Here is a 284,321-nt window from a genome sequence, read left to right as displayed (position 1 = left end):
ATTGGATACTTTATTTTTTGCTTGAGCAGAGGTCTTGATGTTTTGTCCGACATTGTATGTGAGGAGGTTATCGTAATTTCCGTACCAACAGGCAACCAAACCAAAATAACGGAATGAAGGACCAAAAATGAGGTGCCAACACAAAAAAAGATACTACAGTATGAAACCATGTTTTATCTACACGGAAATCATTAAATTGTCCATCTGTAGTGCCGTGTACATCAGTGGTCAGATAATTCGAAAGCCACGAGCAAAACAAAAAAGCATGAGCCTACCATTCGCCAACAAATTTTGGGAAGGTCTAAAGATTTACTATGGAACGCACCGTAGATCATCCACTCGAAGGTAATCGGGGTTCTACTGTATTTTTTCTCCTGGGGTCATATACTCAAAAGGACCACACACATCTGCGTAAAAAAGCTCATGGTTAGCATGGTTGAACTTGGTGGAAAGGGCAACCCTTGGTTTACACGTTTTCACAATGTTGTAAAAAAATATTTGTTTGTACTGTCTTGTCATATGTCATGTCAACAGTTGATTTATCGATTTATTTATTTATTCATACACCCAAAGTTTATTTACAATTGGTTGTTTTGTTTGTTCAGAGATATCAGTTATTTACTATTTTATACAGTCATTTCATTTATCTATTCATATATACGAAAAGCAAGTGTTAGGTTTGATTGTCCGTTTGTGGAAGAACTGAGTAGAGTTGTTCAACGTAATATATTCATAGAATAAACCTGATACGAAACCTTTTGGAAATACAACTCAATGTAAACGACACAAAAACGCTTTTGAGTGAACCATCAAACCCTTCAATCTCTTCTGGTACGTTAATCCGCATTAGCAAAAAATATCCAAGGAAGGAAGGAAGGTATTGAATTAGAGAGACTTTAAACTCTGAGAGTTCATTCGTCTCTAAAATATCCAGTTTCGTTGGCAGTATTTAATGAACAAAAAAGACCATTCGACAGATCATTATTACGGGACTTTGCAAATGTAAACTTCCCCACTGACTAGTTTTTTTTTGTTTTGGGACGCCTGGGAACTGGAACCCGATTGTAGGTTGTATTAACATTTTCCTAGGGCAAACAATAACACACACACACACACACACACACTCAGAAAAAAGGTCCATTTTATGCGCTCCGAAACGGTTCCCAAAGAACGCTTTCCGCTCGCCATTGTGAACACCGGAATGACACATTTACCGAGCGAACCAGGGATCCGCCAGCCAGCGGCTACGGTTTTTATGGTGGCGAAATGGAGTTGTAAAAGCAGTGTTAAGTGGTCCAGTATGTGCACTATATTCTTGGGGCAGTTTTCCCCCCCTTGAAGCATGATGAAGCTATCCACACGGCATGACCCCCTCAACAGGCCGTAAAGCGAAGGAACTCCGTGATTTGATGATGTTTCCCCACTCACTTGACAAAGTCTCTTCCTTCTAGTTACTGTTGTTCGACTGTTCGTGGGATAAAAAAAAATTATAATACCTTTCTCTTAGCAGATTGTTTTTAAGCCTCGAGCTTGTCCAAATTTAGTGCAAGTGCCCCCCGTCCAGTGAATCGAAACCTGCAAAAAATGAATAATCGTTCGAGCAGAAAGCAAAACACACGAAACGCAAACAGCACAAATGAATCCGCGTAAAAACCGTTGCACCGAAGCAGGCGGCGAGAACACAATGACACGACAAAGTAGACCATCAACACACGGTTTGGTTTTTACGGTATTTCTTCGGCTAGTCGACACTCTCTGCGAAGGTCTCTTGTGTCCGGTTCATTTTATTTTTTTTTCGGCTTACCGTGTTTGCGTCGTGGTATGTGGTTCTTCTGTGGAAGCATTTTTGACATGCCGCTCCGGAAGCCGGAGGCATCTCGCGCAAAAAAAAGACGTTTTAGTGAAAATGTTGGTCACTGGTGTACATCCGGCTGGGAAAACATCCGTGGAAGAAACAAAAGCTAAAAATAAACGAAAGCAGTGGTGATGCTGCGGGAGGGAGGGACTAAATGAAGGAACTACTTTTATGGCAGCACTATTTTTTATGGCACAGCCGTCAGCTTTCGCTAATGAAGTGTTGCACTCTTGGGAGTGCGGAAATAATGCTGTCATAAAATGAGATGCGCTCTTTGTTTCCAGCTGACGGTAATCAGCATCGGGTTCTCGCTGTCTCGCTGTGTGTGAGAAGTGGCACACTTTTGGTTTATGTGGCACATAAGGAAATTAGGGGTCGCACGCCAAAGCCACGTTTTTACTTTCGCTATAAACTACTGAAAATTATACAGAATGTTGATGTACGAGTTCATGGATATTGTTGGTCGTATATTCATTCAAATAGCGATTTAAACTACTATCCCCATCCCTATCCTTATCGCAAATGAAATATTTAAAAAAAATGAGTGGGCTATATCAATGATATAACTGCAAGGTTGACATGGGACTACCGTTGTCTTAGTAAGCATTTGTATTGTATTGAAAAAAATATCAGCTCGGTGTGACCAAAAATACCCCCTACTTGCATGTATATTTGCAAAGCGGATTTCCACAAGGGAACCGTCCACATTGATTTTGAAGTATGTGTTGGGGAAACCGTGAATCGGGCCAATCAAAACTTGATAGTTGTGGCGTTTAGATAACGCTTGACATTTTACAGCTATTCAATTGTTTATCTCATGAAAGATAACATTTTGTTAATTGTGATAGACGCGTAGAAATATTTGCTGTCAATTGATGCAAACATCTTTCCGATCTATTGAGAAATATTCGAGTTATAAGCATTCTAAATCTTCCATTTTTTCCTGCATGTTCTGTGTTTAGGTTTTCATTTCACCCCCATTTACTCCGGTTAGACGTAGTCCCACGTCAAAAAAAGGAAGTTTTACATACAAAACGTACAACAATACATCGAATGGTGACATTTTTGCTCAAACAACGTGTCGAACTAGGATTATTAAATATCAAATATGGAATATAACTCATCTATTGACATGATCCTCAGAGGGTAATTCACATTCAAGGATATTTCAGTCAGAGCATGGTCCAAGAAAATGATTCAATCTTACATTCAACTGCAGGCGCAACCCGATTCCAAATAAACGCAACTCACACTTAGGTTTGCTGTCTATCCAGAGGATTTCATTTCTGAAATGAAATGATAAATAATATTTTTTCAGGCTATTAAATTCGTCCGTTCAGTTCTTAATATTATACATTATCAACGGTTTCAATCCTTATCTCAAGAATTTAGCCGACTAAACTTCAAACATTATTTTAGGTCTTACATTTAAAAAAACTCTTATTTTCCAGATGCTTGCATGCAGAATAATGCCTCTATTTTGATTTTGACATTTTCTCTTCAGTTATCAAAATGATGTCTAAAAATTTTGCTCACGGATCGCATAAATTCGAAAGTTCAACAATGATCAGCAACGTAATAAAAGTGTACGGAGAACCAGTGTTGCCATACGTACAGATTTATCGGGAAAGGTACAGATTTTTTCGTTATTTTTGATACAGATTCTATACGGTACAGAGTACAGATTTTTGTCAAAAAGTACAGATCGGTACAGATTTTTTCCGCGTGTGAAATTTCTCACATTTGAACAATGCAACATCAAGGTACAAGACGACTTTTACGACGCAGCATCGCAACCGAGCAATCAAGATTCCGAAAAACTATGTATGAGCACATAAAACACACGAATGACTTGCAAATGTGAATGTAGAGTTTGGGATAAATAAATGAGTATTTTTTTTCATGCTCATAAAATAGATTTTTCTTTATAACGAATATTTTCGATGGTACAGATTTTTGGAAGAAAAAATACAGATGAGAATGATTTTTAACCACTTTGGTACTGATTTGAATGTGGCAACACTGCGGAGAACGTTTCTCGGATGCCTGGAAGCTTGGATCAGAGTAAAATCGTAAGCTGGCCGATGGCAAAAAAGATTGGCCAATGCGGAAATCCCAACCTCTTCATCCGAGGGCTCACAAACAAGCTGGAATCAGGATGAATGATGCTAAGATCGTTAGGAAAATCTCAAGCAGAACTGTCAGTGGGAAACTCAATTTAGGGAACACAAGTGGAAAATGTCAGTAGGGAACACGATATGTTGGCTCCTGTCAGTTCAATAGGGGTTCAATGCGGACGTCACACACGTGTGCATCCTTTGATCCGTACTTATTTACAGAGAGTTTCTTATTTTGCTCTCCTATATCTCCTATATCTTATGATGCTCTTATAATGCTGTGACATATATATTATACAATAGCTGACCCGGCCACCCATTCTTTTTTCTTTAGAACATCTTTCTTTTGATTCTTTAGAACAATTTTTTAAACTTTCTCTCATCAAACCATTGTTCTATGGGCAGAATACAACAAAATGAAGACGGCCCATTTCTTCTTCGGATTTTGCGTTTAGCCATCCTTTTTGATTTATATAGATAGGAATGCGTTATTCCGCCTGAAAATCCATTTCCACCTTCAAACAAAGATCAATTTCGTTAGCACAATCATCGAATGGACTAAAAACGCTTATCATGATGTAATTTCAGAACATATGGGAATTCAATTTTCCAACCTTCCTTCAGAGTATTCCGGAAAATTATACTATTTTGCTGTCCGCTATATTGATCAACGGGAAGAGACGAATACAACAAAATAATGAAGGCTAAAATCGGACCATCCATTTTTCGGGTTTTCCGCTTACCAACAGATTTTACCTTACATTTTTATTTATATAGATATACAGGTTAACAGTGTGAGGTTGAAGGGATGCTCAAGGACTGAGATGGAACGGTCTCCGCTATCGCTTATTATTATCGCTCGGATGTAGTCAATATTAATATTACTCAAAGATGTTCAGTTAGGGCTTTGAGGATCAGCTCATTGTCGTTTGCTCCAAAGATACCCCTCTAGGAGAGTCAATTTTAAAGAAACTAGCGTCGCACATGTTTGTCCGCACGTTTGCTACAAAATGATTCGCATAGCGCCGGCAGCGCTAATTCACGTTTACTTGGTTTGTCGCCGGCCGTACTTGACATAATCGGGAAATTAAAAATCTGTTAAGTTTTACCAATCTCATCGATTGTTATTACAGGTTCTCGGCTTTGTTCCCTCATTGTCATAAAATTTCGAAGTATAGTATAGTAAATGTAGAATAATATATAGTAAATGAATGCAATTTTTCATTCATCGTGAATAATCGTGTCGTCTCTATCGTCTGCAATGATGCCGGGGCAAAAGTACTTATGAAATCATCAAAATTGTTGACGTGTACGAGTTATTGTTACCAATGCAAAAGATGCTGAAGTACTGTCTTCGGCCACTGAGCAATACTATGCTCACGACATCACTGCGGCTACGCCGGGCGGCAAAGTGTTAATCAATGGCTGAAAAAAATGGTCTAACGTCATGTGTATTGATATAAACTAAATATGATTTTTTTTTCTTCGATATAATGAATAGAGTCATTAAAAAAAATCCGGTGAAATATTGTAATTTCCAAAAAGTCTGCAACAAAAATAAAAAGTATTCTACAGATATGTTTGTAAATTTACAAACATATCTGTAAATCTGGCATCTCTGGTGGTCTGAGAAATTATTGCAAGAAATCGCTTGAAAAAACGCATGAGTTTGCTTGAAAATAAAGTTAAGTTAAAATAAATAAATAAATTGAGTCCGCACCACTTAGATATTGAATTTGGAAGCGTAAACAAGAGAAAAACAACACTGAGTTGAGTGTGTAAGGAACGAAAGATCGATCCAAGGTAAATACACATTGGATCGTGCGAACGATAAATGTCAAAAAACAAAATTGATCAAGGGATATGAAGTATGAGTGAGGGATATTATTTAGACATTGGGGCTGATTCTGATGCGCGAATGAGAAGTGACAGCTCGCAAAAACTGTCTCACTCAATTTCCGAAGGCGACTGTGGTGAGATTTTTAGCTTGAATGAACTCTCATGAACACTCACTCAATTCTCGTGGGCGATTGCAATGGAAAAACATGCCATTTTGGGACTTTTGAAGTCGTATCCTCATTTGTTATCGACTAGTACCAGTAATGGTAGCCAAAAATAGGATTAAGCGTTTCCAATGGACTTGAACGATCTCTAATCATTCGCCGTTCCAAACGGGCAATCACTACTCCAGATTCAAAGATGTAGTCATCATCTACATTGTGAGAATTTTCGGACAAAAATAGGCAATTTCGAATGCAATCCATTTAAACTGTGCATTTTGAAATAATTTATATTTATTATTAACATGTAGTCAGTTTAAGTATTTGGTATGCTATTACTAATGACAAGAATATACATCTTCTGCAGCCGTTATAACGCGGTACAACATTAAATTGAAAGTTTACAATAGTTTACCCTAACTGATACGAGAAACTCAATTCAGCATACCGTTTCCTTTCTCCAAAAACACAAATCAGACTTTCATTACTTTCAAATTACGAAAAGCTACTTAAGTAGTTAAAAACCGTATATGTTTAATCAACTTCTTCCATGTGTGAGGCATCCTCGGTGTCATCCACTAGTGGAGGAGCATCTCCATCAGTAGTTGCGGATGGAGTATCATCTGTGCTTATCCATTTCAAGACCCAGCTTGACCATAAGGTAGATGCGAGATGCGTGCTCACCGGGCTCATCCAGTGAGAATCCAAACGATAACAGCGCAGTTTCGGACAATGGAATTACAAGATCCTTGACAGCTCTATCATTTTTATCGGCTCATTGTCTGTGAACAAAATTTAGCTTTTAAATTTATTTGAATGCGATAATAAATATATCTTACCTTGATGACTTTTATGTGAGGCGACAATAAAATTAATGTTCACTGTAATGTTATAAAGAATAGTCAACCTTCCGATAAACTTTTAGCAATAATAACGCTAAAATCAGCACCGGACACTAAGTCAAAAAACAAATGCGGAATCAAAACATGGATACGAAATCAAAACAATTGAAATAACATACACTCATATTAATGCAAAGGGACTATGCAAAAACAGATTTGAAAATATATTTTTATTTGTTTTCTTATCCCAGTGATATTATTTTTCATCAATTATAATAAGAGGAAAACATTTATAAAGATGAACGAAATTATTTCTTGTACATATTTGTAACAAGGAATGAAAATTTTTATAATAAAAGAAATATATATTCATGAAACACATTGAATACATGGAGCCTTTGCAAAAAACACAAGCTTTGACATATATTTCAATGAACACTGCACCATTTGTAATTCATTGAGTATTTTACTCCAAAATGAACCTCTCACGTCAGGCCTTCGGCGATACGGTGACCTAAGTCATGTGACTTTGAGGAGTTCATTGCTGTCACATTCCATTCGCGCAGGAGAATCAGCCCCATTGTGAATCTCTGTCTCTATATAAGGACCGTATCGTTATTTATGGGTACGCCTTAGAGTCTCCGTCTGAAAAAGACTATAGCTTGTTTTGACAGCTGTTTATTTTTCTCCTGTTGTTGACACAGTTAGCGTTCAGTTAGCATTGTTAAAAGATCGTTTTTTCCTAAAAGTGCAATCATGAGAGGGCTAACAGAAGAAAAACGAAAATCCATTGTGACCAGATACTGCTCCGAAACAGGAATATCAATGAGAAAATTGGCGAAGGCGGAAGGAGTAAGCGTCCATGCGGTCCAAAACGCTATCAAGCGATTTGGTATGTATAATACATTGAAGGATCTACCCGGTCGCGGCAGAAAACCTGGGCCATCCAAGCCAAACTTGGATAAAAAGATTTGCAGGCAATTTGAAAGAAAAAAGGAATTATCGATACGGGATTGCGCAAAAAAGTGTGGAACATCAATCGGTATGGTTCAACGTGCCAAAGAACGTAACTCACTGAAGGCATATAGAAAGCAAAAATGTCCCAAACGCAGCCAAATTCAGGCAAGTTCCGTGAAAACCCGTGCCCGTAAGCTTTACGATGGGATTTTAAGCAAACGCGAACTGTGCATCGTCATGGATGATGAAACCTACGTCAAACTGGACTACAAAACTCTTCCTGGGGCACAGTTTTACACTGTAAAGCAAGGAACAGATGTCCCGAACGCGGAGAAGTCAATTTTTTGCGAAAAATTCGGTAAGAAAGTGCTGGTTTGGCAAGCTGTTTGTCAATGTGGCATGAAATCATCTCCTTTCTTCACTCTCGGGAATATGAATGGTGAAATTTACCGGAAAGAATGTCTCCAAAAGCGTGTGTTACCGCTCATCCGAAAGCACACTGGTCCGACACTATTTTGGCCTGATTTGGCATCATGCCACTATGCACGTTTGACCTTGGATTGGTATCGCGAGAATAATGTCGATTTTGTGGAAAAGGAGATGAATCCTCCAAATTGTCCGCAAATAAGACCTATTGAAAAATTTTGGGCTTTGATGAAGGGACGACTGCGGAAGAAGGACAAGGCAGCCGATGACCTTGAGCAGTTCAAAAAGGATTGGATAAATGTGAGCAAACAAGTCGATGAGACGGTTGTCCAGAACCTAATGAGGGACATCAAGAAGCAGGTGCGATCATTGGCGCGAAAATCAGAATCTTGATTATTTTTTACTGTTACTCCTTTCTTTCATTCATAAGATACAATATTTTGATATCAGAACTGAAAAATAAATGCAATATTTGAAATAAAGCTGTGTTTTGAGCGTACCCATAATTAACGATACGGTCCTTATATAAAAATGTTCTGTTCGTTTGTGTACGCGTCAAAAACTCGAAAAGTACGGAACCGATTGAGCTCAAAGTTGGACACAATATACAATTCACTTTTTTTTCCCCTGTTGGATGTGAACCACTGCGTCCGTTATTCTGAACTATTGTGGTATATCCCATTTTTTTTGTACTCCGCTTCAAGCTTACCTACTGCTTATTGATGAAGAAGTAGACTGAAAGCTATAGCGAGATAGGTGCCAATCAGGAATACTCTGTTTGATAAATTTTATAATCCTGATTGGCGACGCAGACCAAATTTCCTTGGGTTCCAGAATAGCCTTATCACGGTATTTAAGTCTGCGTCTAGTTAGAGCTCCACAATTACAGAGCAAATGTTCCGAGGTTTCGCTTTCGGTATTACAAAAACGACAAATATCATCTTGCACTAAACCTATGTTTTTGAGATGGTATTCGCTCGGACAGTGTCCTGTTATAAGGCCTGTGATTGTGCCTAAGTCTTTCTTATTAAGACTCAGCAATTGTTGAGTAATTTTAATACTCGGCGTGATAAATTTTTTTGACTGGTTAAGTTGTACCGCCAACCAGTTGGCTAACACTTCCCGGTCTTCCCAGTTCTTCAGCTCACCTTTCAACACACAGTCAGATATTCCACAGAATGGTTCTGGACCAGTGAAAGGTGAGCTTGAGCCGTTCCTGGCAAGTTCATCTGCTCGCTCGTTTCCTTCTATTCCACAATGGCCAGGAATCCAGTACAGTTGTACCGAACTTATCCGACTTAGTTGCCGTAAGAGGAGAATGCATTCCCAGACAATTTTTGAGGAGCATTTAAAAGCATTTAGAGCTTTAAGTGCCGCTTGACTGTCTGAGAATTGCAGATGTTAGCATGTCTATATTTTCTTTTAAGGCAGACATTTGAGCATTCTATTATCGCAGCTATTTCTGCTTGAAAAACTGTTGGCCAGTTTCCCATAGCTACAGAGATTTTTGTTCTGGGACCATACACTCCAGCACCTGTTCTGATTCCCATTTTTGACCCATCAGTGTAGAACATGATTGAACCATTACGAACACTGGGACCGCCTTCATCCCATATTGAACGAGAAGGTTCGATTACACTGTATGGAATGTCGTAGTTAGTCCTAGGTTCCATCCAATCACTGTTCATCTCTGAGGATGGTCCTACGGGTAAGAGATTCAGGATGCTCAAGTGACCAATTTTGTCTCCGTCTAGTATTTTTTTCCATTGTTTAAGCTTTAGAGCGCTGTTCTTAGCCTCTAGCTGAACATGTTGGTTCAGAGGTAGCAAGTGAAGGATAGCCTCCCGTGCCTTCGAGGGTGTGCTTCGCATTGCTCCAGTAATTGCAATGCATGCTAGTCGTTGGAGTTTGTTTAGCTTTTTTGTAGCTACAGTCTCCTTGGTCTTTGGCCACCAGACTAATGAGGCATAGGTTATTCTAGGCCGCACAATGGCAGTGTAGACCCACATTACCATTTTTGGTTTAAGACCCCATGTTCTTCCTATCATTTTAGAACATGCCCATAGGGCTGTATTGGCCTTACTGATTATTGCATCTAAGTGCGCATTCCAGTTGAGTTTAGCATCTAGGATAACACCTAGATATTTCACTGAAGCGCTGCATTTTATTTCCACTCCCCCAAGATATAAAGACTGCAGATGCTGTTTTTTCTTTTTGATGAATGGAATAATTGTTGTTTTTGAGGGATTTATGCTCAGACCTTCTGTGGTACACCAAGTTTGTGTAAGGTTTAAGGCTATCTGCATTCTGCTCGATATCACGTCGTCGAACTTGCCTCGTATCATTATGTGACTAGATCATCGGCGGACTTCAAGGAATGTTGTTATGGCATAAACAATTGAAAAAAATTGGAGAAAAATGATGATTTATCATATGGCCATATATATATATATATATATATATATATATATATATATATATATATATATATATATATATATATATATATATATATATATATATATATGTATATATATTAATGTTCTGTTCGTTTGTGTACGCGTCAAAAACTCGAAAAGTTCTGAACCGATTAAGCTCAAACTATGATACAATATACAAAACAAACAAACACATCTAGGATTGTTGTTACAACATAAAATGTGCCACAGCAAAACGTGGCAGGGTACAGCTTGTTCTACATGAAATGAGTAAAACTGAAGCACATACATTAAAAAAAACTAGATAAAACTGGATGATATTTGAAAAAAAACTATAGGATTCTAGAATTTGACTGTTTGACTGAATCGAGAGAAAAAATCTGGAAGAATCCACTTTAAACTGGAACATTGGCAACGCTGTTCCTGACAATTCAATGGCAGTGAAAGAATGTGAATGAAGTCTCATGACTCGAACTTCAAAGAAAGCTTAGATACAACCGAATGAGTAAATTTGTTTGGCATCGAATGAATGACAGCAGTGTCGACAAGCGAAATGATGAAAATCTATTTTCAGTATTACTTAACACATTAAGGACCGGAAAGAAATCTGTAAGACATACGCCTGGGACCACGTTTTGACTTATGTGAAGTTAGCGGATGAAAGTTCAGCCGATAAAAGTTTTTGTTGCGTGCAAGTTTCCGTATTGCTGGATTTTATGAAATAATTTCAGTTGAAATAAATTGATTGTTTATCAAGTAACAACCTTCAAAATCATGCTCATAGAGAATTGAATCATTCATCTTTCCATATAATTCATTTTTTTCTTGATCGTGACAGAGAAAACTTTTGAAATGAAAGTAAGCATGGGCCAATATAGGAAAATATACAGAATTTTGAGAATCAAAAAAAGGCGTTCGAAAAGAGTTATCCAAATTAATCGATAGAGAAATATTTTACCTATCTTCCAGCCACAATTTAATTAATCGGAGAAGGGTCTAGGAAAGGTTATAGGCCAAGTTGTATGGGAGAAATTAATTATTTTAAAGAAAATTTAATAAAGTTATTTGAAAGGACCCAAAACACATTTTTGAGATAATACTCATTAGATAGAAAATATTTTTAACCACTTTTAGACAAATCCCCGAAAAAGGGTCTGAGAAAAGTAATGGGCCAAAACGTATACAAGTTGTAGGAGGGAAATTAATAAATTCAAAGAAAATTGAAAAAAGTTATTTGAAAGAACCCAAAACACATTTTTGAGATAATAATCATTCGAAAGAGAATATTTTTATCTATATTTTGCCAACTTTTCATTGGTCGAAAAAGGATCTAAAGCCAAAACGTTCACGAGTCGTACGGGGGAAAGGGTCTGGCTGGGTAAGGAAGTAAGAAGTTCCCCCAAACCAAATCACCAGCTCTGTGGAAAATATTGTATAGAAATTTTGACTATTTTTCGTATCCTTATGTAGTTCACCATAGGATCTATTGTGAAAAACGTACCTTTCAATTTCGCCATTCTCCATTCTCGCCACTCTAAATAGCTTCGAGATAAAAATTTGAAAAAAATACTGAAAGTGCATCTTACTATGATATATCGATATAATAAAAAAAAATTCCTAAAAAATTGAAGTACTAAAAAATCTTGAAATATTGATTTTTTTTTCAGGATTTAGAGATGCAGTACTACTATAATTCGTATTTAAATGTATGACGCCTTTTATAGATATGTGTGATTTTTTTCAGAATTTTAACAATGTTGCACGATACAAAAAATATATATTCCAAAATTTATATTTTTTTTTAGAATTCTGAAACTTAGAACTTATTTGTTCTTATTTATATTTAAATATGTTCATATGTGTTTTCTGATATTTGTTTTTTTTTTCAGAAAACTTCGAGAACTATGCTTTGCGAAAATATTTAATAAGTCTAAAAATTCTTTTTAATTCCTTTTTTTTTATTTTCCTGAACTCTATATTTGTATTGTATTCATGGGTTCGTGAAAAGTTCCCCAAACATTATCACTAGCACTATGGAAAATATTTTATAGGGTACCAAACTAGAAAATAAGATAATTCTCCTATATGGTTCACTATAAGAGCTATAGTAAAAAAAATAGTTTTTCTTTTTTTCCCCACTCTCAATAGGCTTGGAAATGAAAATTTGAGAAAATACTCAAAGCACATTTAGTATGGTATACCGCAACAAATTATAACAAAATTCTATCCCCCGCGTAAAAAATCCTGGGTGTATAGAATTTATTAGAGTTTTCAAAACTGTTTTTCGATGACTATTTATTGAACTATTTATTATCAAATGCGAATTCAAAATTTTTCGTTCATACAATAATATCTCAGTACTGAATGGTCCACAACAACGTTATAGAAATCAAATGAAAGATAGTTGATAACGTTAATTGGATTTGCTATCTTCGAAAGAAATCGATTTCTCATTTCTTTCCGATATTTTTATCCACTACATCTACATACATCGCGATATAAATTTCTTTGTAAAATATTCCGTGTAAATCCATGTCGATCCATCTTCATGCGTTGATATTTCACGATTTTAAAGCATTTAAAAAATCACCTAAAAATTTCGACTCCGCAAATCTGTTCCTTCAATTTATTTTTCGAGTGTGAAAAAGTTCTATTTTCATTTTCGTTAAATTTATTAATTTCCCTCCTACAACTTGTATACATTTTGACCCATAACTTCTCTCAGATTCTTTTCCGGCCAACGAAAATTTGGCTGAAGATGGATTAGAATATTCTCTATCCAATGAGTATTATCTCAAAAATGTGTTTTGGGTCCTTTCAAATAACTTTTTTAAAATTTTATTCAACATTATTAATTTCTCCCATACAACTTGACTTTTCTCAAAGCCTTTTCCGATTAATAAAATTGTGGCTGGAAGATTAAAAAAATATTTCTCTATCGAATAACTTCAACGACTTTATTCGAACAACTTTTTTTGATTTTCAAAATTCTGTATATTTTCCTACATTGACCATGTTCACGTTTCAGTCTATAACTTTTCTCTGTCACGATCAAGAAATGAATGAATTATGTGGAGATTCTCAATTCAATTTTCTATCTAATGAGCATGATTGTGAAGGATGTTAGTTGATAAACAACCAATTTATTTTAATTAAAATAATTCCTTATTCATGAAATCCAGCAAGACGATTAACTAAACTTGCACGGAACAAAAACTTTTATCCGCTAATTTCACACGAGTCCGTAAAGAAGAAACGCAAAAACGAGAAAACTCGTGAGCGTGAGGTGTTAATAAACTCAATACTTCTAACCCCTGCGTTAGAACAGAAATTTAAACAATAAACAAAATCAGAAGCTGACGTAGTTGTCATTGGTACACACCTAAATAATTCTGCGCAGTTTGCGCTAAAATTTACCATCCAATACGACACAAGTCCGAAACCGCTGCTGACCTCCGTAAGCAAAGCCCTCAGTAGTCAAGTTTCGGTCAATTTGATCTATGATGAATCACAACGAAGCAGCACGTCTCTCTGGTAGCAAACTTTTCGAATCATTCATTCGAAATCAGTCTGAACGTGTATGCAAAAGTTTTCCGCCACTTTGTGCCTCTTTACCGGTGATTGAGTAAAGCGAACTTCACTTTGCTATTTTCGCTGGCAAAAGATTGGAAAACTTTGGTTTCCCGGCCAAAGCGGTTCATGTACGTGGGGGAGGGGGGTCCAATTTCTCGGAGACACGGCATAATAATGTGATTATCGTGGATCGGAAGAATTCGCCCCGAACAACCGTCGCGACATAATGAAAAAGTTTGCCGCTACACTGCCCGAAAGCGACGTCAAGAATGGCCAAATCAAGTGCTTTCCGGAGATAACACAATTTTTGCTGCTTTCGAGAGACAAGTTTTCTACGAAGGTCGGTGATTGGCAAGGTTACTTGACTGTGCATTGGGTGACATTCGTGATGGACATTCCGATTTGCTCCGCAGCAAATCAAAACATTTTCGAAGAATGATATCATCTTATCGGACTGTGGCTAACCTCTGGTTCTCCCCTAGCAAACTCCATGATTTTCTGATTGGCGGAAAGAAAACGATCCAAAAGTTTATGATACAAGTTGGAAAATCAGATTAAAATTAAATTTGGTTCTGCATAAAATTCCAATTAAACGCCGCAGTTTTCTTTGGACGGGGAAGCAGGGAGCTTACAGTATCTAACCGTCGGGTAATGAGGCACTCCCGACAAGCTCAAATAAATTAAATGGTTTCCGCGAAAGTTACCGTCTGTGGCTGTCCCTTCTGCTAGCAGGAGAAGTGTGCTGGAAGAAGATTTTTAGCAAATTGTTAAGGATAAACGCGGGTTCAATTGGAAACACGCTCACCGAACAAGAGGACTTGTTAAATCTTGGCCATAATTCACTTTGTAAATTGTGAATTTGTATCCCACAGGGCTTGATTTCATATATACATCAGCAAGCCGTGGAATAAAGGTGACGTATAATTTTCATCATAACGAATATTTCAGATTTTCTTTGTGATTTTTCTTTCTCTAAGACATTTCAGCGTTTTGAAAACTTTTTCCGGAAGAAATAGTGCAGTAACTGGACCCATTTGTTCAGCGAGTGAAATTCCCCGAAGAAGATATTCGATTTTTGCATTTTCAAGTACTTTCGGTGTGTGAAGCTGTATTGAACCTTGGAACAGGATTTTTGAAGATTTCTTGCCACTGGAAAATATAAAGCAGCTAAGTTTTTGTTTTGTTTTTATTCTATTTATCTGTTTCTTTATTTATTTAATAATTTTTTTTAATACATATATAATTATTTTAACTTCTGTACGTGTTAGACGTTTTATGCTCTTTTTACTCTCAGTTTTGTTTCACAATTTTTTCTAAATGGAGGGGAACGAAACCTCCGATGTTGATATGACCATCGTAGATACTCCTCATGATTGTTTTTCTGAAGTTCGTCCTTCAGAGAAAAAGAAGAACCAATTACTGTCAAATTCGACACCCAACCCAACAAAAAATTCGACACAACCAACAAATGATCCTGTATCACTCACCTCGGTTCAAAATCCGATTAAGTCTCTTCAGCATTCAATCATTGAGAATGTTCCTTCCAAGAATCTTTCTCGAATTCGACAATACCAGAACGTTTCGGGATCATCGAAAACACGTTGGGTGGTATTCTTCCGTCCCAAAGGGAAACCTTTAAGGGTGACCCAAATTTGCAAAGACTTGAAGTCTAAGTACTGAAGTGTCTTGGAAATTACAAAAGTGAATAAAGACAAACTTCGTGTTGTGCTCTCGGATTGCAAAGACGCTAATGCGATTGTTAATAATTCTTTGTTCACTGATGAATATCGAGTGTATATTCCGGCACACATTGTTGAAATCGATGGTGTGGTTTCGGAAAAATCTCTCCAACTAAAAGATTTCGAAAACGCAGAGGGTATTTTTCATGATGTAAAACTTCCTCATGTGAAAATTTTGGAAGTAAGATCCCTGAATTCATTTTTAATGGATGGTAACGAAAAGAAATATTTCCCATCTGGTTCTTTCAGAATCTCCTTTGAGGGCACAGCTCTTCCAAATTATGTGCTCATTGATAAGCTTCGTCTTCCAGTTAGATTATTTACTCCCAAAATTATGACATGCACTAATTGCAAACAGTTAGGTCACACTAAAACCTTCTGTTGCAATAAAATTAAATGTTCTAAATGTGGAGTCGACTATGATGAAAGCACTTGCAATAAGGATGCTGATAAATGCATTCTTTGTGGAGGTGTTCCTCACACAGTTAAGAAATGTCCAAAATACAAATCCCGTTCTATTAAACTTAAACAATCACTTAAGGATCGTTCTAAGCGAACCTTTGCTGATATTCTTAAGGCAGCTTCACCTCAGGTATCCGAGGTTTCAGAAAATCGTTTCTCTGTTTTATCAGAGGATGATGAATCGGATACTACTTTCGATCCAATAATCGCGAGAAGAGCTAGAAAGAGAAAAAATACTTCCTCCTCCAAGCCTGCTAAAAAAAGAGGGTTATCCTCTAATCAACCAGAAGCTTCTTCTCATTTTTCGGCTCCCTCCAACAATAACCCTCCTGGTTGGGGATCCTCTAACTATGACGTTCATTTCCCTGAGTTGTCAAGTCATTCCAGATTCGCTTCTCAATCGGCTCCTGAACCCCAATCATTTACAGGAGGTATTTCTTTTTCTTCGATTGTTGGATGGATCTTTGATATTTTCGGAATTTCAGATTCAATGAAATGTCTCATTTCTGCTTGGCTCCCTACTATCAGTCAGTTAGCAAAGCAAATGGTTTCAAAGTGGCCCCTCTTCTCCTTCATTAATTTCGATGCCTAATTTATTGAATGAGTCAGAGAAATCTACTACTTTACAGTGGAATTGTAGAAGTCTTCTACCAAAACTTGACTCTTTCAAGCAAATGCTCCATTTTTTGAATTGTGATGTGTTTGCTTTATCTGAAACATGGCTTCGTTCGGACAATGTGTTAAACATCCATGATTTCAATATTATTCGTTTAGACCGTGATGATTCCTATGGAGAAGTTCTCATAGGTATTAAAAAATGCTATCCATTTTACAGGATTCCCTTGCCTTTAGTCACAGGAATTAAATTCTTGCGTGTCAGGCACGTATCAAGGGTAGAGATTTGTGCATTGCTTCTATTTATATTCCACCAAGTACAATGCTTAATTATCGAAACCTTGTGAATATAATTGAGCTTCTACCGCAACCTCATCTTATTTTAGGAGATTTCAACTCACATGGAATTGGCTGGGGTGAGTCTTTTGACGATCGCAGAGCTAATTCTATTTATGATCTATGCGATGAATTCAACATGACAATTTTGAATACAGGTGATATAACAAGAATTGCTCCATCACCAGGCCGCGCAAGTCGCTTAGATCTATCCCTTTGTTCTTCCTCTTTATCATTAGATTGTTATTGGAAGGTTATCCAAGATCCACATGGAAGTGATCATTTGCCAATTACCGTTTCTATTTCGAATTATTCTGAATCGTCAGGAACTATGAATGTTCAGCACGATTTATCTAGAAACATTGATTGGAAGAGATATTCTTCAATTATTTCAGAATCAGTGGCATTAGTTCATGAGTTACCCCCGTTAGAAGAATAATTTTCTAGCTGGATTAATTCATGATAGTGCTATTGATGCTCAGACGAAACGTTTTCCTGGGAATTCGTTTCGCAGTCGTCCTCCTAATCTGTCGTGGGATAAAGATTGCACAGATCTTTATAAAGAAAAATCGAATGCGTTCAAGGATTGGCGTAAATCGGGTTCCTGCGAACGTTACGACAATTACATTTATCTGGAGCGTAAATTCAAAAGCTTCATAAAAGCCAAAAAAGAGGTTATTGGCGTAATTTTGTGAATGGGCTTTCCGGAGAGTCTTCTTTGAGCACTCTTTGGAGAGTTGCCAGACAAATGAGAAATTCTTCTCATTCAAATGAACAGATTGAATATTCTGAAAGGTGGATCTATGACTTTGCCAAGAAGATATGCCCAGATTCAGCCCCCGCTCCACCTCCCTTCCTGGAGACATCTGATGATATTGCTCCTCCATTCAGTATGGCTGAATTTTCGCTTGCACTTCTGTCATGTAACAATTCGGCTCCGGGGTCAGATAGGATCAAATTCAACTTATTGAAAAACCTTCCTGATAATGCGAAGAAACGTTTGTTAAAATTGTTCAATGTTTTTCTTGAGCAGAACGTTGTTCCACATGAGTGGCGACAGATTAAAGTTATAGCTATTCTGAAACCTGGTAAACCTGCGTCTGATTATAATGCTTATAGACCAATAGCAATGCTTTCTTGCATTCGCAAATTATTAGAGAAAATGATTCTAAGTCGCTTAGACAGCTGGATAGAATCCAACAACCTTCTCTCACCTTCGCAGTTCGGGTTTCGTAGAGGCAAAGGAACTAATGATTGTCTTGCTCTGCTTTCATCAGAGGTTGACATCGCCTTGAGTAAAAAGCAACAAATGGCATCAGTGTTCCTAGACATCAAGGGTGCTTCATCTTCAAACTTCATCTAAATGGGTTTTCTCCAAAATTAAATAGTTTTCTGTTTAACCTAATGCGTGAAAAACATATGAGTTTTTCGCATGGTTCTTCGTCAGTTTTTCGAACTAGCTACATGGGTCTCCCTCAAGGCAGGTCTTAGTCCAATCCTTTACAACTTTTATGTAAATGACATTGATGTTTGTTTATCAGGTAATTGTACTTTGAGACAATATGCAGATGATTGCGTAGTGTCGGTAATGGGCAAAGACAGTATTGATCTGTATAATCCCTTGCAGATTTCTCTTGATAATTTGGTTGATTGGGCTTGTAAATTGGGTTTTGAGTTTTCTACTGAAAAGTCAGAGATGGTTGTGTTTTCAAGAAAACACCATCCTGCTCAACTCCAACTTAAACTTTTGGGTAGAACAATTAGGCTCTCTTTGTCATTCAAGTATTTAGGAGTTGTGTTTGACTCCAGAGGCACATGGGGTAAACACATAGGCTACTTGAAACAAAAATGTCAGAAACGAATAAATTTTCTTCGATCCATAACAGGGACTTGGTGGGGGCCCCATCCTGACGACTTAATTAGGTTGTATAAAACAACCGTTCTATCTGTTATGGAGTATGGAAGTTTTTGCTTCAGATCCGCTGCCCGTACTCATATTCTGCAACTGGAGAGAATTCAATATCGCTGTTTGCGTATTGCTCTAGGATGTATGCAGTCAACGCATACAATTTTTTTTTTAATTCGTTTATTTTTACAGGCTCAGTTACTTAAGTTTAAAGGAGCCGAATTCTTAAATATATTTTTAAAACTATATTTATATAAACAATTTTCTTACATCTATGGTTAGTAAGGTGGAAAACCGATTACTCGCGGTGTACTCGAGTTTAGGAGGGTGACATATTTTTAGGAGAAGGATGGGATATAAGGAAATTGTAACAATGTTGATGAACACTCAATTTATAAATCTATTCGTATATCTATAGTGTATTTACATTTCAACTTATTCTACTATTTATAGCAAGGGGACGAATTACCCGCAAAGGAAGGAAAGGAGGGTATAAGGATGTAGGGACAATCACACACGAAGATCTATAGCTTTAAGGAAAACATATATATGGGACATGTAATCAAGGTCTAACCGAGCCAACACATCTCTCACCGGCACATTGGGCTGTCTTCCTCGGGCCCGAAGGGAGTTTTTTAAATTCGATCTGGCGACCAGATACACCTCGCACGACCAAACAATGTGCTCGATGTCGTGATAACCTTGGCCACAAACGCAGAGATTGCTGCTGGCAAGATTGAAACGGAAGAGTAGTGCATCTAACGAACAGTGATTGGACATGAGTCGGGAGAAGGTGCGAATAAAGTCCCGACTCAAGTCTAGACTTTTGAACCACGGTTTGAGGCTAACCTTAGGGATAATCTAGTGAAACCACCGGCCCAATTCATCTTCGTTCCACTTACGTTGCCAGTTTGCGATGGTATTTTTGCGGACTAAAGAATAAAATTCATTGAAGGCGATTTGATGCTGATAAATATCGCCTTCAATTGCACCTACCTTTGCTAATGAGTCAGCCCTCTCATTACCCGGAATGGAGCAATGTGAAGGGACCCAGATAAAGGTAATGACATAACAGCGTCTGGATAAAGCACTCAAAATTTCTCGTATTCTCTCAAGGAAGTACGGTGAGTGCTTTTCCGGCCTCACTGAACGGATAGCTTCGACAGAGCTAAGACTATCCGTTACAATGTAATAGTGTTCAACAGGTCGTGAGGCGACGCTGTCCAGCGCCCAATGAATTGCTGCCAATTCAGCAATATACACTGAGCAAGGATTCTGAAGACTGTGTGAGGTGCTAAAAAATTCGTTGAACACTCCAAATCCTGTGGACTCGTTTATAGTGGACCCATCAGTAAAGTACATATTATCGCAATTGATACCCTCATACTTTTCATCGAAGACCGTTGGAGCGATCCTCGATCGTTGGTAATCTGAATATCCATGGATATCTTGCTTCATGGACAGATCAAAATGCACAGAGGAATTGATGTAGTCAGGGAAACAAACACGGTTGGGAATATACGAAGAAGGATCAACCTGCATGGAGATGAATTCATGATATGAACTCATGAACCCGGAGTGAAAATTTAGCACGATCAGCTGCTCAAAATTTCCGATCACCAATGGGTTCATGACCTTACACCGGATGAAGAACCGAAGAGATAATAAATTGAAGCGATCTTTTAGCGGGAGTAGGCCTGCCAAAACCTCGAGACTCATGGTATGCGTTGAGGGCATACATCCCAACGCAATACGGAGACAAAGATACTGAATTCGCTCGAGTTTAATGAGGTGTGTTTTGGCAGCTGATTGAAAACAGAAACTGCCATACTCCATCACTGAGAGAATAGTTGTTCGATACAACATTATAAGATCTTCTGGGTGGGCTCCCCACCAGGTGCCGGTATTTGTACGGAGAAAGTTTATTCTTTGTTGGCATTTTTTACTCAGATACCTAATATGGGCCCCCCAAGTACATTTGGAGTCGAACCAGACCCCAAGATACTTGAATGACATAGCATGAGTGATCGGTTTACCCAAAAGTTGAAGCTTTGGTTTTGCTGGTCTATGCTTCCTAGAAAAAACCACCATCTCTGTTTTCTCCGTGGAGAATTCGATCCCTAGCCCAATGGCCCAGGTTGAAAAATTGTTCAAAGTATCTTGTAAGGGTCCTTGCAGGTCGGATTCGTTTGGTCCTACGACAGACACCACTCCATCATCTGCAAGTTGTCTTAGACTGCAATTTTGTGTAAGGCAATTGTCGATGTCGCTTACATAGAAGTTGTACAAAAGGGGGCTTAAACATGAGCCCTGAGGGAGGCCCATGTAAGAGACCCGACTTACTGCCGAATCTCCGTGAGAAAAGTTCAAATGTTTCTCACAAAGCAAGTTATATAACATATTATTCAATAGAGGCGGCAGACCCCGAGAGTGTAATTTGTCCGACAAAACCTCTATTGAAACAGAATCGAAGGCCCCCTTTATGTCCAAGAATACTGAAGCCATTTGTTTTTTTTTCGGCGTAAGCCATTTGAATTTCTGAAGAAAGCAACGCAAGACAATCATTCGTCCCCTTGCCCCTGCGGAACCCATATTGTGTATCTGAGAGTAGGCCATTCGTTTCAACCCATCGATCAAGGCGAAACAAGATCATTTTCTCCAACAATTTCCGTATACAAGACAGCATTGCTATTGGGCGGTACGAATTGAAGTCGGACGCGGGTTTTCCGGGTTTTTGAATAGCTATAACTCGTACTTGTCTCCAATCATCTGGAACAATATTATTCTCCAGAAACCGATTGAATAAATTCAACAAGCGATGTTTCGCCACATCAGGGAGGTTTTTCAGCAAGTTGAACTTAATTCTATCCGATCCCGGAGCAGAATTGTTACATGAGAGCAGAGCAAGAGAGAATTCTACCATCGAAAACTCGGAATCAAGATCGCACCTACCTTGTGGTATATCTCGAACAATGTTTTGCACAGGAGCGGAATCAGGACAAACCTTCCGTGCAAAATTAAAAATCCATCGATGTGAATATTCTTCGCTTTCATTCGTTGAAGAGCGATTTCTCATGTTTCGAGCCACTTTCCATAATTTTTTCATTGACGTTTCTCGTGACAAATCTCCCACGAAATTTCGCCAATAAGCAGGTTTTTTCCCTTTGATCAAGTTTTTAAATTGATTTTCAAGGTCCAAATACGTCTGAAAATTTTCAGGGGTTCCACGTTTCCGGAAAGCTTTAAATGCATTCGATTTTTCTACATAAAGCTTGGAACATTGGCTATCCCACCATAGATTGGGAGGCCTTCGGGAAGTGATGGAACCTGGGATGGGTTTCGTTTGTGCGCGAACCGCGCTGTCATAGATCAAACGAGAAAGGAAGTTATACTTCTCCAATGGAGGTAAACCATCTCTGGAATTGATGGCTAGAGCAATCGCGTCCGCATATTTTTTCCAGTCAATGTGTCTTGTGAGGTCATATGCCATGTTTATAGATTCAGAAGAATTCAACCCAATGGTGATGGAATTTTTGATTGGCAAGTGATCACTACCGTTGGGGTTATGGATTACTAACGCGTACAATGAGCCTAGAAATTTTAGCTGGCATCCTTCCTCTTTCTGTGCGCTTTTTCGAGTTATCATTCCGTTTTTTGATACGTTGTGAAACACTCAATCCGATAGTGATAGCAAACTTTGAAAAAATGCTAACCTTAGGTACTCAATCTAAGCGAGTGTTACTATATCATGAATTTCTGACCCTGGAAAGCCCATCGGTTTCATCTGGTTTCCAATCCATTCCTTCAATTTTGTTCAATCCTTCTATTAATTTTGACTTGACAATGAAACTTTATGTTAGTGGTATTTCAGGTGATCTCCGCCAAATAGTTATGCCTGCAATATTCTTGTCAAGATATAAACATATTGACTCAACCAAAACTTTTTTACTGATGGATCCAGTCTTCATGGTTCCACAGGCTTTGGGGTATTCAATATTGACTTCTCCACATTCCGTAAGCTTAGTTTACCTTGTTCGGTGTTTGTTGCGGAATTGGCTGCGATATACACTGCTTTACAACATATTCAGTCTTTGTCACCCGAACATTTTTACATCTATTCTGATAGTCTCAGCTCTTTAGAGTCACTTCGTTCGGTAAGGTCTAGATATTCTTCGTATTTCTTTTCTGGAATCCAACAGCTTTTAAGTGTTTTGATGAGTAGATCATTTAATATCACTTTTGTATGGATTCCCTCTCATTGTTCGATACCAGGAAATGAAAAAGCAGATTTTCTAGCTAAAAAGGGCGCAATGGAAGGAGTCTTATTTCATAGGCCCATTACTTTTGATGAATATCTCAATATTCCTCGTGAACGTGCACTTGAATCTTGGCAGACAAGTTGGAATGGAAGTGATAAAGGTCGGTGGCTGTATTCTATCATTCCTAAAGTTTCCCTCAAATCATGGTTCAAAGGATATAATTATTCTCGTGATTTCATACGGATAGTGTGCAGACTAATGTCTAATCATTATTCCTCGAATGCACATCTTTTCCGAATTAATATTAGTGATAGTAACTTATGTGTTTGCGGTATAGGTTATCACGATATTGATCACATTGTGTGGTATTGCTCTGATTTTCAAAATAACAGGTTATCTTTAATAGAAAATTTCCGCGAAAAGGGAATGACCCCCTATGTTTCGATCCGCGACGTTCTGGCTACACGCAATCTCGATGCTATTTCGTTGATATATTATTTCCTCAAGTCCATACACTTTCAAGTATGAGTATGTGTGTATTTTTTCTGTTATTTTTAATTATCGTTTACATCTCCAACTTTTCTTGTTTTTTGTTATTAATAATTCTATTATTTACCAATAATTTATGGTTTTAATGTTTTCATTTTTCTCCAACTATTTCCCTCAGAACTTAAACACATTCAGATTCACGCATTCGCACGCAATCTTCAAGGAGGTGGTTATCTCTATCAAAAAATCCTCAAGAAGAAGCCTCAAATATTATTTTATTATGTATTGTTATATAATTATTTATATTGTATCATTTCTTGAAAAAACTATAGGGTTTTTATGCCTTTTTGAGAAAGAACATTTGCATAGTTCTACTCACAAGGGCTTTTCCCTATTCACAAACACGGCTCATTGATGCTTAACGTTGCTGAGCCAATTGAAAATAAATGATTTAAAAAAAAAAGGGCTTGATTAGAATTCACAATGATTGAAAGTTGATTTCTGTGAAGTCTGTCCAATTTTCGATCAACACTTTTAAGTTTCACCTATCCAAGTTCCATACATTACCGATCCGGACTTCCGCTTCCAACGCACAATCCATCATCATTTCCCAATGCATTATTTCGTCAGCAGTGATTAATCAAGTGAAACCGGACGGTGACGCGGAGGAAGCTGCCAAATGATTGGACAAATAACACTGCTCTCAACCCGATGTTTTCTACTTTCGATGCGTTTCAAAATTTCGATATCTTGCGAAGTCTCGACACAGCATCCAGTATCATCATCTTGGTTGGCGGGTTGAACCCGGTCCCTTACACTCTTGGGCGCTCTTTCAATCCGGTTTTGCATGCCTGGGACGGTGGACTTGGCATGCATGCATGCCGATAACGTCATCGCAACGCGATTGCCAGCGTTCGAAACGCTTTCGGTATGGGGCTTCACTTTCTACTCGGCGGCACCGCCGAGAGTGGATTACGCCCTGCCTCACCTTGGCAAACACCCGGACATAAATAGGTTGCTGGTTGATGAACTTGAAATATATGAAAAAGAGTATCTCTCACTCTCTCTCTCGCTGTTCCATGTGTGACCAAAGTGAAACAACGAATGAAAGTGACAGTGACGGCACAGTGTGGATGAACGATGATGATGATGACCGCGAATGAAGACCAACCAGGATATAAACGAACGAATATCGAAAGCAAACATTTCTTTCGTTTGTCCTCTCTTCCTTTTTTTTTGCTCTTGGTTTTTTGCTTCGCTAATTACATGTTTTTTACGCGCAATCATACGGTTGATGTATGACAAAGACACGATGTGTGTCAATCACACGAACTGATGAGCTGGAAATGAGCGATTCATTGCTTCCGGCTGTAGCGCTCGGTTAGTTAGCCTTTGGCCCACCCCTGCCGGTCAAAATGAAGCACAAATATTAGCTCGGAGAAAGCGTAGCTTGCTCCCGGAAGTTGGCATACATATTTTCGTACACGATATAATTCTCTCCTCACGAGGCGCGCGCTAGGGATATTTACTAAAATCGTTCTGTGCTTTTCATTACGCATTTGTACTTCACAATTGATCAATATTTCTGGTACTAGAGAGCAATTTTATTGTTGTTGCCGTGTTGTTTGCGGTGTTTTGTCATTTTAGTGCTACGGAAATTTAAGATTTGCGATATTTAAGTATGAACGCCACCAGAGCGCAATTTTCATCATGTTTTTTTTGTAAAGAAATTTATTTTGAGGGCAATGTAATGCATTGAAATGTAATCACCCAGGCAAACGTATGTTTAACCTAACTGAAGGATCGTCACCTATGTTTCAAACTATCCGGGCAAACGCTGAAACACAGATTCGCTTGCAAAAGACCACCGCTTCCGACAGCGGGTCGGCGGCCGACTCGGATTTCGTTACCTCCGCGGCTTAGGATCGCCTCGTTTCCTTATCCTCGTTATATGGGGACTTCGTCCCCATTACATTGCTGAGATTAAATTTCATTACGAAAAATAAAAATGAAAAATGCGCTTCGGTGGCGTTCATACTTAAATACCCCAAATCCGAAACACGCATTTTTGTAGCACCTAAAAATGACAAACACTGCATACAACAAGGCAACAACAATACAAAAGACATCTGAATGCCAGTGCGAACAATAAAACTGCGATCTCTTGTATTTCGGGTTCGGTCTCGGCCTACATCCTTACAAGATCAAATTGACGCAAGAACTGAAGCCGCTTGACCACCAGAAGCTTTGAATGTTCGTGAATTGAGCTGAGTAACAACATGAAAATGATCCGGATTTTCATCGAAAAATCATCTTCAGCGATGAGGCTCATTTCTGGCTGAATGGCTTCGTCAATAAGCAAAATTTGCGTTATTGGTCAGGCAGCAATCCACACGTACTCCATGGGTCACCATTGAATCCCGAAAAAAAACGGTTTGGTGCGGTTTATGGTCCGGTGGCGTCATTGGGCCGTACTTCTTCCGTGATGATCAAGACCGGCACGTTACGAATGGGAATCGCTACCGCTCAATGATCGCCGAATATTTTTGGCCCGAATTGGATGATATGGATTTGGACAATATGTGGTTTCAATAGGAAGGCGCCACAAACCACACATCTAATTTAACAGTCGATTTATTGAAAACCAAGTTTGGTGAGCGTGTTACTTCACGAAATGGCCCAGTCAATTGGCCGCCTCGGTAGTGTATCTGACCCCGTTAGACTTTTTTTTATTCTTTATTATAGATACTTTCAGCCGTAGGCTGGTTCATCTCTATAGCCTGTTAGACTATTTCCTGTGGGGCTACGTCAAGACTATGGTCTATGCCAATAAGCCAGCGACGATTGATGAACTTCGTACGAATATCGTGCACTTTTTTTTGCAGATGATGAAACAATCGCATGCAAAAATTGTTTTTGAAGACAACTTATACTATAGTGAAAAGTTTCAGTAACAATGTTGGAAATGTATAGACAAATGGTTAAATAAAAGTCAGAAATACGTGTTTCAAATAATTAAATGACATGATGTAACAATTTTCACCACAATAGATCAAACTAATGGTCGCAGTGGTACAATTTTATTTATTTATTTATTTATTCATTTCGTCAAACAAATGTAGACTACACACTTATACACTAATGTTACAATGTTTTCTTAGGTTAAATATTATTTTTGCGGTACATGTTTCTTTCTAGCTGTTTTTTATTCATTGTTGTGTCAATTATTTCGCAGTGCTGATTGTATATACGCATCATGCGATTGATAGGGGCGTTATTTGCATAATTTGTTCTGGATGTTTTGGTTAGAAACAAATTTCGCGTTCTTAGTTGACGCCCAGGCACATAGAAATTTAGTTTTTCTAGTAATTCAGCTGACTGTACTCGTTGCGAAATTAGGTCATTAACAAAAGAAAGCATTGCAAATTCACGGCGTTCTTTTAGTGTTTGGATGTTTATGAGCATGCAACGTGCTTCATATGAAGGAAGTGGAAATGAGGTCCAGTTGAGTTTACGAAGTGCAAATAGAAGAAACTGTTTCTGGACTGACTCAATGCGTTCTTCATGTACGACCATATACGGGTTCCAAACGATGTTACAGTATTCCAGAATAGGCCTTACATATGTAATATATAAAGGCTTTATTGTGTATGGGTCCTGGAAGTTATGTGAGAAGCGTTTGACAAAACTTAACACACTATTCGCGTTATTTATTACAGAGTTGTAGTGTTCTATGAATGTGAGTTTACAGTCCAGGACGACGCCTAGATCTCTAACTATTTCACATTTTTCTACATTTTGATTTCCAAGACATATTACAATATTTGGTACATGTTTTTTTCTGCAAAATGTTATAGAGTTGCACTTTTTCACATTCAGTGTTAGTAGATTTTTATCACACCAAGTATGGAATACATGTATTTCGTTTCGAAATGCTTCGATGTCGTTTCCATTTCCAATTTCCACGAAAAGCTTCATGTCGTCGGCATACACAAGTACATTGATACGCTTGAGAACGAAGGAGATGTCATTAACGTACAGAATGAAAAGAAGAGGACCAAGACGAAAGCCTTGTGGGACTCCCGAAGTGACTTTTACTGGATTTGAAAGAGAATTTTGAAAATGAACAATTTGTTCACGGTTTGTTAGATAAGAATTGAGCCAGTTTAAGAGTCTTTGTTCCATTCCTATTTTCTGCGATTTGAAGAGTAGTAATGGAATGTCGATGCGGTCAAATGCTTTACTGAAGTCAGTGTAAAGAGTTTCTACGTGTTTGCCATTTTCCATTGCATTCAAAATAAAAGTCACAAAAGCCAACAGATTAGTTGCAGTTGAACGGCCTTTGAAGAAGCCATGTTGCATACACGTAATTCTATTCTTTACTTGTTGGAAGACAATGCCCCTACAGATGTAACAATTTTCATTCAAATTCAAAAATTTTAGAAAATGGATTCGAAGAATGGTTTGGTATAAGTGTTGTAACTTAATTTTTTTGTCAACCAGGTAAACGATGAGTAGCATGTGTTGCGCTAAAAATACTGCAAATCCTACTCCTATCGGCACCTACATAATCAATGGTATCAACCAACTTAATATGATACCGATTTCATTGCCATTATCCACAGTATTCATAATACTTAAATGTATAAATGTATAAATTAATGTTAGTGGCGTGGAATATTTATTGACTATAATGCATAAGATCATTACTGGACTATTACTATTATTTGATTCAGTCCCTTTTGTAACTGCACTGAACGGATCCATATATTAACTATTCGTCGATATATTTGTCGTTAGATTCATCCGATCAAAAGCAAAATCTAAATGTTTGACTTTCGTTTGGTATATTCGCTAAATATAACGGTCATACATATACACACTTGTGAAAGAATTTCACTTGTGGAAGAATTGTAAAAAGTAAACCATAAACATATTGGTGGCTTATGGTAATTTTTAACAGTTACAGTTTCGGGGATATTTTTTTAAAATGGACAATATCGACAAGAAAACAAGAAAAAGAAAAGGAAGTTCCTAGAAATCCTTTCATGTTATCTTTTTATGCCCATAAAAAAAATTACATCAATTCTTAGTTTACCAAGAGACAAAGAATATTAGAAATATGCAAACTTTATATTCCAGTACCTTTTTTTATTTATTTATTTAAATCGTTTATTTTTACAGGCTCAGTTACATAGGTTTAAAGGAGCCGAACTCCTTACTGTATTGTTACTAGTATATATACATTTTTCCTTAATTCTAATGTTAATAATATAGGAAACCGATTGCTCGCGGTCGACTCGAGTTTAGAAGGGAGACATATTTTCTTCAGGAAAAGGAGGGGATATGAGGATATGTTGACAATGATCACACTCACACTCTCAATCACACTCATCACACTCAATTCTTAAACCTATCTTATATCTAATATGTATTTACATTTCATCTTATTCTTAAGAAGGGATCCGATCTCTCACAAAGGAAAAGGAAAAGGAAAAACTAAGGGTATAAGGACAATCACACACGAAGATCGATAGCTTTAAGGAATACATATATTTGGGACATGTAATCAAGGTCTAACCGAGCCAACACGTCTCTCACCGGCACCATGGGCTGCCTTCCTCGGGCCCGAAGGGTGACTACTAAATTCGATCTGGCGACAAGATACAGCTCGCACGACCAAACAACGTGCTCGATGTCGTGGTAACTTAGGCCACAAACACAAAGATTGTTGTCGGCAAGATTAATACGAAAGAGTAGCGCAAGTCCAGACTTTGCTAACCTTAGGGATAATCGAGTGGAGCCACCGGCCCAATTCATCTTCGTTCCATTTGCGTTGCCAGTTAACTATGGTATTTTTGCGGACTAAAGAATAAAATTCATTGAAGGCGATTTGACGCTGATATATATCGCCTTCAATTGCACCTACCTTTGCCAATGAGTCAGCCCTCTCATTACCCGGAATTGAGCAATGTGAAGGGACCCAGACAAAGGTAATGACATAACAGCGTCTGGATAAAGCACTCAAAATTTCTCGTATTCTCTCAAGGAAGTACGGCGAGTGCTTTTCCGGCCTCACTGAACGGATAGCTTCGACAGAGCTAAGACTATCCGTTACAATGTAATAGTGTTCAACAGGTCGTGAGGCGACGCTGTCCAGCGCCCAGTGTATTGCTGCCAATTCAGCAATATATACCGAGCAAGGATTCTGAAGGCTGTGTGAGGTGCTAAAAAATACGTTGAACACTCCAAATCCTGTGGACTCATTCATAGAGGACCCATCAGTAAAGTACATATTATCACAATTGATATCCCCATACTTTTCATCGAAGATCGTTGGAGCGATCCTCGATCGAAGATAATCTGATGTTCCATGGATATCGTGCTTCATGGACAGATCAAAATGCACAGAGGAATTGATGTAGTCAGGAAAACAAACACGGTTGGGAATATACGAAGAAGGGTCAACCTGCATGGAGATGAATTCATGATATGGACTCATGAACCCAGATTGAAAATTTAGCTCGATCAGCTGTTCAAAATTTCTGATCACCAATGGGTTCATAACCTTACATCGGATGAGGAACCGAAGAGATAATAAATTGAAGCGATCTTTTAGCGGGAGTAGGCCTGCCAAAACCTCGAGACTCATGGTATGCGTTGAGGGCATACATCCCAACGCAATACGGAGACAAAGATACTGAATTCGCTCGAGTTTAATGAGGTGTGTTTTGGCAGCTGATTGAAAACAGAAACTGCCATACTCCATCACTGAGAGAATAGTTGTTCGATACAACATAATAAGATCTTCGGGATGGGCTCCCCACCAGGTGCCGGTAATTGTACGGAGAAAGTTTATTCTTTGTTGACATTTTTTACTCAGATACCTAATATGGGCCCCCCAAGTACATTTGGAGTCGAACCAGACCCCAAGATACTTGAATGACATAGCATGAGTGATCGGTTTACCCAAAAGTTGAAGCTTTGGTTTTGCTGGTCTATGCTTCCTAGAAAAAACCACCATCTCTGTTTTCTCCGTGGAGAATTCGATCCCTAGCCCAATGGCCCAGGTTGACAAATTGTTCAATGTATCTTGCAAGGGTTCTTGCAGGTCGGATTCGTTTGATCCTACGACAAACACCACTCCATCATCCGCAAGTTGACTTAGGCTGCAATTTTGTGTAAGGCAATTGTCAATGTCGCTTACGTAGAAGTTGTACAAAAGGGGGCTTAAACATGAGCCCTGGGGGAGTCCCATGTAAGAGACCCGACTTACTGCCGAATCTCCGTGAGAAAAGTTCAAATGTTTCTCACAAAGCAAGTTATATAACATATTATTCAATAGAGGCGGCAGACCCCGAGAGTGTAATTTGTCTGACAGGACCTCTATTGAAACAGAATCAAAGGCCCCCTTTATGTCCAAGAATACTGAAGCCATTTGTTTTTTTTTCGGCGTAAGCCAATTGAATTTCTGAAGAAAGCAACGCAAGACAATCATTCGTCCCCTTGCCCCTGCGGAACCCATATTGTGTATCTGAGAGTAGGCCATTCGTTTCAACCCATCGATCAAGGCGAAACAAGATCATTTTCTCCAACAATTTCCGTATACAAGACAGCATTGCTATTGGGCGGTACGAATTGAAGTCGGACGCGGGTTTTCCGGGTTTTTGAATAGCTATAACTCGTACTTGTCTCCAATCATCTGGAACAATATTATGCTCCAGAAACCGATTGAATAAGTTCAACAAGCGATGTTTGGCCACATCGGGGAGGTTTTTCAACAAGTTGAACTTAATTCTATCAGATCCTGGAGCCGAATTGTTACTTGAAAGGAGAGCAAGAGAGAATTCTACCATCGAAAACTCGGAATCAAGATCGCACCTATCTTGTGGTATATCTCGAATAATTCTTTGCACCGGAGCGGAATCGGGACAAACCTTTCGTGCAAAATTAAAAATCCATCGATGTGAATATTCCTCGCTTTCATTGGATGAAGAGCGATTTCTCATGTTTCGAGCCACTTTCCATAAATTTTTCATTGACGTTTCTCGTGATAAACCTCCGATTAGCACGTTTTTTCTCTTTTATCAAGTTTTTAAATTGATTTTCAAGGTCCAAATACGTTTGAAAATTCTCAATGGTTCCACGTTTCCGAAAAGCTTTAAATGCATTCGATTTATCTCCATAAAGCTTGGAACACTGGCCATCCCACCATGGATTGGGAGGCCTTCGACGAATAGTGGAACCTGGGATGGGTTTCGTTTGAGCGCGAACCGCGCTGTCATAGATCAAACGAGAAATGAAGTTATACTCCTCCAATGGAGGCAAACCATCTCTGGAATTGACGGCTAGAGCAATCGCGTCCGCATATTTTTTCCAGTCAATGTGTCTTGTGAGGTCGTATGCCATGTTTATTGATTCAGAAGAATTCAACCCATTGGTGATAGAAATTTTGACTGGCAAGTGGTCACTACCGTTGGGATCCTGGATTACATTCCACTTGCAATCTAACGATAGTGAATTCGAGCAAAGCGAGAGGTCAAGAGCACTTGGGTTAGCAGGAGGTTTAGGTACACGTGTTGTTTCCCCAGTGTTCAAAACGGTCATATTGAAGCTGTTACAAAGGTCATATATCAACGATGAACGATTATCGTCGTACGGTTCCCCCCAGACAGTTCCGTGAGAGTTGAAGTCTCCTAAGATTAATCGTGGCTCAGGAAGGAGTGAGCACATGTCAACAAGTTGCTTGCGGCTAACCGTAGCTCTCGGAGGCCAATACAAGCTGACTATACAGAGGTCTTTGCCTCTGATGTTTGCATGACAAGCAACAGCTTCGATCCCTCCAATAGGTGGAAGGTCAATTCTAAAAAATGAGTGACACTTATTGATCCCCAATAGTACCCCTCCATATCTGTCATCGCGGTCCAAGCGTATTATATTAAAATCGTGGAAAGAGAGATCATTTTGAGAAGAGAGCCAGGTTTCGGATAGAGCAAAAACATCACAATTGAGTTTATGAATTAGAAATTGGAATGTATCCAATTTAGGCATAAGACTACGACAATTCCACTGTAAAACAGTGATATCTCCGACCTCTCGATTTAAATTAGACATCAAGAGAGATAATCATTGCAAGGAGGGGCCATGTTTGCATCAATTGCTGCAAAATTGTCTTTAGTACTGGAAGCATTGCGGTGACAATGGTTCTGATGGAGTCGGAAACATTAAAACACGTGATGATTTGATCCACAAGGTCAGACAACTTTATAAATCCCGATTGGGAAGTTGAACTTGACGGAAAAACAGGGACAGTTGGGGTTTTTGATGTCCCCTCGAGTGCTGGGTCGTTCGAAGGTGAACTATTACCACGGAGGCCAGGAGGGACCTGATTTTGCTTATCCGCTGCACTCGATTTTTTGGGCAAGCTAACAGGGGGTATTTCCTTCGACTTGCACTGCGGTCATGCGTATTCAAGAGCTTGCCTCTCGGAATACATTCAAGGCGTGTTATTTAACTTAAGAAATCTCGACCAAGTATTAATAAATGACGCTAGTTAATGCATACGTTGAGACGGCAAAAGTTCCACAAGGGAACGTTAACGCCATTCAAGAAGAAGAACAGGGTATCACCGGTATCACCGGAGGGACTTGTCCTTGAACTTTGGGAGTGGTCACATTTTTGCGCCGGGGATTCCCTTGAGAAATAAACGGCGTGCCCCCGTTAGCTGTATCCGCTTCCATTTCGTCAACTGGCAACGTAGCGAAGACATTGTGTGTATTGATTGGTTGTTGTTCTTGAGCCAGTGGAGAAGCGCCCTTCAAAATTTCTGCGAAAGTGCGTTTAGAGCGTTCCCTCAAAGAGCGCTTCTGTTTCTCCCAGCGAGCCTTGTATGTTTCACAAGCTGAGAGCACGTGTGGGGATCCCCCGCAATATGTACACTTATGCTCAGTCGCACTGCAGGATTTCCCCTCATGTTGTTCTCCGCAAGTGGCACATCGTTCTTTATTGGCACAATAAGCAGCCGTGTGACCAACTGACTTGCACTTTAGACAAGTCATTGGCTTTGGAATAAAAAGTCGCACGGCTAACCTCAATTTATCTACCATCACGTAGTCAGGGAGAGCTGAACCAGCGAAGGTGACTCGAAACGAGTTGGACGGCGTAAATTTAGATTCATTCCCTTCATGGGAGACTGTTCCGAGCTGGCGGCAACCCAAGATCTTAACAGTCGTCGAGGGCAGTTTTTTAAAACGGCCGGTACCTTCACTCGTAATGTATTCGCACGTCAAGCCCGTTTCGGTTATCACACCCTCAATTTCGACTATGTGAGAGGGAATGTAGACCCGATACTCAATTGTAAAATGTTGATCGACAACAATCTTGTTTGCGTCTTTTCGATCAGTCACGACAACTCGCAATTTGTTTGGTCTAACCTTCGAAATTTCCGAAACGGAGGTATACCTTGCCAGATCTTTCGCGATCTGCATGACTCTCAACGCCTTTCCATTTGGCTTAGGCCTGAAGAAAACAACCCAGGGACCAGTTCCGGGCGCATCTTCTGGATAGACCTTTACACGGGGAGTGGGAATAACAGGGGGGGAAGGCGAGGACAGGGATTGAGAGGGATCGGGGACAGTAGGGTGGGAAGGCGAAGGTTGAGAAGGAGCGGGAAGAACAGAGGGAGAAGACGAGGTTGAAGGTAGAGTGGGATCGTTAAGGGCAGATGGGAGATTTGCTAGTTTTTTGGAGGGAGGCTTGGTAGGGTTAGCTGACTCGTCCCCAGAAGAAGTATCTTCCGTATTTGGAACACTTTTGAGTGACTTTTTTTCCGTTAGGAGGGAACTAGAGTCAGAGACCTCCATATCCGAAGGTCCCCCATTCTCTGCCATTTTAAATTTTCACTTATATTCTAAGTATTTTTTTAAACAATATTTCACAATAGAATAATTCACAAAAACAAAAAAAAACTTATAATTATTAAATATTTTCTCTCAGTATATTTAACTTTATTCACCTATGAACTATGAGCATGCTGAAAGCTCGTTGGTGGTGGGAATGTGCCTACGACACCACTACACACAGTCGTCGGTGAAAGCTTACCCGCACTGTCACTGTTGGCACGATGACTCGGCGAAATCTCCAATGTCGGCGAAGCAGCGACAAAACAAAAACCAATGCTTGGCTTTCCGAGGATGAAAGCTTCTATCCACTTGCAGGCAGGGCACCTCACTCACTATCCAGATAGCGAAATGAACTCTTCAGCGGCAAAAAAAACAACAATCACGCGGTAACCGATAACGGAACTTGGACGCGACTTTCCTTCGTCTGGTTACTTCGGGCAATCGGCGAAGAATGATCCAGTACCTTTATCATCTGGTAATTATCTAAATGGTCGTTATACATTCTTCTCTTCGAAAAAAGACCCGAAAAACACGCAACTGCATGAAATGTAAAAAATATATTTGTTTCGAGAATGCAGTTATGCTATGTTCTGATTCTTACTCCAATGAAACCACAATCGATTAAAACGTTTTTATGTTATTTTATAGATCTTTATACTTCCATGAATTATATTCAGTTGCTTACTTTTAATTAATAACAGTGAAAAATTTGAGTTTCGTTATTTGTGTTGGAGTATCAAAAATTACTCTGTTTTGAGAAGGCTAAATTAGATGACTATTAAAACTTAATAAAGACGAAGAAAACATATTTTTTGGAGTTTTTTAATCCAATCATACCAATCATTGGTCAAATAAATGCCAATAAAGCCTGAAAAAACCACAATGGCAACATTACAGAGAAGTTCAATTTTCGGTCTGTGACACCGTGCGCGAGTATACGTGATATGATTTTGCACGCGAGTACAGGAGGGTTAATGGTTGAAATAGGACTAAATAGAAATAAAACGAATAATCACGACCGAATCTTGCTTTTAAGTGCGTAGAATAAACAAACATCATCACCTCTGTGGCTCTGAGCTCTAATGTAGGTGTCGCATGAGCTAATTCAGCTTTGCGAAGATTCATCAAATGTCTGGTCTTGCATGTTGTTGACGTTTCGACTCATGGACTTCGAAACTGAGTTGCCAGATTTGCGAGCGTGTCTGTAAATTTGCAGACGTTTCATTTTTGTTTTTTCGCGATTCGAATTGACTTTCACAAACTTCTGAAATTCTAGGAAACATAAAGGAAAGCATTCGATTTGGAAAATTGAAATGAGATCTTTTAATAGCAAAATTCCGTACTTTTCGCAATACAAATCAAAACCTTATAAATGAGTTGACAATGTGATGTTGAAAGAGTGAATGAAACGGAACAATGTTTTATTAGTTTTTTATCGTTCGTTCTGAATTCGATCAGTTTTTTCGTGCTAGCAAACGAGGTAGCCATTTAAGTGAAATTGGAGAGAGAGAGAGAGAGAAGATCTTGGAGAACCACAGACGGAAAAAAACATCATGCGAAATCAAGGTACTTACTGGGTGAATATAAGCTATGAATTATACATAGTTGCTTTGCATATAAGGGGCTGTCCACATACCACGTGAACAGAAAAAGCCCGATTTCAGACACCACCTCCCCCTCCGTGAACAAGTGTGGATATTTTCTATACCCCTCCACCTATCGTCCACGTGGACATTTCTCCATTAAAAATAAATCGGAAAAGCTATTGAACTGCGCGTAAATTCCATTTTAAGTTTGTTTCTATTTTCTACGCTATATTTTTACATTAATAAAAAAGGTTAAAAAAATTGTATTTATAGTAGCGGTTTGCACCCAATTTTTTTATTTGTTTCCCAACATTGCCCGTGAAGTTATTTGTATAATTCCTTAGTTTCATCCAAATTCCATTTTTATTGTTATTACGTTATATTTACGTCAAAAAATCACTTGTAAATCTTATCTCGGACATTTTGTAGGATAAACGGACGTAAACTGGCTGAGTTTTGGAAAAATAAAACAATGAAATTAAGGGCTTCGTTAGTGGAATTCAGTTTGTCGAAATCATCGAAGAAAAGCTGAAGCGAAACAAGACCTCAGTGGTATATAAAATCGATATGGATATCATCATGCTGTTTAAGATACTAAAATGTTGTGTGATGTTAGGTAGTTTAGATTTGGTCAACACCTAAATTGCTCAAACTGATAGATGTTAGTCAGTGCCTCATACTGCCGTTCTACGCATAGTTGTCCCATGTTTATTCAACAACTCGCATCTTCGAGCCATTACAAAAACTGTGGATGAAAAATCACCATTGACTTTGCTCTCCGAGTCCATCAACAGTCTACAAGCGGAAATAAGGAAGATTTCTTCGAAGCCCGCCCTGACGTTGCAGCCCCCACAGTGCAATCGATGGCCGACGACTAGTGAATCGATACGTACTACCAAACGACCTCGAGAATTGGAGTCAGTACGTCCATCGTCTGAGTGCCAATCTGGCTTGAAGCAGCTGAGCTCGAATATTATATCCGTACCTGTCAGCGAAAAACCGGCTAGCAAGTTCTGGCTGTATCTATCGCGCATCCAACCAGGTGTCACTAACGAAGCGATTTCCGCAATGGTGAAAGCTAATTTGGAAATAGACGACGCTCCTAATGTGGTGAAGTTGGTAGCTAGAGGGACGGATACCACCAACATGTCGTTCGTCTCATTCAAAGTTGGTCTCGATCCGGCTTTGAAGAGCAAAGCGCTTGACCCGAAGACGTGGCCTGAAGGAATTATGTTTCGCCAGTTCGAGGACTACGGTTCCCAAAAATTTCGCAGGCTATCTTCCGTGAATCCAGACTCACCACCGATTGCCGTGAGGAAGCCACCATCAGCTGCCATAGTTTAAACCCAGGACGTTTTGCCTACAGCACTAAGGGAGATCCTAAGCCACCCGACCAAGTCGAGCATCTAGATAGTTCTTGCCACAATAGTTCCTGCCTTCAAATTCATCCTGGTCCTTCGGTCGCGGTCGGTCAAGGGATCTCCCTACCCCCTCGCACAGGCAAGTATGCATATTCTTGTAACGTCCATCTGCCTGATCCCTCTTCGTGTTACAGATCCAATGATACTGCACCTCCCCTCAGTAGTACTCAACATTTTCAGACAAGTCATGAACAGAATTTCATCGATGAGTCTATGGAGGTTCGTACGGAGGATCCTACCAACATCGAACGTTTGGATGAAGATTCCCTATCCGAACCTGTCTCCGAGCATCGTAGTATTTCCCTCAATACATCATTGCCGGGAAACCTGGGAATCTACTACCAGAACGTGCGAAGTCTGCGTACAAAAATCGACGACTTTTTTCTGGCAGTCACTGAATCGCGCTACGACGTAATTGTCCTCACCGAGACATGGCTCGACGATAGGATATGCTCTGCTCAGCTTTTCGGTGACTCTTACATTGTATTCAGGAAAGATCGTAACCGCTCCAATAGCACGAAAACAAGAGGTGGTGGAGTACTTATCGCCGTCTCAGTTTCGCTGAACTGCTGTCTTGATCGTACTCCCATCGACGTTTGTATTGAAAATCTTTGGGTGACGCTGAGGCTATCCAACTTTCGAATCAGTATTGGTGTGCTATACTTACCACCTGATCGCAGAAATGATTTACGCAGTGTAAACAAACATTTAGAATCTATCAGTGCTATTATGTCGAAACTCCATGCACTGGATCACGCACTCTTGTTTGGGGATTACAACCAACCTGGGCTTGTATGGACCCCCATCACTTCAAACTATCTAACGGTAGATGTGATGAGATCACATACTTCTATTGCATGTGCTGCACTATTGGATGGTTTCAGTTTGAATGGCTTGAAGCAAATAAATAGAATCCTGAATAGAAATGAACGACTCCTCGACCTAGTACTGATATCAGATTCTCTAATAGGGCAATGTCAGTTATCAGAAGCTATAGAACCGCTAACTACCATCGACACTGACCACCCCGCCTTATCAGTCGAGCTTGAAGTTCCTATTCCAACCGTATTCGAGCAATATACAAACGAACCCGAGTTGAACTACCAAAAAGCTGACTATAACACGCTGAGCGAAGTTTTTCACAAACCAAATTGGACGTTTTTAGAACAATCAACCAACATCGATCAGGCTGTGAGTCTTTTTTCATGTATCGTTAACACTGCTTTAGCAGAAAATGTACCTACACGCAGACCATCTCAAAAGCCACCCTGGGGAAATGCACGTTTGCGATGCCTAAAACGTACAAGGTCGAGAACACTTCGGAAGTATTGTAGAACTCGTTGTCCCTTCTATAAGCTACAGTTTGCACGCGCCAGCAACGATTACCGAATTTACAACCGATATCTGTACAAACGTTACACTATTCGTGCACAAGACAACCTACGGAGTAATCCGAAGCGGTTTTGGAATTTCGTAAACACTAAACGGAAAGAAAGTGGACTACCGGTAGAAATGTTCCTGGATTCCCAATCAGCTCGATCCCCTTCTGAAAAATGCGAGTTTTTCGCTACACATTTCAAAAGCGCATTCAATTGCTCCATCGCTACCGATGAACAGGCAGATGTTGCTTGTAGAGACACACCAAACAATGTCTGTGAACTGACAGGTATTACTGTTACCCATGAACAGGTAGAATCTGCTATTGCCAAGATGAAATACTCTACATCAGCTAGCCCGGATGGAATTCCCTCCTGCGTTTTGAAACGTTGTTCAAGCGCATTGGTGCATCCATTAACACTGATTTTTAATATGTCGCTTCAAGAAGGCAGATTTCCATTTAGTTGGAAGTTGTCTGTGATGTTCCCCGTCCACAAAAAAGGTGATAAGCAGAATGTTGAAAATTATCGAGGCATCACCTCTTTATGCGCTTGCTCGAAAGTATTTGAGATAATTGTTAATGATGTATTGTTCCGGAGCTGTAAAAATTATATATCAGTTGATCAACATGGATTCTACCCTAAAAGATCTGTTTCCACAAATCTGGTGCAGTTCACTTCATTTTGCTTAAGTAGTCTAGATGCCGGTTCACAAGTTGACGTGATATATACCGATCTCAAAGCAGCGTTCGACCGAGTCGATCATAGGATACTACTTTTAAAACTGAATAAACTCGGAATCTCTAGTGATCTCATCAAAATCATTTGTTCCCAGCTTTCAAAAAAACAACATCAAGCTCAATTGTTCCGTGTTGATATTCTATTCATAATTGTCCCACCATGTATTTTTTGTAGATCTATATAGAATAAATCGGTTCAAGTACAAGAATTTTATGTCACACTTTCAGCAGGGCTAATGTACTCATTTCTGGTTAGAAAAAAACCAACTAATTCTCAAACAAATAAAAAAAAGCTTAACAGAACACGTGTACACCTTGTTAGCGAATGCCTAATAACAACAAGATTTATATTCTGGAAAGCATTGTAGATCACTTCCTTCTTCATAAAACGATGCTTTTATGCATAATCTTTCTGAAACACATAAGAAAAATCTTATTGTTTACTCTCAGTATTTCAAAAAACAACATCTAGTTCAATTGTCCCATGTTGATATTCTAGGCATAACTGTCTCACCATGAATTTTTAAGCCCGTAACCAACATTGATTGATTCAAATGAGGGGATCTTTTCAAATTTCAGTAAACAATAGTTTTCTGCTTATAAAAAACCCAGTGCAATGCTAAACCGAAATGCTTAAAGCTTCTAATAGACAAAAATGTTGGAACTTTGAATGCGATTTTCTCCGTTGCTGATTTTAGAACATGGGACAAGTATGCGTAGAACGGCAGCATATCTGATGCAATCTTTCGTCATCCTTCATTCAACTTGAAAATTCCATCACTGCAGAACTTCTTTGTTTTTTTTCGCCAAAAGACTGCGCAACGTGCTATTATGATATCAAATGATACGAAGTTCTTGTCCTTTAATTATTTTTTCCACAAATGATAATCTGAGGATGCGATATCTGGGAAAGACGGTGGGTGGAGAAGCCCATCGTAGTCAGACTTTAAGAATTCTTCCGGACTGTCAAAGAGAAATGAGGTTTGGCATTATTATTTTGTATCACCTGTCACGATTTGCTTCAAAACAGTGAGGTTGAAAATAAGAGCTGATGAAAGTACGATCCATTAAATGTTTTGACGTAAAACTACTTCTTACATTAAGGGTGCCAAATCAGAAAATAGGTCACGTTTTTATGAAATAAAGTTAACGTTAATAACTATTTTTGCTGCGACCGGATTTTAACGATTTGCATACCAATCGAATCGGAAATTTTCTAAGATTTGTTTTATATACTATACATAACAATCCCAAAGTCTGTATATGGTTTAAATTGATGAAAATTGAAAGCATTCCCATTTCCCATACCATTGTTCTGTCCATTTGCTTGCATTTCCGAACAGAGCTGTCAATAACGGGCAACTTATGCAGGCGCTAGAATAGAAACAACGAAGGGGGATAGCGAAAAGAGAGTATTTGCGAAGTAAACTCAAGCCATCAGTGTTTGGCTCGGTGTGTGTTGCTTTTTTTTTTGGTTGCGCGAAACTTGGAACTTGTTCATTTCCTGTACAGGTGAAGAGCACACCTTCGATACTTTTAGTTGCCATTCATATTTGCTCTCGTGCGCATCGGCTCTGTTCTGATGCAACAAGCTCCTAGCTTTGTTGACGGTTTTGACCGAGAGTCGAGAAACGATTTTTCATAAACGGTCATTCTCGCGATGTTTCATATTTATCGCTGCAACTTTTTACATCTGTTAGACGCGTGTTTGATGCTTGTTGAATGGCGATGCACGGAAGATGCATCTCGTTAAATACTCAGTGCAATGCGTGCATTGATACAAAGAAACAAATTGCAACATATGACCGATTATTGTATTGTTCTCGCGAAAGGCAAGAAAGAATGGTTGCTTCTCGAAATGATTCTACAAAGCCACGCAACTTTTTACTAAAGAATTACGAGGTATGGCTATTGAACAGCGAGACTGGTTACGGTTATATTTTAAAAATTACGGTACAACGATATACTCCTCTTCAATATACTCCCCTTGGCTCCTCACACACCTTTCCATACGTTTTTTTTTCATGGTTCGAAGAGTGCTCTTTTGTGATGGCGTTTAAAAGTCGCGTCGCTTTTTCCTTCGCCTCTTCTACGGACTGAAATCGGGTACCTTTCAACACGGATTTGATCTTTGGAAATAGAAAAAAGTCGCATGAGGCTAGATCTGGCGAGTACTGGGCATGTTCGAGCACTGGAAGGCCCTTATCGGCTAAAAATTGCTTCACCGACAGCGCGTTATGGGCAAATGCGTTGTTGTTCATGTTTTTCGTCACACATGATTTTTTGGAAACGTTAAACACAAACGATAGTGAGTAGTGTTGATAGATTTTTGCCGATTATGTTATAATTCAAATGTAGTTTCCATATGAAATGATAGTGAAACCAAGGGATTACTCTAAAGAAGCAATTGTGATATTACTTTTATAGTTATATCATCAGTGCATTAAGTATTTCAAGATATTAGAAAAAAGTGTCCGATTCAGAACGGTAGCTTAATTATTTCTGTATTCATAAAACATAGTTTTCATGCTGATATATATTTATTTCGTGCTCACCTCATTTTTTAGTCCATTGAATTTTCGTTATTCGCGGTGACCTTGCCAGACTATTTCGCGGATAATAAGGGTTCTACTGTATTTGTAATGAAGCTGCTAGTTCATGTACCATGTACTGTAGATTATTCTTGATCAGCGTCTCGATTTTGGTTCCTATTCCAGAACGAAGAAGAGCATCGCTGCTAAGAACACTCTTTCAAAGATGCAGTTCGTGCATCCATAAAAAAAATGTTTTTTTCATTTTCGACTGGAAAATTGGGAGTTTTCAAAAAATGAAAGCGAAACGGTTTTAACATCAAAAGCGGAAGGTGAACCAAAAACCCTATCTAGGAAAACAATGTCGTGTATTTCTAATATTACCGCATTCCAACATGCTTTGACGGTGTCTTCATTCTGTCATTTCGGCATTATCGTCTTAAACCAATGAAAACAAATCGATCGCTCTCGGTTGATGTGCGTTACTAACGGGTGTTAAATAAAAAATGAGAATTTTTTCAATACCTTTCAGTGACTCAAGTAAAGAGCGTAAAATTTTCTTTCTCCAAGAAAATTGCTCTTTGGGCTCCCTAGAAACAGTAGGCGTGTTTGGTTTTGCTAGTTTGAATTTAGTCAAAGCAAAGATGGCGTCGAAACAGCACGTGCTCCGCGAACGCATTGTACGGTTCTACGAAACGCATTTCCAGCAAGGAAAAAAGTTCACGGGGGCACTTTTTAAGGAAGAAAATGTACCTGTCAGTACGGTATATCGTATCCTGGATTCCCTGAACATAGAGCGGAAGGTCCGAAGTGGTCGTCCGGTGACGATAATGAAGAAGCAGAGGAAGACATCGGAATGACGCCGGTCGGAGATATGGCTGCTCCCACGTATTAATCCATCGGACCCTCAAGATGGAAGGAATCGTCTGCAGAAAGAAGACGAGGTCGCCGGAGTACACGGAGGAGCAGATTGAGACGGTTAAATCACAGTGTCGGTGGATGACCAAAAAATACCGCGGGACGTCTTTCGTTCTGGACGGCGAAAGCTATTTTCCGCTGTCCAAAACGCATATTCCAGGAAATGATAATTACTACTCCAGCGACAAGTCATCCACACCGCCTGAAGTGAAATACAAGTTCAAGCACAAGTTTGAAAAAAAGGTTATGTTGTACATCGCCATTTCCAACCGGGGCATTTCAAAGCCTTGGTTTAAGCCGAGCGGTCTGGCAATCAACCAACAAATCTATCGAGAAGAGTGCCTCGATAAAATCCTGCTGCCATTCCTGAACGAGCATCACGCGGATGGGAAGTACGTCTTCTGGCCGGACAAGGCGTCTTCCCATTACGCCAAGAAGACGCTGGTGTATCTTGAGGAGAAAAAGATACCGTTCGTGCCGAAAGATCGTAACCCAACAAACTTGCCCCAGTGCCGCCCAATAGAGGATTTCTTTGGCTCACTCAGTGCCCTAGTGTATAAAAACAATTGGAGGGCTAAGGACACGAAGCAACTGACTACAAGAATCCGGAATTGTATCCGGAAAATGGACGAAAGTGCCGTACAACGTTCTTGTGAGAGCATCGCGACAAAGTTGCGTCGAACAGCAGACCACGGCCCTTACTCAAACATTCACTGACATTTAAAAAAAAAAACCGGAAGTGGATTATATCTATGGTATAACCGCAAGGGTGACGTAGGACTATCGTTGATTTAGAGATCATTTGTATGAAGTTGAATCTGAATTCATTCTGAATGAATGAATATTTGGAGAACTTCGAAAACGAGAGCGTTACGTTGGAGGCACAAGGTTTTATGCATCCAATATTGGATACGGAAATATCCTACTGATGGGGAAGAATAATCTTCAGAAGCTATCCTGTTGATTGCGATTGATTGAAAAATCACAAAACCTAATGTATTTGGTCACCGTGTTACATGGATAGAAAACATTAAAATAAGCTCTTTCATATGAATGTAATTTTAAATTCCCAGAGGAACTGTCAGATTATTTTCAGTAACGATTAGATATTTCCACATTTTCCTCGATACTGGAAGCCCACCAGTGGTTAATGCTAACTCGATAACCATCTGTTAATAGCACTTGATTGAAACATATTTGGTCGCAGTGTTACATGGATAGAAAACATTCAAATAAACTCTTTCACATGAATGTATTTTTAAATTCCTAGAGGAACTGGCAGATTATTTTCCGGATCTTTCTCGATCCAAACGGAAAGAATTCCGTGCGTGTATGTGTGTGTGTAGCGGCTGCTTCGAGATCTTCCCGGGGAACCGTTTGTAGCATCACTCTCCTCCTGATGGATTCCCTTCTGGCCTAAGGTGCACAAACAGGCTCTTGGTGACACCGTTCATCCGCGCTTTCATGATAAACGAAGAGCTTCACCACAACAGCGACAACATGCTCCAATCGCTGTTCAATTTGAACTGAGTGGATTTCCGAGCGGCGCTCGCTTATATACCGATTGGTGATTTCAATAGCCTATTTTGAAAGCAAATTTAAGACTATTGAAACAAGTTTTTCGATCAGAAAGTAACAAGTATAGAACGCGTAGACATTTTATCTTTCGAATGAAGTGTTTATCATACCATTTCGTTCAGTTGTTTAGGAGCTATTAACGCTCAAAATCTCGGTCTCCGGCGTAACGCTTTCGTTTTCGAAACTTTTATTTTACACCCCGGTATAGAAATGAAAGACGTAGTCCTACGTCAAAATACATTATGTTATTAACAAAAAAATCCTGAAATCGATGAAAAAAAAATTTTTTTTTATATGTGATTGAAAAAATTCTCATTTTTTATTTAACTCCCGTTATCAGGATACACATTCTAGCAAAGTAGTTCAACGATATGAAAAATATGGATTTTTGTTCGGGAAGCAAAACCTTACCGTGGCCAAGCGTGAACATTTTCGTAACCCCTATCCACCTAAAGCTCACCTAAATCAGATGTTGAAAGCCTGGCTGTCACGATATTGAAGACAATTATCATCAATAATTTTGATCTTCTTCTTTCTTTGTTTTTAAGAGGCTTTAAACTTTGCAGTTCATTCGCCTCTGATAATTTTGATCGTGTAAGGTGCCCATTATGGGCACCTTACACGATCAAACTGATTGACAATAAGTGTCTTCAATATCGTGACAGCTAGGCTTTCGACATCCGATCTAACCTCAATCAATATTTTGCCACCTTACACGGTCAATATCGCCCTCAACCCGAGACAACGAAAATATCCGCGATGGCTAGTGGCGACATTCGTGTTTGGGATCCAAACTATTCTCCATCAGATTAGAAGGCTAAAAGGCAATTTTCAATTGGTAAAATTTGAATGAAAATATCTACTTGGTATTATTTAATTAGTTGAAGCGCATAGTCCTAACTCTAACTTAACCTATTTTCTATGAATTTTCAGATATTCCTACTAAAATTTATTATTATTATATAACGTCAGTTTGAGATACAATTTTTGTTTGGGAATTTATCACCACTTGCAGAAAAAAAGTGATTTGCATTCACATAGAATACTAAATTGATTTGGAAAAGTTAATTTTCATTAATAATTTACACTTTAAAACTCGTTTTTCCTTCTCAAAAACACATCATAATACTCGCTTCACAAATACAGACTGATCCTTTCAGTTTCAGGGATGCCAGATTATTTTAGATTGCGAAAATATAAAATATATTATCTGCAAGCAAATGTTTTTATTCGATAAATAAGACTATGACAGTAGAACCCTGATTATCTGTATCTGTATCTGTACCTCGATTATCTGTATCTGTATCTATTTCTGTATTGATAAAATATAGTTTCTATGTTTAAACATCATCCCGACTATTCGTGGATAATCGGGATTCTACTGTAACTTCAATTAACACGTGATTTTTTTTTCACCTGTGATTTTCCCAGATCTTCTCATTCTCCAAATTTTATAGCGGAGTGTGAAGAAACACACAACTTAGACCCCGCTCGCTAGCGCAAAAAATGACATTCACTCTCTCACCATCACATTGTCAGTTTACTTTGAGGTTTCGATTTGTATCGCGAAAAGTACTGTATTTTGCTATTTTAGGTACAGTAATTTACATTTAATGCGACATTTTTCTAATTGGGCAGACCTGTATGCGACACGTTTAGTTAGACATTTTTGTAAACATCGAGTTCGGGCCCAAATTATGGCCCCACATTGAAATTCGCCGCCAGACGTCGACGCTGTACCACTCTCATCTTCAATGTCCAATTACAGGTCAAATCGCCTCCAATGCGACACTGAGTGGTTCCTCGGCATGTCGCATTAAATGTAAATTACTGTATCAGTTTTCCAAACCAAAAGCTTTCATTTATGATTCCTACAATTTCAGTTTATGAATTTTAATTGCAATCGCAAAAAAGACTAACAAACATTAAATGTCCGCTTGCAAATCTGGCAACTCAGTCTGGAAGTCCGTGAGGTAAAACGTCATCATCATGCATCCATATGAAATGTCACGATATTGATGCCCGAAAATCAGAAAATCCGGATTTCTGCGTTGTCGGCCATGTTCAGCTGTCATTATGCTCTCAAATGTCATCATATTGTCAATAAAGTTGACCGTGTAAGGTCCGCTTTAGAGCAGAACGAAAAAGGGAATGAACGAAAGTGAATGAATCATCTGTCAGTGGCTTGCTGTGATTGTGAGGCTTGCCAATGGTTCATTTTCGGTATCCTGAATACAATAGTATAGTGATCGGAGGTGGTCTGAAATTTAGCTGAAAAGATTGATGTGAAACTGATTATTCCAAGCATTGGTTCTAAGGCCTCCCTTAATTTTCGTTTTTGGACAGATTCTTTGTATTACTGTACGTAAGGTTTGTTTTTTTTTGTTGAAATTTCTGTATGCAAACGCACGAGCTGGTATAATTTGGTCCATAATCAGCCATAACAATTGAGGCAATGGAATACGATTATCGCCCAGCTCGGGCTCAAATCAAGCAGTACTCAACCAACAGAGTTGAGTACATCCCCTATCGAAATTCTGTCCTCATGCGACGTATAAAATTTCAATGCCCATTCGCACTCGTTGAGATTCGTCGTTTGGAATCGTTTGATTTTATTTTCCGGACTACGGAACGCGCGGGAAGCCCGAACAATTCACACGTACCTCGCAGGGGCCCCTCAGCGACATGGGGGAACTCTTTCCGTTCTATCGAAGGCAAAACAAACGTAACGCAACAAAAATACGCTTAACGCCTCTGGACGGGACTGGAATACAAAGCGAGAGAGGACATTCCGGAACAAACGAGGGAAGAACACTATCTCTGAATATATATGTATTCTTGCCGAGCTGAAAAATTATTCTAATTATAATGCATGCCACACCGTATGGGGGTTATATAGTATCAGATTAAGTCACCCACGCGTCCTCCGAAGAAGTGGTCAAAAGAAAGAGGTCTATGACACCACCGGCATTAGTCGGGTTTCGCGGCGCGACGCAGATAGCTTCAGTGAGTGGGAACTGATTTTTACAGCAAAAACTTTTATATTCGATCACTTCGAGGAGAGAGGCAGCTAATGAGCAAAAACAAAAAATGATGACGCCGCGCACATCTCTTGGTGACTGTTGCAGTTTCTCCGGTGAAGATGAGATAATTGTGTGTTTGCTGCTGCCCACGCGTCAGACCCATTATTGAAGTTGGACGTAACTTGAGACCTTTTGTGATTTACGGAGGTAGCTTTGTGAAGTACACGATGACTGCTTGTTATGTGATCATAACCTTAATAGCAACTCATTGTTCAAGTTGGAGAGTCATATGTGATTGCATAATACTATAATGCATTCGATTCGCTGGTTTAAAACCCGCTATAAGGCTTTTTTGTTTGTTTGGAGAAACCGAAATCAAATCGGTTCTGAGCTCGATTTATTTAGCATTTAAACGCTCAACGTCTCGTAAGGTCACTGTAGCGCTCCAGGATTTTAGAATGTTTTGACAGCATGACGCATCGGTAGTCAAAACCAACCGTGATTTGCATTAATTGCAAACGTAAATGGACGAAAAACTTTAATGGCCAATGATCACCAAATTTCCCGTTTCTAAAAGTTTAGAAGCCATGGGGAAAAACTTGAAGGTTTTTTCGTCTTTGTTTGGCTTTTAAAAAAAAGAAATTCCCTTCATTACAGCTTCATTTCTTTCCACGCTCCACGACCCAAAAAAAACTGCTTATCTATTACTCGTACGCGAGCACTTCGCACCCCAACCGATGGAAATATAATTCACAGTAAAATATTGAATATCATTCATTCGTATTTTTGGAGGCGGGGAAAAATCGTATCACGATATCAGCACAAAAATGACTACCCAGTTGTCATGGTGTTTGTCTGATTCCACCGTTCTGTGGCCCGGTTACCGCGCACAGCTTCCCTTACCGTCACCACATTGATAAGGATGTATATTTTGCTAATGCTGTGCTCACTGTCACAGCTTTTATCGTTTGTTGATTCAATACGTTCAAGTTCTTCTTTCTTCAGGAAAAGTGCCGAAGTCGATTGTGGAACTTTTTGAAGTTGGCAGGCTTTCATCTTCTACTATCATTGATCGGAAGAAAAGTATCTGCAAACATCTCGTGAAAGTGAGAGAAATACGACTTGTCGCAATGAAAGATGAAACAAACATCAAAGGTGATTCCAATCAGCTCTCTGATCTTGGGTTCTATACCGCATTACGACTCTCGGTGATTATTCGATGACCAACATCTTGCGGCAGTCTTACAAAGAACCGAGGAAGTACGAGGCTAACAGATCGAATCAATATAAATGCAACAGGTTTCCAATCAAATGTTCATAAACCTTGACCAATTGACTGAAAATTCAAAACCGTATCGTTGCGTTGTTTCTCTCGTTCCACATAATTTACCCTTGGCATGTCAATTGTTCCTTGCAAAACACTATTCCCATGCCAATTTCGTCTGACGGGGAACTTAATTTCACTTGCAAAAACAAAATTTATACCATATTTGTTTTTATACTGCTTGGACGAACAAGTTCACCGCGGTAGACTAACTCTACTTCACTTTTTCCCACCCAGGCCGGCTTTCATTCGTGCGTTGTCATTATCACCATCATTCAGCCGTCACTTAAGATGGGGAACTTTTTTTCATTTCACATCTTGTTGTTTCTTTCTTGATCTTGCCCTCAGTGCGATTCAAAGCTTGTGATGGCCTAATTTTCGAGAAACTTCACTGATGATAATATAATGGTATAATGGCAGTAGAAAATGAACTGTTAGATTTTCCTCCACTTTTTACAACAAAAATATAGGTATCTTCTAGAAGTTTCCACTGATTACTAAGACCATCGAAGGTCATATTCAAAACACTTAGCAATTGTTTCGTCCGAAATTCTTCGCAAACCAATTCAATATGCTGCCACGTTGTTCGCTCATCCCACGCGCCAGCATCCCGCTTGGGACCGTTCGAACCCTTTTACACGTCGCATCAAGATAGCAACGACTATTACTGTTTTTATTATCTTTCACTTGCTGACGGAGGCCCGTTTCAACAAGGCCAACACCGTTGTTAACATTACAAGAAATGTTATTGCCGGTTTTATCGTTCTCAGATAAAGACTTATTAAAAAAAAACGGGAGGTTGATGATTCCATCTTGTTACACTATGAACTCCCCGAACAGAGGCTGAGGGGTGGAATGAGTTGTAGGAAAGTTATTACAGGATGAAGATTTCATTACCGGCAAACGTATGCCAACAAGGGGATCAACAGCACACGGTGTGGGATGAAACAGCAGTTTTGAACGCCGCTGGCTTAATCAGGATAGAGAATGTTCTTTGACCGTGAATGTTGCAGAGAAATTAACCCTAGAAAGTGTTTTTGACTCGTGACAACAACGTGACAAAAAATCGAAACGGTCAGCAGAATTGAATGGACTTATCTAGATAGAAAGTTTAGAAGCAATTATGTGATAAAAAAATGATTCATTCTGTGCGGAAATCGTAGTAACCGCCGCTGTTCTAATTGTACACAGATTCGAGAATGTTTAAACAAGTTGAGTATTGATGTATTGGAGCTAAACGGCTTGTGGAGTCGATTTTCTAGTTCAGAAAAAAACGGGACATGTGAGCAAAACAAAAATAAACAAATGCGTTTTTTAAAGAATTTTATGAATGAGTTAATAAAACCGGGAATTAATCCAAACAATTAAACATTCTTATATTTAGGGGAACCGCGGGTAATACGGACAGTGTATAGTTACATTTTGAATTTCAGATTTCTGTTACCTTCTACATGTTATTCTATAATATTTAAGCCACCCTATGGCAATACATACTGATCAAAAGTGGAATGGGAAGCAAAAATCGAAAATCATACATGATTCCGCGTGTGGATGTCATTTTAACTGATTCGATATTAAGTATTTTGAGTGGTTTAATATCAAAATTCAATTCGCTGGTGGTTATAATTCGGATGTGCGTTAACAGAGAAGCAATATTAGGTATGTACGGAAAAGTAAATTCATTTTAGAGTGGAAAATTCGAGTTATTGAAATAATTGTACTTGTGGGGTAAAACGGACAGTTGCCAGTGGGAGTGAGATGGACTGTGAAAAGTCTGTTTAATCTATTCCTAAGGAATGCCCTGCGTCTATAAACGGAAATAAAATCTCCAAATGTGGACTGTTTAGAAGCTGACTGGAACCAAAAGCAAAATAGTTGAGGGTCTGTCCGTTTATACTGTTGAAAAGCACGATATCACTTCTAGGTGGATTAATTCGATTTTTTCATTATTTTCATTAATTTTAGTAAAAACATTGAAAAGCACTTTTTTTGTAAAATATTTGGCCTATTAGGTAGGAAAATAGAAAATATCGAATTGCAAGGAACTGCATCAAAATTTTGGGAAACATCAGTTCTCAAAGATATACATACTTGAAGTTCTTCTTAACATGTCCGTTTTACCCTCACCTCCCCTACCTATTTTAATCTCTACTACGAATTTTATTCGTTCATATTCAAATGATGGAATACTTCGTGGAGCAGATCAGGGTTTTTGAAAAAATATCATAGAAATTTGTCACGTTCCAGATCGAAGTTTTTTTTTCACAATTATCTTAGCTATCAGAAATCCAACATTGAGTCACAATATTTCCGTTGGCCCCATAATGTTCATCGTACAAAAATTCCTTCATCTGATCCGTTACTACCAGGCAGACACAATATAAAGGGTGTGTCACATCAAATTGCATCACGGAAAAAACGCTGTAGAAATTCGCCCAGTAGACCGATCCTTTTGAAAATTTTAGACAGTAAAATAAAAACTATTAAACATCTTTTGGCATTTTCCTTTTATTCATACTTCGAGCCCAAGCCCGTATGCTCGCACCTTCCTCTTTACCCCGTCCATAAGGTTCTGTACAACGTCAGGTTGTAGTTTTATTTGAACAGAAATCCATTTTCTCTTGAAGTCCGCCTCCGATTTGACAACTTTTGGGTTCTTCCGGAGGGCCTGCTTCATAATCGCCCAATATTTCTCTATTGGGCGAAGCTCCGGCGCGTTGGGCGGGTTCATTTTCTTTGGCACGAAGGTGACCCCGTTGGCTTCGTACCACTCCAACACGTCCTTTGAATAGTGGCACGAAGCGAGATCCAGCCAGAAGATGGTCGGGCCCTCGTGCTGCTTCAATAGTGGTAGTAAGCGCTTCTGTAGGCACTCCTTAAGGTAAACCTGCCCGTTTACCGTGCCGGTCATCACGAAGGGGGCGCTCCGCTTTCCGCAAGAGCAGATCGCTTGCCACACCATGTACTTTTTGGCAAACTTGAATAGTTTCTGCTTGCGAATCTCCTCCGGAACGCTGAATTTGTCCTCTGCGGAGAAGAACAACAGGCCCGGCAGCTAACGAAAGTCCGCTTTGACGTAGGTTTCGTCGTCCATTACCAGGCAATGCGGCTTCGTCAGCATTTCGGTGTACAGCTTCCGGGCTCGCGTCTTCCCCACCATGTTTTGCCTTTCGTCACGGTTAGGAGCCTTCTGAACCTTGTATGTACGCAGGCTCTCCCGCTGCTTGGTCCGCTGGACGAATGAACTTGACAAATTCAGTTTATTGGCGACATCCCGGACCGAACTTCTCGGATCACGTCTAAACTGCTTAACTACGCGCTTGTGATCTTTTTCACTGACGGAGCATCCATTTTTGCCGTTCTTCACCTTCCGGTCGATGGTTAGGTTCTCGAAGCATCGTTTTAGTACTCTGCTGACCGTGGATTGGACGATTCCCAGCATCTTACCGATGTCCCGATGTGACAACTCCGGATTCTCGAAATGAGTGCACAGGATTAATTCACGACGCTCTTTTTCGTTCGACGACATTTTTCCAAATTTACGAAAAATTGACAGTGAAGCATGGCCAACGTGATTTATACACTCTTATCTGATTATAAGCGAAAGCTGAAGATATAATTCCTAAAAGTTAAATTTCTACAGCGTTTTTCCGTGATGCAATTTGATGTGACACACCCTTTATAACTAGTAAGCTTAACGAATTCCTCACACTCTAGAATTTTGTTTTCCATTTATAAAAATATTTGCACCCAACGACTTGCAACTAACACAGAGTCTATTGTTTTTATCTCATTAATTATATAATCCTCTGATCATTGTTTACTAATCATACAATATGTTTTTATCTATCCCATTTGGATTTTTTTACAATTAGTCGGATAAACAAGTCCGACCTGTAGTTTAAAAAAAATAAAAGTAGGGTAGGGCGGGGCTAGTTGGTCATGAGGGTAAGTTGGTCAGCGACGATATCGATATATCAATCTATGGATGGAAAATAGCGAATTACTGATGCAATAAAATTAGCAAATTGGAAAAACTTTTTATTAAGTAGGTTAAAATATACAAATATGGTGCCGATTTTGCGAAAAATCATTCACTGTTTGCTTATTATAAAATTTGTTCTAAAAATGGTTAATAATCATGAAAAAAAAATATAGGAAATTGTGTCCAAGACACGACCACATTATTGACGTAGAACTACGCTGTAATTTTATTCAAATCGCTTGTTAACAACTTCGAATATTATTTTAGGACGCTGCGAAATTTAAGAAATAGCTGTTCAGCACATGATTTGGTCGCCCTGAAATAGTTTTTTATTGTAGAATCAGTTGACGATAATTGATTGATGATTCATTCTTGTCCTCGCAGAACCCTAACACCTGCTTCGCCATAGCGTCAGTTCGATGCATTGATGTAATGTCAAAGGCACCAACGAAGCCCTTACATTGACGGAATACAAGCGATGTTCGAATAAAGAAAAAGTGCATATAATGCATATTTTGCTTATTGACGAAGACATTCAGCCAGAAATGAGCCTCATCGCTGAAGATGCTTTTTCGATGAAAACCCGGATCATTTTCAAGTTTATTGCTCAGCCCAATTCACGAATGTATGACGCTTCTCGTTGTCAAGCGGCTTCAGTTCTTGCGTCAATTTGATCTTGTAAGGATGTAGGCCAAAATCTGTACGCTTGAGAACGACGTGTGAGAGACTGATTTGGATCTTCCTCAATTGATGCGCTAGCGGCAGAAATATTCATACCAACCACTTGCAATATGATTGTCACATTTGTATGTTTTTGCTGTAAAATATTTATTAAATATAATAAACGCTAACATTGAATATCAACAACTCACAATAATGCATCGAGTAATGTAGCATACTTGGAGGTTATTTCAATATACTTTGGGGCGAACGAAACAAATGTCAAAACAAAAGCAAGCAAGAAACCGAGATGAAGAATAGAAGGTAGGAAGATTCACGGGTTTTGGTTGTGTTAAATTTTGATTGTATTAGTAGCCAGGAAGATAGGAAGTTCACATATCAGGCATACTAGTCATTTACTCAAATTGTACAGAATTGAATGTGTGACGTTGGAAGAGAATATACAGAAACTAATTACATATTTCCAAAAAAATATTTTTTCGCATTATTAAAAAAACAGAACATGTCACGAATGTTTCATTTTTTCTGTGATCTCTTTTTATGTCAGAAATAGTATTAGGTGTATCGGTAAGTTTCTTTGGTTTTACAGCAGATGGCGTAACTTGATTATTAGTTCAGTGAATCAAATTTCCAGACATTCGTTGGAAAGCTACGGTCATTGAGCGTCTTTTTCAGTATATGTCAAAAAGTTGAAGCGTAAACAACATAGCATAGCATTAATTACTTCAATATGAAAAAAAGCTGCGGGAAGCCATCGCATTTTGGCGGAAGTTTATGATGACCATGCTCCAACTGAGCGAACATGTCAGACGTGGTTTGCACGGTTTAAAAGTGGTAATTTTGACTTGAAGACGAAGAACGTTCCGGACCGCCAAAAAAAATTGAAGATGAAGAATTGGGGGCTTTACTCGGTCAAGATCCGTCACAAACGCCAAAAGAACTTGCAGTTACACATCAAATCATATCCGATCGTTTAGAAGCAATGGGAATGATCCAAAAGATAGAATATTGGGTGCGGTATGAATTTAAGCCACGAGACGGTGAACGCCGTTTTTTCACTTGCGAACAACTGCTCCAATGGCATAAAAGAAAGGGATTTTTGCATCGAATCGTTACTGGCGGTGAAAAGTGGGTCCATTACGACAATCCTAAACGTCGGGCCCAAAAAAATCATAGAAACCTGCTGCGCGATTGAAAAAAGGCAAATAACTTGCTATTGAAATTAAAAGAAATGCTCCTCATAAATAGAAAAAAAATATATAGGAGGTTGTGTCCAAGATACAACCGCATTGTTGACGTAGAACTACGCTGTTATTTTATATAAGTCGTTTGTTTATACCTTCGGATATTATTCTACAGTGCTGTGAAATTTTAGAAACAATTGCTTAGTAGAATAATCTCTCAAATGTTTTTTTCATTGTAGAATCAGTTGACGATAATTGATTGATGATTCATTCTTGCCCTCGTAGAACAATACACTAGCTAATCATATGTAGCAATTAGTTTCATGTAAATGCATTGAAAATTTACGTCGAACGCTATTTCGGTGGCCTTTTTCGCAATTGACATAGACTCGGCTACAGTCGATTATATATATGTTGCACCATCACCATTATTCCACATCTCATAACTACATAAATATATCTTTGGCACCACGAGGAAACAACAACAATGACAACACATGCAAGTATCAAATATCATGCTACATCTTATTTAGCATTGTCTCAGTGGAATTGCACCCCCAGGCATCGTTCGTACAACGTAAACCAATCGCCAAACAAGCGTTTGCCATAGCACGCATACAGAGCCATATATTGGTGGCTTGAAACTACTAGGAATATGAACACTTCTCATCATTTTGCGTTATTCTAAAAAAAAAACGATTCTGTTTATATTACTGGCCTCGAAAAAAAAGCTGCATTACTTTCTCATGTTCGACATAAGCGCAGCTGCCAGGAAGCAAGTTTTTCTACTGGCAAGCGAAACCTAATCACATACAACATTGCAGAACGACATTTACTTTCTTGTTGTCTAAACAAGCGAAATAAATATTTTTTTTGTTAATATCGACAACCTCGAAAACAGTAGCATTGCTTTATTATGATCAAGATTAGCGCAATCCTAGTTGAGGGCAGTTTCGCGACTGGCACGCGAACCCAAATAACTTATAACATTCCAGTACGACATTCAAGATGCTTGAAGATGATTCCCCAAATGATTTTTTGGCGCACAACCTTGATGTCTGCTTCGTCATGAAGTCAGTTTAATGCATTCATGCAATGTCAAAGGCACCAACGAAGCCCTTATGATGACGAAAAACAAACAATGTTAACTGCTTGGAAAAAGACTGAATTATGCCACACAGCTTGTACTCTGCTGTAACACCGATCGATGCGAATTCGCTAATGAGTTTGTCAAGAGCGACCGCCTTCACCACCAGCGGGGGGAGCTTGATTTTGGTTGCTGCCTGGGTAACGGCGTTTACATATTAGACCGACGCGCCGAAGTCGCCTACTTCGCTGTTGTTCGATGCGGTATCACACTCGCGAAGGCTCGGTTCGGTTTGTTCTCGTCTGCTCGTCGATAAGTTGCTCGTTATTGACAGCTCTGTTCGGGAAAGCACACAAATGGACAGAACAAATGTATGGGAAAATGGAAATGCTTAAAGTTTTCATGTATTTTAACCATTTACAAACCAGGAGATTCTAATGTATAGCATATTAAACAAATCTTAGGGATTTTCCGATTCGTTTACTATGTAAATCACTAAAATCCATTCGCGGCAAAAATAGTTATTAACGTTAACTTTATTTCATAAAAACGTGACCTGTTTTCTGATTTGGCACCCTTAATGAAAGACGTAGTTCTACGTCAAAAAAATATTGAAGACTGCCCACAATCCAGTCGACGAACAAAATATCGACCTAACATTGGCCGAAATGCTGTGACTTCTCCGTCTTGCCTACACCCAGAAAACAGATTACTAAAATATGCCAAATCTTTGGTGAGGCAAACATTAGTAGAATGTACATATTTTCTGTAAATATTAATCAACTGTATGTAAAATCAATGTTAAATGCAATATACATCCCTGCCAATGATTGGTACATTTTACTAAGCGGTATCGGTAACTTTGACGATTGTCATTGCTGGAAACCGCGAAAGAAATGTAAACAGAACATTATTAACCTAATTGTCTAGCTGATAATTGAGTTGAGCGGAACTACTTTTCGATATTGTTTCTCCACAGAAAAAGGTTGAATTTACCCAGACAGGTGAGTGACGTTCTTGAAAATTAATTCAATTTATGTTCTTTAATCAACATTGATACATATTGGACAGCCAAATAATGATCCATGCTCATCTGTTGCGGGAGAAAGTGAAGACATTACTTCAATAATGAGGAATCTGGGTAATTCGAGACACTAAAACGAGCCTAGTTGAGCTCTAATTCCACCGCTATATTGTCGGATTTGGTCAAGGGCAACTTCATAAACTATTTTCCGACGATTGTGATCGGTGGTTCGATCAATTGGGTGTTTTCGAAATCGTCAAAACGAAGGTTCCGTTTCCACTGACGCTGCGCTTCAACTCAATTTTGAAAAGGGGCATAGAACTGGCTCTTTGATGTAGTCTATCGTAGCTGTTTGTAGTAACCATTCTGTATTTGTAGCCGAGAATCAAACTCAATCGATGCAGGATCAGATGTTTGACGCTGCAATGGCCATGCCTCGAGTTAATGTGCATTTTAATGTGGTTTATACCGCATTTAGATAGTTCAACAAATGACTAAAATTGCATACAATAGTTCAAAAATTACTGTTATACTGGCTGGTTTTACATTTGTTTACTAATGTTATCGCCTAATATGTACGAATAAAGTGCGCTGCACATATAACGTCCCGTCACTGTGAAGTCAACGTGAAGGAATGAAATGTCAAATATTCTCCCATGGAAATCGTATAGTAACATTCACATACATCATCACCGGAAATTGTGACGTCGGCAGAATAAGTCCAAGAGAATATTTGACGGGACGATGACGGTGATGTTGTATGTGTAGCGCACTTAATTCATATCGCAAAAATCAACTAATCATTGGTAATATTTACCCAAAAATCGTCATATATACCAATTTTTCCTAAGAGTGTATAGTTCATTGGTCGAAAATACGGAATAATTAAAAAACCAAATGGTATCACTGGTAGTCCGCTAAACTGTCATCTCAAACAAAAACAAATGGACCATATAACTGATGAGTAAGGAAACTGTTATCGCTTTTTCTTTCATTAATTATTTAATTTTCTTTCAGACTATGATGTGAAAACATCTGGCTTTTCTATAGCCATCAATAGAAACTAGCCGGAAGATGATTTCCCCCATTACCAGTCGCCAAACAACAAGAACAACAGTGCAGATTTTCACCGGTGTCACTAGTCAACAACATCTGCAATTCCAATCAGCAGTATCCTCCAAACCCATGCCGGGGACAGCAACAAAAGCGGCAACAGCAGAATCGAATCCTCGGGCACAAATGTGTATCAAGGAAATAAAAACTATCAACGCAGGAGGTTGATAGTTTTTATTTCCGAACGCTATGGACACACTCGTTAGTTGGCAGCGCATGTGGAGTGAAGATGAGTTCGGTCGTTGGTTACACACGATTATCCCTAAGGTCTCGACGAGTGCATGGTTCAAGGGATTGAATGTAGGTCGTGATTTCATTCGCGTGATATCTCGGCTTATGTCCAATCACTACAACCTAAACGCGCATCTCTATCGCATTGGGCTCGCAGCAAACAATCTTTGTGATTGTGGCGATGGCTACCACGACATCGAGCATGTTGTCTGGTCGTGTATCCGGTTCCATGCTGCTCGCTCTCAGCTCTCTAGAGCACTGAGAGCACAAGGCAAACAATCGGATATCCCCGTCCGGGATATCTTAGGTAGCCGGGATCCTGATCTTCTGCTTCATCTATACCTGTTCGTCAGAAACGCCGATGTCAACGTTTAATGATGTTTCCTTCGTTGTGTCCCCGTTTCATATCCCTCCTATCCAATCGATAAACTTTTACTTAGTCGCAATACATACACACACTCTTTACAGATGCACGGGCCGAAGGTTGTGCAGTCCACTGATCATTCAACAAGAGCCAAAGGTTGTACCGCTCATGACAACTCTACACGAGATGATGATTGCGCCGGCTAGTGACCATTCTATCTTGGATTCCTCGAGTCGAGAAAGACGCACCACGCTAGATATGGGGTACAGACTAGGGGGGCGTTGCTGATTAATGGTCAGCTGCATCCCAATAGGAAGTATCCCGTATCAGGCACACGTACAGAGCATCGAAGACTGCAACACACCAATTATGAGAACACTTGTAATACTAACCTCGAGCCAACCGCGAGTAATCGGTTACATATTACTAACATAGTTGTAAGACAAAAATTGTCAAAATATTGGACTCCCGGCCCCGTCAGGCTAACGCCACATGTGCCTTAATAAAAAATATATTTTGGGGAAAAAAAAACGCAGGAGGTATTTATCAACGAGCTCAGCTGGACTCGAATCGTCAATCCGGAAACCCCGGATTTAAAAATATCGCTGTATTGTGGTTATTTGTATATCACAAACACATATTGTTTTGTAATACGTATTTTTTCGAGTAATAAAATGACTAAAATTGATTATGTATTTTCCTTTTAATATTTCATTTCATTTTAATAACAAACCAATACAAACAAGCAGCAAGCAGTGCTGGAAGCAGCGCTGCAAGCAGGTCGACGCCTTGCACATGTTGGCGAAAAAGTGGCGTCAAGTTGTTCGATGAATGCATATGAAAGGTCGATAACTCGATTGCAAGGTGGCAGCATTTGAGGTCGATTGTTGACATTTCATCGACCCGATCTTGGCAGGCAAAACGGAATGTGGGAACGACCGTAACGGTAACAGCGTTTCAAGATGACGACGATTAGGTATCGACATCTGGATACAGCATTAGTTTGTATGAGGCAAACTATTCTCTATCATATTAGTCGGCCCGAATCAGTTTATATTTGCTAAAATTTGTATGAAATAATTGAATTCTCAAAAAAACTTGTCATTATAATATAAAATTATCTCAAAACATATTTTTTATGACGTTTTTTCACCACTTGCAGGCAATGGTGATTTTCACTTACATAGAGTACTAATTTGATTAAGGAAAAATCATGTTCATTCATAATTTTCATTTTAAAAGTGTATTCATTCCTTCTGCAAATCCATACTGTCATGCCTATTCCCCAATATCGTCAACGCGGATAGTTCGTTAGTCGAAAATACTGAATAATTAAACAAGCCAAATGGCATCACTGGTGGTTCTTTTTTCCACTCCGCTAAACTGTCATCTCAAACAAAAACAAATGGATCATACAACTGGTGACTATGAAATATATTTCGGCTTTTTAATTATTAATTATTTTATCTTGTCTTATCAGCTATGAATACATTCGACTCTTTTGCTTGCATCAATCGGTAAGTGAGAAAGATGATTTCTCCCATCTCCACAGTACGGATTTCCACTTCTATCACAGCAGCCAACAACATCCGTTTTCCTGCAGCAGTAACCTCCAACCCCTGTTGGCAATGCCGGGGGACAGCATCAACAGCAGCAGCAGCAGAATTTGACCATGGTATGGTATTGCGAAGAACTTTCCCCATTAGAGGTTCCGTGCTTCGCGCACATTCAAAATCCTCTTCAGACACGAAAACTCAACGACAAGGAGGTATTTATCAACTTGCTCAGCTGAATTACCACCCGGATGAACCCGAATACACTGATTCCGTTGTATAGTAGAATGAAAATAGGCGAGGTAAGCGAACGTAATCGCATGATATTTTAATGTTCGCATTTTTATCCGGATCATACAACTGGTGAGTAGGGAATTCATTTCTGATTTTCATTTACTAATCATTTTATTTTTTTTCAGCTGTGAATACATCCTCAATCAATCGGCGAGTGAGAAAGATGATTTCCCTCATCACTACATTGCTTATTTCCACTTCTGTCACACCAGCCAACAGCATCAGCTTTCCCGCAGCAGTATCCTTTAAGTCCAGGCTGCTATTCCGGGGAACAGCATCAACAGCAACAGCAGCAGGACCTGGCCATCGATAGTATTTCGAGCAATTTTCCCCCTCGGAGATCTCGTGCTTCACGCACATTGAAGAATCCTCCTCAGCCACATATCTGTGTCATCAAGGGCAAGGAGGTATTCATCAATGTACTCAGTCGGATTTGAATCGTCAATCCAGACAACCCGGATGCACCGATTCCATTATATACCTTATTTTTATTATACATGTATTTTTATTATTTTTTTTTCAATAAAATGATTAAAATCGATCAATGTATTTCCTTTTCATTTTCAATAACAAACCAATACAAACAAGCAGCAAGCAGTGCTGGAAGCAGCGCTGCAAGCTGGTCGACGCCTTGCACATGTTGGCGAAAAAGTGGCGTCAAGTTGTTCGATGAATGCATATGAAAGGTCGATAACTCGATTGCAAGGTGGCAGCATTTGAGGTCGATTGTTGACATTTCATCGACCTGATCTTGGCAGGCAAAACGGAATGTGGGTGTGTTGTTAGTTAACTGATCCGGAATATTTGAGGTGATAGAGGATCATATTTGATGAAAAAAATCTTCAACGCTTATGGACAAATCTCAACTACGAAAGAATTATTGATCTTTCCTTGAGACCGGTTTTTACCTTAAACTGACTTTAATTCAAAAAGTACACTGCTTAGTACGATTCAATTGCTTCAGTTTGAGGAAAGTTTTGCATAAAATACAAAATTTTTAGTTCTTTTTTACCTCTAAAAGTTACATGGTTCCATTCATTTTAATGTTTTACAACTGTACTCTACACAAAAAATATAGTTCAAATGAGCAGCATAATCTCTAAGTAGCGTACTTTCTAATTTAGAGTCGGTTCAAGACATAAAATTAGGCTTACGAAAAGTTCAATAACTTTGTTTGTCCTAGCTGAGAATTGATCATTTGCGTAGCAGGATTTTTTCATCAAATATGATCCTCTATCACCTCCTGAAATATTCCGAATCAGCTACCTAATTCCTCGTATTTTTTTACTAGAATACTGGCTCAATTGTTTTAAGTTTGACGACTAGCGGTGCAAGATCTCATGCAAATGTAAATATTCATTATCAGAAATTGTCGAAATTAAAATACTTTGGAAAAATGATTTAACACGCAATTCTGTATGAAAAACTATACAGATACCAGCTGTACCCTGCCACGCTTTGCTGTGGCACATTGTGGTTTAATGGCTGAGTTGAATTTTTCATTTGTTTATGTTGTAACAACAATCCTAGATGCGTTTGGTTGTTTTGTATATTGTACCATAGTTTGAGCTCAATCGGTTCCGTACTTTTCAAGTTTTTGGCGCGTACACAAACGAACAGAACATTTTTATATATGAGGGGCTTAGAATGAAAGAGGTGTAAGTGATTTCATCGATTTCTCTACATCGACTTTTTTTTTGGTCATAACTTAGCTGCGAATACATTCCCAGCTGTATTCGACAATGCGGAAGACAGGTCAGAGCCTCATCTATCGGATTCTATAACAAACCCAAATTGGAACGTTTTTGCAGTTGAGTTATTATCTGAAGAAAAAGTTGATGAAGAGAAATCGATCAAGTCACTTACACCCCTTGCATTCTAGGCCCCTCATATATAAAAATAGAGAAAGATGAGGGAAATCGATAAATTTTAAATCACTTCGAAACACAATTTCAGTTCACGATTTTGTCAAACATGTGGAAAAAAAGATGTTTCCATCACATAGAACATATATTCATTACTGAATGGTTGTTTTTTATTAGAAGCTCAATTTCAGAAACGCACTTTGGTCAGAGATAAAATCATTTTTCTTCAAATTTTCCAATTTTTTATGCCGTAACAACACTACTTGAAGTGGATTTTATATTGTGTCCAACTTTGAGCTTAATCGGTCTCGTACTTTTCGAGTTTTTGACGCGTACACAAAAGAACAGAACAACCATTCACGCATATAATGAAATCTCAACCATTATGGAATCGTTTAATTTTTATAGTTTTGTGCTATGAAGGTCTATGCATACCAGGTAACTATAAAAGTTCGATCATAGGAAATAGCTCGTTCATTCACAGTTTACATGAGATATTTTTATAATACAGATTTCACTGAAGAAGATCAATGATATGAGAAAAAGTATATGAATGTTTGACTGGGCAGTACTCTCAGGCGGCTTATTGATAAATACGGATGATTTTGAAATATTAGAATATGTGTAATTTAATTTAATTTAATTTTTTTGAATGTATAGGTGACTGTATCTAAAAAAATATCTTCCTGTCCACGTGGACTAGATCTATACACCCCCACCCCCTCTCCGTGGACAAGCGTGGACATTTTCTTACCAGAGCTGCGATTTGTCGTGAGAATCAAGTGATGGTACTCACACAAAGATAATCAACAAATTTTGTACTGCGATTATCTTTGGTGTCATCCCAAAGTCAGTCCAATAGTGTGAGAAGAGTATTATCACAACACTAACGCATGGTGAACTTCTACTAGACAGTAGAAATGCGAGCTCCTTGGTGAGTGTCCTGTCGCTGAAATGTCAGAATAGTGCGACACTCAAAAGTCTAGCTGATGGTTTGGTGTTTGGCGATATTCACAACATTCGCCTCTTTGTGTTCGTTCTTCGTGACTAGGGATGCCAGATGTGAATATACAGTTTCATTTTAAATACAATTTGAAGAATATTGTGTTTTCAGGCATGTATTTTCTTTTCAGTTTTTCAGACGGCCTTAACGTTTTTAGCGGCACTTCACCGACTCTACGTAGTAATTCACGTGTCATTTGTACTAGTACTTAGTTTGTGGAATAACACGTCTTGCGTATCCCCTCTATTCCGGCTCCCGATCGGGTTTGAAATTAGCAAAATGATGTATTTTGTAACCCGTTCGACTTCGATTTTTTTACCAAATTTGTTTCTCATCATTGCAAGGATACTAAATCTGCAGACATGTTCGCAATTTTACTGATATTTAATGTCCTGTCTATCCTGTTGCAAACTTATATTTTCAGTTGCAGGCTGTAGGGATATGGTATTTCTTCTCTTTATGACTTGATTCCCTCGCGGTTACAAAAGTATCTGCATCTCAGATTTCATCAACATTTCAGATTTTTGTCGAAGATTTTCAAAAAAAATCATCTGTCATCTCTGGAGGTGATGCATTTACTCTGACAAAGGCCAACACGAAAACAACAAATCACCAAGTATTTTTGTATCATACATCAAATATTTTTGTGTACAATGGCTCTCTGAGTTGACCGCTACCGATCGCGCCAGATGTCCAAACTGGACTACCACAAAACGCAAGTTGCGCATCTGATTAATCTTCGCTCCCAGGGAGACTTCCCGCATCTCATGTTATACGATCCTTCCGGGCCAGTAAGAAAACTCGCATCATGTATCTGCTGTGGAAACTTTACCAACCGGGCGTGGAACGGCTACGCAATGAAATAATAAACTTCACAACGCCCTCGAACCGGAAGGTGGAAATCAGTATCATCAGCAGTAATTACCACATCGAGTTGAATTCATCGGTTACCGGGTCCTGTCGGATTTGATCAATCAAATTGATCCCAGCGGGTAGAGTGAATATGAGACTCGTCTTGTCCGTGGTGGATTAGCTGACCAAAGATACCCAGGATGCGCTGAGAAGAACCATTGAAAAGTATGTGTCTAGGTGCAGATTGATTTTGTGCGCCAATTCTACTTCGCGGGTTATTCCCGCGGTGAGAAGTCGTTGCTTGGGAATAAGGGAGCCGGCTCTATCTTAGGAGGATATTCTTAAGATTTTGAATGTAATATTGTGATTTGTTTGTTTGTTGAATGTAACAACACTATTTGCATTTCAGCACAATTACGCTATCCTCATGCTGGAAGCTTGCAAGGTACAACAGTAACCGTTCACGGTCAACTAAGAAGTACCGGAAATTGATTGGCAAATATTCCATCGAGAAACTGCCAATCAGATTGTCCTCGAACAAAGTCCACAGAAGATGGAGGGGGTGAGCGAACGGCTATACGAGCTGCTATTTCAAGGCGTTCTATCGAATGTTATAATCTGTGGATTGGTACCGAATCTGGTTAAAAATTGCGATATGAGTCTGAAGACGCAAACATTGAATTTTGCCGGGCATTATGAACACTGGATGCAGCAAGGAAGCAGACATATATTCCATCTGGACGTGTTCGTGGCGCAGTTTGTAACACTGTATAAGCAGTTTCTCAATAAAGCCTCATTGGAAGTGGATGATTTTTGAGCGATTCTTTGAGATCGCAATTTTCTTTCGTTTTATAAAAAAATGAAATTTTTGTGTTCATCTCACGTTTATTAACTAAACTTCAATAGTTCTGGTAAGGCTTAACACTAAATAAAAAAAACGCCTTGTCGGTTTTCAATCGGATCATTTTCATGATCCGCAAATAATTATGAAATGGTAAATTTATCAATTTACTTAAATACCATTTCATTCAAATAATGGTTTTGACTGCACCATGTTTATTTGAAAATTATATTTAATTTCATTTAAAATTATGACACCATAATCTTTTTTATTATAAATGTTTGTTCATTTTAACTGCAAGAAATAAATACTCGAATACTGAAAGACAATTGTTCGAATGAATCGAATATTTAAAAATGGCCCCACGATTAATCGTTAATCGAATAAACGAAAAATTTAGACATCTCTAACAATAACAACAACTTCTACTTCAACAAACAAATCTAAACCAAGGAAAGTGAAGTGGAAGGTAAAACGTAATGTCAGAATTGCCGTTCGGACGAATCCCGTAAGTTTGAATTTATTTACATAGATGGTATCCAAACAACACTAAACATTGGCTACAGTTTCGTCGGCACAGTTGATTGCCGTTATGAACCAGCACAAAAAACAAAGCTACAAATTATGCACCATGTCGGTACCACGATCAAAGCATTCCCTGAATAAATCATATCACATTAACCGAGCCAGCTGGCGGAAGCATATGCATAAAGGTTACTAGGTTACTAATTTCAACGACAACTGTTTATTTATTATACTGCTTCAAATACCTTCGACGAAATCAAATGTAACCATACCAACGTAAGTAATAACATAAACAAATCCAAACCTTTCGTCTTGCCATTCCTCATACGTCTTTTCTAAATATTGTAAATTACGAACCACCTGTTAACTCCACCTTCTTGATCTAAACAACCGTCGCGATTGTCAATAATGATTGGAACTGTCTGATCACTCAAATTTCTACTACCATCATACGCCACAACCACCGCTCTCGTGACGTAAAGTTGTAAATAAAGCGATCGGCAGTGAGAGGCATTGGAACCAACCGTCATTTGGTTAGGTGTCAGAAACAAAAGAGTGAGTATCACTACTGAATATTTGGATCTCACGTGCCGTGATGGGCACCTTACACGATCAAACTGATTGACAATAAGTGTCTTTAATATCGTGACAGCTAGGCTTTCGACATCCGATCTAACCTCAATCAATATTTTGCCACCTTACACGGTCAATATCGCCCTCAACCCGAGACAACGAAAATATCCGCGATGGCTAGTGGCGACATTCGTGTTTGGGATCCAAACTATTCTCCATCAGATTAGAAGGCTAAAAGGCAATTTTCAATTGGTAAAATTTGAATGAAAATATCTACTTGGTATTATTTAATTAGTTGAAGCGCGTAGTCCTAACTCTAACTTAACCTATTTTCTATGAATTTTCAGATATTCCTACTAAAATTTATTATTATTATATAACGTCAGTTTGAGATACAATTTTTGTTTGGGATTTTCTCACCACTTGCAGAAAAAAAGTGATTTGCATTCACATAGAATACTAAATTGATTTGGAAAAGTTAATTTTCATTCATAATTTACACTTTAAAACTCGTTTTTCCTTCTCAAAAACACATCATAATACTCGCTTCACAAATACAGACTGTTCCTTTCAGTTCCAGAGATGCCAAATTATTTTAGATTGTGAAAATATATGCAAATTATATTATCTGCAAGCAAATGTTTTTATTCGATAAATAAGACTACCCAGCAAACATTAAGTCGTATGAATAGCTATAATTGGAGGCGATATACATACAACCAAGACACATTTGTATGATATATGATGCAGATAACTAGCATATACACACAAAAGTGGAGGCGATATACGTATATGCCATATTTTGTACGCATATAAAGCCGTATATAACGATATTCTTCTTCTTCAATGGCACTAACGTTCCTAGAGGAACTTCGCCGTCTCAACGTAGTATTACTTGCGTCATTTTTATTAGTACTTAGTTGAGATTTCTATGCCAAGTAACACGCCTTGAATGCATTCTGAGTGGCAAGCTCTAGAATACGCGTGATCACAGTGCAAGTCGGAGGAAATTTCTTTGACGAAAAATTCCCCCGACCAGAACGGGAATCGAACCCGAACACCCGGCATGTTAGTTGTGACGCTAACCACTCGGCCAAGGGAGCACATATAACGATATGCGATGCTTTTTGGACTGATATGCGATTTGATACGACAACGTTACCACTCAATCCATCGATGACATGGAAAATCGTGTTTTTGCATTTTATGCGATTGTGATTTGATACGAAATTATATGTGACTTATCATGTGCAAAGTTATACGATTTAATGTTTGCTGGGTATGACAGTAGAACCCCGATTATCTGTATCTGTATCTGTACCCCGATTATCTGTATCTGTATCTATTTCTGTATTGATAAAACATAGTTTCTATGTTTAAAAATCATCCCGACTATTCACGGATAATCGGGATTCTACTGTAACTTGAATTAACACGTGATGTTTTTTCACCTGTGATTTTCCCAGATCTTCTCATTCTCCAAATTTTATAGCGGAGTGTGAAGAAACACACAACTTAGACTTAAGTGGCTGCCCCGCTCGCTAGCGCAAAGAATGACCGAGTTCATTGTTAAAAACATTCCTAAGACGTTGTTAATTTTCATTCACTCTCTCACCATCACATTGTCAGTTACTTTGAGGTTTTGATTTGTATCGCGAAAAGTACTGTATTTTGCTATTTTAGGTACAGTAATTTACATTTAATGCGACATTTTTCTAATTGGACAGACCTGTATGCGACACGTTTAGTTAGACATTTTTGTAAACATCGAGTTCGGGCCCAAATTATGGCCCCACATTGACATTCGCCGCCAGACGTCGACGCTGTACCACTCTCATCTTCAATGTCTAATTACAGGTCAAATCGCCTCCAATGCGACACTGAGTGGTTCTCCGGCATGTCGCATTAAATGTAAATTACTATATCAGTTTTCCAAACCAAAAGCTTTCATTTATGATTCCTACAATTTCAGTTTATGAATTTTAATTGCAATCGCAAAAAAGACTAACAAACATTAAATGTCCGCTTGCAAATCTGGCAACTCAGTCTGGAAGTCCGTGAGGTAAAACGTCAACATCATGCATCCATATGAAATGTCACGATATTGATGCCCGAAAATCAGAAAATCCGAATTTCTGCGTTGTCGGCCATGTTCAGCTGTCATTATCCTCTCAAATGTCATCATATTGTCAATAAAGTTGACCGTGTAAGGTCCGCTTGAGAGGAATTGAGTGACTATGGTCAGCTTTTTTGTGACATTGACGGTGATGCATGGCAGCTCTGTTTCTTACCCCCTAAAGTTGTCCACGTGGTATGTGGACAGCCCCTTAGAAGTTGAGATAAAATAGGAGTTCATTAACAAAATAACTAAAGGCCCATTTATACGTTGCTAGTAGCTGGCTTCACAATGAGCAGCTACTGACCCGGTGAACTCGCTTGACAAATGGTTGACTCGCCTTGTCCGTTCACACAATGTGAGCTGCTGGCAAGAAACTAGATACTACGGCACAGGTTTTCCAGAGATGCCAGGCGGTTTTTCAAATGTCCATCAAATCGTCAGAAACAGCAATCAGATCCGAATTTGTCAGATGATTGATCCGAAATCGACTTCTTTATTGGCAGTTTTCGTCTTAGATTTTCAGTTGAATTTATCATTACACAATTTTATCGCTAAACACACACTGGCCGTGTTTAAAAATACTTTGTGCTGAATTTCTTTGAACTGAAGGTACTATCCGGAAAAAGCAGAAAGAAAAAAGGATTCGGTCCAGGAATTGGATGCAAAAAAAAGGAGCAACAAATACAATATTGAAGTAACTCTACGATGATGATCCCCGAGAGTACAGAGCAGTGTTGAGAATAACACCTGAAAAAGTGAAAAAACTGTTGGATTTAATTGCTCCACAAATACAACGCAAGATACACTCATGAGGGATGCTATACCTACATAAGTGAAACTAGAAATGTTGTACCTTTCTTCTGGAATATCGTTCAGATTATTGTCGATATTTTTTTAGAATCTCGAAAGCATCCATAGCTAAAATAATTCCGAAAGTATGTAGTGCTACAAATGGCAGTCTAAAAGATTTTTCAAATTTTGAATTATTTCGCCTTGACAGCAGCTTCGTGTACCAATTTGTGAAATGAAAATGATAGTAGATTTGCAGGAGGAATGAATACGCCTCAAAAACTAAAATAATGAATGAAAATCTACTTTTTTAAATGGAATATGTATTCTGTTTTTTAGAACAATACTTTTTTTGGAAGTTGTGAGTGAATTTCGAATGAAAATTGTGCCCGATAATGATTTTATATTTAGAATCCCAAGAAAACTATCTCAAAAAGAAAACGTGCCCCACCAGCGTGCAAAACAAAATAAAATGAGTAAAAAAACTTTTTAAGTTAAACGGTTTATTTGTGATTAAACATAATAATGTACTAAAAGCTAGAGAAAATAATTAGGCAAGTTGCAGTTAGTAGTTATCACACCTCTCCTTCATTAGTCTAGGGCATTGATAAGACTAAAATAAAATAGTGGGACATATGATGAAATCACTAATTGTGGATAATGAAAATGAATGGATTTTATAATTTAAAAAGTTTTTGTTTACTCATTTTATTTTCTAGTTTTTAGTACATTATCTGTTTCATTAGAATATTTCTCTACAATAAAGGCATTGTACTGTATTCTATCAGTCAAAAAATTTCATTTGATACCGATATTGAGTAGATTGCAGAAAATACATAGTGTGTTCTCCAAGTCAAGTTCGTTGGTTTGATACACATATCTCAATCAACCTTTTTTTTTGAGATGATATGGAATCAGCGATTTTGAGCGGAGGCCAAATTGGATTTTTCAAGATAAGCAGTTTTAAAATGACAGCAGTTCCTATCCGGTCAGTTCCTATTGGTCAAATTTCTATTACTGTGGGACAATCCTACAGACATACATACATACATACGAACAGTTCAAGCTAAATAAAACCGTTTAATAAAGTATATTGCTATTTTGTGATTGCGGCCATCTTGGATTTTAATTTTTCATGATCTACTGTGATCTACTATTCAAGCCCTTTCATTTGATACCCATATTGATGGTGTTTTGACATAATATGTAGTCCGCCATTTGGTAGAATTTTGATGGATTTGCATTTTTCACAAATAACCGTGTTCTGCTAGTCAATCCCTTTCATTTGATACCCATTGTTACGGGGGTTTCGGAGGTTCTATTCAGCACGCGTTTTTATCAATGTATAGCGAGCTCAAAGCTGTATTTATTAAGAGAAACAATAATTAAACAAGAACTTTACATTATTAGGTTTTACCTACATTTGATCTCCTCGTTTTAAATTCAAAGCACGACAGGATGATTCAATTATTTAACAATTTGGGAATTCAACTTTATTTTGGGTTCTATCTCTACTCCTTTTTTGTGATTAGCAAAGAATGTGTGGTACGAGAGAAGTTTTCAGAATGACAGTGATGACAGCTAGCTGTCAATGATTGTCTGGGTGCGTCATGGAGTGGCACCGTCCGGATGCGCAGGTTCAGATCAAGTCATCAGTGGCGTAGTTTGCTTCCCCCCAACACCCATATTAATGAAGTTTTGGGAAACTATGTAGTCCGCCATTTAGTAGTGGCAGCCATCTTGGATTTGCATTTTTCTTAAATAACTGTATTCTGCTAGTCAAGCCCTTTCATTTGATACCCATATTGATGGGGTTTTGGAAAACCCACATTGATGAGGTTTTGAGGAAGAAAGGGATCCGCCATTTTGTAGCGGCCTCTATCTTGGATTTACAAGATAATGAAATACGCAGTTTTGTAATGACTACAGAGATAAAGGTGTGTTCCAAATTTCAGATCAATCGGTCAACAAGAAGGGGGTCAAATTTCTACTAATGTGGGACATGTTACAAACATACAAACAGATTACAGGGCAAGCTAAATAAATAACAACGATTCCGCTTAGAAACTATGAGGGTTTTATTTGTTTTTTCAATAATTTTCAAGTCTATAATAATCTTCGCATATTTTCAAATATCTTAAAAATAGAGACATGTAAAGACAATGTAAAGATTTGGCATCCCTGATTCGAGCGCTTCAAAGTTTTTTGAATTTACTCGCACTCGCATGCTTCAAAACGTCAAAAACAGAATTTAGCGTTCGAATCAGGGATGCCAAATGTAAAGAAATGTCTCTATTTTTAAGATATTTGAAAATATGCGAAGATATTTATAGACTTGAAAATTATTGGAAAAACAAATAAAACCCTCATAGTTTCTTAACGAAATCATTGTTATTCTGTTTTGCACGCTGGCGGGGCACGCTTTCTTTTTGAGATAGTTTTCTGGAGAATGTCTAATATAGAATCATTATCAGGCACAATTTTCATTCAAAATTCACTCACAACTTGCGAAAAAAAGTAAGGTTCTAAGAAACAGAATACATATTCGATTTAAAAAAGTACATTTTCATTCATTATTTTAATTTTTGACGCGTGTGAATAAAATTTTAAAAAGTCTTCTAGACTATCATTTAAAGCATCACATACTTCCGGAATTATCTTAGCTATGGATGCTTTCGAGATTCTAAAAAATATCGACAACAATCTGAACAATATTCCAGAAGAAAGGCATATCAATGTCATTTATATTATCACTCTTGCAGGTACAGCATCCTTCATGAGTGTATCTTGGCGTTGTATTTGTGGAGCAATTAAATTCAACAGTTTTTCCACTTGTTCAGGTGTTATTCTCAACACTGCTCTGTAATCTCTATAAAATTGTGTAATGATACATTCAACTGAAAACCTAAGATGAAAACTACCAATAAAGAAGTCGATTTCGGACCAATCATTTGACAAATTCGGACCTGATTGCTGTTTCTGACTATTTGATGGACATTTGAAAAATCGCCTGGCATCCCAGGTAAACCCGTGCCGTAGTATCTAGTTTCTCGCCAGCAGCTCACACTATGTGAACGGACAAGGCGAGTCAACCAATTGTCAAGCGAGTCCACCGGGTCAGTAGCTGCTCATTGTCAAGTCAGCTACTAGCAACGTATAAATGGGCCTTAACTAGATTCTAGATTCTGAACACTGTAAACTGTAAACGGTTAAAAAAAACGCTTTTCAAAAAAATCTCGACTCAAAAAAAAGCAGCGGTTCAAAAAACAGCCGCTTTTGAAAGTGTCTCGGCTCAGAAAAGAGCTGCGGTTCAAAAGAGTCTCGGCTCAAAAAAAAAGAGCCGCTCAAATGAGCCGCCTCGCTTCAATGCACGAGAGGCTCTGAGCCGCTCTCTGAAATGAACCGTTTTGCCCACCTCTACTGCAAACAGTGAAACCGGAAACACAACGGTATTTCCCACAAGAAATATTAGAACACTAACTTACGACGCCAACTCCCGGAAGCCTCCAAAGCGGGCTGGATGATCAAAATTTCAATTAAAAACAGCAATATTGTGTTTCACGGATGTTCCACGGCATTCCTTCATGCCTTCCGAGGGACAATTGCTCACACTGATTCAACTGCTACATTATGACAGGTGAAGACTATAACTCACTTGCGGCACTGTCACACCACCCATAAATCAGACAGCAGCAGCGACCATCAATCCGGTTTACTGGTTCGCTCCGTCGTCCAAATTCCCGGTTCAATTTAGCAAGGAATTCATTTGTCATTCGACATGGAGAGAGGAGGGAAAATGCATACACAAAATTGTCGAGAGAAAAAAAATGAAGCAATGAACATTACGTGTGATGTTCGGTATATTGTTGGTTTTTCCATTTTATTATTTGAATGTGTTACATCTATTTCACTGCGTGTTATTACTCATTCAGTGCATATTTCTATTACATACCGTAAGCAAACCTTTTGCGCGGATTGAATTATGATGCTTTGATCGTAAATTAAATTTCAGTTTAGTGGAATGCAGCTTTGTTTGAAAGAGTGTTCCATGGAAACAGGTTGTGAGAATGTAACTAAAATTTATAATTAAATAATTTTATTACATGATGGTGCAAATCTCTCCGGGGGCGCAATAATCTCGAGTTCAAAATCACCGGACGTCGGTCCGATACCGACGAAAGCGGTTGATTCGTTTCTCGCGAATGCCAAATTGTAATTACTCTCGATGTCCACTTTGCACAAGAGTTAATTTGCGGCCGAGATGTAATTGAATTTCCTGCATAATACTCGCAAGCCGTCCAAATCAATTTGATACAAACAGCGACCGACCGACCGACCGACCGATGATTCGCAATTCGTCCGAATCGCTTCTGTCCAACACGGTCCAATCCGTCCAATTCGATCCCCACATGAGAACACATACGCAACGTATGCGTGTTTTTTTGCATCGATGTGCATCGACCGGTTACCGATTCCCCACGCGGTTTACATGTTATCATCTTGAAATTGGTTTCACTTTTCTGTCGGTCCATCGATCTGCGCTGCAAGCAGCTTTTTCCCGCAAGCTACTTTCGTCACCACCTCTCTCTCTCTCTCTGCACATCAAAAAACGAATCAAGCGTGAAAATTAATCCTTCGAATGAAAACCGTTTGCGAGCAGCACCACTGCCAAGCGATTGAAAATCGTGTCCAGTAACCCCGGTTCGACGGAGTCGCAAATTCGTGTAACAGTCCTGTCTAATTAACCCGGTTATCTTCTTCTTCTTTTTGGCTTTAAGAGGGTTTAAACTTTTCAGTTCATTCGCCTCTAGAAACCCAGTTATCGGATTTTAATTTCCAGGAACTGAACACATTTCAATCTGTTCTAGGCATTGCTATGCGATAGACCAGGCACATCAATAGGGGGAAATGGAAGTGCGGTGATGATGATGATGATTATGAGATGTAATAACTAGATCGGTGCTCCCGTGGCCGAGTGATTAGCGTCCCACACTATCATGCCAGGGGTTCGGGTTCGATTCCCGTTCTGGCCGGGGGATTTTTCGTCAAAGAAAATTTTTCCGGCTTGCACTGTGGTCACGCGCTTGCCACTCCAGAGTACATTTAAGGCGTGTTATTCGGCATAGAAATCTCAAACAAGTATTACTAATAAAAATGACGCAAGTAGTAATGCTACGTTGAGAAGGCAAAAGTTGCACTGGAACGTTTGAGCCATCCAAGAAGAAGAACTAGATAGGATTTAGAAATTGTTTCGATAGCACTTAAGCTATGATGTGGTGATTTTATTTATTGTATTTGTTTGGGAGTTCTGAAGCATAATTCCTAGTAAAATGGCGCGATTGAGCGGGAAATCAGGTAGGTTGAACCAAATTGATTGTATTTTAAGCAATTGAAACTTGTGCCAACAATTTTGTTGTGGCTGCTCTCATACAATAATGAATCGTATTAATGCGAATGCGAAAACAAGCAGAAAAAAAGATGAATGCCATCACATTGCACTATAGTCACAAATTAAGCAGAACATGAAATTAACGAGGGCAGTCCGATAAGTGCTTAGCCTACAAAAAAAAAAAAAATTTTTGGAGAAGTGGCGATTTATTGCTCAACATAGTCTGCTTTTAGCTCGATACACTCGACCCAGCGATGCTCCAACTTCTTGAATCCATCTGAAAAATACGTTTTCTCGAGGTCTGCAAAGTAGGCCCCCGTGGCGGCGATGACCTCCTCATTCGACTTAAATTTTTGACCGGCGAGTGACTTGATCAAGCTCGAAAACAAAAAAAAAGTCGCACGAGACCAACTCTGGAGAACGCAGTGGATGGGTCATCAGTTCGTAGTGCAATTCGATCAATTTGGCCGTGGTGACGGCGAAATTTCCGCGAGGATAAAGGTTGAGATTTGTTCAATAGTTTCATGACACATATTTTTTATTCAATTAAAAAAAAATGGAGTGTCAAAATCGATTAACGCAAGAATCTCGTCAATCCATCATGAAATGACTAGGCAATAAGCGTTTGGAATTGGACATTCTTCACGATGCAATAAATTTTCGTTTTTCAATTTGTACCCCCAATATGTTTCCGAAAGACATAATTCTACGTCAAAATGTACCATAATAATCCAACTTGTTGTTTTTTTCAGGGGGTCTTCGTAGCCACTTGGTTACGCGTTCGCTTACCAAGCGATCGATCGTGAGTTCAAACTCAGGGCCCTCAATTGACCATCTTTGTGTTATTATAGAATAACTACGTCCACGCAACAATCATCAGCGATGGAGAACGATCCACGGTCGAAATAAGATCGATTCATCCATACAACTGCTCTGCTCTGCAAGACACATCGGGCTGCTGTTCTATAAAGAACCCAACAATGATCAATATCAACTGTCTCTGCTGTCCGGTCTGCTGAACAATGGAAGAACAGAAAGAATACCCTTACGCCTAAATGGCTACTACTGTGTAATTTACCATAATTAAATGGAACAGAAAATTTAACGCCTAAATGGCTACTACTAACTACTGTGTAATTTACAATTAATAGAAACATAAACATATGTACATGTGCACGATTAAAACCCGGCTCTGTTACAGCTAAAATGCTAATGAGCCTAATAAAATAAATAAATGGGATAAAAAAAAACTTGTTGTTTTGTTCAATTCATGTCACCATCCACCACCGGTATTGGGAACCCTTACCGAGCATAAACGGATAATATTCGTAGCGCTGACCGAAGCAACTCTCAGCGAAGAGCTTTCTTGTATTTCCCCTTGCTCGTGAGCATTGTGTATTGTGGTGCAGATGGCGACACTCATGCTGCCCTCTATGTCTGAATATTGGAGCTTTCCCCCGCGAAACGCAGTGTTGGCAGATGCCAGAGTTATGAAGTTTGTGCATCATTTGAATCTTAATTCCAGATCACAATTTTTGTCAATTATTATTGTAATGCTTAGAACATGCATCAGAACATGGCCCACACACACACACACATACACATACACACACACACACACCAAGGGAAGCTACCCAGAGGTGTGGAGATCGTGGGCTTCGCGGACGACATCGTAACAACGGTAATCGGCGAGACGCTTCAGGAGGTGGAAATGTTGGCGACTGAGGCTGTAGACATGATCGGTAGTTGGATGGACAGCGTAAAGCTCCAGATGGCACATCACAAAACCGAGGTGCTGTTAGTGAGCAATTGTAAGGCAGTGCTGCGGGCAGAGGTATCGGTCGGAGGACATACCATCGTTTCGAAGCGGGCGGTGAAGTACCTCGGAGTCATGATCGACGACCGGCTGAACTTCAACCAGCACGTCGACTATGCATGTGGGAAGGCGTCAAAGGCCATCAACGTGGTGGCGAGGATCATGCCAAATAGCTTTGGCCCAAGCAGCAGCAAGAGGCGTCTCTTGGCAAGTGTATCTTCGTCGATACTGAGGTATGGTGGCCCTGCCTGGTTGGCGGCTCTGGAAACCCACCGAAATCGGAGGAAGCTGAACAGCACATTCCGACTCATGGCCATGCGAGTCGTAAGTGCTTATAGGACCATTTCGACAGAAGCTGTGTGTGTAATCGCCGGAATGATTCCCATCTGCATCACTCTGGCGGAAGATAGCGAGTGCTACAAGCGACGGGAAAGCAGAGGTATCCGGAAATTGATGAGAGCGGAGTCGTTGGACAAATGGCAGTATGAATGGGATACGGCAGAAAATGGTAGATGGACGTACAGGCTGATACCGGTACTTTCGACCTGGTTGAACAGGAAACACGGTGAAGTTAACTTTTACTTGACGCAGTTTCTGTCTGGGCATGGCTGTTTCAGGCAATATCTACACCGGTTCGGGCACGCAGTTTCACCCCTCTGTCCGGAGTGTGGAGATATGGAGGAAACACCGGAGCACGTCGTTTTTGTCTGTCCCAGGTTCACCGAAAGGCGCGAGGGGCTGCCTGCACTTCATGTCGAGAATATTGTGGAGGAGATGTGTCGCGACGAGATGATCTGGAATGCCGTGAGCAGTGCAATCACACAAATCATGTCGGAGCTGCAGCGAAGGTGGAGGGCTGACCAAAGTGCTGACAACGTCCGACGGTGAAAGGTGAACAACGGCGACGGCTGTTGCAAGAGATGGTACCTCACGAGAGTAGCTGTGACGGGGTGCGCGTTGTGTTGGAGGGCACCACCTAATCGGCTCTCCGCTGGGAAGAGAAATCCTGCGAGGGTGACTGTGACGGGGCGCGCGTCAAGTTGGAGGGCGCTTCCTAATCGGTGCACGTCTCGACAGGTAAACGGATACTGCCGCGGAGAACAGCAAAAGGCCTACCTGACAACGCCTGATCGTGGCCTGGATGGAGGAACACCGCGAACATTTCGAAGGAACGAGCATCAAGGATGAAGCCACGATCAAAATGGTGAATACCCCACGAGAGTAGCTGTGACGGAGTGCGCGTCAGGTTGGAGGGCACTGCCTAATCGGCGCTCCGTTGGGAAGAGAAATCCTGCGAGGGTGACTGTGACGGGGCGCGCGTCAAGTTGGAGGGCGCTTCCTAGTCGGTTCACGTCTCGACAGGTGAGAAACCCCGCGAGGGTGGCTGTGACGGGTTGCGCGTCAAGTAGGAGGGCAATTCCTAATCGGTTCACGTCTCGACGGGTAAATTCAAAATGCCTGCGAAGAGGACATCAGCGCAGTGGAATTAATAACGAATGGAAAGAAAAAAATATTGAGAAAAAGGGAAGCACAACGCTAGTTAGCGTTGAAAACTCGAGAAGTGCATGAGCACAGCCGCCCCCTGAAGTAGTCGCCTAGATGTGGTCCCAGGGGGAATAAGGCAACGAGTAGAGGGCTTGGTTTTTGTGGGTGCGATCCCCACTCGACGTCTGGGTTAACCCTTCCCAGGTAAGGCTGGTAGAGCGTTCCTCACCTCTTAAAAAAAAAAAAAAAAAAAAAAACACACCAAGGGAAGAAAAATATTATGATTAAAACAGAGAATACTACAGTTTCTATACATGTTGAGGTCTATGTGTGAGATTAACATAAAGTGACCAGACGCCCCGCGTTACGCGGGACAGTCCCGCATTTCAACAAAATGTCCCGCGTAAGATTCCGTCCCGTGAAACGTCCCGCATTTGGCAAAAGAAACGAAAATGTCCCGTGATATCAGTATATTTCAATATCACAATTTGATCATGTTGATTTTCTTAAATGGATGAACCTCAAAAAATACTTTTATTTGGCAGATTGTTCAAGAGCGCTTCTAATGCATCCTAAGATTAATACGTTGAGCTGGTTTCATCGCACCGACAGTGCGCTTTTTGTTTAGAGAGCGTCAACTGGAAGCGACAGCAACAAAATTGGAAAATGATTTTTATAAAAGTCCCCTATTGATCCGCAGGGACCAACGCGAATCAAACGAAAAGATCATCTTTGGTCCCCTAGCTCGGTCAGGGCTTAACGTTTTAAATAAGCCGGAAGAACTAGTGTATACTCGACAGGAAGAGGGAGGGTTGTTTGATGAAGTATCGTGAATGAAGCGCTGGAAGGTCTTACGGAAGTTGGCCGGAACCTCAACCATGGCCGATTAAAAGATGTATGACGGCGTGTTCTTTTACATTTTCGTGGCTTTGGTCAACTGTCTCTCCATTTTGGCCATTCGCTCAAATGTTTCTAACGGTCGCAGCTGAGGAGTGTTGAGAAGGTTGGCGGTCTTCGTGACAATGTTTATCTCCAGCCGTCAATGACAATGACAATGTTTATCACATCTGTCAGAGAAGGACCTCCTTCGAGAATTTGATGTAGATAATATATTCGAAGTCATCGCTTACCTGGTGAACGTAAAGTGCCCGATCCCCTGTCATTCGTTAAATTCTAGCACCAAGTACGTCTCGTCTTTCATTATAAGCACGGAAAGTAGTGAAACCAGTGAAAAAGAAGTTTTTCACTTCTTTCGCCGGAAAGAAGTTTTTCACCAGCACCTCAAGCTACTCCTTCTGGGTGATTGCTTGCTGCTCAGATACGGCCGGTCTCGTCTGACGCTTCCACATAAAAATGTCCAGTTTGGCCAGATTCTCCTTCACCGTTTGGCCGGTTGCTTCGATAAGGAGCAACAGGGAGATAATGTTGTAAATACCAGATCGGCTATATCTGGCGGACACAAAGTGCCTCAGGATGTTCGACTCCTTCGCTGTGGGGTGAAGCTTGCAGTATGAAAAAATCATCAAGTTGCTTGATAGTGCTGCTGCTGCGATTCAATAGCCTTGAATCATTTTTGTTGTAGGCTTAATAAACGTAAGATTTAAGAAAAATCTCGAGCATTCCATTCGGTAATATTCGTAATTTTTTTTTCAAAGAAAATTGTTGAATTCGAATCGTTCTTGCCAGGCGTAAATGCTCTGATAGAGCGAGTGATTTTCAGGCGTAAACAAAATCTAAACCACCGAAAAATCACAACTGAGTGCCGATACTTAGAAAGAAATAATACATATCAGTTCAGACAAGCTAAACTATGGTATATGTTCACATAACGTTTTGTTATTTGTGTCCCGCGTTAGACCTCTGACCATCTGGTCACTTTAGATTAACAGTATCGTAACAATATTTTGATAAACTTAGGATGTACTCAATCGAAACTCTCAAATGTGAAAAGACTCGCGTATGGGGTAATATACACTTTTATTAAGGCTTCGTGTGTGATGTGTACTGATGATTTGCACAACCTAGTGTCATAAGGTCTCCAATTTTTAATTTAGAATGCTGTTGGTTTCAAACTGGTTTGAGACGATCCGGAAGGACGTTATACACATATACAGGACCAGTGACGTAGTGTGCGGGCGGCAAACCCGGCATTTGCCGGGGCGCTGGCCCTTTGGGGCGCCAAAATCCAGGAAATTTGAATTGAATTTTTTTTTCTACAATTATGTTTCCCAATTATTACATTTCATCTTTCAATTGAGGAAAAAACACCCATCATGAGTAGTTGCTTCTGTCCATACATTAATAAAACCTTCTGTCCGTACATTAATAAAACCAATAATCTCTCTCTGATGGTTCTGTCACATTTCTTCAATTTACCTTTGATATTGTCCAATATATCTCGAAAACAATTTGGTGGATTAATAGTTTTTTCAATGAAGTCGATTTTGTTCTCCATATAGGGGAGAGGAAGGCAAGCTTCCGACGTTAAGCTTTGGCGAACTCAGGATCTTGGAATTATTTTTTTTTTAATGTTGATGCTGATTCATATAGCCTGAAGTGTTTTCTATCATATTATCTATTGGATGGGCAAAAAATCTTAAAAAACTTGTCCACCCAAAAACTTTGCGCCAAAAGCGTCGAATGCCTGGAGGCAAGTTGGCGAATATGGTTTGGTCACCTAAAAATAAACAACAAAAATCAAAATAATATTTAATTATCCTTGGTTGGAACAGTGGAAATGCCATTTTCATCAACACTGTAAATGTCACACGCAGGAAAACGATACTGAGCTCGTATATCTCCAAAGTTCGAAAAAATAAGTCACAATTTTCTTTATTGAACGCCATTAATTCTGGCTTTCTCAAAGATAGCTTATGAGCCTTCATAAACATTTCAACCCATGTCCGTCCAGCGCACGTTCCTTTGAAAGGGTGCTCTTTTAACCGCAAACGAATAGGCAATTCTTCGAAGCTGGACCTGAATGTTGCTTTAAAGCGGCCTTTATTGGACGGCGTATCCTGAAATTGATACGGATTTAATATTTCTTGCATAAAGAACATGGAAACGCAAATGCTGAATGATCTAACCTCCATGTCTGGATATTTTCGTCGATAGCGTCTCAAAGTTGGTTCTGGCACACCGAACCGTTTTGAGGCACCCAGAACAGACAAACCTTCTTCTATAGCTTTTATAACATTCTCCAAACTGATATCCGACCAATATTGGCCTCTTTTTCGCTTAAAAGCTCTAACCATCTGCGATAAAAAACCAAAAATTAACATAATGTTGCAGTTCGCCAACTTGCCCCCAAGCGACTTTTTCAATAAAAAAAAATTTAGCTAAAAAAAATTCATAATTGAAACTCGCCGGAAACAAACAGATTATGTACAATAGAGTACCTTTATCATGTATAAAATTATTTTGAAATTTTAACTTTTCTCATAAAATGGATAATGAAATTTGAAAAAACGGAAAAAATAACAAAATCACGATTTTTCTCATTTTATTTTCCTCATTTTATTTATTTTTTTTTTTTCCACTTTTTTGTGATAACGTTTTCGGCAGAGTTACCGAGTACAAAGTTTGGCCTTGTTATGATGCATCTTCAGTAAAAAGTAGGTGGCGCATCCTTCATTACAACGGGTCAACTTACCGATTCGTCATATTGCCTCCCTCTCCCCTACCACTTGATGCAATCCCGGCTGTAATGGCAGCTTGTCAAGTCAGGTCAGAACTTCACTGGACCATTGTGTGATAGAATGAATAGCAAAATCCTGTTCTAAAGACACTCCTCCTTGTAATTGTTGCCCCAGTAATGACAACCATTGTCTTCGTTCCACAACTACAGATCCCTTGCCAAATCATCAACTTACGCGCAAATTTATCTGCGTAGACAAATTTGAACCTACCCTACGCTTGACAAGGTAAAATTTTGTTACCGTCTATTTTCTAAAAATCCATTTTTACGTACCCTATGATCAGAAAGTACCCGGATTTTTTTGAAAATAAAACAAAATAGAGTTAAATTTCAGACAAATTTATTTTATCTCTTTCAAAATACGATTAATCGGAAGCAAACACGTGTCAACGCTTGGCCCAGTCCTCCATGCATCCTTGGTAGGGCAACGAAAGGGAGGCTTTTAGTTCCCTTCACGCATTCTCATTGATCTCATCGATCGACTGAAATCTTTTTCCACGAAGTGGCAACTTCAACTGGGGAAACAAAAAAAAGTCGCACGGGGCCATACGGTGCTTACTCGGTGGTTTATACTTGATGTTTGGTCAAATAATTCATTACAATTATGGCTCGCTGCGATGGCGCGTTTCGCGTTCCATCGTCGATAACTTTTGGATGTATCCTTCAATTGACGATCTAACGCAAAACGTAAACGATCGGTGAGACATCTGGATTTTGTTTTCGAACTAAGAAAATGATGCTAATGTAACCTAAAACTCAAAAAACAAATTGGCGATCTAACGCAAAACATAAACGATCGGTGCGACATCTGGATTTTGTTTTTGAACTAAGAAAATGATGCTAATGTAATCTAAAACTCAAAAAACAAATCACGTATATTTTACTTCCGGGCTTTCCAAGGTAGTTCTCACATGCAGGAATCGTGCATTTTTCTACTTGTGTTTGATTGTGCTCTCGAATTTCCTTCTATAATTCAACGATTGTCAACATTTTTATAGTTTTCATTACTGAAAGAGGTAAATAAATAACATGTTATATATAAAATTGCGCAGAATTAAATTTCTTACAAACTCATCGCAATCAAATATTCTTTTATGATTATAACATTGTAATTTGTGGAAAGAACTACAAACCTTCCATAAGCTCACATGGCAAAATTTAAAACCATCATCACTTTCACCGCAGCGCCGCCTAGGCGTAGATTTGTACGTTAGATCGCCAATTGACGAATTTACGCAAAGCTGAATCAGCTCATGCGACATCTACATTAGAGCTCAGAACGACAAAAGTGAGGGTGTTTGTTTATTTTACGCACTGAAAAGCAAGATTCGATGGTGATTATTCATTTTATTTCAATTTAGATTCATTTCAGCCATTGAATGTCCTCAGTATGTGGTAAGAAAGTTGGAGTTTTGTATATTTACGATGGTTTCAACACGCGATTTGACCAAAGTCATAGATAATCTTCGAAAATTTTATGTTTGACAATGCATAACGGTTATTGATACTATGGATAATTGCGATAAAATCGATGTCATATCAAATTGGCTGATATCACTGATTATATAGGGGCCGATACGAGAAGGATTTGCAGTAATTTTAGCACAAAACTCCCTATTCATCGTTTACTTAGTTGAAAAAAATTAAAGTTACAATACTTATAACAAGCCATTCCTCGTAATATACATAGCAAATTGTAAAGTTATGATTTCCTAATCTTTTCAGCGTGGAAAGAATTCACGAAACCGGTAAATTTGAAGATAAATTCTGATTTTTCTAGAAATTTTGAACGAATTTCATACCAAAAAAACAAAACATCCTCATTTTACTCGCTGCGCCATCTGGTTGTAAATCCAACGTAAATTCGTCAATAAACAAACCACCCGGATCAAAACGCTGTCAATAGTTTCTCGATTCAACAACTAGGGGCGCTGAAGTGAATTAAAATCAGCGACCAAATTCTAACTGAAACACACTTTATTTCTTAAACTGCATTATAAGAACGCATACTTCTAAAAAAAAAGTCGGTGTTATTGAAAGGCAATTTTTGAGCTATTTTTGTGCTGGAATGAAAGAGCTTGCTAGTAAAAAAAAAAGTAAAAATGGCACAGACCGCGCATCGTGCTAACACAGTTTCAGCAATCGTAAATTGATTGAAAATTATCTGCGTTCTAAAATGAACCAAGACCGACTCAATGGCTTGGCAATTTCTTCGATCGAAAATGAATTGTTAGCAGATCTTGATTCAAATGCAATTAAGGATCATTTTGCTCCAGTTAAAGCACACAAGGCAAAGATTTGATCAGAGAATAAGCGAAGCTGGTAATGATTTTTCCTAACCTTCTAAATACGGATAAACTGCTCAAAGTGAACTTTGGTATAAAGGAGTAGCTTTCTCAAAATGGTATTGGTGTCGTATCAGCGTAGCAACTTCAAATGGAGGAACTTCAACGTTGTCTCCTGGGAAATAAGCCGAAGCGACGATGATAACGGTTTTCCCTCGGGTCGTTGGAACCTACAATTGTATTGCCACGATGTCACGGTTGATAAATTCTGCGATCGGTACATACCTAATGATATCCCGTATAAGAATTGCTGCTCTTGGTGCAGTTTGTGTGCTGTCACTGAGAAGCTTACATTTTTGTGTAGAGATTCCTCGAATCCTAGAATTATAGAACCAAGGCCCTTGAATAAGAGCCACATCCAAAGTTTCGTGAATGAACCTTCTGCTTAGGATGCTGCTTGCTCTCTTGGCGTGATGAAGGTTCACCTGAATAGACTTTATTCTTTTGTTCGTCTCCATTATGCAGGGAGAGGCTGCCGGAACCCGAAAAGCTTGTTAGGATTGTTCATGTGAGTCCCACGAGTTGCGCGGCAAAGAAGGTCAGCTACATCAGTGACCCGCTTAATGCAGTAAGGGCGGAAAATACTGTTGAGGGCGCCCCGGTGCTCCACAGGCTCCGTTATAGGCAAGGTATTTGATGAAACCCCCCATACCATTCAACCCTCGGCACGGCACGGTGGCTTAGGGGTTTATCCATTACTTTCTTTCTATAATAACCATGGATAACAGCTATTACAACCATCCTCCTTTTTTGGGGCTTTGGACCCACTGCTCTGGTTCTCAATAGTTTCAGGTTCTTTTTCGGACATGGCGGAGTTCCAACATCATGCTAAAACTGTCGTTACAGTTTAACAACTCAACAATAGAGTTTGTTGGAGATGGTGTCAGCCTTGGAATTACTATTCAATCCAACTTCTGTTTTGATAAATTTATATTCAAACAATGTGGGAAAGTGTACGCTGGTCTTCGAACATTGTATGCTACTACTTCCTTCCTCAGTGCAGACACTAAACTCAAGCTTTTCAAAAGTCTTATATTACCCCATTTCATTGCTTGTGATTTTCTCCTTTTCGAATCATCAATGTACGCTCAATCTAGATTACAAATAGCATTGAACGCATGTGTACGGTATGTATTCAACATGAATCAATTTTCCAGGGTTACTCACCTACAATATCGTCTGCTTACCCAGCAAACATTAAGTCGTATGAATAACTTTAATTGGAGGCGATATACATACAACCAAGACACATTTGGATGATATATGATGCATATAACTAGCATATACACGCAAAAGTGGAGGCGATATACGTATATGTCAAATTTCGTACGCATATAAAGCCGTATATAACGATATACGATGCTTTTCGAACTGATATGCGATTTGATCCGACAATGTTACCTCTCAATTCATCAAATATATGGAAAATCGTGTTTTTTCATTTTATGCGATTTTAGATATATATGATCGATATTTTGATTGATATTTTATGCGATTGTGATTTGATACCAATTTATATGTAACTTAACGATTCAATGTTTGCTGGGTAGCTGCCCATTTGTAAAATTTGCGCCTATATGATGTTGTCTATTTCTATTTGATCTTGCGAGAACAAATCATCCTGGCTATTTATATGAAAAATTGATTATTTTGAGTAGCGCGCGTGCAAGAAAATATGTTATCCCGCGATTTTCGGATTTAAGAATAAATGTTTAAAGCACTTTAACCATTAAATTAGATAAATTAGTCGAATTGAAAACAATGAAAGTTGTATTAGTGATGCACTATTCTGTATACGAATCATTGTAGCATTTAATATATATATATATATATATATATATATATATATATATATATATATATATATATATATATATATATATATATATATATATATATATATATATATATATATATATATATATATATATATATATATATATATATATATATATATATATATATATACATATGTTCCCGAAAGACGTAATCGTACGTCAAAAACGACATTGAGTTCCCCACGATCCAATGAAAAAAGGTAATCCTTCTACATCTTAGGGGCTGTCCACATACCACGTGGACAGAAAAAGCACGATTTTAGATTCCCCCCTCCCCCTCCGTGGTCAAGCGTGGACATTTTTCTCTTTTTAATTAAAATAACTAAGGAAATGTCTGAATCGCGCTTAAATTCCATTTAAGTTTATTTTATTTCAGGTTTTACTAGCTGTACCCTGCTGTACCAGGTAGAGAAATGTGTAGCATAACAAAGCACATGTTCCATTTAATTTTAAAATACTTGTGAGTAAACTTTTGATTTTCCATTATCAGCGAAGATGTGCAGGCTATCTAGTTTGCCCACACGGAAACTAGTAATGTACAGTTGACCAGGTGAGGAACAATCCGCATCTGAATATAAACTACACAACTTCGAAGATTGATCTGGAGCTTTACTAATTGTGATTTCAAACGCCAATCGAATAAAATAAAATGGATTTGAAATTATTTTCAAATACAATTTTAGTTCAGGTTTTTCCTAAAAAATGTGTTGATATCACATAGAATACATAGATACAATAATGTTAATTTAAGTTCACAGCTTTATTTCAGAAGTGTACTTATTCCATCTGAAAATCCAGTAATAATCCAATTAACCTGGTTGATTCGCTTTCATTCGATTCAAATGGAATTCCAGTAGAATTTTTTTCACAGAGATATTCTCGATCTAAGGAAAATTTGTTTTTTCATTTTGGATTATAAACATTTAATGACATAACGATCGCACAGCAAATCGATGGACAGTTTTGAAATGTTCTATACAAGACCCAGTTATTGCTTTGACAAATGCATCGTTTTATGACAGTTACAGCGTTCCAAAACCCACTCAACATTTTCGATGTTGCATTCTGGTCCTTTATTTTTTTTTATTGAGTGCAGATCCTTGGCCACTCCGGAATATGATCGATCACAGCAAATGCCGATTCATCATGGGCCTGATTCTCGAAAACACTTCACGGTGGAAACGAAATAAACGGCACGCCATTGAACTACGTTTTACGAGTTAGTGAAGTGTCGAAGATAATGATGAGTTTTCAGGCAGAATGAGCACTTTTCAAATAAAAAATCATTAATGAAAATTAACCTCTTCTTATCAAACTGGTACTCAATGTGAGTGGAAAACTTTGTTTTCTTCGTGTGATCTAATAATCTCATACAAAAATTTAATCTGAAGATAATTTGATTTTATAATGATAAATTTAGTGGGAAACTAATCTCGCATCCAGATGTCGACACCGTACCGTTGTCATCGCGAATGCGTTTCATACCGTTTCCACCGTGAAGTGTATTCGTAGTGTATTTGAGAATCAGACCCCATCACTCTGAATTTCCGATTCACCTTTAGGGCGATTACACATTATCCGGTTTCAGCCGGACCGGTTTCAAAAAGCGCCGCTGGGTTTGGACGGATAACCGGATAACAATGTGAAAGAGTCATCGCACTACACAAAACCGTACATCATTCACATACACATACATGCATTTATTAATATAGTGGAATGACAGGTAAACATTGCAAATATTTCAGCTACATGCAGCTGATTGCATATGGGAAATCCTGAAACCACAACTGCTGCGGCAACCACGAGCCTTCCCAAATTTGTGTCCATTGGAGAGTACATTCGGCCGGGGTGTGGTACGCCAGGCCTCGCGTACACTACTTGCACATCAGAGCGGTGTTCTTATGTTAAATAAACATGAAAAACCTACTGGACAAAAAACATGGGTGTAATAAACAGTTTTTCAAAAACTAACTTTAGTCCAGTTGCGGTGTACTTATCCACACGCTAAGTTCTTTTATTTCCAAACATACACAACTAGTGAAAAATTTCTCTATTGAAAGAAAAATTTTAACGCTTTCGCGTGAGTTCTGTTACAATACTAAAAAATTTATTCAAAAGTTTCACAATATATACATGGTTCCTTAAACTAAGATTGACGAGGAACATCTCCTCTCTCTCTCTTGAAAACCGATAACATATCGGTTTCGTTTAGATCATCTACCTTCCTTGTCCCTTCTTCTAGCGTATGGTAACGTGCAGTCTGAGACGGCTGCACTACCCTAAGAAAATACCTTAAGTTTATAGCACCTCGTCGGTGCGCCTATCTTATTCTTGGATTTCCCCTTTCCATCCTTCGCTCTAAATAACATCCTTTTATTTTATTACACCCTGCTGGTGTATCTGGCTGAGCGCAGCTAGGGATGGAAAAGGGTAATAAAAATGCATCCTAAATGATGCATGCATTAAATTGTTTACCGGACGCTATTTAAATATTCGTCCATTCTGAATTTATGACCGGCAATAATTTCGAACTACAAGCGTTTTCTAGCCTAACAAAACACTTGAGCTCTTACATCTTTTAATTGCCTTACATTGGTCCTTTCTAAACGTTTCTATACCTCGCTTGGAGGTCTTTTCTAAATATAATCTCAAATAGTGCTTATCTTATGGATCTCTAACTCGATTCGCGATAAGCCTCAGCTGTCCGTAACATTCCGGACTCCGTAAATCTACTACATAGATTTACCAAATTCTTCAGTATTATCATTCTTTTCTACATTTTAATTTAAATTTTTGATAGTCGTTCTACATGTTCTAAATCATATACATTTGCTTGAACATATTTCCATCTGTAGCTGTATCGCTTTATTCTGTGTTTTATTGTGTGATTTGATTTCACTCACATTATTATCTTTTCCTTACACTTACACTTACAAGTTTATACTAGAAAACATAACTTATTATTTGTTTTATTAATAATAGTATTTTTTGTTTCATTTTTATTTCTGCATACAGTTATGCAAACTAATCGTAAACATTCGTAAATTTCGAATAATTGCTCTCACTAGTAATTTGATATAACCGTTAATTATATAAACTAACTTCAAGTTTCTTTTTGGAAAATTATTCATTGAGGTTCAGTGTTATATAATATTTTCCATTAAAGGAAATGCAAATTACATTTTCTTTTCTCTTATAAGATTTTCTTTCATCAAACACAACGTTCTATTTTAATGCTAAGTTATCTCGTTGCCAAGAAAGGAATCTTGAATCCAACATCCCTTTGCTAGTTGTCTTGTTACATTGCTGATATTGTTTTTCTCAAAACATCCTTTTGAAATAATTAGTCAATGTGCTAATCTTTTGGTAGTACAATTACCGTTCCTTCAGCAAGTATTAACATTAAAGTTTGTCTCTGAATACTAAATCCAATTTTAAAGCCTCAGTTCTCATGTAACTGTTCCGACTAATCATATAATACGACTGATCGTAGCTCACATAAACTTTTTCAAGTCGTTTTCTTTATGCATGCAACTCATGCTCTCATAGTGTGATATACTTTGAAATACATTTAAAAATTTCATTCAATTTTTTTTCCTGTTACTTGTATTCAAATAACTCATAATGTCATCTACATTGTATAGTTAACCATCTCCAATCTTTCCCTCAGTTAAGACTGGAAGCTATGCTTTTAATATTCATTTGAATAATGCATTGATCATATTCTCAGCAACTCACATGCTGAGCTTCGCAAACCACTTGTTTAAAAAATCTTTCTTCAGCATCTCACATGCTGTATTTCATCAACCGACTTACTGGTGATGTTGTTACTCTCAGCAATCCACTTGCTGAGTTTTAAGCAATTCACTTGCTTAAAAAAGAAACTTTTGGTTTTGACCCCTTCAGCAAATCACTTGCTGAAGGTTAAGCAATCCACTTGCTAACAAATCAGTCTTCCAAATTCTTCATAGCTGTATTTTTAATTTTTTCTACCATCAACTAATTTACAGTTGATATCGCTCCTTTCAGCAATTCACTTACTGAGCTTTGAGCCAATCATTCGTATAGAAACTGGCTTCAGCATATCACTTGCTGCGCCATAATTTTTTTCTTTAGTGGTCAATGTATATTTTTCAGCAGAATACTTGCTATACTTTTAACCCATCAGAGTAATGTTTTGAGCATTCCAAATGCTTGACGCTTGACCAGACAGTCTCTTCTTTTTTGCTCTAATTGATATTTTGGACCTTACAAGTTATCATTTTATTGGGTCCATTTTATAACGAAACAATTGTATCTTAAATTGTATTAAAGTCTTTCAGCAGCTCACTTGCTGAACTTCAAGCAAATCATTTGCCTAAAAATATTTTCTAATTAATTCAGTTAACAGTTTTGTTAAATTTCCATTTTAAGATTTTCGTCTTTATATTTTATCAAGCTTAAGATTTTCTATACTTTATATAGATATAAAGAATATCAACATATTACAAACGTTGAAAAACAAACTTTCCAACCTCTATATTAGAGAGTTTATAGTTTTGATCTACGGTAATAATTTCCCTATCTGGGCCATAATTTTGCAAATTGCGGAAACATATAATGAAAGAATCCGAACTCATATCTTGCGCTAACTCAAGATGTATTGCTCTCGTTGTCATACAGGTAAATAGACACCCCTAATACTTAGGAAACAGTCTTCTAAAGATTTGAAAGTTATTCAGAGCCATAATTTTTTTGGTTATAAGTAGTCCTATTTTATACGAATCTATGGCTTTTAACTATAACGATCGCATTATTTTATATGTGTTGCCCTATGACTAAATATTGTCAACATGTCACAAATTTTGCAAAATAGAATATTCATCATATTTCGTTAATGATGGTACAATAGTGTAACTCGCGGTTACAGAGTGGAAGTCGTTTTTGATACGACGTCGAGGATACTGGTAATCTGGGGTACAGTATTTATCGAGATTTCCAATACTATAATTATCGACTGAATATGATTTTCTATTGTGGGAATTATTTCTCCTTGGAAGAAATGAAGATTCATTTATAAACAATTCCTTTGGTGTTATTTCTGGCGCTACCTTCCTCGGAGGCTCAATAACACAAATCTCTATATTTGTTGAGTTTTCAAATTGTATGTTAGCATCTTGTGATGAATCATCCATCTTGATGATAACACTTTTGGTTTTACATTGGCTCCCAATTTTTGGGATGAACTTTGCACTTCTAAGGAATTTTTTAAAACCTTCACGCCAGGCTTTCGTCTTCAAATAAAATTTTGCTAATATTTTTGTTCTATTTCTGAGGACTACTTCCTCTACTGCTACAGGTGGTTCTATTTCTTCAAACCGTTTTTCTGTTGGGTATTTTATTTTCTGTTCAACAATCAGTGTTGCAACAGAATTCTTAATTAATCCAGTAGCTGGCCTTTCCCATTCTGGATCTTGAAGGTTGATAGATAGTTTTTCTATCTTAAAATTTTTAGCGTTTCCATTATTGGAATCCGCTATTTCTTTATTTGCAGATATCTCATCCGCCCTGACTTCATGCATCACGCATGGTTTTTTCTTTTCCGCCATAATTCCTCTTTCTGTGGAGGTTTTCGTATTTTCTTCTATCACAGCCCATACATCTGTGATGATACCCGTTTTGCCTATTGCGGGCAAACTATTCTCATAATCAGATTCGCGTTTTGCGACTGATATGGTTTTAAATGGCTCTTTCCTCACTGGGAATGAGCAGCCATCTTCACCGCTCTGAGGACTAACATCTCCTAGTTTTTCATTCATTTCAACTTGTATCACTTCAAGTTTGTCTTCATCATCTGAATCTTCTGACTCAGATGAATTGTCATTTTTCCTCCTCATATACCTAGCCAACTTAGGGTTCCACGGAGGAGGTGCAATTAATCTGGTTACTTTAGATGATTCAAATACTTTGTCATCTGAATCATTACCTTTCCTCCTGCAATCAACTAGATCAGGATTCCAAGGAGGAGGCATTTTTAATTGATGGCATTCCTCTGAGTTTCTAAACTCAGATTCAGAATTGCCATTTACTCGCCTATGCAATTCACTAATTACCCTAAATGGAGGCGGCTTGGTTGGCATATCCTCCTTATAATAATTTCCCCACCCACTAGGATATATGCTAGTAGCGAGTATTCCTATTAAGTCACTTATTCGCACTTTCTTCGAATAATTATATTCTAGATCTGTGCATTTGACACAGATCCACCGATCACCCGTTAGAGGGGCTTGCTTTAGATTAGTGCAACTCAAGTGGAACCATCGCTCACACTCGCAACAATAAATCATCTGTTCCTCATCAGACTCGTGACATAGGTGACAGTGACCCTTCACATTACGTGTGAAGTATTTAGTGGTAATCATCTTGTATGTGTTTTCCATATTCCTACTAATTTTATTGTTTATATTTTAATGTTGGCTCACTTGACCGTACGAATTTATTCCTTTATCATTTCTTTGCTCTCTTGGCCCCTATTTTAAAAACTCCCATGGTTGCTATCGCAACCCCTATAATTCTTAATATAGATTAATTCTATACCTGTTTTTCGATTAACTCATCTGGTGCTGGGATACTACTGATGCTGCTGGTGCCGACTGGTTCTTGAGTGGTCCAAACCTTCTGGCTCGGATTGTTCTTGTCACTTCTGATAGTGCCAATGCTGGTGCTGCTGCATCTAATGCCACCGCTTGCTTCTGGTTCCGCTGGTTGACAGTTCCTGGTATCTCTAGCGATGGTCTCTCCGATTGTGCCGAGGATACTGCTGCTACCTCTTGCTTCTAACTCCACGACCACGTGCTGCTGCGGCAGTTGGTCATATTTATAATAACTGCCTTCTGGTACTTGAATTAACATATATTTATGTGTGTATATAGCATCCACTGCTTTAGTAAAGTTCGCGAAACGAATACACTCTTTAGGCATCCACTGCCTTAGGAAAGTTCGCGAAAAGAATACACTCTTTAGGCATCCACTGCCTTAGGAAAGTTCGCGAAAATAATACACTCTTTAGGCATCCACTGCCTTAGGAAAGTTCGCGAAAATAATACACTCTTTAGGCATCCACTGCCTTAGGAAAGTTCGCGAAAATAATACACTCTTTAGGCATCCACTGCCTTAGGAAAATTCGCGAAAATAATAAACTCTTTAGGCATCCACTGCCTTAGGAAAATTCGCGAAACGAATACACTTTTTAGGCATCCACTGCCTTTTGATAAAATTCACGAAAGAAATGCACTTTTTAGGCATCCACTGCCTTTGAGAATTCACAAATTCACACTTCTCGCATTCACTGCTGAGAAGATTTCACGAACATCACCTCTGGCATCCACTGCCGAGAAGAGTTCGCAAATTAACACATTTTGTACTTAAATAAAAGGAAAAACTTGCTCCTCTCTGGAGCCACCATGAAAAATTTCTCTATTGAAAGAAAAATTTTAACGCTTTCGCGTGAGTTCTGTTACAATACTAAAAAATTTATTCAAAAGTTTCACAATATATACATGGTTCCTTAAACTAAGATTGACGAGGAACATCTCCTCTCTCTCTCTTGAAAACCGATAACATATCGGTTTCGTTTAGATCATCTACCTTCCTTGTCCCTTCTTCTAGCGTATGGTAACGTGCAGTCTGAGACGGCTGCACTACCCTAAGAAAATACCTTAAGTTTATAGCACCTCGTCGGTGCGCCTATTGTACTAACACTAACAGACATCACAAACAACTGTCAATTCGCGTTGAGCTTTATGCTCCGCTTTTGGGAAATTATAGTGATAATGGATTTTCAGGTGCAGTAAACACATATATAAAATAAAAAATTATGAATGAAAATTAACTTTTTCTTATATGTTATATGTTTTTATGTAATAGAGTAGCACGTTTTTTGCAAGAGAGGAAATACCCCGGAACAATAATTATGTTTGATAGTGATTTTATATTACAATATTGAGTTTTAGTGAAAATATCAAGAAAATTATACAGAAATGATTAAACAAGAATCAGTACCGCAGGTTTTAAGAAATGAAATAAGTAATGAAATAAATTTTCATTAAAAATTTAAACAACTCAAAACTGTCTTAAGGTTTAATAATCTTATAGAGAATGATTTGCTTTCCCAAACTGATGTCTCCACCAGACGTCGACACTATACTACTTTCATCGCGTATAATACTTGTCCGATCGCCGGACATGTAGTCGCAGTAGACGGCTGCATCACGGCGCCGTAAATAGGTTGGTACGGTTGAAATTTGCCATTTGGGTTTCAGACCGGTCCGGCAGAAACCGGATAATGTGTAATCGGCCTTAGTCTGTAGCGCAATACGAAACCTTTTCCGCAATAGTTCGGAAAATTAGGGTATTGAAAGCGTATCAAAATATTTTATTATTTTTCAAATCCTTATCGACCATTCTGCAATTCATTAACCTTTTGCGAGGAATCATACTAAATACTTTATCCAACCGCATGCAATAATTTACACTACTTCTGTATGAATTTTAATGTCTAGTGAATTTGATCATGCAATAAAACGCAGTTTTCTATGGATAATAGATAATGGTACTCGGTGTAAACAAAAGATTATTAGCGTGGAGAGATAAGAGCATCATAGGAAATTATGTCAACTAGTGGTGCATAAATCATCTTTCGTAAATGTAAATATATCCTAGAAATTGAAAAATTCCAATACTTTGGAAAATTGTTACTTTTCAAGAAAAGTAATTCAAAAAAATGGTTTTACACGTAATTTTGCATGAAAAACTATACAGACATTTTCGTTCTAAAACTAACTGTTCTCGAGTTAGAAAAAAATCTATAGAACATTATATTTGATGAATAAACCATATGCGTAATATCATGAAAACTCAACCATTATGGAATTGTTTAATTTTTATAGTTTTTGGTTATGAACGTCTATGTATAGCCCTCTAAAAGTCATAGGATCATAGGAAATAGCCCGGTTGTTCACAGTTTACGTGAGTTATTTTCAGAATATGGATTTTAGTGAAGAAGTCCAATGATCTAGTAAATATATATGGAGCACTCTCAGTAAATATCTGACTCTCATCTCAATCAGTTTATTGATAATTATGGAATACTCAGGTTGGGCGGAGTTTTGAAATTCTTGAATACGGAACGATTTTTATTTAATTTCGAGTGTATCGGTGATTATATTTGAAAAAATATTTATTCTTCGTGTCCACGTGGACATAGTCTATACCCCCTCCCCCTCTCCGTGGCAAACGTGGACATTCTGATACCCCCTACCCCCCCTAAAGTTGTCCACGTGGTATGTGGCCCCTTATCATTGCATCCTATCTTAACAAATTTGACTGGCGAACAATTATCCTTGGATGCCAAACCGTAAAACCAGATCAGTAGACATCGCTGCAGACCTCATCTCACTGAACGCATGATTCACTCAAAAAAAAAAACGATCGAATGCAACCGTTTTTATTTTTCAGCTCACGTTCAATAAAACTCAACCTGAAGACCTTCCGGAGATAATACCATATTCGAGTGAAGCGACCAGTTGAAGACCCATACCCATTGAACGAAACGTCAAATAAATCGGAATGTCACTGAAGTTAAAGTTCGACTAGAGAGGATGAAGATTCATTGCATGAGGATGGGTTTTTTAATCCATCCGATAACCAGCTAGATTTGAAGTAGAGAACAGTTGACGTTACGTTGACATCACGTTATTTGCGTGTCATTCCTAAATCGCAAGGAACAATCACCGGATAACATCATTCATTGCCAACTAGCATCAAACACGTTGGAAGAAATTATGCACACTGGTTGAGATAGAATTTGCTTCAAGCTCTCACCCGTTCTTACGATTATAATATTGTGCTTCATTTCCCATTGTTTGAGCATATCCTGTTTTTGTTTTCTCCCAACAAATGTGTGAATCAGCACATGCTGGACATCAACGAATCGGCTCGATGGCTCCGCGCTGTGCGCAAACGTGGCTGAACGACGAGAGCTCAACGTGACAAGCAGTTAGCGCCTTTTAAAGCGATTTTATGACCTGTTCATATTGAATTAAATTCAATAAATCCGATGCGGCTTACGAAGCGGCACATGGGGATGAGGGTACGACGCCACCACCGGCCACCGGCGGGGTCAGACTCGCACAAAACCACATCAGGTATGCAAGTTTCGCACCATTTAAGGAAGTCCAGCTCTCGCCGAAGTCATTCGTTGTTGGCTATTTTTTATTACCTTTTTCCTCTCGCGTATATACCCCATAGCATTTTAATGCGTAACCTTTAAAAATACTGTCAGATTGAGTGTCGCGCTCGGCGCGCCACTGATCCATTTTTGGCAGCTTAAGGGTCCTCCCCAATATGGATGCAAATCTCGGGTCAACAATTGAACGCGGTGGGGGTGAAATGGCAGACTCGATTTTTCCAGTGAAAAAGAAGTCGTTCAAAATTTTCTCGCAGTGATCTATCCGATGGCGACAGCAGCATAAACAGCATCCACTCACAGCCCTGTTTTCCGCCCGCGGAAAAACCATCTGCCAGAGCGGCGAACCGCGAACATGTCCGCTTGGGAAAAACTTGACAGCTCCTGTCGGGCGCAGTCGCAGTTCGCTTTGGGGACGATCGCGGCACCTTCGTTCGACTTCGCCTTCGGCTTGGTCGGTTAGTTTCGATTCTCTACTCGTGCGGTAAACACTCAAGTTAAGCCAAGTGCTCGACGGGAAAAACCTCCTACCCTCGCCCCTCGTCTCAACAAACAAAAGCAGGGAAAAACGGCGGACGTGAGTGAACCGAAACAGCGTGGTAACCCCCCGGCTTTTCACGGCGCGGCAATGTGTTCGTGAAAACAGAAGGTAGCACACGATCACACGAGGGAGGAAGAAATTCACGGTTACGAATTGTCACGGTTTTGGCTGGAGTTTACTCTCGAGGATCTGCAGCTGATTGCATGGGTGGCCGCGGTGGGCGAAGAAGGCGCTCGGAAAATTCGTTGCAATTTTTCACTGAGACACGATGTTATTGAACTGTCACCGATCGCAGCTCAGTAATTGACACTTTCTAAGCGTGAGTGAGTGTGTACGTGTGTGCGAGTGGGTGAAGAAAATTGGAAAACCATCGTTTTGGTGTCTGTTGACGGGGAATCGTTTTGTGCTAGGTTCAAACTTTCAATCAGCTCTAACGGCGTGTGAAATGAGCGAGTGAGATTATTCTGTGAAAAATGGTGATTAATTAGTGATCGAAGCACAAGACACGAGTAAAACGATTTGTTTTTGTTGTCGAACAAAAATAAACACCGAACACGAACTACGATCGGTGGGGCAGGAAACTGACGCGGGATGGGAGAAAAGCGTGAAAATTTAGTGAGCGCAGACGGTACTTATGCATATCTTGTCTACTGGCAGGGATCGGCCTATTTTCCAACTCGAAATTCATGCCCTCGGGAAGAGGACGGCTACAGTTAACACTGACACATTTTTGGCAGAAGTTGACCCAATTTCGGCGTCGAGTGGTTTGCAAGCGGTTGGAAATATGGTTGTGCATTTTGGCTAGACAATTATGTGGGGGGAATCGATAGGTATCCTACGAATTGGATAAGGATCGGACTTTTTTTACCAGATTTGTTGACGGCGTAGAAGCGTTATAATATTAGCATTTAAACAACCTTGACAAATGATGTCGTTTGCTTGTTTCTGTGGCGTATTAAGTGAGAAAGTAAATCAGTGGATCAGAACCACGTTTTTTTATATTGAATAATATAGACCTCCGTCAAAATTTAATCTTCACGAATGATAATGATGCTTTTAAAAACGATGAAAGGACATTCAGAACGATGTGAATTAGAATATTCCACCGTTCTGGAATGAGCAAGTCAAATCAAACGGGAATATTGGGTTTTTTAGAAAGTATATGAAAATGAATAATTTCCTTTTCTCAAAGTACAGTCGTTCCATGACAAACCGATATACCGATACAGTTCTCAGATTTTCGTGAAAATTGGTAGTTTTGTTTTTTATCGCAAAACATTTGGCCCCTTTTTTTATTTTTTTGGTAGGGTGACCATTTCCATTTTAGGGTTAGGGTAGTTAGTTAGGGTAAAAATCAAATTTTTACTCTTTTTTTTTTTTCCAAAAATGACTTTTTCAAAAAATCATAACTTTTCAACTACTAAACCTATTCAGATGATCGACATATCAAATTAAATCACCTGGTCTTTGTGAAAAAATACTATACCTGCAGAAAATTCGAATATTTTGAATATTTCGTTATTATTCATTGTATTCGTTTTTTATTGTTTTCATAGTCTCGGGACCAAGGGTGCTATATTATTTGTTATTTTTTCTGGAAAGCTGAGGATTTTTCACATAACATATGCGATTGGCTTTAATTTGATAAGTTGATCATCTGAATTGGTTTAGTAGTTCGAAAGTTATGTATTTTTGAAAAAAGTCATTTTTGGAAAAAATAAAAAAATAAAAAATACGTGTCAAATGTTTTGCGATGAAGAACAAAACTACCACTTTGCTAGAAAATCTGAGAACCATTATATCGGTTTGACATGGAATGGCTGAGTATGGATATTATGAATTATGCATCATGAACGGCTGAATGCACGCTCTCGCGATCTGTCGCTTAAGAGTTGACATGAAACTCATCCTTGAAGTGTATATAAATCATCATTAATACGCTGCGTTTCCTAACTATAGAACCACTCCATTTTTTCCAGAGATATGTTAGAAATTGGTTGAATTGAAGTATATAGTGTACAATACAATAACAATCTTCATTTATAAGTCTGGCTATTTGAACTTTATTGTTGTGTTCAGACGCGAAGCATTTAAAAAACTAAAATTCTAGTGTTTCATAACTATAGAACCAGATGGAAAAACTCTCACTCCTTTGCAAAATTAACGTCAATTTAACAAGAATTACGATAAGTCGGGATGGTTTCGACCAAGCTACGCTATGTTGTAATGTGTATTTCATTCTACGCAAAGGATACTGCAAGTTCAAGCGCTTTAAATCACTCATACTGCTTGTAATATGCATCTACTATTCGTACGATCGCTCCTCATAAGTTCTTGACAGAGTTTTGATTTGGTAAACAAGCTGACCAGTCCAGAACCTGAAGCCCCAATCCATTAAACCATGCCATGACCTTCCGGATTTTATGTAATGATGCCGAATTACGCTATTATACCATTGTTTTTGATGCAAAAACAGCAGTAGAGTAATGCGGGGCAAAAGTGCGCACGGGACAAAGGTGCGCATTGGCCATTTTGAAGCACGAGCATAAAATTTCGACAACAGTGTATTTGTTATTATACATTATTACACATACATTATTACACCACCAGCTCACACATATATACAAGATACATTTCATGAAAGTGGTAAAAAGTTATTAGGTAAAAAGAGTTTTGCGATGTTTTGATCTAATTTTTTCAGTTTTTGGTGACCCCGATTAACTTACCTAAAATAACTGGAAAGTTCGAAAATACACTGTCAAAAAATGCTTCATTCTATAGTAGATGATAGTGCGTATTCGTTTTTGTGAAAAAGTTCAAGAGATTTTTTTAAAAATTTTATTAAATGGTGTGTCACATCAAATTGCATCACGGAAAAAACGCTGTAGAAATTCGCCCAGTAGACCGATCCTTTTGAAAATTTTAGACAGTAAAATAAAAACTATTAAACAACTTTTGGCATTTTCTTTTTATTCATACTTCGAGCCCAAGCCCGTATGCTCGCACCTTCCTCTTTACCCCGTCCATAAGGTTCTGTACAACGTCAGGTTGTAGTTTTTTTTTAACAGAAATCCATTTTCTCTTGAAGTCCGCCTCCGATTTGACAACTTTTGGGTTCTTCCGGAGGGCCTGGTTCATAATCGCCCAATATTTCTCTATTGGGTGAAGCTCCGGCGCGTTGGGCGGGTTCATTTCCTTTGGTACGAAGGTGACCCCGTTGGCTTCGTACCACTCCAACACGTCCTTTGAATAGTGGCACGAAGCGAGATCCGGCTGCGAGAAGATGGTCGGGCCCTCGTGCTGCTTCAATAGTGGTAGTAAGCGCTTCTGTAGGCACTCCTTAAGGTGAACCTGCCTGTTTACCGTGCCGGTCATCACGAAGGGGGCGCTCCGCTTTCCGCAAGAGCAGATCGCTTGCCACACCATGTACTTTTTGGCAAACTTGGATAGTTTCTGCTTGCGAATCTCCTCCGGAACGCTGAATTTGTCCTCTGCGGAGAAGAACAACAGGCCCGGCAGCTGACGAAAGTCCGCTTTGACGTAGGTTTCGTCGTCCATTACCACGCAATGCGGCTTCGTCAGCATTTCGGTATACAGCTTCCGGGCTCGCGTCTTCCCCACCATGTTTTGCCTTTTGTCGCGGTTAGGAGCCTTCTGAACCTTGTATGTACGCAGGCCCTCCCGCTGCTTGGTCCGCTGGACGAATGAACTTGACAAATTCAGCTTATTGGCGACATCCCGGACCGAACTTCTCGGATCACGTCTAAACTGCTTAACTACGCGCTTGTGATCTTTTTCACTGACGGAGCATCCATTTTTGCCGTTCTTCACCTTCCGGTCGATGGTTAGGTTCTCGAAGTATCGTTTTAGTACTCTGCTGACCGTGGATTGGACGATTCCCAGCATCTTACCGATGTCCCGATGTGACAACTCCGGATTCTCGAAATGAGTGCACAGGATTAATTCACGTCGCTCTTTTTCGTTCGACGACATTTTTCCAAATTTACGAAAAATTGACAGTGAAGCATGGCCAACGTGATCTATACACTCTTATCTGATTATAAGCGAAAGCTGAAGATATAATTCCTAAAAATTAAATTTCTACAGCGTTTTTTCCGTGTTGCAATTTGATGTGACACACCCTTTAGTTCAAAAATTGCTTGTGGGGCAAAGGTGCGCAGTGGCTGTGGGGTAAAAGCTCGCATTAGCGTTTTGCTCTGAAAAATATTTATAAAATGTTTTCAACAAAATTTTTAACGGGACCCACAAAAAGAAAACTGATTTGAAGAAATGCACTCCAGAAATGCTCAAATGGCCCGACAGAGGCTTCGGGAGAGAGTCTCGAAGTGTCGGATTGCGGCAGACTTCGGTATTTCTGAATCAGTTCTGAGGAAGAGGTTCATATCAGAAAGTGATTTATGATTTGAATCTTCTTTTATTGACATTTGTACTTATGCTGGAATGTGCCAGCGAGCACCTAGTGCGGTTCAGATAGGTATTTACGAGTGACGATCTGCAGGCCACTGGACAAAGTTTTCTATGGTATGACTCTCAAAGATTTGCGGCGCATAGCGTTCGATTTTTTGGAAGCCAACAACCTCCAGCATGAATTCAACAAAGTTGCAAAACTAGCAGGAAGAGATTGGGATTCTAGCTTCATGTGGAACCATCGTCTGTCTCTTCGAACCCCACAACAGCGCAACGAAACAACAGCTTTCCAAGGCAAAGGGTCGGAATTCTCAGAACCGAAATCCAAGATGAGGAATAAAAATAAACTATTGCTTCAAAATAATTCAAAATGAATTTCAAATGAAAAATGTTTTTATTTTCACCATGCATTCAATTCAATAACGGTTATGTTTCGTTAATTTTCACAATGAACTTCAAATCAATATTGTGTTTTTTTCAACAATGAGCTTCAAATAAATCAAGTGAAGGTAACTATGTATTTATAAATTTGATCTATATAAATAAAAATGATTTGGTGTCCGTTCCTCACGATTTAACTCAAGAACGGAGCCACGGATTTAAACAGTCAGTATCAGGATTTATGCGTCTTAGTCTGCATCAGGTTTATATGTCAAAAAAGAAATTAAATACCGCGAGTATAGATTACGTACATAAAAATAATTTCTGTGGGAACTTGAGTGTTAGAAATGATTTATATCAATACAGGTCGGACTCGATTATATATAGTTGACCATTTATTTTTCAACAATTATTTTCAAATCCTATACATAATCGAATCTCAAAAAAACAATTCCATTGATGTATGAATGTCAAACATTAATCGAAAAATAGCTTTTTTGTGATTCGATTATGTATTGGATTCGAAAATTAACGTTAAAAGTGAAATTGCGATTATATATAATCGAGTCCGAACTGTATATCAATTGTGGGTGGGACGAAGTTCGCTGGGTCAGCTAGTTTGTTAATAAAAACGAATCCTGTTTCAAATGTTGGACATTTTCGGATATCTTATATTGTCAGTCTCCTTCCTCCCAAAAAAAATCCACGTGGTATGTTCGACTTAATAGTCCCACCCACTCTTCTCCACCCCTAAAAAAACACAGAACACCCGCTCCTGCCTACTGGACGGTGCCTACACTCTCTAGTAATGATGCTTCTCCCGCTTCTGATGATAAAGCATTTATTTTTGGTATAAGTTATCTCAGAAGTTCAATTCAACAAGTGCGCACCCTTTGCCCGAACTATGGGGCAAAGGTGCGCATTTGTCTTTTTGTATCAAAATAGGTATTTGTCCAATTACAAGCACAACTCGAGAAATGCTTGTACTACGTTTCGAAGGTTATATATATAGTTACAATTTGGTAAGCAAACGGAGGTTTATTTGCTTTCATTTCAAGAGTTATTGGACGACGACAGTTAGGTGCGCACCTTTGCCCCGCATTGATCTAAATGATTCTGAAGTACTTTGTTGCACTTCTTACTGTTCATTCGTGTTGATGGTAAGCTATCTAAACCAGGCGTTTTTGAGAAAATTCCCCCCAAATCATCAAACTACCGCCTGCAAAGTAACGAGTTGAAAAATTAAATGACACGTTCCGTAAATCCTTCCAGTATAAAGAAATTCTATTCAAGTTGATTTTTTTTTATCAGAGAAGTTCTCTTCAAATAGTGAAACCCATGGGATTAGATCCCACATTAGTTTTTGAACTCGCAGCTTTGAAAATAGAATTTTTAGGGTTTGGGGAGAATTTTCTCAAAAAGGCCTGGTTGAGATAGCTTACCGTTAACACGAATGAAGAGCTAGAAGTGCAACGAAGTACTTAAAAAATCATTTAATGCTGTTTTTGCATCAAAAACAATGTGATAATTGGGTAATTTGGCATAAATGCATAAAATCCGTGAGGTTATGGTATGGTTTAATGAATAGGGGCTTCAGATTCTGGACTGCTCAGCTTATTTACCAAATCAAAACCTTGTCAGGAACTTATGAGGAGTGATCGTACGAATAGTAGATGCAGCTTACAAGCAGTACGAGTCATTTGAAGAGCTTAAACGAGTAGTATCTTCTGCGTAGAACGAGATACACACTACAACATGGCGCAGCTTGGTCGAAACCACCCCGAATGGGTTATTCGAACTGATTGAAAACAAAAGATGACCTACAAATTAGAAACTTATTATAATTCATGTGAAATTGACGTTAATTTTATAAAGAAGTGAACGTCTTCCCTTTTATGTTGAGGAATTCTAATGAAATTATAAAATTAACAGCATCTTTAGTGATAGATACATCAACATCAACAAAAGGTCACTCACTAACCACTGATTAGTGTCAAACATACTTTCAGGCATGAGTTCTCAAATGAATCGTAGTATAATAGGGAATTATTACAAATATTTTTTCTTTATACTAAAAATGTGGTACAAATTGATAAAAAAACGGGACATTCTCAAACGGTCAAAAAACGGTACTGTCCCGTTCAAAACGGTACGTTTGGTTGACCTACTTATGAAACCCAATCCGACCGCTGCCGTTAAACCATTTTTTAAATAATCTTTTTCTAAAATTATCTGAATCAAACCAAGACTCACAGTAGGCGTTGGTCATCAGAATATATTCATTTGTTTTGTTTTTTGGGATTTTTCAACCACATGAACAAAATTCATTTCAAGAGATTCATCTGTCACTAGCTTTTGTGTAAATTTTCATAACATTTCGTTTATTAGTTCACAAACTACAGTTGTTTAAGTGTCACTTCCTGAGCATTCGTATAAAAAATCGAAAAAGATGAACATCGTATTTTGATCAAACATTGTTTTTGACGGGAAAAACTCTTGAACAATCAATGCAGTGGTTGACGCAATGTTATTCCTCTTTTGCTCCTTCGAGAATAACAGTTTATCGGTGGTTTAGTGAATTTAAAATGGGTCGCACAAGCACCGCAGAAGCACCTCGCACTGGAAGGCCAAAAGATGCTACGAATCCTGAAATCGTAAAACAAGCGCATCGACTCGTTTTGAACGATCGTAAAGTGAAATTACGCGACTTAGCGTAGGCAATCCAGAAGAACGAGTGGGATACATTTTGCACGGCTTTTTGGACATGAAAAGGCTATCCGCGCGATGGGTGCCGCCTTTGCTGACCGCCGACAAAAACAGCGGTGCGTTGATGATTGAACAGGCGGTTTGGCGTTGTTGAAGCGTAATCGAGTGTACTTCTATCGAAATTTTGTGACCATGGATGAAACGTGGATCCATTACCACACTTCTAAGTCCAATTGACAGTCTACAGAGTGGCACTGAGGCATATTTCGAAGAATTAGACGTTTCGTACTACAGAAAGGGAATTGAAATGATGGGCACTCGCTATACCAAGTGTATTATCCTCGAAGGAAACTGTGTTGAGGAACAAATACAGCTTTGTCCAAAAAACGATTGGACAAACTTTCATTAAAAATCCCGGGACTTTTCAGCCCATGTAGCATCTGCTCACCACATCGTGCAGTGAAAGTCTTATATGTTTGCCCCATGGCACACTCCCAAGTCCAGGGTACGGTTCTAAACGGTACGTTCTAGGCAGTTCCTTGGTTCCTCGGCAGTTTTGGTGACCCTGGAAAGGGCGTGGTTTTGTAGAAGCAGTTGAAGATGGTTGTTTGATAATTCATTGTTCCTCGAGAACAATACACTAACTTTTTGACAGCCTAATATTACGCTATTCGGTTACAGGCGATTATAATTTGTTCCACCAGTACAATTATGTCAGATTTGTCAACCACTCCAATTTATTTATTTATTTATTTATTTGTTTCCAGTCTTCGATGGTATCGCACTCTTAACTTATAGTATTTGTTTGAGTTTACACATAAAACATTGTCGAGTAATATTGAAGTCGAATTTATCACAAACAACACTAAAGGCCCTAAGACATGAACATAGAGAGCTGTTAGTTCCATAATGAGTCCTGTGCCTAGGAATAATGATCAAAGCGAAGTGCCGCAACTGACGTGGGGGTACAGTGAGTGGAATTTCACGTAGTAGATCAGGACAGTCAATGTTGTTCGTCAGGACGTCGAATACGAATAGTTGTTGCAGTCTCAATCTCCGTACCTACAGGAGCTCAAGATTAACGAGACGGCAACGATCTTGATAGTCAGGAAGATTTACAGGGTCATTCCATGGCAGATTCCGATGTGCGAAACGTAAGAATAATTTCTGGATGCGTTCGATGCGTATAAAACCGGAACGGCGTATTCTAGGATGCTACGCACTAATGCACAAAATAACGATTTCAGTGCATACACGTCATTCAGTTGAGAAGCATTACGGCATTTACCTCTGCCAGGGAACGCATGACAACAATGTGCGCGTGTGATGTAAGAATACAGAAGCACTCTCCGCCAGACGACATAAAAATCGACGCGGTGCGTCCGCCGAACAAAATTGCATCACTGTATGTGTTGAATCGATAACGAAGGCTTTGGTCGGGTGGTAGTTTACCGGTGGAAACATAATTCTGTATGCGACGTAAAAATGTCTATGTTTTCAAATAGTACCGGCGATTATCAGGTGAAAACCATTTTTAAAACATGACATTATCAACTGGAGTGGCCGGGTAACGCTGACAGCTAATAAGGAAGCAAATGATTGTTGACCCAGCAGAAACGCGTATTTCTTATCGTCTTTCCGAACGATAATTATTTCATGTTTGTTATGATCCACTGTTCAACGGCTTCATTCTCTCGACATCTCGGCTTGAAGTGTAGACGTAGGATCCATAAATACAACATTCTAAGAAAAGCTCATTTCTTGTTTGTTTGTTTAGCTGCTAATAATCGAATCTCACCGATGATAAAAAAATTTGCGGGAAAGAGCGAAATCCGCGAAAATATCGGTATAAACAAACGCTGTGTTCTTCATTTTCTCAATCGCTTTATGTCCCCCTGTGTTTGGCTGTGATTCTACGGAAATCAGTTAAAATAACATCAGCCAAGAAAACCATAAATCTCTCGCTAAACGTACGTACATTAATACAAAATCTCAGTAATAAGCTCTCCTAGCCCTCGTGCCAGTTCGGGATCGGGATGGGACATAGTTGCGCGGAAAAGCAAAAAAAAAGCCAAAATGTTGATGAAAAACTCTTTGTTTACATCAGCTTACATCGAGCGTGTGATGTTCGGGTTTGACGGCTTCAAAATGTGAAACTAAATTTAAGACAGACACCAAATCGAGCGTCAGTTTTCTGCACCAAAACAGATGTCGCGCGTGTACACAACCCCACCCGCTCACTCACTCACCTGTCGGTGAATTTAATTAGAACGCGCAGTGAAAATCGTGATCACAATCAACCGGACGGAGATAGAATGCTAGTCTCATTAGTGGCAACGATAAGTGCTACTAGACACAGTGCCCACTTTGAACAGAGAAATTAGCCGCAAACCATTCACGAGAGGTTAACTGAAAAAGTGTATGTGTGTGTTCATTGTTTTCCGATGACATTTTGTGCGTGTGACAATCTGTATCTGTGATTAATATTTTTTGAAGGAAAAGAAAGTGTTCGTCATCCAGCGTCTACTCGTTTCTATCATAGTTCTGTGACTAATAATTTCGGATACAAACAGCTTCATCTCCTGCAGTGTCATGCCAGTGGTATAAAAATAAACGGAACACCCCAAAAATAAAAGTGAACGCGATTCATTAGCTCATCCTTTCCCCCGGCGTGTGTGCGTACAGTTTCTGTCAAACGGCAGTGATATTAAACATCGTAAAACCAACCGAAATAAGACACATTCAACTTGACACCTCTACTTCCTACACCTCATCATCATCATTGCATCAGCGATAACCTTGACATCTGGAAACACTTCCTCACTTCCGAACAGTCCCACTCCTATCAGCAAAGGAAACACAAAAAACAATAACAACAGACACCATGGATGTCCAAGTACAGGTATTTGCGAAACGAAAATTGCTTGTAGTTGGTGTTGGTTTTGAAAAAATTAAAATATTGGTTCAATTTTCTGTTGAGGTAGTATATTACCTATTCGTTCAGTCAATCACTCAAACTTCGAAATTGAAACGGTGAAAATGGAACTGTTAGTATTAGTAACAAACATAGGAAACACTTTCAAGTGCAGCGATAACATCATCTTTCATTTGAATTCACTTCATTTTCAATCATTGTTTCCATGTTCAGATGAAAAAAAAACTACTTGTTCCCACCTAGTTTAGTTTATCTTGACATTGAACAAGGAATAGAGCAATTCCAAATGAAATCACCCTAAAATGCAGATTTGAAAAACATGTATTTTTGATACAAAAAAAAAACGTTTGTATTCCGCTTGGGTTGGAGGAAAAATGGGGTTTTCACAGCAATTGGGAATATTTTGACTCAAGTGTAACATTTTAATAGGGCTTTTAATTTTTATTTATATCTCAAAAACTAAGAGTCGTCCCGAAATAGTGTCTTAGGCGGCTCGCACACCAAAGCAAAAAGCAACTTTTTTCTATTAAATAGGCCCTCTTAAGATTTTTGTCGTGTTATACCGTCATGTTCATTAAATTTATAGCTTATAGTTTCAAACAAACATTTGAAGACATGTGGGTTAATACAAAAAGTAGCGATATAAAAAAAAAAATTGTAACGGGTTGTGTGTGGACACGACCGCATTTTCGACGTAGAACTACGGAATTATATTATTCAATCCGCTTGTTCATCACTTCGAATATTATTTTAGAATGCATCGTAATTTTTGAAACAACTTTTCAGAAGAATATTTTAGTGGTTTGGAAAAAGTCGTAGAATCAGCTGAAGGTGGGTGAGTCATAATTTATTCTTTCCCTAATTAGTAAGCAACGCAAGCCTTATTTTTATTTTCAATGACAGCTTTGACAGTTAATGTGGTGATCTTTTTCCAGCGGACGTACACACGCTCACAGGCGATTATATATTTGTTCCATCACCACCATCCACATTTACGAGGAATACACACATTGTTAAAATAAAAATTATGAATGAAAATTGATTTTTCTGTATCGCATATGTATTCTATGTAAAATAGTAACACATTTTTTCGCAAATTGTGAAAATATATTATGCGAAAAACGTGTTTGATGATGTATTGTGATAGATACGTATTAATATTTCCTGAAAAAAAATTGGTGAGTTGTCATATGATGACACTTGCCAACGCCATCGAATATATTTCTGACATTTGCTAATGGTGTTGCCAACTACATTGAATAAGAACTACATCAAAACTACATCAAAAAGTTGGGACATTTTAGATACCACCGTACCCCCAAGGGGTTAAATCGCAAAATTTCCTCTTCTCTCTTCCATTGACTGTTAATTCACACCGAGCATGGATTATTTATATCAAATAAGTTGGAAACGAGAGGAAACGATTGTTTTAGTTGCTCGTTTATGACAGTACGGGTAGGAAAGCACACAAATCGGCATAATGGGAAAATTGGAATGCTTCAACTTTTCATTAATTTACATCCTTAAGAGATTAGGAGGTTGTTATGTATAGCATATAAAACAAATGTTAGAGAATTTCCGATTCGATTGATATGCAAATCATCACAGTTCATTTTTGGAAACTAGTTATTAACGTTAACTTTATTTCATGAAAACGTTACCTGTTTTCTGATTTTGGGACCCATCCTGAAAGACGTAGTTCTACGTCAAAATCTTTTTTCATCTTAATACAAACTTTTAACATATTATTCGTGTTACACAATCAAAACACGAACAGTTTTCAAAGTAGAATTGAAACCCCAAAAACACAACGATTAAACTGGACGTTATGGGTACGAAAATAATTAACTTGTTTACATTATGCCTAGATCGTACCTGAAGTCTGGTATCATTAAGGTACCTTTGAGGTACCAAATTCATAAATTTTCATGAACATGACGATATAACACGAAATTATGCCGAGGAGTGTACAGATGTACGAGCATAGAGGAATATATTTAGATATATTATTTCAATATATCACCTAACAAAAAATAACAAACATCGCTCATACACCTTTAATCTTTCGAAAGTGATTGTCATACTACTTCGTTCAGCCAACCTCAAATGGCAAAACATGCTTCACTGTGTGCTATATTCAATCTTACATTGTACCAAGCGGCTGTGTCTGATATCAGCATTGAGAAAGACTACCGTATGTTAGCTGAAGTGAGACTGTGACTTGAATAAGGATGATCATGGATAGAGTTGACTGACTCTCAAAAATGTATAATATTTTAGCATAATGATGTATTTGAAAAAGTTGTTGGATATTAAGAGCAAATTCATAATATTTCATGAACATGACGGCATAACATGACAAACATATTCAAAGAGCCCATTCACTATTAAAAAGACAATAAATCTTTATAAATAAAAATGATTTGGTGTCCGTTCCTCACGATTTAACTCAAGAACGGAGCCACGTATTTAACTATCAGTATTAGATTCAATGCGTCTTAGTCTGCGTCAGGTTTATATGCCTAAAAATATGAAAACCATTCGGATAGATGGAAAATTGGATAGTAATTTTTTAGCGAATTTCGTATATCTGTATAAATAAAAATGATTTGGTGTCCGTTCTTCCCGATTTAACCCAAGAACGGAGCAAACGGATTTAAACACTTTGATGCGTCTTAGTCTGCGTCAGGTTTATGTGTCAAAAAAATAATATATACCACGAGTAGAGATCACGAACATCAAAATAATTTCTGTGGGAATTTAAGTGTTTGAAATGATTCAAAGGTGGGACGAAGCTCGCCGGATCAGCTAGTTAGAAATATTTTTTCAAATATCTCGAAAATGGCTGCATTTAGAAGGAGATTGATAATGGGGTTTTTAGTTTTAAATCACATCAGGATTCATAATTTGTGGCTAAAAATGATTGTTAACATACAAAAATTTCTAAAATTTCATAAAAATTCGACGTTCCATTTTTAAAACAAAAATCGATGATAATTTTACCATCTTCATCCATCATTTTTTTATTTTCTACATGACTTCTATTTTATAAGATTATTTCTGAAATGAAAAAAATCCATATTTTAAATATTGCATGTAAAAGTTTTTTTTCGTAAGTAAATAAAAAGAGTACTAATTTTTATTTCTCAGTGTATATTGTTTTCACGTTTGAACACCAATACTCTATAACTCTTTCTAAAGCGCCCTATATACGCACAATACTATTGTACGAATTTATTGACATTATAATTGAAGGTTGTCCACAGACGTACAATATTATAGCGTCACAGTCATATTTGTGCAATTTTGATGGCCATCGCGAACACACGCGTCCTCAAAAAACAGTCTGTGAAATTTTTAGGATAACACGCACTTTACACCCGAGGCGATGTAAATGTAAACATGAGCTTTGACATTCACTGGCACCATATTGCACAACGTCACACATTGATCATGCAATATTGTAAGCGTTGCACAATAAATATCTAAATTTTTTGATATCATACAATATATTGTACAACATTTCAATAACTGAAACACACCCTCAATTTAATTTCACAACCACCCATGTTGTGCAATAATATTGTAGATGTATGGGCCGCTTAAGACACTATTTCGGTACGACTCATAGTTTTTGAGATATAGATTATCAAAGATTTCTCTTACCAAAATAGATACGCCCTATTGAAAAGTTACGCTTGTGTTGAAAAATTCCCAATTGCTGTGGAAAACTCATATTTCTTCCAACCAAAACGGAATACAAACTTTCATTGGAATCAAAAATACTAATGTTTTGTCATTTGTCGATTTCATTTGGAATTGCTCAGTAGACCTCATGCATCAGTATAAATCTGTAGTGACCAAGACGAGTCTATGGTACTAGGTGAGGCCATTTCGAAAACGTGAAATAAACAGGCTGATATCAAGCGAGGTTGAATTCAAGCATATATATATATTTCCAAGAACACAGTATACTTCCAAGATGGCTACAGAGTGGTTTTGACATATTGACCCACCTTAGGAAATACTTCTAATCACCTTGGTAGAGACCAGTGTACCGAGTATGGCCACGGTGACATTACTTCGGAGTACATACGAAAACCTGATTATATGCAGCCACATCTTCGTACGAAGCTGCAATCAATGTCACCGCAGCCTAACTGAGTAATCCTGAAATTTCGACTGGGATGCGAAGGAATGTTAAAATCACTAGTTTTAAATGAAGCTTATGAAGCGTTGATGTATCCTGTGACTAAAATTATATTCTCTCTTGGTTATTAACAAACTAAACGAAACATTTTATCCGGAAGATCAGCGCGGGTACAAAGGATTCCGAAGAAAGCAACGATTACTGCTATTTTCTTTTTTTTTCTTATCTGAGCTAATATGTTGTATCAAAAATGAACGAATCAAATGGAGTTAAGTTTTATGGAAATGTTGTAGAGGTGTAATTTCAAGCGGTGACACAACTCTATGAAACAAATCACAGGCAAAGAGGCAGTCGGTCAACGCCAAAACGTATTTGAGTCGTACTTTTGAACAGAAATTTGTCGACAAAATTTGTAGCGTAAGTTAAGAAACAATGTTTTGTTCTTAGACAAATAGCGGATTACAATTCCACCTTCACCTCACCAAGCTTTGTGGATTTTGCTAGCAAACAAATTAATCACCCTCATTTGATGTGATCTCGGGCATAATTTCTCTCTACAGTGTTCGTGTGGTGGAGAGGAAATATCAGGAATCTCCTTTCCCGATCAGTCCAAATGAACATGAGAATCATTTCCTATAAATAAATATTCCTCTAAAAATACACTCAAGATAAGTAGTAAATATTTTTCAAGCCTCTCAAGTGGGATTGTTCTTACTAAAGGCTGATTTAGACGGTGCCAGTCAACGCGCTAGTAGAAGAATCCAATCACTAAAGTCTAGTTATTAGAGCCATGTAAACACCCGGCTCCAGTTACTTGCGCAAGTATCGCACAAGTAATTGGCCACGCCAGCGAATAGAAAATTTTCTTGATACTGGCGCCAATAGATAAATGACAATTGCTTCCAAACAGTGCGTCATATTAGACATTTGTGTGAAATCGAAATGCCAGGTAGTTTCAGTGTTGCCACATATTTATTTGTACTGGAAGGGGAAAAATCTTTTTCGGCTATGGTGAAGACAATTATTAAACGGTGTTATTTGGCTTGCTCTGTAATTTGTATGTTTGTATGTTTGTAACATGTTTGTTTGTAGCGCTTTACCGCATTAAAAGGAATTTATCTCTTCCTGTTGACCGATTGGTATGAAATTTGGAACACACCTTTATCTCTGCAGTCATTATAAAACTGGGTATTTCATTATTTAAAAAATCCAAGATGGCGGCTGCTACAAAATGGCGGATTACATATTTTCTCAAAATCCCATCAACATGGGTATCAAAGGAAAGGGCTTGACTAGTAGAACACAGTTTTTCATGAGAAATGCAAATCCAAAATGGTCGCCACCATAAAATGGCGGATCACATATTTTCCTTTCGTTTGATACCCATATTGATAGGGTTTTGAGAAAATATGTGATCCGCCATTTTATGGTGGCGACCATTTTGGATTTGCATTTCTCATGAAAAACTGTGTTCTACTAGTCAAGCCCTTTCCTTTGATACCCATGTTGATGGGATTTTGAGAAAATATGTAATCCGCCATTTTGTAGCAGCCGCCATCTTGGATTTTTTAAATAATGAAATACCCAGTTTTATAATGACTGCAGAGATAAAGGTGGGTTCCAAATTTCATACCAATCGGTCAACAGGAAGAGATAAATTTCTTTTAATGCGGTAAAGCGCTACAAACAAACATGTTACAAACATACAAACATACAAATTACAGAGCAAGCCAAATAACACCGTTTAATAATTGTCTTCACCATAGCCGAAAAAGATTTTTCCCCTTCCAGTACAAATAGCCCTTTCATTTGAGCCCTTTCGTTATTCAAGAGAAATGCAAATCCAAAATGGCCGCCACCACAAAACGGTCGTTCACATATTTTCTCAAAACCCTTTTAATATGGGTATCAAATGAAAGGGCTTGACTAGTAGAATACAGTTATTTATGAAAAATACAAATCTAAAATGGCGGTCACTACAAAATGGCGGATTACATATTTTCAGAAATTTATGGAAAATTATGAAAAATGTAAATCCAAAATGACCGCCATCATAAAATGGCGCCTTGTTTTTTCAAAGCCCATCAATATGGGTATCAAATGAAGGTGCTCGACTGGTAGAACACAGTAGATCATGAAAAATCCCAACAAACATCGAAACATACCTTTAATTCTACTGTCATTATAAAACTGCGTATTCGATGTTCATGGAAAATTTGATTTGGCCGCCGCTAGAAAATGGCATTTTGGATTTGCATTCCTCATGAATAATTGTGTTCTACTAGCCAAGCCCTTTCATTTAATACCCATATTGAAGGAGTTTGGGAAAATATGTAATCAACCATTTTGTAGCGGCAGCCATCTTGGAGTTTTAAAATAATGAAATACCCAGTTTTATAATGACTGCAGAGATAAAGGTGTATTCCAAATTTCAGATCAATCGGTCAACAGGAAAGGGCTCAAATTTCTATTCATGTGGTAAAGCGCTACAGACAAACATGTTGCAAACATATAAACGTACAAACATACAAACATACAAATTACAGGGTAAGCTAAATAAAACCGTTTAAATACAGTTCCTATCGGTGCTTTATGAGAAAAATCTGTGTTCTTACCGTACAGAACAAAACAAACAAAACTGAAAAAATATACCTTTCCGGATAAATTTGTACATTTGCCAACACTGGATGGTTCGATGGTACAAGGAACATCAAATTCAATTCCATCAACGTATACATGGAAGAATCTTCATTCGCGTTGACGGCATTGTGCTTCATGTGTTCGATTTGTGAAGCGAAAATAATAATAGACAATGAAATCATGGAAATATCAGGAAATTTATATAAAAACAGCTGATGAAGGTTCAGTACGACGTGTTTTAATTAGTAAATTAACAAGAAGTAAAATTTTTCATTCAAATTTTGACAATTTAAAACTGCCTCCGGGCCTACAAAACCGATAAAGATTAATTTGCCTCCCAAAATGGTTATCGCCACCAGACTCGACACTGTCATTCGTCATCGAGGATAAAGTGACAGCCAAGGTGTCCAGTTGCTGGAAATGTGTATGAACGCACAGCACCAGTCAATAGGTGATCTAAATATGGCGTGCCGTTGACGTTCAAGTAACTGGCGCCAATTACTGGTCAATGTGTAAATCAGCTATAAGTGTAAAGGAACCGAACGTCCGTCCAGCTTCATGAATCCACCCATCCCCATCCCCATTGAGGCACTCTTGTGAACATTTAAGCCCCGGAGATGATAGTCACACCTCTCGCTGCGCCTGTCAAGAGATCATTCTCTCGACATCGGCAAGCGTGAATCAGCTGGCTGCTGGCTGTTGGTCGGCAAAAATACCTCACCGTTCACAGATGTGGTGGGATGGATTTGTTTTCACTTAATCATCATCTAAGATGCGTGATTCAGCCTGGCCGTAATCTGAAAGGGAAGCTGCGTATTAATATAAAATTTTCTGGAAATGCTGTGCGTCATTGCGTTGATGCGCCAGCATAGAAAACGTGCGACAGGATGTCAATTTTTTTAATAAAAGTTGTTCATACCAAATTCAATACTCATGAACCTCTTTTAAGTGTGAATGTCAAATGAATTAAAAAATTAAAGCCAAAGTGTGCTGAGTGTTGCATACGTTCGGGGGATTTAGTGTGTGCTGTGTACTTCTTTCTGTGGAAGACAGTCACTGCACCGATCTTCTCTATTAATGCTGTAATTTCTCTCTTTATAGAGACAGTGTTGTCAGCATAAAATAATGCAATCTGCTCGTGGGAGTTTGAAAGCAATTGAATGCTATTGATTAAATTTCGCATAATTTTTGAAAAGGATCAAAGGTTATGAACACAATTCTCGTTCAAGATTCTTTAATAATTTGCATTTGTTTCTTCATGAAATGGAATACATATTTGATACGGAAAAGTAATTTTTCTTTCATGACCTTGATTTTCAGAATGCGTTATTCCAACCGAAAATCCACCACCATTTACGCTTCACATTAACACAATACGAAGATCAGTTTCATTAACGCGAATTTCAGTTGGACTAACAACGTCTTTTACGATGCTACTTCATAACATATGAGAATGCAATTCTCGCATTTTCTTTCAGAGTTTTCCGGAGTTCATGAAGAGGTCATGAGCGTTGATCGCACGCATGTTCTTCTGGAAGGATAATACATTCCATGTTAAAGACTACTTCTTATTCTAATTTCTTTATTTATTTCATGTTGTCAAGTTGAAAATTGGTGGAAAATCCATAACATACATTGAACTCATAACATACATTGAATCGTGCTGACATGAAGTGAACCGGGTCGTGTAAGCCGTAGTTCGCCAAACGGGTTTCAAGATGAATGAGGCTTCACCAGCGAAAAATTCTCTCAGGTACATAGATGTTCATCTCCGCAAGAATACCAGGACTGTCTATTTCTCCCAACAGCACTTTGGCTGCAAACATTACCTGGCTTCTCTTCTTTTTATTCAGAAGTGACTCAAGACCCAGTAACTGTCAACTGTCAAGGCATAACGAACAATTTTTTTCTGAATAGATTGGATCCTTTCAATCCACAATGTTTGATATGAGCATAAAACCACCACGTCGAATTCCAGAACAAATCAAACAAGCGTGCAGAATAATGGTTCCTGGCAAGTGGGATCGCGAAATTCATTGGAAATTTTAAAGATGAATCCGAGATGCTTATTATAGATTTATTAGCTTAGATTATTAGATTACATATTTTTTCCACGCGTAGCAATGCATACATATCGATCAAGTATGTAAACGTTATTGGCTTGAGTCTTCGGTGAGATGTAATGGCGTTGCATTTTTAAACACTTAGTCAAAAAAATCTTAAGCACCACTCTTCAAAACAGTAGCAATTTGTGCCTAAAAATGAATGTATAAAAAAAATTTCAAGTTTAGAAAATTCAGCAAAATTCGATGTTCCACAAAGTTCGTCAAAAATAGTTTTACCATCATCACTGTTTTACTTTACTTTTTTAATTTTATACATGATTTCTATTTTATATGAAAAAAAAAATAAAAAATACATAAAAACAATAAATTAGAAATGTTTTTTCAAATATCTCGCGCATGACTGCATTTAGAAGGAGACTAATAAAGTGTTTTATTTTAATTTTAAATTACATCAGGATTCATAATTTGTGGCTAAAAATGATTTTTAACATACAAAAATTTCAAGTTTCGATAATTTATAAAAATTCGATGTTCCACAAAGTTCACCAAAAATAGTTTTACCATCTTGGACTAATTTTTTAAATTTTCTATATGATTTCTATTTTATGTGAAAAAATAAAAAATAAATAAAAAATATGTAATTTAGATATTGAAAATTAAAGTTTTTTTTGTAAATAAAAAAAGAGTACTAATTTTTTATCTCAATGTATATTTTTTCACGTTTTAACATCAATACTATATAACTCTTTCTAAGACACTATTTCGGTACGACTCGTAGATTTTGAGATATAAATTATCAAAGATTTCTCTTACTAAAATCGATACGCCCTTTTCAAAAGTTACACTTGAGTCAAAAAATTCCCAAATGCTGTGGAAAACTCATATTTCCTCCAACCCAAACGGAATACAACCTTTCATTCGAATCAAAAATAGTTTTTAAAGTTTTTAAAATTTGCATTTTTAGTTCGATTTCATTTGTAAATTCACAATTCTCACACACGTTTTTTGGTTGGTAAGGTACGACCTGAACCAACGAGTGAGCCTTGGAGATACATCAAGCTTCTCAAGTTTGGTAGGCAGTATGTTATGATCAACCATATCAAAAACAGCCTTCAGGTCAGTGTACACAACATCCGCATGCGCTCCAACATTTATATTCCTGAGGCAAAGCGAAACGAAAGGAACATGATTCGTTGAGACAGATCTCTTTGAATAGAAACCGTGTTGATGTGCAGAAATATAGTTTTTGCAGCAAGAAAATAATGTGTCGTTGATTATGATCTCGAATATTTTGGAACAGGCGTTAGGCGATAAGATCCCTCGATAATTTTCTGCTTGTCTCCTTTCTTGAGAACCTGGAACATAAATGAATATTTCCAAAGTGTTAGAAACACACCCTGTTGTGCCTAGATATTGAACGAGTTTCGATGTTAAAGACGGCTTCTACGGCTTAAATGATGTTATCAAAACTGACTCCAAAACGCTGAACGAGACTATGGTTGTCTGCTTTTATAAAGATGGAATACCATACAAGCGGAATCGTGTAGAATATTCTGTGGTCGGAGCTAATAGGGTAGGGAGTATGAAGATATCCACGATGAGGAGAAAGGGGTCTAAGCAATATCCACGTGGATACGTTAAATATATTTTTTATAAACATTCACGTCTATGATCAAAAATTAATGAAATCTACTATGTATTTTACAAAATTTTCCGCCTATTAAATACTTTGTATTTATCAATAAAAAGGTTTGCCTGACAATGCTGCCCGGTCAAATATCCATATTTTTCCATGTGGCTGAACTTCTTCCCTGAAATGCGTGTTCTGAAAGAAATGCACCTGAGCTGAAAGCGGCCAAGTATTCCGCTCAGATGAAGACACCATCAAAGAATGTTAGAATTTATGTGACATTAAAAATCACGACACTGTTACCCTAGATGCAGGTTTCAATTCAGCTTCCGTCCTTGATTTAAAAACTGTGCCGTTTAAATTTGTTGAGAAATCCTAAGACTTCGCGAAAATGAAAGACGAATAACACATCCATTCATTGGTGCTTTTCATTATTGAAATGTAGGAAATTTTGTAGTACGCTCTATTAGATTCTCTGGAAAATTCAGAATATCCCGAACTCTCGGCATGTTAGGTGTAACGCCATTCACTCGGCCACGGGAGCACATTACGCTACAATGCACGGGTTACAATTTTTTTTTACGTGAACGCAACGAAAACACATATTTGTGGCAAATCGCGATGGAAAATGAAAAATCCAACATTTTACAAGAATGTTGAGCTTTAAAAATCTTAGGACAAGGTTTTCGCCCGAAAAAAGTCATGCTCTGTATTTGGTGGGGTCGGAAATAAATTATGTGCCATGAGCTTTTACCGAGCAACCAGACGATTAATACCAAAAAGTATTGCTCGGCAATCAAGAATGCTTCTGGGCCGAGTTTGAGACCAGAATAAGACATAACAGACGTTCCTTCAGGACAATACTAAACCTAATGTGTCTTTGACAATTTGAAAGTTTTTTTTTATGTGGCAGATTTGTTACTCCACCCCCAGCGCTCATCGGATATTACATCTTCAGGTTTTTTGTTAAAACCTCGACTCACTAAAAAGCATAAAAAGCACCATGTCAAGTTTTAGTATGCCAATGTATGGCATACTAAAACTGTATGTATGTCTACAAAAATTATGCTTTTGTTTTTTTTTTCCTTAAAATTTAGTACGAATTTTCCGGACTTAGGAAGTTGTACAGAAGGATTATTAGTCGATAAAGTCATCCATCGCGATAATGCTGCAGGTGTTTTCTTTTGGCTAGGTTCATTGTAACCGTCAGGCACTATCCAATCTGTAAAATTGATAGCCGTCTGAAATATTTTGCAATAATAAACTAATGCTAATAAGATGGTGAATCAACGGGTCAGCTAAGTGAACGACATCAGATACTGCCGAAGACTCATGCCTAACATCTATTAGTTTGAACGGCAATTCGGGTGTTAAACGAGTCAAAACTACAAAATACAATACAACATTTTTATAACTCGAACAGCATGATGATATCGATATCGTTTTCAATAACGTATGCATTGAATAAACTATTTTCGGATGGTGATGAAAAAACTACAAACTACCTTGCGGCAGCTGGCTGAACACTTAGCCATGGACGATAGAAGTATGAATGTCGACATGTTCTTTAGCTCTTCCGTGGCTTTGGCGATCAGCTGCTCTTCTTTTTGGTCACAAAATTTTTGGAGTAGATCCTCCGGTCGCCTGAAATTTTTTTTGGTTCGATATAACGTTTTTCTCCAGCCGGTCCATCTCCCCCGGTGATCTCTTGGAATAAATTTCTGAGGCCTAGCCCAGTCAAAAGATCACATTCACTTTGCATGATACTTCTTGATGGAGCCGGCAATATCTGGCAAGCACTTCGTATTGTATATCTCTCCGTTCACACGGTCGAACTCGACTTATGCTTCCATCTATGCAACCTCCCGTACCGAGATGCGAAACGACGGAAGTCATTGATTTGGAAGTCAGAGTCGGAGTCGGTAAATTTTTTTCGACTCCGACTTCGGCTCCTATTACATTAAAATTCCTTCCGACTCCGACTCCATAGCCCTGGTATTGTGAGATTTTATGTTATCAGTTTTAGCGGGGAAATATCAAGACTTCTCGGACAATGTTGGAGAAATCAAATCAGATAATTTGATTTCTCGGACAATGTTGGAGAAATGTTGCTTCTGGAACAATGTTGAAGAAATCAAATCAAAGAATAACAGGGGGAGAGGTACATATAATGAATGTCCACGCTTGTCCACGGAGGGGAGGGGGGTCTACAAAGTAGTGCCTTTTCTGTCCATGCGGTATGTGGACAGCCCTTTATGCGAGTAGGGAAAATGCAGGATAATAGGCAGGGGTGGTAAAATGAACTAGTGCTTAAATTTCAATAATTTAACTAAAACCCAATTGATACTTATTGACCACCCTATTTTTAGAACTATTGAAGCTATTCGAGACACTATTATGCAGACTGTTATGCATGAATCTGTCAAATGTTGAAAATAATAAGCAAAAACAGAAATTGTTCTCTCGTTAGCCATTCGGATGTAATTTAGAGCGAATCGTATTTAAGGAATTTCTCTTGAAATATATTTTATCCCACCTGATATCGTCGACAAATCATTAGCTGGAACGATGGTTCACATATTTATGAAGAGGCATACAGATATTTTGTTCGATTTCAGTGATTAATTTGCATTCGAAATAACTTTGTCGTTTGGGGGCAAAATGAGCCACCACTGGATAACGACTTATAATGTTATGTTTTCTAAAGCTGATCTACCGATCACATGTTGCTCTTCAAGGGGTTCCTTTTTGTGACTTTGACCCTGGAAAAATATGCCACCCCAACCAAAACTCAGCCTCTTGTGTTTCTTACTACGTTTTTGTATGCATGAAAAAAATCATTTACGACTCTAGGTGAATAGGCCCAGCTTATTTCATACATTCATTTCAATAATAATTTAAACAAATTTTGATAAGAAACAACGCATAAATCTATCCTATTTAGCATGATATGTGTAAATGTTCATTTTACCACCACCATTATTTACTTTTAATGAGAAGTGTACTATTTTTATGTTTTATAGTAAAAATCGCTTAGTTAGGCTAGAGTATTCTTCGAAAAACGGAAATTGTAGCAGTATGTAGACACAGTAAAAGGGCATATTCCTTGGCGTGTCCATTTTATCACCTCTTCCCCTGAGTAGTAATTCAAGAATATATGCACTCTCGTCTCCTTCATTTCATTCAAGGCGCCTAGAAGTATATCCTAAGGTGGGCCAACTTGCTAAAACCACTCTTCAGCCATCTTGGAAGTCTACTGTGTTTTGTTTGTAAACGAAACACAATACGCTAGTGCCGAAGCTCGCTCGTGATCTGAGAGAGAGGAGCCAGCTGAATGACAGATAGTTTGTTTTCTTCTTATTCTTTTTGCGCTTTCTCATCAAGAAAATTCAAATCGGACAATTTCAATCAAACAAGTTGTTGGCATTCATCTATGAGAAAAGTGTTCGAACTTGACGTGAATCTTTGTTTGTGAGTACATTTGTGCGTTTTTATCCTCGATTTGGCTTTTGACGTAGGATTACGTCTAACAGGAATATATGGGGGGAAAACGAAAATTTGAACACTGATCATGTGGGATATAATGAAAGATGTACTAGGTCAGCCCACATCATGGCTTCCAGCAGCATCGGCCCACTCAAACAAGTTTCTTTTACTTCTGATTATTTCGATATAGTTGTCCTGAAGAATTATTTCGATGATTTCTAAAACAATATCCGAAATAATAAGCAAACAAATTTTTATGATTCCTTTGCCGGATGAGATCTTGTGTGAATTTATGGGTGTTTTGGGCTCATTTGTGACTTTTTCCGATCGTTCATTTAGTTTTCGCGAATTCATTCATGGTTTCCGGATTAAAAGTCAAGCGTGAAAAAGGCATTTTCCAGCGGCGAGAGTAGTTTTCTTCGATTGAAAACAAAAGGAATGTTTCGTTTTGCGGCGGTTGCTATCACTACGCTGCCAAAACATTACCGGTTCGGTTCGGATTACTGTAGCCGTTCAGCGAAAGGTGGTGCAGAAACAAATTTGTGGATTATTAATTTGGGAACGATGTTTTTCACAGCATTTGAGATGAAGTTTTGCTCTTGGCACCAAACAATCAACATGCTAATGTTGAGGGTGAAGGTTTATTCGGATGTTCTATTGCTTCACTGCTTTGATAATGGTTTGCGCATTTAGTTTGTCTACATTACATCTGCACTGTATATAAATATGAAATAATGAATTACGTATTTAGAGCTTGTTTTTCTGAAGTGAAATAACTTGACCTAAATTCGAACAAATGAAAATAAACCAATATTTATATTTTTGACAATCTTTGGCGTAGTCCTACGTCCCTCCGGTTATGTCCCCGATATTACCTTTTACCCGACGCAATGTGCAGCGTATGTGGAATATATTATTTCATTAGTTTCTACCAGGTGCATTTTGAGGAAAGTTTTTTTTGTGTCCGATGGAAATAATAATAGGTTGACTAAAAAGGATGCAGTACCAACTGTTTGCATAGGCAGTGATCACGATTCGGAAGAAAATGAGAGTTATACTGCCAGTCTCTCGACGTCTTTTTCGTTTCTTGCTCATCGCTGGTGACAAATTCATATTAAAATTTCAAATTTGGCATGCAGGTCGCTTATCAAGGCAGTAGAAGCACTGAATGTCCTATCAAATTGACCGATAGTGTTCCGTTTTCAACGGAAGTAAGATTCATGCATTATAAATCCGCCTATTGAGAGCCACAAATGATGAAATTTATAAGTAGCCACAAACCCATTTTCTACAAAACCAGTGCACAGTCCGCGCACGATATTCAGTTTCACATTCCATTCGACCATGATACAAACGACAAAATTCCAAAATAATCCTACCGAAGCAGAAACGAACCATAAAGCACTAAAACAATAACAACAGCAACATCAACGCAGTCACGTCATCCCTACTGCGCATCAGCCCATCAGTGGGCAATGAAGTACAGCAGCGTAACGAAGTGAAATTATTCATTTCCAAACAGTCAGAGCGAACACGTCCTAACGTGAAAGTGCAAGCGAAAAATACCAGAGAAATATAGAGAACTTTTAACCTACAAATTGATAGTTTATTTCTAGTAAGTGTGTGACCATTGTTGTCGGCGGGTTTTCCTCAAACCGCCCGAACAGATAGTGAAGGTGAACCAATCAGTCTCGTCCACAAAACTAAAAGGTGTGATATAATTAGCTTCACCATATCAATCTTGAGCAGCGATAACATAATCCAACCGCTATACAATCATAATTGAGTGGATTCACAAGCTGGCACCTGCTTATACAGATTTTTGTGAATTCAATAGCTTGCTTTCAAAGCAATTTTTGAGCTATTGAAACTAGTTTTGGGATCAATAACTAACAAACATAAAACGCGTAGACACTCAAAATCATTTTCACATAAAATTTCTTGCAAAAAAAATGTTATGTTAAAATTTTCTACATATTTCAATACTTCCCCTTGGTTCACCGTGACTGGTTCGCGCTGACATAAGGGCGATCACAACAAACGCGAGCTGGCTCCTCTCTCTCAGCTCGTGATCAGTCTGTCTCTTTCACGCTACAAGCAAATAATTCCCCTTCTGCTTTCATCCGTACTGTTTTCATATACCGCTCCCCTAACCAACTTAGTGACGGAACGGCCTCACCTAGTACCATAGATCCTTCTTGATTTCATTATTCCACACAATATCATACGGCAACACTGCTCCAAACTGAAGCGTAAAACAAACACTCGAAACAAAAAACAACGACCAACACTCTCTCAGCACGTGACACGCTGACAGCAAGCAAATTGAAAGAGATATGTTTAACTGCTCCGCCATACGCGAGAGAGAGCATTGCACAATCACTGTGTGAGAAAGCCGGTAAATTGGCAACATATTCTCGCTCCCGGGAGATTGGCAAATGTTTTCAGCTAGTGAATATATTTATGCTTGGTCATTATCTAATTTCAGCCGAAATTGAATTAAATTGATGAGCATCTTGCATTGAAGCGACTTAACCACATAAAGAATTGCTGGGTCTGATATTGGTGGTGGTGGTGATTTGGCAGTTGAGCAGAAAATCAACAAGTGTTTGTTTACCGGGTGTTGAATTCAAACAAACAGAGAGTGGAATAAATTGGTGAACAGAGAGAGAGACAGAGAGAAATAAAGATGTATGGACGATCGAGCATAAATTCCGTCAGCAGTGGATCCCCTGTGGGCAGCACGGCTGACGAGAAGGGCGGGGGAGATCGAACCCATGGCAGCAGAGCCCAAAGCCTCGCCAGCAGAAGCAGTATTGGTGGAGGTGATTGCTCGTCAGTTGAAACCGGACCGCGTTCAAGTCGAGACGTTCGTCAAAGTACTTCCAGCAATTGTCGTTCCTCGGTTGACAATCGAGTTTGCAGTGGTGGTGGTGGTAAAAGTAGTAGTAGTAGCAATAGTCCTTACCCTAGTAATCAGAGTCCTGCAGTGGTCAGTGAAGACTACGATCAGAACGTGCTGAAGGCTCGTGCTAGTGTCCTCAGTCAACTGAGCAGTGTTTTTGACCGGAAGCTAAACCACAGGAGCATTTCGTCCGAGAAGAAACCGGAAAAAGCGGTATGGACAGCGGTGATGAGTGGAGTTGTTGAAGTGACTTTGGAGTGAATACTAGTTAACCGAAATATTTGGCGTGAGAACCTTCGAATGGCTTTTAACAGGTTGCGTCAGGTGGCAACAAGACGGTGAAAGAAGAGCTAAACACTGGCCGGATTATGATTTCCTCTTATTTTCTTTCAAAGGAATCCCGTTCTTTTTATTCATTAACGCAAATGGTGCATTTTTTATTGTTATGTATGCAGAGTGATGATTTTGATGAGAAAAAAACACTTGATAGCCTTTTGACGTTTGCCGTTGGAATGTTTCTGTGTGCAGTGCCTTCATTCCCATTGCATCCCAGAGATAAGATTATGGACACAGCATCTCTGGTCGCAGTTTGTGATTTTTTCTGGCTTGCTGATCATTGCTTACATCATGTATGGTCTGGATAAATCCCACGATGACCAATTGCGTACTCCTAAACGATCGCAATAGCTTATACTAACCCACAGTCGAAAAGTCGTTATGGTTCCATATCACAAATTGAAGCCCCGCAAGAAATGCTCCCTTGTTTCATCTAAATTATGGCTCAATCAGAATTCCAGAACCATCAACTCCCAATCGTGGCCGAGTTTTTTTTTTTCTATAGCAGTAATTAGCTACTTGTGATAACATAATCCGATTCTTTCCTTGCTTTCTTCCGATAAAACTACGGTCGATTACCTAAGACCCTCCTTTTGGACAAATTAACTCACTTTTCGGTCGATCGCAGTGATTCATGAAGCGCGCTCTAAATTTAACATAACTTATCATCCAATTATTGAACTCGACTTACCCTCGGCACTCCTGCGCCTATAAAGATAAAAAAGATCGTAAATTACGCAATGGGCTTGAACATTCTTAGCGAAAAGCATGATTTTTTTTTGTCAGTTGGAATGCGGGATGATAAAAAGAGGAAATGAGGAAATTATGTTAACACAGTTTGTTGTGATCCTATCTGTTGGGCCTCTCTAAGCAGTCCAATTAGAGATTTTGCTCCATGAAAATGGTTCAATTTTATGCTCGATATCTCATTCAAGGCTTTAGAGTATTTTGTTTTTATTTGGTGTCCTCTGAGTTCCCTTCCGACTGTACGCTTCCTCCAGTGAGACGTGCCCTAATGTATCGGAAGGAATGCCATCGAACGTGTGCGATAAGTTCGTGCTTGTGGTCATTTTATGGAGTGCAGCGGTTCATCAACGGAAGAGACCCGATGAGTCACGTATTGGAGTGGTGTTCGGATTAATCGCTGCACGAGGAAATGAGTCGAAAAGATGCCACAGGGTGCTAGGCGTTATATTTGAGGTGGATCTAGCTGATGAATTCAGGAAGAAGACAGCGATTTCCGACACCGGATGTGACATCTGTGGTATTCTCTGCTCGGCGGAGCGCTTAATTTGTAATAGCTCACAATGCCAGAAACCACGGATCGGTAACGAGTTTCCTAGTTGTCTAGTTGCTAATAATACATAAAGCGTTCAAATTATCCTTTTCTTATGTTTTTTAACGATTTTCCTCAACGAAAAATTGTGATCATGGTTTGTCTACCTCTGATCATGGTTTTTCCGAAAAATGATCATGGTTTGTCGGGTTTTATAAATCACCATTATTGAATGATTAAGAAAAATCGATTTTTTGAGTAGATGTTGCATTTCTTATTGAGTTAACTGTCACCATGTTGATCCATTCATTATTTAGGCTTTCTTCAGAATATTGCCTTTTCTTGGGTATTTTAAAGGTGAACAGCACTCAACACAGAGAAACTTTATTCCCGAATACACTACACTTGAAAACAACGTGGAGTGAGTACAACCTTATTCCGTATCACACGAAACTGTAAACATTTGGTGGAATTCATTATGAATACTCCGAGTTCATCCATTCTGGGGTGGCATTGCGCATTTCGGAACGAGTAACTCGTTTAGAGAAAATTCTAACTCAAATCGAAATGGTTTTAGTATTATGTATATTTTTCAAGTTCATATTTTCGGTCTACTAGATTTAGAGCAAAATTTGTCTCGTAGAGAAAGGTAAAATCTTTGGGTTCGTAAGGGTGCTCATACACTGTTTGACCGAAGCCAAATATTTGACTCTTTTTGACAGATAAATTTTGGTCAACGTGTACAGATCAAATATATTCTACACAAAACACGACAAGCAAATATTCAATTATTGGATGCCTAAAATATTTTTTCAGTCTGTTCTTCGAACCTGTCGGTACATGGTTAGGTTATCTTGAATATTTCAGTTGATTTTTTCCATGTTCGGTGTTTGATATTGTTTACTACTGTTGAAAATTGAAGAGTGGCAAACAAAATAGTGTTTGTACAAATATCAAATCAAACCTTAATTATATATTTCGACACAACTCGTTCACAACTCTAGGATCAACGTACTTAGACAGTGACCAGGTATGCTATAAGGGTCCTCTCGTTTTTATTTTATCTGTGTGAGTAATTTTCGTGTACGATACAAAAAATCTGGTACAGCTGGAGTATATGTCAAACCACGTTGCTCTAGGATAGACCAAACTAAATACAACTGACGTTTGTCTTAGAAACGACATTGGAAATAAACACAGGGTCATTCTGGCTTCCACTCTATTTTCTATACGGAGTTCATTTTTACACTTCACGATCAGTGAAAACGGGAATAGGTGCAAAAAAGTGAAATGAGGTGTAGTGGGAACATAAGTGTAAGTAGATATGGGAATAAGGCTCTTTTTTTCTGCTTCACGCGAAGGACAACAAAACAAAATAAACAAACTGCAGCGTGCCGAGCAGCCGGGTGCTATGATTGATGCTAAGATCGTTAGCAAAATCTCAAGCAGAACTGTCAGTGGGATACCCAATTCATATGAAAACAAAGGGAAAATGTCAGTGGGATACCCGATATGTTGGCTCCTGTCAGTTCAATGGGGGTTCTCTAAAGACGTCACCCGGCTGGTGCCGAGCGACTGCCACAGTAACAGACTGGACAAACCATCATCAGTGCCAAGATGCTGAACGATAGGTGTTTCGTTCTTGACTCTTTCAGGACATGACGTGAGACGAGTAGCGAGACGTAGCTTTCAGAATTATTTACTTTTTGTTTGGGTGTGTGGTTATGGTTTCATATCTGAATGTAACTGAAGAAAAAAAATAAGCAAATATATATTCATGAAAAATAGTGCACAACCTCCATTTGCTCTAGCCAATTACTTGACCCGGCCTTTTCCGGATCTTCTGGATCTCCTTCCCGGTATACGCACAGCATTCTCCTCCTCCCTGAGCGAAATCAGTGGGGCCACAATCAGCGTTATTTCTTGTCACCATCGCCATAAGCTGATAGTACTCTTTTCCCCGCCGATGGGAGCAATACAGAAGTACATTTTGCTTGGTAAGGAAGACATTGATTGCGCAGCTAGAAGCGAAAAGATATACTTAAAACATTCTTCTGCACTGTTATGATTCGACAGCAGCTATTTGCCAACGAATGCTTTTGTCACCAAAAGATACGATTTGTTTTGTAAACAAATTTTTTTTCACGAGCAATGGCCGAACAGCAATTTTGACATTGCGGTCCACCTATAGTACAACGCCTTGATCAGTGCATCGGACAAACCATGATCAGAATTGAGGTAATCGAGATGCATTAATTACATCAGTTACAAACGGTGTGCAAGCTTGATGTTTACAATATTTGTAAGTGTTATAATCCAGAAAAGGTCTGAATACGTACCAACGAATCATCTGGTGATTGATGAAAAGTTAGCTCAAATGAGGCGCCTATTAACACCAGTAGAAGGTGGACTTTATAAACCTTTAAAACATGTGAATCCGTTAAAATTTCCTGTAAAACTACTGGAAATCATGAAGAACACAACTTTATTTATATGTTTTGAAAATTTTTTGTTGGTCACAAATCCGTATAAAGTGCATGATAAATTGATATAGTATATCAAGGGTATTTCATCAGAGCGATTCCAAATGAAATCGACAAATGACAAAACATGAGTATTTTTGATTCGAATTTTGATTCCGTTTGGGTTGGAGGAAATATGAGTTCTCCACAGCAATTGAGAATTTTTTTAACTCAAGTGTAACATTTGAAAAGGGCGTATCGTTTTTAGTAAGAGAAATCTTTGACAATTTATATCTCTAAATCTATGAGTCGTATCGAAATAGTGTCTTACAAAGAGTAAACGTGAAAAAATAATACACTGAGCGAAAAAATTACTCTTTTTTTATTTTTTTATATACAAAAAAACTTTAATATAATTAAATAATATATTTTTTCCTAAATGCAGCCATTCTTGAGATATTTTAAAAAACATTTCTGATTTATTGTCTTTTTCGTAGTAAATATATCGTTTTAATATGTTTGTCGTGTTCTACCGTCATGTTCAGTAAATTTTATGAATTTGCTCATAATTTCCAACTACTTTTCCAAATACATCATTTTGGTACAAATATATGTTTAGGAGTTACGTTGGAAAACATTTGAAGACATGTGGGTAAATACAAAACGTAGCGATATTAAAAAATCTTTTTTTATCTTAATACAAACTTTTAACTTATTACTCGTGTTGCACAATCAAACACGAACAGTTTTCAAAGTAGAATTGGAATCCCAACAACACAAATACACCTCGTTTATTTAACCGGACGTTATGGGTACAAACATATTTAATTTGTTTACGTTATACCTAGATTGTACCTGAAGTTAGGTATCTTCAAGGTACCTCTGTATATGCAGCCATTCTATGCTAAATCGATTTAGTGGTACTCATATTTTCGTCAGAAGTGGTAATTTTGTTCTTTATCGCAAAACATTGGACCCGTTTTTTGACGTAGAACTACGTCTTTCATTAAGGGTGCCAAATTAGAAAACAGGTCACGTTTTAATGAAATAAAGTTAACGTTAATAACTATTTTTTCCGCGAACGGATTTTGGCGATTTACATACCAAACGAATCGGGAATTCCCTAAAATTTGGTTGTTATGCTATATATTATAATCCCCTGGTGTGTAAACGGTTTAAATTGATGGAAACTAGAAACATTTCCATTTTCCCATACATTCGGCTCATTTGTGAACGAAGGGGAATATTTGCCTAGAGTATATTTATATTGGATGTGCTCCCGTGGCCGAGTGGTTAGCGTCACACATTATCATGCCGGGGGTTCGGGTTCGATTCCCGTTCTGGTCGGGAGATTTTTCGACAAACAAATTTCTTCCGACTTGCACGGTGGTCACGCGTAGAGCTTGCCACTCAGAATGCATTCAAGGCGGTGTTATTTGGCATAGAAATCTCAACAAAGTACTAATAAAAATGACGCAAGTAATACTACGTTGCGACGGCGAAGTTTCTCTAGGAACCTTAGTGCCATATAAGAAGAAGAAGATAAATATTGGATCTCGCTGAAGCTAACTTCGTTCTAGATACGAAGCAATTAATATCGCTTGTTCCTTCTTGTTTTGCGTCATAACATGTCTTCGTTTCGGATTGAGCTGTGAACGCGGCCAAATTACTTACTCGCTGATGTCTCTGGTATGCAATCATTACATCAAACTGATACCATTCCATTAAGGTTCCGAAATACACAATTGTGTGGGGAATCATTGCACCCGTGGCCGAGTGGTTAGCGTCTCACATTATCATGCCGGGTGTTCGGGTTCGATTCCCGTTCTGGGCGGGGGATTTTTCGTCAAAGAAATTTCTTTCGACTTGCACTGTGGTCACGCGTATTCTAGAGCTTGCCCCTCGGAATACATTCAAGGCGTGTTATTTGGCTTAAGAAATCTCAACTAAGTATTAATAAATGACGCTAGTTAATGCATACGTTGAGACGGCAAAAGTTCCACAGGGAATGTTAACGCCATTCAAGAAGAAGAAGAGTGGGGAATCATCATGCTCACCAATAAAATAATTGTTCAGGAATTTGGTGTGAGATTTGGTTTCACATAAAAGTAGCAAAACTATCTCCACCAAGGATGAGAGCTAAGCTAATCGAGGAGAGCGCAAAACGGAGATTAGGGTGTGTATATTTAGTTGCCACAAGCTATCAATATTTGATATTTGTGTCTTATTCATTACTCCAAGCAGTTAACATCGCTTGTTTTCCGTCGTCATAAGGGTTTCATTGGTGCCTTTGCATCAATGCAATTCGCTATGGTGAAGCAGGCGTTAATGTTGTGAATTATTTGGGTTCGCGTCCCAATCGCAAAAGTGTCTTCAACTTGTATTTGCGCTAATCTTGGTCATAACGAAGAAATGCTACTCTTTTCGAGGTTATTGAGATTAACAGAAAGAGTTTATTTCGTTAATTTACTCACCAAGAAAGTAAATGTCGTTCTGGAATTCTGTATGGGATTTGGTTTCGCTGGGCAGTAGCAAAACATTCTCCACTGACAGTTGCGCTTATCTCGAGCAAGAGAAAGTAATTCAACTTTTTTCGAGGCCAGTAATATTAACAGAAGCGTTTATTTTGAGTATAACGAAAAATTTTAAGAAGTGTTTATATTCCTAGTCGCTTCAATCCACCAATGTATTGTCGTCAGGGCAATCATCAAACAATTGCCGTCAACTGATTCTACAATAAAAAAAACATTTTGAGGTGACAAACCATTCTACTAAATACAGGTCGGACTCGATTCTCCGGAGACTCGATTATCCGGGATTCGAATATCTATAATAATTTTAGACTCGATTATTCGGAGTATTTTATTTTTGATTTTCGGAAATTTTGCATAATTTGTATAACAATTCTATATTGAACAGCTAATATGGGTATCAAAGAAAGGGCTTGACTAGCAGAATGCAGCTATTTATGAAAAATGCAAATCCAAGATTACGGCCACTACAAAATGGCGGATTACATATTTTTTTCAGAACCCCATCAATATGGGTATCAAATGAAATGATTTGACTAATAGAATACAGTACAGGTCGGACTCGATTATATATAGACTCGATTATATATAGACTCGATTATATGTGATTCGATTATATACAATTTTGGACTCGATTATATTCAGTTTGGAAAAAAATATTTTTTTTTATATTTCAAATATGACTCATTTCTTGAAGAAATGTAACATTTCAACGTTAAGGTGAAGTTTAAGTGGTTATTACATGTACAGTGGGGTAAAAATCGTGATTTTTGAAGATTTTGCTAGAATTTTCACCAGGAATTGTTTATATCGATATTGCAGCCAAATTAAGAAAGATAGAAGTTGTGCGTCAAAGAACAAATTGTGGAGCGGTTAAAGAACTTCATTTTAATTGATAGAAACAATCCAGTTTAATATAAATTTTTAGGATAAAATTAATACTAACACATTAAAAATTATTAACTTTTAAGTGTTTCACTTCCAAAATGTTATTAAAATTCACTAATTTAGTTGTCCCACTACTATATACTGTACTAAATTTTCTCATCTTTCAAATGAAAGCATCAGAATCGTCTTCCGTAGCGTACTTTTCAATGTAGAGCCAGTTTGAAGCAACAGAGTCCGAAACAAAAAAAAAGTTCCGTAACTCTGTCATTGTTGAAATTCGAACATATGCGTAGGAGGGTTTTTTCATCAAATATGATCGTCTATGACCTCCTGAGAGAATCTGGACAAATATTTTTTTTTTCATGTAAGAAAAGTGTTTTCTGACTTTAAGGGGATGAATCAAAAATCAAAGTCCCCTTTTATTTTCAAAAAACCAAAAATACATGCAGAAAAAAAAACTAATAAAGGAAAAAAAATGTTTTGATTCGATTATCCGGAATATTCGATTAACCGGAGTGAAATGAAAAATCAATACTCCGGATAATCGAGTCCGACCTGTAGTTATTTCTGAAATTTCGCTGCATTATAAAATAATATCCGAAGTTATAAACAAGCGACCTGAATAAAATAACAACGTAGTTCTACGTCAACAAAGGGATCGTGTCTTGGACACAACCTCGAATAATTTTTAGTTTTTTATTAGGATGGTCATTTCCATTTTAGGGTGGCCCGAAAAATCAATTTGTTGCCGCGAACCCCATTATTTTTTTTTTTTTTTTTTTTTTATCTGTATTATAGTGACTTTCAACTCATTTGGCTGGTTCGTCACTTTTACTTCCATTTTTGGAAGAATGTCGGGAGTGAGAATTGAACTCGTGACCTTTAGCGTGAGAGGCATGGATGTTACCACTACGCCAGATCGCCTCCACGCGAACCCCATTATTGCTGGGTACCCTGATGACTGCTAGAAACTACATGGTCTGCCAAAGAGTAGACCATGTAGGTGACAGGAAAGTTGAAGGTAGAAGATGACAGAAAATAAAGAAGGAAAATAAGGTGGTCAGAAGTAAACATAAACAAAAAATAATAAAGATAAAAGAAAGGATCGTGAACTATTGTGAGTTTTGAAAATTAAAATTATCTATGGTCGTAGTTAGAAAGTAGAATAATTAAAACTAAATTCGTATTGGAAACGTAAGGATATTCAAAACTGCTTGTATTAAAACAATATTAACTTAAGTAAATAATTTTTCAAGCTTACAGCGCAGATAAAAAGTAATTTGATACCGTGAAAACAGTGGTTAAACGAAAGCCCACACTGAATTGCAAGATGGTACAATTTTTCGTTTTATACTAACCCTTTGCGGTCGTTTGTCTGTGTCTTGCTGCCACCGCAGCAAGGAATCATAGTAAATACATTATTCAACGATGTAATAGTTTACATTTTTTATAAACGAATTTCAATGTCTAGTGAACTTTTCCACGAATGTATACGAAGTTTCTATGAATAATAGGAAACAGTACTCGGTATAAACAAAATATTATTAGCATGTGCGCTATATTTTTTTATTTCAAAGCTGGGGATTTTTTACATAACATATCTCGATATCAGAGATGTTTTTTTTTCGTTTTTGAGTTATGATTTTTCAAAGTTAACCGATGATTTGAAAAAAAAAACAATTTTCCCCCTTTTTTCCAATACTAAAATTCATACCTTTTGAACTACCGGACCGATTCAGATGATGGACATTTCAAATTGAAGCCTGAAGTTTTTTTTTGGATTTTCGGTTTTGTAATTATTGATTGAGTTAGTTTTTCATAGTTTTCTCGGTTAAAGATAGAGGGCGCGATATATTTTTTAATAGTTTTTCTGAAAACCTGAGGTTTTCTTTTACATAATATATCCGAAAATCAGAGAAGTATTATTTTTCGTTTTTAAGTTATTTGCAAATTTAACATGTTTTAAGTCTTCGTTCAATATTCATGTGTGACCAGACCAGACCTATGCGACTAAAATCCATTCTTCCCACAAGTGTGATATTTCTCAAAGAAGATTAGTTTATTGACTTCAATTTAATCTTCAAATGATATGAATTTTTGAAAAATGTCATTTTTGGGAAAAAGTGAAAAAAAATATTTTTCGGACCACCCTACTAAAATGGAAAAGGGCACCCGAATAAAGATATAAAAAATAAGGGTCTAATGTTTTGCGATAAAGAACAAAACTACCACTTTCTACGAAAATCCGAGAACCACTATATCGGTTTGGCATGGAATGACTGTATACACACATTTTAAAGTATGATATCACAATTCTATATATCGTCTATTATCAGAAATACCACCCCACACTTTTCTAATTACGTTTTCTCAATTGATTTCAATGAGTACATTAAGTAAAGTACTCCATCCGCTGGCAGCTGGTATAATAAAAACAAACAGACCGAAATAAGTAACGCCTTATCTGCGAGAGAAAATAAAAAAAATGAGAAACGATACTCGTGCAAAAAGTCTACCCTGACAACACAAATGTTTGCATTCGCCAAAAATAGCTAAAAACCGGAGATAATCGCAAACGTGCAATTGTGTCCCTCTATGACTGTCGTTGGCCAGAGCCAACAAGTCAACGCTTTACCCGCTCGACAAAAGCAAACCGATTTCCATTATCCCCTAGTCGTTAATTTATTACACCTTTATTTTTTTTTTTGACTGTCTCCATCAAGACTGAAATCACCCCCACTCTACCCGTACCAACCGATGTCGGTGCCGGTCCAGCTTTTGACTACGTCTTTCTCCGCCGCCGCCGCCACCACACACGACACCGGCGGCGGTGGCCATGGCCAAAACCCTAATATAGGGGCACTGAATTCTTGTGCCGATGCAATGCGCCGCGCGGCAGTTTGATACTGTGTGTGGATTCGATTGTTGTGTGGTTGTAAATAATACGCGCCGCACGCCATCCGGGGTCTTATCTCTCCCGGGGTTAAATTTGGTTTTTATTCCCTTTCGGGAGGGAGAAAAAGCTAAGGCGTGGACCATTTTAGGCTTACCGCGATGACCGAGCGCTTACACACTCTTTCTGCTTTCCCAGAGCGTGAGGCGATGTGTGTGCGTTCGAAAACGGGTTTTGCGCGTCGGATGCATTTTTGCCGTCTTTTGAATGAATGTTGTTTCTTCTGCTCAACCGGTTTCCAAGATTTCGCTCGAAACCCACCGAAAAAAAGGGGGAATGAGAAGAGAAAAACAAAATTCCTCCACCGGGAGTAGTTTGCTCTCCCCCCTCATGCCTCACACACGCACCGACCAAGACGATGACCATTTCGCGAATAGACTTATCGTGATATTCAGAATTATCATAGCAATAAACCAAATACAGGTATTCGCGATATGTCCAGAATGATAACCGGTGTGCAAGATCACTACGGTGTATTCGCGAACAAGTCGACCTAGGGTTCGTTATCAATTTGAGTGATTGTACATTTGCATAGCTTTCACGCGCCCATTTGGCTGTTCCGTTCTGAATGTTAGCGATTACTGACTCAAGAATAAGACTATTCATATTAATGAGAAATGTCAATATTGATTTTGGCAACTTCGGAGTATTCGAAATATGAAAATAAACTGCCAGTAGGGGAGGTGGGGATAAAACAGACATGTTAAGAAGAACTTCAATCATATCTTTGGAAACTTATGTTTCCCAAAACTTTGATGCAGTTTCTTGAAATTCAATATACTGTTTTTCTACCTAATTGGCCAAATATTTTCCAAAAAGTGTTTTTCAATGTGTTTCAATAAAATTAAAACAGACCGAAAAGTACAAAAATATTTTCGATGCGGGTATAATGGACATGTAGTGGGGGTAATATGGACAGGTTTGTATTCTATGAAGCGTAGAGGTTTATCGATCGTGAGAGAAATAATTTTATTCAACCAAGGTCTGAACTCATCACGAATGTCCGTTAAATGATGAAAAAATCGAATCAACCCACCTAGAAGTTATATCATGCTTTTCAGCAGTCTAAACGGACAGACCCTCAACTATTTTGCTTTTGGTTCCAGTCAGCTTCTAAACAGTCTACATTTGACGATTTGATTTTCATTTTTAGACGCAGGACATTCCTTAGGAATAGAATAAACAGACTTTTAATAGTCCATCTTACTCCCACTGGGAACTGTCCGTTTTATCCCACCAGTACAATTATTTCAATAATTTAAATTTTTCCACTCAAACATTTATTTACTTTTCCGTACATACCTAATATAGCTTTTCCGATAACTCACAAACCGAAATATAACCATTAGCGAATTAAATTTTGATATTAAACCACTCAAAATACTTAATATCGAAGCAGCTTAAATTTCATCCTCACGCGGAATCATGTATGATTTTCGGTTTCTGTTTTCCTTTTCCACTAGCCGGGTAAGGGAGTAAAAAGTGCCCCCAAGCCAAAACACCAGCTGTATGCCAAATATTGTATAGGATAATAATAAGAAATTCTGGCGGTTTTTTAAACCCCTATGTGGTTTAACATAGGATCTATAGTGAAAAACGTACTTTTTCGTTTATTTCACGCCATCCTCAAAAGCTTCGAGATAAAAATTTGAAAAAAAAATCTGAATGTGCATCTTACTACGGTGTATCTATATAAAAATACACCGTAAATATTATCACAAAAAAATTCATCAAAAATTTAAGTACTAAAAAAATATTGAAATTTTGAAATTTTTTTTTTTGGGATTCAGAGATTCAGTACTACTCTCATTCATATTTTAATGTGTTCCTACGGCTTTTCTAGATATGTGTGATTTTTTTCAGTGTGGCGCGGTACAAAAAAAATGTTTTTTTTTATATTTCCAAAGGGTCTGGTTGGGTAAGGGAGTAAAAAGTGCTTCCAAACAAATTTTCGCAGTACAGGTCGGACTCGATTATATATAATCGCAATTTCACTTTCAACGTTAATTTTCGAATCCATTACATAATCGAATCACAAAAAAGCTATTTTTCTATTAATGTTTGACATTCATACATCAACGAAAAAGTTGTTTTCTTGAGATTCGATTATGTATAGGATTTGAAAATAATTGTTGAAAAAAAATGGTCGACTATATATTAGGCTGTCAAAAAAGTCCTGCGGTATTTTTTTGAATTTTCATTTGTTCATAAAATAAGTTACAATCATCTGTTTTAAGTCAAATATGCGCCGTTTTGTCCGATGACTTGTTCCCAACGAGATGCCAACTTCATAATACCCCTGTTATAGAAGCTCGCTTCCTTATTGGCAGAAAACTCGTATAGCCAATTTTCACAGGCCTCTTTTGTGGCTAATTTCTGACTACCTAGCCCGTTCGCCATGGACAAAAACAGGTGGTAGTCACTTGGTGCAAGGTCCGGACTATACGGCGGATGCAAAAGAACCTCCCATACGAGCTCCCAGAGCTTCTGGCGCGTCACCAAAGAAGTGTGTGGCCTGGCGTTGTCCTGATGGAAGACAATGCAACCTCTGTTTATCAAAGATGGCCTCTTCTTCATGAGTGCTACCTTCAAGCGGCCCAGTTGTTGGCAGTACAGGTCCGAATTGAGCGTTTGGCCATAGGGAAGCAGCTCATAATAGATTATTCCTTGACAATCCCACCAAACACACAGCAGAACCTTCCTGGCCGTTGATGAGGGCTTGGCCACCGCCTGAGCCGCTTCAGCGGGCTTCGACCACGACCGTTTGCGCTTCACGTTGTCGTAAGTGACCCACTTTTTATCGACAGTCACAATCCGCTTCAGAAACGGGTCAATTTTATTGCGATTCAGCAGCGATTCACATGCGTCGAAACGGTCAAAGATGTTTTTTTGCGTCAACGTGTGTGGCACCCATACATCGAGCTTCTTTGTGAATCCAAGCTTCTTCAAATGGTTAATAACGGTTTGATGACTTATCCCCAGCTCTTGGCCGATGCTACGGCTGCTACAAAAATATGAAAAAAAACTGAAAGTACATCTTACTAAGGAGTATCGATCAGTATTTTCAAACAAGTTTTTCATCAAAAAATCAAATACAGGTTGGAATGGATTATCCGAAGACTCGATTATCCGGAGTATTTTATTTTTGATTTTCTGAAATTTGAATAATTTGTATAATAATTCCATATTGAATAACTAATATGGGTATCAAATGAAAGGGCTTGACTAGTAGAATAAAGTTATTTATGAAAAATTCAAATCTAAGATGGCGGCCACAACAAAATGGCGAATTTCATATTTTCTCAGAACCCCATCGATTTGGGTATCAAATGAAAGGACTTGACTAGTAGAACATAGTTATTTATGATAACTTCAAATCCAAAATGGCCATCATCACAAAATGGCGCCATATATAATTTTTTCACAACCCCATCAAATCCAAGATGGAGGCTACTACAAAATGGCGGATTACATATTTTCTCAGAACCCCATCAATACGGTTTAATGTACTAAAAGCTAGAAAATTATTAGACAAGTAGCAGTTAGTAATTATCACATCCGTTCCTTCATTAATCTAAGGCAATTATGAGGCTAAAATAAAATCGTGGGGTATATGATGAAACAACTGACTGTGGATAATGGAAATCTAACGTTTATTTCTTACCTAATTTTCTTCGGAATATTTTCATGATGTACTGCATTCTTTTAGACAAATCATTTCAATTCATACCGATATTGAGGGGATTGCAAAAAAATACGTAGTCGACCATTTAGTGGCGGCAACCTTTTGACTTTATGTTGTTTATTATGTTTCGTGCTCTCCAAGTCAAATCATTCAGCCATTTTTTAACGACGTCCAAATTGAATTTTTCAAGATCATGGAATACGCAGTTTTATAATGACAGTAGAATTAATTGTATATTCAAAATTTCAGACCAATCAGTCAACAGGAACGGGGTCAATTTGCTATTAATGTGGGACAACCCTACAAACACACAAACATACATACAAACAGGTCAAGCTGAATGAAACCATTTAAGAAGCAATTAGTTATTTGGGGACTGCGGCCATCTTGGATTTGGATTTTCCGTGATCTGCTATGTTCTACTAGTCGAGCAATTTCATTTGTTACCCATATTGATGGGGTTGTGAAAAAAATATATATGGCGCCATTTTGTGATGGTGGCCGTTTTGGATTCATTTTTCATAAATAACTGTGTTCTAGTAGTCGAGTCCTTTCATTCGATACTCATATTGATGGGATTTTGAGAAAATATGTGCATAATCTGCCATTTTGTAGCAGCCGCCATCTCGGATTTTCAAGATCATGGAATACGCAGTTTTAAAATGACACCAGAGATAAAGATGTGTTCCAAATTTCAGATCAATCGGTCAACAAGAAGGGGGTTCAATTTCTATTAATGTGGTACAGCGCTACAGACAAAGTTACAAAATCACAAACATACAAACGGGTCAAGCTAGATAAAACCGTTTAATAAATTAGTGCAAATCATAATTATTTTACCGAGAGAAAACTCGTTTTTTTATGATTCGATTATCCGGAGGATGCGATAATCCGGAGTGAAAAAAATCAATATTCAAAAATTATATAATGAATAATAATTCATTGTTTTTTTTTTATAGTAAACTTGCAGACCTAGCAAATTTCGTCCCGCCCAAAATTTATTTTTCGTTATCACATTCACATTTTCTTACTAAGTGCACGTTCATGGGCCCAATCGCAGAACTGTTCATTGATTGATCTTCTGATCTACCCTTTAAAATTACCTTTTACTATAAAATTCCTAGTACTTCTACCAAAACTCGTCATTTTAATATTAAATTATTTTCAGACACAATTCTCGTCCAAGATGTTTCAACCAATTGCAAATAACATGTTTCTCCGTTACATGAAATAAATGTTTGATACAGAAAATATGATAGAATAAAGACAGCCCCAAATTGGACAATTCTCGGGTTTTGCTCTTATCAACACATTCGGCGGTCCATTTTGATTTATATAGATAGAAGACGATATAGGAGTGCGAAAGTGGAAATGAATTTCAATGTGATAAGAAATTCTTTTCCACTTTCGAACGAAAATCAATTTCGTTAGCGCAAACATCAAATGGACTAACAACGCTTGTCACTATGTAATTGTAGAACATATGCGAATTGAATTTTTCGAATTTTCCTTCAGAGTTTTCCGAAAATTTTCAATTGTCATGTTTGGTTGGACTATGTGTATTATTTTTATTGAACCCCCTCTCCATTGCAGAGGAGGGAGGGATGTCATTCCATCAAAGAAACATTTCTCGTACCCAAAAACCTTCACATCCCAAATTTGGCTCCATTTGCTTGATTAGTTCTTGAGTTACGCAGAATCATCATTTGTATGGCAGAGCCACATATATTTTTACCATAATGATGTGTTTGGAAAAGTTGTTGAAAATTATAAGCAGATTCATAAATTTTCATGAACATGACGGTATAACAACGAACATATTCAAAGAGCCTATTAGCTATAAAAAAGACAATAAATTATAAATATTGTTTTAAATATCTCGAGAATGGCTGCATTTAGAAGGAGATTGATAAGGAGCTTTTTTGTTTTAAATCACATCAGGATTCTTAATCTGTAGCTAAAAATAATTGTTAACAAACAAATATTCGAAGTTTCTCAAATTCAAAAAAGTTCAAAGCTCCACAAAGTTTGTCAAAAATAGTTTTATCATCTTGGACTCATTTTTAATTTTTTTTAAAGTAAAAGAAAATAAAAACACATTAATTAAAAAAATTATTAAAAAAGACAATATATTGGAAATGTTTTTTCCAAATATCTCGAGAATGGCTGCATTTAAAAAGGACTTGATAAAGAGCTTTTTTATTTTAAATCACATCAGGATTCATAATTTGTAGCTAAAAACGATTGTGAACATACAAAAATTTGATGTTTCGAAAACTCATAAAAATTCGATGTTTGTTAAAAATAGTTTTACCATCTTGGACTAATTTTTTAAATTTTCTACATGATTCTATTTTATATAAAAAAATAAAAAAAAATCAAAAAATATGTTTTTAGTTTTTTTAAAGTTTTTTTTTTGTAAATAAAAAAAGAGTACTGATCTTGTTTTTCTCAGTGCATACTTTTTCACATTTAAACATCAATGTTCTATAACTCTTTCTAAGACACTATTTCGGCACGACTCATAGTTTTTGAGATATAAATTATCGAAGATTTCTCATAGTAAAATTGATACGCACTTTTCAAAAGTTACACTTGAGTCAAAAAATCCCAATCGCTGTAGAAAACTCATATTTCCTCCAACCCACACGAAATACAAACTTTCATTCGAATCAAAAATGCTCATGTTCTGTCATTTGTCAATTTCATTTGGAATTGCCCTATTTATTTTTTTTTATTAAATCGTTTATTTTTACAGGCTCAGTTACATAAGTTTAAAGGAGCCAAACTCCTATCTGTATAGTTACAAGTATACATAACCATTTTTTATTAATTCTAATGTTAATGAGGTAGAGAACCGATTACTCGCGGCTTGCTCGAGTTTAGAAGGGTGACATTTTGTTTCAGGAAGAGGATGGGATATAAGGATATGTTGACAATGTTCGCACTCACATTCATCATACTCAATTCTTAAGCCTATCTTATATCTAACATGTATTTACATTTCACCTTATTCTATTGTTAGTAAGAAGGGATTTGATTTCTCGCGAAGGAAAAGGAAAAGGAGAATATAAGGATATAAGGACAATCACACACGAAGATCGATAGCTTTTAGGAAGACATATATTTGGGACATGTAATCAAGGTCTAACCGAGCCAACACATCTCTCACCGGCACATTGGGCTGCCTTCCTCTAGCCCGAAGAGAGTTTTCTAAATTCGATCTGGCAACAAGATACTCCTCGCACGACCAAACAACGTGTTCGATGTCGTGGTAACCTTGGCCACAAGCACAGATATTGCCATCGGCAAGATTAAAACGAAAGAGTAGCGCGTCTAACGAACAGTGATTGGACATGAGTCGAGAGAAGGTGCGAATAAAGTCCCGACTTAAGTCCAGACTTTTGAACCATGGTTTGAGGCTAACCTTAGGGATAATCGAGTGAAGCCACCGACCCAATTCATCTTCGTTCCACTTACGTTGCCAGTTAACGATGGTATTTTTACGGACTAAAGAATAAAATTCATTGAAGGCGATTTGACGCTGATAAATATCGCCTTCAATTGCACCTACCTTTGCCAATGAGTCAGCCCTCTCATTACCCGGAATTGAGCAATGTGAAGGGACCCAGACAAAGGTAATGACATAACAGCGTCTGGTTAAAGCACTCAAATTTTCTCGTATTCTCTCAAGGAAGTACGGCGAGTGCTTTTCCGGCCTCACTGAACGGATAGCTTCGACAGAGCTAAGACTATCCGTTACAATGTAATAGTGTTCAACAGGTCGTGAGGCGACGCTGTCCAGCGCCCAATGTATTGCTGCCAATTCAGCAATATACACAGAGCAAGGATTCTGAAGACTGTAGGAGGTGCTAAAAATTTCGTTGAACACTCCAAATCCTGTGGACTCATTCATAGAGGACCCATCAGTAAAGTACATATTATCACAATTGACACGCCCATACTTTGCATTGAAGATCATAGGAACGATCCCCGATCGATGATAATCTGGAATTCCATGGATTTTCTCCTTCATGAACAGATCAAAATGTACAGAGGAATTGATGTAGTCAGGAAAACAAACACGGTTGGGAGTATACGAAGAAGGATCAACCTGCATGGAGATGAATTCATGATATGAGCTCATGAATCCTGAATGAAAATTTAGCTCGATAAGCTGCTCAAAATTTCCGATCACCAATGGGTTCATAACCTTACACCGGATGAGGAACCGAAGCGATAATAAATTGAAGCGATCTTTTAGTGGGAGTAGGCCTGCCAAAACCTCGAGACTCATGGTATGCGTTGAGGGCATACATCCCAACGCAATACGGAGACAAAGATACTGAATTCGCTCGAGTTTAATGAGATGTGTTTTGGCAGCTGATTGAAAACAGAAACTGCCATACTCCATCACTGAGAGAATAGTTGTTCGATACAACATTATAAGATCTTCGGGATGGGCTCCCCACCAGGTGCCGGTAATTGTACGGAGAAAGTTTATTCTTTGTTGACATTTTTTACTCAGATACCTAATATGGGCCCCCCAAGTACATTTGGAGTCGAACCAGACCCCAAGATACTTGAATGACATAGCATGAGTGATCGGTTTACCCAAAAGTTGAAGCTTTGGTTTTGCTGGTCTATGCTTCCTAGAAAAAACCACCATCTCTGTTTTCTCCGTGGAGAATTCGATCCCTAGCCTAATGGCCCAGGTTGAAAAATTGTTCAAAGTATCTTGTAAGGGTCCTTGCAGGTCGGATTCGTTTGATCCAACGACAGACACCACTCCGTCATCTGCAAGTTGTCTTAGGCTGCAATTTTGTGTAAGACAATTGTCGATGTCGCTTACATAGAAGTTGTACAAAAGGGGGCTTAAACATGAGCCCTGGGGGAGGCCCATGTAGGAGACCCGATTTACTGTCGAATCCCCGTGAGAAAAGTTCAACTGTTTATCACAAAGCAAGTTATATAACATATTATTCAACAGAGGCGGAAGACCCCGAGAGTGTAATTTGTCTGACAAAACCTCTATTGAAACAGAATCAAAGGCCCCCTTTATGTCCAAGAATACTGAAGCCATTTGTTTTTTTTCGGCGTAAGCCATTTGAATTTCTGAAGAAAGCAACGCAAGACAATCATTCGTCCCCTTGCCCCTGCGGAACCCATATTGTGTATCTGAGAGTAGGCCATTCGTTTCAACCCATCGATCAAGGCGAAACAAGATCATTTTCTCCAACAATTTCCGTATACAAGACAGCATTGCTATTGGGCGGTACGAATTGAAGTCGGACGCGGGTTTTCCGGGTTTTTGAATAGCTATAACTCGTACTTGTCTCCAATCATCTGGAACAATATTATGCTCCAGAAACCGATTGAATAAATTCAACAAGCGATGTTTCGCCACATCAGGGAGGTTTTTTAACAAGTTGAACTTAATTCTATCCGTTCCTGGAGCCGAATTGTTACATGAAAGGAGAGCAAGAGAGAATTCTACCATCGAAAACTCGGAATCAAGATCGCACCTATCTTGTGGTATATCTCGAACAATTTTTTGCACAGGAACGGAATCGGGACAAACCTTCCGTGCAAAATTAAAAATCCATCGATGTGAATATTCTTCGCTTTCATTCGATGAAGAGCGATTTCTCATGTTTCGAGCCACTTTCCATAATTTTTTCATTGACGTTTCTCGTGACAAACCTCCCACGAAATTTCGCCAATAAGCACGTTTTTTCCCTTTGATCATGTTTTTAAATTGATTTTCAAGGTCCAAATACGTTTGAAAATTCTCAATGGTTCCACGTTTCCGAAAAGCTTTAAATGCGTTCGATTTATCCTGATAAAGCTTGGAACATTGGCTATCCCACCATGGATTGGGAGGCCTTCGGCGAATGGTGGAACCTGGGATGGGTTTCGTTTGAGCGCGAACCGCGCTGTCATATATCAAACGAGAAAGGAAGTTATACTCCTCCAATGGAGGCAAACCATCTCTGGAATTGATGGCTAGAGCAATTGCGTCCGCATATTTTTTCCAGTCAATGTGTCTTGTGAGGTCATATGCCATGTTTATAGATTCAGAAGAATTCGAACCAATGGTGATGGAAATTTTGATTGGCAAGTGATCACTACCGTTGGGGTCCTGGATTACATTCCACTTGCAATCTAACGATAGTGAATTCGAGCAAAGCGAGAGGTCAAGAGCACTTGGGTTAGCAGGAGGTTTAGGAACACGTGTTGTTTCCCCAGTATTCAAAACGGTCATATTGAAGCTGTTACAAAGGTCATATATCATCGATGAACGATTGTCGTCGTACTGTTCCCCCCAGGCAGTTCCGTGAGAGTTGAAGTCTCCCAAGATCAATCGTGGCTCAGGAAGGAGTGAGCACATGTCAACAAGTTGCTTGCGGCTAACCGCAGCTCTCGGAGGCCAATACAAGCTGACAATACAAAGGTCTTTGCCTCTGATGTTTGCATGACAAGCAACAGCTTCGATCCCCCCAATAGGTGGAAGGTCAATTCTAAAAAATGAGTGGCACTTATTGATCCCCAATAGCACCCCTCCGTATCTGTCAACACGGTCCAAGCGTATAATATTAAAATCGTGGAAAGAGATATCATCTCGCGAAGAAAGCCAAGTTTCGGACAGAGCAAAAACGTCACAATTGAAGTTATGAATTAAAAATTTGAATGTATCCAATTTAGGGATAAGACTACGACAATTCCACTGTAAAACAGTGATATCTCCGACCTCTCTATTTGAATTAGACATCAAGAGAGATAATCATTGCAAGGAGGGGCCATGTTTGCATCAATTGTTGCAAAATTGTCTTTAATACTGGAAGCATTGAAATGACAATGGTTCTGATGGAGTCGGAAACATTAAAACACTTGAAGATTTGGTCCAAAAGGTCAGACAGCTTTATAAATCCCGATTGGGGAGTTGAGCTGGACGGAAAAATAGGGACATTTGGGGTTTTTGATGTTCCCCCGAGTGCTGGGTCGTTCGAAGGTGAACTATTCCCACGGAAGCCAGGAGGAACCTGATTTTGCTTGTCCGCTGCACCCGATTTTTTAGGCATGCTAACAGGAGGTATAACCGGAGGGGCTTGTCCTTGAACTTTGGGAATGGTCACATTTTTGCGCCGGGGATTCCCTTGGAAAATGAACGGTGTGCCCCCGTTAGCTGTGTCCGCTTCCATTTCGTCAACGGGCAACGTGGCGAAGACATTTTGTGTGTTGATTAGTTGTTGTTGTTGGGCCATTGGAGAAGCGCCCTTTAAAATATCCGCAAAAGTGCGTTTCGAGCGTTCCTTTAAAGAGCGCTTCTGTTTCTCCCAGCGACTCTTGTAAGTTTCACAAACTGAGAGCTCGTGTGGGGATCCCCCGCAATATGGACATTTATGCTCAGTCGCACTGCAGGATTTCCCCTCATGTTGCTCTCCGCAAGTGGCACAGCGCTCCTTGTTGGCACAATAATCTGAAGTGTGACCAACTGACTTGCATTTTTGGCAAGTCATGGGCTTTGGCACGAAGAGTCGCACAGGCAGTCTTAATTTGCCCACCATGACGTAGTCAGGGAGAGCGGAACCAGCAAAAGTTACTCGAAACGAGTCTGACGGCGTGAATTTAGTTTTTCCCTTTTCTTGGGATACTTTCCCTAGTTGGCGGCTGTCCAAAATTTTAACGCCCACCAACGGGAGTCTTTTAAATTTACCAACTCCTTCCTTTATCATTTCACACGTCAGACCCGTTTCAGTTATCACCCCCGAGATTTCTACGTCATGGGACGGCACGTAGACACGATACTCTAGGGAGAATCTCTCGTCGATCACAACTGCATTTGCGTGTTTCCGATCACTCACGACAACACGCAGTTTGTTCGGTCTAACCTTAGAGATTTCGACCACGGAGGAATAATATCTTGCCAGATCTTTCGAAACCTGAATGACATTGATGGATTTTCCGTTCGGTTTGGGCCGGAAAAAAACAACCCATGGGCCAGCTCCAGGTGAATCTTCTGGATAGACCTTGACACGAGGAGAGGAAGCAACTGAGGGGGAGGTCGAGGTCGATTGTTGAGCGGGAGCGGGATCAGTAGGGCTGGGAGGCAAGTTCGGGAGTTGAGCGGAAACGGGAGCGGGAGAATGAGGGGGTGAAGAGGAAAGGTTTGCAAATTTTCTTGAGGGAGGAATTGCCCTATTGGTTTATATTCGTTTCTCGTAGTGCTTTGTTATTCGTTATCGAGATTTGTGTTTCGTTATTGTTCATAATATAGATGTGTGTATTTCGCCACTATTTTGATTGAGCGTCTTTGCACGAAACACACAAAACTGAAACGCTCTCTTTCTTATCACCAGGGAACACCCCAGTACTACCAGGAGCTGACCGCCCAGCAGCAGCCCCGCGAATACGACGATCCGGAGGACGAGGAGGCCGAGATGGAGGCGGAACGCGAACTGGCCGAGGATGCCCAGTGGAAGCGGATACAGCAGAACACTTTCACCCGCTGGGCCAACGAACATCTGAAGATCATCGACAGGAACATCGCCAGCCTGGAGACGGACCTCGCCGACGGGTTGAAGCTGATCGCCCTGATCGAGGTGCTGTCCCAGAAGCGCATGAGCAAACACAACAAGCGGCCGACCTTCCGCAGCCAAAAGCTGGAGAATGTTTCGGTGGCGTTGAAATTCCTCGAACTAGAAGGGATCAAGATTGTTAACATTGGTGAGTAAAAAAAAAAAAGTTCCGAGCACACAACCGCACAATTCTTGAGTCTCGAATGCAAAAATCAATTATTTCAAACGCGTTAATTAGCGCACATACATTGGCTCATCCGTGTGAATTCATCTCTTCCGCAGCAGCGGAAGAAAACGCAAAGCAAAAAGTGAAGTTAATGAAAACACAAACGCCGACTGGGAGGGGGAAAAAGCGCACTGGTCCAACAAAACGGAAACCAGAGGAACAGAATAACCGAAAAATATATTTATGGCTACATTGTTGTTTATGTAATAATTTTATTCTGGTTCCCAGACGAATCTTGTTCGCCCGTGGCGTTGATGATGAAGATTTGGAGAAGCGAAATAGCTTTCGTGAGCGTTAGCGTTTGACAAAAAAAAAAAAAATCTGCGCTTCTGGAGCTTTGTGACTGCCGAAAAGATCGGAGTGGATTTTGATATGTTTCTGTGGAAACAGTTGAAGGTCGCCGCTGTCTTGGTAGAGAGGCATGCATTGAGTGTTCTTGGAAATCCACACTCGCATTTCCACCTTCCATCTTTGACCAGCATCTGCATCTGCCGGCACGCCATCGACTTTCTGCTGCAGCAGGTTCAGTCAAATATGGTCAAATTATCGAACCAGACTTGAGCACTGGATGCGGCAGCAATTCAGAAGAATGAAAAAAGATAATACAGTGACGTTTTGATTTTATCACTGTGCGTTTATATCACGTCCCGTTTATGTTATTCTCGAATTAATCACTGAAAATGTTTCGCTTATATCACGTTTTTAAAAACATAAGAAATAATGTGAAGGTTAAACTAGTTCTTCGTTAAATTAATAAACAAAATATGAGAATTAAGTAGAAAAAAACAATTTTTAAAGCATTCATTCAATTGTAGCGTAATATTCAAGCTGTTTACGAAAAGTTTTCAGTTTCGAATTGAGATTTGTATGTTTTCCAGTGTAGCGACTAGCAGGAAAGAATCGCCCAGAGGTCGAATCGAACTTGGTGGTAGATTCAAAAAAAGTGTACTGTAATTTGGTTTTAATCGATGTCCAACTATTTGAATGTTATAAGGAGTCACCTCCTCTAGGCCAAGATTTACGTGACCAGAGGAATTTGAAGAACAGCGCTTTACAACAACATATACCAGAAAATTGGACATGACAAATAATAATGATAAACATTATTTGTTGGCTCTACGAAAATGCTGGACACTTTGAATTGTAAAATCATCCGCATCTAGCAAATTGTTATTTTGTATCCGAGCCTTCGTCCGTCCAAATAGATTCATTATTTTCTACCAGATATTTTTTGGGGCATTGGCGTTTACCAAGTAGTCCAGTCTTGTGAACTGTTGGGATTGATGCTCTCAAAACATCTGGCGTTTGGCTAAGAGGAACAGTAGCTGGCATAAATTGTTGTCGATTTACACAAAAGTAACTACTTATTGGTTAAATGCAGCGGTTCCTATCGTTAAATTTCACTTTGAATGCCAAATGAGATGTTCTTACGAGACGAGCAAACCACATTTTCTATCTTTTTCTATCTTCTCTTCTGTATGTATAAAACTGGATTTCTGTCTGTCTGTCTGATTCTTATGGACTCGGAAACTACTGAACCGATCAACATGAAAATTGGTATGTAGGAGTTTTTGGGGCCGGGGAAGGTTTTCGTGATAGTTTGAGACCCCTCCCCCCTCTCTAAGGGGGGCTGCCATACAAATTGAACACAAATTTCTACATTACTCGGGAATTAATCAAGCAAATGAAACGAATTTTGGCAAAAAAAAATTGATTGTATTTAAAAGATATATTTGTTCTTCCTGTCCACATGGATTAAGTCTGTACCCCCTCTCCCCCTCTCCGTGGACAAGCGTAGTCATTTTCTTACCCCCAACCCCCTCTAAAGTTGTCCACGTGGTATTTGGTGTGTTACCAGAGATCAGCTTGTGGCCTTGTTGAAAATACGGTGTATCTGCACATTGAATGTTCTATTATTTTGATGATGTTTATAGTGTATTTAAAAGATCTAGTCGATTCAGACTAAATACAGGACCTGAATTCTGAATGGACAGAGATTCAAAGGAGCATTAGTAAAAAACTTTCTATTGAGATAGATGGAAACGTACTGTTTGATTAGTGGACAATGAAACCATGGAATGAGAATTAATGAAATAAAATATTAAAACAAAGAATCTGTGCTTGTTGCAAATCGTTGGGCACATTTATTTTCAGAAAGCAAATTTCAAGAGTCTAAGGTATTCGGGAAGCTTATTAATTTTGCGTCTGTCGGATCAGTTGAAAGGATTTTTGTGCGATGAAAATTATGTGGATAACTAAAGAGTCACGACTCAATGGAATTAGATCTCTGATAATTATGACATTTGTGAAACAAAGCTTCGATCTGGGATGTTACATTTTCTATGATAAAATTGCTACAAATACTAATCTGCTTCGCAAGGTCTCTCCATCATCTGACTATGAACGAACAAAAAAGAACAAAGCAGGTAAATTTAAGAATGTTTGATTGTTTGGTTCTATTCTCGTTTTTATTCACTCATTCATAGAATTAATCAAAACTGAACTATTTGGTCAGTCTGCCTCTGTTGTATTATCCGCGACTTTCGTTATCCGAGGTGACGTTGCCAGACTATTACGCGGATAATCGGGGTTCTACTGTATACTGTAATTCAGAAAACAACGAGAAATTGTTATGGGAAAAGCACTGCAACAATATTTTCGTTATGCAACGTTATATTGTGTTGTTTTACGCGTCCAGTGATCAATATTTTAATAAATCTCTTTCTCTAAATTTTGCATGTTACACGAGAAATCGTGTCGAAATCATTATTATATTTTCGATTACAACGTTATATTGTGTTGTTTTACGCGTCCAGTGATCAATATTTTAATAAATCTCTTTCTCTAAATTTTGCATGTTGCACGAAAAATCGTGTTGAAATCATACATAACAGTTCGGCCGAAAAGTTCATAAGGTTGGCGTCTAGATGGTGCCTCTTGCAAAAATCTACTTGACTATCACAAAGCGACATCTTTCTATGGACACGTGTCAAATTGACAGCCATCGGTCGATTGGTTCGTGAGTTACACCATTGAGAGTGAAGCAACTTTTGTTATTGTGAAAAAAAGAGAAAAATTACAAATCAATGCAAACGATGTTAAAATTGCATGAATTGGGCTTCGAATTGCTTCCGCATACACCGTATTCTCCAGATCTGGCCCCCAGCGACTATTTTCTGTTCGCAGACCTGAAGAGAATGCTCACTGGCAAGAAATTTAAGACCGATGATGAAGTGATTGCCGAAACTGAGGCCTATTTTGGAAAAAAACGAAAGAGTACTATAAAAATGGTATCGAAATGTCGCAAGATCGCTATGATCGCTGTGTCGCTTTCGAAGGCAATTATGTTGAATAATAAAATTGAATTTTGCAAAAAAAAAATAGTTTTACTGTGTTACCTTATAAACATTTCAGCCGAACTGTTACTGGAGAAAAAAAAGTCACAGAAGGGTTGTGTCCGAGATACGACCGCATAGTTGACGTAGGATTCCGTTAGGCTATCTGTTAATTTTGGATATGTTTGAAGAATTACATCGTTAAACTCTTTGATAATGATTTGGTGGCACTGAACCATTTTGTTTGGTTGTTGGGAATTGTTTGTTCACCCCGCCAATGTTTACCGAGTGATGATGACAGAAGAATGGTAAACAGTCGTTGGATGGTGCGTATCAGTATAAAATATCGAAGTGGAACGAGATATGATGAAAACCGCCCTCTGTGATCCTGGACGAGATGCCTCCTGGGTTATGTATGGATGAAATAAAGAAAAAAAAACTTGCCAGTGTAATATTATATAATACAAGCACCAATACCGAACACAATTATCAATTTTTCTCATCAGTAAAAACATGTTACTTTAATATAGAGAAAACATATTTTAAATGGAAAAGGTAAATTTATTTTATAATTTTTACTTTGTGTGTGTTTATTCAACCCATTGCGGATTTTTAATTGGACTAACAACAACTAATACTAAATGTAAAGCATATAGTAAATCACTTTTTCTAATATTTCTTCACTTTTCCAATTTTTATCGCCGCAGAACACAACAGAACAGACAGCTTAAACCAAATGACCCGTTCTCGAGCGAGAACACACCTTGGTTTTTATTTTTGAAAATTGAAATAAATCGTTTCATATTTCAAGTCATTTTTAACACAACTGCTACCATATAGAATTATACACTTACACTTGTGCTAAATTTTTCACAATACACGATCGGTCATTGACATGAGTTTCACGAAGCAACCAACATTAAAGTTCCAAATTTAAATTTTATTTGCTAGAATTAATCGTATCACTCACCTTACTTGCAATATAAAAATGAGATTGAGATTTTTCAATTGTTCGGTAATTAGTTTCATGACATATATTATTTTCTTCAATATAAAAAATTGTTATGAAGTACCGAAATCGATTGACGCAAAAATTTCTCATCAATCCATCATAAAATGACTTTTCACGATGTGCTCAATTTTCGATTTTCAATTTGTACCCCAATATGTTCCCGAAAGACGTAATCCTACGTCAAAAAGATTTTATCACGTGAATTTATTTTTTGAGCGTGATATAATCGAGACGTTACTGTAGTCGCCATGATTGATAGGTTGTTGTATCTCGTGATGGTCCCTTGATGGCTGTTTCCGTAAACTCCAGAATGGCTCCAAACAGACTAAAGTAATCCAATCGAAATAAGTATGAAAACACATTGAACACGATGCACAAAGCTGACGAATTTCATTGCATGACCGCAAACCCGTGTATCGCCGTGTGCGTGTACAACTGTTAGGCAGCTGCAGCTATAATTCTCTTCGAAGACTCACCCCAACGGCCATGAAATGATCAATGTTTGAAGATTGAAGCAAAACTGAACCTGACGAGAGTGCAAATTAGGAAACAAGTGTTTTCTCAGGTTTTTTTTCTGCATACTTCTGCTCGCAGAGCCACTCTTATTACCGTTTTATTTTTGGCTGAAGTGAAAGGGGTTTGTATAAAAAAAAACAAATCTGCACCCTCATTAAGATGCATTGCGTTGTTTGTCGAGAATTGCTGGCCAATGTTGACAGCTAAAGTGATGCGTCGATTTCTTCCAGCGACAACCGAGAGAAGATTGCCGAAGGAACAATCCGTTCAAAGGTTGTGTGCGAAAACTTGTTCCGAACCCGAAGACCTGGAGACTAAATGATCTCACACGCCGAGCAAATGTACACACGGTCGAATTTATGTTCGCCGCTTACCCGCCACCCGCTCTCAGGCCCCTCCCCGGATCTCACTCGCAAACTACGAGCAGCTTAAATCACATTGAATTGAGTTTGTATACGTTTAAGTGAAGTTTCTGTTCAAATTCTTTACTGGCCCGGTTTGTCCCCCTTCTTCCAGCCACTTTGGCTCGCGTGTGCGTATGTTGTTACAATCATTTTTATTGTTATTCTGCTGCACGCAAAACACGCTCTGGAATTATGCGCGAATTTGTTTCTTTTTATGACCAAAGCTCGCGCAGACTGCAAACTGGACAATGACGTAATGTTGCGATCTTCGCTCGAAATCCGGTTTGCAACTGCTGCTTGATGGACGAAAAAAAAACTAGGAGGGATCTTGCTAGCAGTTGCTGAGGAGTATGATGGTAATACGTGACCAAAGTTGCAATCGAGGATTCTCATTAACATTGTTACTCTTCACGCGCCTGGCTGCTGGATAATGTCGCCGAGGCAATTGTAAACGAGCGAGTCGCGACAATGATTACTAATTTGTTGTGGTTTCGACCCACGATCATTACCGGCCCGGAACGGTTGTTTATGATGTCAGCGACACTCCTCGGAACGGAAGACGATGCGCCGGTTGAGTCAGTAGGAAGATCAGCCCCTTCTCGATAATGGATACATAAAACACCTACTTAGCGCACCAGACCGTGTCCGATAAACCTCCGATCTCTTTCCCTTAGGTTCCCCTGTTTCCCCCCATTCTTTCTCTCGCTCGACAAGTCTGGTTTTCAGCGTTTCGTTTAATGAAGTGCATTTTCGTACGACCGCTTACCGCTCACTCTACCACCCATTCCGGCGACGTTTTGTACCAATCCAACTTTCGCTTTCGGCGGTGCTGTGATGCAACGGGCATCACACCCAAACGAAAGGGAACTGCGGAACCTTTTTGGTTCGCTGGCCGCTCGCGAAGTCACGTGCGTCCGCCGCTCCAAAACGGCACTCATTGTTGTCCACTGCTAATAAGATGGTTCCATGATAGTTGGCGCCGCCTGAATTGGACTTGTTGTAATGATGGGGGTTTACCATGTTTTGCGATCGCTGTCTGTTCGCCGTCCCGAATAGAGTGCCCAGGTACGGTAACAAGTTCCGCTCACAAGAGCAATGCCATCCAATAGCTTGAGAATTTGCCGCCGGGGAGGATTGTGTTAGATTACGTTAAACTGATTGTCGGGAGATTCGAAGCTCGGATTCGGCTGGAACATTTTACTGTCAGTGTCAGAATTAACGCGATTCCAGTTTGGGGAGTTGTTATTCTCACTTGTCTCAGAAGCCCAATTGAGTCGTGTGGTACTAGATCTTGAGTGCGCGATATCCCTGTCTGAATCCGGTTCTCGGTTTTCACGCATTCAGCACGGCTATAATTGAGTTACTCCAATTGGCCTCCAATGACCAACTTCTCTCGAAAGCGCTGTAGCAAAAGGAAACAAGAGCAAAAGTAGTTTCCATATGTAGGGTAACAAGGGGTGAGTTGGGCATATGGGGTGGTTTGGATCACCCCTTTATCTCAAAAAGTACGGCTTAACTTGGATTTTTTTTATAATGTCATCTCCTTTTATTGTTGAACTGTATGTACCTAACGTAAAAAAAACTTTGATAAAATTCGACAAGTGGAAAGAAACGGTAGCATGAACACGGCAAGCACTTTGACTGTCAAAAAATGGGGATTTCCGATCGTGGTTTCAAGGTTTTTCTCGCTGATTAACCCTCTACCGCCCATGTTTTTTTATTTTTCTAAAAAACCTACTCCATTTTTATCTCGAATTTCCGACTTTCAACATAAAATACTCCTAGCAGAAAGCTGCCAGCATGAAAACAATGTGTATGTGTGATAGATGAAAATATTCTAAAGGCGTTCTAGTGGGGATGAACATTGAAAATAATATCTGAATAATATGAAAAGAGAATTCGCGAAGCCCGTCTAAAGGCGGGCTTGGGCTGTAGAGGGTTAAACAAACTTTTCTTGTATTGGGCCGTAAATTGCAGCGAAACTGTAAGTTTGATGCATTTTAATTTTTGCATGTTTTGTGGGGTAATATGGACACGTTTTTATGGGGTTAATTGATCCTACAGGTTTACGGCTTTTCTTCGGTCTAATTGATTCCAGATGCCGCTGAATTATAAAAATAGGATGGGCAGACAATGTTGGAAGGAGGAGCTTGTAAGAGCAACGCCGGCCATCAAGAACGGATTTCCTTTGACCAAGCATCGAAAGTGTTTCAAAATGCTCGAACAACAGTGAAAAGATCCATGCAGCATTCGAGATGGTCTCAATCCCATTTTACTGGTATGGAATCTAGCCAAGACACCTGGTATCGATCCCAGAACACTGTTACTGATTGTAACATTATCCCAAAATACTTTACATAAACATAAGTATGTTTTTTTCGATGAAACACACACTGGACCAAATCACCCCACAGACGGTCCAAATCACCCCGCATCAAATTTTAATGTCCAAAAATCATCTCTTCTATTTTATGATTTATTTGGTAATTTGAAGCTTGATATAATGATTAAACATTATTGATTGAGAGAAAACAAGTGTAGCTTAGTATACAATGCGACATTTTTTATTTAGATCGTATTGGTTTGGAAATATTAGGCGATTTGCTTTGGGTGGTCCAAATTCCAAATTTCTTCTACCGCACGTATAATTGATGCCAACAACGTGTAGGAATGTCGTGAAAATACAGAGCTTTGAAGATTTAAGAGACGCATAGCCGAACCAAAAAAAGTAAATCTTAGTCTACGTGCTTATTTATTTTATTTTATTTTACTCAATTTTAATGAGTGACTTGAGACTCTTGTCTCTTTAATTGTTACACTGATTTAAGTGCGAAATGGTGCATTACTTTATAATTTAATAATAATTGTTACATTTCCTCCTAAACACGATTTGTGAAAACAAGAGTCTATGAATTCCAGTGCACAATGGTCCAGAAGGTGCATTTAAGTGTCTCTAGACAAAAATTGTCTTCGTCAAAGTTGTTGCATATGATAGGGCGCTTATTTTGATGTTGTCAAAAATGGAGTGACCAACATTTACGATGAAATAAAAATTCCAACTTTCTTATCTTTATAGATAGAGGTAAACATAGTTCTACAATGTTATAGCCCAAATTATTTAAGAAAACTTTTTAGAACAAAGTTTTTTTCTATCTCTTGAAATAACCGATATAGCGCTTTTATTTGCTCTAACTTTTATATTGATAAAAAAATTATATGCAAACTGTGTTTGGAAGACTATTAGAGCTTACCAAGACAATCATTTTGCGATGCAGAACTTGTCAATATCTCGACTCTACTCAAAGTTACTGAGATATCTTCCCATAAAATACGCTCTCTTCATTCGTTTGTCATTCTTTTTGGGGCAAACATAAAAAAATGTTCGTTGACGGCATTTGAAAGAGCATACTTGACTCTACATAATGTGAGATTTCCAAAACTATGTTATATTTTTGTATTTGAGTTAACTTAAATTGGAATCATGTGTCTTTGTGTGAAATCAATCACATTGAGTAGTATTAAGATATTGACAAGTTCGCCATCACAAAATATTTGTCTCAATAAGCTCTAAATTTCGTTCTAACACATTTTGATGCAGAATTTGAAATATAAAAGCTAAAGCAAAAAAAAACCTTTTTTTTTTCATGGTGACCCTAAGGCAACTTAGATAGAATACAACTTGATGGAAGATCTTTATTCTCTAGACAAAAACTGTTTTCGACAAAATTGTTACATATGATAGGGCGCTCATTTTCATGTTATCAAAAATAGGGTGACTAAAATTTTCGATGAAATGAAAAATCTAACTTTCTTATCTTTTTAGATAGAGGCAAATATGGTTCAACAATGTTGTAGCCTCAGTTATTTTAAGCAGCTTTGTAGAACAAAGTTTTATTCTATCTCTTGAAATATCCGCTATAGCGCTTTTTATTTTAAGTTTCATTAGGGTGACCATAAAAAAACGGTTTTTTTCTCTAACATTTATACTTCAAATCCTACAACAAAATTGTTTTAGAATGACATTTAGAGCTTATTGAGACAAATATTTTGCGATGCAGAACTTGTCAATATCTTAATTCTGCTTAAACTTATTGATGCTTTTTAACCCGAAAACTCATAATTTGAATTTTAGTTTACTTAAATACAAAAAATAACATAGTTTTGGAAATCCCACACATCAGGTAGAGTCAAGTATGCTCTTTCAAATGCCGTCAACGAACATTTTTTTTATGTTTGCCCCCAAAAAAAAATTACAAACGAATTAAGAGAGCATATTTTTTGGGAAGAAATACAGTGATAGACATTCGTTTAGCCGCACTTGAAAAAAAAACTTGAAACACTTACAAAACAACTAGGAATGTTCTTTTTATCGGGATACTTATTTACTGTAGTGGTAGTATATTTAAGTCAATTTTACTGAAAGTCAACAATCAACAAGCATCACAATCACACACACAAGGCGGCATCGGTGGATATGAACATTCACACGCCGTTTTTTCCCGAGACATACGTTTAGCCGCAGGGCATAAAAATCGAGTTTTCGCACAATCACTAAGCCTTTACCTGTGTTTTTGAAAAAATACTTGGGAATGTTCAATTAACAAGATAAATATTAGATGTGCAACGTGAGAAGTTGGTCAGATTAGTGATTTACGTAGAATTTAAAGGAATGACGAAAGGTATTCTATTGACGGAAGAGGGGCGGAAAATAATAAAGATATTCAGTGAACTAAAGTTTTCTAATTGCTCGATCATAACAAAAATTGGTCGATCTGAGATATGGGATATAACGACCAACAAATGGGAACACCAAAGTTACTTTGCGTCTTAAAGGTCGAATAAGACACGAAGCAACCAGGAAACGATGTCCTGCTCATACATTAAGGCGTGAGATCGAAGCGAAACGGAAGCGGAAGTTTGACAGTGCGGGGAGCCGTTTCCTATCACAGAAAGCTTCCCATTTGTTTCATTTTCACCCGAATGAATTCCGAAAAGTATCTTCAATTACTGGAGGTCGTTTTGATTGGCCATATTGAGAATAACGCTACCGAGGATGTCGTTTTTTCAGCAGGATTATGTATAGATCCACGTTTCCAAGCAATCGAAGGCATGGTTTGCCGAGAAGGACATTCCGCTTCTTGAATGACCTGCTTGCAGTCGATTGCAATCCCATAGAGAGCATATGGAGAATCTTGGCTGAGATGGTCTATGCAAACGGATGACAATTTGACAACATTTCCAGTCTCAAGGCAGTAATCAGTGTTGAAAAAAATCGTCATCGCTAAGCTCAAATGCATAGATTTTCGGGCTAAGTTGCATCGAGAACCTATATACTCCAAACGAAAATCAAAATAACAGATCCAGACAACCAGTGAATATGAGCAAATGAACTTTTGCTCTTCAATATGTTTTGAAGGTTATTTTTTCACCCAGTGTCATTTTCATATTGATAATTCGAGACGTCAGAATTGAATCTCATTCTAGCTAAATGAATATCAGCTGTTGTTTAATTTTAACCTGAGGCTGCTGTGTGCGGATGGTTTTTATTTAGTTCGAACTTTAATTGTATTGCTGCTTGCAATACAATAGTTACCGCGTTTAGGGATCGTTCGCGGTTTTTTGCTTGTCTCTATCCAAATGTTTTATGAGCCCGTGCTGCTTTGCAGCTGCCGAATGCCGTGTTTGGAAAATTCACTGCCAGAACGAATATCATTTCGAATGTGATGAATATCAATTTGCTGCTTTTGATATTTAATGTATAAATAACAGCGAAGTTATGAACCCCACTCAATGCCGCATTCATTCATTATAGCAAATTTGTTCATGCATCAGCGATATGAACAAAATGAACTCTTTTGTTATTGTCATCGATATAATGAGGGAAATGTGTTTCAAGCTGAAGAAAAATCATTTACACTGAAATAAAATGACATTCGTTATTCGTGAATATTTTTTGATATTCTAAAACACTGGCAGTAATTCAGGAGTGTTGGGCTATAATCAATATGGCAACACTTTAAAAGCTGTCTGACTCGATGCCAAATCGAGTTTTCAAAGTGATCCGAAATAGAGGTGGACATTCTAAATATTAGCTACCGATTGGACTCCAGTAATTACCTCTATCTATAAAGATAAGAAAGTTGGAATTTTTATTTCATCGTAAATGTTAGTCACCCTATTTTTGCCAAAATCAAAATAAGCGCCCTATCATATGCAACAACTTTTTTTTTCATTTTATTTTAGGCTCATTATAGCATTTTAGCAGTAACAGAGCCGAATTTTAATCGTGTACATGTCACATGGTTATCATATCTATAATTATAGCACATTACATTACACAGTTGCCATTCGCCAATATTCCTTCTATACCATTGCATACGGTACATTTACACAGTAGCCATTTAGGCGTAAGAGTATTCTTTCCGTTCTTCCATTATCCAGTTAGACCACCGGACAGCGGAGACAGTTGATTGATCATTGTTGAGTTATATATAGAACAGCAGCCCGATGTGTCTTACAGAGCAGAGCAGTTGTATGGATGAATCGATCTAATTTCGACCGTGGATCGATCTCCATCGCTGTTCATTGTTGCGTGGACGTAGCTATTCTGTAACAACACAAAGATGGTCAATGAGGGCCCTGAGTTTTGAACTCGCGATCGATCGCTTACTAAGCGAACGCGCAACCAAGGTGGCTACGGAGACCCCCTTGCAACAACTTTGTCGAAGACAATCTTACTGTAGAATAACTGTCGAGCTCTAGATGCTGACTTCCACTTAAATGCACCTCCTGGACCATTGTGCAGTGTGAAATGCCTCTCACGAAGAAAGAGTTACCATACCTGGCATTGAAGTGTTGTGGAATAACATTTTTTTTTTTTTAATCTGAACCTCTTAGAGATACTAATTTTTCGTGTAAATAGCCTGGGAGTTTTGTCCTTGCAAGATTGAATATAAACATACAACATCTCATCGGAGCAAATTTAATAAATGGACAGTCAATCAGACGGTATTGGAGGTGGGAGACTCTCGCAAGTCGATGTCATTTGAAGACATATCGTACACAGGTACACAAATTGCGCAAATTCTTAAGATTTAGATAGAAGGAAATCGCAAGCAATGAAGTGAGGAATACGAGACTTTTGAAAAGCTTATGCTTAGTGACATTACTGAAGAAAGATGTGGTTGCCATACAAATGAAGCATAAACTTCTGCATAACTCAGCTAATCAAGCAAACAGAACCAAATTTGGCATGTGGAGATTTTAGGAGGCAATAAATGTTTCTAAGGTGGTTTGACACTCCACCCCCTCTCTACAGGGGGGAAGAATTACTCGAGAATCTCATTTTGTGTACGAGAATTTTTTCTACGATGGTATGTCACCCCTCCCTCCTCTGGAATGGAGAGGGGGTCCCTTAAAAACAACACACATATTTTAACCAAAACTATTCCAACCAAACATGACAATTGAAAATTTTCAGAAAACTCTGAAGGAAAATGGGAAAATTTGGAAAAAAAATCAATTCGCATATGTTCTACAATTACATGTTGACAAGCGTTTTTAGTCCATTTGATGTTTGTGCTAACGAAATTGATCTTCGTTCGAAAATGGAAATGGAATTTAATGTGATAAAACGCACTCCTATTCGTCTCCTATCTATATAAATAAAAATGGATCACCGAATGTGTTTGATAAGAGCAAAACTCAAGAGAGGAATTGTCCGATTTAGAGCTGTGTTTATTCTATCATATTTTTTGTATCAAACATTTATTCCATGTAACGGAGAAACATGTTATTTGCAAGTGGTTGAAAAATCATGGACGAGAATTGTGTCTGAAAATAATCTGATATCAGAATGACGAGTTTTGGTAGAAGTATTAGGAATTTTATAGCAAAAGGTAATTTTAAAGGTAATTTTTTCTTCAATCAATGAACAATTCTGCGATTGGACCCATGAACAGCGCTCAGTAGGAAAACGTGGATGTGATATCGAAAAATAACTTTTGGGAGGGACGAAATTTGCCGGGTCAGCTAGTTATCTATAAAATCATAGCGAACATCTCGTCATAAGAACGAATGACTCACTGCCGAAAATAGCCATTGGTAAGGCATCGAACATAGTCACCACAAACACGCGGCAATCGCAGCCCGATTTCCAATTCAAGAAGTGCTAAAAAGAAGTCGAAATCATCACCAAATTTAGACAACTTCAGCGAATATGAAGATAATTTTCATATGAACGTGTGACTAATAAACCGTCATTCCGAAGCGATCCCAGATTAGTTTATTCGAAAATAGCAATCTATTATGACCTAAAGCAATAGTTGCGCTCATGATTCAGCCACTATGCGCGGATTTACTATAATACTCACCGTTCGTTCCGGATAAAACCATTTTTTTTCTGATTCACATTGTGCCGATTCAGAGAACCACGAATGATCGTGGCGATGACGATGATGATGAGCTGATGGCATCGCATTCGCGCTGCAAAATGACACATTCGAAATGCAAACACACAGACGAAAGCCTTGCTTTCGTCGTCGCTGGAATGTTTATGGACAGTGTTTGTGCATTTCACTTGTGTTGTGTCATTGGAGCCATTTGGTCGGATGCAATTGCGCGCTAACCAAACCCTAAAATCAACCACCGAGCGCGGGATTAACCTCGCGCCAGAATGGACTTATTTCTCCGTTTGTCGTTCGTTCTTTTTTTGTTCTTCATTGATGGAACAATGTCTGCGCGGAACGATCGAATATGGAAAAGAGCTAATGGAATGCAGTCTGGGCCACACCTGTGGCGGCTGCAATCGACGACGAGATGATGGTTGCGGGGTGGTTGCACTTGAGCTCAAAAACCTGCCAAGTGAACGAAGAATGTGTGTACCTTAGTGTAGCGCGCGCAGAATTTGACTCGGAAGCCTTCTGGAGATGTTCCATTATACGATCTAGGAATCTTATTCATATTCCAGCTTTGATCGATTCGAAAGTAATTATTCAAATTAGACAACACAACTAGCCCGCATCTATTTCCGTCGGAATGCAAATGAACGAAAAGATAGAAAGAGAGTGAGATAGGAGAACAATAGGACCTCCCGCTTCAATCATAACTCCGCGCTATATAAGGTCAAGGCCAGCAATTACAGCGACAATACAAAAAAAAACCTTTCAATCGAAACGAAGGAACTTCAGAGCCAGACAACGCGCCATCATGATTGGCAACGAAATGAATACTAATGGTAGCTGAGCTGCTACTCACCATCAGAATTACGTCATGGCTTGATGCGATATCACGATCTCGCGTCGGCTCTCAGAGGATGTCATATTGTTATTTACCACGATTGAATTGAGCGCTAGAATCAGTTGCTGCGCGTTGTTATGTTCTACTCCCGTCCGTAAACATCGGAGGTCGAGTCGTTTGTGGAATATTATAATGAAGATTAATAAGAAGGAGGCTCTCAACAACATAAGCCAGAGAGGCTATTCCATCATCGCTATCAATAAACATGATTTGAACTGATGAAAATTCGAGCCTGGCGTCTAACACCAACATAGAACGAAATGACGTGTTCCCTGTCGATCCGCTAACCATTATAATGATTTGATAATTTTAGGTCCCATTAGGAATACCATCCGTACTGTTTTTAGAGAAGGGGAGGTGGGGGTAGAACGGACATGTTAAGAAGAACTTCAATTATATCTTTGACAACTCATGTTTCTCAAAACATTGATGCAGTTTCTTGCAATTCAATATACTGTTTTTCTACTTAATTGGTCACTAAAATTACTAAAATTAAAACAAACCGAAAAGTACAACATTTTTTTCGATGCGGGTATAATGGACATGTAGTGGGGGTAATATGGACAGGCTTGTAATATATGAAGCCGTGAAAGTTTATCGATCGCGAGAAGAATAATTTTATTCAACCAAGGTCTGAACTCATCACGAATGACTGTTAAAGGATGAAAAAATCGAATTAATCCACCTAGAAGTGATATCGTGCTTCTCAGTAGTATAAACGGACAGACCTTTGACTATTTTGCTTTTGGTTCCAGTCAGCTTTTAAACAGTCCACATTTGGTTATTTAATTTCCGTTTATAGACGCAGGGCATATCTTCGGAATATATTAAATAAATTTTACACAGTTCATCTCACTCCCACTGGCAACTGTCCGTTTTACCCCACCAGTATAATTATTTCAATAATTTAAATTTATCCAATATCGCTTCTCTGTTAACTCACAAAACGAAATATAACCATCAGCGAATTGAATGTTGATATTAAACCACTCAAAATTCTTAATATCGAAGCAGCTAAAATTACATCCTCACGCGGAATCATGTATGATTTTCGGTTTTTGTTTCCCTTTTCCACTTTTGATCAGTATTTATTACCATAGGGTGGCTTAAATATTATAGAATGACATGTAGAAGGTGTTCTCGTTAACAGAAATCGGAATTTTAAAATGTACCTATACAAATCAACCACATGTCCATATTACCCCCACTGTCCGTATTACCCGCGGTTCCCCTACATGTACTTTTTTCCAGTTAAAAAAACAACTATTCTTTTCGCAAAATAAGCTCAAATGTATTCCTTTTGGCCGTCGTCAAGTTTGCAAAATAAGAAAAATTGTTATAAACAATAAACGTATTTGTTTTTGAATCGAACTGTACATCAGGGTTGCCACATATACAAAATATTCTGTGTTTTACAGATTTTTTGACAAAATTCAGATACAGAATCTGTATACAAAGAATTACAGATTTTCAGCAAAATACAGAATTTACAGATTATTTTTTAAATTCAATATAAATATTGAATTTATTACAGTCCCCTGAATAGCCGCAACCGATTTGTTGAACCCTTGCAGACAAAACCTTGTAAAAGTTCTACAAATTTTTCTAGTGGACTGATTTTCAACCAATTTTTTTTTTTACATAATCTTGCATATAATTTCTGTCATCGTGCGTAGGATTTTTTCAAAATATAGATTTTCAACAGAACGGCAACATTTTTTGTAAAAAAAATGCGTTTTTGCCTCAAAAATCGAGACAAAAACATTCACCAAAATTTTATTTTTCAAAATATCAAAAAAATCATACGAACGATAACAGGAAATTAGTGGAGAATCTGGGAAAAAAACTATTTCATCAAAATCGGATGGACCGTTCCGGAGATAGAACTCCCGCCAGTTTGCAAAATTTAGTTGCGAGAAAAACGCGTCTTAAATTTTTGATCCGCGCTCCTTACGCAGAAACTTAAGTTCACTAAGTCGTAAGTGGTGAGTGGTAAGTGGTAAGTGGTAATTTTCATCTGCATCGCAAAACATTAGACCCGCATTTTTTAATTTTTTTTATTAGGGTGCCCATTTTCATTCTAGAGTGGTCCGAAAAATCAATTTTTTCCATTTTTCCCAAAAATTACTTTTATCAAAAATTCATAACTTTTGAACCACTGAATCGATTTAGATGATTGACATATCAAATTGAAGCCAATGAGCTAGTCTTCATTCAAAAATATTTAATTTACAAAAGAAAAAGATTATATTTTCGTAAGTATTGATTGTAGTCGTTTTGTATTGTTTTCATGACTTTAGACTAAGAGACGCTTTTTTAATATATTTTTTTCTAGAAAGCTGATGCTATTTTTTTCGTTTTTGAGTTATGATTTTTCAAAGTTAATCGATAGTTCGAAAAAAAAAATTTCCCCATTTTTGCCACTACAAAAAAATTAAAACTTTTGAACTACTGGACCGATTCAGATGATCGACATATCAAATTGAAGCTAATAAGTTAGTTTTGTTTGGAAAAATATACTTTTGCGAAAAATTTTAATTTTCGTTTTTGTAATTATTGATTGTGTTAGTTTTTATATTTTTTTCTGAAAAGCTGGTGATTTTTTACATAACATATTTCGATATCAGAGTTGCTATTTTTTCGTTTTTGAGTTATTATTTTGCAAATTTAACATGTTTTAAGTTTTTGTTAAAAAATCCTAAACTGTAACTAAACTAAACCTGTGCGACTAGAATCCAATCTTTTCGCAGTTTGTTATTTTTCAAAGAAGGATAGCTTATTGGCTTCAATTTAATATGTCGATCATCTAAATCGGTACAGTAGTTGAAATGTTATGAATTTTTGCGAAAAGTTATTTTTGTATAAAGGCGAATAATGATAATGGTTCTAAATGACCAACAATGGATACCCCCTATATAGGTATTGGGTGAACAACAGAAGTTGAATATCATATTCCGACGTCATTTCGAAAACGAAAAAGATGGCTTCTGGTTCATTGAAAACGGCACTAATAGACCGGAAATGAAGTTAGGGAGGTTGAGTTAGACATAGAAAATGTTCAAGCGAGATGAAGAAAGTGATAGAGCGTGATGGCGTAGAAGAACACATGCACAAACGGAAACTAAAACAGCATTCAACGCCCAACGTTCAACGCTCAACGCTCACCACTCAACGAACAACGGTCATCACGCGAACACAAAAGCCCACACTCAGAGCAAAAACAAAGAGCCGGCTTAGGACCACCCTGATTTTTTTTCAATTAATGGTATGTCGTGTACTACATACAACAGTCGTGAAACGTGCTTCTGCAAAATGACGACAAAGCCTTCGGCATCGTGGGAACGATACGAAATCTATTGGCGCTTTTCAGGGCCACCAAATCATTTTCAAAAGAGTTAAAAGTTATTTACAAAATACGATGGCTTCTAAAGTGATATCCGAATAAAAAAGCGAAATATATACACTGATTTTTGTTAGCGAGGGCCTGTGTTCAATAAGACGTATTTTTGAGCGTGTTGGTGGTTGATATTACTTAGATAGATCATTCAGTTTTTACAAATTTTGTATTAAAAAAGTTCAAGCAATTTTTTAACACGTTGAGCCCAGAATTTTTGTAGCTGCGCTTTCCCTTCAGCCCGCATCAAGAGGAGAAGAAAATAAAACAATATATTTAACAAAAGTTGCCCAATTTGTATAGTCCTATGTCACTCCGGTTATGTCCCCGACATTACCCACCAGTCTTTTTCGTCAAATTGCATGATCCATTCCTCAAAAAGCATTGAGGCCATCCAGACCTTGGTGTTGCTCTCGTATATCACTGGTAATTACTTTTTCTTATTGAAACATAGTGGGTTTTTACTCTTTCCATTGATCAGCAACGGTAGTTAATCGCTTCCGTCCATGTTGGTTGTGCATTAGAGTTGGGAATTCCCAGTTTCTGGACAAATTGGCTAGCCATATCCCGAAGAACAGAACCTGAGAGAGGTAAATTATTCTCTCTGGCTTGATAAGACAAAAATCCATTGACCACTCCAGCTTTTCGATTCCGACCAACCTCATATGCTTTTGGTCTAGATTCAATTTTCCATTCCGATTCCATTTTTACTTTAGTTTGAATAGTGTTGATACCGTACTTTGTGCAATACTGAAATTATTTGCAGCTTCAAACCCCTTCCGTCCTTTTCGACCTGCTCGATGATGCTCAAACGTTGCGCAATGGTTAGCGTTTTGATTGTTCGCTTGAAAGGTTTCTCGTGGTTTTCCATACTTGAAAAGAAATTGTTTGATGACACGAACACTCCGTCTTCACTTTCAAGAGCAATTGAAATCAGAGGTAATAACGCACAAAATCATGTACGCGAAAATCAATCGAGTTAGGGAGATCAATATCTATCGAAAAATGAATCAAAACCCATCGAGTAAGGGAGGCATCGAGTTGTGGAGAGAAGAATGCTTGTAAAATCGAAGGTGCCATGAAATCCATCGAGTTAGGGAAAATATTGAGATACAGAACATCGAGTTAGGGAGAGTTGACTGTTTTTATATTCTGATAAAGTACGAAAATCAGGAAAATCAGGATGATCATGAAAATCAGGCAAAATTGAGTGTTTGTCAGGATATGAGGGAACGTGTCAAAAAGTCTGGGAAATCCTGAAAAATCAGAAAGGTTGGCATCTCTACTCCTCAGTGTGGCAGAGTGCGGATCAGCGCGCTCCAGTGCTGGACACAAGTTTACGCATATTCGAGCTCTCAAGAGTAAAGAGAGTGTGGCTCCCTTGCACCAAGATTTCTCTCAATTAGTGCACACTGGGTTTTTATATATTCGGCGGTGAAAGGGAAAAGTGCATGGTTTCTCTTTGGTGAATGATGACTGTATCCTCAGTTCAGGCATGAAACTCACGAAAATGCCATCACTGGCAGTAATGTTCCGTTTTTTTTAATGGAGTTCCGTTTTTAAAAATGCACTATTATTTTTTTTTCTAAGAAAAATGTCATATGAATAAGGTTACAGAATAAAGAAATATGTTGTTTCTAAAACTAGACGTTTTTTTGTTGTAATGTACTCTTTTGTACTCTATTTCAAGAATACAAGTATGTGCTCTTTTTGTGGTACGTAGCATATGGTAACCCTCCATATGCTACTCCAACTCCATACAACATAACATACAACAATGGTCCAACTCCAATTACGATTAATTTCAATCTCTTTCCCCCTCCTTCCAGACTCTTCGGACATTGTCGACTGCAAGCTCAAGCTGATAATGGGCCTAATTTGGACACTGATCTTACACTACTCCATCTCGCTGCCAATGTGGGAAGGTGACGATCACGAAAATCAAACCAACGGAAACAGCGCCACACCGAAGCAACGGCTGATGAACTGGATCCAGCGGCTTGTACCAGATTTGCCGATCAACAACTTCACAAACGATTGGACCAGCGGAAAAGCGATCGGTGCGCTGGTCGACGGAGTCGCTCCCGGCCTGTGCCCGGACTGGCCCACCTGGGATCCAAAGGATGCCGTTGAGAATGCATCCGAGGCGATGGGCTTGGCGGACGATTGGCTCAATGTGCGACAGCTGATCCGCCCGGAGGAAATGGTTAACCCGAACATCGACGAGCAATCCATGATGACTTATCTCTCACAGTATCCAAATGCTAAACTCAAGCCCGGGGCTCCTCTCAGACCGAGAACTGATCCGAATAGGTGGGTATTCGTCCTACAGAATATAACACCCCCATAACGTGGTCAGTGTAGATATTTGACAAAATCGATAACTTTTGGGATTCCCATTGTCCAAAGCTGCCGATCTTGGTCTCTAGTTGTACATATGAAGTAGATAATTTTTTAGCTCAGAACATTAGAATTCTCATTTTGAAACCGTCCGAGAGGGTAACAGGAAAAACAAAACAATATTTTACTCTTTATTTTATTTTTCCCATTTTTGCACGCCGCACAGTGTTCCACCGCCGCGGTAAGTTGCCGTGTCGCTTGTCAGCAGTTGGAATTGAAAATAAAACTCCTAAAACCCGCATCTTTCATTCGCATTGTGCGTTTAATCGCTAGTCTTGTTCAATTGCGTCGTTTCTAAATGCAAGCCAAAAACTGAAGAAGTGAGCACTAGCGATCGAACCGTTGGCCAGCACCGCTCACTGTGCGTTCGCTAGTGTCTAATCATCCATAGAAGGCACTACAAACTACCTAAAAAAAACCGCTATTACCATGTTATCTTTTGATCACGAGTTATGAGTTGTAGAGAGCTCATGTAAATAGCGCTTTGAGCATGCGTTACTGTCGTTATTGTCGAGCTTCTCCTTTTTTTCCTTCATCATGTTCTCAAAACAATAATCCATGTGTTGCATGTACTCACATCGTTTGTTTCACTCGACAGAGTTCGCGCATACGGCCCAGGAATTGAACCAACCGGACCCGTAGCAGGAGCCCCCGCTAATTTCACCGTTGAGACGTTCTCCGCTGGCAAAGGTACAACCGACACAATCACAAACCCATGAAATGATCACTCATAACGCAATTTAATTTCCCAGGAACCGTCGACGTGGCCGTGGTCAATCCCAACGGCAACTCGGAGAAAGTTGACTGTCGCTACAACAACGACAAAAACCTTACCTATTCGGTTTCCTACGTGCCGAAGATCGAAGGGCCGCATAAGGTCTATGTGAAATTCGGTGGCCGAGACATCCCCAAAAGTCCGTACAGCGTCCAGGTGGACGGCCAGGCAGGTGATCCATCCAAGGTGACAGCCCATGGTCCCGGCATTCAACCGGATGGCGTTTGCGTCAACAAACCAACGTACTTCGAAATATCGACCAAAGACGCCGGTAAAGGTGTCCCCGAAGTTATCATCCTGGATCCCGGCAATCATAAGACCACGGTAGCTGCCAAACTACGTCAGCTAGCTCCGAACCAGTATCGCTGCGAGTACACTTCCCACATGGTTGGTCTGCATTCGGTCAATGTGTTCTACAATGGGAAGCAAATTAAGAATAGTCCTTTCGGGGTACGTGTTGCTCCTACTTGTGACCCGAAAAAGGTGCGAGCCAGTGGACGCGGTCTCCAACCGGTTGGAGTTCGCGTCAACGATGACGATGTTACTTTCAAAATCTACACGGATGGGGCTGGCGAGGGAACACCTGAGGTGAAGGTGTTTGGTCCGGGAGGTGTCATTCCCGAGTATAGCATCCGAAAGATCGACGGAACAACTTATGAAGCTCAATACATTCCATTGAAAGAGGGTCGCTACAAGATTTTGGTGCTGTTCGGAGGGGTAGAAATTCCCAAATCCCCATTCGAGGTAACAGTGGGACCTCAGAAACATACCTCAATTGTGGCGTACGGCCCCGGGCTTAAATCCGGGATGGTTGGCAATCCGGCTAACTTTGTGGTGGAAACGAACGGGGAAACTGGAAATCTTGGTTTCAGCATTGCTGGACCATCGCAGGCGGAAATCGAATGCCACGATAATGGAGATGGGTCGGCTCTAGTCAAGTATCATCCGACCGCTCCGGGAGAATACGCTGTCCATATATTGTGCGACAACGAAGACATCCCCAGAAGCCCTTACATTGCCCAAATTTTACCTAAAGTTGACGATTTCCATCCGGAGTTGGTACAGGTTTCCGGCCCCGGAATCGAAAAGAACGCAGGCGTAGTTACGAACAAACCAACCGAGTTTACGGTCGATGCAACCAGAGCTGGCCAGGCACCGCTCGAAGTTAAGATCAATGACGTGTTCGCCAACACAATCCACCATAAGTTGATTAAGCACGAGAACGGCACCGAGAAGGTTACCTACACGTCACCGAGCGCCGATCCGGTAACGGTGGAAGTTAATTACGGCGGAGTTGCTGTCCCCGGGTCGCCCTTCCGTGTGAATGTGTCGGCTCCGTTGGATCCGTCGAAGGTTGAGTGCTTTGGTCCATGGCTGGAGGCTGGCAATCGACCCAATGCGGCTACCCATTTCAACGTGGACGCTAGGTAGGTAGTCTTGTTCTGTTATGTTGGAGCGGAAGTTTAGAGCGTTTTAATTCATTGACTGCAATACAGATCCTGTTCTGTGATAATGGTCTTCAGTTACCGCGAGTATATCTCGTGTGACGTTGACGATTCTTCGATTTTCGCTATCACGACTCGGTATGCATCCCCCCACGGGTTCACATCGGCATCTAGACTCTGATTCTCTATCGGCGTCAGTCTTAATTCGCCACGTGCTTCTTCTGGCTCTGAGACAAGTTGAGCACTGGGAATGAATGGTATTCTCCGTTATTCCGCACCGAGAATGACGTGAGATAGCAAAGTTATTCTTTTTGAAATCTCAAGTCGATAACAAATGAGGACACGACATCAAATCTCACCTAATGACAAACTATAGTCACGCCATTCGTCTTCGGGAACACCGTGGCATAAACCATCTCACGTCATTCGCCGTGCGGAATAAAGTACTTTTCACTGTTTGGCCGGTTGCGACGACCTCCGATCAAGCGCACGCAGCGAAGTAGCCACTTTTCCTTCGATCTTCCTCTTCAGCATCCTTTGTAGCTTCTTGTAGCTCAGTTCGTTGGGCGTCCGGAAATGGGCTTTCTTTCGATGCTCTGATTGTTGTTCATCAGTACCAAGATGTTGTAGATGCCGGAACGGGCGTATCCGGCGTCCACAAAGTACCGTACGATGCCCATTTTCGACGGGGTACGGCGGGGTATCGTTCTTTGAACGCGCACACTTCTGAACGGAATAGCTTCACTGTTTTCGCCATCACGGTTAGAGTTCGACTGATAAATGTTTTTCTGTTGAATCATGGGTTACTATGATTGATGCTGCATGGGTAGTTTCGTCAGTGCGTGTGAAGGTAAACCCATGAAAAATCGGCAATTTTTGTCCATTGTTTTAATGCAAACGTTAATAGCTTCGCGGTCGATAACTCTATAATGAAGAATCCTGGAACCAAAAGCCACTGGCCGCTCAATTTTCCCCTTTCTTTGGCTCAACACAGCTGAAACACCTCGGTTGTAGCTATCACATGTTAAAACAGCTCAGCTTCCGGATCGAAATGTGCTAAAGTCACGTCTTTACTAATTTCATTCTTGATGGTCTGGAATGTAATATGTAATAATGATGATGTTTTGAATTAGAGAGACTTTCAGACTTTCTCAGTTCATTCGCCTTTAGCCTTAAATAAGGTCAACTTGGAAAACGAATCTTAACATTCGCCATTGAGAAAAGCCATTTGGAAAGCCTCGCTGGCGCTGCCATCTGGTCGCTAGCAGGATGACTGATAAATCGTGAATGACTTATTGATGAGTTTTTTTCCGATCAATCAATTAGTTTTCGTGAAATCGAGCATTGTTTCCGGAATAAAAGTGATTTCAATGTGCAGTGCACTTCAGGCCAGATATGAAGAGGTTGCTTTCGCCGATGCCACCTCTCTATGAACCCATGTTCTGAGTGTTCTTCGGAGCGTTGGAAATGTGATTTTGCTGAGAGATACTGAAAAGCTAGTTCGTAATTCAGCTTTTGTGTCGCTCTAGACAGCGAGCTATCAACAGTACATGTTAATTCTCTCATGATCCGAGGTAATTCTGAGAGTCACATTATTATTTGAATCTGTTGTATACCAAAGTCGATAACAGAAGAGAACACGACTTCAAATCTCATCTAATGACAACCATTCTCATGATTCTCCCTTGCGAATACTGTGACTAGAGCCATCTCTCGTAATGCGCCGAGCATACTAAGGGGTTTAAGTTTGACCAGTGGCAACAGCGACAAAAATCAATGAAACGCTCAAAACTTTAGTTCTTAACAATAGGAACAGTTCACATTTAAATACTTCAATCATATGATACGATTATAGCAACGCCGGAAACGGTCTCCTGGAGGTCAACCTAATCCACGAAGAAACCAAGCAGAAAATCCCCGTTCGCATCATCGACAACGAGAACAACACATACGCGGTCGAGGTGATCCCGCCGTTGGCCGGAACGTACACCACGAACTTAGTATACGGTGGACTAAAGGTACCAGTTGCACCGAAAGTGACCATCAATCCTCCGATTGATGTCTCCAAGATCAAAGTCGACGGGTTGGAACCAAGTGAGTAACACTGTCTTCCCCTGTTTCATTCATACCACGCCCTGCAATTAAAATTGTTTCCAACCATTAGCGGCTCCGTTGAACAGTCTCCAGCAGTTCCGGGTGATCACGAAGGGTATTGGTAAGGCCGACCTGGCCGTTACGATAACCAGCCCGTCCGGAAATCGTGTCAAGGCGCACGTCATCCCAACGGCGGAGGGTTTCCTAGTCAATTTTACCCCTACCCAGCTGGGAGAATATCTCCTCAGTGTAAGTTTCGGAGGTACTCCGATAACCCCCCAACCTTTCCGGTTGCAGTGTCTTGGTGGGTCCGACTCCCGTAAGGTTCAAGCCAGTGGCCTTGGGTTGGTAAAGGGTATTATCAATCGTCCGGCAGAATTTATGATAGACACGCGCGGTGCTGGCCAGGGTGGCCTGGGAGTCACCGTGGAAGGGCCCTGCGAGGCTGCCATAAACTGCAGAGACAATGGGGACGGCACTTGCAATGTGGCCTATCTACCGACGGAGATCGGCGATTATAGCATCAACATAACCTTCAATGATGATCATATCGCTGGATCACCCTTCCAGGCAACCATTCTCCCAGAGCCGAACCTAAGCCGCATCCGGGTATCCGGAATGGGCATCCAACCGCACGGTAAAGCGGTCGTGTGTTGTTTTGCTTGAGTGCTGAATCTTGTTGTTGAGTTCGCCGTGTGGAACACCTCTCCCCCTTCTCCTAAGAATACTAAAAGAAACCTGATTTTTGCATGGCTTCCGTGTAATATTTGGACTAATCGGATGAGACTTGTATTGGAAGATGATATTAAGGTTCGTTTCCAACTACTTTCAGGCGTAATCCAGAACACCCCGACCGATTTCATGGTTGACATGAGCAAAGTAGGCGACGATGTGGATAAGAGTAAGCTCTCCTGTAATATCTTCGATCCACGAGGCAATGAGATTCCCAGCAAATTGGTCCCTGGTGACAACAGTGACATCTTCCGCATCATGTATACTCCCTTCGAAGCCGGTCGACACACCATCGAGCTGCTGTATGACAATGTTCCCGTTCCGGGATCTCCGTTCGTCGTGAACGTCAAATCGGGTTGTGATCCGGGTAGATGCCGCGCGTTTGGTCCCGGACTGGAACAAGCCCTCACCGATCAGCCAGCGACCTTTACGGTAGAAACACGCGGTGCTGGAGCGGGAGGCCTTTCGCTTGCCATTGAGGGTCCTTCGGAAGCCAAGATGAGCTGTACAGACAATCGGGATGGCTCGTGTGATGTGGAGTACGTGCCAACCGAACCGGGAGAGTATGATATTACGATTCGCTTTGCGGAAAAGCACATTCCCGGTTCGCCGTTCAAAGTGATCGTCAATGAAGCCACCCGACCGGAGAAGGTTAAGGTATACGGACCCGGTATCGAACATGGTCAGATTTATGAAGGGATACCAGCAGAATTTTTCATCGATTGTGGCCAAGCTGGTCCTGGTAAGATCGCTGTAAAGCTCACATCTTCCGATGGCAAACCAATCAGTGTTCACGTCGAGGACAAAGGGGACGGCGTGTATGCCGTCTCATACAATCCCCCGGCGAAGGGTTCAATACTTACGGCTAACGTTCGTTTTGCCGACCAGGATGTTAGTGCTAGTCCGTTCGTGGTAACCGTGACCCCCGCTCCGGTTGATTCGGCGATTAAGGTTACCGGAGATGCTGCCACCAAGAAAAAACTTCCCGCGTCGCTCCCTGCCAAGTTCCAGATAGATGCGCCCAAAAAAGGGGTGGCTGGTGCCCCCGCCACGGAAGATATTAACGTTAGCATAAAGGGTCCCGACGGAAAGCCACTCGTGCCGAAAATGGAGGTGGTCGAGGATGGAACGTACGCAGTAACATTCGTTCCGGACGAGTGTGGACCGTACAATGTTAGCATCAAATGTGGTGGTAAGGATGTACTGGGATCGCCTTTCCTGCTGCAAGCAATACCGACGGGAGAGGTGAGTTTTGCGCATGGCTAAGCGGTGTGTAGATGATTAATGAATTTGTTTTTTTTTCAGGCGGAAAAAGTGAAGCTTTTGAAGACAATCCCAACCAATCAGGAGTATGGAAAGAAAAATCACGTGTCTGTTGATGCTCGCGAAGCTGGTACTGGTGCTGTCACGTGCAAGATTATATCCCATTCGGAAGCCAGGTATGAGAGTAATTCCATATTCCATGATATTGTAATGGCGAAGATTGCAGTTCGTTGTGTTTTTTGTGCACAAAAAATTACATAATTGCGTGTGGAATCCCGTTTAAAATTGTGATACGTCTTACCCAAAAGAAAGCGTAATTGATTCTGCAAAAGATAAGTAGAAGTTGCTACCTCAACTGATATTTATTTCCAGCATTGTCCGTATAAACAGCAGCAAATGGTAAAACCACAAGCTGCTGTTGATTGATTTTCGTTCGTTCCTGTAGGTTGCAGCTTTCGTCGGAAGTTCTCGGGCTCGGGATCCATTGGATAGCAACCCCTTGGCAGTGAATGATAATGCCGCTATTTCCGCAGCCGTGATACTCCTTCATTTTCTAGTCTATAGTAGTATCTGCTCCTGCAGCTCTCCATATAAATTCCTACCAAATATTTCTCACCTTCCTTTAATGCATCAGTAAATATGCGCTGTCTTCCTCTATATTTGTTGTTCATTGCAAACAAAACTAGCTGCTTCATTTTTTACCGGTTTTGGTTGTAGTTAACTCTTCTAAGAACGGACAGATTTCGACCGTTCCTTGCTAAAGTTTTATTGTTTACATGATATCATGGAATATATACCTATTTCTTATGGCAGGTTTACATCAGGGAGATCTATAGCTATAGATGGATTTATTCACGTGAAAATAGGTGTAAACGGGTGAGAATAAATATGATACACTTATTCGAGGTATATATAACTTGAATAAATTCAGCATATGTAAACGCTTGTGAATTTCTCACTGGTGAGAAATCACTAAAGTTTGATGCAGTTCTACTTCAGGTGAATAAATTCACCGAAAATATGAATATATTCATTATAGAAGTTCACGCTAGTGTAAACGGTTGATGCGATTTCTATAAATCTCATCATATTTCTTCACATGAATATATCACTAGTCTAAACCCACCCTTAGATATATCCCCTCCTGATAACTATATTTGTTTAGCTCTAATTCATCCGAATTCTATAGTTCTGTTAGTTGTCTAGGTACAGCATTATTTCTGCAGATAGCTCGGACGATTTCTTTGTTTGCTACCAGCTCCTGCTTCAAGTGCAACCATATTCAAGAATGTTTCTTACGAATGCTTTATAAATCTTAGCCATGGTTTGAGGATGAGAGCCGCCCCTGATCCCGCTGATTTTAAACATATTGTGTTTGTTAACTTTCTCTAAGATCTCTCTAGTATTGGCCCCAAAACGTAGCAGACTGTCAATCTGTACTCCAAGGTATCTATGTACATTAACTGTTTCTAATAGAATCTCGTTGATCTTCACTGTCAATTCGCTGTTACTTTTGTGGAAAAGTATTTCTTCATTTTGTCACCATTTATCGTGAAATTCAAAGTGCTTGCTGTTTCGACGAACCTGTCCATATAGTTTTGGTCTATATCATTCAAACCTTCTAATGTTCTACCCTTCACCAGTATATCAAAATCTTTGCATATTGGACTAGAATAACGTCCTCTTCGCTAATGTTGCGTAAATGTATCGTATAGATGTTGAGTAGAGTAGGTGAGAGTATGTCAACCTGGGATAATCCATTGTTGATTGTCCTTGAGATACATGTTTCACGTAATTCCAGACTCAATCTCCTGTTCTGCAGAAAATTTGCTATCCTTGTGGTTATTTCGTCAGAAACGTTCAGCTCTGCTAGAGTATCACTCAGTAAATTTGGCTTAATCGCGCTAAAGGCGTTGCTTAAATCTACACATATTAAAGCTACTATAATTTTTCGCCTTTTAAATGTTTTTATAGCATCTACCAAAAATTGCTGACTACCTGTATTGCCACGACGCGAATCAATGTTAATGCTTCTTCTGAGTATCCTCCTTTCCACATTGCGTTCAAATCCCTCAATATGTTTTCGATCACCAATGGATTTAGTTTCCTCAGCATTTCATAGGATATCCGATCTTCTCCCGGAGTCGATGGTTTGTTTGTCTTGTTCAATATAGTATCCCATTTACTTTTATCCATTAAATCGTCTATTTCCCGAGACACAGGTTCTGTCCATGGTTGTGGGTCGTGTCGTCCGAAGTGGGCTCAGGAAATTTTCGGTGGCTTGTTCATCATCGAATAACACAATGTTGTCCTTTTTCCTAATCCGTTTTCCTGTCAGTTTCCCAATTTTTCCACATAACTCCTTGGGACTGGTAAAAGGATTTATATCGTCTTGAAAATTGTTCAATTTTCTTTCCATTTTTCTCTTTTTTTTTCTCTGAAATATAGCAGCTCTTTTCCTGAATTCTATTAGATTCGTTAGACTTGAAATCTTATTAAACTGCCTTTTGGATTCCGTTTTTTATTTCACTTATGCTTCTTCTACCACTTCTGTCCACCAATGTTTGGGTACTTTTGTGTCCTTCTGCCTATTCGATAAATCGAGAACTTTCCATTGGATATCTGCGTACAGCTCAGCTGTACATTACGTGATGTCAATGACTGTGCCTTTTCTATTCAGTTGGAGGGGCAGGAATGTACTAGATCCATCATTTGCGAGCAGTAGTTCTCTGCTGTTTATTGCATTCATCAAAATATTTCCCTTTCTGTCACATTTCCCATTGCCCCACGCATAGTGATGAGCATTGACGTTGCCTGCCAAGAATACCTTTCTGTATCCATTCAAACTGCCGATAATTTTTATTGATATCATCTTCAAATATACTCGCTGGTATATCAGGGCTGATATATTAGGCTGTCAAAAAAGTCCTGCGGTATTTTTTTGAATTTTCATTTGTTCATAAAATTGGTTACAATCATCTGTTTTAAGTCAAATATGCGCCGGTTTGTTCGATGACTTGTTCCCAACGAGATGCCAACTTCATAATACCCCTGTTATAGAAGCTGGCTTCCTTATTGGCAAAAAAAACTCGGATAGCCAATTTTCACAGGCCTCTTTTGTGGCTAACTTCTGACTACCTAGCTCGTTCGCCATGGACAAAAACAGGTGGTAGTCACTTGGTGCAAGGTCCGGACTATACGGCGGATGCAAAAGAACCTCCCATCCGAGCTCCCAGAGCTTCTGGCGCGTCACCAAAGAAGTGTGTGGCCTGGCGTTGTCCTGATGGAAGACAATGCGGTCTCTGTTTATCAAAGATGGCCTCTTCTTCATGAGTGCTACCTTCAAGCGGTCCAGTTGTTGGCAGTACAGGTCCGAATTGAGCGTTTGGCCATAGGGAAGCAGCTCATAATAGATTATTCCTTGACAATCCCACCAAACACACAGCAGAACTTTCCTGGCCGTTAATGAGGGCTTGGCCACCGTCTGAGCCGCTTCAGCGGGCTTCGACCACGACCGTTTGCGCTTCACGTTGTCGTAATTGACCCACTTTTCATCGCCAGTCACCAACCGCTTCAGAAACGGGTCGATTTTGTTGCGATTCAGCAGCAATTAACATGCGTCGATACGGTCAAAGATGTTTTTTTGCGTCAACGTGTGTGGCACCCATACATCGAGCTTCTTTGTGAATCCAAGCTTCTTCAAATGTTTAATAACGGTTTGATGACTTATCCCCAGCTCTTGGCCGATGCTACGGCTGCTACTATGCCGGTCTTTCTCGGCTAATTCAGCGATTTTGTCGCAACACAATGTCGTAGTTCCTTTTGACGAGGAATTGATTTAGTTCTGCTTTGTGTTTCTCAATACTTTGTATATTGCATTGTATCGTTTGAGTTGGCTTGAATTTCATTATTTGTGTACTTGATAATACCATACCTGAGTTACAAAAATTTTTGATTCATGCCTTTATCATTCATCTAATTTTTATTCATGTTTCCTTATACTACTGCATTTGCTAGTTTGAAATATTTTTATGTGCAGTGCATGAATGTATTTTTGATTTCCTCTTAGTTGCCCAACTGACTGAGGAAGTCAGTGTAGAATGACATCATTGTCGCCTTGGTGTTTTTGGCTAGCCAATCCATTCAGCTCTCATGGGTGTATCCCGTTTAAAATTTTCCCATTTCTCCTTCTCCGTTCCACTGTGTTGATTGTTCAACGCCACTCCATTCTTAACGCTGCCGGATTCCTTGCCAAAGTCTCGGTCACGTGTAGTTTTCGTTTCATGTGTTGGTTCCACATTTTGTATTTCATCTTTGCGCATTCTCTTTGTTCTCAGCTCGATATATTGCTTTGTTTGATCGGAATAAGTCTTGACTACTGACCTAATCTTCTCGCGCTCCTGATTCGTTCGTTGCCATTGGTCTCTCCAGTTTCCCCCGTGTCGATGCGTACGATTCACCCAAAACTGGAAAATCGTTGAGGTCCTCCAGAGGTGCATATGCGTTTCTTGTCCGAAGAGGAAAAAAATATCTGGCTTCCGCAAAAGAATTGCTGATTTTGCCATTAGCAAATTGATGTTCTTCTGTCTAAGCTTTTTTGGGCGATTTTCAATCCGGTAACGTTCCAGTTCTGAACTTTACACTGATTCGACTTTCAGGAATTTTCACTCCATCCACATATCTGGACAGCCGTCTCACTCTGATGATTGAAACAGCGCTCAAAACATCTCCCATTATATCTTCCTCTGAAATGTTCGTCGGAACTTCATCGAGTATACCCGTCACACAGACCTGGTGTTGGGGTACATATGCTCTGTAGCCGCATGTTGTGCTTGTGTTTATTAATTCTACCAAAGCATCGCTTTCATGTAGGTGCTGAATACGGTTTTGTCCCACCTGTTTCATATCCGATATACATTGCTTAAATTGCTCCATTTTTCTTAAATTTGAACCAACTGCAAACTTGTTCATTTTTTGTCCTCCGTCATTTTTCCGTTGATCCACATATACTCTGTATGAACCTGTATCAACATCCGTAAATTATTTGGAATTGATTGGACCGGGTTTCTTGCTGTCCTAGACTGGCTGCCCCAGCGCAATCGTTATTTTAATCCATGTCCTCATCCGTAAGAAGATTTGGCTCTAACCGGTCCGGTGTTTTTTTTCAATTCGCTCATTTTTAGGTTATTTTTCCTTCTCTCCTGCTCAATATAGCGTCCTCGTGGTTAGATTCTTTTTCACATCGAATTTCCTTGTTTTCGTTACTACTTTCGCTCCTGTTCTTCGCAAAACACTTTCTCAGAACTTCTTTTCCCTTCCGTACACTATTAATAATAACGTGAGTAAAGAAATAAAAACTTCGAAGACGGCATACACTCCGAACGTTTGAAACGCGAAAATGACTTCCCATTGAATGAATAACCAATATTCGTGGTACGGTTGCTTCGCCGATAAACAACCCGTTGGAAAAAGCTAAATAAGTTATGGAAACGAGCCTTAATACTGCTTTTCAAGAACATATGAATAAGCTTGAGAGCAGTGTGGCTAGAATTATGAAAAAAAATATTTCGAACAAAAAGAATGAATTAGAAAGTTGCAATGAACAGAAAAAGAAATGTTGAAAGGGATACGCGATTGGAATCCGATTTCAATCCGAGAAGGAAAATAAAAATGATGTCAAACAGTAATGATAGTCCAATTCTGATTGAAAGTAAAAATGACGAGGTTTTTCATACTACTTGAACATTATCGTAACGTCGTTTAAAGAAATCCCGGAAATTACAGAAAAACGTAAGATTCCAGTTATTGTTGTCAGATGAAGTTTGCTGGTCGGGGTGTGACTGAATGTTGTATCTTCCACCCTTCTCTTATATATGCATCGCACTTCGATGCAACAGGCGCGAGATGGGCATAGCAACAATATTCCCATGTAGAGAATCACGTTGCTCCGAAACGCGATGCATATATAAGAGAAAGGTGGAAGATACAACATTCATTCACGCTCCGACCAGCTTTATGTGTTGACACTGAGAGTTTATTTGGGAATGTTGTTGCTGTGTCCATTGCTCGCCCCGCTCAGTAAAAGCGTTCTGTGCAATGAAAAATGCATTGATAAAATAGAATAAGCTGCATCGAGAATAATATATTAAAAGGGTAACCACAATAGCGGATTTTAAACGGCACTGCCCTTCACATGTAAAAAATGTAATTAAATTACTGAGATTGTAACTGACGAAGTAGTTTTAACGAATTTTTGCGAGTTGTATTTGTATGTGTATGGAAGAACGAACTGCCATCTTCGTCTCAATGATTATGAAGGATTTTTTTTATATGTTTATAGAAATTGAAAAAAAAGTAGTCTTCATAAGTTGGAGCACACGCGCAGAATTTGTTGGAGAATTTGTTTGTTCTTATTGTGGAATTGAATGTGCAAGTCCTGATAAAAATGATCACAGCTATGTTTGAGGTTTGGTTGAAGATCGAGAGAGCGACTGTTGCCGAGTAAAAAAACCCATGAGTTTTTTCTGAAGTATCAAGCAGACAACCGTCAAAATGAACGGAAAGGCTGCAACCTGAAATACCTTCACCGGGTCAAATGTTTGGTTAATCTGAAGATTAGAACAGATTGTCAGACAAATTTGGCAGTCAGGTCACAGTGAACTCAAAAGATACTATGGAATGGCTTGACGGGGCAGCAGATGTTTCTTCTGGTGATTTGGCTGAACTGATTTCATATCTGTAGATTAAATCAGTACGTGTATTAATAAATTATCAACTCAAATCTTCATTATTATCGTAACGCATGATAACGTTAATAGAGCCGGTTTTTCTTTCAATTGCAGTGACGTCGATTTGGAGGTGATCGAGAAGAACGGCTTCTTCGATATTTTCTACACTCTCAAGGATCCGGGCGATTACGATTTGGACATTAAATTCGGCGGCCAAAACATCCCGAATGGCACCTTCACCATCAAGGTAGATTGAATTTCATTTCTAGTTTTGTTTCACTTTCTCTCTCTATGTTTGTGTCTAGTCATTGGTTTAGTGGTTCATTTGTTGGTGACGGTTAAACCTACCTCTAGGTTATGGTTAAATATAATATGATTCACGTGTTTCTTGTCGTTGATTAGTGATTATTTATGAAACAGAAGAGTTATACACAGAAGAAAGCGCTGTTGGTGATTGTTCGAAGAAACTCAATAAAACTTCCAAAAACAAAACAGAACATATACATTTTCCTTATTTCATTTCAGTTGTACAAATATCTAATCGATCAGTTTGGCTTGTAGGGAAAACACTTAACAGCTGCTAGAAATAGTAAAATTGCTTCCTTTGTATGAAACTTGCATAGAATACTAATTCGAGCAGTAGTCAGCTTGCATGAAAGCAACAATAAACGCTTCCCGTTTCGGCTTAAAGAACGCAAAATTGAAGAAAATGAAAATGATTGTCATATCGGAAAAAATCCTCCTAATAGCTGCTGGTGCTTCCAATTAATACTCACTCAGAGGAAAAGTATATGTTTTTGTATCATTGGAAAACCCATTCATTTTTTTTTACCAATTTTACAACCTGAGGATGCTCTTCGGTTTCATAAATAACCCGCCATCTGCTGTGTGTGAATGTTTTTGGCTAACCCACCCAAAGCGGAGTATCATCCACTTTAACAGACTTTAACCACTTATTGTTTAGCCCCGCATATCCGAAATATTTTCTTCAAAAATTCGCCATCACGAGAGCGCCAAACAGGTAGGTTTATCCTCTGCGCGAAATTTCACATTTGGAATGTGTTCTTATTATAAACTCTGAAGTGAAAAAACAGCTTCTGTCCGTTTCATTTTGCCGTTTGAGTCACTTATGTGTGACGTCGTACCACCGGGACAAGTCTTTGAGGCAGATTCCTACGTGAAAAAGGGGTGCCATAAACTGCGAGAAAAATTAGTCGACTGATTGGAATGCCTAGATTTATGGCACAGGACAGAAAAATGGCCATATCTGGTTGGAACATTGACGAGTCGTTAATGGTAGGCATTCAGCATGTTACTAAGTGGTTTAGCTAGTTTTGGGATATGCGTGGATATGTGGATACACTATTTGAAGAATCTTATTTCAATATTTTGCCAAGTCCTCCCACCGTTTATTGTCTAGAATGCTGCTTAAACTTTCACCAGCTTCGCTTCCCTTCAACCGTGTCACGAAACGTCATCCGTCGTGTGAGATTGAAAGTGTGAAATTCATGCGCGAATTCACTTGAACGATCGCGGTTCTACTCACGCTTTTCGGCTTCATTATAGTTTGTCAGAGTTGTCTGCCGGACAAGACCGCAAGTTCGCATCTTGCATCTCTTCTACGATCTCTCTGTTTGATTTATTTCATGCACCAATTCTGATGTGCAAGAGTGGGCGTCGTTCAACATGGCACTGTTTAATTCCCCCACCGTGCTTTAATCGTGTACCATTCTTTTTCATGAATGAACCAATTGAAGCTTGCCGAAATCGTTGCCGCGGTAAATTGCCTCCCGTTCCGTGCCGATGCGCCCTTTTTCGTGAATTATTCAGCGCAGAATAATTAAGTTTTCTTAATTTGCAGTTGCTCGAAATACGCACGAACAGAAATACTCTTAAGTGAAAGTATCTATAGAATGTTTGAAAGGTCACATTAACAACGCGTCTCTTTTGCCCCACTGATTCCTAGCGGACCGTGGAATGATCATTTGTTGAGAAATTCTGCGCGATGATCTGTGTGATTATATGAAACCATTGTTATGTATGCTGACTTCCAACGGTCGAGAACAACGGAAACAGCAGCTGTATCAGATAGAACCGACACTCCTCAATTCTTTCGTCTTGCGATAACACGCACGCGGATAAATTCTGACCTTGAACATCACTGCGTGGGTCTTACGAATACTCCACAAAGCCGACTTCTACTTTCGCGCACTGACAATAAATAAGTTAGCTTTGAATAAATACGACATCGGAATCAAAACAAGCTGTAAATTTTCACCCTGGAACACTTGCTTGAGCACTCATCCCAACGGATACCGGCTGCTCGCTTGTATTTCGCATGCGAGCGCCAGCGGCAGCGGATTTGTATCAAATGTGGAAGTAAAGAATCAAAATTTGTTGAAACAACACAGCGCAGTGCTACGTACCACATTGCAGTTTATCTCTTCTGCGAATAGACCCGGAAGCTGTGATTTCTATAGCCAGGTCACGTTTTTATGAAATAAAGTTAATGTTAATAACTATTTTCACTGTGAACGAATTCTCATGCCAATCGAATCGGAAATTCGCTAAGATTTGTTTGATATGGTATACATTACAATTCGCTAATCTCTAAATGGTTCAATTCATGAAAACTGGAAGAACCTCCTTTTTTCCATACATTTGTTCTGCTGATTTGTGTGCTAACCCTACCCGTATTCCGAATGCTTATAACTCTAACACTTCTTAACAGATCGAAAAGATGTTTAAATCAAGTGATAGGAAATATTTCTGCGCGTCTGTTACAATAGATACAATGTTATTTTTCATGAAATGAACAATTGAATAACTGTTAAATGTCAATCATTATCTAAACGCCCTAATTGCCAAGTTTTGATTGGCCCGGTTTCCCCAACACAGACTTCTAAATCGATGTACCTGTGGAAATTAGCTTTGCAAATATACATGCAAGTCGGGGGTATTTTTGACATAGGACTTTGTGTTAAGACGCGTCCACATCACGCCGAGCGGCCTTGACCGCTCGGTAAAGCCAACTAAATGTGGACGTACCGCCCAGGCTTGCCGACGTGCCGAAAACCGACTCGAGACAAACCGAACCCAACCCGAAACAAGAGGGTCCGGTTCGAGAAAGTCGAACCAAAACAAAAAGAAGTAAATTAGCGTTGACGACATTGTGCTTCATGTGTTCGTGACGGCTTCGTGCACCCGATGTGGCGTCCACATTACATAACGAACCGAATATGTCGTCTGGTACAGGCCGATCGGCATCATTCGGCATAATGTGGACGCGCATTTATATAGGGGGTCACTCTACGAAAAATGTAACTATTTATTAAGAGTATGTTGACATATGTTGTGTTATATATTATTAGACAGAAAATTTATCCAGAATGTTTTTGCTTGAAACATGAACAGTGAATATAGTAAAAAAAGTTAACAATTTGACGATGTAATTGGGTATGTTTTCTTTCGATTGCACTATCCACTCGCTTTCTGCCCGACGCAACGAGCAATTTTTTGCCTAAATTCGGACGTTAGCTCACAATGTGAGTTGATACGTATAATGAACTATTCTCCATTTACCGATAATAGGCATTTAACAGTTATTGTATTCTATGTTACCCAATCAATTCGTGCTCAATTCATGTTTTTATCGTGTAGGTCTCACTACTAACAATTTGTGTAATTGTGATCCAGGATGTTATAGTATCGATTATGTTGTTTGGTTATGTAAAAATGCAATAAATGAATTTAAATGGCTGCTGATCTAGAAGATCGAAAGGGCATACCCACGTAAATCAGATTATGATAGCTTGAGTAGTCGCGACCTTACAGGGCTATAAATTATCACAAACAATGTTCCGGACAACGTGGTAACGAAGTAAATAATGCTACTTCCATCTATAATATATTTTTGTAGTCATAGATTGATTTGACTCATATTTATGTAGATCTTAACTTTTTAGACTTGTGTTTAAAAATGATACATGACGACTCTTTGTCTTCTTCTGCATGATTGAATAAACAGAAGAGAAGGGTAGTAATGGCATTAATGTAATTTTTGTGTACATTGTTGAACAGAATGCGGTACCGTATTCTACCACGTTATGTCATCTAACCCGCTTAAAGGATACAAGTACATACAGGAAACGGTTTTTCCGGGGCATCCATTTGATGTATCAAAAGTGAAAAAAATACAGATTTTGGACAATGAAAAACTCGATATAAATGCAATTACTGTACACAATCACAGTCCTATGTCAAGATCCCGTCCGTGCCCCTAGGCTCAGACCCATCAACTTTTTTTTCCACTGTTTCCCTAACACGGACTTCAAAATTAATGTATCTGGAGGAATCCGCTTTGCAAATACATGCAAATCGGGGGTAAATTTTGATGTTGAGTACTTTTGTACTCGCTTTGTACTGAGGAGCCTGGGAAAATCGTCATTTCAGATACTAGAGGTGAATGAACTTTCGCGGTTCGAAAACTACGTAAACATGAGATGTGCAGTAATTTCAGAGGGAAAGGTAAAATACAATGATCGTTTAACAATTTTTCCGTTCAAATATTTTGGTAGTCCTAGGCATCATATCAAATGTAAAACGACATTCATCAAATTTATTTGTAACGAAAAACATAATCTATTACAAAAATTTCGATGCATTCTAAAATAATATTCGAAGTGTTAAACAAGTGGACTCCATAATGATTCGTACTCTTGTTTAATTAGATGTTTATGCTTCCACTAAAGATAGAATGTTACTTATTGACCTTAAAACTTTTTTTCCAAAACTCAAAAATCGATAAATTTCCTTGAAAGCCCATCGAAATCAAGGTTGGTCAGCGGTTGCTGCACCATGAAAGCACGTCGGATGACCATGAAAGCACAATAAATATTGTGTTCGTTCTGGCGAATCTCACTTTCTATTTAGCAACCTTTTAGAGCACAGATGTGCAAAATTTTTCGCCTCAGAATGCATTTTCAAAATATGCGCGAAGTAGGCATATAGCAGAATAGACGGGAAAAAGCCAAGTAGAAGAGAAATATTAAATAGGACGCCATCCCACCACATTCTCGATTCGGTTCGGATTTTCCGTTATCGTTCTAAGTGTTCTTTGAAGTGCAGTTCTTGGGAGCATTGGAAATTTAATTTTGCTAAGAGATAAAAAACTACTAATATTCAAGTAGTTTCCAGTGTGTCAGTGTCGCTCTAGACAGCGAGCCATCAACAGTACATGTTAACACTGAGAGTTAATTTGAAAGTCTGCTCAAATTGGCGTTTTATTGCTCCGCGAATTCTTCGTGCCTCTGACCCGGTTGAAGCATTCGTTCGTCTTTGTAGTTTGTTTGGATGTAGAGCTACTTCCGGATTGTTTCTTCTGCGGTATTAAAGCTGCAGCATTGTTTAATCAGACAAATGATTAATAATGACAAAAAAATAAAGTGATCCGATGTAGATCAAATACGCATCGTTTGTTCCAAACTCGTAGCGGTGTCGAAGGTTTGATGGTAGAAATTCTAGCCTCTTTGGGAAGAAAAACAACTAGTAATGTCGATTTTCACAAGATTCCCATTTTTCTCCAGCAAAATCATTCGCCATAGATAGAGAAAGGTGATAAACACTTGGGTCAGGTCATGTAGTCATGAAGTAGTGTTGTAAAAGGTCTACATTTTTGGAGGCCACCACATACTGCCATTGCGCGAAAATTACGGCTCAATATGTACTGTAAACGTGACCAAAAACGCATTGCTCGGCTCCAACAATCACATCAGAAGTGAATGTACGGTCGCGAACACGACCGGCAGTCAAACGTTAAAATGTTCTCTCTTTCAATCAAACGTAACGTTTGCATTGAAAAAATGCACAAAAATTGCCGATTTTTCATGGATTTACCTACACACGCACTGACGAAACTACCCATGCAGCATCAATCATAGTAACCCATGAGTCAGCAGAAAAAAAATGACAGCTCTATCAATCGATCTCTAACCGTGATGGCAAAAACAGTGAAGCTACTCCGTTCAGATGTGTGCGCGTTCAAAGAACGGTACCCCGCCGCGTCGAAAACGGACATCGTGCGGCGCTTTGTGGACGCCGGATACGCCCGTTCCGGCATCTACAACATCTTGTCACTATTGGACAACAGAGTATCGAAAGACAGTCCAGCTCCGGATGGCCGACGACCCCGAGCGACAAAAAGCTCCAAAGGATACTGAAGAGGAAGATCGAGGGAAAAGTGACTACATCGCTGCGTGCGCTTTGCCGGGAGGTCGGCGTAACCGGCCAAACAGTGAATAAATACCTGGCGAATATGGGCATACATGTCAGGATGCGGAAGTCCCGTCCACTGGTCTCGTAGCTGCAGGCAATGACGCAGCGGCGGAATAAGATGGTCAATTCGATTTTCCCGGCGAATCGCGACGTGGCGGTGGTGATGGACGAAGAGACCTATCTCACCCTGGATGGCAACGAATGGCAGGACATTTCGTATTTTACATCTCCCACAAAGGAAGTTAGCTCCGAAGTGAAGTTCCCCGAGAGAGTGCTGATATGGCTGACAATCAGCGAGAAGGGGATGTCAAATCCGCTCTTTTTTAGCTCCGGACTGGCCGTGAACGGAGAAATTTATAGTACGAAGTGCCTGCCGGAAGTTGCTTCGTTCATCAAGAAATATCATAAGGGTGAAGACGCGGTGATCTACCGCGAAAACTGTGAAGGAATTGAAAAATAAAACAAAGAAATAACTCAAAAGCATGTTTACACGCATGTTTTTGTCCGCCATGACTAATGCCGGAAGGCCGCTCGTAAGGGCGTAGAATTTTTTTTGCAAGCAAGCTAATATAATTACCTTCCATGAGAAATTTTTCAAACTCAATTAATGCAAACGTTAATCCTTTGCAGATTTCTCCCAACAATTTGGTTGATTGAGCTTGTAAATTGGGTATTGAATTTTCTACTGAGAAGTCAGAAATGGTTGTATTTTCAAGAAAACACCATCCTGCACAACTACAAGTTAAACTCTTGGGTAGAACAATTAGACACTCGTTGTCATCCAAGTATTCAAGAATTGTGTTTGACTCCAGAGGCACATGGGTAAACACAGAGGCTACTTGAAACAAAAATGTAAGAAAAGAATAAATTTTCTCCGATCCATAACAGAAACTTATTTGATTAGGTTGTATAAAACAACCGTTTTATCTGTAATGGAGTATGGAAGTTTTTGCTTCAGGTCCGCTACCCGGACTCATATTCTGCAACTGGAGAGTTTTCAATATCGCTGCTCCCAGCTCTTCAGAGGCACTTCGCTTGGTAAGGACTAGATACTCTTTGTTTTTCTTGTCTGGAATTCAACAGCTTTGAAGTGTTTTGATGAGTAGATCATCTAATATCACTTTTGTATGGATTCCCTCTCACTGTTCGATACCAGGAAATGGAAAAGCAGATTTTCTTGCTAAGAAAGGCGCTATGGGAGGACTCTTATTTCGTAGGCCTATTACATTTAATGAATATCTCCATTTTACTCGTGAACATGCACTTGAATCTTGGCAGACAAGTTGGAATGGTAGTGATAAAGATCGGTGGCTGTATTCTATCATTCCTAAACTTTCCCTCAAATCATGATTCAAAGAATATAATTATTCGCGTGATTTCATACGGGTAGCGTGCAGACTCATGACTAATCAGTATTTCTCGAATGCACATATTTATCGAATTGATATTAGTGATAGTAACCTATGTATGTGTGGTATAGGTCACATTGTGTGGTATTGCTCTGAATTTCAAAATAACTGGTTATCTACAATAGAAATTTTTTACAAAAATGGAATGTCACTCACTGTTCCGATCCGCGACGTTTTTGGTGTATTTTTTCTTTTATTTTTAATTATCGTTTACGTATCCAACTTTTTCGTTTTTCGTTATGAATATTTCTCTGAGAACTCAATAATACTAAGATGCACGCAATCATCAATTCCTTTGATTCTATGAGGTGGTTGTCTCTATAAAAAAAATCCGCCAGAATTGTTATGTAATTATTAATATTGTACCATATCTTGAAAAGACGATAGGGTTTTTATGCCTTTTTTGAGAAAGAACATTTGCATAGTTCTACTCACAGAGACTTTTCCTATTCATAAACACGGCTCATTAATGCTCAACGTTGCCGAGCCAGTAGAAAATAAATAAAAAAAAAAAAAAAAAACAGGAGGATTGTGTCCGAGACACGACCGCATAGTTGACGTAGGATTCCGTTAGGCTATCTGTTGATTTGGGATATGTTTGAAGAATTACATCGTTAAATTCTTTGATAATGATTTGGTGGCCCTGAAAAGGGCAATTTCGTTTGGTTGTTGCGTATTGTTTGTTCACTATCCCAGTGTTTACAACCGAGTGATGATGACAGAAGTATGCGTATCAGATAGAAGATACCGAAGTGGAACGAGATATGATGAGAATCGCCCTCTGTGATCCTAGACGAGATGCCTCCTGTGTTATGTATGGATGAAATAAAGAGAAAAAACTCACCAATATAATATAAGATAATTATCAATTTTTCTCATCAGTAAAAACATGTTACTTCAATATAGAGAAAACATATTTTAAATAGAAAAGATAATTTTGTTTTATTATTTTTACTTTCTGAGTGTTTATTCAACCCGAATTTTAATTGGACTAACAACACCTAATACTATATGTAGAGCATATGGGAAATCACTTTTTCGAATATTTCTTCATTTTTCCAATTTTTTCTCGTCGCATGAACTTTCCTTGGGTGAAAATGAACGCAACAAAACAAACAGCTTAAACCGAACGACCGGTTCTCGAACAGAAACTCACCTTGGTTTTTATTTATGAAAATTTAAATGAATTGTTTCATATATGAAGTCATTTTTAACACAACTGCTACCATATACAATTTTACAATTACATTGGGCTTAATTTTTCACAATACACGATCGGTCATTGATATGAAATTTTACGAAGCAACCAACCAACCAACTAAAGTTCCAAATTTAAATTTGATTTGTTAGAATTAATCGTATCACTCACCCTACTTGCAATAAAAAAATGCCCCCGACTTGCATATATTTGCAATGCCGTTTTCCCTAGGGCACCTTGGTTTTGATGTCTCTGTTAGGGAACCGCCGCATGTGTTGTCAATTTCGACCAATTAGAAGTGGATTTTGACGTGGGACTACGTCTAACCGGAATATATGGAGGGTAAAATGAAAACCTAAACACAGAACATGCAGGAAAAAATGAAAGATTTCGAATGCTTATAGCTCGAACATTTCGTACTGGATAGGAGAGATGTTTGCATCACTTGATAGGGAATATTTCTACGCATCTATCGCAACTAACAAAATGTTGTTTTTCATTAGATAAACAATTGAATAACTGTAAAATATTAGGCGTTATCTAAACGCCCTAACTGCATCGTTTTGATTGGCCCGATTTACGGTTTCCCTAACACAGCCATCAAAACCAAGCAGCCTTGGGGAAATCGGCATTGCAAATACATTAAAGTAGGGGGACTTTTGTTCTCATCGAAAAATGTTCCCTAACACAGACTTTAAAACCAAGCAGCGAAATCGGCATTGCAAACACACGAAAGAGCCTAGAGGCGAGTGAACTGAAAAGTTTAAACCCTCTTAAAACCAAAAAGAAGAAGAAGAACACACGAAAGTAGGGGGAGCTTTTGTTCCCACCGAAATGTGTTCCCTAAATAGAGATTTCTAAACCAAGGTGCCTGGAGAAATCGGTATTTCAAATTCATGCAAGTCGGGGGTATTTTTGTTCCGACTGTGGAATGTGTGTGTAACACAGACTTCAAATCCATGAAGCGTGGGGAAATCGGCATTGCGAATTCATACAAATCGGGGGTATTTTTGTTCCGATTGAAATGTGTTTCCCTAACACAGACTTCAAAACCGAGGTTTCTGGGGAAATCGGCTCTGCAAATAAATGCAAACTGCGAGTACTTTTGTCCTCGCTTGCCTTTGTGCAGAGTGGAATATGTCTGTCCTAACATGATCTTCTAAACTTAGGAACCTGGGAAAATCGTGCAGCCACTATAAGCGAATGAACTTCCCAGTTTCAAGCAAATTCGAGATTCGAGAAGTATGTACACTTTTGGGATGTAAACTTCAGAGGGAAATATAAAATAAAATAATCGTTTGATAATTTTTTTTTGTCTTTATTGGAAAGATTTTCAGCCTTAGGCTGGTTCATCAAACGTTTGATAATTCTTCCGTACATATATTTTGTTCTAGTCATCATACCAAACGTTAAAGGTCCGTCATTAAATTTACTTGTAACGAAGAACAATCAATCACAATAAATGAATTGACTTTACACGGCATTTGTTCATTTTTTTCACTCACAGAGCAAATATATTGAACTCAATTGAATTTGGAAACTGTTTCATTCAATCAAGAATTTAATCAATACAAACGAATGATTGCTAAGCTAAGGTAGTTCCACGTCAACCTTGCGGTTATATCATAGATATAACCCACTCATTTTTTTCTGTTAGGATAGGGGTTGAGATTTTTCAATTGTTCGATAGTTAGTTTCATGACATATATTATTTTCTTCAATATATAAAATTGTTATGGAGTGCCGAAATCGATTGACGCAAAAATTCCATCAATCCATCATAAAATTACTGAGCCGTTTGAAATTGGACAACTTTATCGATTTTCGATTTTCAATTTGTACCCCAATATGTTCTCGAAAGACGTAATCCTACGTCAAAAAGCATTGCATTGCATTTTTGTCACATTACTGTCAATGGAGCTGGCTAACGTTCGACGATTGGGGATATTTTTTGCTCAAAGCACACGAAACAATGGACCCATTAAAAGGCGGCTTTGGTGAACAATTCATCTCTCGTTTTGGTCCTGTAAATTTGATTTGATCTCCAGACTATTTTTTTATGGTCACGTAAAGTCGTCTCACCAGCAGCGATTGGAAGACCCGATTCCAAGGCCACAATCGTTGCTGGTTGCTGACTGGGTTAAGAAGTTGAACTTGTCGAAGTGATAAGTTCCCGCACTGATTTTCCTCTTAAAACAGTATGGTCACTTTTCCATTCATTTGACCTACTGATTGTGGGAAAACCCACTTCTATCGGTCGCTCCTTGAGAAGCATTTGCCACTTTATTTTTGCCATTTTATTTTTATGCTACTCAAGTTTTTGAAGAACGACAATTGTGTCAGCAACGGACCCTACAGAACAGCTGTTACGTAAGCTAAATGTTTTCAAATTGTCAACCAAAAAAAAATCTCGTTGCAATGACGGATAGCAAAAAGAAAGTACGCGTGTGATCCGATAATAATTTTCATTGCTCGATTAGATAATGCGCTAAAAAAAGAGCCACGTGCGACTGTTGTTGTCAGAAACAACACTGACAACAATAATGAGAAGGCATGCTATTCAAATTGTAAATGTTTCTTAAATTCGAGTACGAAAATAATGTACGGCAATAAAACACGATAATAGCATCAAGAGCGCGAGCGATGTAATCAACTCGTGGGATATATCAGATGACGTCTTGCGAAATGTTGTGACCACCGTCAGTCGTAACGGGGGGTCGTGGGAGGAAACACATGAAGAACATGATGAGTGAAGTGGTAAAAATATTCGAACACCATTGTCTTCACGCCCACCTGTGCGAGTCGCCGCATTCTACCGGTTTGCGTTCAAATTGTAAATGAAAGGACACTTTCTCGCGTTCTATCCGTTGTTGACATATCGCTTCTCGATCATTTAATGAAGGAAGCACAAAATATTTGCTATGCCAGCCCCCAGCTATAGATGAATTCTCATTCGACCGAGAGATCATTTCGACTAGTTATCTGGATCACAATCCAAAGATCTGACACAATTCATCAAGACATCGGCTTGATATCATTTGTCAAAGGCACAGACAAGTTTCACAATTGACAAACAAATTGCACACACACTGTAAAACCAAAATTTGGAGAAACTAAACAAATGTTTACAATTGATCACATCTACATTCCAGTGAAAAAGCCATGTACAGTACAGTAATAGAATAGTGTAGATTATTTTTATGAAAGTATATATAACAGCCATTCCATGCCAAACCGATATAGTGGTTCTCAGATTTTTGTCAAAAGTGGTAGTTTTGTTCTTTATCGCAAATTATTAGACCCGCATTTTTTATTTTTTTGTTAGGGTGACCATTTTCATTCTAAGGTGGTCCGAAAAATCCATTTTTTGCATTTTTGCCAAAAATAACTTTTTCAAAAATTTATAACTTTCGAGCCAATTCAGATGTTTGACACATTAAATTAAAGCCAATTAGCTGGTTGTAAAAATACTACAGTTACAGAAAATTTAAATTATGTTTTCGTTATTATCGATTGTATTTGTTATTTTATAGTTTTCATGGTCTCGGGACCAAAGGCGCTACATTTTTTTATATTTTTTCTGGAAAGCTGAGGATTTTTCACATAACATATCTCGAAACCAGGGAGGCGTTTTTTTTTGTTTTCTCAAAACCAGGGAGGAGTTTGATCTTTTCAGAAAAAATATAAAAAAATGTAGCGACTTTGGTCTCGAGACCATGAAAACTATAAATAATAAATGCAATGAATAATTACGAAATAATTACGGTAAACTTTGAAAAATCATAACCCAAAAACAAATAAAACCCCTCTCTGGTATCGAGATATGTTGTGTAAACAATTCTCAGCTTTCCAAAAAAAAGACGGGTGGGTAATGTCGGGGACATAACCGGAGTGACGTAGGACAATACAAAGGGGACAGCTTTTTTTTTTCCAAAATATATATTTTTATAAAGGCTCATATGGCGTTAGCCTCACGGGGCCGGGAGTTCAATACAATTTTCCTTATTATCTATGTTAGTAATATGTAACCGATTACTCGCGGTTGGATCGAGGTTAGTATTACAAGTGTTTTCGTAATTGGGATGTTGCTGTCTCCAATGCTCTGTACGTGTGCCCGACACGGGATACTTCCTATTGGGATGCAGCTGACCATTAATCAGCAACGCCCCCCTAGTTTGTACCTCATATCTAGCGTGGTGCGTCTTTCTCGACTCGAGGAATCCAGGATAGAATGGTCACTAGCCGGCGCAATCATCAGTTCGTGTAGAGTTGTCATGAGCGGTACAACCTTTGGCTCTTGTTGAATCATCAGTGGACTGCACAACCTTTGGCCCGTGTGTCTGTAAAGAGTGTGTGTATGTATAGCCGCGACTAAGTAAAAGTTTATCGATCGGATAGGAGGGATATGCAACAGGGACACAACGAAGGAAACATCATTAAACGTTGACATCGGCGTTTCTGAGGAACAGGTATAGATGAAGCAGAAGATCAGGATCACGGCTACCTAAGATATCCCGGACGGGGATATCCGATTGTCTGCCTTGTGCTCTCAGTGCTCTAGAGAGCTGAGAGCGAGCAGCATGGAACCGGATACACGACCATTATCACGACAGCTTTTGTTAAATATATATTTTAAATATATTGTTTTATTTTGTTCTCCTACGTGAATACCTACCTATCTACCAGAAAAAAGAATTAGTTTACTGTTTACTCTTTATGAACATGTTGGTGGTTCTGAAAAGAACCTTTGGTGTTGTGTTTTGTTTTTATGATGTGATGCGATGCGATGTTAAACCATGCCATACAACCACACTGGCTTGAAAGAAAATGAGATTTTTTTTGGGGTCCGCGCGTTTTGTACTCTAGCGGTACACACTCACAGGATAGAGACAAATCGGCAGACTCAGCCAAAGGGGCGAGTCCAACGAGACGAACGAATGAGCGTTAAAAGGCAGCGATGGCAAAAAAATATATTCATTACGATTTGTTCGCTCGTTGCATTCACATGCAGTTGTTTCTAACAAACACGAAGGCACCGAAGACTAGTGGAATAGTGGAATAGCCGCCAAAAAGTTCGGCACGGCGCAGAAGAATATTTCGGAAACCGACAAGAAGAAGGAGAAGGAATCATATGCTATCTACATCATAAGGTGCTGAATCAGGATCATTCCGACACCGGTTTCTCATCAAAGGCGATGAGCGTCAATGCATCTTTGAGCGTATCGTAGCAGAAGCTCCGCGTCTGATCCACTACAATAAGCGGTCAACCATTACTGCGTGGGAAATTCAGATCGCAATCAGTCTGTTGCTGCCCGGTGAACTTGCATGCGGTTTCCGAAGGTACCAAAGCGGTGACGAAGTATACCTACTCCAAGTAAAGAGCGTTTCCGACTGCTGATCCGGAAGCAAACCCTAAAAAGGGTCCTTTTCAGGACCACAAAATCATCTTTAATCTAAAGAGTTTATTGTTTTGTTATCACTCGATATCCCCATCTTGTTCGGCTAAACCTTCCTGTTTAGCGATTGCGTTTGCCACTCGCCACAGCTTTCACAGTTAGAAAATTACTTCCCATCCAGATTGTAACATGTTGTACAGTAAATTACACTTAATGCGACGTGCCGAAGCACCACTCAGTGTCGCATTGGAAGCGATTTTAACCTGTAATTGAACATCTGCGATGACAGTGGTACAGTGTCGACTTTCAATGTGGGATCATAATATGGATCCCGATTTCTATGTTTACAAAAATGTCCAACCAAATATGTTGCATTACATGTCCGTCCAATTAGCTAAATGTTGAAATAAATGTAAATTACTGTACTTTCAATCTGGAGGCAATTTAAGAATTGGTGAAAATTGAATAATTGCGAAAGTCCACAACCATCAATAAACTCAGAACAACTGACAAATTCACATACTCATCATATCCTGGCAAACAAATTATGAAAAAATCAATTTGTGTTTTATTATTATTTTAGAATGCATGTTATACAACTGTATTTCGTGAACTCTTTTTTTGAAAGGTTTAATGGCTCTGATAAGCGCCGTGTTTTATGGAATGGTTCCAATTTAGAAAACTCAATACTCGTGGTTTTGAAAAAAACCATTTCGAACGCCCTCGATGCCGCCTTGTTCTGGATTTGCCACCAAAGTAGTTTGAATAAAGAACAAACTTTTTTTCTTGTGCTACCTGCTGCCGTTTTGCGATTGCGTTTGCCACTCGCCACTCACTGCAACTGCCTGTTGTTGTCTTGGTGTCCACGGAACCGATTGTGGTTTGTTCTGAATGCGGGTTTTCTTATCGTCGCGATCCTCCTTTGCTCCTTTGCTCCTTTGCCATGTCCAGACATGGCTGCTTGTGTTGGTTTGTTGATGTGATGTGATGCGAAACGATGTGGTGTATGGTTTGGATGAGAATGATCGTTACGGCATCGGAGCGGGGATTTTTAAGCTGAATGGCTGACTCGAGAATTACGCATGTGTGAGACTGCGACCAATGTTTCGTTCATTTTTTTTTCTTTTTCCTTCCCAATCGTGCTTCATTCTATTTCGCTGCTGCTCTGGTTGCCCGTTTTGGTCGGTACGATTTGAGGAGCACAAAATGGACCAATCAAAAATGGGCACATAGTGTATTTGGACAATTCTTGATATTTCACAATTATTCAATTGTTTATCTCAAGAAAAATGAAATGTTATTCGTTATGATAGATGCGTAGATATATTTCCTATCAATTGATGCAAACACCTTTGCGATCTATTGAGAAATGCCCAAGTTATAAGCGTTCCAAATCTTGCATTTTTTCCTACTTGTTCAGTGCCTAGATTTTCATTTCACCCCCTATATCTTCCGGTTAGACGTAGTCCTACGTCAAAATATAAAATAATATAGCGCCTTTGGTCCCGAGACCATGAAAACTATAAATAATAAATACAATGAATAATTACGAAATAATTACGGTAAACTTTAAAAAATCATAACTTCAAAACAAAAAAAAACGCCTCTCTGGTTTCGAGATATGCTATGTAAACAATTCTCAGCTTTCCAAAAAAAAAAATAAAATAATGTAGCGCCTTTGGTTCCGAGACCATGAAAACTATAAAAAACAAATGCAATAATTAATAACGAAACCAAAATTAAAATTTTGTGCAACTCTGGTATATTTTCATTTAAATCGGCTCAGTAGTTCAAAAATTATGAATTTTTAAAAAAAAGTCATTTTTTGAAAAAAGTGAAAAAATTTGATTTTTCGGACCACAATGGAAATGGAAATGGTCACCCTAACAAAAAAATAAAAAAATACGGGTCTAATGGTTTTCGACAAAGAACAAAATTTCCACTTCCCACGAAAATCTTAGAACCACTCTATCGGTTTGACATGGAATGGCTGTATATTAAGGTGGCAATGGATGTATGGAAAAAAAATCATCGAATTTAAAGAACCGACCATGTACATTTTGTTTATTGGCCAAAAATTTATTGGTCAGCTCAACGAGATCTCAACTTTCTATGCATTTTGAAATTATTGGCATCGAAAACATTTTTTCGATTTTTCATGTACTCCCCCCCTTGGGAGATTTTCGTTGATCAAAAAATCAAAAGTTTGAGCGTTTTGAGGCACCCCTAAATCATGTTCGATTGAACTGAAATTTTACACAGGTCATTTTTTATGCCAATAAACAAAATGTACATGATCGGTTTTTGAAATTTGACATGACCATTTTCGTTGCCACCCTAATATATATATTAGAGATGAAACGGATTCGGGCGGATACCGGTTATTACAAAATATGAATAATCTCTCATTAACACAAGATAAACCATAACAAAATACGTCATAGCTCAAATAACGTTTGATTGCTGAAATTAGGATTGGGCGATCTTGGATCGATTTTGCAGAAGATCGATCTTTTCCATTTCGATTTCCGATTTTTTGGATCGATTCATTGTACCCTAAAAAAATCGTATAGATCGATCTTTTTCCTTCGAGTTTTTCGATCTTAGAGTGTTTTTTTTTTGTTTAATGTATTTACATCGATTTTAATCTCACCACCTGACAAATTTTAAAAACATGATTTAAACATTTGGATAGCTTTCGAGCATGTCAAATCAGTGACAGTGAATAGGATTGGGCGATCTTGGATCGATCTTTTCCTCCCTGATTCGAAATTTTTCGGATCAAAAAAAAATTTTCAATAATATTCTTTGTTTACTGTCTAACCGAGAGGCAGTAAACAAAGTGGTCTCATAGTGCACTACGCGTTGAAAATCGAAGAAAACCGTCAGCATCACCTTCACTTTTGAGTGGTTTGACGCGGTTTTCCCTCGCGCTACTCGGACGATTCGTGCTTTGTTTCTATGTCAAATTCATAGACCCATGTCTCGTCGCCCGTAATTATCCGTTTCACGAAGGTTGGATCACTTTGGGCTTGAGAAATCATCTCTTCAGCAACTGTCTGTTGACGGTGTTTTTGCGCGAAATTTAGGTCCTTCGGAACGAGCCTGGCGTCTCATACCCAAACAATATGCACTGCCGAATTTACTAGACATCTCTCTTAAGCTAATATGACGATTTAGAAGCACCATTTCTTTCGCTTTGTTCAAGTTTTCATCGGTCTTCGACGTCTCCCGGTAACGTTTGAGTACGGTATTTACAGTCGATTTTGGAAATTTGAGGAATTTTGCAATCTTTCCTCCCGACCACGTCCGGTTCTCAATGTGATTGTGCGAATTTTGTTTCGTCTTTCGCGTTCCATCGTCGATAACTTTTGGATGTATCCTTCAATCTTGATGAATTCTGTACTACTGAATAAACAAACCACCCGGATCAAAACTCTGTCGCTTAATTTTATTCTGAAGTGAATAAAATTAAGCGAATTTAGTCTAACTGAAAAACACTTTATTTCTTAAGCTGCATTACAAGAACGCATACTTCTAAATAATGTCTGTGTTATTGAAAGGCAATTTTTGAGCAATTTTTGTGCTGGAATGAAAGAGATTGCTAGTATGGTTTACACTAAAGTAAAAATGGCACAGACCGCGCAGTTTCACAATTTCAGCAATCGTAAATTGATTGATAATTTTCTGCGTTGTAAAATGAACCAAGACCGACTGAATGGCTTGGCAATTATTTCGATTGAAAATGAATCGTTAGCAGATCTTGATTTAAATGCAATTAAGGATCATTTTCCTCCAGTTAAAACACCAAGGAAAAGATTTGACTAGGGAATAAGCGAAGCTGGTAATGATTTTTCCTAACCTTTTAAATACGGATAAACTGCTCAAAGTGAACTTTGGTATAAGGGAGTAGCTTTCTCAAAACATCAGAAACTCAAAGTTCGTGCAAAAATCCGATTGAGTGGTATTTTTTTGGAGCGCCATTTCCATAGTTTGCCGGGGGCGCTGTCTACCCTCACTACGTCGCTGAGCAGACACATTATATTTAAAAAATGGAACATTTGTATAAAATAGCAGTTTTCTCTGACTCATTCAATAAATTACTTTGAAACCATTTGCTTGGCTATCTGACTGATAGTGGAAAGCCAAGCAGAAATGAGATATTTGAGCGAATCTGAAATTCCAAAAATATCGAAGATTCATCCAACAAATGAAGACAAGGAAATACCTCCTGACAATGATTGGGGCTCAGGAACCGATTGAGAAGCAAATATGAAATGACTTGACAATTCAGGGAAATAAACGTCATAGCTAGAGGGTCCCCAACCAGGAGGGTTTTTGTTGGAAGAAGCAGAAGAATGAGAAGAAGCTTCTGATTGATTAGAGGATAATCCTCTTTGGAAGGATTTTTTAGAAGAAGGAAGTGAAAAAATCCTTGCTTATTTGGAGAAGCAAGGATTTTTTCACTTCCTGGCTCTTTCCGCGATTATTGGATCGAAAGTAGTATCCGATTCATCATCGTTCGATAACAGAGAAACAATTTTCTGAAACCTCGGATACCTGAGGTGAAACTGCCTTGAACATATCAGCAAAGGATCGCTTAGAACGATCCTTACTTGACTGTTTGAGTTTAATCGAACGGGATTTGTATTTTGGACAGTCCTTAACTGTGCGAGAAATACCTCTACAAAGAATGCATTCATCAGCATCCTTATTGCAAGTGCTTGGTCGACTCCACATTTGGAACATTTAATTTTACTGCAACAGAAGGTTTTAGTGTAATCTAACTGTTTGCAATCAGTGCATGACAGTGCATGGGAGTAAATTATCGAACTGGAAGATGGAGTTTATCAATGAGCACATAATTTGGAAGAGCTGTGCCCTCCATGCCCTAAAAGAGCCAGATGGAAATTGTTTCTTTTCTTTGCCATCAAATATAGATGAATTCAGGGATCTTACTTCCAAAATTTTCACATGAGGAAGTTTACATTTTTTTCGAAATCTTCGAAATGTGCACAACGCGAAGTTTGTCTTTCTTCACTTTTGTAATTTCCAACTTCGGGTATTCACAAATTTGGGGCAGAAACAGATTCTTGAAACCAACATTCTCAATGATTGGATGTTGAGCGGAGTTAATTGGATTTTGAACCGAACTGAGTGAAACAGAATCAATTGTTGGTTGTGTCGAATTGTTTGTTAGCTTGGGTGTCGAATTTGATTATAATTGATTTTTCTTTCTCTTTGAAGAACGAACTTCAGAAAAACAATTACTAGGAGAATCTACGATGCTCATATCAACATCGGAGGGTTCGTTTCCCTCCATTCAGAAAAAAAATTGCGTAATAAAACTAAGAGCAGAAAGAGCATAAAATGTTTAACACAGAAGGTAAAACAATTATATTTAGCATCACACAACAAAAAATACTTGAAAATGAAAAAATCGTGTATCTCTTTCAAAGAATTCCAGTCGCTAAATAAATGGCTCCAGTTACTTCACTGTTTCTTCTGGAAATAATGTTCAAAACACTGAAATGGCTTGGAGAAAACCATGGCGAAGAAAATCTGAAACATTCGTTATGATGAAAATCACACGTCACCCTTTTCCACGGCTTGCTGATGTAGATGCAAACCATTTTGTTTGTTAGCGTATCCATTCAAACAGAAATGAGCGCCGTTTTTTCGGAACCTGGTAGTAAAATGAAATGTTTTGTAAACTTTGCTCGGGTGTAAGACTTTCCTCGATGGAAAGGCAACACAAACTGCGATTTATTTTACGCTTGCAAATGTTACGAATTCCGCGTGAGCTGTCAAAAATTTTTTCGAAAAACGAACCCCCAAAAATCAACCTGTATTCATATCGTAAGAAATCGAAACGATTGAATTTACGGTGCATCGATTAGTTTGCAGCCAGTTAGCTTAGTTTGATAGTTTGATGGTTTGATAAGAGTGTGTGAGTGAGGTGCAGAAAATTCTCGGTGGCTGCCAGAAGAGCGCTCGAATTGTATTTGATTCCTTCAGTGATTTTATCACCATATTTAAAAATTCATATGTGAAATAAAAATATATATTAATCGCTGGCCGCAATGAGTTTCGCGATGGTGAAATAAATGAGTACATTAATATTTATCCACGTTCAAAATAGTGAGATATTTATCTAAAACCTAAAAAACTAAAATCTGTACCTGAAATCGCAAGTGTTATTCAAACATCGTTCATTGTGTTCCGCAAGTAGCAAAACTTAATTGCCAATAGTGAAGAATAAAAGAATAATCCGTAAATAGTAAATTGCATATCGTGAAATTTCTTCAAAATAGTTTAAAATTTGCGCCCTGAAGAACCTTCAAATATATAATCTGTCCGTTTCACTATAAAGGTGTTATCCTCCGTCGTCGCGATTGAAGTGTGATACAGAGGGCCTCATTACGAGCGTCGTTTCGCGGTGAGAGCGAGATGATTTGTATGCAAGGTTATATACACTTCATTTCCCTTTCACCGTGAGGTGATGTTCGTGATCAGGCTCAGAGTAGGTGTGATGAATAACGGAACATATCGCCGGATCGAGTGGCCTTGGAGGAGTTTTCTCGGTTACGCGATTGAATTTCGATGAAAAGTACATACGATGAATACTAGAATATATTAATATAATATTTTATATAAAATTTATCAATTTTACAGGTTTTCCTTCTCAGGATACCTGAAGATAACCTCTGCCGCGTGTTGTAAACATGAGATTTTCGGATTTTTATTTTGTCGAGAGGTCAATTGTTCGCATTTACATAATTACATCACCTAATTACCGCAGTGAATCCTGATTTTTCTTAACCATTTACACTAACAATTATCCCTTCCATGATAAACGCTAGGGAACCACGCAATAGAGGCGACCCTTCTGGCCTTCGGGCGGCGAATATCATACTAACATTCCTTCCCTTTCCCTGGTGACTGTATAGCACGGCGTCGTTATAAGCTAGAATCATCGAAAATTGCACAACGAGAATGATTTGCTAGGCCCAAGCGTCATTCTGTGTGTTCTTTGTGCAATTTGGTTGGTTCAGGTCAATCACGGAGAGCAACTACGAATTGTACAGTCTACCCAAGCATAAGCTCAAGCTCAAGTTAGCTTAGTTTGATATTATTCTCGATACACCACTCCAGACGCAATTTGTTTACGGAAAAATATTTCTTTGCGTCATTTCTGGCAGAATTTGTTGCTCGTCGTGACGTACAGCTAATGAATTGACCGCATAATCCCATGAAAACCTCACATGACTAATGACCACGAGCACAGAATGGATTTTATTTTTATTGGAGGGTCCATTTTCTTAGCTCGTTTCCCCAATCAAAAATTTTCCCCGTGTATATGGAACCATTCATGAAAGATTTTCTGAGTGCTTCCGATTCAGTTTCGGATGAGACTATAATCCACAAGAGAAAAAATGATAGATCAGCAATAACTTTCTGTTCATCATCCAGCAACAAACGATGCTCACAATGCGCGAAGAATGGTGGGGTGAGAGGTCGACACTTCTGGCGGCGACAGGCTAAAATAATAATAGCAATACAGAACATCTAGAAAAATCCCGCTCGGATCACGGGTGTGTGTCTCATTTCTGGTCGCGGCAATAAACCTGTACGCCGCGAGGGAGAACATCCATCCGACTGAGTTCGGCCCCGAAGACCAGCAGCGATTTGATGATGAAGCGCCGAAACTCGAGCGCGCATGTCCGCCGGAAGCCGCTGAGCTGCGCGGCCAGCAGTAGCCGGCAGCGGCGGCGCCGCCTCCTCTGAAGAAGAATGCTCGAAGTGCTTGGGCGCAGAGATTGCCTCTTCAGGGCTCACCGTTCCAATCCAATCCGGACTCGACTCGTCGGAGATACACATTTCGATAGTCCATTTCGCGCCGAGTGGTCGCAAGTTGTTTGACAAACCCCTGATAAATAGGTGCGTTTGACGTGAAGGTTTTTCTGTGTTTTCTGATTATTTCTGTTTTTTTTTCTTGTGTGCAACTGTGCAAGTTTTGAAAAATTTCTTTTGGATAACATCGCAACGCAACGTATTTTTTCACCCTAGTCGAGTGCCAAAGTGGAGTGTTACGAAATTTACCAGCTATAACACGGACGACGGTTTGTGCTCGTGTGCTTCGAGAGATTTTATCTTGGAGAGATGTTTCTTAATTAGAAATAGCAGCGTGCAACACCGTGGAAGAAAAAAAAAACGCTCATCAATCATGTCCAACAGAGGCTAATTGCTCATACCGACTTAAAAGTGAAAGTGATTGCTCATCCGATTAGGGAGACATTTGAGCGGAAAAATGTCCCTCTTCGCCGAATTTAATTCCAACTGTATCTGATTAGCAGTCATCCACATCGAGGTGGAAAACAGCAAAAGTTTTTTTTTCTTTTTATTTTGACTCAGTCGAAATCGGACGTCATAATTCTTGAAAATTTAAAGATATTAAACCGCGACACCACCGTGCGTAGGTATCAATCGATCCGCGCTGCTCTTCGTGGCATACATGTAAAAGATTCGAGAAGACACGTTTGAACCTTGACACTCAGCTGTGAAATTGCACTTCTCAGTGGGGAAAAGAGGAAACTTAACGACACCACTGATCACCGTGTTTCGAGCGTTGGAGAATTATATTTTCATCTGCTTCCTGAGCCTTCGTTAACCTTGAATGATTAGCCATGGTTGCATATGGTTAACTCTGCATGTTTCTCAAACGGTGCTCGCGAAAAATTGCGGTTATTCAATGGCGAACGTGAGATATGAACTGCTGTTGTTGGTATCTGAAGACGGCATCCAACAGCTGCAACAGTTTGTTCTTAGCTTTATTAATAGAATTTATGAAAACAAATATTGCTGCGCATATCAGAACGTCAGCGGAACAATTATTTTTCAACCAATGTTTCAGGCCCGTCGACAAGTTTTTTTTTTTGCTGTGGAGGTGCCATGTTTCAATTTTCCCAAAATTTCACACAGTACTTTGGGGAGAAATTCTAAATAAAGAATTTAAAGTTAGGATACTTATAACTTACGACACATTTAAAGCAATTATAACTGGTTGGTTTTATGGATTTCTAAAATGATACGTTTCACAAACAATAGGATGTTCGTAAAAACGTATCATTTTAAAAATCCAAAAAGTCTTTTCCACAGCATAACGATATGCCTGCAATCGGATGAATAATAACCATTTGTCTACAAGTGTTGCAGAACTAGGTAGAGCTATTTGTTCTAAAATTCATTTCGTTTAATTTTTTTTGGGGTACAAACGCGACTTTTTAGTAAAGAAATTTTCAATTGAATTATGTAAGGAGTTAATCGAAAAGTAGTCTTAAACTTTCAAACATCAAAATAAAACTGAAAACGTTCAGAAAGTGTTTACAAAGTGAATTTTATTAAAGAATATCAAGTTTACATACAAAATCAAGCTTACTGTTGTTTTCTAAAACAATTATCGAACTTTAGATTTAACTCCACTCATCAAATTCTGCACAGTAGTCTTTGTGCACTTTCTGGGCTCTGCAGACCAATTCTTCTTGAACTCTGACATATTTTTCTGTACACTGTACTTTCCTTCTTGAATTTGGCCAGTAACGGCTTGACAATTTCCCAGTAACGTTCAATTGGTCGTAGCTGGGGAAGTCTTTTTCGACGAACATGATGTTGTTTTCCGAAAACTATTGTGGACTTGGCATAATGTGCCGATGCCAAATCCGGCCAGAATAGAGGAGGAACCTCGTGCTTTCTATAAAGTTGAAGCAATCTCTTCTTCAAGCATTCCTCCACGTAAATTTGAGCATTTATAACCCCATTTGTTTAAAAAACTTGACGATCGCATGCCACACGTGCTAATAGTTTGCCAAACGAGAACTTTTTGGCCGAATTTTTCCATCGCAACGGTCGTATGATACACTCTCTCCAATTGTTTTGGTAAAAAATTGAGATCCCGACAGCGTTCTGGAATCTTCTTTGACGTATGTTTCGTCATCCATGAGAATGCACTGGTTGGGATTGTTCAAAATACGCTCAAATAGCATTCGAGCTCGTGTTTTAGCGCGATCTTGCTGCTCCGGTGTTTGTTTGGCCACTTTTGCCTTTTTATAGGTCTTTAGACCATGCCTCTGTTTAATCCCAACACTGGTTTTGAACTTCTTGGCCAAATCACGAATAGATGCATATAGTTTACAACGTTGCGGTCCAATTCGGGATTACTTGATAGAACACTAATTACCGAATTTTGCGACAATTCGTTTAACACTTTCTGGGCAAACTTTGAATTCTGGTTGCTATTTTGTAGTTTGTAACACCCTTTTCGGTGCACCAATTGTGCACAATTTTCTTTTTAGTTTCCAAATCAATCCGCGACATTTCGAAAACAACTTTGCGACCGCGACTGAATGACTTGTATTTCCATTTTTGACACGTAAACGAAGCGTGCTCTGATTACACGACAAAAAAAGTTCACCCGTTTGTGTGCAATAACGTGTTGAATGTTTGAGACTACTTTTCGATACACTCCTTGATCCACACTAAATACCTTGTCTGAAGAGCCGAACAAAGGGATGACAGATTGTCAACACTGACGAGCGAGCACATGATTCAGGAAGATTCATTGAATCGTTTACTCTGCTGTCTACTCAGAAAAAAGTGGCATTATAAAGAATTATCCAGAATAAAAAACTCAAGCGTTCACAATTTTTTACAAAAAGCTAGTCACTAGCTAGGTACAATTTTTTGAAAAAAAAATTCTTTGAGATATCACATTCTGTCAAATAATATGTTGCTCTTCACACATGGTCATATTGTGGTTAAGGATTCGTGCGCGCCGGTTCCGTTATAAACAATGGATACTCAGATCGAGAATTACAAATGAACCCTCCAACAAAATCATTGTTTCATCAACTGAGACGCAACTTTCTTGCTCCTAGACCCGTGTGACACGATTCAAAATGAATCACGATGATCAGGGTGATGCGCAATTCATTCGCGAGTGGGATATGCGAATCATTAGCACCAGTGGAGGTCACAGCACAACATCCGCCTGAGCTGGAAGACCCACAGCCAGATCAACAACTACTACGCGATCTGGTCTTCCATTACGACGAGACGATCTCACAGTTTCGCGACATGGACTCTTTGTCGCGTTCTAGGAGTCCGAAGTTGCAGCATTACCGCAGGCTGACAAGTATCGCCAAGTTGCATCAAGCTGAGTGTTAAGTCGCTAAGTTGTTGTGATCGTGCGGCCTACTGAAATTCGCCAGCTGGGAGCTCACCAGCTGACGGAAAAACTCAACACACGCATACAGCAATTGAGCATCCTAACAAAACGGCTGAAACGTTATTCTGACCCTGCAAAGCGCCAAGAACAAAATCGGATGTTCAGAGATAACGAGAAACCACGTTCTACGACCACATTGGCGACGGGAATCCAGCGAAGGTTTACCAGATATCAGCGAAGTGACGAACTTCTGGGCTGGTATTTGGGAGACCCCAGGACAACATCGCTACGGGCAAATGTAGTTAAGACAGGAGGGGAGGAGAGTTGTGATGCCAGCTTTCATCGTCCAAAAGAACGATATGCGCGAAGCCTCTCGAGGAACTAGGCAGCACCGGGCCCCGATGGTGTTCAGAACTTCTGGCACAAGAAGCTGACCGTCGTTTCTCAAAAGATAGCTGAGTGCTTCAACAAGGTGCTACGTGACCTACACAACCTCCCTGAATTCGCCACCCATGACGTCACATTCATCCTCCCGGAAGACAGCAACACATTGAACCCGTCAAAGTACAGACCAATACATGCATATCGAGTGCTTATAAAATACTAAGGATACAAGAAAAATACGCATGGCTGCAAAGACCAGGCCATCATCGACGCAGCCATAGTCGAACTAGCGGTATACAATCAGCGAAACCTCAGTATGGCCTACATCGGCTATCGGAAGGCTTATGACTCCATACCTCATTCGTTTCTCGTCCGGGTATTGGAGATCTATAAAATTGATCCCACCATCGTTAGGTTCCTGCAGAATGCGATGAGGCATTGGAGCACGTCTCTACACCTCAGTGATGGGGAAAATGTGTTGCAGTCTAGAACGCTGCAGATAAAGAGGGGGAGACTCCAAGGCGACTCTTTCAGCCCACTTTGGTTTTGTCTAGCACTGAATCCCCTCAGTAGGATGCTCAATCGAAACAGTCATGGCTATAATATAAGGTATGGTGATGGCACATACGAAAAAGTGACCCATACCTTCTACATGGACGATCTTAAGGTCTACGCTGATTCACGTCAGCGTCTAGGCTATTCGGGTCGTCGAAGACATAAGCAAGGACATCTGCATAGAGTTCGGCCTCGACAAATGACGGCGAATTTATCAGGGACATGGTTCATGGTGAATCCTATCAATACCTCGGATTCCGACAGCTCACCGAGATCGCCACTCCGAAATCAAGACGGAGCTGCGAGACAAGTTCTTGAGTCGAGTGAACTGTTTCCTGAGGACTTTCCTCAACGCGGGGAACAAGGTACGCGCGATCAACACATTCGCGGTTTCCCTGTTGACCTTCAGTTTTGGAGTAGGCAAGTGGAGCAAAAATTACCTAGAAGACCTTGGGGGATGATGAGGAAAGCATTCGAAGAGGCTGGTATGCACCATCCTGGAGAGAGTATCACTATCACGCAAAGAAGGGGGTCTTGAAATAGTAGACATAACTGCCCTGTGTGTTGCCCAAGTACAACAACAGCTACTCTTTTTTTTAAATATTACACTTGCGACAAAAGTTGTATTTTGTTTTCGTAATTATTGAATAGATGTGTGTTTTTAATAATTTACATGATTTCGGGACCAAGAACGCCATATTTTTTAATATATTTTCATGAAAGCTGCATTTTTTTACAGAACATATCCAAAAATCAGAGAGGTTTTATTTTTTTGAGTTATTTTTTTTCAAAAAATTTTTCGGACCATCGGTTTACACTGAAAAATCATAACTCACAAACGAAAATAAAACCCCTCTGATTTTTGGATATGTTATGTAAAAAATCCTCAGCTTTCAAGAAATAATACAAAAAAATAGCATCGTAGTGCAACTGTAGTATTTTTTTCAAAAAACACAAGCTTTAGTTTGATATGTCGATCAGCTGAATCGGCACATGAGATCAAATGTTTATGAATTTTTGAAAAATGTAATTTTTGGAAAAATGAGAAATCAAGAATTTTCAATACACTCTAAAATAAAAATGGTTACCCTAGCGAAAAAGTTAACAGATACGGGTCTAATGTTTTATACGATAAGGAACAAAATTACCTCTTTTCATGGAAATCTCAAAACCGCTATATCGGTTTGGCATGGAATGGCTGTAACATGACAATTATGATGAATTAATTTAGTGTATTGCATCGAGATGAAGAATAGAAGATGGGAAGATTCACAGGTTTTGGTTGTGTTGAACTTTGATTTTATTAGTAATCAGGAAGTTCACAAACCAGGCATACCAGTCATTTACTCAGATTGTACAGAATTGAATGTGTGAAATATTTTTCGAATATATTCATCATTCAAAAGAACAGAACATGTCACGGAATAAAATGTTTAATTCTTCTTTTATTTCTTTTTATATAAGAATTAGTATTCTAATGTCTATAATTTTTGGATTTTGGATCAGCTTCAATGAAGTTTATCTCTTGTCTTGTTTATCACTTTTTTCAAAATTAAAACTTAATGAAACTATGTTTTTATACATAATCTTCTGGAAAAACACAACAAAACTTATTGTTTGTTCCCAGCTTTTTAAAAAACAACATCAAATGTCCCATGTTGATTTTCTAGGCATAACTGTCCCACCAAGTATTTTTTGTAGATCCATAATAAATGAATCTGTTCAAGTACACGAATTTCATGTCACACATTCAGCTGGACTAATGCAGTCATTTCTGGTTTGGAAGAACGAACCAATTCTGAAACAAATAAAAACAAGTCCAAATGAACACAAGTACACCTTGTTAACGAACGTCTAATAACAATTAGATTTATATTCTGCAAAAGTGTTCCAGATCACTCATTTCTTCATAAAACGAAGTTTTATGCATGATCTTTTGGAAAAACAAAAAAAAACTTATTGTTTGTTCCCAGTATTTCAAAAAACAACATCAAGTTCAACTCTCCCACCATGAATTTTTAAACACGTAAGCAAGCTTGACTAATTCAGATAGAAGAACTTTATACAGGGTTATCGATTATATACTGGGTTTTCCAACTTTAAATTCCGAAACTAAATTGAAATAAAACAAACTTAGAAATCGAATTTCGATGAAACTTTTATTTCAAATTAAAGTTTGGTTTATGCCATTATGTGTGAAATACAACATCATTCAAATGTCCACCTAGGGCTTCCTCGCACACCTTGATCCGGAACAGGTAATTTTCGATGACTTTTCGGCACATATGGGGCGGTATCTCGGTCATAACTTCACGAATATTGTCTTTCAAATTTTCAAGAGTTTGCGGAGAGTTGGCATAGACACGGTCTTTCGCATAACCCCACAAAAAAAAAGTCTAGCGGGTTCAAATCGCATCGCGTCTCCATTTTCAAAGAAATACGGCCCGATGACTCCACCAGACCATAATGCGCACCTAACAGTGACTTTTGGCGGATGCAATGGCCTCTCAACAATCACGTGTGGATTTTCTGAGCCCCATATACGGAAATTTTGGGTGTTCACATAGCCACCGAGCTCGAAATGTGCCTCATCGCTGAAGAAAATTTGATGCGAAAATTCAGCATTTTGCTGCTGTTGTTCGTTCACCCAATCGACGTATGCCCGACGCATTCTATGGTCACCACGCTCTAATTTTTGTACCAGTTGGACTTTATGTGGATGTAGGTGCAAGTCCAAATGCTAAATTCGCCACAATGATGTATTTGACATGCCCAATTGCTGAGCACGCCGTGGATTCGAAACATTCGGGTCATCCTCCACACTGGCAGCAACAGCAGCAATACTTTCGGCCGAACGCACATTACGATGATTCACAGGTTTCACAATATCCGCTACGGATCCAGTTTGTTCGATTTTACGCACTACATTAGCGATTGTGTGCTCTGTAGGCCGTCCATGACGACCAAAATCCGTCCGTAATGCTCGAATAACATTTGCCGGTTTTTCATCATTTTTATAGTATAATTTAACAAAATTAACACGTTGTGCGATGCTAAAACGATCCATATTGTAAAATGGCAGACATTCAACTAACGATATGACGCTTTGGTTGATAGCTATGACAAACGGTTGTCAGCGCAGGGCTGTATACTTTCGGAAGCCCGAAATGGAAAACCCTGTATAATCGCAATTTCACTTTCAACGTTAATTTTCGAATCCAATACATAATCGAATTACAAAAAAAGCTATTTTTCTATTAATGTTTGACATTCATACATTAATGAAAAAATTGTTTTCTTGTGATTCGATTATGTATAGGATTTGAAAATAATTGTTGAAAAAAAAGGTCGACTATATATAATCAAGTCCGACCTGTATTGCTAACGTAATTGAAACGCTTAAAACTTCTGGTAGACAAAAATGCTAGAAAACTTTGATTGCGTTTTTCTCCGTTGCTTAATTTGGGACATTGGACAACTATACGTAGAACAGCAGTGTAGGTCATACGAAGGTCATTAAATTTATTTTTCAAGTACATTTTGCATGAAAAAAAACATGCATGTGCATGGTAAAAACAACTTTTTTTCCCATTCACTATCCTTCAAAGGTTTCTCTGACGATGGAGCAAATGGTTTCGTGAATCGGAATTTGTACATTCACGTTTTTGGTCGAACCAGATTTACACTCAAGAAAGATTATTCTTTCCTGCTACTGCTACTCAGTTAGATTCCTGCTACACGTAACTGAGAGAAAAAAGTATCGAAAATTCAGGAAACGTTTAATCGAAATATTGAAATTCTTTACAGGTTTCAATAGATATACCTAACTTCCACGATTTGAATAGTTTTTCTTTCTTTCTAAAAGAGATTGAATACAGAAAAACCTCGGAAAATGAGAAAAACAAAATGCAGCAGCCGAAGTAAGTATGTCCATCTAAGTTCTATGCATTAATCTTGATTTGTTTTTGCCTTTTGAGAGAACTTGAATGAAGTAAACGCCGTAGTTTATGCAATTTGTATTTTTAGCTGTTTCGACGAAAGAAAAAGTTTAAATAATATAATTCTAGCGTTAAGAAACATGAAAATTTAAAATTTTCCCCAGAAGTAAAATCGAATTGTAAATAATTATAGAACCCCTCGATAATACTCAAATTTTAGTTCCTGCTGAAAAGTCAGTTTTAGTCAGGGCCCTTATGACTTTGAACGCTAGCCGTAATTTTAAAAAATCTAGTTCTTTAATTTTTATTCGATTATTTTTACTTTTAATAGGAGTATCGGTAAGTTTCTTCGTTTTTTTTTCAAAAATGAATGCTTTATTCTGCAAAAATGGTTACAAATTTAATATTCAAAGGTTTGTCCATCGCTAGTCACAACTTTTTCCCATCTTTCTGGCAATTCACGGATCCCTTTGCGAAAATAATCGGCCGGTTTGTCGGCTAACCACGAGTCGATCCAACTTTTGACTTCATCAAAATTGGAGAAGTGCTGGTCAACCAGGCCATGTTGCATCGATCGAAAAATGTAGTATCGGACGGAGCAATGTCTGGAGAATACGACGATGGGATATAAACTCATATTTCAGCGTTTTCAAGTATGTTTTGACCGATTTCTCGAAATGCGGCCGAGCATTCAATTCATACGGCACCCAATGTCCTATCTTCCGGATCATTCCCATTGCTTTTAAACGATAGGATATGGTTTGCTGAGCCATTCCAAGTGTATCTGCAAGTACTTGTTGCGTTTGTAACGGATCTTGATCGAGTAAAGTCTCCAATTCTTCATCTTCAAACCTTTTGGGCGGTTCGGAACGTTCTTCGTCTACCAAGTCAAAATTACCACTTTTAAACCGTGCAAACCACGTCTGACACGTTTGCTCAGTTGGAGCATGGTCACCATAAACTCCAACCAAAATGCGATGACTTTTCGCAGCTTTTTTCTCCATATTGAAGTAATGAAGTAACACTCCTCGCAGAAACACTCTCGTTGGTACGAAATTCCCCATATTCGAAGTGGCAAAAAACTATGTTGTTTACGCTTCAACTTTTTGACGTATACTGAAAAAGACGCGCAATGACAGTAGCTTTCCAAATTTCGTGGAAATTCGATTCACATGTTACTTTTCTTGTAATAATCCATTGAATAAGAAAAGTATTGTTATTGTTAGTTTTTTCGGTTTTACAACAGTAAAACCGAAACCGAACCGTAACCGAAAAACCGAAAAAACTTACCGGTACACCTAATAATAACAATACTTTTCTTATTCAATGGATTATTACAAGAAAAGTAACATAATGACGTCATGAAAAACAACACAAACATTTTAAAAAGAGACCCCATACAACATTGTTCACCATCTCGCAAAAACACCCTCTGCAAAATTTCAGCTCAATTGAACTTGAGGGAGTGAAAGTTTGATTTTCTTGAAAATAGGAAAATCAAATGCACATGAGAATGGTGTTTTCGAAAAAAAAATTTATGTCTTGAAATTGCATGAAACTACTGTCATCTCGAAAAATTTGTTTTGATCAAAAATCGACAATCTGGGAGTTTTCCGGAATACGAGCCAAAACGCATGGTTTAGGGTTAAAAACAATATAACTGACGATGTAAAACATGCAAACTAGGCAAGTGCTGCTGAAATATGTTATAAACGAAACGTCTTTCGATACCGTAATTTGTGAAGTGTGATAATAATGCTAATGGAGTAAATGTTTCTGTTGCTATATATCCCTTTTGCACAGCTCTTAGAGCTTATATTGTTTTGATAAACAGTGGCGGTCTATGTGAAATGATGCCAAAAGTATCGAATATATTGTAGAAATCCTAAAAATAATTCTGTTAGAAAATATTGAAAAGCACGACGGCACTGAGGAGCAACTTTAAAAACTGTTCATTCCTCAAAAAATGCGGTAAATCTTCAAACAAGATTTTTCCAGTCTTAAATAATGCCTCATTTTTCATCTTCCTCGCGTTATAGCCTCTCAAAAATCACTAAAATTCTTCCAAATTACCTCCTGATTCGCTCGTTTTTACTACCGGAAGCGAACATAATTTTAAATCCCATTGATTCCCTCTACTCAGATGGTGAAATCGTCTTGAATTTTTATACTTACAACTGGTTTTCAACGGAAGTGACATAACAGAGGGTCGGTTTTTATTGAGATGTTCATGGTAGAAAGGAAATTCGATTTCCTTATAGTTCGGGAGTCATTTCATTGAATTATATATTGTCGATTTCAGTGCAACAGATTTTTCAATAACACCCCCCGATTCGACGCTCATAAAACGTGTGATATTTGGTGGCAGATTTCAGTCATATTTGACATTCTCTTTAGAAGAGATGATTTGATGTCTGAAAAATTATGTTGGCGCTGAAACTCATTATCTGTGTGGAACGCAAACCCTGTTATTTTTATCAATTTTACCCTTTTCTGTTCAAGCGAATCACTCAATTGCCCAGAAAAAATCTCAGCATCGGCACTGGTATTCTGTCTATACATCTCACAGGAAAATGGTGAAAAATCACAGAAATACTACACATATTTGATAGGGCACAAAAAACTATTAACCCATTTTATGCCAAGCGTTCGAAAAATCGAACAGCAACTTTCATAATTTTTCATTGCTTTGAAAAGCAATGATATGGTAAGGTTTGGTATCAAATGATAGCTTAGTCTGTTAGCTACCACTTGCTGTCTATTTAATTCAATTTTGTATATATTTTTTTGAAATTCGATTTAAAACAACTATATGCGAAAAGTAGATAACCTCACATAACCTACCAAAAAAAACCATATAAAATTCAAAACTATGTAAATATTTCCACAGTATTACCTTGATGAAAGATCACACATTGTGTTTTAGGGAAAAAAAACATTGGATCGAACCTCCTACAGGAACGAAAATGTAGGTTTTGGTCATTGTTTTTGTTTGACGATTTTTCGATTTTTTGTCTCTTTCCAGAAAACGGAAGAACGGAAGAGAATAATTATTGAAGATTGGGGTTTCTGTAACGCGAATAATCGAAATTACACCAATGGCTTTGGTTCAAAAATATTTTTTACAGCTTGGTCGTGTTAAGTTAAGCAAACAAACAAGCCCTGCTATATCAGTTGTCTGGACAGCTTGGGTGTGAGAATGATTATCCAGCAACTGATAAATCCTCTGATGAATTAGAACCCAAATTACGTTCCACGTAAACTGCATCTAAATCCTTCAATGCATACAGTTCAAAATAGTTACATGTACGCTCCGCTTTTTGAATGTCGACTTCCACGGTCACTTCACGTTCCAAAGTCTCTCTGTGTTCACCAGACTTACCGCTGGTGGGAAGTGGTGGGAAGCAGTCACCAGCAGCGGCAGATGCGTTTTCTTGCCTCACTGCATCTAAGTTAATTGTAATTTTGCGGTAACGAAACTTGGCAACGGTATCGTTTTGTAGATCAAAACCGGCTAGTAGATACGACGACCCAACCGAACACAACACGGGATAAACAAATCGTCGTTTTGTCCTCGTTTCTGGATCACGAGGAATTTTGGCGTCTGTTGGAATGAATTCCCCGCAATATGGGGGACGGACGATCGCTTCTGAAAGGAAAGTAAGAAAGAGTAAGAAATGCCTCTTCATGTAAGAAGAGAGGCATTTTCAGTAATGTTTAGACACATAATGTGTTGAGAAATTCCTAATTGTAATGATAATTAGGTTCATCCATAACTCATGTTGATTGATCGTGCCTGGATGAATTGAACTAGTATAGGTAAACCATCTTCTTGTTTATCACATCTTCCACGATCGCCGACCGTTGAGTGAATGCAAAAATCATAAACAAATTCTCTTCTTGCGCCTTTTTTTTTCTCAAAAATAGCGCGTGAAAAATGATTAAACCCACCATTCGGTGTAAACATTTAATACATACAACCACACATATTCGTCGCTAGCTTTTTTGGGGACAGAATATTTTCGTTCCACTCATGTGGATCCCACGCGCAAAACGAAGCGAAACTTTGTTTCCAATTTTCGAAAAGGTTCATTCTTCCGTGGGATAGCGCCATTGCTCACACAATCAATAAGCAGTCTTCGGAGCGGATGGCGGATGACAAAGCAACGATTTTTATAGTGCTCAGATCTCGTCTAACTTGAACAGGACACTCGCCCTATTCTGTACAAAACTGTCAAACTGCACTATTCTGTTGAATAATGAATGGTCTCGTGAATGTGTTCCCGGAATAAATCTCAACAGAAAACAACTGCAACAGAAACAACCGCTCAGAAAAAGTGTAGTAGGTTAGAAATATTGTGGCGCGGGGAAAACACCATGGGCAGAAGAAGGTCTGTGATACCGTACGCGAGTATGTATTGATTATGATTTTGCGTCGAGCGAACGCAATGCCTCAGGCAAACGTATGCCGGCCGACACTCGCTAAAGCTCGGTCGTATCGTATCCTATGTTTCAAACTAACCGGGTAATCAGTGGAACACAGGTTTGCGTGCGAGACACCGCCGCTTCTGACGGCGGGTCAGCGGTGGACTCGGATCGCGTCATCTTGGCGGCCGCCTCGATTCTTTATCCTCGTTGAATGGGGACTTCGCCCTTACATTGTGTAGCAATAAAACAATTATGTTCAAAGGGTTTTTACGCGTTTATTTGTGGGTTTATTCCGGAATTCTGGAGCAGTCACAAGGCCGAATGGAAGGCGTTTGAATCTGTAAGTCCCTTGCTGGTAGTGACGTAGTGACTTCTTAAGACCCCGATGCGAGTTCGATTTGTAAGAACGCTTCCTTGATGTCTTATTTGCTCCAGAATCTTCCTTCCTCTAACCTAACCAGTAATCGTCAACGGTGAGCATTGGATGTCGTTCTCTGAGAACTGCATCATTGACACGACGCAAATCAAGGCATATTCTTTGTTCTCCGTTTGTTTTTCCCACCTCCACCAGCGGAGATATCCATGATGCAGGTCCATCTTTCACCTCAACAATGTAACATAGCAAGAGCTGCTCCAATTTTCTGTTTACCGCATCTTCTAGAGACATGGGGACCTTTCTAAGGGGCTGGGATACAGGTTTAATAGCCGGATCCATGTGCATCTGGATTTGAATGTATTTGATCTTTGAGAACGTTGTCACTTCCGTAGTAATATTCTGAATTTCTAAGCCAACCTTCAAAACTCCTAGATCTTTAAAGGGGGGATCCCCCAAATAACAACGCTGACCTCTCTTGATGACGAAGAACAACGCTCGAGTGGAAGGCTTCCCTAGTTTTACGCAAGGCACCTCTATAAATACCAGGTGAAACAATCATATGAAATGCACTTTCAGCCATATTGGAATTGCTGTTGGTATTGTTTACAAACAGTATCAGAACGCTGCCGGCGGCTCTCTACAAACAGCTGCGACGCTAATTCGAACGATGCCTACTATGTTCGGCTTTCGCGAATTTATGTGAAAAAGAAGGGATGATTTTGTAGAATTTCATTCTCATTTCCACTACTCTCGCATGTGAAAATGCAAAAATGGCGTATCCTAGCAATAACAAAACAAACAACCCCCGCTACACAAACCGTAATTCCCTTCTTATTGAAGTGATGATGTTGCTTCACCTGTTATACTTCGATATAAGCGCCTTGGTTTTACGTCTGCAACAAATGTTTCCATTATCGGCAGTGGGTTGTCACCCTTCAGCACTCTAGAAGTTCCTTCTGTACTTTGATGAACTAATAATTTACCTTTCTCTAATGCTTCCCACGCTTGATCCGAGATAAGGTTGGCATCAGATCCGGATCTATCAAATCTTATCTTACACCATCGATCTCACGTACGACAATGTGTGTTTCGTTATAAAATGCCTAGGCATAGTGGCATAGTGAGTCTTTCCTGACCCCGACTCGACTCCAGTATCATCGAATGTTTCCGAACTCGATGGAGTATTACGGTGTTCAATCATTTACACCTTATCCACCTTATTCGAACTCTTCTCTTGGAATTTTCGGAATCTGCATAGCGATCCAAAATGACCCAATCTTCTACAGGGAATAGCAAATCTTACCTTTTGCTGGACGTTGACGTTGTCATTAGTTTGATGATCCCGATGACCACAGTTCAGACAAACAAGCGACCTTTGTTCGAATGTAAATGTAATTTCTTCCCGGTGAATTTCTTCAGAGATTGGTCATTCCGCTTGTTCAATGCGAACACAGGTTTACTGCTGACTTTGAGAACTTTTTGATCACCAATATGATCTTTAGATTTTACTAAGCGAACTAAGCGAACGATCTTGCTGAAGTATACGTCGCCGAAGCTCTGAAGACAAACATCCCTCTATGATTACGTCTATGATAAAGATTTTAGTAAGAACAGCTCTGGTTTCATCTGAATATTTGTCAATACTGCAATCGGTGGCTTGTTGACGAAGGCGAAGTACAAAGTCAGCAAACCTTTCCTCCTCCATATTCCCCCAACGGTGTGTCTCAAGACAGTTTTGCTTGCAAGGTTGAAAGAATACATTCAACGCGTTTATCGCAACATCGTACCACTGCTTCTCGGTAGCTACCAAGGGAAACTTCCTACAATTCTGGAGATTCAGAAACACTCGTTGCAATCGCAGTCCATCCAAGTGCAAGAGTTTGCCCCTTTTCTTTTTTAGATCCACTACATCGAATGCATAAAAAAATGCCCCTTTCCAAACTCGTCACTCTTTGTGCAACTTGTTTCTTTCTATCGCATCGAGGAACAGGACGATTATCTTCCATCTAAAAAAATGAAGAAATTTTCAAATAAAAATTAAAAATACGTGCAATATTGAAGTTTATAACAATATATAAATACAAATAGAATACACTTATCCCACTTTCAATATATAAATCAAATGTATTTTTATAATTCAACGTTTTCTTCAAATAACCCACGCTCAATAATAACTATTATTATCATAGTCACATGCAATATTTACATCCTGTAATCCATACAGGTGAACAATCCATGCTCATTATTTTTGTTTGTCTATTTTCATTTTCAAGCATTCAAGTTTAATCTTGTTTTCTCGCTTCATCACGAATGGTTTGTATCGCTCTCACAAACACTCATATAACATGTGTTACGAAGCGTTACGAATTGTTCTCTATGGATTCAATTCACAAAACCGTCATATTTATTCCCAATTTGGAGAACTAAATTTCGCAAAAACTCCAATCTCTCACATTTTCCAATTGAATTTTTTGACTCATCTCGAATGTTTATCCTCGTCGCTTGGATTTGTAGCAATAAAATAATTATGTTCAAAGGGTTTTTACCGGGACTCTGGCAACCCAATCCCAACTAATGCGAATTGAGCGTAGGCAGCATAAAGCAGGGCTCGTGCTAAGGGGGCTCACGTATTGTTTACTGTTTGGAGTCATATATGTTGATATTTGATTACGTTGGATAGTTTTCTTTGGCAAGCGATGTTTTTATACCCATCCGGAAGCTTTCATGGCGATTTGCAATTAAAATCACTGCTACAGGATCGTGTGGAGCACTTCATTTTTAATTTCAGGGTATGATTTCTATGCTCATGAGTTTCTATGCTGGCTACAGAAAGGCGGCCATCTTAGCAATCCCTTCCCTTACACGTCGATCACTTCGTCACACACATTCTAACTGACCCTTTTCTTGTCAATCCTACAGGGCCTCACTCAGTGATATTAACATTAATTATTATATAGGCTCTGCTCCGTATCCAGGGGAAAACCCTACACAGTAATATCAGAATAAATTTTAAAAAACGAAAACGAAATATTAATTTATAATAGAAATTACGCTTTTTTCTGTGAGGCATTTACACCCATCATGTTTTCTCGTTCCATAATATTTCTAGCCTACTACACTTTATCGGGGCGGTCGTTTCTGTTGCAGTTGTTTTCTGGTGCGATTTATTCCGGTCACGGTTTTTTGACGTGGGACTACTTCTAACCGTAGTATATGGGGGGTAAAATGAAAACCTAAACACAGAACATGCAGGAAAAAATGAAAGATTCCGAATGCTTATAACTCGAACATTTCTTACTGGATCGGAAAAATGTTTGTATCAATTGATAGGGAATATTTCTACGCTTCTATCGCAATTAATAAAATGTTATTTTTTATTAGATAAACAATTGAATAACTGTAAAATATTAAGCGTTATCTAAATGCCCTAACTGCCTCGTTTTGATTGGCCCGATTTACGGTTTCCCTAACACAGCCATCAAGCAGCCTTGGGGATATCGGCATTGCAAACACTTGAAAGTTGGGGATATTTTTGTTCTGACTGAAATGTGTTTCCCTAACACAGACTTCTAATCCATGGAGCGTAGGGAAATTGGCATCGCAAAGACATGCAGGTCAGGGGTAATTTTGTTCCGACTGAAATTTGTTTCCTCAACACAGACTTCAGAAAATATCTGGGGAAATCGGCTTTGCAAACAAATGTAAATTGCGAGAACTTTTGTACTCGCTTGCCTTTGTACAAACTAGAAAATGTTTCCTTAACACGGAACCTTAGGAACCTGGAAAAATCGTGCAGACACTAGAGGCGAATGAACTTTCATGTTTCAATCCTCTATAGTATTAAAAAACAGAAGTTGAAGTTGTTGATTCATGAAAGCCGGGGTACTTTTTTGGATTCCGAAAAGTGTTTTCCTAACACGGATTTGATGATAAGGCAAAATGTTGATAACCATTTCCTGCGATAACGCTTATTGATTAAACAATATGCGTTCGACGCACATGCCAAAATCGAAACTGAGAGCCTGAAGTATATCAAATCTAGAAAATTCGCTGTTCGAGAAGTAAGTACACTTGAGAGAAGGAAACGTAAAATAAAATAATCGTTTGATAATTCTTCCGTTCACATATTTTGTCCTAGGCATCATACCAAACGTAAAGGGACTGTCATCAAATTTACTTAAAATGAAGCACATAATAAATCACAATGCATGAATTGTCACACATTAATAGAAAAATAACTTTTTGTGATTCGATTATGTATTGGAATCGAAAATTAACGTTGAAAATGAAATTGCGATTATATATAATCGAGTCCGACCTGTATATTGAAGTCAATTGAATTCGGAAATTGTATCATTCGATCAAAAATTCAATCAATCAATACAAACAAATGATTGCTAAGCTAAGGTAGTCCCACGTCAACCTTGCGGTTATATAATAGATATGACCCACCCATTTTTTTTAATTTGAAAACGCCAAATTTAGGACTGCTCCCCGTGGAGCAGAAATAGTCACAGCACGTCACCAACCATGACCAATCGGGCGGACAATAAGCCTCTCAAAATACCTCCGAATAATTTCAGTGCAAGGAAAAGTGTCCGTAGAAAACCATCGCCATGAAGTGCTAAGTCGGAAATATCATAATAACTCATTAATCTTATTTTCTGTCTTATTTAAATGACCTCCAAAATAGTGCGAATACACGCAAGGCTCAATGCAATGGTACACCGAAAGGTGGTTTTAGCAACATACTTCGATCGAAGTGACCATGAAACAATATTCGGTACGCACTCGCTAATATTTGCCTTCCCCCTTCGAAACTTTGCGCTCTAATTGTGAAACCGGTCAGGAGGAAAAACATCAATTAAAAGTTCCATTTGAAATAGTATTTCGCGCCGATGACAGCGCAACATAAACAGGGGACGGAACAAAATTCATAGCGAGAGAGAGTGCAAATTTGCAGATGGTACCAAAACAATTTTTATCGCCAATCGTAAATCACTCTCGGGAACAGTGTTTATGAGGTGTGCAAATTGTTGGCCCGAAGCATGTCTCGTTTGACCTTGACCTAATTGGACATTACTTGGAGGAGACTCTCTCATGTGAAGCAGCATCTCGATGCCAACAGTCAACATGAGCACATGTTGTCACGTCGTAAATTGAGCCACTCAGCGACTCAGCTCATCGTGAAAGCAACGGGAATCAATAGTTTATATATTCAGTATTTACGGGTCATCCTTCACTGATGTGACATGGTCTTTTGCAGCTCCGACGCGTAGCTATCAGTTCATTCTCCTTTTATGTTTATTGATCTCGGGCAAAATAAATCATTTGGCCTCAGATCACACATCACAAACATAGCAAAACAAAAAAAGTGTAAAATCACCATTAAAACTAGAACCACAACACATGTTTTTTTTTTCAAGAGTTATTTCCCAGAACTACGACTGTACGTGAGTCTTAATTAATCACCCTGCTCCGCAGTGTGCCATGAAATCCACGAGGGTCCTTTAATTGCCACCTCACGTTGTACGCGAACAACTTGTTTACACATTGCCGTCGACCGCGACTCGAACCGCGCTGCTAGTAACAATGACCATCCTGCCACGCGCTTGTGTCAATGTTTTGGCAGGTTCATCTCATTCGCACAGCGCACCGTTGGCGAATTCTTGCCCTCACGCACGTGACAATTATTTTACTAATTCTACAGATTAGCTCATTTGCACTTTCGGTTGCTTTGGCTTCGTCGTGACCAATGCATTGATATCGTTTTGCTGGCGACGATTCAAAAATGGGCCACTGTCGCTTCATTAAAGAAGCGAGTCTCTTACCGTTGTCAACCCCCTTTAATCGTAGAGATGCTCAGTTAGACCGCGAGCAGCCCGAATCACAACCAAAGTTGAAAAATGACAGTGTTCAAATGTGTTAAGATCATGATCCCAGGCCGCCAGCTTCGGGGACAACAAAACTGACACGTATCAATTACGCCATACCTACCTTAAGGCGTTTTCCTGTCACTCATTTCTCGAGCATCCGATCCGTGAGCGCTCCTGTCTCTCCAGTCACCCACACTTGTCGACGGACATTTCTCTAGTCCGAGTTGTGTGTAGCAAATTGTAAAAATAAAACCCTTTCAAATCCGACGGATGCCGTCGGTCCGACAGAGGGAAATCATACACGCGACACCTGTCGGGTATACGTCTTATTGAAGTGCGCTAAGCACCACTTCAAGAGAGCACAGGCGCACTTTCACGCGCCGCGATCGGCTGACGATGAGGATGATGATGATGATCGTCATCATCATGATCGGCAGCGGCACCACCCCATGATGGTTGTTTTGCTGCGCACCACTTGATGTTGAAATCTTGCCTGATTCCTGCTCTCACTCGCCGACAGGCCGTTGAACATGGATTATATGTAGAACGGCAGCTCGTCCGCCGGACGGCTTCCCGAGCGCGTTGAAATATATCTATGAAACGATGAATGAATGTTTGGCACTCTTATTTCAGATATACATACGACGTGTTAAGTACTTTGGTGATTGGATTTTCATCAAGCTATTGTGCCGTTTGTGTTTCGTTCTAGGCCGTTGAAAGTGTCGAAGAGAAGGTCACCAGCAGCACCAGCAGTACGACCAAGACCTCATCGGCTACCGTTTCGGAAGATCAGCAAATCTACCAGCACCAAAAGTCCTACGTTGAACAGGTCTCCTCGGTGTCCAAATCGAAGCAATTCCACCACCAAACAGCCTGCGAAGAGTTCCTCGTGAGTATCGCTTGAGTACTTTCCCGTTCCAATTATTCAATGAACGCCTGTTCAATCCCTAGGTTCGGGAACGTCTGGTTAACGGTAAATACGAAAACGGCCTAAGCAACGGCAATCATCACGTGAGCACCGTTGACAGTAGCAGTCATAGCAGCAGTAGCAAGAAGAGTGTACAGGAGGAAGCCATAACATCAGCCACAACTGCAACCAACACAACTAGCTCCAGCAGCAACAGCAGCTCGAATCGCTACCGGGATTTCAAACTCGAACGCTTGAACTTGCCACAGACAGGAGGTGTCGTAAGCGGTAAGTACCCAAAATTGTTCTTCGTCATGTTGCCGTGGTCCAGCTTGTTAGTACATTTGACGCTTCGTAAATTTGACCTCATAACAATAGTTTGGGGCATAAGTCGTAGCCAAATTGGCATCTCAGAACATGGTTGTTCTGAGGAATAATATTAGTGTTACCATTGCGACTATATGTCGGAACGAGAGTGTCATCTCTTAGTTACTTCCTATAATGCGAGGAGTATGGATACACTACAAAAAAATATTGCAATGTAGAAAATTATATGTCTTCAATACTAGATATCTTAAAATAGCGATCAAAATTCCTTTTAAATTTTTCATACTGTAATGCAGACCGCAAAGCGTTTCCGTAACACGGGACTAAAAATCAGGCACCGTAACGGATCTTCACTGACAATTATTAGAGGGTGTATCCCTACCAGTGTTTACCGATTGATCCTTTCACTGAATAATTCGTTTTCGTCCGTTCAAATATGATATTACAGCAATCATTTCCGCCAGTGGCATTCTTTTGCTTTTACGTGCTACAAATCACGACACAAAAGAGAACGGGACAACTCTGCTTCGGTTCGCACTTCAGGATACACCAGCACGCAAGCAAAATCATCATGAAAGGTGCAGAACGTTTATATTCTTCTTTGCCTCTAACTCATTACATGTCGAACCTCTCCATGCATCATGAAACAGCAGGATCATGCGGACTACGCAAAGCGAATGATTCACATTCAACTAATGTAGCAGATCCTGTTTCTTAAGTCTCAGAGAGTGCAAACCATATGATTATTTAGCTATAGAGAGGCTCAGGGAAGGGTAGTCAGATTATATTTTTTCATTTTTAACGCTGCTATCCCTTGAAATATATGTATTCATATAGACCACATAGTTTTACTAGCAACACTGTTACAGTGAGAAACAAAAACTCTCTCGTTTTACCTTTTTTCCCATTCGCTGCTCTCCGCAAACGGTGACCGAATGATGACGTAATTTTTCTTGTATCGTTTATTGTTTTGCACTTGACTGTGCAGCGGTTTTCACTAAAGTAGAACAGAACGATACATATGGTTCAATCTTGTATGCAGGCTTCGAAAATGGTGTGCGATGTTTGGTACAGCTCGGATATGCAATCAACAGTCTTCGTTCCTCTCTTTGTTTAATCACTAAGGGGATCACAAGTAATTACTGTCATTCATACAGATATCCAAATAATCCACTCATGTTTGGTAATTAGAGACGTCTGTTAATCGCTCGATTAATTCAAATAATCGAATATCTGAAATTATAATCGAGTAATTTTTTATCGAATAATTTGAAATCAAAATATGAATACATCGAATAATTGTCACTGTAATCGCGATAAATGAAAGAAGGAATCTTTCTCAAGGTTAATGCATTTTTGGGTTAAGGATTTGGCTGCATGAACTTTTTTAACATTTTATTATCCAGCCATCCTTCATCTTCTTCTTCTTCAATGGCACTAACGTTCCTAGAGGAACTTCGCCGTCTCAACGTAGTATCTTACTTGCGTCATTTTTATTAGTACTTAGTTGAGATTTCTATGCCAAATAACACGCCTTGAATGCATTCTGAGTGGCAAGCTCTAGAATACGCGTGATCACAGTGCAAGTCGGAGGAAATTTCTTTGACGAAAAAATCCCCGACCAGAACGGGAATCGAACCCGAACACCCGGCATGTTAGTTATGACGCTAACCACTCGGCCAAGGGAGCACAGCCATCCTTCATCGACAACTCGATAGACCACGCGACCAGAATGATAGCGTGATACGTGATTTTTACAGGGAATAAATATTCGCTCGATTAATCGAATATTGAAAGACAATTATTCGAATGAGTCGAATAGTGAAAAATGTCCCAACGATTAATCGATAATCGAATAAATGAAAAATTTAGACATCACTATTGCTAATATATTCGTGAGAGGTTATTTGCATGACACATTGGGTCTCATTTCATTTTGATCGATACCCAAACACTGATCCCTACGCTACATGGCTACGCATATGCTTACTAAGCGAACCATCGTGGATTCAATCCCAGGACCCTCCATTGATTGATAGGCCTTTTTCAAGGCTAGATGCGAATAAACTTTTCAGGCGAATTACGGAAACCAGAATAAAATAGACCAAATGGAAAGAAAACTACAGCTGAACGTTTTTTGTTCTGAATGCTTTGACCGTGTGTAATACAATGAAGATCGGCTCACTGGTTGAAAATCAATAAAATAAAATTGTGTTGATATAAATACAATAATTATTTTTACGTTTAATGGGTCTATAGTGTAAGTTTTAACAACTTTAACATTGATTAAGCAAATTGTATTGCAGAGCTCGGAACGCTGCCACGGCTGCCTATGCTTTCAAAAATAGTAAACGGAAAAGTATTACATTCAATCAAAATGCCTCGCCCAACGAAGAGAAGGCTCTCCAACGTGAGTATGTGAAAACAATACGAAGGAAAATATTGAGGAATTATCAATATCGAGTTACTGTGCGGAAGAACTTGTTGATAACAAAAGATCCCTAATTCGCTTGTGTTATAAAATTTATAAATTTACTACCTGTACCCTGCCACGCTTTGCAGTGGCACATTGTGGTTGCATGGTTGAGTTGATTTTTTTTATTTTTTTACGTTGTAACAACAATCCTAGCTGTGTTTGATTGTTTTGTATATTGTATCATAGTTTGAGCTCAATCGGTTCCCTACTTTTCGAGTTTTTAACGCGCACACAAACGAACAGAAAATTTATATATATATATATATATATATATATATATATACTTTATATATATAAAATAAATTTATATATATATATATATATATATATATATATATATATATATATATATATATATATATATATATATATAAATTTATATATATATATATATATATATATATGATTTTGTCAAACACGTGGAAAAAAGATGTTTCCTTCACATAGAACAAATATTTATTACTGAATAGTCGATTTTCATTAGAAGCTCAATTTCAGAAACGCACTCTGGTCATATAAAAAATCATTTTTCTTCCAATTTTCCAATTTTTTATGCCGTAACAACACTCCTCGAAGTGGATTGTATATTGTGTACAACTTTGAGCTCAATCAGTTCCGTTCTTTCCGAGTTTTTGACGCGTACACAAACGAACAGAACATTTTTATACACCCAAACTTAATTTTTAGCACATTTTCTAGCATCCCGATTTATTACATTAAATGAGCTGAAAGATGACATAAAATGTTCTACTCCTCAATACATGTATATCATTTGTATAATATATATTCTAGAGCCAATGTGAGGGAGCAAAACAGGAGACACATTTAAATGAAAGCTTTTCGTATAGTTTGCCAAACACACGGCCCAGACAGAGAAAGATATATTCTCGTTCATCTTCTTCTTTATCGGCTTAGAAAACATCTTCCAACTTCATTTTATGATGAGGTGTAATATTATCACGCTCCTTTATAATAGCGCTGGCAGCTATATGGATAGCGTGGTCGTGTAAAGTAACTTCGCATTCCAGTCGGCCTTGGTTCGATCCCCATTGATGTCGTATGGACTTTTTTTTTTGCACAATCCCAAATGAAAAGAGAAAAGAAAAGCTTCAAAATAGCTCATTTTTTGCGCATTTGACTCTCATGACCAGGAAATGGCATCTTTTCTGCCAACGCTAGTTTGGGTGTATATACAGAGATTGAAAAGATAGTAATCTTCAAAACTTACATCCTTTTTGCTTTGGAAACATTGAAATTTGCCCTTATATTGAAAAATTACGCGTTATCCCTCGTCCAAAACTGTATCCTTTTAAATGTTTATTAAAGGTGTGTGCATAGAAGAACAACAAGTTATTCTCTAGCCTATTTGCGCAGAACAAATAGCTGAACTGACAGCTAAAACTATACCGAACCCCGTGTATAAACTAAGCTACTACATGGGCTGAAACGTTCGGGGGTTATGAATGAAAACAATCGTTTTTGGGCAAAGCTGTATTTATTCATTAACATATTTTCCTTCAAGGGCAATATACGTGGTATAGCGAGTTTCCTGTGTCACTCTGCAGACTGCATATGGACTCAGAAGTGTGGTAATGGATCAACGTTCCATCCATTGTCACAAAACGTCGAAAGAAGTCCACTCGATGACGCTTAAACAATGCCAAACCGGCTGTTCAATCATCAACGCACCGCTGTTTTTGGTCGACGGTCAGCAAACGCGGCACCTATCGCGCGGATAGCTTTTTCGTGGCCAAAATGTCGTGCAAAATGTATCCCACTGGTTCTTTTGAAATGCCCACTACCTCAGCTTACTCGCATAACTTTACGATCGTTGTCACTGCTCAAATGAGCATTGTCAATATTGCGCGCAATTATCAGTAAGCGCGATACGCTTGCCTTTGAGGTAGGAGATAAAATTTCTCCGAATGAGCGTAGAAAGGCCAAATAGAACAAGATTTACGACCTCGAATGGAAAGAAAATAGAAAAAGTCACAGGAGGGTTGTGTCCGATACACGACCGCATAGTTGACGTAGGATTCCGTTAGGCTATCTGTTGATTTGGGATTTGTTTGAAGAATTACATCGTTAATGACTTTGATAATGATTTGGTGGCCCTGAAAAGGACAATTTTGTTTGGTTGTTGGGTATTGTTTGTTCACTACCCCAGTGTTTACAACCGAGTGATGATGTTAAAAGTATGGTAGACTCCTCTACGATCTTAGTGTTGTAAGATCGCTAGACGAAAAAGCAATACATATGTTCTAGGAATTTTCATTGGGAAAATTATGATCATTCTAGGCAGGATCGGCCCGGCTAGGTGAAGAATAGGTGAAAGGGAATATGTAGATTCCCACACGCTTTTAGGTTTAGGTTCGTATATATAAGTCGAAGATTTACTGAATAAAGCACTTGAATTCGGTGTGTCCCGTTGGATACACTGGAACTTGGTAAACGATTTCCCCTCGTTTATTCCTTTTTCCCCTTAGGGAACTTGCGAACAACCAGGAGCTCTAGCAAGATACGTGCAATGAGTAGTCCTCAAGTCCACGATTGACGTGTCTAGTCTAGCGTTCTTATCTCTCTCTTCGGACTTAGCAAGTTCCCTGTTTCATCTCCCTTGGCTCCCCTCGATTTTTGGAGCGAGGTGCATCTGCGGTGCCTCCCGGGACTTTTCAGCCCATGCAGTATTTAAAGCAGCCGAAGTGACCCGAAGCTTAACTCGTCTCTAATCATCGAAGCTGATTTTTGATGGACCAGTATTAGCAAGATCTTGACTTCTCCGCGCTCGATACTTCTGTTGCTTTACAGTGTAAAATTGTGCCACAGGAAGAGTTTAGTCACTACTATTTTGAATTTTGCTGCGTTTGGAAAATTTTTCTACTGATTGTACGGATTGAAGTTCCAGATATTTTTTTGTGTAATTTTGTATCTTTTTACTCAAAACTGGTTTTCAGGTTTTCTGCCCCGACCGGTCTTCAATGAGTCTTTCGGATGCTTCGACAGCATCGATGCGATCGGAGGTGGCTACACAAAAAAACTATGTACCAAAAAATGGTTGCTTTTTTGGAAAAGCACCATTAGTATGAAGATATTGTGTTCTGGCAGGATCTAGCGGACCTGGGTCACTCTGGATTGGTTGAGCGCTCACAACAACTCAAATCCCGACTCATGATGGGGAGACTCCGGGAATCTCGAACGCACGTTGTCTATACAAGTCTATACTTGTAAAAATGCAATAAAGAATTGGATTTAAAAAAAACTTTTTCACTGAACGTGTTTCCACCCGTTATTGGCAAGGCAACTACATCGCAACTCATTGGCACTGTACGAATAATTGAAGTGAGTTAATAATAAACACACTATCAGAAGATATGTCATCAATCTTCAGAGCAGTAAATCATCTTGAATCAGCCTAATTGGATGCATAAATCTTAGCCATTGTTCAGACCACAGTCGTCTTCTGAGCTCCCTCTGCTTTCGGATTCAATTTATGATGGGAAACCCATCGTAAACTGCGGCGTCCCTCGAGGAACGAGCGATTTTCCGACACATGCCACGCGAACTGTCTGTGAGTAATTCCCCCCTCTAAGTACGACTCGAGCAGCGGCTGGCGGTGTTGATGTTTTTCATACATTTTACCATCCCATTTTCTCATTTACCCGAGGAAATTGTCTGAACGAAAAATAATGGCTTTCTTGTTATTTTGAGTTAAACTCTGCATCGGTCCGAGAAGTGCGAGCAAGAAAAAAAGTCACAGCATATTATTGTAGCTAAGAGCTCATCGTTGTTTGACAACCCAAGGTCGATGAAATACCATACTTCGAAGTGTGAACCTGCGAAAAGTATACTCGTGTGGAATGTACCGATGTCACACGCGCGTATCGAGCTGAATATTTGCGCGTCTGATCCCTAGCACTGATCGATGACGGCAATCACTGTCAAATGCTGATAAATGTGACAGTTTTTCAACATTTTCTCACCGAAGAACGATTGCATAACATTTCTTTTTAATCGAGGGAGAGAATGAAAAATTTAAATTTACCATATTGATTCATACATCCGGCGCGGATCGCTCTTCTGAGGATGACAATTTCAGATACAAAACTAAAATATGTCCACTCGCGTATCACCCACAAGATCACAGACCGGTGTGTGTGTGTGTGTGTAGTGACACCATCGCATGCCGGAGTGGAATTTTGCATGCGGCTAAAAATATCCCGTCTTGCGACAATCCAAAGCACCACAGCACCACGTTTTGCTGCAACTCCGCCTCCTCACCATCACTTCCTGTGTAGTACACACAGAACACACGGCGGGGCAGCAGCTCTGATATTTTCGATTCTATCTGGTCCCTGCGTTCGCGGCTCCATCACTTATTATGGTTCATCGCAGGCGGGGCTAAATTTGCGCGCCAATTCCACCACCACGCACACTTACGATTACCCCACACACTCACGTCACCATCGGGAAAAATGAAACCCCAGGCCGGACATGCATCCACCGATGAGGACCCGGTCGGTGGTCGCAAAAATATTCCACGACAAATGCGCGACGAACACAAGCGATGTGTTCACCAACTAGTAGTGAGTGAGTTGGAAGCCAGGAAGATTCAGAAATTGTGTTTATGATATAAAAGTCATCATCCAGCGACTATGTACTGCGATAGAGATGCAAAAATGGACAGGTTTACGGCAGCTTCCCCATCTCGCGCTCTCATTGATGAGCAACGGCGAAAAAAAATGGCACGAACAAGAATACGCATGTCGATTTTTATAGCCGGCCGCCATAAAAGTCGCTCCACATTTGTTTATATCCAACTCCCGTCGACCTCTAACCCCCTAGCCCCCTCAGCACACGCTGATTCAGAGCCGACGAATCCAGACCCGATTATTATTGTCACCATGCGGAAATAGACGGCTGGCATGTTTTGAATATATATAATATTTATATTGATTCCAGTTGATTATGATTCTTAGTGAACATGAAGAATAGAATATTGTTCATTAAACAGTTTCTGAAGAAAATTTATCTCTAATTTATTAATCACTAGCTGACCTGGCAAGCGTTATTCTGCCATATTAATTATCTAGTGTGGTTGATATAAAGTGGAAAAAATAATATATTGTTGTCATACAGTAGAAAAATCAAATAAAGGAAATCATCATTAATCATGTTTAATAGCTGTCTCGTTGATGAAATATACACGCTTGTTGATTTCAAGATGGGCGATGAAATTTTTCATCTCCTGGATCCCGTTCTTGAATTCGGAGACCAAAGATACGCCAGACAACTTCATTGGAGCTGATGTACCGGTCAATTTAGCAGCGCATCATTTCATCGTTGTCATTCAATCGAGGAGTATTCACATCGGTATTGCATAGAATTAAGTCATACACACGTTCTGTAATGTCATAACAATGCATTACGGCTTGACCTGGCAATAGTGTTTTTTTTTCCTCACGTCACTTCTTTTGATTTTCTATGCGATATACGCCTTGTCCCTTCCGATCGGTCGGGTATGTTTCGTCTAAGAGTTTTCCTCCGATTTGTACTGTCGTCACATATATACTAAAATATGTCACTCAGAATACATTCAAGATGTGTTGCTTGGCATAGGATTCTAAACTAAGTATTAACAAAAATGATTCAAGTAATACTAAATTGCGAAGGTGAACGTTAGAAACGTTAGTGCCATTGAAGAAGACAATGGTGAGTATCGCATGAACGGTGTGTGTCAACGATGAACTCCAGATTGTTGCTCCCTCTTCGAAACAGCAATTGCTCTGCCAACACCACTCAGTGACGGAAAAAGTATTTTTCTTGTTTTGAGCTGAATAATCATGACTGTAAACAATTAATATGGAATAATTTGTCTCTATATCATAAATATTGCATATTTCGGCTGTGCTCAGCAGAGACGAAAATGGTACTACTCTACAAATTTTCAATGTCAATATCTGCGTTGTTCATATTTGTGAATAGTTGTCCGTCATTATCAGTATTCTTTCGTTGATATATTGAATATCTTTCCTACGCTTATGATCGTGTCGTTGGCGAAATCTCTACACCCAAAATTGATTTTTAGCTCATGTTTTGTCATCCCGATTTATGACATTAAATGAGACATAACATAACAGAAAATGTCATGACTCACAAATACTGGTAAGCATTTGTATAATATACATGGTACAGCAATATAAGATTAATACGAGCGAGCGAAACAAAAGACAAATAAGCTTTCAGCATACTTCGCCACATACACGGCCCAGACCGAGGTAGATATTGTTCTCCTTTATGCGCTTCTTTTTTACTCTTAGAAAGCACTTCCCAACTTCATTTTATAATCAGGTGCAATATTATCACGTATTTGTTGAACTGAAGCACCATTAGCCATATGGATAGCGTGGTCGTGTAAAATAGCTTTGTGTTCCAGCCGGCCTTGGTTCGGTCCCCATTGACGTCGTATGGACTTTTTTGGCACAATCCCAAATGAAATGAGAAAAGAAAACAGAAAGAGATGTCTGCACGCATACATACAAACCATTTTTAAGCTCATTATTTGCGCATTTGACTCTCCAGCACACTAAATGGCATCATTTCTGCCAAAGATGAAATGTTTTTGCCAATGCTAGTTTAGGTGTGGGAAAACGTTTTGTACATATTCCATCTGCCATGCCAGGCGATAAATGTTTCCGACCACCGCATTAGCCATGAACCATGCTTGTGGTAACAGCATCGAACAGTACATATTTCATATTCCGGAATTCGATTGGTTTGAAACTGTTTCGAATTTCACGATTCGATTGAAATCGACTTTTGGATTCTTAAATTCGTTTGACTCAAATTCAATCTTTCTATGCAAACGCGGTAACCTTGCCTTGTCGCAAAACAAAAGTCAAAATAATTCATCCGTATTTGTGGCACAATTTACCCTCTAAAAGATTGGCAGTCCCGAAGACAATTTTAAATTGTTAAAATTTGAATGAAAATTATTACTCGATGTCGTTTAAATACTTAGAAGACATAGTCCTGACCCTTACTTAACCTTTTTATATAAATTTCCTTGCATTTCCATCAAAACTTCATCTATAATAGAAAATCATCATCAGACACAATTTACGTTCAAGATTTTTTTTACCACTTGCAGAAACGTGCAATTTTTTTACATGGAACACATATTTGACACGTAGAGCTAATTTTCATTTTTTTTTCTTGTTTTGAAAGCGTGTTTAAAATACATTCATTACCAGTCTTGCTTCACAGAAATAGAACACGAAGCTCAATGTCGCTTATGTTGTCACATTTGCACAACTCGATTGGGCGATCTCTAGAAAAAAGAATCGATCATAACGGATCAATTTTCTAAACGGCATAGGGATCAATTCTCTGATTAAATCGGTACCAGAGGATCGATCTTTGAATAATCAAATATCTTTTTTCCCAATTTATTTCTTTATGGATAGCACCAACGTTCCCAGTGGAACTTTTGCCTTCTCAACGTAGGTATTACTTGCGTCAATTTCATTAGTAGTACTTAGTTGAGATTTCTATGCCGAATAATACGCCTTGAATGTATTCTGGAATGGCAAGCTCTAGAATACGCATGACCACAGTGCAAGACGGAAGAAATTTCTTTGACGAAAAATCCCCCGGCCAGAAAATGCATTCCATTTGCACGGGAATTGAACCCGAACTCTCCAGCATTTTAATGTGGGACACTAACCACTCGGCCACTGGAGCTCCCAATTCATTTACTTATTCTATATAAGTGTTGTCTTTTCTTTAAACATGGAATAAACGTTCTCATTTCTGATATCAAAGGCATTCTATTTTGATTCTCAGAATAAAGGTCAAAAAAAAATTCGAAAGCCCAGAACATTTGTATTTTCCAAGGCATTCATCTTATACCGTTATGGAACCATTTATTTAATTAGGATAACTGAAAATTATTATTAGAAATTCAATTGGTATTCATCGGGAACTCGACTAACAATAATCTCATAAAATCCAATTCTTCGTCCTGGATGCGGTGGTGTGAATATAACTTGTGACCACTTGTTTTGTATTGACCAAACATACAAATTGCTTCTCGTAAATTTGTGACCACTAGTTTAAAAACCTTGACCGTCCAATCCTTGTTCGAACACACACGCAATGCATTGTCATGACCTTTAACATGAAAATGCATTGCGTTTTGACCTGGCAATAGAAAAGGCTGTATCGGATTGCTCATGATAGTATCTCGCAAGTGAATGTATTCTTCCTCACGCCGCTTTTGTTGATTGTGTCGTAGGTATCGCTGTCATTCGCACTCTACCTTCTCGTACATGTCGATCGTAAATTGTTGACATAGCTCCCGACATCGTAGAATGGCTTTGTCCTGACCGTGTCGAATCATCATACACTGCGTTTCATAACTATAGAATCACTCCATTTTTATGAGTTTTCGGAGATATGTAAGAAGTCAGTTGAATTGAAGTATATAGTGTTGGATGAGGAGTGATCGTACGAATAGTAGATGTAGCTTACAAACAGTATGAGTGATTTGAAGAGCTTAAACGTGGAGACGATCTTGCGTAGTGGTAACACCCATACCTCTCACGCTAAAGGTCACGAGTTCAATTCACACTTCCGACATTCGCCCAAAAATGGAAGTAAAAAGTAACGAACAAGCCAAAATGTGTTGAAAGTCACTATAAAAGGGAAAAAAAAGCTTAACGAGCGGTATCCTCTGCGTAGAACGAGATACACACTACAACATGGTGCAGCTTGGTCGTAACCACCCCAAATGGGTTATTTCATTTGATTTAATTGAGAACTAAAGATGACCTATGAATTAGAAACTTATTGTGATTCATGTGAAATTGACGTTAATTTTCACATGTTCATAAACATCAATTTTGAAATGAGAATATGTGTTCATATTGAATGAAGTAACTGTGGTGGGGTCTCGTTGTTTAATGTTGATGTAATATCCGTCTTGTCCCTTCAGGACGGTAGGAGGATGTTTCGCCGAAGGCACCCTTCTGACTTGCTTCTCTTTACATTTACACACGTGCCCTCCAGCTGGTTAACAAAATTGATGATAATTTGAAGAATTTCTATAATTCAACGTGAATTCCGTGCATTCATTGTAATTTTGTTTCTTATCGCAAAACATTAGCCCACCTTTTTTCATTTTTTTTTTTATTAGGGTGGCCCGAAAAATCTTTTTTTTTCACTTTTTCCCAAAAACGACGAACTTTTGAACCACTGCACCAATTCAGACGATCGACATATCAAATTGAAGCCAATGAACTAGTCTTTTATTAAATGATGAACTTGCAAAAAAGTGGATTTCATTTCCGTAATTATTGATTGTCATCGTTTTTTTATTGTTTTCATGGCTTTTGACTAGAGGGCGCTATTTTTTAAAACATTTTTTCTTGAAAGCTGAGGATTTTTTACATAACATATCTCGATATCAGAGATGCTTTTTCCGTTTTTGAGATACGATTTTTCAAAGTTAACCGATGGTTCGAAAAAAACAATCTTCTCCCTTTTTTCCACTAAAAACTCATAACTTTTGAACTACTGGACCGATTCAGATGATCGACATATCAAATTGAATCTTATAAATTATAAAGGTTATCTTATTGGCTTCAATTTAATATGTCGATCATCTAAGTCGGTTCTGTAGTTCAATTGTTTTAATTTTTTGCAAAAAGTCTTTTTGAATAAAATGGAAAAAATGATTTCTCGGACCACCGATTAATTTTGAAAAATCATCTCAGAAACGAAAAAAAACATCTCTGATATCGAGATATGTTATGTAAAAAGTTCTCAGCTTTCAAAAAAAAAAAATATATATATATATAGCGCCCTCTAGTCCAAAGCCATGAAAACAATAAAAAACGATAACAATCAATAATTACGGAAGAGGGTCTCCGTAGCCACATTGGTTGCGCGTTCGTTTAGTAAGCGATCGATCGTGGGTTCAAAACTCAGGGCCCTCATTGACCATCTTTGTGTAGTTACAGAATAACTACGTCCACGCAACAATCATCAGCGATGGAGATCGATCCACGGTCGAAATAAGATCGATTCATCCATACAACTGCTCTGCTTCTGCATCGGACTGCTGTTCTATAAATAACTCAACAATGATCAATCAACTGTCTCCGCTGTCTGGTCTAACTGGATAATGGAAGAACAGAAGGAAAACTCTTACCCATAAATGGGTACTGTGTAAATGTGTACCATATGCAATGGTATAGAAGAGAATACTCTAACGCCGAAAAATGGCAACTGTGTAATATGCTTATTATAGATATAATAAACATGTGACATGTACACGATTAAAATTCGGCTCTGTTACAGCTATAATGCTAATGAGCCTAAAATAAACAAAAGGGATAAAAAATAATTACGGAAAAAAATCCAATTTTTGCAAGTTCATTAATAGAAGACTAGTTCATTGGCTTCAATTTGATATGTCGATCATCTCAATCGGTTCAGTGGTTTAAAAGTTATGAATTTTTGAAAAAAGTCATTTTTGAGAAAAAGAAAAAAAATCAGTCCGCCCTAAAATGGAAATGAACACTCTAATAAAAAAATTAAAAAATACGGACCTAAAGTTTTGCGATAAAGAACAAAATTACCATTTTTAACGAAAATCTGAGAACCACTATATCAGTTTGGTATGGAATGGCTGACATAGTGTATAACCATTTTCATCATAAGCTCCCACAGTTCATGGTTCAATCTCAAATGGCACTATGCTCCTGCATCAAAAACCGACGTAAAATTGTGCAACTTACGAACGAAGTATGGAAAACGACAATTCCATTTCCATGGAACCGGTTCGAACTTCGACATCTCCACACGAGGCAAAGTTGTTGTTTGCTGTTCCATTTTGCCACCAAAAAAAAAGTGAATCGAACAGAAAAACACGAAAGTAGAACTAGAGCGTGCCGTGTGGGCGAATGATCCCTCCTCCTCCCCCTCCCAGCTTTCCTATTTCCATCCTGTGTCTGTACCTTCTGTGCTGCGTGTAATGTGTATAATAACAATCGAAATTTTATAAATATCGTCGTTTTTTGGCACCACACAAGAACATTTGACGCAAAGATTAATCATCGTACACTTTCCCGGATCTCCGCCCAGTCGTCGGTTGAGAATGCTGGGAACGTGAAAATGAAGAAAATTGAGCTCGACATCGACAATCATTTGGAATGAGTCCGTGTGGATCCACGAAGTTGATAGTGTAATATGTACGATGAAGTCGATTTTTTCCCTTGTATACGCTTCCTGTGAATCGACATGTGTTCTTGTCGCTACTAATAAACAATTCAACCGCTCCAAAATAGATTCCGAATGAAAATTTGTCGCTTCTGTTCCCAGGGGCGGCGGCGGCGCTTCGTATGAGGCTGCTAATCAGTGTCAGACTTTTATGGCGGCTGGTTGTATTCCGCAAAGAGTCAACCACTGAGGGTTATTAGAGAATGGATTCCTTATTTTGTCCCCAACAAATTGTGAGAATATCGACGAAACATAAATAATTTTCCCTCACAGTCATTTTTCCACAATGACAAGAACTCTTCTGTCAGCGTCAAACAATTCCGTCACGCTATTAGTCCGAGACAGCGGAGACAAAAAACCTGTAGGGGTGTGCAATTATGACACGACTGACGGAAGTGAATTATGCCTGATGCCCTCCAAATTTTCGTTTCAGTCACTCTAATGACACATTTTACCCCTGTCAGCAATCACTGTCCGGCACGAAACGATGACAGTCCGATCGGGAATGTGATTTTTTCGCAACGTTTCCCCCCAAAATATGGAACCATTAATCGTCACAATCCAGATTCATTGCAAAGTATTCAAAGCAAAATAACAATCCCGTGTCGGTTCGGGAAAAAAATTGCAAACCCCGTAAAACATTCCATTTGTTCATCAAACACCTACTTCATCTCGGCAAGGCAGTTAAATTCCCCCGGCAATTCCCTAATGTTTTCCACCACTTTTCTTGTGACAAGCGGAAAAATTCAAGCACCACACACCATGGACTAGATAATCGCTGCTCAGCTTGTCTTAAATAAAATCGAATGATTTATGAGGTGCGTGGCTTTCGTGTGAAACCACACGACGACGCTCTCACCAGTTGGAAGTGCGTTAATTATTGTTATTATCGCCAAAAACAAAACAATGTTGTTTGCCGTCGCCATCGACGTCTCAGCAGATGGTCCATCGAAACTCCCCATCCTCATCCCCAGGCAGTAGCCGAGAGAGAGAATCGAAATTTATAACACGCTCGGGTCTGCTCTGACGTATTGTTGAGAAACGCCATTATTTGAATTTCGAGACTCGAGATCGAGATCGTTACGGGTGCGAAAAGCGAGGAAAGATTTGTCACTTCCATTAGCTTTCCTTACGCGGGTGACAACGCGGGAGTGGTTGTCCATTCCGCGGAGAAAAATCCGACACAACAGGCAACAGTGTCCGTGGTGTTTTATTTTTGAGCAAGAAAACAGGTGTAATGACGAGATCCCCGCGCGGAGGACCAAAATGCCGAAATATGACCACAGCCCGGAGGGATATTTCTTTTTTTTTCTAGATCTTTTTTGGCCTCTGCAACATTCCTTCGATGAGAAACGCTCGAAGTGGCGCCAAATACGCTATCGCCATGGATGATGGATGACGGATGAACGGATGAAGGGTGTTTTCATACTTTTTTTTTGTTTGTTGGCTGTGCCAAAGGAGGAGGTTGGGCCTCTCCGATGTAAACATCAAAATTACGCCGGAAATAAACTACCAAAAGCACTTATGGTTTGTCTGTGAACTCATGTAAGGATGAATTCCACATTGAAGCATGTCTCTTTGAAATTTATAATTTGCTGACCCGGCAAACGTTGTACTGCCATATACATTATTCCTAGTGAATATTTTAAATAACTATTGTATTGTAAGTGTGTTCGAATGTCCAAATTCATAACTATTGGGCCCCGACACGACAAATAACTTCATTGAAGCGGATATACCGTCCAATTTGTAGCTTTGTATTATTTCGTCGTTGTCATTCAATCGAGGAGTATTCAAATCGGTATTCTGAATTTGAAAACACAACCCTATTGCTTCCCTTATTCAGGTACTTTATTTCTGTTCACCGAACTACAGAACTCAACAATCATATTAACATTGAATTATTTGCTCAGATGAGGCGAATATGGTACTACCCAACAATTTCACGATTCGATCGAAATCGAATTTTGTATTCTGAAATCCGTTCAGCTTAAATTTGATCGTTCTATGCAAATGTGGCAACCTTGCCTTGATAAAATTTACTCTCTATCAAAAAGTAAACAGTAACTTTTCATTTCAGGACAATGTTTTCTAAAAACCGACCGCTCTAGTTGTACACGAATATTTCACGATGCCAAATGTTTTAAAATTGCATGACGTCGAGATTTACTGTTATATCGAGAAAAAAAACTCCAGAACAAAAAATAATAGCGCCCTTGGACCATGAAAACTAATATGCTAATATATGATATGCTTTAATTTGATATGTTAACCCCTTAGCGTATGATTTAATTTTCAAAAGAACGAACCAAATGCAAACGCTTCGATGAGAGACTCGATGTTGTACGTTTTGGCACAATCATCTCACATCGAGTGAGACTTGATGTTATACGTGAAAGGGTTAAACATCTCAATCGGTTCAATAGTTTCAATGTTTGAATATTTGAGAAAAATAATTTTTGGAAAAAAAAGGAAGGGGGGTGGATTGAAATTTTTGAACCACTTTGAAATGGAAATGGGCACCCCAATGGAAAAAATTAAAAAATGCAGGACTAATATTTTGCCATAAGGAACAAACCTACCAATTTTCACATAAATCTGAGAACCACTATATCGGTTTGGCATAGAATGGCTGTATATTGATTTGCTTTGCGAATATTTGTAGTTGTCACTTGTAAAAAACAGCCTTGGAGACCATCTCCATTTTTCAACAAGAAAACAATTCGAAACACATTGCGGAGAAAACCTCTGAGTTCTTCTCCACAGTCCCCCGACTAGAACTCCATTAAAAATCTGTTTTTTTTTATGATAAATTGCACAAAATATGGGTTACTGACAAAAGTTTTGAAGCTCATGAAACTGCGTGGGAACAAATTGGCTTGGAAAATCTACACGAACTTGTCGAAAGTATGCCACAACGACTCGAAGCCGTAATTAAGGAAAAAGTCGGCCGTACCAAATTGAACGGATGAATGAAGCTTTTCTGATCACCATTTAATAAAATGAAAACAGAGTTTATCGGCAATCATGAACACATAACTTTCAAATAAACCACAACCATTCTCACAATTCATTCTTCTTTATTCTGAAATGGACTGAGATCGAATTAAAATGCTACATTTACCCCATATAAACAGTTACTATAAGTTGAAATAAACATTTAACGGAATAGTATGTCGATTGAATGATTTATTTTGTCCAGTACTGTATATTTATTGCCATTATTATCTACCTTTGAAAACGCACAACATAAACAATGTGTATGTGTGATTCAATCATACACAAACATTCTCCACCTGACGGTATGAAAACCGATGCGTTATATCTTTTCATCGGGCCGCTCCTCCGGAACGATTTCACTCTGAGACGGATGGTCATAGCGAAGGCAGTATTTTTTGTTTGCTGCTCCATTTTTTCTCTTGGATAGAATTATGTACGATGGTTAGCTGGGATTATTTTCGAAACGACATTAAAATATTCAAATGGTGCCTCGCTGCTACGTTATTTTGAACCAATCAGAACGCGGATTTTTTTTAATGCTTTCCGTATCCAATTATTGAAAAGTAATAATGCTAATTATTATGATAGATATATTTCCAAAAGATTGGATGCAAACCTCTCTGCGATTTATCGAGAAATGGTCGAGTTATGGGCTTTCGAAATTTTTCATTATTTCGTTACATGTTGAAGTTCTAGATTTGCATTTTACACTCTATTGCTTTCTGGTAAACGTAATCATATAGCATATGAAACAAATTTTGAAGAATTTTCAATTCGATTGGTTTTGAAACCATCAGAATCCATTCGCAGCCGTTCCGTTAGCTAGTTTTTTTTGGTAAAATAGCACACTTGCAAACAATTTGGATTTTAGTTTCGTTATGTTATGGACTAGAGGGGGGTATATTTTTTTATTATTTTTTTTTTTTTGAAAGCTGAGGTTTTTTACATAACATATCCAAAAATCAGAGATGTGACTTTTTTCGTTTTTGAGTTACATCTTTCAAAGTTAACCAATGGTTAGAATGGTTTTGTATTCATAACTCTGGAACTACGGAACCGATTCAAAAGATCGACATGTCGAATTGAAGTCAATGAGTTAGTCTTTGAAAAAATGCGATCTATTGAGAAATTATCGGGTTTTTTTTTATTATTATTAAATCGTTTATTTTTACAGGCTCAGTTACATAAGTTTAAAGGAGCCAAACTCCTATTTGTATAGTTACAAGTATATATAAACATTTTTTATTAATTCTAATGTTAATGAAGTAGAGAACCGATTACTCGCGGCTTGCTCGAGTTTAGAAGGGTGACATTTTGTTTCAGGAAAAGGATGGGATATAAAGATATGTTGACAATGTTCACACTCACATTCGCACTCACATTCATCATACTCAATTCTTAAGCCTATCTTATATCTAACATGTATTTACATTTCACCTTATTCTATTGTTAGTAAGAAGGGATTTGATTTCTCGCGAAGGGAAAGGAAAAGGAGAATATAAGGATATAAGGACAATCACACACGAAGATTGATAGCTTTTAGGAAGACATATATTTGGGACATGTAATCAAGATCTAAACCAGCTAACACATCTCTCACCGGCACATTGGGCTGCCTTCCTCTAGCCCGAAGAGAGTTTTCTAAATTCGATCTGGCAACAAGATACTCCTCGCACGACCAAACAACGTGTTCGATGTCGTGGTAACCTTGGCCACAAGCACAGATATTGCCATCGGCAAGATTAAAACGAAAGAGTAGCGCGTCTAACGAACAGTGATTGGACATGAGTCGAGAGAAGGTGCGAATAAAGTCCCGACTTAAGTCCAGACTTTTGAACCATGGTTTGAAGCTAACCTTAGGGATAATCGAGTGAAACCACCGGCCCAATTCATCTTCGTTCCATTTACGTTGCCAGTTAGCGATGGTATTTTTACGGACTAAAGAATAAAATTCATTGAAAGCGATTTGACGCTGATAAATATCGCCTTCAATTGCACCTACCTTTGCCAATGAGTCAGCCCTCTCGTTACCCGGAATTGAGCAATGTGAAGGGACCCAGACAAAGGTAATGACATAACAGCGTCTGGTTAAGGCACTCAAAATTTCTCGTATTCTCTCAAGGAAGTACGGCGAGTGCTTTTCCGGCCTCACTGAACGGATAGCTTCGACAGAGCTAAGACTATCCGTTACAATGTAATAGTGTTCAACAGGTCGTGAGGCGACGCTGTCCAGCGCCCAGTATATCGCTGCCAATTCAGCAATATACACTGAGCAAGGATTCTGAAGACTGTGGGAGGTGCTAAAAATTTCGTTGAACACTCCAAATCCTGTGGACTCATTCATAGAGGACCCATCATAAAGTACATATTATCACAATTGACACGCCCATACTTTGCATTGAAGATCGTAGGAATGATCCCCGATCGATGATAATCTGGAATTCCATGGATTTTCTCCTTCATGAACAGATCAAAATGTACAGAGGAATTGATGTAGTCAGGAAAACAAACACGGTTGGGAGTATACGAAGAAGGATCAACCTGCATGGAGGTGAATTCATGATATGAGCTCATGAATCCTGAATGAAAATTTAGCTCGATAAGCTGCTCAAAATTTCCGATCACCAATGGGTTCATAACCTTACACCGGATGAGGAACCGAAGAGATAATAAATTGAAGCGATCTTTTAGTGGGAGTACGCCTGCCAAAACCTCGAGACTCATGGTATGCGTTGAGGGCAAATTATCGAGTTATAAGGCATTGAAATCTCATTGATATTAATGTCCTTTGCTCGAAGCTTTATGTGTTCGATCACTTAACTAGCTATACAGTTATCGCCATGACGTGAAAAGTAAACCCTGCTATTACTGTTCGGAAATTAATATCCTATCGCGTGAAGCTATCGGTCACCTTTATGAAGTAAGGTACCAACGAGCTGCAACCGAGATGATACATACCCGAACGTGCCATCATTTCCCGTGAAATTCCTTCGACGCATGCATATCTGCTCCGAGAACACATCCGGCCCAAAACGCTCGCACGCCCCACAGGAAAATTTTAATTTTCCTTCAGTGGATTCAAATTAGCCTGGTGAATTGCGCGACAGGTGTCAATGCGTCCACCTCGTCTATATCTCCGCCCCAAATATACGCGCACTCTAGCTGGAAGGCACCCTGAAAATTTGGTACAGACAAACAAGCACAGATACCCGAGCTCTCGAGGTGGAACTGGACGGCAACAATTACATAATGTTCGCTCACAAGCTGGTATTAATTCGTGCAATTAAAATACTATTTTGTGGCGATTTAATTAACATTCTCGGCACGAACGGCTTGACACGCTCCATGGTTCCGAAGGATCTGAAATTAAGATGTTCCGAGCGCGGACCAAATTAGCGCCGATCGCAATCTTTGTCTTTTGGAGAAGGGCACGAAGGGAACGAATGCTGCATGAGCTGCATGAGCTCTACACGACGAAGCGGCGAATCCACCCATGAGATGGCGTGGATATCGACCGAGTTATTGCGCCATTCTCTCCGCAGCCAAATTATTCTAAAATGTTGAGATATTCCGTTCGCTTGGTTGACAGAGCGTCCAAGCGGGTGTCATATGGTTAGTCGAGCACACACAAAGCATTCCGGCCAAAGGGTGGCAATTTTCGCACCCAAATTTCCAAGTTCATTTATCGGTTCCCCTATCAAGCGCTGGTGGCAGATGGCAAATGTGGAGTGCGGATACGACAGATCCATTCGTTATTTCTACTTCTGGGAAGGAGGAGGACGGTGTAACAAGGGAAAACAGCTGGTAAACAAAACATGAATGTACCAGTGTGACACTGCCCGGCACTAATAATAGCAATCCAAGCAGAGAATATATGACCGCACCAGTATTGACGGCCACCGCGCGGCGGATCCAGGTGACAAATTGCACAATAAATTGCACCCCGATGTACGTCAGCGAGAGGCGGCCGTTTTCAAGTGTACTTCCAAGTGAGCTCTTGCTCTCCGGCGGCAAAGACCATCGTCGTGTGAAATGTGTTGATTTATATGTTTTAAATTGTATATTTTTGGGCGGCGATCACATGCGAAAATGCCAATCCAAGGCGGGGAAAATCATTTTGCGTTGAAGCAGTGACAATTAGATTCGCCACGAAACAAAATATAGCACCACGCTTGCTGCTGGCTTACGGAATATTTACGCGATCAAGGTTTCATTCATTCGGTATTTTTATGCAGTATTGTAGAGTTTTTATTTTTGCAGATCGTGTATGACTTTTTGGATAATGTTTATAAATTTGCCCAGTCAATGATAATCCAGAATTTGTGTCTTCATGTGGTTGGTATTTGAATCCACGACATTGTACTTGGTAGAATTGTACGACTTTTCCGAACATAATGCGTCTTTCATCTTTTTTCATTTTCCGTTTCAAGTCCTGAAGGAAATTTGAGACTGCGGCGTATCTTCTTTAAATATATTCGGAATCAACATGCAACAAATGTCGTTACGTAATCCTACGTTAACCGTGCGGTCATGTCTCGGACACAATCCTTAATCTTTTGTTTGGCTTTTTTCTCCCGATTCACAGTCATAAACTGAAGAAATTATGAACAGATTTTTTGTATTTTTTTGAAAATTCAAGAGATTTTAAATACATACCACGCAACATTCAATATACGGCCAGGTTTGTAGAATGATAATACTTGGATTTGGCACTAGTTCATCAACATTGCGAACGAATTTTCGACCAAAAATGACACGAATTAGATTCAACAAGTACCGTACTTCACAGATATGGCCCCGTATTACTATTTCACTATTTTCGAATCTGAACATTACCACTTCGTGGAACCCGTTTTGATAGCATTGAAGACATAAAAACGAAGTTGCTGCGTGAGCTGAAGGCGATTCCTGAATGCAGCTATAAAAAGGGTTTCGATAACTGGATTGTTCGTTGCGTTTTCTTTAAAAACGCAAATTCCCGGTATACATTTGACAGAATGTACCATTCGAAGGGTATTCATCCTGCATTTTTCTAAGACACAAATAGTGATGTTTGTTAAACAATCAATTGATTGAACTCGTTGTTTGATCATGCATAGAATTTCCTTAGGAATGAACTAAACTGATTGTCGGTTCAGAGGCTTGGGAGGAACACTTGTGCATATCAGTTCGTGATATTTTGGAGGGTGACGACCTTTACATAAGATCTCCACTTCATGTCTTCTGTTGATATAAAAATGTTTAGGCAAGTGAAGCCGGTTAGCAATTGCCAATTGGGGTTAGTGGTTTAGAAATTTGCAATCTTCTTTTGCAATCCGAAAATTCGACATTCGACGATAGTAAAATAGGAAAACGGAAAAGTTCGAAAACTCAGAAATTCGAAAATTTCAAAATTCGAAAACTCAAATATTTAAAAATTCGAAATTTCGGAAATTCAAAAGTATGAGAATTGGAAATTTCAAAAATTCGAACAATCGAAAATTTTAAAATTCGACATTCGACTCATTATAAAATAAAGTTGGATCTTAACGATATGCATGGAAAGTGTTTTCTAAGATCAAAAAGGAAAGCATAAACGTGAATCTATATCTTCCCCGGTCTGGGCTGTGTATGGGGCAAAGTATGCGAAAAGTTTTAATGCATGCTTATTTGCAATGAGTTTTTTTTCGCTCGCTCATATTGATCTTATAATGTTATACCATATGTATTATACAAATGCTATACCAGTATTCAAGAGTAGTACATTTTCTGTTATTTTTAGGCTTATTTAATGTAATAAATCGGGATGCCAGAACATGTGTTAAAAATTAATTTCGGCCTGGGAATAAAAACTGGTAAAACTCAAACAGAAAGGTCTTCATTGAACAATGTAGAAAACATAGCATTCCACCAGGAACGTTTCGTATGTTTCTAGTGGAATACTATACATGGTAAAAATTTTATTATATTCTTCTAACACCTTTGAAATATCACCTTTTCTAATCAACACAAAAATGGTTGCAATTTGGTGACCACACCAAAAATACAATATAACCGTTGATTCATCATCGTGCCAAGAATTGATAACCTGGATTTCTCGCTAAAGTGCGACACTTCTTCCCAACGATGGCATAGACCGACCGATCGCATCGGCACGCATGCGCGGACATTCCAAACAGGTGCGGTGGATTGCTCTCCGAAACGGTGGTGTGTACGAAAATAGGTGGTGGGTGCCGATGATGGCGATGATGTCCAAACGATTGTATCTGTCGTACCAGGGGGGTTTGGAAGTGACTTTAAGTCACACTCTGGACACTACACCAGTACACTATCGTGTCATGCACGTGACAACGATATCGAACACTAACTTTTTGCCACCCGAAGATTCCAGGGGAATCCATGTGAGCGCGGCAACTCCAGTGATTGGCAAAATTTAGGTCCCCGATGGGATTCTCTTGCAGTGTGCAATAAAAAAGAGGCGAACGATTTTCCCTCGCAAAAATAGCAGCTTTTTCTCGATCTCGACAAACAGCTGCAATTTTCAATGTCGCCAATGCTGGCTGGCGGAAGAGCGGACGCGCGCGCGTTGGAAAAAGCAAGCGCACAAACAACGTTTTACATGCATTAAATTCCTCCGGTTGTGTGTTGACGTAGGATGCGGCACCTTCACCGTGTGGCAGTGGCAGTGTACGACGTTCTGATTTCAGATTCTGTATCCCACTGGAAAATAGGAGGAAATTGTCGCCTTCAATGCCGCTCTACTTGCTCGAGAAAGAGACAGAAGAACGCTCAAGGTGGTTTCACTAATGGGCGCGGTTGAGCTTTTGGCGAAAGAGATCACGTGAGAAGTGTACAGCTAATAAGCGCATTGACTCATTTCAGCTGGACTGCTACTGGGAGTCTTACATAATTGAGGGACATGATTTTCGCGTGATTATGAACTAACCAAATAATGAAATTTATTGGAAGGACCAGAGCCGGTGTCTTCATACCGAGCGTTACATTTTGACAAATGTTCTCAACCGGTTCGATCCGGCTGTCGTCCAAAAATAATGGCAAGTACGTCCCACCATCCGTTCTGTTATAAAACTGCATAAATTTATGATCGCTTTCCTGGCGTCATCACTGCGCTCCCAGACGCAACAGGCGGCGGAAATATGATACAGTACCAAGCCATACCGGCCTCATTCAGCAATTTGCGACGCCATTCCAATAAATGCTTCCATCGCCGGGAGTCTGAAATTGCTTCCGAAGAACTATTCGACTTTTCTTGTCTGCCAAAATTCTTCTACCATTAGATCATGGAACTTTTTTTTCCAATTGCCAATCTCATCATAACGCTGCGTCAAGTGTTTAGTTTGTCCGCTTTCCGAGGGAGGAGTCCATCGGACACGACGAACTCGCCATTTTCCTTTCAGCACTCAATCTTGATATTATGTCGTGAGGCAGTGTCCGCAGTTATTGCAATGCTCTCTCTCTCTCTCCCTCGCAGGCCATGTTCGTGTGTCGTAAAATTAGCCCGTGTGCTCCGACAACAACATTCTGTTGAATAAAAATTCCAGCGGGATGAAAAATCATCCTCGTGAGACACACCACACATCAGCTACGCTTTTGGGATGCTGACGAAACTTTGTCCGGCTCTGGGCTTGGTTCTGCGGGGCGAAGACAGCAGCGAGAGGCAATCCTATGCGAAATATGATGATCAGCAGAATCGTGTTTTTGACTCGCTCGAGAAAGATAAATAAACTATGGGTGTGCGCGCGCTTTCCACCCATTGCTACTCCCTCTCTCTCTCTCTACCTGGTCCCTCCTTGGCCCGGGTTACCACTTTCGCGTTGCTGGCGGGATTAATAGCGACAATGATTCGAATCGATGTTTGCTACCGGCAGCGCGACGCTGTGGCGACGCTCTAGCAGCAAATAAAGTAAATGAAAGCGCATGGAGCGCGCTATTTCCAAATCCAAATATTTACTTTCACAGAGTTTTTTCTATGGAAAATTATGGAAAAATTTCACTGGAGAAATTCCTAAGCCACAATGTTTGTTATGCTACAAAACGATCGTTGTGAGGGAAAAGAGTTTCGCTTGTTGGATGAAACCATGTGCGTGCCCCCGTATATATATAGAGTTGATCAGATGTTGTTTTATGTTTTTGGCACGGGACAGTACCGTTTTTGTTGCTGTTAATTTTGATGATTTTCTTAGAATTCCACAACATAAAAGGGAAGACGTATTTTTGAATAGTGAGGTGCAAAGTGTTTCTAAAAATACGGTAGGGTTATATCCAAGAGAAGATAGTACAGTCGGGTGAACATCAGGTCTTCATCATACTCATATTTTCATGAAAACAATCAATGATTGCGAAACAAAGGGGCTTCAGTCGAAATTGTGTCATTCTCCGCTCAGAACCGGTCCCCGATTCTTAATGCAATTCGAATGGGTGTAAACTGTGTGATATAACTACAGGAAGCACAATTCTTACGGCATATTTGATATTAGAGATGAAGCGGATATCCGGTAACTATCCGTTATCCGGCCTATCCGGCCAATATATGCTATCCAGAAGGATACTGGATAGTGAACTACTATCCGGCCGGATACCGGATATTAGAAAGAAATCCATAATTCCTCATTAATACAAAATAAATCATATTTTTTAAAAATTAAATTAATATTAACTCATAACATTAATTCATGACTTGTATTATAATTTTTTCACCCGACCGATTACGATCATTTGTATACCACGCCAGCCTCAGAGAACAATCTTTAACTCCAAACACTACTGAAAGGCGCCGAATCTCTAGCAAACCTTGTCACTTGGGGCCGCTGCTTAGAGTTTAATGACCACCAAACGTATTCAAACGATTCTAAATCGATTCTAAACAAAATAGTCGATTTCGCACATGGTATTAAATATACGATATTCGGTATTGTGAATAATGTTTATACATGGTTTGGTTGAAATTCGCCTTCGTGCACACGGAATCGTTTTTTCTTAAGCAAATTTCGTTTTTTTCGCGTAAAAAGTGACTCCAATGCAAACAGATTTAATGTGCTAATTGATGTGACTATTCACGAAATAAGTTTGTATTGCATCACTGATTAGTAACTGAGAAATAGAAGGTGAAACAGATATCATGATTGTAGCCTGCAAAACAAATTCAGTTAATCAATTGTTAGAATATGGGTTGCATTTTAAACTAATAATTCGTCAAAATTACTATCCATTTCATCAATATTTGAAATGCGTAGGAAGTGAAGAACGCCTAAAATGTGAAACGAGTAAGAGTTTCAATTGAGGCGCATCTAAATCATATTAACTCAACAATTAAAAGGTCGTGATCATACCAGTCGCAAAAAGTTTTGTGAAGACATGTTTCAGACAACCCCTTTACACGCGTTTTCATAAATAATTATGAAGATCTCTTCCACCTAAGAGGGTTTTGAGCAAGTAGAATTTCTGTATTGGGTGGCCGCCAACCCAAGTGAACCCAACGTACTATATTTACACTCTTCGAAGGTAACAGTATACAGTTTTTGAGCAGTTTAATCCGCATATGAGGCCAATTCAGCGCGCGGAACGATTTCGCTCTGGAATTTTATAACGACCAAAACTAAGTATTAGAAATCGCGAATGGCGAATAAGTTATAAACGGACGGAGTTAATCTCCTTTCTGCACAATAACCGTACGAACGAACGCTGCATTTACATTTCTAGCGAGCGATTTACGCACTCCTCATTCGCGGTGGTATAAAAAGTTATACCTCACGGCTACACCCATTCCTTGGAATCAGGGTTGCCAACTATAATTTTCAGAAATCAGGAAGAAAGGAAATAAAAATCAGGAAAAAATCAGGATAGCTTGTGTTGTCGAAAACTGTTGAAGGTATTTTTATGCTGTCCATAGGGTCGAGGTTTTTACTCTCTCATTTGGCAGGGATCTGAACCTGTGATAATATGAGGGTAATATCGAATTAGTTTACCTGATGGGCCTGCTTCAAAATAGTTTATCGTGTTTTCAATGAGATATGAAGTTTGCAGTTGCCCTGATGGAACACGATGCCTATCACATTGACTAATTCTGGAAGTTTGTCCTGGATCGCTGCCTTTAATTTGTCCAGTGGCAAGCAGTATTTGTAATAACTTATCGACTGTTTGCTTGGTAGAAACTCATAATACAAATATTCTGTCTCATCAGACACAGAGAATGACTTTCAAAACGGCTTTTCCGTTGCGTTTATGGAGCGAGTCGTAGATGGAGATGTAATCCATCTGAGGTGTTTCGGTCAAATAGTGTGCAACCCACACATTGTAACGATTTTATGAATGATTTCAGCTTCGTGGTCAATTGCGAAACATTATTTAATTAATTAATTAATTAATTAATTAATTGATTAAATAATTCAATCAATTAAAATTTTGAACATGTGTATTTGAATACGTATCAAAATATTACATACCCCTTTATTCCGCGCGGCGAGTGAGGTGAGATGGCTCAAGTCACTGCATTCCCGTAGGCGAATGGCATGACTATAGTTTGTCACTAAGTGAGATTTGAAGTCGTGTCCTCATATGTTATCGTTTCGGGTATCAAAAATAAGTTGAAAGGTAATGTAGCTTCCACAATGAAGCGAGAAACTTTGCTGTCTCACGTCACTCGCCGCGTGGAATAAGGGGGATATTCTATTACGGGCCTTCAGGTGTGGTAATTTTCTAGAGCATCTTTGTATCACGTCAACTTCAATGAATTGAACTTTAATGAATATCGATACTGTACTCGAAAAATCAGGATCATTTGAGGAAAACGAGGCAAAGCTGAGTGTTTGTCGGGTTATTAGGGAACATACCAACAAGTGCGGAAAACCAAGAAGTTTGGCATCTCTGCTTGGAATGGAAAGTACGGGTAGGTAAGGACAGAAATGCAAAGAACGCATGTATGTAAAAATGCGTGTGCTTCATATTTTTGTTAATTTGAACCGTTTAAGGATTAGGGATTCATAATGTATATCATATCAAAGAAACTTAGACAATTTTCAATTCTATTGGTTTGCAGCAAAAATAGTGAATAATGTTAAAACTATTTCATAGAAACGTGACACGTTTTCTGATTTGGTACCCTTACGGAAAAAGTAGTCCTACGTCAAAATTAGTTGATCAAAATTATCTGACTAACCATTTTAGACTCGAGGTTCTGGTCAGACTATTTAGATGTTCACGAATCATAAACAAACAGACAAAAAATTATTTAAATCAAAATCATCTTACAAAAATATCTTGAGACGAATCTTCTGAGAATAACAGCTCTTTGCCGTCTACAACGAAACGAAAGCGATGGAGCAGAATAAAACTTGTATGATATGAGTTGATAATTATTCAATTTCGATAATATTTTGACATGTCAGTAATCACACCTTATTTTTAATCACGTGTGAATGATGTTTATATGCTATTGTGTTATAATTTATCTTGTGTTAATAAGAATTTTTTTTTCACTATCTCCTATATATATCTATAATATTGGCCGAATAGGCCGGATTCCGGATTTCTTCATCTCTAATTTTTATACGATATTGGAGTACATGGAAGGCTACGCCCAAACTAGCGTTGCAAGAAAACATTTCATCTTCGGCAGAAAAAATGCTTTATAGTATCCTGACGGGTCAAATGAGCAAATAAAATCATCTATTTCAAAAGCTTTGAAATGTTTGTATGTGTGCGAGCAGAGATCTCTTTTTTTTCTCTTTTCATCTTTTTTGGGATTGCACCCAAAAAGAAGTTCATAAGATGTCAACGGGTATCGAACCAAAGCCGAATGGAATACCAAGCAGTTTAACACGATCACACTATATCCATATATCTACTAGTGCTGTTGCATAAATGCGTGATTATATTACACTTCATTATAAAATGTAGTTGGAAAGTGTTTTCAAAGAGTTAAAAGGAGAACATAAACGTGAATCTATTTCCTTCTCGGTCTGGGCCGTGTATGTAGCAAAGTATGCGAAAAGCTTTAATGCGTGTTTATTTGTAATGTGTCCCTTGTTTCACTCACTCATATTGATCTTATATTGCAATACCATATATATTGTACAAATGCAATACCAGTATTTGAGAACAATGACATTTTCTGTTATTTTTAGACTCATTGATGTAATAAATCAGGATAACAAAACATGTGCTAAAAATTAATTTTGGGTTTCGTTTCGTTCAAAGGAGTTGCTTGTTTATTCATTGTGCTTAAATATGATAATTTCCAGAAGAAATATAACAGTTTTATGTTAACCGCGTGCCCTACGATCTCCCTTCCAACATCACGAATCAAACGCGAACTCATCGAGTCGTTCCACCAAGCTGAGCGAGTTTCGGGTTCGATGTTTTAGGTTTTGGCACAGTCTTATCACCACGAGATAAAAAAGTGAACCAAATAAACCTTACCAGTTGTGAATTGTTGTGGGCAAACCTTTTCAAAATGGAAAACACATTTCTACAATGTATAGGATTCGTATGCACAGATATATATAAATTCACTGATTTCTTTACCTACGTTCATTTAAATGATAATTCAAGGGTTTGAAGTAACAAAACCGTGATTTAGTCCATCTTGAAGAATAATCGTGCCTTTCTCATACCTCGATCTAAATTTTGGTATGCAGGTCATCCGGAGACCATCCGTTTTAGCCAAAAACCCTCGCAATGGTCATGAATGAGCAAGTTTGATCCCCCAAATGGTGGGTGGCGCTGGAAAATGTTCGGTCCGTATCTCCGGACCCCGTGGAGTGGTTCTGATTAAACTTGAAAGGTTTCTTTCAAATGAAACTGTTTGCGTCTGATTCGCTTCAGATAGTTCAGTTCGTCAGTCAGTTCGTATAGGCAAAAATAACAAAATGTTATGATTAATTGCAGCAGATGATTTTGACTAATCAACGCAGAGCTTTATTTACCGAATTGCCAGGGCTTTTCCAATATGATTCAGGAAAAAATCGATATTGGCGGATCGATTTCCTAAACCGCTTAGGGATCGATTCACTGATTAAATCGGTACCACAGAATCGATCTTTGAAAAACCGAACTCCTTTTTTTCCAATGTATTTACTTATTCTATAGAAATGTTGTCTTTTTTTTCAAACAGGGAATAAACATTTCACATTTCTATTCACACATCAAAGGCGTTTTATTTTGTTCCTCAGCATCAAGGTCACAAAAAACTTGAAAGTTCATGTTCCGTCATAGAATAATTCAATTAAATAATTAATAGAAAATAACTATTAGAAATTCAACAACTGACATTCATCCATTACGCTGACAGTTACCCCATAAAATTCAACCGTGTCATACGTCTGGAATATAGTCAAAACCTTGGTAGTAGTCCCAGTTTTTGAAAAAGAACGCTACTGCTGGAGTTGATGTCACCATTCAATTCCGTCATAATTTTCACTGTCAGCCTAGCAAAGGTAATGGTGTAAATATAACTTGTGGTCACTTGTTTTGTAACGGCCAAACTGCTTTTCCTGAACCACTAATTTGACAACCTTGGAAGGGGGATTCAATATTCATGAAGTTTGTCAGGTGGCTTTTGGTGAGATTAAAATCAACTGAAAAACAATTTTACAAAAAAAATCTACGATCAAAAAGATCGGAAAGATCGAAAAAAAAAAGATCGATTTTCGCGATTTTTTTTAGTACAAAGAATCGGTCCAAAAATCGGGAATCGGAGATGCAAAGATCGATCTTCTAAAAATCGGTCCAAGATCGCCCAATCTTATTTTCAATACAACCTTTGAGCACTTAGCTTTTGTTTCCTTTTTTGTCGCTGTCGCTTTCTTCTTTTTAGGTTCCAGGTTTCTCGATCATCCGAATCCAGTTTTTCATTTTTAATCAAAATTGGCGCTGCATCTCTGCCGTGACACTCTCTCCCGGTTGTATATCTCCCACTCGTACCTCCTTAAACATAGTGACCAGATGTTCCGAAAAAGAGTTTTCCTACTGCTTCGAAGGCTGTTCAGAATCCTATGGTTCCGGGATTCGTAAACCTTTTGTTGGCAATCTTTTCAATGCAGCATATGAATTCAACGGGAATATTCCTGTGGTTTTGAAACCGGACTACATATTAGCCGAGCTTCGTGGTGCTACGTGGTCCAGCATTTTCTTCAAGAGGCCCGGGAATTTATGCTTCAGTACAACACCTTTTTCTTTCTTTTTCCAGTTCTCTCGAGAAGGCCCTTCCACACCATCTTTAATGGTCGGAAGGAACTTACATCGAGAGGCTGACACTTGTGGGTCAGGTTTGGAGGGAAGAAAAGCATTCCAATATTATTTTCCAAGCAACTTTGAATCACTTTCGATGACAGATGCGAGCTCACATTATAACCGATAATAACCGTCCTTCTAGTCAGTCTGCAAACATGTCTGCAGTATGTCAATACAACTGAGGCAAACAAATCCACAAGTGTTGTCCTGTCAAACCAGCCTGAAATTAACGCATATCTTGTATGCTTATTTAAGGTAGAAAATTATAGGACCGTAACTGATTTGGTGCGATTGTATCGAGTTCCCTTCGGTCCAGCTAGGATGGAGATGCACTGCAGCATATACAACGTAAGATGGCAACATCTTCCCATCAGCAGCTCCGACAAACATCACAGAATAAGCACTCTTCGAATGATCCATAATGCGGTCCACATACTTCTGGTCTTTCTTGATAATCACTGTTGTCGATTCTGGGTCTTTGTTGTTGGTCTCATCATAATAAATGATATTTCCTGCCGGAATATCGCTGACTGTATTTGCACGACTTTCGAAATATGCGCTAACGTCAGCTGGGCTTACCTTGACGCGGTTTCTCTTGATGTTTTGTGTCATCTGGGATGGGAGCTTTGTCTGCATGAATTTCATGAATCCGGAAAGCCAATCATCACCGGGAAGATTGTTGACAAACGTTTGACTTCCGATGCTTTCAATGGGAATCCCCATTGAACAGCAAATCAGATAATTGCAGATAAGTCATTTTCTCCGGCCTGACTAAGTATGGCCTGTCCTCCGTTCTTCCGACAGTGTAGTCAATTTATCTTGTTTAAAAGAGATTCGAACGGTATGCGAAACATCTTAGCAGCTTCACGAATGGAATAATTTTCGTTGTTAATTGTTTAAATACGTGCAGGTGCAACCCAATCGCCTCTCGTAAGTTCGGGTCATTTTGAACGAAACAAAACTTGATTTCTACAATACTCAAATATTTTCAACACAGCGTGGAAAAGCAAACAAACAGTATGATTGCTCCTGAAGCTAGTAAAATAGTGAGATACGGGGTTGCTTCGATTGAAATTCAGGTTTTTTGATTAAAGAAAAAAAAAGTAGCCTTTCATGTAGCTTTTTTGCAAAATTGGTTTTTCTTACTTGTTTCAATAGTAATTATAACTATTTGATTACTGTTTCAACTCGTGGAGAAACGGCTGGGTGTTATTTATTATGTTTAGCGCCTATAATTATCGTTATGATGTGTTGAAAATAATTTTTCTTAAAAATGGGAAAAAATGGAAAAAAAATGTTTAAAATGGGAAAAGGAAATGCTATTCAGAAAAATATTTATTTTTATGCAATTTAATTATTGTTATATTTTTGGTCTTACGCGTACCGTTTTCATTCCTGAACCATTTGGTCAGCCTTTTTATGCCGCGATTTGGTTGATTAATTCTGCTTGCGCAGAATCATTGCAACACTTCGGTGTCGTTTTCCCCCCAGAATTGACGCGAGACAACAGCAACAGAGGAGGGAAAATGTACCCCCGAGAAACGCAATAAAATTCAATATCTTCAGACAGCTCTGAATGATTTAAGTGTGCTACATTTATTCAAAACAGAGGGAAAAAATTGTGACGTGGCGGATGAATCAGCACACGCGTCCGTACACACACACACACGTTTCGGATGACTTTTATTTCTCTGGTCGCACTGCCCTCTGACATTGGAGAGTGTGTTTTCCATTAGGCCGTTCTTTTAAGGTGCAGTTACATCGGTGAAACCGTTGCTGGATGTATGACCATTCCATACTCGGACGCTAGCAACTATTTCTATGAATTAATAAAAAAAAAAAATTTCGATCCAATGCTCTTAACGAATGGATTCACGACGAACCATTCTGGTGGAGACACCTCGTAATGTGAATCGCGCTAAACAACCACACAGCTCCATGATTCACGGCTGCAAAAATATGATAGACAATTATGATTCGATCACGCACTTCTCCCCCCAGCCAGAGTGTGATCCAGCTCTCTGCCGAGACGTGCTCTTACGAAATAAATTTAGAAAAAAAGACCGTCCTCCGCAGCTTATCCAACCTGGAGAGAAAGAGAGGAAACCTGGTGGTGAGGTTTTTGAGTTCCTCCGTTCGATGATGTTCCTATTTCCCAAGTATTAAGCATACACTCACTTTTCAGCGGACGCCTAATGGCCAACCGCTCGCCAGCGAAAGCCTCAAGTCCTCATCGAGTAACCCCCTTTTCCTTCTCACTTTCGCTGGTGTTGGTGTTGGCCAAAAATCTCAGCGAGATCACTCATGGCCCCATGGCCTGGCGGAAAAAAAAGGTGATCGCGCGCAGCAGCCGCATCCATCCGACCGTCGGTTTTTCTCTCCATCCGTCCAGCTGTGGTTGATTTCCGAAAAAAAAAACTGTGCACTGGCCACTGCCACTGATCATGACTACGACGATCATCGCTATCATTAAGCATATTTCACACTTTCTCTTGGCGGCGGGCGCCCCCTTTTCGATATGTGTGTGGTGTGGCCACACGACGAGGGGCGCGGAAGGGTGCGGATTTTTCTCCAACACACCAGCACCGAGCGAAGAAAAGAAAATCCGCAGCTTCTCAATCCTGATTCCGGTGTTGCAATAAGCGGACACCCAGTGTCCAAAATATTTTGTCTCATTTATAAAACGTCGCTAGGAACGTTTGGACGTTACCCTCGACGGGCCATACGGGTTTCACACTCTTTTCTCTGTACGCGGTGCCGCTGGACGACGGAAGAAACGGATCGCGCGTGTCCGGATTAGGACGATTTTTGAGGGCACAGGGTAGTTCGAGCTTCGGAGCCTCCTGGCAGTTGAACATTCTCAGTCGCGCAAGTGGAACGTAACGAACGCGCACGTTTACGACGACCGCCGCCGGAACGGGAAAAAAAAGGGTGTGAGTGTGAGTGTTCGCGTTTATCCATTAAAGGAATTAACTCTTGTCTCGCCACCTGTCACCACCTGGAACAAAAGAAAGAGTTCACGAGAACGACAGATTTGGAGAAGCATCCCAGCAGTGAAAGTGTGTGATCGTATTTCGACGGTGGTGCGAAACACGTTGCAGCTACTGGAACGGCTGGAAAATCCATACCAAAAAACGAACGAAACTCATTGTACGTAATCGTTTGCACCTTTCTTCCGTCCGGTGGGTGTGAGTGAGTGTGACTCTTTCGATAAGGTGAACACACAGCATTTGAGTGCAATCATATTATCCTTCCAATCCTTCTAATATTATGATGTGAGGCTTGGTAAGATAATCATCTCCAGAAGTGTTCGTGAATTTGGTTATAGCCACGAGGATTAGCTGACATGTTGCTGAAAATATGGAAGAAATATGTGCGCGCTTCTTTTTTTCTGTCAGTGACTGGAACCATTTCCCTGACAAACGGCCATTTTGGGGATTTATCCAATTTGTGAATCTCTAGTTGTTGAAGATGTTGTGCGAATGATATAAAATCAGTTATTCTTTCCAGGATTATGACGGTTGATTGCTTTAAGATTTTGTTTATTATTCTTCTTTCTCTTAAATGTTCAACCTTCCATCCCGTGTGTTAATATCTTTGAGCTGCTGTATTGGTTTTCATTCCTGAAACTAAAAACAATAAGTCGCTAATTATTTTCCAAGGATTTCGTTCCTACTAACCAAAACATTTTTTTTTTTTTGAAACAAAAAATCAAATCAGCGATATACGGGATAAAATATGTTAATCTTCTCATTCATACAACAAAACTTCAACAAATTGCGAAATTTAAACCAAATTAATCAACACTCTCGGCGCAGGACGCGTTATCCGCCGAGCTCAGATTGGAACACCCAGATCGAACCAAAAAAAATCCCAAAAAAGAGCAAGCGTTCTCCACCCTGCCGGCCTCCGACGGTTCTCGAAAACATAGAAAAAAAAGTCAGCTCTCCACATGAGCAACAACTTTCCACACCTTCTACCTCTGATTCAACCAAATAAACAAACAAATCTTAAAGCAATCAATTCTCATCGTCTGAACGCGTCGCGCTTCTTTTCGTTTGCGTTCCAGTGAGAGAAAAAAGAGTCCCCCCTTTTTTCGCACGGGTGACGAACGGGCAACAAAAAACACAAAGCAAACCCAAACAAGTGACAAACCATAAGACCAAAGCCAAAGTTTTCCCAAATTCCCAACCAAATAAAAAAAAAATCATGTGGGCTGACGAAGAGGATATGTTCCACGAACCGATCGAGGCCTCCTGGGAGGAGTACACGCGGATCTATCGCAGCTTCGAGCAGTTCCTAACGATCTCGGAGCACGACCGCAAGGAGGTGGTCCGGGTGTTCCACATCGAGCAGGACGTCCCGGTGCCGGAGGACAGCGAGATAGACTTTGTGCCGACCAATATGCTGTCGGTGGTCTTCCTGCACACGCACAAAGGTACAACACACATGATACTGTATTACGAAAGATAGTGCAGTTTCCACTGTTGTAGAGCAAATAATGCTGCTACTGAAACGTGGGCTGTATGATGAGCATCTGACGTTAGCTGGACAAAGGTAGAAGTGTCTGTGCCTAGGGACACGAGTTAGAGACAAATGAACTGAAAAGTTTAAAGCCTCTCAAAAACAAAGAATCGAATCGAATCGGACACGGAAGGGAGCTTGACGCAGGACTGTGATTATTGGAAACAATTGTTTTTGACTTTGTTTCAAAAATAATGGCATAAAGAATCATCATTTTTTTATAATCACCTGTTGAAAAAAAATCAATGTTCACAAATGTGCACAAAACGCCATTAAAAAACCGATCCTGTATCTAAAATTAATTTTTAGCACATATTTTGACATCCATATTTATAAAATGAAATGAGCTTAAAAATAACAAAACATGTGCAACCTTTCCGTACTGGTACAGCATTTGTATAATATATATGCCATAGCCAGAGATGCCAGTATTCCTGATTTTTCAGGACTTTCCAGACTTTTTGACACGTTCCCTGATTTCCTGACACTCAACTTTGCCTGATTTTACTAAAATAAACCTGATTTTTGTACAATTTACTTCATTATAATAACAATTATTGGTAATATATACTGGGATTCTTGCCAAAGTTTCGCTAATTGGAAATAAAAACTGTCATAATGTCCTACATAAAAAACTCTCAAGTTCGACTAAGAATGCTTGCTCTGGCTTTCGTTTGTTATCTATCTATTTCGAAGTAATGTGCGTTAACGGAGGTACATTGTCGACATTTATTGAAACTTGAAGTTGTTTCACACTTGAAGTTGTTTTACGTGAGATACTTGATCAGATTGACACGCCAAACAGTTGCAAATAGTCACATTTTGAATGAAAACATTTATTGATATTTTTGGTATGTTTAAAACGATTCCCGGAATAAAGCGCAGGAGAAAACGACTGCAACAGAAACCACCACTCATAAAAAGTGTTGTAGTCTATAAATATTGTGGCGCGGTATTGTATTTCAAAACAAGAATTAACCGGGAAACGTATCGCCCCAGGCGAGCTCGCTAGAGCTCGGTCGGACATTACTAAAGGATCGTATCCTATGTTTCAAACTGACCGGGCAATCAGTGGATCCCAGGTTTGCGTGCGAGACACCGCCGCTTCCGACACTGTGGCGATTTATTCCGGTCACGGTTTAAAACGTGTAGTCTTGACTCTTACTTAACCATTTGTCTACACATTCCATGATATCTCCATAAAAACTCATCACTGATAATATAAATCATTGTCAGATACAGATTTTTTAAAACTCCTCTCACAATTTTCATAAAAATGTGTTCCTCTATTACGATACGGAAAGTGAAATTTCATTCATAATTTTTATTTAAAAAGTACGTTTATTCCACCTGAAAAATCCATTATGAATTTCGCTTCACAATGACAGAACACGGAACTCAATGCCACCAATCGGAATCAATAAATGAACATTGGGGTTAGTGTTGCAAAATCTCTTCTTCTCTAACTCTAGAATCTTATTTCAAGTATGACAGCTTTAAAGACATTTGAGTGGATTGAGTTTTCAAAGATGTAAAGATGGCGAAAAATTGTGGAACAAAGCTGTGCATATAAAATTGACTAAATGTATGCATGTCTTTTGAAAATAATGCTCTTGTTTTCTCAAAAAAATGGCACGAACTTTCCAAACAACCCAATCCTATCCAACTATCTTGATTTTTTCTTGATTTTTTTTCATTCATCCTGATTTTTGAGAATTATAGTTGGCAGCTTTACCATGGCAATATAAGAGCAATATGAGAGAGAGCGAAACAAGAGACGCATTGCAAATAAGTACGCATCCACCCTTTTCGCATACTTTGTCACATACACGGCCCGTTCCGAAAAGCATACAGGTTTAGGTTTATGTTCTCCTCTTTGCACTTTCCATGTATACCTTTAAACTCCAACTTCATTCTATAATGTGGTGTAATATTCTCACGTATTTGTGCAACAGCACCAGTGCTGCCGTAATCTCGCAAACTCCATACATCCATCAAAGTATGTGAGAATCTCTTTCCAATTATTTTCTCCAACATGCCGCCATTGAGCGAAGCATGTGGATGCATCAGGGAGAAGAGTTCTACACATTTTTCTTTATGTACAATGTGTGATAGCAATACACTTCAATCTAGGATAAATTATTCCTTCCAGCTGAGTTTGATTTTTGAATTTAAATATTTTACGAGAAAGATTCTAAATACATGATTTGTAGTTTTGAAACAACATTCCTATTATAAATGTAGCACTGCATGGGGATGGACTGTTTTTGATTGAAATATTTAGTATGACAAGCTTTTCGGGATAGTGGTTTCTTACAAGATAGAAGACATTTGGACAATCAACTTGATCTTATCATAGTGGAAATGGCGCTTTTTCACATTTCTGCAAAACTTCGCAGTTTTTCGAAAGCTGCTGAGGTTATGGTTATAGCTGAGTTGCTATAGTCGTGTGAAATAGTGTTGCATTCCAGCCGGTCTTGGTTCGATCCCTGCTTGTCATCGTTTGGTCTTTTTTGTTTGGGTACAATTCCAAGTTGACGATAAGTTTAAGTGAAAGAGAGGTCTGCTCCCATGCATAAAAACATTTTAAAACTCTTGAAAAAGGTGACTTTTATTTGTTCATTTCACCCTTCAGCGCACGAAAAAGATATGTTTTTGTCTGCCGAAGATGATTTTTTTTCTGCCTACGCTAGTTTGGGTGTACAGAAATGCTAGTCAATCAATTTATTTTTTTTTGTTTAGTTAATTTGGCTGATTTTGGTGGATGAGGATACATTTCCTGGTCGGGGTTCTGCCAAAACGAACCAAAAACATTATTTCAAGATATTTCAATCTGAGGTTTGGGCTCCTACTAATTGACCGTGGTTGATCAAATCTATTATTTTATCGCTCACGTGTTACGAACAGGATGCCTACAAAGCACTGAGACTCTGAATATCTCTAAAATAACACAAATATAGAAAGAAACCGAGATCCCCGAATGTTCCTCCATGCAACATACTAAAAGTATTGTATTTATCACATACTCTCGCATATACTCATCTCGATCTGCCCTTTCTTGTCGAGGCATTTGTTCTCGTTTCGAGCTAAAAAACACTCGAAGACAGTGTTACGTAATGCCAAACTATGCTCGGAACTCAACAACTGCCTTATAAGTTTCACTCGTTTCGAAATGCGGAATGCCACCCCAGGTTAAGCTCAAAATATAACGCGTTAAAACTAGTTGGATAAGTACTATTCGTTTGTTTCTTAATACACAAGAAATACAAAAATACGTTATTGAGAGAGATAGAGGATATTTAAAAAAAAACTTTTTGCGTTACGTAATATATGAAAAATACATAGTACTACGGAGTTTTGCCAGCCACTCAGCTTAGTGATCTTCGTACACTTCAACAGTTGTTGATTGAGGGCTTGCTATGCCTTTCAGAAGCATCCAATCGTGCATTATGTGTTAGGGCAAGCACAAAGATACACTTATTGCTCGGGAATAATGAACAAATTCCCAACCGGAAAAAGACTTTAGACAGAGGCATAATTCGAACTTTTCCCTTTCTATTTTTGTATACCGTTCCATTGATTCTTGCCCTTTTTATGACTTCCGCTTTGTCTGCTGTCCGGCGAACACGACACTTACATTCCGAATCAAAGGACATTCTGATAAGGTTGAGTTGCACATGCTCCTTACGGCATTGGTAAACAATTAATGAAATTATATATTAGTTTATTATCCGACTTAGAATTCCGGATGCTAACGATTGAAACACGGCGGTGATTGAACTAAGACTAATTTATTTTCTGTTTTACGCCTTGCAGGAAACTTATTCTATTTGCCTACCACGCCACGAATTTCCTTAGGGGCTGTCCACATACCACGTGGACAGAAAAAGTACGCTTTTAGACTCCCCCCTCCCCCTCCGTGGACAAGCGTGGACATCGACTACCCTTCCCCTGTTGTCCACGTGGACATTCTTCCATATATTGTAATTGCAAAAAAGGAAATAATTGCATTGTGCCTATATTCAATTTTAAATTAGTGTTATGTTATATTTGGCGTTTTTCAATGATAAAAAAATTATTCAAGAGAAAAACATGTACTTTTTTGGTGAACAAATGAATAGAAACAAAAATAATGATTTTTTTCGTCTCCGCAAATCACATAATCAAAAAATGAAGTAGGCAACAGTTCGAAAGCTTCTTAACTGTACTTCATCCAGCTACAGTATCTCAAATTAACTGTTGTTGTCAGCGCAATACGAAACTTTCATCGTTTGGAGAATTTACAGAGGACGCGTTCCATTCCATAAATCGACTAAGACTACATCAGCGCCTTGAAAATATGTGTTATTAACGAATTCCCAGCGACCATTCTGCTTTTACTTCCAGAGTGCTCGTTAGGCAAAATTACACTAGACAATTCTCGTCTGAGGCAGTGCATTTTTCATTCGATGCAACGCAAACTGCTTTACTTTCTGATTATAATATTAAATCAAATAACCTTTTTTGAAAAAAAAAAATGCAAATGGGCTTAATTAGTAACGGTTGTTTTTTATTCTTTGATTCCTTCATTAACATTGCCCGAAAAGTTATCTGTATCGCGCTTCAGTTTGTTCCAAATTCTATTTATGTAGTATTTCTTATACCACTTCCTACCAATATATTTGAGAGTTTGAAAATATGTGAAATCGTTGGCTTCAGGAAACGCTCTGTTAATTGTATGAATTGTATTGTATTGTATTGTATGATGAGTTAAAATTACTAAAACAAAAAAATCGTTCTTTTTCATCCCATTTGTTCGAATGCGTATGGAAATCTATTTAATGATTTGTGTAATAATCCCATTATGATAACTGCCCAAACTACTACTTGTTCAAAACGCTTTTCGAGAACATTCCAGAGAATCAACGTCAAATGCATATCTGCTTTTCTAATGGTTTTAACGTAGAGATTGTTTTCAAAGCAAAAATAAAAACTGAAATTAGAAACATTTCTTCCGTGACTTCAAAGGACAGTACAACAGTAAAACTACACAATCAGGCGAATATTTTTACAATTAAGCATGACATAACATCTGGAGAAACTTATTTGACAATAAAATCACTCGCCTGCAGATAATCTCCGAGAAACGAGTGTCTATCGAAAAGAGTTTTTCTGAAGACTTCGGCAATCGTTTAGTGCAATTGAATGTTGTTTTATTTGAAGCTAATCGAGGTACTATTTAAAAAAATGTGTCGAAAGCATTGAAATGATGAAACAGCCAATGGATTTAGGTATACTTCCTTACTAAACTTTGACTGCAAGATATTAGTTCATATATTGAAGCGAAAATTAGAACAAAGAAAACAATATTTTGAATGTTTTATTCCATAAAGCGTACTGATAGGAGATTCCTCTTGGCTGTGGTGCAGAATATGTAATCTAATCCCGGATTCAAAGCCCCTCTGAAAAAAAAACACGAATGTCGTAATAACATGTGCTTATTAACGGAAATTTCATTTGTAACATCACAATCTTTCGATCGGCAGGACAAAATGATCCTTAAAAAACTGATCCTGGTGCTGAGTATACCTAACGCAGCTGTTTCAATGTGTCATTAACGTCAAATAACGTCGCAAAATGGATGCTAAAAATTCGAGAAATATTTGGGAACGAGGGTACAACCCATCAGAAAAGGTGGGCTGAATCTGCTTCTTTTAGTACAGAGTTCTGCATATGAACTCTGTTTTTGAGCTGGTATTATAAAATTTGGATCGCACTCGTTTCGCTAAGTCCTTCTCAATTTTTTTGGAAAATCCCATAATATTCCGGTCATTTCATCATATTATTAACATCCCACATATACTCTGTAGATACAAATGTATCAGCAGTTCGCTATGTCAAATTTACTCTCACGTAGACCTGAATTTAGAACACATGGGTCAGTTTATACTCAAATATGACGTAGCTAAGAAGTTGAAAACAAAGATCCTCCACTACCAATGGAAGCTTGATCACTCAAGCGTGAACGCGTGAATGCGAAACACGAAAAAAACTCGTGAGCGGTCCGTAATGTGTTAAACGGGGTTCGTAGAATTAACTTTTTCTGAAATTTTGATAGGCAGTTTTTGGGAAAAATATTGGCGATCAAAAGGAATATTGCGAAAAGAATCTAAATAGAATGTGTAAAAAAAGGAAGTGTAAGCATTTCTCTCTAAGTACAAGACATTTGCTCAATTTCATTTTCTACGAATAATAATCGGAGGCGATCTTGGGTTTCCCTGATTTTTATGAAATGCCAAAAAATTGGAAATATTGTTACCAAGCATTATTCTCCAAATTCATTAATCATACGGAATATAGATAAAAATGCATAAATTGCATAAAAATGAGGAAAAATCAAGAGTGTTTCAGCGAATCAGGCGCAAACAAAATGGGATTCATTATATCAGGAAACGTCTCAAAAAGTGTGGATAATCCAATTTCTTGGCACGTTCAGAACGAAGAAAGTTGGCAAAGTTGGTTGGTTTTGATTGTCATATATGTGTATTGAAATGGGCTATAATTGTCATTTCTTACGTTCCCATCCAACATTTAGTGCGAGCGATTTTACTACTATCCTCCGACAATCCACATAATTCACTCCGAACATCCCACACTATAAAAACGGTACGATCACAATATATAGTGTGCGACAACGGCACCAGTTTGCTGTCCGTCTGAGCACCTATAACCTGCCTCCGTCGGATTACTCCCATCAATAACAATAAATTTCAACGAGACATCAAGCGCGCTTGAAAGATTCTATTCTATGCTATGAACTGTAATTCCCGAGCATCCATGTAATTAGTGTCGCTAGCTGTTATATATTAGACGTTAACAAACATTGTCTAGCGATCCCACTGTGTTGATCCAATGAAGCCCGATGATCTTGGGTGGTCAGTAAAGGCAGCTCTAGAGTCCTTGTATGACAAAAACTGTCAGCTGTTTTGAGAAAATAAAAACTTTCATTGGTGACGGTATTTTATGCATTAATAGTTCATTCTTGTTAGACGATATTTATCATCCTGAATTCAGTGACGTTTACCTCTCGGTCACTTGTTATACTGGGGATACGTTGTTTGGGACAGAAAAATCATAATCATAAATCATAAATTCATGAGTTAATGAAAACCATTTGTTTATCTATCAAACTGGGTTGAACTTATATAAATAAACTTCACTGTATACTCACATAAACTAGGACAATGTCTCTGCACACTCCACACCGATCCATCCCCTCTTATCCTACGATAATGAACTGTTGCGCAACTCGTCACGTCCTCTGTATTTGGAGCGTAAATTTATGATACGTGTCCTCACTGTTGTTATCCGTCAGACATGATTTCGCCAGTTGTTTCGAAATACTTCCAACGGATAAATCCGCTCTAAAAAAAAAACAAAAACGATTTTTTCTTTTGATAAACACTCATAATTAATGAAAGATAAAAGAACATGAAAAATTACCGGAATGGGGCCAACTGAATACGAACACACTTTCTCGATTCTGCTCATTTGTTCGGAGTGTAATGTAATTAGTCTGCCAACCAGGCGATTATACACACATCAAGCGGTTCCAGCTGTTCGCATCGTTCGGTGAAGTCATTCTATTCGGCGCTCTCAGCTTTTTTTTTTTTGGTTTTGGTATTGCGGGGGAGGGTTTGAATTATTGCGCTTACCTTTTTCACTAAATTTCCGTCGAAAAAAAACAGCTATAATGACGATATCCCAACCATTTTTTAATTGAGAACTTGCAAATATGCCAACAGAAAGATTTTTGCACGCATTGATGAAAATTCCACAGGTTACTTCGTTTTCTACCTTTCTGTACATTCAAGAGATACGATACCAGGTGAACGAATTGAGGTACTCTTAGGCGGCTCGCACACCGCAGCAATAAGCAACTAGCAAACTGCAGTACACAATATGCAACAGGAAACATATTTTGTTGTTCTTCGCATACCAGAGCAATAAAAACCCCTGACATTATGCAAACAATCGCCTTAATGTACGAAACTTGTCAAAATATGAGCGATAAGTTGCTATTCAACCGACACGCCGTGTTGCTAGCGACATGTGTTGCTCTGTAAAGGCGACAGCGATATCGTATTGCGTCGGTGTGCGAGATCAACAAAGATTAAATGGAAAAATCCATTGGTGATAATATTGCTTATTGCATGTTGACAGTTGCTAGTTGCTCATTGCTCCGGTGTGCGAGCCGCCTTAGGCGCCTCGCACACCGGAGCAATAAGCAACTAGCAACTATCAACATGCAATAAGCAATATTATCGCCAATGGATTTTTCCATTTAATCTTTGTTGATCTCGCATACCGACGCAATACGATATCGCTGTCGCCTTTACAGAGCAACACATGTCGCTAGCAACACGGCGTGTCGGTTGAAGAGCAACTTATCGCCCATATTTTGACAAGTTTCGTACATTAAGCCGATTGTTTGCATAATGTCGGGGGTTTTTATTGCTCTGGTATGCGAAGAACAACAAAATATGTTTCCTGTTGCATATTGCGTATTGCAGTTTGCTAGTTGTTTATTGCTCCGGTGTGCGAGCCGCCTTAGGCGGCTCGCACACCGGAGCAATAAGCAACTAGCAAACTGCAATACGCAATATGCAACAGGCGACATATTTTGCTGTTCTTCGCATACCAGAGCAATGAAACCCCCTGACATTATGCAAACAATCGGCTTAATGTACGAGACTTGTCAAAATATGGGCGATAAGTTGCTCTTCAACCGACACACCATGTTGCTAGCGACATGTGTTGCTGTGTAAAGGTGACAGCGATATCGTATTGCATCGGTGTGCGAGATCAATAATAAATAAATGGAAAAATTCATTGGCAATAATATTGCTTATTGCATGTTGACAGTTGCTAGTTGCTTATTGCTCCGGTGTGCGAGCCGCCTTATGGTGCTCATACACTGTTTGACCGAAGCCAAATATTTGACTCTTTTTGACAGATAAAATTTGGTCGACGTGTACTGATCAAATATATGCTACACAAAACACAACAAGCAAATATTCAATTTTTGGATGCCTCGAATACTTTTTTAGTCTGTTCTTCGAACCTGTCGGTACATGGTTAGGTTACCTTGAATATTTCAGTCGATTTTATCCATGTTCGGTGTTTGACATTGTTTAACACTGTTGAATATTTAAGAGTGGCAAACAAAATAGTGTTTGTACAAATATCAAATCAAACTTTATCTGTCAAAATATATCAAATATTTGACCTCCGGGCAAACAGTGTACGGCCACCTTTAGGCTAACGCTTATCGCGATGTAATTTTGAAAAATATACGCACCCCTGCGAAATGTGGCGGACCTCAATCTAGCGACTTGGTGTAGTGAAATGCCAATCAGAGACTCGATCAAAGTGAAACGGTTCCATTTTCAGGACGAAACAAAACCCATCTAGCATAAATTAGAAATGGTAGCAGGGAACTAAACATACTTATCTTGGATCGAATTGCTTAGAAGTGATATAGTTATGTTAACCTGAAAGAGATACTTACCTATGACAACTTACCTTACAATAACTATTAATGTTGATTTGAATGTATAGCTGAGATGAAACAACCTAATGTTATCGTTGATGTTTTATAGGGATTTTTAACGAGTGACAAATACACGTTATTAAAATAGGAAATTTGCGATTTCTTAGAATATGGTCAGTCCAAAGCCATGAAAACAATTAAAAACGCCTACAATCAATAATTACGAAAATAAAATCCAAGGCTTATTGGCGATCTAACGCAAAACGTAAACGATCGGTGAGACATCTGGATTTTGTTTTTGAACTAAGAAAATGATGCTAATGTAACCTAAAACTCAAAAACAAATCACGTATATTTTACTTCCGGGCTTTCCAAGGTAGTTCTAACATGCAGGAATCGTGCATTTTTCTACTTGTGTTTGATTGTGCTCTCGAATTTCCTTCTTTAATTCAACCATTGTCAACATTTTTATAGTTTTCACTACTGAAAGAGGTAAATAAATAACATGTTATATATAAAATTGCGCAGAATTAAATTTCTTACAAACTCATCGCAATCAAATAATCTTTTATGATTATAACATTGTAATTTATGGAAAGAACTACAAACCTTCCATAAGCTCACATGGCAAAATTTAAAACCATCATCACTTTCACTGCAGCGCCGCCTAGGTGTAGATTTGTACGTTAGATCGCCAATTGGTTTCAATTCGATATGCCAATCATCTAAATCGGTTCAGCGGTTCAAAAGGTATGAATTTTTGAAAAAAGTCGTTTTTGGGGAAAAGTGGAAAAAAATATTTTTCGGACCACGCTAAAATGGAAATGGGCACCCTAATAAAAAAATAAAAAAATACGGGTCTAGTGTTTTGCGATAAAGAACAAAACTACCACTTTTCATGGAAACCTAAGAACCACTATATCGGTTTGGCATGGAATGGCTGACCCTTCCAATGAAAAATAACCAGAGAATCATTTATTTGACATTTTTCTTTCATTTAACCCAGAGATGCCAGGTTTGAATACATATCTTCATTTTGAAGACATTATGAAATACGTGAAGACGTTTCAGTATGATAGCGTACGTGGATTTTTAAAAGAGTTTATTACCATGAAATTCTAACTATTGGTCGAAAATATCGTCAAAAAAAATAAGGACTTTATAGTCTCAGCGAACGAAGCGATCAGAATACATATTATTGTCTCTAGAAGACATTAGTTCTTTTTTTTTTCTCTATTATAGTGACTTTCAACACATTTTGGCTGGTTCGTCACTTTTACCTTCCATTTTCGGAAGAATGTCAGGAGTGAGAATTGAACTTGTGATCTCTGCGTGAGAGGTATGGATGTTACCACTACGCCAGATCGCCTCCAAGACATTAGTTCATTTGCGCTCCAGAATTCGAATGATTGTGACATTGCATTTCTATTATTTCGGGCCTATACCATACAATAGATTAACCTAAATCTTTCAAAAGACCACTTCACAAATCGAAGATTTTCCGGTTACATATCTTTTCAACAATTAGTTTTATGGATATGATTTGAGTTACAACCAAAACTTCAACGCTGAAATAAACAAACAGAGTTATCACAGTTCCGTTTTTGTGAGAAGAACTTTCCTCCGATATTATGGTGAAGACATTTGATGACATTTTCTCGTACCATGTGAAGGCATTTGAAAAAAAATCCCTAGCATCCCTGCGGCGCACAGCCGGTTTCTTGCTTGCATTTGTTTTGATACCATTTGTATCGTTCGCCCCAAAGTATACAACCTCCAGGTATGCTACATTACGCGATGCATTATTGTGAGTTCTTATATTCAATGTTAGCGTTTATTAAATTTAATGGAAATTTTACAGCAAAAATATAAACATGACAATTATATTGCAAGTGGTTTTTGCGGTGATTGGTATCTGGTTGCCTGGTTTCAAATACACTGGGTTTAGCAGTAAAACATATGCTTTCTATATTTGTTTATAGCTTGCGTAATAAAACACGGCATTCCTGAAAAAAAATTTTATGCGTTGCTCTCAAACGAGCAATTTCTACAACGGTGGTATTCGTATGCTCAGCAAGCCCTGCTGTTATATGAAAAAGAATATTCATGAAAATTCAATAGAAATTATTTTTAAATCGATTTCTATTAACATTCAAAACTAATACATACAATAAACTTTTGTTTCACATTAGAACCGATTTTTTCATGATTATTAACCATTTTCAGAACCAATTTTATAATGTGCAGTGAATGATTTTTGGGAAAATCGACATCATGTTCGTATTTTTTAACCTACTTAATAAAAAGTTTTCCCAATTTGCTTATTTTATTGCATCAGCAATTCGCTATTTTTCATCCATAGGTCGCTAATTTTTTGAACACTCAGATTCGAAGATATCGTCACTGACCAACTTACCCCTATGACCAACTAGCCCCGCCCTACTTTTTAAACGGTTTTATTCAGCATGACCTATTTTATGTATGTTTATCTTTAGTGTTTTCCCAAATCAATAGAAATTTAACTCTCTTCTTGTTGACCGATTGATCTGAAATTCAGAACACATTTTCATATCTGCTGTTGTTATAAAACTGCGTATTCCATGATCTTGAAAATCCAAGATAGCGGCCGCTACAAAATTGCGGACCACATATTTTCTCAAAACCCCATCAATATGGGTATCAAATAAATGGGCTTGACTAGTAGAACATTGTTATTTATGAAAAATGAAAATAAAAAATGGCCGCAATTGAAAAATGACCAACTACTTTTATTCATGCAACTCCCGTGTATGGGTATTAAATTAAAGATTCTCTATCTTTTGATTATTTGCTCTTAAATTTAGTACGCAAATTTTTTTGAGTTGTCATTATAATTATGCGTATTCCACAATATCAAAAATCTAATTTGGCCGCAGCTACAAAATGACAGGTTTTATATTTTTCTCAAAAATAAATATTGATTGGGATATGTCATATGTGTATCAACTTAATTGACTTGACTTGGGGAACAGTCTTCATTACGAACAACATAAATCCAAAAAGTCGCCGCCACAAAAGTGTCGGCTATGTATTTTATGCAACCCCCTTGATATTAGTATCAAATTAAATTATTTCACTAATAGAATACAGTACATCATGACTGGTGTATTTCCTGGGGCTTCGTTACCCAGCTATGGGTGATGCGTTTATTGTTAAAATAAAAATTGATTTTGAAAAGGAATTCAATTGAGCAGGCACTGAAATATAAAAATAGGATCTACTTGTAATACGGAATATTTTTATATATATAATATATTTCGGATAAATGGTTATATTTTATTGTGTCGCGTGACGTTGGTTGGAGCATACATTAAGTACGTTCGGTTGAATTTCATTGTTTATTATCATTGGCAACACTGTACAATTGGTTGGAATATATTTTTTGCAAGTTTTCTAATCAGTAGCCGGTTGATTTCATTCGGATTATTTCTCTAGCGCACCGACAATTGATTTTGGGCCCCGCAAGAAGCTCAACCGAAGCACGCTGGGCGACGGAAGTGTTAATGATGAGCAATTTTTCGTCCAAATGCCAATTGCAAAACTTTGCAATTGATCAACCATCTCGTCACAATACAATATTTATCTCTCAGCAGCATCTTCTGACCCGATAAGCTAGATCTTGTTTTTGCACCAGAGACAGAAAACTTAACACCTTTACTCATTGAAAAGAGAAAAAAAAACAACATTTGACAGCGCATTTCTCTTTTTTGTTGGTAGACATTGATGTCATGCCGAAGTTATTCTCTGATGATCATTGGAAAATATAATTCCTGTAAATTTTGCAATAATTGCGAAGAAATGCCCACTTTTTAATATCTCACTCTTCGCGCGATTGAGTGAGGCACATAGCAACAATAATGCCCAATGGGTGTGTGAAAGCGTATATTTACATCGCCACAATCACCGATCTCCGCGACCATAATGTGCCAAAACCAACAGGTGTATCGAATCTGTAAAACACGTGCTCCACTCTATTTTTCTCAGCGACTTGTCTTGGATGAAAATCCTGCCACCAATGACTAGCGCTCGCGAGTGTTTTTACCACCGAACGAACGCATGCGACTCGAAGAGTAAAAATAAAAATAATTCTGGAATACATCACTTTGATTCAGTTCTTCTCCTTCTCATCCCCTCCACTCGGAAAAAAAGAATGGTAGACCTGAACGAAGAAGGCGACTTTTCTGAACTCAATGCAAATTATTACTAACAGACGACATTAACACAGTGCGCGATCGTCAAGATTTCAGCCACCCTGGCGTGATTCATACTCATCGTCTATTTCGTTTCTTTTCGTTCCCTGAACAGCCGAAGTAAAGATGCCCAGCGGAAACGTCGATAAACCGATCATCGAGGACAACCACGATGGAACCGTGTCGATCAAGTACGACCCTCGGGAGGAGGGAGTGCACGAGTTGGCGGTCAAGTACAACGGCGAAAACATCCAGGGATCTCCGTTCAAGTTCCACGTTGACTCGATCTCCAGCGGCTACGTGACTGCCTACGGATCAGGACTGACACATGGTGTGACCGGCGAACCGGCCCAGTTCACCATCTCCACCAAGGGAGCCGGTGCCGGTGGTCTTCAAATGGCTGTCGAAGGTCCAAGCAAGGCTGACGTGAGTAAAATTTGTGCGATGTTCAAAGTGTAACTTTGTTTTGATTCGGAAAACACGCGTTCCCAACAGATCACATACCACGACAATAAGGATGGCACAGTTTCCGTGTCCTATCTGCCAACCGCTCCCGGTGAATACAAAATCTCGGTCCGCTTCGGTGACAAGCACATCAAGGGTTCGCCATTCTTTTCCAAAATCACCGGCGAGGGTCGCAAGCGTAACCAAATTTCGGTTGGCTCCTGTTCCGAGGTCACTCTTCCCGGAGTCATTTCCGACAATGACCTGCGCTCGCTGAACGCCTCCATCCAGGCTCCCACCGGTCTGGAGGAGCCATGCTTCCTGAAACGCATGCCGACCGGTAACATTGGTATTTCGTTCACGCCTCGTGAGGTTGGTGAACATACCGTTTCGGTCAAGCGTTTGGGAAAGCACATTGCTAACTCACCCTTCAAGGTGAATGTATGCGAGCGCGAAGTCGGTGATGCCAAGAAGGTCGTCGTTACCGGAAGTGCCCTCAAAGAGGGCAAGACCCACAGCGACAACACGTTCTCGGTGGATACCCGCAATGCCGGTTACGGTGGTCTGTCGCTTTCCATCGAAGGTCCCAGCAAAGCGGAGATCCAGTGTACCGATAAGGAGGATGGTACCCTGAACATCTCGTACAGACCAACTGAACCTGGCTACTACATTGTTAACCTCAAGTTTGCTGATCACCACGTCAACGGATCGCCATACACCGTTAAGGTGTCCGGAGAGGGAACCAACCGACAGCGCGAGAAGATCCAGCGTCAGCGCGAAGCTGTCCCGGTCACCGAAGTCGGCAGCCAGTGCAAACTCACCTTCAAGATGCCCGGAATTACCTCGTTCGATTTGTCCGCTACGGTCACCTCGCCGGGTGGTGTTACTGAAGATGCTGAAATTCAGGAAATTGAGGATGGTCTGTACGCCGTTAACTTCGTTCCCAAGGAACTCGGCGTCCATACCGTGTCGGTCAAGTACAAGCAGATCCATATTCCTGGTTAGTATTTGAAAAACGATTCTACTACAAATGTGGTCTTGATTGAGTTCTTTTCATTCGCTCCTAGGATCTCCATTCCAGTTCACCGTTGGTCCGTTGAAGGATACTGGTGCTCATTTGGTGAAGGCTGGTGGGCCAGGATTGGAGCACGGTGAACAGGGTGTGCCATGTGAGTTCAACGTGTGGACCCGCGAAGCCGGTGGCGGTACTCTGGCCATCTCCGTCGAAGGTCCCAGCAAAGCTGAAATCGAGTTCAAGGATCGCAAGGACGGATCTTGCGATGTGTCGTATGTGGTCAGTGAACCTGGTGGGTATATTCCGTTCCCTAGGTGTCTGATGGACGATTGTAACATTGATTTTTGTTGCACTCTAGGTGACTACCGCATTGGTCTAAAGTTCAACGATCGTCATATTCCGGACTCTCCATTCAAAGTATACGTATCTCCTGCGATGGGTGAAGCCCACAAGCTGGAAGTTGCCCAATTCCCGACTGGACCTGTACAAGCCGACAAACCAGCCCAATTCATGGTTCGGAAAAATGGTGCCAAGGGTGATCTCGATGCCAAGGTACGTCCAACGCCCATACTCCTAAGATAACAGACTAGCAGACCCGACAAACTTCGTTCCGCCCAAAATGGTTTTTTTGTTATCAATATCTTCAAACATTCACGTTCTCTTATTAAGCGAACGTTCAATCGCAGAACTGTTCATTGATTGATCTTCTAATTTACCTTTTACAATTTCCTTTTACTATAAATTTCCTAGTACTTCTACCAAATATCAAGTTATTTTCAAACACAATTCTCGTTCAAGATTTTTTAATCACTAGCAAATAACAAGTTTCTCCGTTACATGGTTACATGGAATACATCTGGGGGCAAATTGATCAAAAGTACTAACGAAAACAAGATGAAATTTTCGAATGTACAGCAAACCTTTTTTTGTGCGGTAGATAGGGACCGCATAAAAAAAGTTTCCCCCAAGAAAATAAATCAGATCCACGCCATCCACCGTTCAATTTCCTATTGTTTCCGTGCTTTGCGATGGGACACTTTGCCTTTTCGGTTGCGCGTGGCTGTTTTGTGCTTTTAGTTGCATGTCGAAACGTGTTGCTGTTAGAAATGATGTCATGCAAAAACTTAGAAAAACTTAGAGCTTTTGATGAGAGGAAGGGAATGATTTCAGAAGTAGATAATTGAGACGCAAATATGCTTCTTTCGCACTGAAATGCATATAAATCATCGAAAAAAAATAAATAGACGATAACTTCGTCAAATATGCTTCTTTTGACGTAGGACTACGTCTAACCGGAAGATATAGGGGGTGAAATGGAAATCTAGGCACTGAACAAGTAGGAAAAAATGCAAGATTTGGAACGCTTATAACTCGAGCATTTCTCAATAGATCGCAAAGGTTTTTGCATCAATTGATAGGAAATATATCTACGCATCTATCATAACGAATAACATTTCATTTTTCTTGAGATAAATAATTGAATAATTGTGAAATATCAAGCATTGTCAAAATGCACTATGTGCCCATTTTTGATTGGTCCATTTTGTGCTCCTCAAATCGTACCGACCAAAACGGGCAACCAGAGCAGCAGCGAAATAGAATGAAGCACGATTGGAAAGGAAAAAGAAAAAAATAAACGAAACATTGGCCGCAGTCTCACACATGCGTAATTCTCGAGCCAGCCAGTCAGCTTAAAAATCCTCGCTCCGCTGCCGTGACGATCATTCTCATTCAAACCGTACACCACATCGGTTCGCATCACAACACATCAACAAACCAACCCAAGCAGCCATGTCTGGACATGGTAAAGGAGGAAAAGTGAAGGGAAAGGCAAAATCCCGCTCGAACCGTGTTGATCTGGAGTTCCCCGCAAGGGTAGCTAGGCCGAGCGCGTTAGTACCAGTGCACCAGTCCACCTAGCCGGCGTTATATAGTTTCGGCCGCCGAAGTGATCGAGTTAGCTGGCAAAGCTGCTCGCGACGATAAGAAAACCAGCATTCGGAACAGCACACATTCGGTTCGGTGGACATCAAGACAACAGGCAGTTGCAGCGAGTGGCGAGTGGCAAACGCAATCGCAAAACGGCATCAGGTAGCAGAAGAAAAAAGTTTGTTCTTTATACAAACTGCTTTGGTGGCAAATCCAGAACAAGGCGGCATCGAGGGCGTTCGAAATGGTTTTTTTCAAAACCACGAATACTAAGTTTTCTAAATTGGAACCATTCCATAAAACAAGGCGCTTTTCAGGGCCATTAAACCTTCCAAAAAAGAGTTTAGGAAATACAGTTCAATGCTTTCTAAAACAATATCCAAAATAATAATAAAACACAAATTGATTTTTTCATAATTTGTTTGCCAGGATATGATGAGTATGTGAATTTGGCAGTTGTGCTGAGCTTATTGATTTTCACCAATTCTTAAATTGCTTCTAGATTGAAAGTACAGTAATTTACACTTATCTCGACATTTAGCTAATTGGACGGACCTGTAATGCGACATATTTAGTTGGACATTTTTGTAAACATAGAGTTCGGGGTCCAAATTATGACCCCACATTGAAAGTCGACACTGTACCACTGTCATCGCAAATGTTCAATTACAGGTTAAAATTACCTCCAATCCGATACTGAGTGGTGGTAATGCGACGTGCCATTGAATGTAATTTACTGTAAAATATGTCACAAGCTGGATGGGAAGAAATTTTCCAACTGTGAAAGCTGTGGCGAGTGGCAAATGCAATCGCTAAACAGAAAGGTTTAGCCGAACAAGATGGGGATATCGAGTGATAACAAAACAATAAACTCTTTAGATTGAAGATAATTTTGTGATCCTGAAAAGGACCCTTTTTAGCCTGCATGTGAATTGTTAAATATATATTTAACAAAAGCTGTCCCCTTTGTATAGTCCTACGTCACTCCGGTTATGTCCCCGACATTACCCACCCGTCTTTTCATACACCGCAAAAAAAAATCGCACAATAACAGAAAATCGCACAAAAACAGGTTTTACTGTATTGTTCAACCCATTAACAACCAAGCTTTAAAAAATATTTTTTTACAAAAGCCATTAGTGTAATTTTGATTATTGGCGTTACAGAAACCAGAATCTTCAAGAATAATTTTTTTCCGTTCTTCCGTTTTCCGGAAAATGACAAAAAATGCAATCGATTGCCAAATGAAAACATTGGACAAAACCTACATTTTTGTTCCTGTAAGAGGTTTAATCCAATGTTTTTTTTTTCATACATCACAATGTGTGATCTTTTATCAAAGTACTGTAGAAAAGCTTACATATTTTTGAATTTTGTAAGATTTTGTTTTTGTTAGGTTATGTGAGGTTATATACTTTCCGCACACAGTTGTTCAAACCGAATTTGTTGCCCAATAAAGTTATACAAAATTCAATGAAATTGATGGTAAGTGAAATTGATGGTAAGATGGATGCCAAAACCTTACCATATGGTTGCTTTCCATAGCCATGAAAAATTATCAAAGTTGCTGTTCGATTTTTCAAACGCTTGGTATCAATAAAATGGGTTAATTACATCTAAAAACGTTTCTATATGGAACGTTCAATAATCACCTGCAGGTTCTTTTCGTTAGTTGTTCTCATCAAATCGCTTTTTAAATTGCATAAAAATTTATCTTTTTCCGGACTGCATTTTCGTTTCCATTTTGAAGCATGCATTTTCAACACACAAAACAATATCAATAGACGCCAAACATATTAATTCAAACTCTGCTGGTTGAATGGTAATCAGATAGTTACAATTACTATTGAAACAAGTGAAAAAAATCAATTTTACGAAAAAGCACCGTAAAAAAGCACTTTTTTTCTTAACCAGGCAATAAATGTTGCAGCTCAGTCTTCTCGGAAACCGCGGAACCGAATTGGATGTGATAAGTTTCATTTAAAACCTCATTTTGTTTCAACCCTTCAAACTTTTATCGAAATCGGTCCACGGGTTCCGAAGATAAGGCGTGAATAAATTCAATGGCCAAAAATTCCACAACCAGGGTTGCCGCATTTAATTCTGTAAAATTTTCTGAAAAAATCTGTACATCTGTGTTTTTATCCAAAAAATCTGTATCGGAAAGTTAAGGGAAAAAAATGAAAATAAATGTCTGTCTTACAAACGACCTTAGCAATGGTTACAAAAATTTCCCATCACCCCTTTTGAAATCCTACAGCTGGGACCAAGTTATATCCGAGTCACTCAATTTTTGCCCCATAATATTCGACTTGAGTAGCCTGAATTCGCAATTCAAGTCTTGACTATTACTTGTTTCAACGAATTGAAGAAATTGTCGCATCAAGTCAATAAGGTTTGGTAGCTTGACAAAATTTTGAGGGTTTATCAAGGCTGCAGCTATGTTTCACCAGTTCAATATAGAAGTCACGACAAATCGATTTGGAGATCTACTTCCTAGCTGCATCCAATCCTTTTTTAGCTTCTTCAGAAAGTCTTCCAAGTCTCTCACATCAAGGTCAGCATAAACTAATCGTTGCACGTAGCTCTCCAAACATAAGTTACCCAACATGATCAACAATAACAGTCTTCTCTCATTATAAAGTTCACAAAACTGAGAACTTTCTGATTGAAAGGTGCGATTGACGTAATTGATGAGCGTTAGAAGAATGTTTAGGAACAATATAATCGGTTCAGTCATAGAATCATTCAAATGAGTTAATATATGATTGGCGGATTGATTATGATCATACATAACTAGGAAGGAAAAAAATAGTTTAAGCTCTTCAAATCGCTCAAGATTTCGCCTAATAACTGCCTCCAACGAAAGCCATCTCATTGCGTTGCGTTCAACCTTTTATATAAATCAAGGTATCTATGTATGCACTGTAATAAATTTAATATTTAAAATTGAATTTCAAAAAAAAAAATCTGTAAATACTGTATTTTTACTGAAAATCTGTAATTCTGTATAAACAGATTCTGTATCTGGATTTTGACGAAAAATCTGTAAAATACAGAATATTTTGTATATGTGGCACCCTGTCCACAACCAAAAACAACACAAAATCCGTTCGATGAAGTTAGGGATGGTTAACCGGTTTTACCGGTAATACCGGGTAATTTTTCATTACCGATACACCAGTAATTTTACAATAAAAACCCGGTAATTTCGGTAATTTTCATTTTTACATCATAAATAATATTTGCCTTTATGCCGCTTTTAAATATTACCCGAAAATCAAAATAAGATTAAAAAAAACAGCTGGCAGCGTTGCGCCGATTTTACGACCTCCGAACTTCAGTTCAAAAATCATTGCTCGATCTGAAAACGAAACAAAGGATAAGCTTCAGCGATGAAGAACTGACAGCGATGCAGGAATTGGTTGATGCCCTCGAACCAGCTCTGGTCGCTGTTAAACTGCTATGCCGGAGAACCGCATCCTCTATGAAGCAGACATCGGATTGCAATTTATGCTAGAATAGCTATCGGAGCAACCATCAGAAATTTCGAAGCAGCTGCTTGAAGCCATAATTGCATTAAAACATTTCGTATATGTAGATTTGTTCGCGTATATTAATAATCATTCTCGTGGCCATTATACGTCACGGACTGCATTGATCAAACAGGCATTTAAAATTGTTCGTAACTTGTTGAAATTTGACGATTATGGTATTGATTCAGTAACTGGACAACAGTAGGGACAAAATCTACAAGGCGATGCAGAACCTGCAGAACAGTGAAGCATCAAGTAAACATGAAATGGTCTAACAGCTTTTGTCACGATGTACTTGTAGAACACATCGGTATTCAATTTTCCAAATTTTCTCATTTTCCTTCGGAGTTTTTCGGAAATAATCAATTGTCATGTTTGGTTGAAATATGTGATGGGACCTCCTCCCGCTTCCAGAGGAGGGAGGGGTATCAAACCACCGTAGAAACATTTCTAGACACTCCTCCCCTCCTTAAAGAGAGAGGGGAGGTGGTCGAACCCCATTTCTTAACCTCCTTGAAACCTCCAAATACCAAATTCGGTAGTTTGTGTTTAGTGATGAAACGGATAGCGGTTTGGCCGGATGCCTTATAACGGCTCTTTTTAAGCTAATAAAAGATTAAGAGAATCGACAGGCGTATATGAAGCAAATAAAGGGTTAAATTTCAGAAAGAAATAAACACATTTTTGAATTAGAATTATGAACGAATATTGAATGTTTCGTTTAGAATGAATATCCTATTTAGTAGTGTATCAAGTTTTCTAAAAGGATTTTTTTTTTCTGATAATGGTTTATATTATAATATTGAGATTTTTGAAAATGTATTGAAATAATTCTAATACTGGTTGAATAAGAATAAGAATTACGTGTTTAAAGAACAGCAATCTATTATTTTTATTGATATTTAAAAAACTTACAACTGTCTTCTGATTGAGCAATCTTACTTCACCACAAATCGAAATTATTATGACCGGCGACACATCCATTGTCATATTTAACAACTATTAGGCTTGATGGATTAGTGTGTTGGGCTTTTAACATTAGAACATATCATAACATTATTACACATTAATAACATAATAACATTTCTGACATGTCAGTAATCACACCCTATTTACGTGTGAATGATGTTTGTAAGCATATTGTGTTATTTGTGTTATCTTAAGTTAATGAGAATTTTTTTCTAATTCCCGATATCCGGGAATTAATATTATATTGACTGGATAGGCCAGATACCGAATAGTTACCGGATACTCGTTTCATCTCTAAGTTGTATGGCACCCTCCCTCCCTTAAAGATGGGGTAGATGGGGTAGGTGTGTCGAGAAATATTTCGTACTCCTAAAATCTCCAAATGCTAAATTTGGTTCCATTTGCTTGATTAGTTCTCTACTTATGCGCCCCCACCCCCCTCCCCCCTTCAGAAAGGAGGGGAGAGTGTCGAACCACCACAGAAACATTTATTGTCCCCTAAAATTTCTACATGTCGAATTTGGCTCCATTTGCTTGATAAGTTCTCGAGTTATACTGTAATTTGTGTTCCATTTGTATGACAGCCCCCCTTTAAGAGGGGAAGGAGTGTCGAATCACCATAAAAACATTCCTTGGCCCCTGAAACCTCCACTTGCTTGATTAGTTCTCGAGTTACGCAGAAATTTGCGTTTCATTTGTATGACAGAAAACCTTCCTCCCTTAGAGAGGGTTAGGGGACTCGAACCATCATAAGAATCTTCCCCGGTCCCAAAAACCTCTACATATAAATTTTCACGCCGATCGGTTCAGTAATTTCCAAGTCCATAAGAATCAGACAGACAGACGGACAGAATTCCATTTTTGTATAGATAGAATATAGATTTACGGATCAACAAATGTCTCTCCTCTCAGGTCATCGCCCCCTCAAACATCGAGGACGATTGTTTCATCCAGTTGATTGACCAAGACCAGTATTCGGTGCGTTTCTATCCAAGAGAGAACGGTATTCACGCGATCCACGTCAAGTTCAACGGAGTGCACATCCTCGGCTCTCCGTACCGCATCAAGGTCGGAAAGGATGACGTCGACCCGGCGGCAGTTCACGCCTCTGGTAAGGGTCTGGGCGACGTCAAAACTGGTGAAAAAACTGACCTCATCATCGACACCTGCAACGCTGGCGCTGGAACGCTCGCTGTCACCATCGACGGTCCGTCCAAGGTTGCGATGGACTGTACAGAGGTCGAGGAAGGTTATAAGGTAAGATACACTCCGCTGTTACCAGGGCACTACTACATGACCATCAAGTACAACCAAATGCACATCGTCGGATCGCCGTTCAAGATCAACTGCACAGGTTAGTAGTATTGAATACGTTCCAGTATAAATACAATATTCTTCACAAAAGGTGTTACAGGTGAAAAGCTCGCAGAGGAAGGCGGTCAGGAAACGTCTTCCGTTATCGTCGAAACGGTAGCAAAGGTTTCCAAGAGTGGTAGCCGGGCCGGAGTTGTTCTGCCAATGTTTAAATCGGACGCTAGCAAAATCCAATCCAAGGGCATGGGTCTCAAAAAGGCATATCTCGGAAAACAGAATCAATTCACGTTAAACGCTGGAGATGCCGGTAAGTGACAAACGTGTTTCCGTGACCTTGATTTCGATTCAAACCGATGTGATGTTTTCCATAGGAAACAATATTCTATTCGTGGGCATTCACGGACCAAAGGGACCCTGCGACGAAGTGTTCATCAAGCATACCGGCCGCCATCAATACCAGGTGAACTATCTGGTACGCGAACGTGGTGACTACATCTTGCTGGTTAAGTGGGGCGACGATCATATTCCCGGCTCTCCCTTCAAGGTCGAAGTGTAAACGTCTATCCCACCTAGTCTTTGCCCTCCATCCTCCCATCGTCCAATCCCCAAAACATATAACGTCGTTGTGTGTGTGCGTCAGTGCATTCTCATCCCTTCCGACTAGAACAAACATCAATATACGAGCGATTCAATATATGAGCGATTTTGCCATCCTTCAAGAACAAAAAAAAACGACCGAAACGGTTCCCGTTTGTGTCATTTAGGTATCTTGAACCAAGATTGATTTTTTTTCATGGAAGACATTACACATGCTTGCTCGGTATTCCATCTACAAGTAGACAGGATCTATATCAACGGAGACAAAACGATTTCCTTATTTTGGATTTCGAAACGCAAATAAGAACCGTAATGCGTAATCCACTAAACTAAGACAGAAAAAAACCCTCTACCTTGGCGTCACTGAGAACGAAGAAAAAAATTAACGATAATTTTAGACAACAGAAAATGAAATGATGAGTACAGTCCAGACAACCTGATCAACAGCAGCATCAAGAACAACAGCAGCAAGAGAAAAAAACAAAAGAAAGTTATCCTAGTTATTAACTATGAATTACGATAATCATCTCGATTAAGTTTATTTTACTCCGGTCTTTTTTTTTTTAAGTGAGTACGTAGTAGCATCCTCTTTCAATATCGTTCTCTCGTTTTTGTTTTTGTTTTATTTTACCCAGTATAATTTTTATTTCTATTATTCGTTCTCTTTCAACTTGTCTATGTTTTAAATGTTGAGACTATTCGCTACTGAATGGACAAAGAAAAGTATAATCATTATTTATTATTATTTCTACGGAAAGGAAATTTTAAGAAAAAGCAAATAAAAACGTTAATAATAATCTGGTTCGATGGAAGTAGTCGTAGAAAATATGAGAAATGTTCCACTGGTCCATATGAGAGAGGGCTGTTCATGATGTAGCCAGATACCGTTCATCTAAGGCGGCTCGCACACCGGAGCAATAAGCAACTAGCAAGCAGCAATGAGCAATATGCAACAGGCAACATATTTTGTTGTACTTCGCACACCAAAGCAATAAAAACGCCTTGATATTATGCAACCAATCGGCTTAATGAACGAAACTTACCAAATTATGGGCGATAAGTTGCTTTTCAACCGACACGTCGTATTGCTAGCGACATATGTTGCTCTACAAAGACGACAGCCATATCGTATTTCGTCGGTGTGTGAGAACAACAAAAATGTAATGGAAAAACCCATTGACGATAATATTGTTTATTGCATGTTACTAGTTGCTAGTTGCTTATTGGCGATCTAACGTCCAAAACTACACCTAGGCGGCGCTGCGGTGAAAGTGATGATGGTTTTAAATTTTGCCATGTGAGCTTATGGAAGGTTTGTAGTTCTTTCCACAAATTACAATGTTATAATCATAAAAGAATATTTGATTGCGATGAGTTTGTAAGAAATTTAATTCTGCGCAATTTTATATATAACATGTTATTTATTTACCTCTTTCAGTAGTGAAAACTATAAAAATGTTGACAATCGTTGAATTAAAGAAGGAAATTCGAGAGCACAATCAAACACAAGTAGAAAAATGCACGATTCCTGCATGTGAGATTTACCTTGGAAAACCCGGAAGTAAAATATACGTGATTTGTTTTTGAGTTTTAGGTTACATTAGCATCATTTTCTTAGTTCAAAAACAAAATTCAGATGTCTCACCGATCGTTTAGATTTTGCGTTGACGAATTTACGTTGGATTTACAACCAGATGGCGCAGCGAGTAAAATGAGGGTGTTTTGTTTTTTTGGTATGAAATTCGTTCAAATTTTCTAGAAAAATCAGAATTTATCTTCAAGTTTCCCGGTTTCATATATTCTTTCCACGCTGAAAAGGTTAGAAAACTATCATTTTACAATGTGCTATGTGAATTACGAGGAATGGCTTGTTATAAGTATTGTAACTTTAATTTTTTTCAACTAAGTAAACAATGAATAGGGTGTTTTGCGCTAAAAATACTGCAAATCCTTTTCGTATCGGCCCCTACATTATCAATGATATCAGCCAATTTGATATGACATCGATTTTATCGCAATTATCCATAGTATCAATAACCGGTATGCATTATCAAACATAAAATTTTCGGAGATTATCTATGACTTTGGTCAAATCGCGTGTTGAAACCATCGTAAATATACAAAACTCCAACTTTCTTACCATATACTGAGGACATTCAATGGCTGAAATGAATCTAAATTGAAATAAAATGAATAATCACCAACGAATCTTGCTTTTCAGTGCGTAAAATAAACAAACACCCTCACTTTTGTGGTTCTGAGCTCTAATGTAGATGTCGCATGAGCTGATTCAGCTTTGCCTAAATTCGTCAATTGCTCCGGTGTGCGAACCGCCTAAGGCCTACTACACATTAAGCAACCGCAACGCAATCTATATTGACGAATTTACGTTGGATTTACAACCAGATGGCGCAGCGAGTAAACTGAGGATATTTTGTTTTTTTGGTTGAAATTCGTTCAAATTTTC

At 38.8% G+C, this 284,321-nt stretch overlaps 1 protein-coding gene, 2 long non-coding RNA genes and 1 pseudogene across 10 annotated transcripts; 3 read left to right on the top strand and 1 right to left on the bottom strand.

The window, feature by feature from the left end:
* The first annotated feature begins 60,219 nt into the window (after positions 1-60,219).
* LOC129762153 (uncharacterized) lies at positions 60,220-61,422 on the top strand. The gene is made up of 3 exons (XR_008740555.1): positions 60,220-60,502; positions 60,562-60,997; positions 61,054-61,422. It is a non-coding gene; the product is annotated as an uncharacterized LOC129762153 (long non-coding RNA).
* A 3,027-nt stretch (positions 61,423-64,449) lies between these two features.
* Positions 64,450-65,465, top strand: LOC129762151 (replication factor C subunit 3-like; annotated as a pseudogene).
* A 4,809-nt stretch (positions 65,466-70,274) lies between these two features.
* LOC129762154 (uncharacterized) lies at positions 70,275-71,017 on the bottom strand. Its single transcript, XR_008740556.1, has 2 exons — positions 70,917-71,017; positions 70,275-70,855 (listed from the first exon to the last, which is right to left on the bottom strand). It is a non-coding gene; the product is annotated as an uncharacterized LOC129762154 (long non-coding RNA).
* Positions 71,018-96,757: 25,740 nt separating this feature from the next.
* On the top strand, positions 96,758-282,651 carry LOC129762149 (filamin-A). Of its 8 annotated transcripts, none has more exons than XM_055760144.1 (21): positions 96,758-96,939; positions 123,742-124,371; positions 146,650-147,016; positions 166,882-167,365; positions 167,619-167,633; positions 168,051-168,142; positions 168,205-169,654; positions 171,528-171,766; positions 171,837-172,403; positions 172,599-173,743; positions 173,804-173,937; positions 180,604-180,736; positions 222,256-222,435; positions 222,498-222,741; positions 272,166-272,476; positions 272,546-273,494; positions 273,562-273,801; positions 273,868-274,061; positions 280,856-281,297; positions 281,349-281,564; positions 281,629-282,651. In XM_055760144.1, the coding sequence occupies exons 2-21, from the start codon at positions 123,943-123,945 to the stop codon at positions 281,811-281,813; spliced, it is 8,016 nt and encodes a 2,671-aa protein (XP_055616119.1). In that variant the 5' UTR covers positions 96,758-96,939; positions 123,742-123,942; the 3' UTR covers positions 281,814-282,651. The 8 variants fall into 8 exon arrangements, with proteins under 8 accessions (XP_055616119.1, XP_055616122.1, XP_055616123.1 ...); XM_055760147.1 differs by lacking the exon at positions 123,742-124,371 and adding an exon at positions 106,843-107,248; XM_055760148.1 differs by lacking the exon at positions 123,742-124,371 and adding an exon at positions 106,616-106,750 and having other exon boundaries at positions 96,758-97,150.
* Positions 282,652-284,321: the final 1,670 nt, after the last annotated feature.

Source organism: Toxorhynchites rutilus, chromosome 1, assembly GCF_029784135.1.
Source record: "Toxorhynchites rutilus septentrionalis strain SRP chromosome 1, ASM2978413v1, whole genome shotgun sequence".
Lineage (NCBI taxonomy): Eukaryota > Metazoa > Arthropoda > Insecta > Diptera > Culicidae > Toxorhynchites > Toxorhynchites rutilus.
The sequence above is the reverse complement of the archived record's forward strand: the minus strand, read 5'-3'. Positions and strand labels throughout refer to the sequence as shown.

What these genes read in the sequence shown, in the direction of transcription:
- LOC129762149 (XM_055760144.1), top strand. Translation starts at nt 123,943, where the DNA reads ATGTATGGACGATCGAGCATAAATTCCGTCAGCAGTGGATCCCCTGTG. An exon ending in AGAAGAAACCGGAAAAAGCG is followed by an intron (nt 124,372 to 146,649) that starts GTATGGACAGCG and finishes TCTTATCACCAG; the next exon opens with GGAACACCCCAGTACTACCA. An exon ending in GTTCAAGATCAACTGCACAG is followed by an intron (nt 281,298 to 281,348) that starts GTTAGTAGTATT and finishes TCTTCACAAAAG; the next exon opens with GTGTTACAGGTGAAAAGCTC.